At 36.9% G+C, this 256,372-nt stretch overlaps 1 protein-coding gene across 2 annotated transcripts; it reads left to right on the top strand.

Moving 5' to 3' along the window:
• Positions 1–26,557: 26,557 nt before the first annotated feature.
• On the top strand, positions 26,558–185,913 carry TBC1D22A (TBC1 domain family member 22A). Of its 2 annotated transcripts, none has more exons than XM_027639754.1 (13): positions 26,558–26,755; positions 29,137–29,193; positions 30,891–31,231; positions 31,987–32,166; positions 47,794–47,864; positions 52,907–53,035; positions 54,184–54,246; positions 60,766–60,880; positions 85,261–85,370; positions 99,087–99,162; positions 113,472–113,599; positions 154,884–154,979; positions 182,799–185,913. In XM_027639754.1, the coding sequence occupies exons 1-13, from the start codon at positions 26,694–26,696 to the stop codon at positions 182,925–182,927; spliced, it is 1,557 nt and encodes a 518-aa protein (XP_027495555.1). In that variant the 5' UTR covers positions 26,558–26,693; the 3' UTR covers positions 182,928–185,913. The 2 variants fall into 2 exon arrangements, with proteins under 2 accessions (XP_027495555.1, XP_027495556.1); XM_027639755.1 differs by lacking the exon at positions 182,799–185,913 and adding an exon at positions 166,620–166,812.
• The last annotated feature ends 70,459 nt before the right edge of the window (positions 185,914–256,372 follow it).

Here is a 256,372-nt window from a genome sequence, read left to right as displayed (position 1 = left end):
AAAAAAAAAAAAAAAAAAAAAAAAAAAAAAAAAAAAAAAAAACGGGGCGGCCGCGGCGTCAGCGCTACGACAGCGCCGCGGGGCGGGGCCAGGCTCTCGGCACGGCGGCTCCCGGCGCCGGGGGCGGGCCGGGGCCGGGGCCACTGGCGGGTCAGGCCGGGGCAGCGAGGCCGGGCTGTCCGGGCTGCAGGCGCAGGGGTGGCGGAGGGCCCGTCCCGCTTTGTGTCCTCGCCCCGCTTTGTCTCCTCGCCCCGCTTTGTGTCCTCGCCCCGCTGGCGAGAGACACGTGCTCTGCGACCCGCGGCGGAGTCCCCGGGCCGGGCTCCGTGCGGAGACACCGGGGCTGACACCGTGACGGGGTTGAATTGCTTTCGTGGGGTTTTTTGCACCCATCCTGGTGTCGATGGACTCGTCTCTCTTTCCCTTTACACAGTGAAAATGCAATGAGTACATCTAGCCACAAATGTCTGGAGGTCACTTGGTCTGTTCAGCCTGGAGGAGACTGAGGGCAGACCTCCTTGCAGTCTACAACTTCCTCGTAAGGGGAAGAGGAGGAGCAGGCACTGATCTCTTCTCTGTGGTGAGCAGTGACAGGACCCGAGGGAATGGCCTGAAGTTGTGTCGGGAGGTTTAGGTTGGATATTAGAAAAAGGTTCTTCACCCAGAGGGTGGTTGGGCACTGGAACAGGCTTCCCAGGGAACTGGTCACAGCACCAAGCCTGACAGAGTTCAAGAAGCATCTGGACAATATCAGGTACGTGGTGTGACTCTTGGGGATGGTCCTGTGCAGGGACGGGAATTGGACTCAATGATCCTTGTGGGTCCCTTTCAATTTGGTATATTCTGTGATTCTGTAACCAAACTTTCCTTTACATAAAAACATTTTGGGTTTACCTTAGAGATAGCAACAGTAATTCACTATAATTAAGCTCTTAATTCTTTGCTGTCTTTCCTCTGTGGTGTTCCTTAACCTTCTCACTATAACCATCAGCATCCTATCAAAACACAGAACAGACAGCAGCAGTAGCTCCACCTCCAGCCTTACTCCAAATCTGAATATTTCCTATAGCGTGTAGTGGAAAACATCTCTGGTCTGTTCTTACATGGGTCCCGCTAGGGCCAGCTCTCTGCTACATGAGGATGATACAGAGACACTCCAGCTGGCTTTGCTCAGAACCAGCGCATGCTGAAAAAGCTTCTGCACTTCGGCTTTGCTCTGACCCTTGTAATGTACTCACATTTCACTCACAGTTTACAAGGGCATGTTGCAATAGAACAAAGGGAAATGGCTATAAATTGAAAGAGGCGAGGTTTAGATTAGATACTCAGAAGAAATTCTTTACTGTGAGGCAGGTGAGACACTCCAACAGGTTGCCCGGAGAAGCTGAGGTTGCCTGATCTCTGAAGTGTTCAAGGCCAGGTTGGACGGGGCTCTGAGTAACCTGGTCTAGTGGCAGATGTTTGCCCATGGCAGGGGGATTTAAACTAGATGATCTTTAAAGTCCCTTCCAACCTAATCCATTATGTTAGTTTATTATTTCATTTTCTGAAAACAAATGTTCTAGGCACTGCCATCGAAGTTACATGTTCAAGACAGTCTTCCAGTGCAACAAATACTTGTTACCATCTATCTCAATCATTCCAACATGCTTTCCTCTGGCCTTGAAAGACACGATGTTGCCAACTTTTTGTTGAACATACCTAGATATGCCACACTTTCACAATTTCAAGGAATACTTTGTTTCTATCAGTTGTTTTGTTGTTTATATTTTTTAATCTGTCCCTCCACAAACACCTATAGAGCTCTTTATGCTGAGGCTTAAAAGTCCATTGTGAACATTGGTCTGCCAAATGCAGTGCTGAGCAGTCATTAACGTCTCACTGGTTCTTTGCATTTTCCCACCTGCATCATCTCTTATTGTCCCTTTTACACTTGGATGGTAAGATCCCTGGGCCAGGAACATCCTTTTTGTTTTGGGTCATATCATAACTAGCACATTTAATTTCCATTATTTTTAACCCTTTCTGCAAGCCAAGATAGCTCTGTGGTACCCACAGTGCAAAAGAGACTTTTGCTGCTGACCCCTTCAGACATCCTCCAAGACCTAATGGATCACTAACACAAAGCCATAATCTTAAAAATATTACACTGGGGTACTTATTTATCATTTATCCACTGGGCAAAGTAGATTTAATCTTTTATAGCCTACCGTGACTAGAATCAGTATTCTTATACTGTGATCCATGTTAGCTGAAGAAGTAAAAAGTTCATTCTTTTTGCCACTCTTGCCTATTATGGTTTCCTTTTATTATTATTTTGACAACTCTTTTTGGCTTAGCTAAGGGTAAAGTCTTCAACTGTAAAACAGAAAACTAATAAAATATTCTCTGGTATTTTAGAAGCCTACAAAGTTATACTAGCAACACTACCAGGAATGGCATTCCCCATCCACATTTCTTATTTGTTTAGATAAGAGGAAAACACTTATTTCATCCTTGCACAATGTTTTAGTGTAACAGTGCTTTGGTCACAGAATCACAGAATGTGTAAGGTTGGAAGGGATCACAGTGGGGCATCTGGTCCAACCTCCCTGCTCAAGCAGGGTCCTCCTAGAGCACATTGCACAGGATTGTGTCCAGATGGTTCTCAAATATCTCAAGTGAGGCAGAATCCCACAACCTCTCTGGACAATCTGTTCCACTGTGTGGTCAGCTTGACAGTAAAGAAGTTCTTCCTCATATTCAGGTGGAACTTTCTGTGCCTCAGTTTCTGCCCATTGCCTCTTGTCCTATTGCTTGGCACCACTAAGAAAAGCCTGGCTCCATCCTCTTGACACCTTCCCTTCAGATACTTATAGACATTGATGAAGTCACCTCTCATTTGTCTCTTCTCAAGACTGAACAGGCCCATCTTCCCCAGCTTTTCCTTATAAGAGAGATGCCCCAGTCCCTTAATCAACTTTGTTACCTTCCACTGGACCTGCTCCAGGAGCTCCATATCTCTCTTGGAGCCCATGATTTGGGATCCTTCATGCTACTACAGGAATGTCTCCCAGGAATTCTTAGCAGTGCTGCGTTGGGTCTGCTCTGTTACTCTCTGGTAGTTCCCTGAATATCAACATTTGCATGTGTCCCTAGAAAGTAAAGGTCAAATTTGAGCCAATGCAATTTTTTATTTATTTATTTATTTTAGTACTGTATGTTTTTCTTTTCTGATTCTAACAGAGAAAGAATTTCTAAACGACGGGTGATTTGGTAGACCAAAGCACACACGTGTCACTTGTTGTCGTACTACTTATTACCTAAGCCTTTAATTACCACTGAGGGGACATAACTGCAGATGCAGCGATGCCAGTAAACTTCAGGATTTTTAGCCTAAAATCTTAGTGCTAAAGATGTCCCCTCACAGGGCTCCACCCTGAGAAATTACATGGTTGTAGAAGCACCTCACTTTATTTGCAGGTCCAGAGAGGCCACAGGAAAGGTTGCAGTTGTAGTTAACTTGAGAACAATAATATGTTGTGTAACAAGTTTGATTCACAATGTCAAATGGGAAGAATGCAGGAAGGTAACAAAACTTACAAGGGTTATTGCTATGATCCATTTACTACCTATCTAGCAAACAACACAATATTTAAAGCCAAATTTCTCTTCTCAGTGTCTGATTTTATAGTGGGTCATTCATCTCAAGTGACAGCAGGGCAGCTGTTACTCTTGAGGGAAGGGATGCCATCCAGAGGGACCTTGAGGAGTGGGCCATGCAAACCTCATGAAGTTCAACAAGGAAAAGTGGAAGGTCCCACGCCTGGATCAAGCCAATCACCAGTGTCAGTACAGGATGGGGGACAAAGGGATTGGGAGCAGCCCTGCAGAGAAGGACTAGAGGGTACTGGTGGATGAAAAATTGGACATGACCTGACAATGCAGTCCTGCAGCCCAGAAAGCCAACTGTATCCTGGGCTGCATCAAAAGAAGCGTGGCCAGCACACTTCACTCTGGGAGATATTTCTCCATGTTGACTCTGCTCTTGTGAGACCCCACCTGGAGTGGTGAGACACTGGAACAGGTTGGTCAGAGAAGTTGTGGATGCCCCATCCCTTGAAGTGTTCACAGCCAGGTTGGATGGGGCTTTGAGCAACCTGGTGTAGTGGAAGGTGCCCCTGCCCATGGCAGAAAACTGTTCTATGATTCTGAGATCTATATAAAAAGTACTTACCTCTAGCAGCTCTATGTTATACTGAACAGGATCAATAAATGATACTGCAGGCAGTCAATTAAGGAACACTTTTGAGCAGGTATGTCTTTTTAATCAACAGGAGCAGAGAGGTATTGTTCAGCATGCCCTGCATTACCAAAATATTGATTTAAATCATTACAAACTTGAGCTATCACTCTTCCAAATCTCTTCATTAGGATCCTGCAACTAATTTATTTTCCATGGGGAAGATCAAACATGCTCTTGTAGTATTTTGGTAGAAGTAGAAAGTACTGTGTATCCGACCTTATCTGAGAGAGTGAGTCTCTCAGTGAGTGCAAACATGTAAAATATCTTAACCAAAGTGAAAGCTGGATAATACCCACACAAGTGTGCTGGAGACCAAAGAAGAATCATATTCCACCATATTTTTGCCACTCTACTCAGTTCTGTGTTGGATGCTTAGAAGGAATCACAGAGTTGCATCAGGTACTCTGGAAAACACAGCTGGTCACAGACATGTGATGGAGCCCTTCATCTGCAATGCCCTGTGCTTCCAAGGAGATGGCTCCAGGCTCAAGGACTCCTCCAAGTCCCAAAGAACATCTGCAATTGTGCTCAGTCCCACTGAGGGAAGAGAAGGCAGTTCAAGATCAGTGAAGGTATTCCTGATATTGTTCCTTGAATAGGTATGTAAGAGCCAGCTGGGTCTTGTCCAAATGACAAGTAATGCAGAAGTGAAACTTTAATCTCATTGCTCAGGAATTTAAAACTGGAAACAAAATCTAGAAAGGATTTTTACTATACATACATACATACATACATACATATATATTATTATTAATATTATTACTGCCCATAGATAACTATGAAGTATTGCTTTTCTTCCACAGAAAAATGCCCCAAGAAGGTTTTTAGACAACTGCTGGGGAATTATAAAAAAATTTTATCTCAGTTCATGTCAGGCAAATTGAAGTACTTACTCATGAATCAAATACTTTTCTCAAGTACACACACACAAGCCCCATTAGAACAGTGTAAACATGCCCAAAGGCCAAATTTGGCAATTGAAATACTTTTGGAAAATGAAAACTAGCTGGCAAAGATAATAGAACAGAGGAAAATAATTAATTTTAAATATCAAAATACTGCTAATGTTCCAATTCCTTTTCTACTTATCAGCAAACAAAGATTAAGGCATGAATAAAATATTCTCTACTGATGGAAAGAATGACATCACCTTCTCTATAAAAATACCTGAGCTATTTTAAAGCATTTTTATACTTTCCTCATAAAAATTTAAATTGCATTTATTGTTGGAAATTATCTGGGGAAAAAAAAAAAGAGCAATTTTAAAGGCTTGTCAAAACCAATGATTGCAGCCCTTTATTCAATTGAGCTGAAAGGTATTTGAGAGAAAGTTGTTGATATATTGCAGGGTGTGGGAATGAATCCAGAGATACTTTGTTTTCTTGCAAAAGAAAATGTTACATGCTGTTCCTGATCCATGGAAATTTACAGAATTCTTTTTTCTTCCAGAGCTCCTACCTACCTGTGTATTCTCTGCATAAACTGCCTATCACTGTGAAAAATAATGAGTGTTATTTGTTTCAAGCTGTTATAGCTGCGGCTCCCACCTACAGATATACACAGAACTATTGATTTGTATTTCTTTGTTTATGTCCTTTTTCCTATTTTAATTATTAGTCTCAACCAGAGTCCTGGAGGAGCTCTGACCCCCCTCTCAAATAACTGAATCCTTTTAAAAACCAATGAAATCAAAAAGTCCCTGTCTGACAGAATGATGATGCTCTCTGGCAATGTGCAACTTTGTTCTAAAGTTGAGAAATTGTTGTAATTAGTTGAAAAGGCCAAGAACTACTGAACTTCCTTCCTATTTTAAGAGACATATACAGGAACTTGAGATTTGTTATCTTAATGGCCTTGTATGGTACAGGATGTGTAAGGGGCTATAGAAGACATCTTTGCTCTGCTGTGGTAAGAGGGCTTGAATAGGTAAAGTTGGTATTTCCCTGCAGTTCTTGTAGGCAAGGATAACTGAAGAGGCAGAGCTCAGGTTCAAGACCATCTGAGGAACCTGGAGGTGCATAAGTCCATGGAACCTGATGAGATGCATCCATGGGTCCTGAGGAAACTGGCAGAGGAAGTATCTAAACGACTATCCTTCGTGTTTGAGAAGTTGTGGTAGTTTGATAAAGTTCCCACTGACTGGAAAAGAGGAAACATAATCTCCTTTTTTAAAAAGTCAAAAAAGGAAGACCTAGGGTACTAAAGGCTGTCAGTCTGACTTCTGTGCCCTGCAAGTGGAAAAAAAAGGAGGTGATTGGGGACAGCCAGGATGGGCAAATTGTTCCTGACAAATTTAGTGGCTTTCTATGGTGAGGTGATAGTGTTGGTGGGTAAGGGAGGAGCAACTGATGCAATTTACCTAAATTGTGCAAAGCATTTGACACTGACCTGCATAACATCCTTGGCTCTGAACTGGAGAGACATGGGTTTCATGGATGGACCACTTGGTGAATAAAGAACTAACTAGATGGTCTCATGCTCATGCAAAGATTTGTGGTCAACAACTTGATGTCCCAGTCTTTAGAAGTGACAAGTGACAATCCTCAGGGGTTGGTATCGGGACCGGCACTATTTAACACCTTTGTCAGCAACACTGACAGCAGGATCGAGTGCACCCTCAGCAAGTTTCCCAGTGGCACTGAACTGTGTGGTGCGATCAACACACTGGAGGGAAAAGATGTCATCCATTGGGATGCCTTGATAGACTTCATGATGTTGAACAAGTCCAAGTGTGAGGTCCTGCATGTGGGTCAGGGCAATCCCAAGCACGAATGTGGGCAAAGAATGGATTGGGAGCAGCCCTGAGGAGAAGGACTTGGGGGTGCTGGTGGATAAGAGGCTGGACGTGACCCGACAATATGCAGTTGCAGCCCAGAAAGCCAAATGTGTCCTGGACCGCATCAAAAGAAGGGTGTCCAGCGGGTCAAGGGAGGTGATTCTGCCCCTCTGCTCTGCTCTTGTGAGACCCCACCTGGAGAACTGCATCCAGCTCTGAGGCCCCAGGCACAGGCAGGACATGGACCTGTTAGAATGGGTCCAGAAGAGGGTTATGAAGATGATCGAAGAGATGGAGTATGTCCCCTACTAGACAGACTGACAGAGTTGGGGTTGTTCAGCATGGAGAAGAGGAGCATCCAGGGAGACCTTACAGCAGCCTTCCAGTACCTAAAGGTGTCCTACAAGAAAGATGAAGAGGGACTTTTTACAGTGATAGGACAAGGGGGAATGGTTTTAAACTGAAAAGTGGTATTTTTGGATTGAGTATTAGGAAGAAATTCTCTGCTCTGAAGGTGGTGAGGCCTGGGACAGGTTGCCCAGAGAATTATTGGATGTCCTCTGCCTGAGAGTGCTTACGGCCATGTTTGATGGGGCCTTGAGCAATCTCGTGGCTGTCCCCAATCATCTCCTTATTTTCCACTTGCCTTAGCACAGTTTTCAGGAGGATCCACTTCATGATCTTGCAGGGCATAGAAGTCTGACAGCCTGTAGTACCCCAGGTCTTCCTTTTTTGGCTTTTTTAAAAAAGATTATGTTTCCTCTTTTCCAGTCAGTGGGAACTTCACCAAAGTGCCACAAATTCTCAAACACGAAGAATAGTCGTTTAGATACTTCCTCTGCCAGTTCCCTCAGGATCCATGGATGCATCTCATCAGATTCCATGGACAAATAATCAGCTAATGAAATATTTTGAAAATAAAACAATCTCACACTGAAAAATATTATTTACGTCCTTCAGTTCTGGACAGCCTTATTGACAACACAGGAAGTAAACAGAAATAGAGATAATCAGATTATTAACATAAGCAAATAAGCACATCCCCATTATGTATTATGACACTCCAGATCAACTTTTATCTAAGATATGCTTAGCTGGAATAATTAATCTAACAGATAAAACCAGTACCTAGTACTTAGACAACCACGGAAGCATCTCTGTGTGTACCACCTCTGGTCTTTATCATCTTAATATACTAAAATTGAATAAAATTAAAAAAATTATATGAGCAGCAATGTCATCCACAACAATCAAATCACGTCTTCATTTCCAAGTATCAGTGGACATATCTGTAGCCTTCCAGTGTTAAGAACTTGAAAAATCATAAACAACACAGACATTTGAATGTATCTGTGAAGTTCCTGACTCTCTATAGCTGCCAGGATTAAAACTTTAGTTGATACAGACTGAATTAGATGAAACATAAACTAACTCATATTATTATTTTAAATAATTTTCATTTTTTTTTCTTATCACCAAAGAAATGACACTGACGTATCATTTCCGACTTAAAATGTAATCATTCCTGTGATCACAGGTAAACTGAGCTCACTCAGAAGTTAGTGAAATGCCTAATCACCAGTTACTAAAAAAATCCTCCCACTTCCTATTCAACATCTGGAAGGTTCTTCAACACTTTCAACAGTTTTTCTCCTTTTGAACTTATCACCTATCAAATATACTATGAAACACAAACATTCACACCAACCTTCTTGCAAGACATGTACTTTTGACTGGTATTCACAGGTTCATGCTTTTTTCATTACCAAGATTACAAATAATTGGTTAAAGAAGTCTGTCTTCTTAAAGGAGCAAGACAGATTCTAAGACACAGCCACTATTTACAAGATAGCAGAGTTACTATATGAGGAAGAAGGATGCTCAGAAGGGCAAAGACATTTGCCTAAACTAAAAATATCTTTATTGTGAATACTGTAATTTTGAAATTGAGTAGCATTAGATCACAGAGTTAACTTTGATGAAAGTCAATTTTGAAAAATTCATGATTTTTACTCAAGATTTATAGTTTCGTATTTTCATTTAAACTATTTCACTATTTCAGTTTCAGCAGAAAACAGCAAACCTACACAATACCTTTATCAGAACAAATTTATTCAGAAAATATAGGAGTACATGAAACAAAAAATAATACAGGTTTTCTCAGTCTTACCAATCTTTGGACACAGTTTCATCAGTCTTGTTATTGATTCACTATATAATTGGACAGTTCACAGGTGCACAAATTTGTATTTTAATAATTACTACCTTTGTAAAGATAAAGATTCTGGCTGTAGATTCTTTCAGAGTTGCATTTGTGGATTTAAGGTAAAAGAAGGAAGGGGTTCTTCATCTTTAAATAACAGTGAAATTTCTCCTTGAAACTGGTTAATTCATGTGATTTAACTAGCAATGTTACTTTCTGTGACTAATACACTATTTTAAAAATACAATATAAATATAAGGTAAATACTCAGAAATGCAGGTGAAATTGTCTTTTTAAGACCAAGGTTCTGAACAATCAGATCAAAAATGGATTGAAGCAGTTTGTCTGAATAGAGTAATTTTCACTTTGATTGTTTTTCAGCTCACTACTGCAGTAGAGATGATGACAGCTGGTATGAAGTTGTCTGAATCAGTGATAGTAGAACACAAATGCATGCCAATACTTCGCATAAAATCCACAAAGCAGAGTTATTTATGCATATGCCTTTTGACATCTCAGCATGTATGTTGACTTGAACTGCCATCCTCTCTTTTTGATTTTCTGGTATTAAATTTAAATGGAAAGCTAAGAACATATTATAAAATCAGATACAGCAAAAAAGAGAGCAATGGTGAACAAAGAGGTTCATCTCAAAACTGAAGTTAAATATTTAATTCTAGCAAACAAATATATTTAAGGAACTTTGCTGTATCTGAATTCATAGCTGTTCAAAGGGATGACAATCATCTTGCAGATAGTTATGAATATACTGAAAAGAAAATTCAAAGACTGAAGAGTAACCTAATAAACATTTATAATCTTCTTGTCTTACCAGGTGGCAATGGCTGACTAATTTGGAGCACTCCATTTTCTCAGAAACATATTTAGAACTGACTAGTCTACATGTCATTCTAAACACAATTCATAGAAATTGTAGATTTTGATGAAAGGGATACATTTTCAAGAGATTGTACAGGGTTTTAGTCAATCAGCTCATTTAGTCAGAACTATGAATCAGACTTCAGTGCAATGCTTTGAAAAATCAATCACCTCAAAACTATCTCCAGACAGTTTAACATGCACAATTTTGTGAAAATTGTGACTCTGAAAGACATAATTCTAAACCACTGTGGATGAGAAATGACAATTAGGAGTAATCAATGTTTCAAAAAAGAGCCTGAGTGCAAAGGAACCATTCAAAATGATTGCTTTTATGGTTGTATCTATAAATGGGAAAAGAGATTATATTTTTAACAGCAGATTCTTTGTCTTGATTAGAAAAGGAAATGCAATAATGAGACTTGAACTAATGGAACATTCATACTAGATTTAGTTGTGAGAAACTTCCTCCTCTGTCACAGTGGGATGGGCACACGATAAACCCATAATTGCCAGAAGAGCAATTATACTAGTATTGTATTAGAAGTAGTATTATTGTATAGAAGTATTGTATAGAGTATAGTATAGAAGTAGTATTATTGAGTTGAAATAAATATTCAGTCTAATTAGACTTGTACAACATATCATTCCTCTTGCTTTTTTTTTTTTTTTTTTTTTTTTAGAAAATTATGAGGCTGTTACTAGAATTCTTAGGACAGAAGCTAATGTAATGCTATGTGTGTCTTTCATAACCAGCAATCATTGGCTACTGAGAAAGCATGTGTGACTTACTCACTGTAACATATGGTTAATAATCTCAACATCACAAATCATTCTGGTCTTCGAAGGAAGCATTATGAAACACTGTGGGATAGAACATGAAATGGGGAGAGAGAAATGGAGAAGTATGCAACTATAGACTTAATAGAAGCTGGTTGTACCCAGCTACAAACAGGACAAGAATAGGAGGAGATAAAAGCCCCCATCTGCCTGTTTTTACCAGTGCAAACCCCTGTACTTACACTGCAGTGTTTCAGAAGACAAGCGATGTTGCACATGGTTGATTAGAGAAACATACATAGCAGTGTCGACAGCAACACAGCATGAAGGCAGGTTAAAACAGATAAGCCATTCCTACCTTGAATCAATGGCATGGCTCTCTGGAATCTTGGATCTCAGGGACCTTTTTATCAGATAAAAAGCAACACGAGTAATGACAAAATAAAACTGAAGAAAGGTATCAATTTCTTTCACTCTATGAAGACACTACAAAGTGTGTTGGTATGGGTGCAGATGTGCATGTACAGCCAGGTGAAAAAACATTTATCTGAACCTCCAAATTCTCTGGGTAATAATGATGTTATCACCTCACCCACTCCGTTAAACTTCTGAGTAATGAAAGTATAATGCAGATAGACTTCTTATCTTGAAACCTAATTTGCTAATCCTAAAAATCTTAAGTTTCTCCTTTCTGTGTTCAACTCTCTGGTAATCTATTTAGCTGTACAGAGAGTGTGATATATGAGGATAAATCATGCTTGCTTCACAGAAAGTGAGATACAGCCTAATGAGAGTGTTAGTGTTGCCTCTGAAATTACTTTCAAATGTATGAATTATGGAAAGGCATAAACACATGTGGGAAAGCAGACTTAAAATGCGAGTCCTCGCCATCACTCCCTATCCCTCTCTCACTTCCTGGAAAGACACCAAAACACTGAGTTTGGACCCAAGCCACAGAAGCCATTGGATTTCTAATCTTGTCTGACTTGTGGAGTTCACTGTTCAAAGCTACAGGGTTTTTTCATTTTTTTGTTTGTTTTCGTTTAGCACATACATGTGTGCTGAACCCAGCTATCTGAAGCAAAGGGCCTAATGCCAATTGGGAGGCCGCTGGGTAGCCAAAATGCCTGTCTGGGACAGGCAGTTATGACACAGGGTCTCAGAAAGGACTCACATGCTCTGCAGCAGCAGCTGGTAGCTGGGGTGGGTACTCTACAGCTACTCTACATATAGAATAGCATTAAATGCCTAGGTTTGAGCAGCAGAATGTCATGCCTCATGTCTGATAACACTCTCTAGCAGGGAGACCTCAAGAGTTTTGTCACCTAAATCTCAAGATTAATGTCTCATCCAAGGGAACTTCTAATTATTTATACACATTTTGTCCTCTACTAGAAGTGCAATCAGCATATCAAAGTGTGAGGTGCTAAGACTCCTTATATATCCATTATATGAGTCTCAAGAGGCTCCCCCTCATTTAGATGCCAGCTTCTTTCCCTGTTCAGAAATCTCCATTTTGCAGGTGGTTCAATACTCAAGGAAAAGTGATAGGCACAAACTGGAAGACCTTTTGGTGGTATAGTCCACCATCAAGTTAGGAATGCTCCTGAAAAGCACTGCAGCACTTGATTTGGTTTCCTTCCAAACAGAATCTGTTTCATGGGTACCACAACTGTCCTCAGAACTGAACTAACAGACACTAAATGGAGATGATCAAGGTATTTTCTCCAAAACTGCATTATGCTCTGAACCACATTGCTCAAGTAGACTTCGTTATACTTCACATTCAAAACTTAGATTTGGCCCAGGTCCACAAGGCCGGACCATTTATCTAGTTTTATCAGCTTCACTTCTTGGTGCAATAGTTTCCATGGTTTAGAAAACATTATCTTTTTTTAAAAATGCACCTCTCCTGCCTTTACTTGCCTTTGTATGTCACTTAAGGCTCCAAATCTTCATGGGCACCTGGAAAAAAAAGGGTTAGGAAAAATCAGAGTTGATGGACACGGATCTTCCATAATTTCATGCGTTTTCAGTTCCTGATACAGTTCAAGTATTCAAAAACCCAAACGGTTTTCAAGAAAAGTGATGGTTGAATTATAATGACCTTAAGCTGACATCTCAGTAACCTTAAAAGACAGAAGCTAATGTAGAAATCTCTTGTTAACCACCAAATTAAAATATCCCGGTTTGAAACAGTTTCATAATGGTGAAGTTATTATCAGGCTTAAGTAAATCTTGTATTTGCCCATCTGGAATTGAATCTAGAGACACTCTCTAAAGCATCAGTGTTTGGCTGTGTAACTTTCCTCATTATTTGTTCTTGCCCAATCTACCAATAATACAACGCATATTGCTTATTTGGCTGCTTCTAAAAACGATCTTCTACCACACCTTATATAAATAGTATAGACTCTCTGATTCCTTTCATAGCTATTTTTTATTGAAAGATTTAATGGACAGGTACTGAAATGGCAGTTCTGTGAAATCAGAATCATGTTCATCATTATCACGGTCTCAGAGACAAAGATGTTGTTGCTGTAAGGGTGCAAGTGTTACCACACTAACATCTATAGCTACTTTTAACCCCATGCAGACGACTCCTGTTTTTGGTTTAGGAATACAGAAGCACTAGCTGCCAGAGCATGTTCAGTCAAAGATGCTTCTAGGGTACCACACCAGCCATCCTCCTTTTCACATGCTCCAGCTGACTGCATGGGAAGCACTTGGTCATTTCTGTATAGTTTATCCAAACCACACCTACTACCCAGTGCTGCTGGGACATCATTATTACCGACTCAATAAACATTCAATTGATCCAGCTAAACTCTAAAAGGTATCATATTATTTCATTAACAGTAGGTACACAGAATTTTCTATTGATCAGAAATCTATGTGTAAATGCATTTTCTTCTCAAAATCTTGGACTCATACAGAAGCATGGTAAGCACAGAAGGGCTGTGTCTCTGATTTGGTGAAAAAGCTATTTCATGCTGATGCAATTGCTAAACTGCTCTTGCAGTCAAGTTTCAAGTTTATTTCTCCCAATTAATTTGGAAGGCATAATGCATTTTCCTTTTTAGTACGTAACCTTTTGTTTTCCTTGGAGTAATCAATATTTGAAAACTGATAGTAGAAGCAGAAAATCAGACTGTAAACTAATCATCTTGTTTAGAGCAGCCTACTAGTGAATGATCAAATCCTGCATGAATGAGATTTTGGTGCATGGAATAGTTCAGGAGTAAATGCTGTTGATTGTTTTAGAGCAGCACATAGCACAAATGCACAAATTAATACACACAATGCAGTAAATCCCTAAGGTGGAATCTCATTTGCTACCATTTGTTGTGAGGGAAATGGTTGGCTTGGAATTTTGTTGACCTTTACAATGCCCAAGGGAAGCTCTCAAAAACCCAGGTCCTTCCATTGTGCTTCAAAATCAAGCTCATTTCTGGTTGGCCAAAAGCTTTCATCAAATCAATGGTTGTTCAACAGATTATAAGATTTTGCTCTTTGATGCAAAATGATGCAACTTTTGTCTTTGATGCAAAATGATGCAACTTTAAGAATAGTTTCAAGGCTTGTTGGGACATGTTTCAATTACAAAAACCTTCCTTATTACAATATTCTAGGACATTCCACATGAATGGGTTTTAATCATTACCCTTCTTTTCTCGGGCTGCAGTGAAATTGCCCTCTCATAACTGGGCACCAGTCTGAACTGCAGCAGTGCAGTTGCAATGAGAAGTCATGGGGATGCTTTGGCACCCATAATTATTTTAAACAAGTGTAGAAAGTGCTGGGCCTACCGACTCTGTAGTTTACAATCAACTTTTCTACCCTTTACCATGTGTTAACTCCTCTAATGCCCTGATTCCTGCTTAGAATAAACATACATTAGAAACACCAAATTGGTGAAAAATGAATGATAAGGAAGGAAAGCAGTTTTTACTCACACTTTATCAACAACTTTTTATTAATATGTATGAATTATATATTAATCAATAAGCAGTAAGCACTGTTTAAAGAGTCTTAAGTAAGCACTGTTTAAAGTCTGCCTCTTATGTAAAAAAACACCCTAATTTTCAGTTACAGGTTTGTTTTCGGCCTGCTTTTGTAGGGCCACCAGAATAAAACCAGGAATATAAGGAATGTTTTTTTTGGAAAATTCTAATGTGAAAAAACAATAATTCACAGGTTTAATATTAAAAAACATGGCAAAGAAAACAGAAGCATTGCACATCACTCAGTGCAGATCACTTTTATATTGAAGCCTTGGGAAGAAACTAATCATTGCTGTAAGTAGGCAGAACACAGTTGGGAGTGGCTGAACTGTGTTTGTAACCAAGGCAGGCTGAGCAGCGCTGTGTAAGGCAGCTCAGCTGGATTCCTGAGCAGTGAGAGGCTGCTAACCATCACAGCCTTTTAAAACACCACAGTAGTAAAAGCCCACCAAATGGCTGCAAGAAAGTGTTTGGTCTCAGGCCCAGTGGGAATTTCCTCAGATTTCAAATAGTGGGGGCCATATGTCGAGATCCCTGCAGCACTTCTTAGCTCAAAAGTAAACAGCTGAATGTATTTGGCACAGTTTTTACTATGGCTGCTCAAGCAGCTTTTTATGGGTTTGTATGGGCATGGTATCATAGCACTGGAATTAGGAAGAATTCTTTTTTAAGTCAATATTCTTTTGCTAAATCTCTGGAAAGTGTGTAAAGGGAAGGTATGAATTGACCAAAAAACCCACCTTAAAAATAGATAAATAAGCAAGCAGAAATTTTTACTCATCTCAAGCAGAAATCCCCATCCAATCATCCATCTATATATACACTAATGCTATTATCAAAGTTCTTGCTTTATGGTGAACTTGCCACCGGCTGCCGCAAGAGAGGAGCCCCAAAGAGAAGATACAAGGACTCCCTGAAACAACATCTCAGCCTTGGCCATATTGATCAACATAACTGGTCTACTCTGGCCTCCAATTGGGAGGTCTGGAGACACACCATCTATAACACTGCTGATGCCTTTGAGAACGCACACAGGATCACTCTTGAAGAGAAAAGACAACGCAGAAAGAACCTGTCTTGCAGAATATACCACCTAAGGAGTCTTTCTGCTGTGCCTTTTGCAACCGGACGTGCCTGTCTCATATTGGCCTTTTTAGCCCAACGCACTTGCAACAAATGTGGGTAGAGCCCTTCCCAAATCTTTGTTTGCGAAGCCCAGCCGTGATGATGATGATGATTATCAAAGTAGGTAGGTTCCAAAAATGCAGATTCACATTACCAGTTGAGTGGTCACGCTGGCATGAAAATGGCCAGGTTCAAACGCCACACCAGAACTCTTTGGTCTTTATCTGACTGACATCTGGACATGCTGCAAATGATGCCTGACTGGATCCTCAAGACTGAGATTACCACAACATTACAGTACTGAGCAGTATCAACACATCTACTCCAACACCTGTTTTACTGGCAGACTTCAGGAAGACCTCTTATCATAATCTCTTAATGAGATATTAATACCAACCTCAGAGGAAACTGCTTGCTCTTTCTCAGAGAGGTATTATCAGTAAATGCCAAAATTTGTTTACTGTGGTGTACAGGATGGAAATGCTGGTGGCAAGAAAAGCATTCCCTGACTCCTCCTCTGTAAGTGGTAAGACAATCCTGATCTATGTGCTTCCTTTGACAGGAAAAATTGAACATTTAAAGTCCAGTACTTGGTCAACAGAAAACTGAAACCAAGACAGTGGGCTTTGATGATACTTTTATATGAGGAATAGTAAGACAAATTTTTATTTTTGCCTGCTTGAATGAGAAAAAACATTGATCCTGTATGAAATGGTAGTGAGAGCTGCTTACACAATGATGATACAAGTTCAGTTTGTTATGTAACAGAGGACAGATGAAGTAGACATTTCTAACAGAAAGGACCAAGTCGTAAAGAATAGTCCTCTCAAAAGCACACAAAGCTCTTCTTTCTTGTGGATGTTATAAAAGTTCTCAGATTATTTCTGAGAAAAATGTCTTTGTTCAAGGTTACAGCCCTTAGAATTCATAATATCTATATCTGGGCTCTTTATAAAAGTCAGGTTTTCTCAGAGCAACATGAAACCTTACCACCTAGGTCCAGTTCTCCCGGGTATTGTGTATGTGGATACTGAGGCCTACCTGCCAGAGAAAAATCAATAACAATGCAGGTTAGATGAGCAGGTGGCAACAGAAAAAAAGACTGCGTGAAAGAATAAACATTCAGAGAACCACGGATGCCTATTGCTGGCTGATTTCTCCAGGACTTCTAGGTTTACAATAGATCTCTCAGATATTGATCGTTTTTCCTTGGTATCAAAGAGATGAACAATCCCACTGAAGTTTGCAGGAGCTGACGGATGCTGTGAAAGGCTTTCCACGAGAGCATTGATAAAGTTCCTTGCCTATTTCTTCTGCCAGAGGAAAAGATAATATGGATTCACTACTGAAAGAAACAAAACAGCAAACAAACACTGAGCAATTCTTTTAAGGTAAAATAAGTATTCCGGTTGCTCATGCCTTGCAGATGCAGAGAATCACATTGTTTCTGTACAAAAAGCAGGTTCTGCATTAGTTAGGTTTGAAGAAAATAAGCAATGTTTTTGTCAATAATTCTGAAGCTCTTACAAGCCCAATGTTAAAATCAGTGTTTTGGTGGTAGTATATATCAGCTAAATGGAGCTAGAATGGAAATGAATTCTTCAAGATTTTCAGCACCTCAGAACACAAAGAAGAACATGGGAGCATTTTTGACAAATTGGGCCTGAAAAGTACAATAGAAGTGAGGAGACATTGTTAAGCATTCTTTCTGTCAAGGCAAATATATCTGTTTACTCTGATAACACCAATGAGCAACTTCTCTCTATTAAACAACTCAAATTCATTCAAAACTGCACTAGGTACTGAGTTTCTATCAACCTTAGTATAAACAGACAATGTAAAAAGTGAAAAGATGTCGAGTTCTCCTTTTTTCCCTCTTCCGTATTTCTTAAGGTTACTGGAGTCATTATATATCTTCAGTATAAAAAGAAAAGGCCTTCACAAAATAATTCTTTGTCTTTGGTTATCTAAAGCCTCAAATTGGGTTATTTGGGACTTGAGCCAACAGAATGATTAAATGAGTCAACAGGAGGGTTAAAGGATGCTTCAATGTCTAGCAAGGTAGTGTTTTCCCCTCAGATGACAGGAGGTCATAGGAAGCCACAAGACTACCATATGCCCTTTCAGCTAAAGCCACCTCTGACTGCATGAAGAAGATGCAAAGAGATTACAAAAAGGTTTTAATCCATTTCACTAACCAGTTACATAATCCTTGATTATTTTATACTAGTGATATTATCCAAAACAATACTGGTATAGCAATCTGAGCAACACTAATCTCTTCCAAGGTTTGTTTCTCAGAAGAGAGCTGAGCTTTTTTCAGCAGAGAGCCCTTTAGCTCTAGATGTCCTTTCACCACAAACTGACCCAGAGTCATGCAGCTCTGGTTTCTCTCAGCTGGAGGTACTGAGGCAAACTTAGTTGTCAGCACTGGCACAGCAGCCTTGCTGGGAAGCCAGCCTGGGGGCAGGTGGAAGGACTGCAGAATAGTATCCTTTCAAAGTCAAGCACCTGGGGGGTGTCCAGCCCTTGCACCCTGTGCAGTGAAGTCCTGCCAGGTCTGTGCAGTCATACAGACCCCAGGGTAGACTTGTCTGGTGTCAGCAGCAGGAAAAAAGCTAAAACTTTTCCCTTTCTTTCCCACTGAATTAATTGTTGGTATGTGAAGTAGTTCCTTCACAAAGAGAGTATACTGTTGAAATGGCTGAAAGGGCAAAGCTTAAAAATGCAGAAGGTGTATTTTTTCTTATTATCTGAAGTTGGCAGACATATATTTACAGATGAATCAACTCAGTTTCCTGGGCAGAGAGATGAATCAAGTCCCTAGAGCTTCATACCATGGGAGATGCTTTGGAAAGTGGTCCTTTATCAAATAAAAATGAAGTTTTGAGTCAGCAGCTCCTCATCAGAGTATTGATCCTTTCCTGGCATAACAACATCTTGTTTAGATGATGACATAATGTTTACAGTAGAGCCAAGGACACCTCAGCCTCTTTCCAGATATGCTTGAACACACTGAAAAGTGCAATGAGATGCAGAGTGCTGATGAATAGTTCTACGCCTTCAAGATAGGAGAACTTGAATGCAAACAAGGATTGATTAAAATATATGTTTCTTTCACATTTTGAGGTGGATGAAAAGAAAAGCACATAAGCTTCAAGCTTTGACCTGGCTTATAAATACAACAGAAGATTTCCCAAGCTAAGTTAGATACTGAAAGTTTACCAAACAACAAAGGTGCTATGGAAAGCATCATGGCTAAACTCAAAGCCTACTCCTAGATCCATAATTTCTAAGCACTAGATGAAAACTGACTGGTATTTCTCTGTCATAATAGTTTTCTCATTAATTTTACTGGTTTTCAACATACTGCCAACTATTAGCAATAAAAGAAATTGGATATTTTCTTGTATTGTGCTGCGTGTAAGAGAGGGAAAATTGGGATATCATAAAAAATGCATGTAGCTGCTGCTGTGGTGATTTATCCCTTTGCTACTCCCATATGTTCACACTTAAGCTGGATAATTATTTAAGAGCTCTGAAGAAATTGCCTGTTACTTTTTCCTAAGGAAAAGGCCCTGATACAAGCCTTCCTTCCATGAGCCATGTTACAGAAGGCTCCAACTCTCCTGCCCTCTTAGTGAAGAGAGACAGAACATACTTCCAGACAGCAGTTTAGATCTTAGCTGGACTAAAGACTGTGCTGAGATGGCCCCCTTTCTTCATTACACAGGCATAGGAAAGCTAATTTTTAGACTTTTGACACAGCAATTTAAATAAATTTGTTCCATTAAATTTCCTTTGCTGCAAACATGAAAAGTCCACTATTCTTGCTGAGACTCCAAAAAAAAAATCACATTTTAATTTGATTTCTATATGAGATTAAGCATCTGTATCTAATGTGCATTCATATATATACATATGCCACGTCTAAAACAATGTAATATTGTTGAGAGTTTAAGTAGTACAAGCCAAAGAGAATTGAATAACAGTAATAATAAATTCAAAAGGGAATAGCTTTGAGAGCAATTCATAGGTTGTGCAGCCCACGGGGCTGCTATGATCATCTCCTCTAATTTTCTGCACAAGGAACATAGATTTTTCACACAGTAAAAACCTCAATCAAGACCAGTGAATTGTAGCTAAAGCACAACATAGTTTTCAACAATATATCCACTTTTTCTAGTATTAATTTCCAACCACTAAATCATGTTATGGTTCTGCTACCTTCTGTAGTAGTGATTGCCATTATAATTACTTGCAACTCTTAATTTTTGTCATGGGTGATTTTTAATTTTTAGAGCATTATTAAGAATGTTGGCAAGCATTATCTAAGAACTGGTATAAACAGAAGGGTATCATATACAAATTTATACAAATCATAGACAACAAAGACAGTATGGGATCAGACAGACATGAATAATATTAATAATTATATTATTATTAATGTGCGAACAAGAATCCAGTTTGAAATGAGCTATGAATTTGAAATTTTTGTCCTCCAGTACTTACAAAACTTTATTTTTCAATATTACAGAAATTTTTTTTTAAGGGTATTTAAAAAAATATCTACCAGACAAAAAAAATATCTACCAGACAAAGGTTTGTCTGGTAGAAATCTATCTGTTCTTCCTTTGGATACATTAGTTAGTCCAGTGTAAGATACAACCTTTTTGAGCAAGTCTTTCCTCTCACAAAACAAAGCCAAAAAGGAGAAAACACATAAGTTTTCAAACTTCATTAGTATTTCAAAATTGTTCCTGTTCTGCAGCCCGTGGCTGATTTTCAGAGTTAGACAGATTTTTGAAAAATGACACATATAATGTATTTATTTCCTCTGGGTACTTGTGAAATCTTATTTTAATGACCATGCATACTAGAATTATTACCACTATACTTCAGGATTTCAGTAGAAGAGATTAATCCTTTGAGCTCTTTCTATTTAAAATGGCTTTAACTTCTGAGGAGCTGCTTGTGATCGCCTTATCATTTTTTCTTCAAAACTCAGAGATTCTCTGGTTGTTTTACATCAGTATTCTAAGTTCATTCTTTGCACTAAGATTGTCAGTCTTGAAACAACTGTCAAGACCATTCAAGCAAAATTGCAAATTTTCATTTCAAGGTTTAGAAGCTAAGCTGTTCTTTCTTTCATTACTTTATAATATGATGCTACATGCTGTGTTATACGGGAAAGTGATATGAATAGTAAAATACTTAATTCTCACTTTTTAGTCTGAGTTTTCTTTTTTCCCCTTAGCTGAAAACCTTGTACTACTCCTACCCATTTCTCAAAAGTAACAAGGTCTAAAAAGAACTGCAGGTTTTGATTATTTTTCCATTTCCACAAGCATTCTTAAATATGGGAAAACATTTATCATCTTCAGCTAATGAGTACTTTGTAAATCCAATTCACTAATAGGATATACCTCTTGGACAAGGAGCAGCAACACTTAAAAGCAAATGTAAAAAATACTTTGTTACCTTTATCATGTATTTTCGCTCCAATATCTGGAGTTACTCCCATTTTCTTTGCACAATAATTTTTCTTATGTCTCTTTCACAAAGCTCTCAGCCTCTCTGCTGCTAAATCCTTAACTTTCCCAACACTCTCACTAGTAAAATGGGCAGCTCAGCCAACATTACCCCAGGAGCACTCAGTAACTCTTTTCCACTGACAGTCATGCTGGAACGATTCTGTTAGTAACAGGACTCCCACTGCAATATCTTCATTATACTTGTTTCTCATGTTTACGTTTGCTCTCATTGAAACAAAAGCATACACAAATGACAGAAACAGCAATAAAAATTCAATAATGGACAATTAATGAGACCTGATATAGACTTACCTCTTAAGTAGCAAACTCCATTCCTCTCTCAGAAAAAGAAAACATGACTTTGATACAATTCACTTTGACTTAAAGAATAATAATAACTACAATGTATTATACTGGAGATATTTCTGGAAATTATATCTATGCAATACACTGCAAGGGCAGCTGTAAATTTATATTCTATCCTGTATTTTTCATTCATCTTACACTTCCTGAACGCACTGTACCACTAATCCTCTTCTACAGAAATTGTATTAATAGGATTTCAATGCTGAAAATATGTGAAACACTAAGAAAGAAGTGAACAAGACTCTTTTCAGTTCAAGTGTACATTTCCACTGCTCTGCAGAGAAACTGAAATGGATTAAAAAGCAAACACTGAAACTTATTTACCTTCTAATATACATTTAGATGGAAGAGAAATTAATTGAAAGATAAATGGGATTGAAGAGCATGGTAAAGTCCTTGTTATCCTCAAGAAACACCAACAAAAAACAATCCCTTAAATAGATACAAATTACATGAAAAATGCATTAACAGTGGCTTTGAGGCATGAAAAGAGATGTCAGTAGACTTGGATACAGAGATCCAAGGAAAAACAATTAAAGCACTCCTGATGAAGCTCAATGATAGTCAAAGGCAAGACTAAAGAAAAAAGCCAAGCCCCAAAACCCAATAACCAAACCCTGCAGCAGTCAGTCATCAATATTATAAGAGAACAAATGTATGTTCTCAAGATAAACTGTAGATGGCAACTAACACAAAGCTTGATGCGTTCTAACACCTGAAAATATCCACTGAAGATAATCTATTGCAATTTCTCTGTATCATCATGTCTCCATTCTTCTTACCTACATGGGAAGAGTTAAAGATTCACTTCTAAATAGCATTTTTTGACCAAAAAAAGGAAGAGGCCAAGGACATGATCGATGCTAGTGGCATGCCAAATGTAATGTTTCCATGCTGAATACATCTTCTGAGAACAATGGATCTAATAGGAGAAGAAACATCCAGAGAATGAACTAAAATAATGAAAAAACAAATAATTTTCAGAAATACTTCTCTCTGTGTCTGGTGTTTTTCATGAAATTTGAGATTAAGTTGTCCGTTAAAATAAAAATGACCAAAACTGAGTGGTTGAACCAAAGCACTGAAATTTGCTGTAGAATTCCTCCTTAGAGTTACAAGACACTTTGTTTCAGGTACTTTCTTGAAAAAAATTAAATAATACAAACTGTGAAAAAAAGAAAAAAAGGTGAGGCACATAGCAAGATGACTATGGCTGTTTTAAACAGAAACTCACTCTCATATTACGTGCCCAAATCTAGTTTTGCACTCCAGTACATTAGAGAAGATATTTCTTAAAAAAAAAAAAAAAAGACAATTTGTAGATTCAGAAAAGCTCCGGACATCCATGTTTTATATTTTGCCCTATTCCATGTCCAATTTTTAGATAAAGTAATAGCTTTGCTATTTGTTGTGACTTCCCAAAAAAAAAAAAAAAAAAAGAAAAAAAAAGTGGTTCTGTGTCTGTTCCAAGAAGCTGCCTACTCCTAGTGACCTTAGAGAACTGGTGTTGCCTATTTCCTCATCAAGCTGCAGTACCAAGTAGGTTTTCTGGTATCTTTAAAATTCTCCCAGTATCTCAAGGTCTTTTAGCTTCAGGAAATATAAACTAATCCTCCAGTGATTTTGCTTTTCACCTTGCTCTGATAGCAAGTTGAATGTGAAATTCAGAAACTCATATGAATTATATCAGTTAAAGAAAGTGAGTTTCTATGTAACAATGAACAGAAGTGAATTATCATGGCTCAGTGCCAAAAAAACATTGATTTATTTCTGTTAGTGTTTGAAGTTTTGTCATGCTGTAATGCTATGTTTAAACCTTCACTGTATGTACAGGAGGCACAATAAGGTGGAATTTCAAGGAACTAGAAATATGTTTGAAAGAGGATCTGTTGCTTTTGCCAACAGGGAAGTCTTCTACCCAGTACTTCCACATACAAAGCGTCCTTCCTTCTCTGAGTCATTTAAGCCTTAACTACATATTGCATCAGACTCCTGGAAAAAGCATTTCCATACACTGGTCTGCTGGTGAACAATCACTTCTTGGACAAGGATTGCTGTTCCAGACTACGCCCAACAGACCATGTCAGTTGCTGTGTTGACAAAGACAAAAATAAAACTAAAAACCTTCACCTAAAATGCATGAAATGTAAACATGAGCACTGTCACTAATATATTAGTGATTGAAAACTTTTGAAAACTACTCACATTTATCAGTCTTCTAGAAGAAGAAACAAGACAATAACATTTACTCAAACCCAGCACATATTTATCTATTTATTTATTTATTTCTCTGTGTCACAGCCTTCTTTTACTGATATTGAATACAGAATGTGAGTGTGCATGATTCCATACATGTGCACTACCACTGTAAATGTATTTTGGCAATCTGCTTTTATTTTCAAAATCTTTTTCAATTCATGTGTAATAGGAAGGGCGACTTACAGATGAAAAGCTACAAAATGCTATGATGATGCCTTATCTTCAATGATGACTTTTCCTGGCCATTACTCTCTAATGTTGATTCCTTCTCTCTTTTTTCCTCTCCAATTTTGTGGAGAAAAATTGCACTATCCTGAAAGAGGTCTTGTTACTCTGTGATTTTCTGGACCATGTCTAACATCTTTGAATCCAGCTATGCCTATCCCTCTTCTTTAACATCCCTTTGCTCTTTCTTCCATGGTTCTACATGATTGCTTACCCCACTTATCTTATCCTGCCTCATACCTTTTTGTCCAAGAACAAAGTACTGCACACTCTGGGATTGTTTTCTACCCAAGATAAATAAATGTTGTCTTCCTCCCTCTGATTCTACCAGAGTTCTGATTTTGGGTTAGGTTGCAACTTCACTCCATTTGCTCAGTTTTACTTTAAAGAACCGTTTCTTCAGCAACATTACAATAAAGTACATGGATACAATAACTTAGTAGAAAGGCATGACCACGGACCAGACAGAAACAGTGACCAGCCACTGCAGAAAGCCTTGTGTGCTACTTTCAGAATCACTTCCACTAGTTTGATAAGGTGATAAAACTGTGCAGAAAATAATGCTTCAACGTAGAAGTCTCATTTCAATTAACTTTTTTCCCTTATTGATTAAAGCAAACAAAAATTGCATTTAGAAAATGTGGCCTTGCCAGTTTGTAGGGTGAGTTTAAACCACCCCTCGCAGCTGCGTCTATGTTGCAGCCTGTTGCTGACACAGCAGTGCAAGGATAAGCAGGAAAAAACACTCCCCAGCTTACACAACTTTATCAGCAAATCCTCCTGGTCTGAGTGCAGCTAAGTTAGCAGGGGAGTGCTGTTGTCAGCTTAGTTACTTATGTTTAGTATCAATCCATACTTTCTCATCTATCATCAGAAAGAGTTCTTTTCCCAAAATGCACTGTACCTGCACAGAAAAGTCTACCTGTGTAACCACAGCAGCACAGCTGTACCAGCAGAAGCTTTCCAGAACAGAGCTGAAAAGCAAATTGGTACCTGTCCACACAGCCCACCAGCTATGACACTAAACAAACATCTCAGTGTCTACTTTGTTCAAAACATTTCTAGTGCAAGCTACAATACTCCTACTTCTGATCAGCCAAGAGCATGGCTACATTTGTACATTTTAGAACATAGAGAAAATTCCTGAGCATCTTCAATAATATTTACCAGTTGTGCACAGTTATTTGATTCTGAAAAATGGTCAAGAAAAAAGAAAACAAAGGAGGGGGAAAAGGAAAAAAAAAGTTAAAAAAAGGGAGAAAAGGAAAAAAGAAAGATGTCCAGAAACCTCTCTGTAGCTCAATACATTATTTGACCATACTGGCAACAGACCTCCTCCTAACTAGCATATTTATCTATAAGTATCATTGAAATTACAGCTTTCGCCTGTGGACTGTGATCTAGAAAGGTCTATGAGACATTTTATTTTTTTCAGTTCTTAGAAGTAAAAATCCCAAAAGTAAATCCCACAGAGAACAGAAAACCCCTGTAACTCAGCACTCTTTTCTCAGGAGCCATACTCCAAAGAACAACATTAACCCATACCTATTTTGTTGGCGCAAGTGATGTATCCTTGGATCAGAATTGCTGAGAAATCTACAGACAAATAAACCCTCTGAGCCTCATATCATCCCAAAGCCATAAATGAAGTGGGTACAATGATTGGAGAACTTTAAAACAGAGAAAGGTTAAAGCCATCACCCAGTAACTGGCTCAATAATTGGAAATAATTGTAAAAGGTAAAGTGGAAAAAAAATATGATGGATTTTGTTATAAACTGATGTCCTCTTCCATTAAAGTTTCCTTCTACGGACGTAGCGAGTTTTGCATTTCTTTCTAAGGAGTACGCTGAAGAATTAGTCTGTATGGTTCAATCGAAAAGGATTAAAGTCCAAAAAGATTCATACTCAGAATGCCACGAAGTAACACTTGACTCGTGGGAACGCTTTGGAACCACGGAAACCGGGTGGGGGAACGGCCGAGCCGGGGACTGGGGCCGGGCCGGGGCCGCCACCGCCCGCCCCCCGCTCCTTCGCTGCGATTGGCCCGGCCGGGCCCACCCGGCAGCAATCTCACTTCTGATTGGATTAAACGTCCCGACCGCTCCGGGGGGCGAATGAGGAGCAGCGTTGTTTTCGCGTGCCAAGATGGCGGCGCTCAGTGCCGCTCCCGTGGAAGGCCATGGCGGGGAGTGAAGCCTGAGGCAGCGGGGCCGGGTCGGGGCCGCGGGTGCGGACGGGGATGAGGTGACGCCACCATGGCGAGCGACGGGGGCAGGAAACAGTTCTGGAAGCGGAGCGGCGCGAAGGTGCCGGGCAGGTAAGCGGCGCCGCGGGAAGGTCGGGGCCCAGGACGGCGGTGCCGGGCCGCGGGGGGCGGCGCTGCCCGGCCTCGGCAGTCCGGCATCGCTGCCTCCACAACACTGCGTTCTTGCTGCCCGGCTCAGCGGGACCCCGCAGTGTGTGTCCCCTGCACGAAACGTGCGCGGTCGGTCCCTGCTCGAACCGGGTGCCTTGTGAGCTCCTCGCCCGGAGCCTCCCGGCGCGGGCACCCCCGGGGGCCCGGGGGAGATGCTGGTGGTCTCAGTAAGGGTTAGTTATAACTTACATCAGAAATTGTTAACTAATTATCTGAATGTGGGCTCCTAGCCTGACATCGTGGTTAAAAGAGTCAGCGTGATTCCGGGGGTTGGTTCACCGGGAGATTTTGAGTGGGAGAATGTGTTTGGCTTTCGGCAGCGGTACAAGTCAGGATATTTTGAAACTTGATACAAGTTTTGATGTTTTTTAAATGCTTTACAGGAAACTGGATTTTCTGGGCGTAGAGACAACTTTTAGTTTCTGCTAGATATTTCCAGATATCATCAGTTTCTCGGCTTTCTTCCTGAAGTGTGAGCAGCAGACCAGTCGTTGTGTCCTTGCAAAGAACTAAAAGACACATTCTCTCATTCAAAGTTTTCCAGAGCATGCATCCCTAAAGCCTTCTGAACTCTCTTGACCATTATATCAGGCTGGGAATACATGTTCAGATGATAGTTTAGCGATAACATTCTCTGCTCTTATCCCTAAACTGTTCTCAGTTTTTCATGTTCTTTTTGTGAGAATGGAGTGTATTTGTGGTTCTCTGCACTTCGTACCGTTTACTTGAATTCAACAACACTGTCCTGCTCATCATTTACCTTTCTATGGTTTCAGTGACCCATAAGCCCTGACTGGAAGTGACTTTGTTTCTCTAGTTATAAAATACCTTTTTCAGTCTAACGTTGCTGTTCCTCTAAACCTTTTACTTTGTAACTTTGCTGAGTCCCTTGAGGGTAAAACATTTTTGACTCTATGAATAGAGGTTTATGAATAGTTGCAGTTAATTTGCAGGCAACTGTAGGCGTGTGGCACAACAAGGACACTGGGGAGAATGTGCTTTTGATTTTTATTTTTTTTAATGGCATGGAGAGGATTGTTGTTGCTTTATATTTGTTTAGATTTCCATTGTGGGTATTGATAGAGCAGTGTAAGGAAAAGGCAGATTTTTTGTGGAAATGGACAGTGACACTTGAGCCTCATGTGAAGTTAGAGCAAGAAGCACAGAGTCTTGACTGTGTAGAGTATGGAATACGGTTATGTGGAAAGGCTGGTGGTGGACTGACTTTTTTTTTCCATGGAATCACATAAAAATCATCAGAGTTTTTATAAACCACCAGTCTCAGTCACTACTAGGGCTAATTTCACTAGTGTTAATGCTGCCCTTTTCCTGTGAGTCAAAGCCTTTCTTAAAATTTGTTATGACTACAGTTTTTTTGGCTTGGTTCTATCTCAGGTTTACTAAGTTTGGACTTATTTATATTTCTGGTCTGGAGATTGTTCTTTATTTGTCAAGAGGCCATGTTTGTCTTTTATGTGGTTTTTGGTACAGGTTTAGGTAGATGCTAATGTTGCATATGATTTGCTTCTCTTACAATCGGAGTTTTGTAGTAATAATTGCTATTATGAAGCCACATGTAAATCTTGATGTGTTTTCTGTGGAGTATTTTACTTAAAGATGATTTTATAGCTGATAACTGGGAGATAATGAACTTTTAGTTTGTAGGGAGTTTTGTTTTTCACACGGTAACATGCTGTTTTATAATGTTAGACACTGTAGTGAATAAACCTATCTTTGGAAGCCTATTTGTTTCAAAGCATTTTTTAATACCTCTATGGCTTTTATTCTCTAACATGGCACCGTTTGCATTTTTCTTTGAATTTGTCATCCTTTTAGTAGTGGTTAAAAATTGTCTGTTTGGATTTTGGGTGACAAGGGTACACAGCAGATTAAATCTTTACAGATATTTCTTTGAGAATTAACTTTTTTTTGCAAGAGACAAATGAAGAAATGATGAATCAGAGAAGAGAATTTTAAAGCAATGTAGATTCTTATTGCAGAGTTAACTTATTTCTTGTTTTAATTCCTGCTCAGAAAAATAAGACAGACTGAGTTAGTGTAGCTCTCACAAAGAGCTCCTATTTGGCAAATCTGTGATTTTTGTTAAGTAACATTTTAGTATGCACATCAATTTCAGCCTCACTATTTTTGGTGATATGTGGAATTCTTTGAAACAGAAAACTGTTGGAATATTTTGGTTCTGTTTATTATTTACTATTTAATACACAGAAACCCTCCAAATATCTATTACTTTTGTGATAACTTTCTTTCTTTTCCTTTAGTATTCAACATGTGTATGGAGCTCAGCATCCACCTTTTGATCCATTATTGCATGGAACGTAAGTTAATCTATTATTTAAATATTCCAGGTATTTTGGATTTCCAGTTATTTTGTCATCTCTTTTTTTTTTTTTCCCTGTTGGCTATTAAGTTTGTTGTTAATCTTACTTTTTCAGTTTTAGTCATAATCTTGACTTCCCTGTTCTGACTTCTCTTTTGTGACTTCCTGATGCTTACCACATTGAGAGCAACAAATCAGCTCTTCAGCTCTTAACTAATGCAGATTGCCAACTTTTAGTATTTATTTGAAATGCCCTATACATGGGAAATTATGGTAAGGACAAAAAAAAGTGTTATAAGGACAAATATTGGTTTGGAAAAACCTTGTGCTTCCACTAGACTTTTTTTTAAGAGCTGTTTTAAAATGGTACAAGAAGTAAAAATTCTGGTTAATTTTCAGATAATACAAAGTTGAAGGCAGTTGAAATGTGTGATTTTGAGGGCTGAAGTAAAAGAAATGGGATTAATTCATTCAAAATACAGACTCATAAAGAGTAACAAAAACTAGAAGCTTATTGCTTGAAATGGCAGGATTGGAGAAAGACCTTGCTGTTTTAGACAGTGATGACAAGTTGGGTGAAAGAGTAAGTGTTACAGCACCTGTTAGGGAAGATATTCCCTGTAACACGTAACAGAAACTCTACTGATGTTGTGTGAGGACTCCATGAGAGCTTTTTCTGAGTTGCAATTCTGCCTGCCTTATCGTACCAGAAAAAATGATAAACTAACTCAGGTGGGAAGACAGGGATGGTCAGAAATATACTCAAGAACGGTACTGCCACAGTTCCATGCCATGTGTTCAGGATGACCCTGCTTGAGCAGGGAGGTTGGACCAAGATGACCCACTGTGGTCCCTTCCAACCTGACCCATTCTGTGAAAGCACAGTTAAGCTACTGGCAGTAACTTTTTTATTTTTTGAGAGCAGACTAAGAAACCCTCTGAATTTTATACCTTATTCACTGAATTCTGAATGGAGATGTGATTGCTCTGCATTATTTTCAGTGAGAACAAGTGCCAGGCGAGGGGGTGATATTGGTTCATATCTCACACTGCACGTTGATAGAGGGACAAAAGATTAGGAGCTGATCAGGGTCCGCTTAGACTAGTAAGTAGAGGAGATATTTTGCCTGTGGGAAGAGCAAAGTTCTGAAACAAATCCACGCTGGCATGCCTGAATGGGGAGGAATGATAGATTTAATAAGTTTAAGGTGAGGCTTGATTTGTTTATGACAGTGGTTGTATTGCATGACTGCTTATGATGACTTAGGAGTAGACCATGACTTGATTATGGCTCCTGTGCTGTTATACAGCAGTTGCATTGAAAGGGATAAAACCTCTACAGAAATTTATGAAGCAAGAGCAGTGCAATGTGTCCTGTCTCTTTTGTAAGCTATTCTAGTAGTAATCCTTTTATTTGACTTGAGGGTTGGTCTTTTTTTTTGTTGTTGTTTTCTTAGCACAAGGGAGGGAAAGATTTGTTCAGCTTCTATTCAAAGTGAAGAAGAGTCAGTTTTTACAGCCCTTGTTCTCAGACTTCTTCAACTGTGTGTTATCATGGATGGATGTAGCAGTAACATGAGTGGAGGGAGATAAATATTTTCTACCTATATAGTATCAAGTATGTATTTTGCTTTTTAGTCCTATCCATAACTTCATTACTAATTTTCTAAATATTGTTTATTTGGTTTTGAACAGCTTGGTAAAACCAGGTTCAAAGCCTCCTACAACTCCAGTGAAACTGAAGAAAGTCAGCACCTTCCAAGAATTTGAGAGTAACACAAGTGATGCCTGGGATCTTGGGGATGATGATGATGAACTGTTAGCAATAGCTGCTGAAAACTTAAATACAGAAGTGGTCATGGAAACAGCTCACAAAGTAATTCAGAATCACAGCAAGCTACAAGAACAGCATAAATTTCAGGAAGAACATCTACAGGAAGAAAAACAAGAGGAATTTGCACAGCTGACTTCAGTTGCATGTGGTGATAATAGGCTTGTTAAATCAGTCAGTGAAGGTCATACAGCGAGTGCATCAGGTATATTAAAAAGTGAAAAAGATGTTGAAAGTTAAATGAAGAGAACTATAATATTTGCCCTGTAAAACAATAGCCACTTCCCAACATTTTCTTAATACCACAGGAGAATACTGTTTATTAACATTGATTTGACTGCATGCCATACTAAAACTTAATGTATGTGTGTGAGAAGTACATGTGTGAGGCAAGAATAATTAAACTTCCTTTGTTTTCAGCCTTAATAACTCTTCAGCTTTAGAAGGAACTTCCACTACTGAATGTATTTTATTGGTTGGATGCACCAAGATGTATGCAATTAATAGTAATGCTAATGTGAAAAATTCTTATTAAAGTAGTATCGTATAAAATATATTAAAAAATTGGAGAAAATCATGCATGTGGACTGGGAAATTCACTCTTGTGATCTGGTCCGTGGTTTACGTATAAGCTTTAAAGTAACCAATTGCAGTGATTTCTCAGTTTGTTTTTTTTCTCAATTTGTTTTTTTAAAGAATGGCAAGGGGAATATGAGCAGCTTTCGGTAACACAGAGATTTTAGAAACCCATTAACCTTGATGTTAGTATGATCTCTCATTGATGTGTTTTAACTGTGGAATACTGCTTGGAAGAGGAATGCTGCTTCTGCTATATCAAAGTAATTCGAAGTCCAAACTTATGCTGTACTTGATTTTGCATTTTTCAAAAACAGAATTCTAGTGATTAGTAGCTTTCTTACTAGCTGAGGCTAACTGCTAGCTGCTTCTTTTTCCCCTCAGATAATGCAAGTGAAAATTCTTCCATGCAGAGATCACAGTCACTTCCACAAACGTCCACACCTCCCTTGGTGAGTGGAATGGGAGACTACAACACCTCAGTTACTCCTGCATTAACTGAAAGAGAAGCATCCCGATTAGACAAATTTAAGCAGCTACTTGCTGGCCCCAATACAGATCTTGGTGAGTGTTTCTTATAGGAGCTAAGAAATACATCTAAATTAATTAATGTAATTAATACATCTTAAGCTATAGAATTTTCCTGTTTGATGTGTTGTCTGCCTGACAGTTTGGTTAGGATCTAATCCTTTCAACATTTAGAATTGATCTGACAAAAGAAAGACAGAATAAAATTGAAAACTTCTAGTATTCACACTTTAATAAGTGATTTGTGTACATCCTTCTAATATGTAGGATGTTTGATGGCTTCTTGTTCTTTCTCAAATTATTTCTTCCTACTAGACTAATCTCTGGAGAAAAAAACCCAAAGTATAATTAGCTATGTGTATTGTTAATGCCTGATAATGGAACAGCATGGAGTAAAAGAGTGATCTTCATGCTTAGAAATAAATAGAAATGTGAGAGACGATGAGGCGTGTAAGTATTGCTGCTTGTCTACTCAGTGAGCATTCTTCATGTTCACAGGCTGATACAGTAGTTCTGTGTCTCATCTGTGAGTGCTGACAACATGCTAATGTGAAAACAAATGTATTGTCAGATAACTTGACTGTTCCCTTTGTGCACTGGATTTTAGCTGCAGAATAGTCAATACAAGTGCTGAGAGGGTATCACAGAATCAAATGGCTTTGTATCCCAAGTGAAAATCTGGAGTAAGTAGAATTAGTGCACTGTGTTTGGAGAACTTTGTGATTAGAAGGAGAAGTTTATGGCAAAATAATTAATACAGAAAATGTCTTTGAGGTAGACCATTCTGGAAGATATCTGCAGGATATCTACTGCAGAAGGAAGTAGAAATTGCATGTTTGCAGGTCTTGAATTGATGTCTCCTGCTCAGTAGTTGTCCTGGTACTTCTCCAGTGTGATACAGTCCAAGTTGTGGCCTTTTTTTTTCTTTTTGTGCTGTGTCTTATTGTGAGATTGATGCCAGCAAAGTACAACTGTGGAAATAATCTGAACTGGACGAGACTTCAGTGGGTTAACACTTCAGTGGGTTATAGGACATTCTTATGAAATGCAACTGTGAATAAAGTGAAGTGTTAAAGCATTACATATTTTTCATAAACTCAAAAATGATAATCAAATATCACTTTTTCTCCCTTTGATCTAACAGATGTTATGAGTTATGTGACTGTGACTGAGATGAAAACTCATAGTTTTTAAGAATGTTGTAATGGTAAAAATCTTTGTTACATAAGGTTACAAAGTCAGAAGACAGAGTTTAGTTTAAAACTATCCATTTTGCTTGTGCTGTCTAATTAGTTGGGAATGCTTTCCTGGTAAATCAGATTTATGGATTAAAGTAAAATAATTTTGCAAGAAAATTTCCACTCTTAGTATAGTGCAATCACCCTGCCGATGGCGAGCTTAGTCGGTGTTATTTAAACAAACTGTGTTTTTCTTCCCTATTGAACTTTATAAATCTCACACTGAAATATAGGATATGAAATTTGAGTACGTTTGCTTGATATTAAAATGTGAAAAATATTTAGTAAGCTCTCAGTATTATTTCCTGTACAAATCATTAAATAATACCTTTTCTAGGTCTGTTTTTAGGAAGCTTGTTCTTTCTTTTGCTGTGCAAAGTAATCAGTACAGAATTTGAAGTTGTGTGAGTAGAATTTGAAACCAGGTTTTGACTTTTTTGATGCAAATAATTTTACTTTTGTATCTGGAATATATCCAGTAGCCTGCATATATATATGATTTTTCTTAGTGAAAGAAATAAATTTTATTGATGGCATGCAAACTCTTGAATATGAAGCTATTAGGAGTAGATCATATATGATAGTAGTGCTTGGACAACATTATTGGTATATATTAGGGAAAGTGTCTATGCATGTATACATGCAAATATGTATATGCATTTTAAATGTGTGCATTTTTGGAAGATGCTTAGTTTAGCTCTGTGCTACAATGAAGACTGTATTTAAGAAGAATTCTTGATTTATAATGACAACAGTAGACTGGGAAACTGTTGTGCATTATATGTGGTGTTTTTTTCATTTCTTGTTGGAGCGTTTGTTTTTTTTTTTTCCTGTTTTTCTTCAGAGCAATACTGAAAATGGACTAAGGTAGAACTAGGCAACAGGCTCCAGGCTAAAATTGGTACTGAATAATGTGGGGTCAGATAGCCATTCTGTTGCAACTGGCTTATTCTGTTTGTGTGTGTGTGATGCTGTGGTGTTTGTGGGTCTGTGTTGTGTTAGATCCGCAGAGAGTTGGGTTTTGTTTGTCATGATGAATTGAATTAGTAAGACTTGGAGAAATTTTTGCAAATGTTTCTGTTCATTTCTGCAAGTATTAGTATTTGTTTTGCTTAGAAGTAAGAGAAGTAAAATATTTCTTTTACCTTTGTTTCCTTGATATAGTTTTGCATATTGTTGGAATAGATTATGTTACAAGTCCTTTCAGAGCAATATAAAATAATCTGTGGAACTGTGACCATGTCATGCACATTTTCAACTCGAGATTTTTCGCTCATTATAATGTAAGAAATCAGCTTTAACTATGAACACAAAGTAATATAAATGACCTTGAAATCTGTTCGGTCACATTTGAATAATCATTATCCTATGAAGACAGTGTAAAATACAATGTTAGTCTTGTATGTCAACTAAAGGTTGTGAAAGAATGTGTTCTTTCACAAGAAAACTCTCAAAACGTGGACTATGTGTATAAATTTGAAAGTGAAGATTATTTTAGCCACCAACAGATTTTGAAGTTGGGTTTGGTCCACAGATTGGATGTTGTGAACTTGTAGAAATAGGTAGGTTCTATCAACCCCATCAAATAATATACCAGGTATAGACTGTAATTGGGATATGAATCTACTGGTAAATATTACATAAATACATAATGACAGAGTCATTCTCAAAGTTTCAATGTACAGTTTTATCCAGCAGGTGGTTACATACACAAATGGTTATTAGAGCGAGGCATTATCTGAGAACATGAACTAGGAAAGGAATTGGAAAAAACACCCCAAAACTCTCAGAATATAAAATAATTAATTTTTAGGTTATTTTACTCTTATTTATGAATAAAGAGCCTATTTCCATGGCTCAAAAGTGCCCTTAATTAATTTTTAATATTTTGTAGAGCTGAACTAATCAACTCATGCTTATGATTTATAATTGTCCTAGTAATTGTTCTGAGTCTTTCTTTAAGACCTCCCAAGACACTTCTGTGTCCTGCAGGCATTTTTGTTGTTTGTATGATAAATACATGCAAATAACATGCCTTACTTCCATTTGGCACTTCTTATTTGACTATTGCTGTGTTATTACCTATGTTATAAATGGGGACAGAATAATGTGAATTAGATCTCAAGGGCAGTTAGCTGTATGAAAAAAACCCTATTCCTATAGAAATGTTACTTCTAGGTATATGTTTTGTGCTGCAAGAGAGAGGTATTCAATGGCCCTAACAATTTACCTTCAAGTAGTAGTATAATGCAAAGCATGGGGAGATAGTCTCATAAAGTTAAAGTTACAGAATGAAAATTGCTAAAAAAGTAGAATAATGTTACTGCAAGAAATGTGGGCTGGTGGAAGGAGCCTGTTGTAACAAGCAGTTTTGGTTGGTGAGGGACTTGAGGACTGACCCCTGTCAATTAGCTCACACTGAGGTGTACTGAATGCAAATTCAGGAAGCAGGATAGGACTGTTGGTACTATTGCTGGTTTTAGTAGACAGCTGCAGAGTGGACTGCAGGGTCTGTGTGTCTGTGTAGCCTCCCACTCCTGGTACTGCGTGCCAGGTTATTCAGAAGGAACAATTTGCAGCTGGTTTTGTGCAACCAGCCCGTGCTTATGCTTGACTTGCAGTCAAGATACAGACTTGCTTAATTTCACACCTTGTCCTTCCTTGCAGTGGAGCTTCTGTCACTGAGTGAAGGTGAGATTGCAGAATCTTTTGCGAACAGTTGGTTGCTTTAAGAGGAGGGGATGGAACTGTAACAAAGCAGCATAGGGAGACTGTCTCTGGGAAGAAATTTCTTTCCTTCAACAGACACTTTGTACATATTAGAGGAACAGTATTTCTGTGTCTGTCAGGTTTCCAATTAAAGTTCAATTCTATTAAATTTGTTAAACTTGTGCTTTTAAGTAGTCTTGCACAATATTTTGGGGAGCTGTTTAAGTGTGTAAACAGTGTAAGCAGATTATGTTTATAAAATCAGATGACAAAAACAAACAAGTTATCACATAGTTGCAGCCTCAGCATAGCAGTTGTATGATGGGTGTTTTAATATCAATTTAAAAATTAGCCTATTAAAACACTTCCTTAATTCCTTCTTTATCTTAAAATCAACTAATTTTCTGATTTTTTTACACTGTATGTCTAATGAGTATGTAATTGGATGTCAGAAACAAGCAACAACCAACAGTGAGCTTGGTGTACTGTGTTTTTCTGATTTAATAAAGCTTCACAATGTTGTAATGCTACTGTTATGCAACATAAAACACGTATATCACTTTTTTTTAGAGTCAAACCAACTAATTTCTTAAGTTGTAAAGCTGTTTTGCTTGTTAAGGTCACTTTTCTTTCTACTTAGTTATGACATACTCCAAGTTGAACAAAATAACATATGGAAGTTTTAGCATACTACTTTGATAAAAATAATAGAAGACCCTCTAAAAGCATCCATGGAAATGATAAGGCGTTCCCATCTTAAATTTATTGATATTGTTGTGTCCTATGTTCACATTTAACAGCGCTTTTCATTGCATTTTTTAAACCTCATCAATTTCTTTTCCTCATTGTAACGAAATCTCAAAAAAGAGATTTCATAGAGTACCAGTAGCTGCTGAGTCTTGTGCTCTCCTAGTTCTTTGCTATACAATTAGTAGATTGCTGTGAAGTCTTACAGAACATATAAAGAATAGCCAAATTCTTGATTAATCTGATGGCAGAAAATAATGACATAGTTTTACAGGAATTAAAAATGGTATTATCTCAGATTATCTCATAACAATAACTAGTTTCCTGTGTGTACTATAATAAAAGAATTTTAGGATGGTTCTCCAGAAATTAAATTCAGAAAGAAAACTTCTCATCAGAGTGGTCATCTGTATTGTTGCAGCAACTTGAAAAGTAGGATTTTCCTATTTGTGCTCACATCCATTCTAGTTTTATATTAAACCTGATTTAACAAAGTAATTACCTTTAATTTAGGGCTCATAAATACAGTGTTCTGTAACAACAATCTGTTATGTCCTTTAAAATTGCTTGCCAAACTGATGCTGGTGAAAAATTTCAATAACTTTACGAAATGCATTAATTGAATTGCACTTAATTTTGTTCCCAACTTCATTAATTTATCTGCACTGAGCTACATAGTGATTTATCTCTATACTCCTGGTTCACCTGTATAATTTAGAACTTTATTGCCCCTTGCAGCCTGGAACCACTTGTAGTTGATCATGTTAGTGCTTATTCTTCTTTCAGTTTGTTGATATATAGTATAAAGTGAATGTGTGTCCTGCTGCTGCTTCATGTGGTGTGACGTTAGTTCTATCTATCTTTTCAAGTCATGATGACTGTATTTCAACCATAATGGACAACTGCTCTGGAGATGTTTGCATGTTTGCAGTTAACTGACAGAAACTTGTATGGATTAGAGGTTATGGGCTTGCCTTTTACAGGAATTTGATATAATAGAACCTAAGGTATAGCTGAACTGAAATGATATTCCCAGTGCAACCACTGGAGTAATGACTCATAATTAAAACAGTAAGAGCTACAATTTTTTAAAAAACATTCAGAATAGGGTTTAAAAGCTTTTCCCTTAGTTTTACTTGGAAAGTTTGTTAGAGACTGTTTGAATGGCATTACAGTTGATGATGCACAGACATTGAATGTTTTGGGAGAACTGTGAAAAACTATAATGCCACTTAACACTCTGCTAGCATAGTTATTCTCCATTACTTACCATCATTTCCATCGTTGGCTTCACTTGTTGTAGGTCTTTCTTAGCAGTTTTATTAATCTTCCTTTTTCCCTTAGTGTTTCTAATCTTATGTTCACTTGCTTTTCTTTACCTTCTAACACCAACCTCATCTATTTATGCTTCTCTGAGTTTTGATGTGAAATAACGGACAAGATGTACTTTTCTGTTCTTTTCTACCAAAGGTTCTGAAAAGGATCTTCCCCTCTTTTTACAGCAGTGGATTGGACTTTATTTCCTGTTTCTGCATGCATTCAGTGTAACGCTTTGTTCCATTGAGAAGATTAAAGGCAGTGTTTGATTTAAAAAAAAAAAAAAATTAATGAAGTGCCTAACAGAGCTATTATTCATTTTGAAAACCAGTTGCTGTGGTTGCCATAGTAATAACAAGCCCTCTATTAAAGCTATTTTCTATATGTGCTGCCTGTATTATAACATGCTGTTGGGGGAGCTGCAGTTCTGTGCATCTGTGCTCTTGAAAGAACTTTCCAGCTTTATATAGTTAAAATATCCAGGGAATTTATGTTATAGGAACATAAAACATGTAAATCTAGTTTATCACATCTGTCGTGGAGTTGTTCATGCAGGCCATCACTTCATGTAGCCATTTACAGTGATCTCAATGAAATAACAGCTGTATCAGAAATGAATAATACATACAGAGAAATTTTGAACTCCTCTAATGTTTCTTGACATATTTTTTATTTGTTTGTAATGGAGAGAATTATAAGCTTGTAGTTCCAAGAAAAATACTTATAGACTTGGTTGTTTGCCCTAATGTATTTTAGGCGTACTGGTTAATAGCTCTAGTAATTGCTCGTGGGGTTAAAAGGCTGGTAAATTAATGTTTTCTTTGTAAAATGCCCCATGAAATATTTATGAAATATGAGGAATCTTTAAATCTACTGCAGTAAAATGATACCGCCCTAAGATTTCTGTTAGAATAATTTCTTTAAACTTTTTTTTCTTCAGAGAGGAAACGTATATCTAAATGTATTGTAGTAAACTAGATAAAAGAAATTTTTCCAAAATTAAATTAATTGTATCAATTTTAAGCAATTTCCTACCACATTATGCCTTCATAATAAGATATCGTAACCAAACAATGTTTCTGTGAAAAGTAACTACTGTCTCCCAAGCAAAAGTGATAGTTGGTAGCGCTAGCAAATTGAGTTACTTTTTGTCTAAAATCTAGGGGGATTTGTACAGATTTTCATACTCATTGGTCACAGAATTATATCAAATAATAAGACAACTGAAAGACAGAGTAACAATTGAGGTTCAAACTGTTTCTTCAGAAAGTATCCTTTCAGTCTGGGACAGAGTTTATAGACAGGATTTTACAAATACTGTTTTTGGATCTGCCTAATTTCAATTTGTTCTGTGCTCACATTTTTAACAAGTGGTCATGTCTGTAATTAGAGTGTTTTACAACTGCCCATTTTCAAAATAATTTTTCTGGAATTTTAAGAAAATATTAGTTGTAGTGAAGTGAAGATATTTTTGCAGTGCTATTTTGATTGAAAGTGTGTGTATGATTTGTAGGTGTTATTAAAACTTTTTTGTAGAAATCCTGTGCTTGGGAGCATGTTCTCCAGCTCATAACTAGGATGTCTAATGCCTTGGGAAATCTACAAGGGAAGGAATTACTCTAATAACAATAAATTGAAATTATGCTTTGACTAGGGAGAATGTAATACTTCAGCCACTGACAAATAGTTTAATGATTAATTAGGTAATCAATAGAGGTCAAGTTTCAAATATAAGTACAAGCACATTTCCTTGCTATTCTTAATGTCTTGGTTGAGGATGAATTTTTTCTGACACCTCAGTTTAAAGCATTGCAAACTGTGAGGTAGACATACCTAGTCAAGTGCGTTTTTACAAGACAGCAGTTTCCAAGTGTGAAACTTTCTCATCTGTACTTCCATGCTACTGCATTCTATGCAATAGAAGTTGATAAACTTACTGTGTGGTTGGAGTCTATCTGTACCCTACAGAGCAGAAATGTGGTACCTTTAGATTTGTTTCTTATTTTCCTCTAGTTTCATTCTTTCCTACTTGCTTTTATTAAAAACAAAATCGAACAGTCTAATAGCCAAGGTCTAATTTGGGGAAAAAAGGATGTGTCCATGACATTGTGAGTATAGATGCCGTGAGTATTAAAAAAAACGCAAACAACAAACCAAACAAATAAATAGCCCCAAACAGAACTCTCAAATAAACAAGTTATTTTTGGCATCTCTTTCCATTAGCTACCATTCATCCTTTAATTTTGTGAATCCATGAGAATAATGACACATATTAAGGGGAGGAAGGCAAAAAATTTTCAGATGAGGAAGGAAATGAAAACTTGCTGGTGGACAGGTTGAAGAGAACAGATTCCCCATGTAGAAAACTGACAGAAGTTAGAAAAGTAGTGCTTGGTTTTCCAGTCTGCTTCTCTCTCTCTGCCTCCTCTTTGTGAAGATCTGACATCTGTGGATGTAGGTGAGAACTCTTCAGTCTCTTTGAAACTCTGAGATGGGTTCCAGGTTTTGAACTTCTCTGACAGTAGGAGCCACATGGGGTTGGTGGCAGCTTTTAAGGCCTGACACTCAGGCAACAACTTTCTTGGTTGCCCGGAAGGATTGAGCATTGGATGTTGTGTGAGCTTACATCTTGTCCTGATTCTTATCATGTTAAGGCTGTTTTATAACAGCAGAATATTATACCTGTTTTCTAACAATCTTGTATCAAGTGTCTCATTTACTTCTGTTTCTTGGACAGAAGGTTTTTAGAGGTGTATTCAAATAGTTTTTTCTTTGTGTGACATCTTTGTGGACTTACTTGCTCTTAAACTCCTGATTTCTGTCAGGCATTTCATATGTTTTTGTAGCTCTTGTGCTCTAAACAAATTAATTTCTGTTTGTTCCCTTGAGCATGCTGTGTGCTATGTATTGGCTCAATGTGAAACTTAAAAAAGTTTTTATCATGTGTTATGTGGAGAAAATTCAGCCTCAAATGGATTTTCTATTGCAAGGTACTGTAAAATGTGCATGTACTTAGCACTTCTTGGTGGGAAAGTTAAATATTCAGTAGGAAACATGGGCGGAAAAGGGAAAAATGAGGTGTTTAAAAGAAAAGCTAAAGAAAATTGGATAAAAAACATTTTGATATTGTTGCAGCTTACAGGCTAGAACTTAGACAAACGGTGGAAGCAGGGACAAGTATCCTGGGAAGAGTATAGGAATACTGCCTTGTTGTGTAAGGTTGAGGTCAGGAAGGCCAAAGCTTGGCTGGAGCTGGACTTGGCAAGAAGTGCAAAGAAGGGCTCCTACAGGTATGTCACTCAGAAAAGAAAAGTCAAAGAAAGCAAACCCCCCCTTATGAACAAAACTGGCAAACCAGTCTTGCCAGATGAAGAGGAGGCTGAGGTAATTAACAGAATTTCTGACTCGGTCTTCACTGGCAACCTCTCTTCCCACGCTTCCTGAGTGGATGGACTGCAAGACAGGGACTGGGGGAGCAAAGTGCCTCATACTGTAAGAAAATCATAGAATCATATAAGTTGAAAAAGATCTTTAAGATCATTGAGTTCAACTGCACCATTAAACCATGTCCCCAAGCGTGACATCTGCATTTCTTTTAAATACGTCCAAGGATGATGATTCAACCGCTTCCCTGGACAGCATGTCCCAGTGCTTGACAACCCTTTTGGTGAAGAAAATTCTCCTCATATCCAATCTAAACTTTCCGTGGTACAACTCGAGGCCTTTTCCTCTTGCCCTATTACTTGGGAGAAGAGACTGATGCCCACCTGGCTACAACCTCCTGTCAGGTAGTTATAGAGAGCGATAAGGTCCCCGCCTCCTACCCCCCCCAACCCTCCTTTTCTCCAGGCTCAATACCCCTAGCTCCCTCAAGCTGTTCCTCATAAGGCTTGTGCTCCAGACCCTTAACCAACTCTGTTGCCTTCTCTGGACCTGCTCCAACACCTCAACGACTTTCTTGTTGTGAGGGGCCCAGAACTAAACATGGGATTTGAGGTGCAGCCTCACCAGTGCCGAGTACAGAGGGACAGTCACTTCCCTGGTGCTGCTGGCCACACTATTGCTGATACAAACCAGGATGCCATTGACCTTCTTGGCTGCCTGGGCACACTGCTGGCTCATGTTCAACTGGCTGTCAGCAAGGCAGCTTTCCAGCCATTCTTCCTCAAGCCTGTGCTATTGCCTAGGCTTGTGTTGTGTCCACCTGGGGAAGCTGAACATACATAAGTCTATGGGACCTGATGAGGTATATTCTAGTCCTGAGGGAATTAGCTGATGTCATTGCCAAACCACTCTCCAATGATATTTAAAAAGTCATGGCAGACCCTGGTGACTGGAAAAAGGGAAACGTTGCACCAATTTTTAAAAAGAGTAGAAAGGAGGACCCTGGGAACTACCAATCTGTCAGCCTCACCCCTGTACCTGGGCAGATCATGGAACAGACCCTCCTAGAAGCTCTGTGAAGGCATGTGCAGGACAGTGAGGTGATTTGGAACAGCTAGCATGGGTGCACCCACGGCAAGTCCTTCCTGAGCAATCTTGTGGCTTTCTGCAATGGAGTGATTACATCAGTAGACAACAGAAGGCTGCAGATGTCATGTATTTGAACTTCTCTAAAGCCTTTGACATGGTGCCCCACAAAATCCTTCTATAAATTGGAGAGAGGTGGACTCCTGGTTGAATGATCACACCCAGAAAGTAGTAGTCAATGGCTCAATGTCCAGATAGAGATCAGTGATGAGTCTTAGGTCTGCACTGAGACCGGTGCTATTCAATGTCTTCATCAGTGACATATTCCATGGGATCAGGTGCACCCTCAGCAGATTTGCAGATGACACCGAGCTGAGTGGTGTGGTTGACACTCCTAAGGGATGGGATGCCATACAGAGGGACTTGTCCAAGTTGGAGGAGTGGGATCATGGGAATGTTATCAGGTTCAACAAAGGCAAGTGAATGGTCCTGCACCTTGGTTGGCGCAACCCTCAATATCAATACAGACTGGGGGATGAAGGGATTTGGGCAGTAAACCAGGGAGAAGGGCAGGGAGCAGGTACTGGTGGATGAGAGGCTGACCAGATAAGAGAACCAAATGTGCCCTGGGCTGCATCAAAGGCGGCATGGCCAGCAGGTTGAGGGAGGTGATTCTCCCCTTTTCCCTGTCTACTCCACTTTAGTGAGACCCCACCTGAAGTACTGCATCCAGCTCTGGAGTCCTCAAAAAAGAGACATGTGGACCTGTTGGAGTGAGTCCAGAGGGCCATGAAGATGATCAGTGAGCTAGAGCAGCTCTCTTATGAAGACAGACTGAGAGAGCCTGAGTTGTTCAGCCTGGAGAAGAGAAGGCACTGGTGAGACATTGTGGCCTTTCAGGGGAGCTTATAATAAAGATGGGGACAGAATTTTTTGCAGTCTGTTTTGATATGACAAGGGGTGATGATTTAAACTGAAAGAGGGTAGATTGAGATTAGATATAAGAAAGAAATTTTTTACAGCGAGGGTGGTGAAACAGGTTGCCCAGAGAAGTTGTGAATGTCCCATCTCTGGAAGCATTCAAGGTCAGGAGCTCTGGGCAACCTGTTCTAGTTGAATATGTCCCTGCTAATTGCAGGGTTGCTGAGCTAGATGGCCTTTAAAGGTCCCTTCCAACCTAAACTATTCTATGAATTTAGTATTTTAATTATGAGATAAAAATGTCAGAATGATTTAATCCCAGCTCTTTTTTTGTTTAAGACTATGTCTTATCTGTAACCTGAGAACTGGAACGCAAGTATTTCAATTTTGGGTTATCATTTGATTTTTATGAAGTCACCTGGTAGGTCACTTCTAAGAATAAAGCCCACTTTAAAAACAGTAATAGATACACTTTCTATAAAAGTTAGCTATCTATGTCAAATAAAATGTATGTGTGATAATGTATTTTAACAGCATTATTAGAATTTAGCTTCACTGACAGTCTTTTGGGTATATCTAAAATGGTGCTCTGTGTATATGCTTTAATATTTTCTTCTCTCTCTTATCACCAGAATAATTTTTATTTTTTACTATAGCAATGTTAGTCTAAGTCTTCTAGGCATGACTTTTGCCCTGCTTTTGTAATTGTTGTTGGAAAGGACAGGGTTCCTTGTTTTCTTTCCTCTTGTTTTGGTGATGAACCATCAGAGGAAAGCATAACATGAAGTGATGCTTTAACAACAGTCACATGCAAGGGTCAGACTGTGCTTTTGAGGTTTGCTACTGCACCTGATAAGGATTCTTGCATAACCTCTTTCAATTTTACTGTGTGCTTTTTGTCACTGGCAAAATGCTAGTTGAGCTCACTGTAGTGAAAAGTTAGAACCAGAATTTTGTGTGATTTTTTAGAATAGTCTGAGATACTGGAAGGATCACTGAGGTCTGTGATTTAGGGCATCAGTCAGTGTGAAGAAGCAGAATTATCACATACCCAGGGCTAATGGTTTGTGATAGAATTTACTTAATTCTAGATTCTTAATTTTCAAATGTGCAATCACATACCTGTCTAACAGTTTCTGTCCTGAAAGCAATTACTGTACCACTTAACGAAAGCAAAACCAGAAACAAAAGCCTTGAGAAAGTTCAGACCAATCCTGGATGACATGACAACAGAGCAGAGGAGGTTATCAAATACAGTAGGAGGTTCTATAGGCAAAGTTCTATGTGAAATAAGGAGAGTAGAGCAAAATATAAACCCTGTCAGGCCAAATGCGTGGAAGCATTTCTAAAAGAGAGTTTGAGAAACAACTTTGAAAACATATAAAACTAAGCTTTAAATGCTTTTTGTCGAATATTTTGGGAGAAGGAACATTACCAAAGATTCTGTAGGCCCAGCAGACAATCTAGATATTAAAAGAGCACTCAGAGAGGATAAGGCACTGACAGAGGAATATAAATATTTGTGTTTAGCATAGAAGAATGTAGGGACATATTCGCTCCCAAATCCTGTGCTATGGATAATTAGAGGATCTGTTTCAAGTAAGTGCTATGTTGTAATAGATGTTTTGTCGTTGGTTTTTATTTTCACATGCAGTGCTGAGATTTCCTTCCAGATACAAGGGTCCTTTGAAACCCAGTCCCATAGGGATATGTGTGTTATTGTTTGAAATTATGTGACAGCCCAAGCTGTCCCTAACTAAAGGAAATGTATGTTCATTGCGGAATAGCATCAGAAGGGTAAATTCATTTCTCTTGAAACTTGCAGAAATACAACATTATTTCTCCATTCTCTTTAAATTTCAAAGAATGAATCCTTAGCTCAGCAAGTCCTACAAGCAGTTGTTTATATTTAGCTTAAATGCAAAGCAGAGGTTTCATTTGCAATGGTGCCATAATTTAAATTGTCATTGTCAAAACTGTCTTTGCTTGGTTATGAGCATAGAAGGAAATCTCAGCAGCACCACAGGATAGAAAGCTTTACTGGAATAAGCTGTATTCCAATTTGTCTGTGTAGTTCTTGTCTTTGACCTTAAATGAGTTACTTAGGAGTAAGTAGAATTTTTGTACTAGATGATTTGTTACTGATTTAATCACATGCTCCACATTTCTGATTGTGACAGTAGATTTGCATGTTTTCTTGTTTCATGCTTTTTTTTTTTCCCCTTCTCTTTACGTGGCTTGCTTTTAAAGCTTGGTACCCATGTTTGTGCATAGATTGCTATTTCGTTAAGGGAGGAGAAAAAAAACCTCAGAAAGGTTAGAGTGAGTTTGGTGGGGTGTAGAGTTGAGAATGAACAAATGATGTTAATAGAAAATAATAAAAGTAGTTTTTGAGTTGCAACTTATTTTCTAATATACTAATTACATAGTTTGTAAATGGTATGGTTGTGTGTAACGGTAGCCAAAACTTGAAACTTTACCCAAATGATTGTGTAAGAAAATAATAAACTAATGCATAAGATCAGTTTCCTTTCAACCAGACTACCAGTGACACAAATAGATCAGATCCAGTAAAGCACACTTGTTCATAAATACTGCACAAGGAGGAGTGGAGCAGGATGATGCACAGTTGGAGATCACTTGCTCTTGAAGACTTGGGGCCTTCATTGTTATTAAACCAACTGGAGCTAACTATTATGTTCTAGGATAGAGTAGAAATACATAAATAATTTGTAGATGTGTTTAGTTACAGCAGACATTCCCTCTTTTTTTGTTGTTTTTGTTCATAAACTATACAAAATACCATTTTTCTACTTTTGTTTATATTATATGTTTACTTTGCCTTTACTACTTCTGTTCGATTCCTGCCTTTTTGGCTCTTAGAAGAAAGAATATAACCAATGATACTGTTACTTATGATTTAGTGCTTGGTATCATGGGGATTTACTTGACATCAAATCATGGCTGGAATTGAAGCTTGTTGCAGATATGGTGGGACTGGAAGCAAATACCAAAGCTGCTCGGAGGCCGAGCAAACTCCCTGGGGTGTGCAGAACTACTAGAAATGATGTGAGAAATTGCTGTACATAACAAACCACAGCGTGAGAAGCTGTCAGAAGTTGTAGATAGCACCTTATGGGATTCCACGAGTAGTGAAGGGGGAATTGTGTGAGAAATGCCCGAACAGTGCCGTTGTGTGGAGAGTGGCCATGGGAGCCACTTTGGAAAGTGCAGTGTTACAAGACCAACGGTGCGAAGGTAATCATTTCAGAAATAGCAAAGTTGAGTATAGCTGTAGCAAAGCTGGGACCATCAAGGCAAGAAGTAATTGGAATGGTTTGTTAAATTGGGACAGAGAAAAGGAAGTAGAAGCGTAGTGGAAAAAGAAGATCAAATAATGGGAAAAAAGGTAAAATTATTTGACCAGGTGCTGTCAGGGGGTCCCTGTTGGGCGTCTTGTGCTTGATCATCACAGCTGGAGACTTTTTCCCGTTGATTCCTTGTATTTGCAGTGACAACATACTCATGATGAAGTATATTTATTGTGCCAGCCTGTGGCTTACTGTTCAGTTTGTCTCATAATGTGTTTATAGTCTGCCCAAGTTCTGCTTTCGTTGTTTCTTTGAGACTTTGGTTCACAATGAACTCTAGTAGTGTCATATTTTTCTAATATTACTGATCCTTTGGTCATCCTGTATTCTTCCAGTGTCTCTCAACTCCTTGAGATGAAGAATAAGTGAGAAATTTATTGTGATACCACCACGTTTCTTGGGGTTACGTGTATGAGCATGCTTGCATGCTTCCTTCATCCATGCATAGTGTACAGAAGTACTGTGAACCTTTTAATATTTTTGAAAGCATATGCTGCTGCTCCTTGTATTTTGTGTATACTCTAATGTATTACAACTGCTTTACCTGTGTGTACCCTTCATATGTATCTCAAAAAACAGTGGGAGAATAATACATTTATATAGTAAGTTGCCAAGTGAGACAATGTAAGGCACGTACACTAAAAATTAATGCTGAAAAATACTCCAGAAAGTTACCTTATCACACTCAGTACCAATTATCAGAGGTATCCCTGTGGATAGCAATTATCCAGTATTTTATTGTCATTAGGATTGTCCTATATTTCTGATTTCATTGGATTTTCTAAGAAGACATGATCATTGTTGTTACAACCTTTGTGCTAATTTGAATATATCTGTGTATATTAATTAATAGATTCCTTGGTTCTCATGAAACATTTCTCTTTTAATAGATGAATTGCGAAAATTGAGTTGGTCTGGCATTCCCAAACAGGTTCGTCCAATTGCGTGGAAGCTTCTTTCAGTAAGTTGTATTTCTTTTTAATTCTTCCTTTGCATTTAGTAATAGTAGCTTTTTCAAGCATTGCAAATAATTTTACTTGAGTTATAATCCATTAGTGATAGTTGAAAACATTGTGTCCTGTTGCTGAACTGTAATGGAAGTTATGTTCTTTTGCTCAGTTTCAGGCTTATCCTATCAAATTGAAAGGAGCGGGATGAGAAGTAGTAGTAAATCATGACAGCTATATATCTTTATTTTTCAGCCTGGCTTTCTATGAAAGAAAGGCTTGTGTGATAACAGAGGCCTCTTTCAACCAGTTCTGATGGAGTGGTGGAGAGTTCAAAGACAAGAACATTCTTACGGTTTTCCTGAGAACAGACACGCAGTAGAGGAAACGAAGCCTATCAGTGTCCTACGAAAGGCTTCATTTGGACTTCACATTAAAGTAACTGCAAGAAAGGATTAACAATGTACTGAGGAAAAGCTCTGATAGGATCTGTAGGGTTTTTGGCTGATTTTTCTATAGTGGTTTAGGATGAACGACTCGGAATTGCTGTGGTCAATTAAGTTGTGGCATTGGCTCTCTTGATGTCAGAGAAACAACCTAATTTAAAAAGCTAATCACTTTTTTGTAATGTGAATCTTTGACTGGTTGAGCTCTCTGAACTTTGCCCAATGGCCAGAGGATTTTGCAATGGCAGTAGCTTGAGAGTAGGTAGTAGTAGTTTGGTAGTAGCTCGAAATACTGTGGAGCAGCACACAGAGGTGCTTTGGTTGGGCATTGGAGAGAAGCTTGTGGGAATCTGTGATTTACTGGGTTTGGTGTTAGAGAACAGGATTTTTTTAATCTCAGTGTTTGCTCTCAAATTAAAATGGTTCTCCTGCAAAAATAAAGTGTTTTCCTCATAGAAGTATTCTTCATGTCTACCTTTTAAGCTATAGTACTTTTGATGGCAAACAGTTGTGCATTTTAGCTGTTGTTTATCTGCCTGTGGTTGGGAGAAGGCTTGTGAAGATGTTTGTATTAAGAAGAAACAGAACTCTTGTTCTGTCTACTCTCCAGAGGTTATGAAAGACACTTTCTCAGCAAATCTTCATGCATTTAAGAACTGTTTAAAATTCTGAATTATACACACACCAGTTTAACACTATTGAATTTTTCAGAGAGTAGACTTAAACTGCTTTGCTTTTTATAGAATAATTCCGTAGGGAATGCAAAGTATTTACTTCAGATTGACACTGATTTCCAGTGACTGAAAGAGTCTCTCTTGCTGATGAGTTCTACTAAATTTGCAGCTTAGTTCCTTCTAGCGCTAAATGCAGATGCAGCTTAATGGTGGATATTCAAATATCCTACTGTAATTGGAATTAAACATGGAGCTTACAGTGTATTTTAGTTCTGTTTCCAAAGTTGTCTGTGAGATTTTGGTAATTAAAAGGGCAATTTTTTTTCTCTTGAAGTTTAGGATGCCTGTTTTAAAATACTCAAATTAAAAAAAGTATGGCTAGCTCAAACTTGACTTTGAAACACAATAAGCTAAAGCATAAGAATAGTTTAAGTTCTGAATCAGAAGACTGACACTGAGATTTAGAGAGTAAGAATTATGCAAATTTTCAAAATATAACTTTTACATAAAGTAAACTAGCTCTTCTTGCTCTCTAGTAAGAATATGGGCTTTCCATGAGCTTCGATTTAATTCCTTAAGTTGACTTTATTTTAGTATTCCTCAGATTTCTGGTCTAGAGGAGTTCTTAAGTGTAGAGTTCGTCGTTCTGTTGCTTTAACCACTCAGTTCAGGATCTATTTCAGTGCAATTCTTAACTTGATCTGTCTTGTCATACCTCTGCAAAAAAAACTGTCTTCAGGTTACTTTTTTTGGTACTTTAAGTGGATTTTTTCTTTTTTAATAAGAGACCTACAAGACTTTGGTTAGTTGACTGGTTTGTTTCTACCTCCAAATGGCAATACTTTGAAAGTTCTCAACTTTTCTAAGAAAGTCTTACTGTGACTTCTTATCTGTTAATTGGTCCTCATGTGATATATTTTGGAAACCCAAAGATGAGTCATTTAGTAATCATTACTTTTCTATGCTGTAAGGCAGCATCTTTTTCATCTTCTTTCCCAAGTGGGGAAGAAAAAGTGCTTTCAGTTTTTGTGGTCATAAGCTTCACCATGCTTTTTTCTAATGATAACCTAATGCTGAGCTCTTATTAATGTGTGTCCCTGGTAAGGAGTAGTGTGATAATTCCTTGCAGTGCTTAAGACCTGGTTGGATGGAACTATGAGCAACCTTGTTTAGTGAAAGTGTCCCTGCTTGTGGCAGGGGGAGTTGGAACTAGATGAAGAAACAAAAGTATAGTTTAGAGCTAAGTTAAGGCTGGATATGTTTGTATTGGAATTATTCGAAAGTCTTATTTAAAAAACCCAAACTTAAGACTTTTTCAGGGAATTGGTAGTGTCTGAGGCAGATGGTATTTATCTTGTTTGTAGAATCAGCATGGAAATTGGAATTTTAAGAATGATTTAAGAAATTGATCAGTTGAGATATTTATTACATAGATAGCAGGTTAATAATGTTAACATGTTTGATGAATATATTTTTTTAAAGGAAAGCATATGAAAATCAGTATAATAGGATCTTTTAATGTTATGCATATCTATTGGTAACAGTATGTATAAAAATTGCATGATTTATTTTTAAAATATAGCAAAAATGCTAGGTACACTGTACCTAAACAGCAAGCAGAACTATCCAGGCTCACTTCTCTAAAGATACGTTTGCAAAAACCTTTGGAGGAAATTAATGAATAAATGGATTAAACTCTCCATGAGTTTATTCACTGATGATATGTTGCAAGCCTTTCCAATTGTTAAAAATAAAACCTAATTTGTAAACTGAACAGCAAACACAACATGTCGAATTGAAAGGTTAGTTCAGTCTTTGAAACTGAATAATGGCAAAAAGATTGAGTGAGAAAGTATCAGGGTCCTTCAAACAATCACATCTGATCTCACGAATGAATTCTTTTCTAATGCAACCAACTAAGATATCCTACAGGGAAAAAAAACCCCACACAACTGTTGAGAAAAAACAGGCGTCAGAATTCAATGTCTAACTTAATACAAAAGATTGGGACAGGATATTAAGTGTCAGGTAAAGTCTTGAGGCAAAAATGAAGGTGATGGGGTTTAAAGTACCTGGAACCAGACACAAACCAGTATATCTTAAAAGATATGGTTTTGCAAAAGCAATTACCTCTTAAGTTATCTGGAAAGTAATATGGTTTGCACTTACGCTGTTGTTATTATTAGCTCAGAAATTAAAGTATACAGGAATAACATTTTAACTGCCTTTAATATAAAACCATAGAATTTTTTAAGTTGGAAAGGACCTTTAAGGTCATTGATTCCAACCATGAACCCAGCACTGCCAAGTCCAACATTAAACCATGTCCCTAAGGGCCAGATCTGCATGTCTTTTAAATACCTCCAGGGATGGTGACTCAACCACTTCCCTGGGCAGCCTTTTCCAGTGCAGGACCCGCCCTTCCTAAATCCTTGCTGACTGGGACTTGTCCACCGATTGTCCTGTACATGCTGTGTGATGACTGTCAACATGATCTGCTCTTTTATTAGTTACCTGTGATGGCTGTGGCTCATTGTATGAGTGCAAATATTGCTGCACTTCTAGTATAGGATTTGTTTGATGTTATGAAGGTTATTTTTGTTAATGAAACTTAAACCTAAGTTTGATTTCAGAATTTTACTAATTATTATTAGTATAGCGAAAGCTATTATTGTGGAAGGGGAACTTATGGATTGTTGGCAAGAAATATTTTAATTTGACTTGACTAGTAAATAATTAGATTTTTCTTATGTTGTCTTGGATATCCAGATCTCTTTCAAAGCCATCCATCTTTAAAATGAATCTTATACAAAGTATTTATTTAGGATGGCCATATAGGTTAAATTTGAATTGGCTTTCTTTTTTGCAGTGTTGTGGGATGTCGGTGTTGACCATTTGAAAGCAAGTTGCTTACAAGAAAGCTTTAACTATTTGTGAATATTCAGGAAACTTTTTGGTAGCCATTTATGTGAATAATGATGTTTCTAATAAGTGTACTTTGTATATAAGCTGAACATTCAATAACATTTACATTTTGTTAAATGCTGAAATAGTATCCTAAGCTTGTTTTTTAAATCAAAAGTAGACTGAGATACTACAGATGATGATCAAACTGAACTAAAGAGGAAAATAAGAATGAATTTTAAAATTTTTTTGGGGGGGAGAAAGATTGGGATTTTCAAATATATATATGAATTACTTCAATGAAGAACCATTCAGATCTATTCTATGCTTAATGCAACGTGTGATCTTGCAGATCTATTAACATAACTTCCTTTGTATGGCCGTACCATGTGCAAAATAAGATAATATTTATAAATTGCTTTTGGGAAACAGCTAAGGAAACACATCAAGTGTTCTTAAAACTAACTAAGAGCCCACTAGCTGTTGATTCTTTTTCTGTGATGAAACTTTTAGTAACCTGCTGAGATGAAATGAAAACTTGAAATTGTTTTTTTTTTCTCACTGGAAACAGTGAGATAATGTAGCTAGAATGTTTTTAAAGCTTTTGAATTAATACTTCATTGTGTTACAAGTTTAGCCATGTTTTAAACATATTTACTAATGTATATAATTCCTATTTGAAGGCAACTGAGCTAATATGCATTTTGTTTAAAAATTTAATAAACCTACTCTGGTACTGGCCAGATAGAAATTAAAGAACTCATATGGCATTCTATTTACCTGAACTTATTTACTTGAACTTTTCTCTCTGGAAGTCAACATCATTTTAGTGATTCTATGTGGTATTTGTATCTGAACTTTTGTACCAGTTGGACTGTTAAGAAAAATGGTTTGTTGAAGGATTATTCAGATCTGTGTAGGACTGCATGGCACTACGTCAGTTAATTATGTCACATGTGATCAAATGCCAGCAGTGCTTTTTGTATGCAAGGCAAAGAGTAATATCCTCCTCATGTCACTGGTTTTTTTCAGGGCTATCTTCCTGCAAATGTGGACCGAAGAGAAAGCACTTTACAAAGAAAACGCAAAGAGTATTTTGCATTTGTTGAACAATACTATGATTCCAGAAATGATGAAAATCACCAAGATACCTACAGACAGGTAGAACACCCATTGAAGTGACTTCTACCTGCAGAACACTCCTAAAGAACCTAAAGAGATTGTTTTTTGATGTTTGCTACTGCTTTTCTCTGTTTCTTTAATCTTGCTGGATAGACAACTCTCTAATAATTTTTCTAAATCTCAGAAGCAAAAATATGGAGTAGTTTGTTCTGAAATTCGAAATCGTGGTTTTCTCTTTATGCCAGCTTTAGTGATGCTATGTTTTTTTGTTTAAGATTAGTAATGTTTTCAAATCTTTAGTCTCATGCTCAGACATTCCTTCAAATTAATGAGGCTAGACAGTGAAAGTACAGCAGTGACTGTTTTTTACTGGCTCCATACTTTTGCTTAGGAAGTTGAAACTGTGTATGATGTGCAATAAACATAGGGGTGTCAAACTGTTATGCCCACCCAGATAAGCAGATAGGTTATCTTCAAGTTTGGTATTGAAATGAATAATTTCTAACATTAAGTATAGACCAAACAATACTACTTTAACCTTCCCACAGAGGAGGCTGAGATCTTTCTTTCAGCTTCAAGGCTGATCTTTAGTAGCAAGAAATATATAGCATCACTAACATAAGGTACTTGTGTATGGAGCCCAAAATCATCACTTTAGGATTGTTGCATAAAACTCCTTTGTGAAGTTCGGAATAAAAATTTAGAAATCCTAGTGTTTTTGTGCTCTCCTCTTGATGGTCAAATATATTAAAATAGGTGTTAAACTCTGTTTTTACCTTTGAATGCTTGGACTTGATGATCTTACAGGTCTTTCCAACTTAGAAGATTCTATGATTCTATGACAGTGGCAGTTGAACATGAGGTTATAGAAGTAGTAGTATGTGCTTACTTGTAATTACCTTGAGGTAATTAGCATTGTCAATATGACCCTAATTTGCAAAAAATTGTGATGTAAGGATCCTACAATGTGAATACAAATGTATATGTTTTTTTCTTTTGCCTCTTTGATAGATTAACAATGACTTAAAGCTTTGGATGAATGTTTTGAAATACAGTAAAAATTCCAAAAATAATGATACAACAGGATTATAACTAATACTGTAAAATAATAGAAGTACTTTAAGTATTGTGTTGTTCAGAAAGTGTGCTGTTGGTTCCTTTTACAGTATTCCTCTTTGTCTACTTAGATCCATATAGATATCCCACGCATGAGTCCTGAAGTTTTAAGACTTCAGCCCAAAGTAACAGAGGTAAGAATGATATCTAAAGACTTTTTTTTTTTGGTTAGAGAACATTTTATTAATGAATCTGATATCACAGTTTGATTAATAATTAATTTGATGGTACTTGCTATTTTGACTTCAGAACTACCTGAAACAAATAAATGAGGAAATGTATAGGCTAAGAATAGCAGTGCAAATATGAGTAGTAAAAGCAAAGGCATCTCATTAATTTCCTGTATTGAATCTGTCAGTTTTTTTCTTTGGTCTTGTGCCTTTGAGGTTTTTTTTTTCCTTTTTTTCCTTTTTATATATTTTGTTAATACTGTGTTTTTAAAGTAATGCAGAACATAGTCCCATGGCTCCGTGCATTTGTCAAAATTATTCAAGGCCTGGAAGTTCTCATCACAGAGTGTTCCATTTGGGAAATTCTCTTTTTTGAATTTGTAGCATGAGTGCATTACCTGATTTTACTTCCTTCTAAGTTTTGTATACTGAGTACACTATTTAAATTGTTTTCCTACTGTTGTAATTATATGATTAATGTAAATATATAATAATATGATTAAATACATGCTTAATGATATGTTAGTCAAATTGGCCTATATTGTAGGGTAATTGAATCTCATGGGGACTTTTCATTTTAAAGTATGTGGGTCATAAATGGTAGAGATGATGTGGATCATCCTCTTTCAATCATTTCTTCTAATTCTTCAATTTATTCTCCTTTCTAATGGTTCTAGTTAGACCTTCAAATGTACTTCCATGTAGCTTCTGTTTGTACCATTATAGAGCCCAATAAAACATCTTCTGATAGGTCATTCTGAGAAGTTAAATGCAGAACTAGCTTTCATTTGTTTTTCCATTGTTGCAATTGGTTGTGTAATGGAAATGCTCTTCCGCACATGTTGGAGAAATTGGTTTGAAGAAATACCCTCGTGCGGTGTTTTGAGAGAAAATAGTATAAATATAGTGGTTTCCTACACATTGGTGTTTTACCTGAGCTTTTCTAGGAGTGAATCAAGGAGTAATGTAAGTAAAATCAAGGGATGAGAGGGAAACAATATCAGTAAGATAAACTTAAAGAAATAAGTAAGATCAGTGTCAGTGTTTAGCTAGAAATGAACCAATAAGTGAAATTGAAGGTGAATATTATTTTATTATAAGATGGTCATTGGAAGAAGAATGCTCGAGGTAAACATCTTCACAGAATGTGCTTAATATCCTTTCTTTTAACCAAAATATTTGGATGAGAAGTACCTTAATAAAAATGATACCAAGATATCAAATTCTCATTAGAGAATAGTTTGAGATAAAGTGTTATTTAGTAAAATGATGAGACTGTCAGATAGAAAGCTGTAGGATCTTGGACTGGTTTTGTCTTTTGCTCCTTTACATGAGACAAGATATATGACTGCTCTTAAGAGGTGGTTAGTGTATTTCTTTAGACCATATGTGAACTTGATAATAGTTTTTAGGAACACTACTTTGTATTTACAATGGATATCGACTTTTTCCATACTACAGTTAGAAATGTTAGAGTAAGCTTGTATTGATAATTAAAGAAGATCTCATTAAGGTTTTCCAACATTTGAAATGTGTATTTTTCTTAAATATTTAGTGTACTGTGGAAACATCCTATAATAAGACATTGAAAAGAATTAGTTAAAGAAGAGCTTGAATCCCTTTTTGGTTGAATGATTAACTTAGAACTTAAAAGTTTATTTGGGAACTCAGAGAATATATTACTGTGAAAAAGATAGTAGTGCAGTGTTTTTTACAGGCAGTCACAGTTCAAGGTTTTTTTTTATAGCTGAATTATACTTAATCTGAAAATGCTGAGAGAACTAGTAGACACTAGTAGAATAGACTAGTAGAATAAAACACTACTCGTTTTGCTTGGGAATAACTAAAAAAGGAAATACTGTGTCTGATTAGCTTTCTTCTAAGTAAAATCGAATATATCAATAGTTCCTTAATGCCAAATATTATTTAGTAAAGTTTGAGTATGGAAAGCAGTTTCAGTCACTTTTGTGGGATCGTTAAATGGGAAATTATTAGGGTCTTTTTTGCTTTTAATTGTCTTTTAGCAAGTAACAATGCTCAGGTAGCATATTCATTTAATATTATTTACTGAGATCTCATTTGCAGATTTTTTTTTTTCATAAAATTAGAATGTTTTTCATTTCTAGTTATTCTTTGAACTTGTCCAAAGGAATATTTTTCTAATACTTCATTGCATATGTGCATCTCAAACACTGCCTTAAAATAAACGTATTTTAAATCCACACTTTCTAGAAATTGTGATTGTACTTGCAAGTGGCATTGAGTTCTCTTCCAACGTTAACGGTGTGTTTATACAGCTCCTTAAATTAGTTTGTTGAATACAGCTCGATATCCCTACTTGCAGGTTGTACTTACCCTTCTCAGTTTGAAGGTTTAGTAAATTGAGCCACGTAACAGCCGTAATTGATCCCTATAAAGTAGATTAAGGCATTGTACAACTGGAGTGCTGCTGCTTTCATGTTTAAAAAGAATGTTTAAAGAAACCACATCACAATCACTCTCCCCCCAATGCCTGTCCATACCCTATCCCATCCATCTTCCCTGCTCCAACACCTTTCTTCTTCCCTTGCAAGTAGTAAGAAAATGGATGCAAAAATGATAGAAGGCTTGGAGGAGTGAGATTTGACAGTTGATAAATAAAAAAGAAAGTGTAAACCAAAAGTCTATTTTAATAAGATTCTTATAGCTGGGAGTGAGTGGTCTTGAGGTACAGAAAACTGTAAAAAGGGTGGATGGCAGTAGGATAAGGGGAAATCTAGGAGGTATTTGAGTTATAAAAAAGTGATAGAGATCTGATTTAATTTTTACAGATCTGTTAGTATCCTGAATGTTACAGAGTTGCAGGTTCTTCATTTTAGAGCTCCACTGATCTGACTGAATGTGTGGGCTACTGTGAGGATGGGCTTGCATATGTCTTTGCTCTTTGATCCAAACCAAGCCCAACTTGCTTGGTGCCATTGTACAGAAGATGCTGAAAGGATCATAGCATCCATCTTCTCCATTGTTTCTTTCCCTTGCTTTCTGGGTTTCTGGACACCTGCCACAGCACTGCTGAATCCCTTAGCCTTGCAGGGGATCCCACCCTATTCCCAGGGGCTTATCTAGATAGGGGCCTTGTGTTCCCAGAACTGACTCCCTTCTAGGGAGAGGGAAGATGGTACTGGTCTCAGGTGGGCAATAGTCATTTCCCCTTTTTTAAGGTGAGATGGCAAGGGCTATAAAGAAGAGAAGGGAATTAAATTATGGGTCAAAGACAGGTTTCAAAGGGTTACCCTGTGTGCAAAACTCACAAGAAATTCAAAACTTGCATTTAAGCTGATGGATTCTTCTCTTTATGTATGTGAATATAATTCTTGCTGTAATTATGAATGAGCGTTACATTCAAAAGAGAATAATAGATTGGTAATGACATTTCATGAGATGTAGTGGTTCACAGCAGAAAAATAATTCCAGTTTCTGTTGCTGATTTGGAAATCAAGAAGGGAAGCTTTTGGGAAAGTGACCTTTTTAATGAATCCTATTTGAGCACAGTGATGAGTGCTGCATAGAAACTTAAATCAGTCTGCTGTTCAAGTTTTCAGTGCTCATTTTTTTCAATTCAGAACAGTAAATGAAACCTTATGAAAATGGGTAGGAAATTGAAAACACTATTTCAGTGTGTATTTGTTGGATTTCTGATTAGGTGCATTTAGGGATATTAAAACTGATGTACCATCAGTGATGCTTCCTGCTCAATAATATTAACCACCACCCCCCCGCAAGCAAACCCAAATAGGCACCCACTTCCCTTAGTTTCCATACCTGGATTTTAAAAATGTTTTAAAATCCATAGGGCTCTCAATCTGTGGTATAAACTGCATATATTGTCAGATTCTGAGGAAACAAAAGGTTGGTGGTACAAATTTGTGGGTTGTTTGACTTTAGAAATGCCTTCATGAAAAAACACAATTTTTATAATTTTTACAGTGGGTATTTTGATAGTTCTTACTGAATTACTGTGGGGGTTTGTTTGTCTGGTTTGTTTTTTTTTTTTTCCTCTGCATATTTTGTAACCCCATCACACCAGGAGTTTTTTATTTAGCCTAGTAAATAACACCGTTCTGCATTCAGTAATTGCTATTTAAATAGGTTCCTCTAGTCACCTGTATCTGCTGTTTGTTTTTCAAGAAAGTTATTTGTATTTGCAGTATGTTAAACATGTCCTTTTTCCGAAGGGAAACAGACTGATAACTGATAATACTGAGAACTGCTGTTACTGAAACTAGAAGTGGCAACTGCCAGAAGCAGTTGGAGTGGCTGTGAGCTAACTAACCTAGCTAGATTTGCAGTTTTCCAGTAATAGTAAAAATTAGGATATAACTGCAATTTCATAAGGGTATAATTAGGTAAAATGTAAAAGTAAGGTGTAAATTGCAGGGTGTAAAATCTTTGTACAGTTATTGACAGACAGTGAAACCCCACAGGCTGTTGCTTGATGGGCAGAGACTGGTATTTTTTGGATTAGTATGCAGTGCATGTTAAAAAACATGAGGTGACAGGACTAGCACCAAGAATTTGTAGCTAAAGAAATAAGCATCTTGGCTAATGGGAACGAGAGGCTTCTATGGAGAATTTTTTAATGAGTATCTCCCTTTCTGACTAATTTCTGAAATCATGCTGAGCAAATACTGAATCTTAATTGTAGTTGTAATGGATCAGACGTGAGCTGCGTTACAGCTTGTTTTTCAGTGCTCACCAAAACTTTTTGTACTTTTTGTTGTTGACTGTCTCCCTTGTTCCATGAATTTTCAACCAGGGAAGACAGTTGATTCTCAAAGGAAAACCTGTGGGGAAAGGGTAGGTGTTGATATTTGGGACTTGTTTTCAAAGCAAAAGGTGAAAATATGTTTCAGTGTCAGGTAAATTGTGTGGAAACCTGTAATGGTGCTTTCAAGCACCTTTCCTTACTTAAAAATAACTGCAAGCGGACTTTTAAACTGAACAATAAGATTTTATTTAAAATTGAATTAAAATAGTCAGCTTCTCAATCTAATAAAAACTTGAAGTGAGATTGAATATTAATAATACTGATTTCATAAATAAACTTCCTCTCTCTATTGTGTCCTTTCAGGGAAGGTCTTTACAGGCTTTCTTGAAGCCTGAGCATTTATCGATTTCTGAGGTTGCGGCAAACTACACAACCCTTGAGGTCCTTTGAAAATGGCTCCTTTTTTGTTAGTATTGAGGCCTGATCAGAAAAGTGATGTTGTTTGTGCTCTCAAGAATGAGCAAACATTCTTTTGTTTCAGAAAATTATGTATACTTGATTGAGTACCTGTAGTTAGGACAAGGCACGTAGCAGCTTTCACTCTGCTGCTTATTTGCAGCCTTTCAAAGGCAAGTAGCATGTTCAGAAGCAAATAATTGAGAGGAAATACAGAATGTCACAGACCTAAATTGAGTCAGAGGAAAGTTCTGTGATTTTTCTACTCTCCAGTCTCCTCATGCTGAGATATGTTGTGGATTTATGAGCTTTTGCAGATCCTAAGCAAGCTGCAGTTTACAGAGCTGAGGAGGTGAGGTTCTGTGATATGGCAGGCAGTTGCCTTATTTCTACATTTTCTGATTGTTTCACATTTTTTATTAACCAGTATACACACTTCTTAAGTGTAAAACTCCACACTGCAGTATTAGGCAAGCTTAACTTATGGAATCTCTTTTTATGGGCGTGTTATTAGAAAATCTAAACTATGTCAAGTACTTCTTTCTGTTATGAATAAATAGAATACTGCATTAATAGAATACTTCTTTCAAAGAGGTGAAAAATCATGGGAAGATCATGTAATATTTCTTTTTCTTGAGGAAAGAGGAATTTTATATTATTGGAAAAACTCCAGTGAATAAGGGCTACTTTGCAGTAAGTACTGTAACTGAATTATACTAGGTTGATTTTAACATGTGCTAATACCCTGAAAATGCTCTCTTTTGAAGAAGTGAGAAGCTTACATAGCACTGGAAGTTAGTTGTGGATACCAGTGTTCACTTATGCTTTTGTATGGTTTTTTTATACTAGTAGCTCTATGATATTAAATTTGTCTGCAGTGAGGTCTTCAACATCAGCATGGAGGGCAGTGGCAGGGCAGGTACTGATCTCTTCACTCTTGTGACCAGTGACAGGACTCAAGGTAATGGCATGAAGCTGTGTTGGGGAAAGCTTAGGTCGGGTATCAGAAAAAGGTTTTTTCCCCAGAGGGTGAAAGGAACAGTCGCCAGGGAAGTGGTCACAGCACAAAGCCTGTCTGAGTTCAAGAAGCATTTGCTTGTCAGGCACATGGTGTGATTCTTGGGATGAACTGCATAGGTCCAGGAGTTGTACTCAGTGACCCTGATGGGTCCCTTCTAACTCAGCATGTCACATGATTCTATGATAATTTTCAAGTGTCTTGTTTAAAATGCGGTCGTCGCTTGTTAAATTATCTGATGGTTTCTTTAACTCTTTTTCAGATCTTTGAAAGAATTTTGTTTATCTGGGCAATACGCCATCCAGCCAGTGGATATGTTCAGGGCATAAATGATCTTGTTACTCCTTTTTTTGTGGTCTTCGTTTGTGAATATATAGGTAAGATTTATCTTAATACCAAATTATGAATTGATATTGGTTTTGAAACGTAATTTTTATTTTAATCTGACTGATGGTTTGGATGAGCTAATCAAAGCATAATTTGATATACGAATTTTATAATAATGTTTTAAATTATAAATCTGTATTCTGTTTAAATATATACTGAGAAGCAATCAGATTTTAATTAGTCAGTGGAGTTCAGGAATCATATTGATTTGTACTTTAAAAGTATTCACCACTCATAATGCATTTTTCTTCATAAGTAGTTTTATTCTGTGTTTCTTTCTCTCCTGTTCATGTTTTTTGTGAAAACTTTAAATTGTACATATGAACCAGACAACAGCAACAAAACAAAAAAGCAAACCAAGAAATCCAACAATACCGACCCAAAAAAAACCCAGAACAAACCCCATACCAAAACAAGAAAAATAACCCAAGGAACAAGGAACCTTTTAAGTGAGTGGAGGGAAAATTAAAATAGAAGGGACCTATTAAAACTGCATCTGTGGCTGAAAAATTCCTGGAATTAGGCTCTGAAATTTAAGATAACAGTAATCAAATTTCCCTGGTTAAAAGCTTACCTCTTCTGGGACTTATGACATTAGTAACAACAACAGTGTCAACAGCTCTATTTGTGTTGTTTGTGGCTTTATGTGTGAGTATATTTTTGAAAACTTAACCAGCTCAGATGTGAGTTAAATCTTAAATTTATAGATTAGTATTTAAATTGCTATAAACATTAAGAGAATGACTAATTGTTAATAATTGAATAATAGCTTGGGTATAACTCTGGATATAAGAGGTAAGATTTAAGAGTAAAAATGACAGTGTTAATCTGGTTTGAATTAAAACTGTTTTCCTTGTACTTCTGTTTGTCATACACACATACAGTGAGAATATAAGCATTGTGTATGTACACTTAAGCACTGCATTGTCTGCCTACTTCAGTACATTCTTCCTGCCTTCTCTATGCAAGATACACATTGGTATCCAGATTAATCCAGATTGATTGGTTTTAATGAAGGACAGATTATCCTTGAGTGGATGATGGACTATCCATTTACTCATTTGCATGGCAACACCTCTGTTGCTTTGTTCATTTCTTGTTTCATACGGGGACATTTCATTGCTAAGCAACCAGTGAGAACTACTGCTGCTTTCTCCCTAATCATCTCTTAAGTATGGTAGAGGCCCACTCCTGAGAGTATTTGCAGTTTCTGCCTTTTACTCCCTCATTTGACAGATAATGAAAATGTTCTTAATGATCCTAGAGCAGTGGGGTCTCTAGTAGACGTTAGGGTTGCTAATTGAAATAAGAAGTTCAAATGAGATGTGATTAGAGAATTGATATTCCATGTTAAATAGGCCATTTAATTAATATGGTAAATAAGTTTGTCTTTACCACCAACTTACATTTGGAGGCCCTGGTGATTGTTAATGTATTTGCAGTTTGTCAGTGTTTTCATATCAGAGAGCATAGCTGTTCCAGCAAGTGTTCAGTGAAGAAAGACAAAACTCAAAAACTTTCAGCTAGAGAAGATATTCTGCCACTGAAAGTGTATGAAGCTCAGAAAACTACATTCTGAAAGCTCATTTAAAAGCTAATATCCATGTCATAAGTAAAATAGCAAAATGAAGGTATTTCTTTCAATATAGCAGTGGTCCTGACTAGCTGCTTATAGCAGTTATTTCCCCTCAGGGGTATATAAAAACTTTGAAAGATTTGTCTTTAAATAGCCTTTTGATTTGAATCTAATATATTCAAGTTCCACTGAGTGATACATTCAAGTTAGAATGAATAAGAGTATGCATTTTATTTAAAGTTGAAATGGGGACTTGAAATTTATGAAGTACCTCAAAAATCCTGAGTTTTGTAATAAAATTATAGGAATCAAAAATCAGACTGTAAATTGTGGTTTAGTAATTTAGATAGAAATAATTGCAGAATTGCAGAAATGTCCTAGCAAAAATGTTTAAACTGCTAATATATTTAACATTTACTCTAGTGATACTCTGTATGTACTTGCGTTTTTACTCTAGATCCCATTTCTTGATTTTAAGTGAATATTGGTTTTTCCATTAAAGTGTTTTATTTATTGCTATCTTTTAACTTGATTTTGTATTTTCTTTCTCAATTTAACGGAAACCTTTTTGTTGCAGTTCAAAGTCACTTGGGTCCTAATTTGTACAGTTGAAAGTGATAATGCCTTTTGTTTTAGGTTCTGTCTATAATTTAAAAAAAAAAAGAGGTCCTAAAGAATTATTAAAGATTAATAATGAATTCTAATGGTTGACAGTGCCTCTAATGGTTGTGCTGATTAGATCATCTGATGGTATATCCTTGTAATGTTTAAACACAGCTGCAGTTTTGTCAAATATTTTGGTGGGAGGAAAGCCGTGTTTATTTTGGCTTTATGACAACTGAGAGAGCCCTTAATCCTTAATCTTGCATAACAAATGTGTGACATATTTATTCTAGTGATGGGAGGCTTTCTACTCTGCTAAAGACATCTACAAACTTTTTGGAGCAGTGTTGTTACAGAACTTTTGAAGATACAAATGACATGGGTGGAAGTGATAATTTACTTCTCATTCAAATCTGAATGCCATAAAATAGGTTTTGTGGGTCTGTATATAAGGACTGAAGTCCTTATGGCTTAGTGTGGATTGAGGTACCTGATTTTAACACTTAGGTTCACACGTGGAGAATAGATTGAGTGACTGAATGTGGGAACTGAATATGTTAAGTGCTGAGGGCATACTTTCAACCTTTCCATCAGTGTAAGTATGATGAAACTGTAATCTGGTAATGTCTCATTAGTTCCCCACTCTGCAATAAAAGCAGAATGCTGTTACATTTTCAGCAAGATAAAATTTGGTTGTCAAACCAAGCCAGGAAAGGCAAAATGGCAATTAAGGAAACCTTCAAAGGGGATAAACAGTGGCCCCTACTGGAATACAGTATATTTAGTTTTGAATTTCTGGTCTAAATTAGGAGAAGGAGGAATTTAAACCTTGGATTTCTTATACCAGAAGATTCTGTATGTTAATCTCAACATTATTTTTTTTAATTTTTCCCCTTATGAAAAATGCTATAGATCTTTTTCCTGCCATATTATAACAGCTTCTTTAGAATTTCAAACACTACAAGTGCAGGAAAACTATTTTGTTCTTACTTCTAACCTCCTGCATGACATAGCGGTGGTGTAACTAACATGTGTTGTCAGAACAAATGCTAATTACTGTCAGGGAAGTTTTCCTGAAAGCTCTGTGTGTTTGCAGCATATTAGTTTGTGTCAAAATGAATCTCATCCCTGTGGATGCACCAGAGGTGTTTTTGTTAATAAGATGTACCATGTGACTTGTCACTGTTCACAGCCTTAATGAACAAGAAATTTTGCACTGGACTGCAAGTCCTATTTCAAGTTGCCACACGTTGCGCTCTTTGTACACCTTCCTCTTGCTCTGAATTCCTGTTGATCTACATTCTTTCCAAGTATTAGGTTGTGCTGCACAGTTGCTTGTGGTTTCTTGCTCACAGAGTTAGCTACACTTTTCTGTAATTGTCATTTCAGTAATTCACTGGGCCTTGTGTGTATATCTAAAACCCTGGAGACGACCTGGATTTATTCATTATCCAGAGAGATGAAAGCTCAAGAGAAACACGACCATAATAAGGATGCATGTCAGGCCATTGATAAGTAGAATGGCTGTATGAAATAACTTTAAGACCCCCTAGCAGTGTTGGATCAAGAGCAAATTAGGAGTCAGTAGGAAGTCCAGGGCAGAAAATGAACACTACTGTAGCAATTCATCACTTTGTCGGATAAAGAATGCCAAGAAAAATGAGGCTGCTGAAGACTGGAATGGCGATTGAGATATTGTCTGCAATCTCCTTGAAGTAGAGGAGCTTGATGATGCTTACAAGAACTCATGAACTGAAAACTTTGAAAAGAGAGGTCTTACTTGCTCTTGTAAGTATTTTTTCATGTGATCTTAAATCCTTTCATAGAAGGCATTAAATGAAACTTCTGCTACCTAGTGTTTTTTAAACTGATGCTGCCATGACTTCATGGAATAATTAATCCAGGCCCAAATCCTGGTGGGATTGGGGTGGGATTTGTTTCCAGACCAGTATTACTATGAGTAAAGAAAGGCTCTTTGGTCTTGAAAAAGCCTTCATCTGTCTATAGCTCCCTTGCTTACAGTTCTTTCTATTTCCTCTCACATATTACAGAAAGTCTTCTTGTCCCTATAAACCAGTATCCAGTCTCATTTTTGCCTTCTTTCCTTCTTTTTCAACAGATCTACTGTGAATAATTATATTTAAAATTATTTTTTCCACAGTTTACTGTATCTAAAATTGTTGTTATTTAATTGGAGTAAAGTTTCAGAGCATTTTATCGTGGCAGTATCTGAGGTAATTCCTCAATGTTTGTTTATAAAATATGAAAAAATTGTCAATTAAGCAGAGATTATTTTTTTTTCTTGAGGAGAGTTGTAATTTTTGTGCAATAAGTAGATCTGTTTAGAATGTACATAGAATTGAATTTCTGAATGATATAAGCCAGAGAACAAAGAATATTAACCCACTGACTCTAAAGAGCTGCTTTTCTTCATACTTGGAGGGTTCTAGGGTAAAATTTTGTTTAGCATGCATTATTTCCTTTCCTTCACAAGACGCAGCTGAAGCCTTGATTGCTTCAGTATGTAAATTAATTTGAGATAATTAATCCTACTGTCTGAACACCTAGACCTTTCCACCAATTCACTAGTCCTTGGAGAATTATGAATAAGACCCATACATTGAGGTTTTGAGGAGATAAAGTGTAAAAGATGGAACGTATTTGTATTTATTCAACTTAAGAGACTGAATGAAACTGAAGGAACAACAGATTGTTTTTATAAAGTGGAAGTTGAACAATGAGCTATAACTGTATTAACTGGATGCTTCTGCTTCTCCCAGGCCCTTCAAGTTTTGCTGTCTTCTGATTCACCAGGAAAGAAATTCTGGAAAATCTCTGAGGACTGAGTGCTAAGGAATGTGGGGAATTTTTCAGCTTGAGATAGATGAAAAGATTTTATTTGCAATTGTTGTATGCTCCTGAACTTTTCTTTGAATTTTGTCATTTAAACTTTAGTAACAAACTTCTACTGTTTTAATGTTTTTCTTTGTTTAAATAAATATGAGTTTTTGCACAATATTGTATTAAAATGTTTTTATTTACACATTTGCTTGAAGTTATTTATGAAATCTACACAAATTAAAGTTATGTAAAAGCAGGTACGTGAAACATAACTGACATTTTAACGTTCTCCTGCAAGTTATGAAAGTATTAAGAAAACAAATGTTTTTTTAGAACCGTTGTAAAACTTGTGTGAAAAACTATTCAAAGTAATTTAAATCACTTTTCTGTCATATGAAAATTCCATACCACAAATTCCATTTTGATCACATTAAATTTTTTCTCCTTAATGCAAATTGCCAGTAATGTGATTTCCATATACAAAGGTATATTTTGGTGCTGATTCTTAGTAATTTCCATGACTTTTTATAGTAACACTCATGACATCAGTGAAGTTGTATCATAAACATGAGCAATATTGTGTGAAATATTCTTTGATAATTAAATGGAATATTGTTATCTGTGTAATTTGGGTGGGCAGAGAATGAAGAAAGGTTACACAAAACTTTGGAATTCAAGACTTGAAAGTACTGAAAAGCCAATTACATCTTCTACATATGTCTAGAAAACATCATATGCTTTCCTCTGAAAAAGAGCTGCAATATACCTGAGCTACTTGGTGACCTGAAACTTTTTACTTGCCTCTCAGTTCTCTTTGAAGCACTCTTTGCTTTCATGTGTTATGGAACACTTACTATATGTACACATAGATGTATATATAACCATAACATGACACACAAGTTGTTCAGCATTATCTTAGCTTGCTTTGAGATAATCACTGTTCACTTTTTCAATTTCTATGAATATGTTTCCCCCCTCACCCCCTGTTGCTGTGCCAATCTGTGGACAGCGAAAGTATTTTGTAAGTGCTGCAGAGGAGCTGAAGAGAGGGAGGACTGTGATGGGTAAGATAAACAGCATTTGAATTTGGTTTTACACATTGATAGTTCCCACTTTGTGCCATGGGAAAGGTGAAGAAGGTCCACAAATTTTGAGCCCATCCACAGAGGACTTGGTACTTCTGTGCCAGGCTTCTGTGCTCTATGGCAGGACTGATTTTGACTGCAGTGGGAAAGCAGCTAGAAATTTTTTTCATTCATTTAAATATTTTGGAATTGTAGTTCTGGAAAAAAACCCGAAGTTCCTTCAGGTAAATTACATGGAAACAAAGACAATAAAAATATAGACCTGAGTTTTAGTGCTTTAGAAAGCACTTTTTCTAAGCACTTAGATTATATTTTTAAATTGTTAATTTGGTTTTTGTATGTCTCACTTAAGAAAAAATAAATTATTCACAATATCTCATCAGTTGTCTTTATTAATATATAATATAGTTTTTCATGCTGAATTGCGTAAAGAAATCTTACTGTTTTACATTCTTTTATTCACTTTAAACAAGTAGGAAAATGCATGTGAAAACAATTAGCAGTGAATTGTTTGAATTGTTTGTCAGCTATCAGTGTACTCCGTGATATACTGCTGTCTTGAGGGTTGGTTAGTAAAGCAGAATATTTGCAGGCATTCCAAACAGAACTAAGGAAAATGTAGATAGTATTAAGAGGACACCTCATGCTTAGTTTATGAAGGGTTAGGGAATAAGAGAGGATGAAGAAGGTCAAATATGTTGACAGAACTTGTGTAATGGAGAGAACTGATTAATAGGGGACTAGTGAACTATAAATTGCCTTTAATCTTTTGATCCTTTTATTTTTGTGTTTGGATATTTATTTTAATTATTTATCTGGACAAGTTCATCTTTATCTTTCAACATGACTTGTTGGAGTATTAATTTTTTAGTTGCAGTTTGACTAATTCTGTAGTGACCACTTCTGGATTAGAGTTCTATAACTATTTCATTTAAGGATTATTTTTTTACCTAGTTATAATAGTATAAAATATATTACCTAGTTATAATAGTACAAAAGTCCTAATTAATGTAGTTGAGCTTTACCCAGATATGCAGTTTGTGGGTAGCTTGGTAGTGATAGAGTTTATTCCCTACTGTTTTTTCCTAGTTGCTTAACCTACTGGATGTTAGTGGTGGCATTTAGTATCACATATACACAAGTGGATCTGTTTGCATAAGCACTCTCTCAGTCTACCTTGATCAAAATGATATGATTTACTTATTTAATTAGTGAATTTTTAGCTCATTGCACCAACCCAATTCTGGCATTTTTTGGAATATATCTTGAGAAGGTGTTAATAGGTAGCAGCTGAGCATATATTTACAAGTAACTGTATGTAGTTGGGTAATAGTGTATTGCTACATATATTTTACTCATTAATATATTTGATTCCCAATGGGAGCATGGAACACTGTGAACTAGATTCTTACATGCTGTAGAATTCATCTTCTTCCAGATCCCATTTGTTGTTTCAAGAGGTCACTGTGGGGTATTCCTTTCACTGTTCCTTAAACTTCACAGTGGAGCTGCATCTTTGAGTAATTCCAGATTAGGTTTAGTTGGACAGAAAAGGGTTTGCTTACCATATGCTTAGATCACACAGCTAAATCAGGGCTTTCTACTGTCAGAATGGGTAGCTTTGCTTTCTCTTTCCCGACCTGAAACATGCATTCCTATCTTCTCTTTTTGGTCAGCATTGGCTTTTCTCTGGCACAGTGGATCAGTTCAGTTAAATTGACTGGAAACTAAGCCCATAATATACTGAATAATTTAACTTTCTGCACTCATCTTGAGGATCAGAGTAGGGATGTGGGGATTGGAGCATGTTAGGGAAGAAGGGGGAAGTGAGGTCTCTGTTTAATGCCAGGTAGCGCTGAGACTGCTTTAGCTCTGTTATTAAACCATGTGCTCATGATAAGAATTTGTGAATTCCACTTATTTTTTGCTTAGCAAGTTAGGGAGCACTCAGAAAAGTATCTCAACAGACAGATACAGGGTATGGCAACCTGCTTTTCTAGTATTTTTATTCTTAGTACTGTCTTGAAGGGCCTTGATTTATTAGAGACAGTGCTGTTTTACAAAATCAATCATTCTCTAACTGTTTCAATTTTTATTTCTCTCTTTAATATACTGTCAGATTTTCAAGCTAATTAGAACAGTTCATCTGAAATGTTAGATGCATTGTTGCATCCTATAGACTTGGGCTTTGCCCCCTTTCTTTGCTTTTTTTTTATGTTACTTCTGTCATGTTTTCTGTAATCTTAATTTCTTTTTAAGTAGTTTTGTAGTTCTTTATAATCAAAAGGTTCAAAGTTGTATCATCCTGATGCAATGGAAAAACTATCTCTAGTCATCTTCATGACCTCTGAAACAAATTAGGTGCTTTACAATCCATTCAGTTAACCACACAAATTGCAAAATCAAAAGTCTTGGTTTTTTTGTAGTGGCACATATTTCAAGCTTGAATCAAGTGTGGGCAGTGATAAAATATCTTATTTAGTTTGATGACAGATAGAGAGTTGGAATAGTGCTGGATACTTAAATCATAAAGATGTATTAGTTGACAAAGTAGGATGTACCTCAGCTTCACTATCTTTCAGGGAAAAGTTAATGTATTTTAACTAAAACTGTTTTTGTGGATAATTTTAAAAAATGTTCCTGTCTCTTTGTAGTGAAATAAGTCTAATTAAAGTTAAAATTCTCTGGATGTTGTTAACAATAGCTGTCAAAAAAAGAGACATGATTATCTTAAGTATATCCAACTGCTTGATTGTGTGTTATTTTTAGCTTTCTATATGAGAGAAAATCAGTATTTTAAGTTAACGGTATTGTAGTGTCTTATGGGTACCTGTTTAGAACAAAACAAAAAAACCCCAACATCATAACTTTTAAGGTGTATTAGTCCTTTTCATTTTAAAAATTTTTAACTTATCTTCAAAGAAAGGACAATCTATATAACTAAAGCATAGATTCTTGAATATTAATACTGAATGAAAAAACTCACTATGTAAGGAACAGTTTTGCATGAAAAAAGTCATTAAAAAAGTCATTAACAAGTGATTAACACAACTGTTGTCATGTTGGTGTAAAACTTAAAAGTTTGTGCAATTTTGTATCTTAGTAGAGTTACCAGGGTTGTCAAAACTCAGCTCACAAAGCCAACACTGAGTGTTTTCAGTCATAAAACTTATGGAAGGAAAAAAACCCAAACCCCCAACCTTTTGAAAAGTGAAGTGATAAGACTCCAGTTCTATTATTAACTTAACTTCTCTGTTGCATTTATATTTTCATACTTCAGTCAAAATCGAAATTCAAGTTTGGATGAAAAGGGAGAAAGAACAGCTGTCACAGTTGTGTTCATCTGCTAGAGTTTTATGAAGCTTCCCTGTCACTGTTTACACATCATTGGAAATAGTTTGCCTTCTACACAGTAGGCTTTACTAAACCTTAGTAGGATCATTGCATTGCTTTATAATGTTACTATTTATAGCCTAAGTATGGTATTTTTTTGATTATTCAAACAATTTTCAGGTAACGCTGTCTTTGGGTTTTATAGTTCTGAACTGTTGCATATTCAACATACTTTTGTGGGCAAGATATAATTCAAGATGATAATTTGATTAAAAATTTTTCTCATGAGCTTCTATTTGACTACTAGGAGTAGTACATCTTTAAGTTTTTTTTCTTTTTACTTTGTAAAACATTTGCTTTACTCTTTTGTGCTTATACTTTCATAATGCCTTAAATTGAAATCATGTTTGTCTAAGAACAGTTCTATGGTGTAATCTCCCTGATCTGTGTATCTGATACAATTTGGTCCAATTTTATAAATAAGGGAGTGTAAAAAGAAAGATACTTTCACCTGTTTTAAAAACTATTCCTAACTCTTGTTGTTTTGAGTCAAATAAAATATGGTAATAAGAGGAATAGAAAAGTTAGTGGTGCATCTGTAAGACTGCATTAGAGGTTACTCAGGTATTTCAAATATAAAAGTTAAATGATTTTTTTTTTAATATACCTTCACAGGAAAACTGTGTTATATTAAAAGGTAACTTTCCCTTTCTTTGGGAGAAGAGAGGGGGAAATACATTTTTAAAAAAAAATTAAAACAAAAAAAATTCCTCTTATTTTTTTTCCAGATGTCAGCATTATTTTTGTTAGACTTTGAATAAAGGAAAGAACTTTTCCATACTTAAGAAGAAAATATCTGAGTTGTTCAAACTTGTCATATTAGAAGATGCTCTTCCTTTTTCAGAGTAGCTTCTACATATTAAGTTGCTGTGCTGAGTCCCAAAGTTGTCACTTTAACCTTCCTAAATAAGTGTTTCAAAGCAGTATCATATCTAATTATCATGCTGCAGTATTTTCATTGAAAGTGTGTAAGCAATAGTTGCTGCATTTTTTGATCTGTGACTGACAGGCTTTAAATAAAGTATCTAGAGGGATTAAGAAAGATTGACTGCAGAGAAAAGCTTTAAGAGCAGCTATTGAAGAAACAAACACCTACTATCTCAAAGATTAAAATAAGTGTTGCAAAGAGGATTTATCAGACCTAACAATTTCTCATGCCTGGTAGTAATTACTTCAAGGTACTGCTGTTTGAATTAAATGTTCTTTTCTTAAAAATGTTGCTGTATATGACTGCCTTTCCTGTGAAGTAGATAATTAAATGAAAATTTTTGATGTTTTTCTTTGTTAATGTAAGATAGTAGCTGAAAAAATGGCAATTGCCAGTTAATTTTTTTTGGACTATGTCTGTAGGCATAAGATTACAATCATCATCCTACTTTTCCTAATGTTTCCAAAATTTCTTAATGCTGTTAGAACAAAAATAATTGGGTTACATTTCTTTAAAGTTACAGCTTCTTGTTATCTATTCTGCTCTCTCCATGTTATTGCAAGTGGAGGCATCTGTAGATGGAGTTTGAGGTTTTGGGTTGGGGATTTTGGATTCTTTTTTTTTGTTTGTTGGTGGTTTCTTTGTGGTTTTTTGTTTGTTTGCTTGTTTTGTTGGAGTTTTTGTTTTAAATCTTTGAATGCTTCCATGTCATATCAAAGAAGTGTGTCTTGAGGATATTGATCAGTATACTACAGTGTATGGCTCAGCCTCCATTTATTTGTTTTTTAGTAAAGCTGTAGTGTGAATACTTTTTTGAAAAGCAGCCAGGAGGTTCAAACCTGTGTAAAACCCATCTTCTTTTAGATGACTGTCATGGTTTTACACATTAGAGGAAAAACCAAGTAGAGACTTGAAAGTTAATAATAAAAATTTCTTCAATCATATCAGTGCCAGGAAGTCTATCAAAGAGTCAACGAGTCTGACAGAGGTGTGATGGAACCTATGAAATGTCACTTCATAGCAGGGGAGCTATGTGGAATTTTTGCTTAGATGTTTCTTGTGAAGAAACTTTCCAGACCCTGTCTTATGGACAAAATCAGAGGAATTCTTTTGAATTTTTGCTATAGGAGATGCATAGAAGAAATCTCTAAATTAATAAAAAAATTCTAAGATTAAATAGGATTAGTCAGAGGTTTCTAACAAAATCAAATTAATATTTCTGTACTATGATAATATCTGTTTAAAGACCATGAAAGCAACTTTTTTGTCTGTAAACTTGTCTTTTTTTCTCCCTTATAAATCAGTTGGCATGATAAGATGCACATTCATCCTATGAACTCTGCCTTACTCTTTTTTTTTTTGCTTGTTATACTCTCTCTAACTTGGAGAGTCTTCCAGTTTGAGTTACTTACCAACTTACCTTCTGTGTTTTACTAGAAGTAGTCTTCAAGACCTTTAAGTGTCCTTAGTTTAATTAAATTATATTAATTTTATGTTGTGGGTAAACGCACAAGTTCTAAAAATGCTGAGGTAGCATAATTATAGTAGTTTTTCTTTTATTTCTGCTGACTGGTGAGTAGATTTGCTTCTTGGCCTGTAGGTTGTCTCTGCTATCTGTTTTTCCTGAAAATTTATTCCACATCATTTTACTACAGCCAGGTATTTTTATTCCCTCCAAGAAAGTCTGTAAGGTTATAGCAATTGTTCCATTGGCTATATGATTATTTTATTCATTATATTGTATTTTTTAATTTTATTTATCTTTTAAAGCAGTGTTTACTGTGAGGGTGGTGAGACCCTGGCACAGGCTGCTCAGAGAGCTATGGATGCCCCATCCCTGGAAGTGTTCGAGGTCAGGTTGGATGGGGCTTTTAACAATCTGGTCTAGTGGAAGGTGTCCCTGCCCAAGGCACAGGGATTGGAGTTAGCTGATCTTTAAGGTCCCTTCCAACCCAGAGCATTCTGTAAGTCTTTACTGTTCTTGAGATGGAGATCCACGATCTTGCTTGTGTTCTAATTCAAGTAGCTCAGGTAGTTTACAGCTCAAGTATGGATTGTATTCTCACCTAGTGTCTAACTGTACTCTTATATTAAATATTATTTTACATTTTCATAAGAAAAAATAAACTCAAAACTTTTGTCATGAGTAATCTGAATAAATAAGTCAGTTGTAGCCTTTCTATTGTTTTGAAATGTTTGATGCTTTCAGCTAACTCTGATTTGCCCATTAAATCACAGTATTTTTGTATTAAAGTTTGTTTGTTTTTTTTCTCTAAGCCATACCAAAAAGTACTTGAGGAAAAAGAAGTTTTGTTCCCCATGTATATAAAAAAAAATCTGTTAATGAAAGTCATGTTTTAGTGCATAGGGTGATGTGGATTTTAATTATCTACTTTTAAAGTTTGTTTTGCATCTGTGTGTGTGTGTGTTTCTAAATTTTTAAATGTATCTGTCTGAGGAAGATGTGTTATTTCAAGATGCTTAATGCACACTCTCAGAATTTAAAAAATAATTTAATTCTATAATAGTGTAAAAAACAATGAATTTCTGAAGTTTGAAATATATTTTGTGGTTTATATTGTCTTATTTTTGAAGGCAATTAAGAAATAATAGGCTTGTACTGTGAGGAAGTCATGAGAGGTTAGTGCAAGGTATTTTATTTGAAACTACAGACTGGAAATGCTGGGTCATGGGAATAAATGGAAAACAATATCTTGAGTAAGTAGAAGCAGTAAAATGATATTGAAGAGAAATCAAAGGATTTCTTCAGTATAAAAATGAAAGAATTGTGAAGGAGAAAGTTAATTACAACTAATGTAACTATGGGAGAGACATGTATTCCAAAGAGAGCAGCTTATTTTAGTTCTGGCTCCTGCATTCGTATCCCTCTCCCCGTGGTCTCCATATAGTTATAATTAACGATCATCATTCTATGGTGAAGTGGCACAGAGGTGGTTATACTTTCAGATATAAATCTTCTCAAGCATGCTTTCCAGCAGACTGGGAAATTAATTTAATGGCTTTTATGCCATTAAAGGTGGCTTTTGACATCCAAATATCACAACTTTGTGTGTTTATTATGAAGTAACTCACAGGAAGAAAAGCTAAAAGAGAGAGAGTTGCTTAAGCAATGACAACTTGCTGTACAAATGCCAGGAACGTTCATATTCAAATCCTGTTGCATAGATCAGTAGCATCTGATGATCTAAGAAGAAATTTTCAGATTAGGTGGATCAGTGCTTTAAACAGAATTGTAGGCAAATTTTTTATGTCTTCTTTTCAATGGGATATTCGGTTAGTTAGTAATGCTTTATAAGTTTCAAACCAATACAAATAGATTTGTCAGAAATTTGTTTGCTGAAACTTTAAGAATTGGCTTTGCTTGTAGTTTAAATGAAAGCCTTTTTAAATCATAGTAATAATAAAGTCATTGGGGTTTTCATCGGCATGGAGATATTTTGCTTGTCTTTTATTTGAGAAATTTGATACTTTTAATTTTAAGCTGTGGAAAACAAGTTCATAAAGCAGAAGTGGAAAATTAGGTACTTAAGCACAATAATCAAAATAGGAAAAAGAAAGGTTTTTTGCAAAACAGTTTTTCTTCTGTAGGTTTTCAGTGCATTATTTCAAAGTAGCAGAAAGGATGTAATGTTTTTATAGCACATTCATTTTGACAAAACCCAATTCATTAAAAAAAATTGACTTATGAATTGTGTTCTCATCAAAGATATTTGTGAACTGATTTATGAGTTCCATCTTTAGTAAATTATGAGATAAAATTTTACTTTAGTGCAGTATGGCCGTATTTTAAAGGCAACTACCTTTCTTAAAGTAGCATTCTGGAAGAAAATTGAAGAGACTATTCTATTACTTTAGATTAGATAGAGCAGAGTTTTTTTCCTAGAGGTTTGATTATTTCTTTATCTTAACAATAAATACCTATACAGAATGTAGGAAAAGGTTTGAACTTCATGAATAAAGCAAACCTTGCGGCTTTTTTGCCTCAGAAGCATATGTTATAGTTTCATTAGGAAATTTTAAATCACAACAGATTAAGCTAGTTAAGGAATGCACTTAACAATTAAGCAACATAAGAAGTAGTGTTGCCTGCAGAGTGCATTCTCCTCCAATATGCTTCTTCAAATTCAGTATTTGCAGTTTGTGCTAAAATGTGGAAATAATGGATGGTACTTACATTCCGTTTTAAATAAGGCAAGAAGTCTGTAAGGTGGATTTCTTTCTTATTAACTCTGAGTGATGTGGGAGATTACAAAATAAGGAAGCATATAATTTTGAATAAGAAATTTGATATTACACAGTATGGATTGGCAGCAAACTGCCACTGTCATAGACTTGTGCATATGATGTCACTGAAAAACAGTTATTTCCTCTGCTGTCCATTTTAACTTGAGAACTTATTTAGTTGTGCTGTTCAATTACATTAATAGATTAAAGTAAAAATTGCTTCATGAGTGAGTGAATTTATATAGAGTTATGATCATATGTAAGTGGGTGCTGAGCTTACTTGACAGTGGCAAATTTTTCAGTCTTCTGTCACAGAAAAAATTAAATTTCTGAATTTTTAGAGCCTTTTATATTTACATAGAAGTTCTTGGATAATTTGTATAATTTTATATTTGTCCAAGTTAGAGTTGAATCTTTGGCCTTTCTGAGTTATCCAGGTATTGCATTAAACATATTGCGGTTTATGGGATTGCTCAAATGAATCTCTTTGCCAACCTTCTGAGTAATTACGTGCAAGACAAATTCTTTTTTTGCTTTTGCTTTTTTTCTGTACTTTCAGGTAAGAAATATTAATTTTCAATACTTTTAAAAGTCACCCTTGCATATGCAGATACATAGACTGTTTTTTTTATCTTTTAAATACATTGTAACTTTTAGTGCATTTGGGTTTTTTCCCTCCTCAATAAATAATTATTTTTTAAATTTACAGATTTAAATTTAAATTAATTTAGAGATTCTTTTTGAAGATGCTTCCAGTGCTAGAGTGGTGGTCCCTAAATAGCCCTCTAATCAAACCTGTACCTTAGCACGGGGAAGGCCTGTGTTCCTGAGGTTTGCTTTAGACTTGTTTGACCACGCTTTGGTTTGCTCTTATCCCGTACTTGGATGTTTTGTGTTGGTGTGTTTGTGTATATGCACATACGTAGACTTGATGCTTTAAAAAATTAAATGATAAGCTCAAACTAGATAATTAAAATGCAATGTGGGAGACATGTTCAACCTTTAATCTTTCATTTCCGGTTCTCTAAGCACCTTTTGGATTTCTCAGGAAATTCCCTTATCAGGCATTCTAAGAAAATAGTCATCAGGATCTTGTGCTTATCATGCATACTGGTTGCTAATTATGAGTCCTGTAATTTGGTATCACGTGCACCACTTCTCCCTGGCAAGCAGTTTTGGTTGACAGCAGCTAACCTGTTGAGTTGAATACTCTGAGAAGAATTTGTGCTGAGCATTGTGGTCTAGATTATTGCTCAGATACATTTTTAAGAAGAGCTGCCATCTTATAAACTTTGAAGGCTCCTGTTTCACTATAATGTCATGTCCAAGGATGTGGCTTATACTCTTTATTGCACTGGTAAACTGCCAGGTTTAGTAGCCACATTTCTCACCCCTATAAGAGGTTGCCAGTCTTGTATTTGGCTTTATGCAAGTTCAATGGGTCAAAGACTATTGGTGCCATCAGGTTTACTTAATTCTCCTTTGTACCGTGTTATAGTTGTAGAAATTTTGAAGTAGTAAGATATTTTTCATCTTCCTCATGTTTGACTTGTGGAGCAGTAATCTCAGTCTGCAACCTATGAGGAACTGATCTCTTTTGTTTAATTTGCATCATGAGCTGAGAATTTCTGTTTTTCAAATTAATTTATTGTCCTTAAAAACAAGCCTGTTTCTGTATAGATATTTGCAATGGGTTATGAATACAAATTAAGGGGCAAATTCTGGATTATTTAGTGTGGAGGAAAAAAGGATATTTGCTGTTAAAATCTAGTCAAGAAAAAACCTGAGTAGAAAAATCTTACTGGCAATCATGTAGGCCCACTAAAGGAAGTCTCTGAATGATTTGCTGATTACTTTCATACAGAATCTGTAATTAGAGAAAAAATATATGAAATATTTACTGTTTTGTATTAGAGCAAATTGAGAGTACTTACAAGGTCATCCGTTAATTTTGATGAACATAGAAATTCAGTCCAAGTTACCAAGTTTACTGTGGTTTTGGACATGATGGTTTACCTTGCTCTCCAGGTCAGAGGAGGTTGTAACAGTTACCATGTGCAGTAAAATTACTTAGAGAATTAATAAAGTATAACCATTCTTATATTGATATATAAAGAGATTTGTCTCCCTTCCTATTGCATCTTAAGGAGATTGTAGCAGATCAACTGAAAGCAAATATAAGATTATTAACAGTGTTAAAACAGACAAGTCATCAATACATCGTGTCTGTGAGAACATGACTGGTTATAGGGGAATATTTGAAATGCAGTAAGGTCATATTTACCTAAGCCTGGACTGATGAGATGATTAAGTTATTTTTAATTTTTTTTTTTTAATTATACCTCTGTGACTGTAGTGCCACAGAGAAAGGGAAGGTTTTACTTTGGTGATTAATCCTTAACAACTCAAAAGCTATTTCTATCAGATTAATATGTAATTAGGACCTTTTCAATGAGAGATATTGATGTGGTTTTGTACATATTTAATTAGGTAACTGTTACTGAAAGAATTTACATTTAAATGCTCTATTATGTCATGATCTCAGAAAAACATTGCCTTAGTTAAGCAGTGACTGAATAGCTGTTTCATAAAGCTTTTTGAAAACTGAGTTTGAAGTGGAATATGTAAGATCTTCTAGTTGTGGAAATATTACTGTGCACCTCTACATGCAACTATATATGAGTGTTTTTGTAGTTTGTATGCTTGGGTGGTAACTTTTAGATTAGGTCTATCTAAAGATACAACATCCAAAGTAGATCACAGCAGAGTAAACTTTATATGTAGACAATTGCCTGTGCATGTATGGCCAGAATGGTTTCCTTGTACCATTGCAAGAGCTATATAGTTTGGACTTGAAGTATATGGTAATACTTTTTTACATTAAATGAGAAATAAATTTACACAAATTATTGCTAAAAAAAAAGAACGATTTTAAAATGTTCAGATAATTAACTGATCTAATGTTTCTTTGTATTGTTTTATATATATTAGGTGTATGTAAAGAACAGTCATAATTTACTGGTGATCTTGCAGTCTCTTTTGGGCTTCAGCACTGGGTCTTTCTTGTACCACTATCCATTTTGTTCCCTACGTCCTACTCCAGTAGATTCATCTGAGTTTTGCTGATTCTGAGTGTTGAGAAACCATTTCAATATAAAAAGCTGAAATTAAAACATTAATAACACAATTAAATGTCTGTTTCATTAAAAATGGGTTTCCTTTGAGAAAATGTATGCTTTATTTAATAGAGATATCTTTTGTATGAGCTTGCTTAGTGTAATGAAGTACTAAAACTATCAAGTAACATTTTTTGGTTTTTCCCGCTTTATAAAGACTGAGTTTTGGTGTTGGCAACAGAGTTAAGAGAAGTTCTAAATGCAAGTTACACTTTTGTTGGTTGCATTTGAATGCAGTTGGACAGATTGCTATTTGGATGCATTGAGAGGGCTACTAGTCATTGTAGCAATATCATTAAACCATTCTAATAATGTCATACATTTTCAGTATTTTATTTCAGGACATGATTTCTTCATAAATAAAATTCTCTCTGAAATAAAATTTTTTCAGTTCTTTAATGCAAAAATTTGTGTTGTATAATTCCATCTGTCTGTGATGGCAGATTTTTTTATGCATAATCTGTACTGAAAAGGTCAAAGTCCAGCATTCTTTATAAGAAATCAATTACATATAAAAGGCAGAGTTCAGATTTAATATTTTGAACACCTTCCACCAAAATCATCAGTTAAGCTTAATCTTGTTTTAAAATCTATTTTTAATGGAGGCAAGTTATTTAGTATGTATATGTTCTACTGTCATTGGAAAACTAAATCTGTAAGTAGCTTTAAGTAATATTTTTTTTTTATTTTTTCATTTTATCCTTTTGTGTCTGCCTTTGGAAATGGCTCCAATTAAAGCTGTTTAGAAAAAGTTACTCTTTTTTCACTGTGGGAAGTTTCAGAAGCATACCCTGGGAATGAGTAAAGAACAGCTAATACCATGCTTACAGCAATGCACATATTCAGATCAGCATGTCATAGACTCCATCCTACAACAGTTTTCCTCCAGGCAACTGTTTTGCTCTCTTTTACAGTTACGTAGATTACATGATAAAGATCTCCACAGGAAAGTGAAGAAAATGAGAAATGTTTCTGTAAGACTGTAATTGGATACAGTGATCTTTTTTCCCCCAGGTATTGATACATGCACACACTGGCCTTCTATTTCTGTCCATATTCTTTTATTTATTTTATACTAATGTCTATTCAGATATTACTGTCTATTCAGATTTCACTCATTGAAAATAAATGTAAAGTTATTTAAAACCAGAAATTGCAGTTATGTTGTCAAGCACAAATAATATCTCATGTACTTTTGGGATTGTTATTTTTGTTTCTTCTGTTGTTTTTCCTGAAATCCCTTCTACTCTTTCTTTTCCAAACTTTTCTAGTGTGTTTATTTCTTCATCTGAACAAGGAAAAAAAAAGAAAAAAAAAAGAAAGAGAGCAACGTGGAGCTTGATTGCTTTCCCCCCTTAAAACTACATGGAAAAGAAGCATTTTGCACTATGTGCCTACTGAAATAAATGAGTGAATGTTAAATATGCAAATTATGATTTTACATAGCATTCTGCCAGTCAAATGTTCTTTAATTGGAGCTTATCATTAAAATGGGTGACCTTTTCAATTTCAACTATAGTGTGGAAAAGGGTCACTTGGATATTTAACGTCAGCTTTGAACTTCCTCAGTAAAGTGTAGCAAATTAAGGTGAATTGGTGCCGCAGAAACCATTGCACATCACTGAGGACTTGCATGTTTGTGACTTTGCTTTTGTGATGCTGTGCCATCTTTATTAGAATAGTGCCTGGATGCTTCCACAGTGTAGGTCCTTCTTCAACATACACCACATTTAAATCAAAAAGTACCAGTTAATATAACATATCCAAAAATATACTACTTAGCTGATTTAATGAACATATATTTTAATATAGCTTGAAGTAATTAGACTTTTTCTTTGGAAGATTTGGTTGCTGATTTTTAAGCTGAAGTTTGACACGGTTGTTTTACATAGGGTAAATGCTACTAGGGTATAATTAAAGTACAATTGAGTTGTCACACACATTGTGGCAACCTATGACACACATTTAATTAGATTTCTTTTAATTTCAAAACTTTTTTATCTGACTTTAGAAGAAATGACTTAGTGATGCAATGGAAGCACAATGGGATTGAAAATTAGGCTAGAAGTAGCTTATATATTTAAAGAACATATAAAAATATTGAATATTTATTTTGCATTTAAGAGGCTTATGAAAATGCTAGAGATCAGTCCATTTAAGCCACAGAAAAGCATAATGTTGTTCTCAGATGTCTCTTCAGAAGGAAGAGACAGAACAAGATGCCTGGATGAGTACTTCCAAAAAGTGCTGTTTTTATTTCTGTAATGGCTGAGCTTGTGGTTCTATGACATTATAATTGGGGACTATGGATTCTTTTAGTGAAAGAACTGGATATTTTAAGTGCTTTCTGTATCTGTTGCTTTATAAAGTCATCCAAACTAGAGCAGAGAGAACTCAATAATGGTTGCCTTTCCATCTCTTAATTTTTTGTTGTTGTTGTTCCCAGTGGAATAATAAGAATTTTACTTAGAGTAGTGAATATATGTTAGACCTGTACTCTTTTCAGAAGGGCCTGTCCTGATATTCTCTTTGTACTTGGGGAACATACCTGTGATGGACAGTAATTGGAACCATGGAAAGATATTTCTTAAAAGTTATATTGTATTTTCTGGGGAAAAAAAAAATTCATCATTCGAATTCGATAATCCAGCTGTACTAGAACAGTCAGAATCTAGTTTTTCCAAAATATTATTGCTGGAGTGTCTTTGCTGTCCAGGTTGCTTCATTCAACCTAACTTTGCAAACTGCTGTGGTTTTCTGACTGCTTAATTGCAGGTAGTTCAGTCACAGAATGGAAGATCTTTTGATGGGTGTTTAAAGTTTTATTTCAGCTAATTTTATACTCCCACATTTTAGAGGTCTGCATTCTGAGACAATCCTCTTAAAACCAAATTATAGCTAATACTGAGAAACAAGATTTTTTTTTTTTAATGTAATTAATCTGATTTATTTTAGGTTACTAGTTTAGAACAAGTCAGGTAATACTCCAACACTACTTGTTCTTCTGTCATTATCATCATCATTGGTCGACTCTGGCCTCCAGTCGGGAGGTCTGGAGACACACCATCTATAACGCTGCTGCTTCCTTTGAGAACGCACGCAGGATCACTCTCGAGGAGAAAAGACGATGTAGAAAGAACCGTGTCTTATTGATACCATCCAAGGAGTCTTTCTGCTGTGTCTTTTGCAGCCGAACTCGTCTATCTCACACTGGCCTTTTTAGCCACCAGCACACTTGTAGCAAATGTGGGTAGAGCCCTTCCCAAATCTTCATTCGCGAAGACTAGCCACAAACTAAACTTGTTCTTTTGTGTTGGCTGAGAGGGGAGGTGAAGATGCCCCACCTTAAAAGGTTATGTGTATCTTCAGCTTTTTTGTTGGTTTAAATCCTGCTGTGAGAATATAGTGTGAAATGGTAGATTTTGTAAGAGGACAAAAAAGGTGGTAAGAAAGACGAGAAAGAGAAGATAAAAAGTCTTATTTTGTTATCTTTTCACACCCACCTGTAGAAGAGTTATTGTGTTGTGCTACAGTTTATAGCTTCCTTTTTGTTCAGAAATATGATAGCAGTATCATGAAAAGAAAAGATGCTCCAAGGCAGGAAATTTGCAAAGGAACACATTATCTAAGTAGTTGTAATCTCATTCTTTCAGCAAATGTTTAGTGGAGGAGAGCCTGAAGACTGCTTCATTCAAAGGGAAGTTCAGTATACGTTTGTGTTTTATGTAAATATGAGGAACTCTCATTCATTTCTTGTTTTTTCTATAGACATAATGAAGCAGAGAGGGAATGGATTACTTCTTTTTTTTCCATTTAAAATATTAAAATGAAAATTAAAAATATTAATGAGGTGGTGTTTTTTTCACTGGGGCACTGGTTTAGGAATATCTAATAAACTGTATAACTGTAAGACTTTTTTGTGAGTTAACATGTATAAGATGTACCAAAGAATTTGTTTCTACTGTAGAGGATACATCATTAATTTTCTTTTCTTTCTGGAAAAGTTTTTCTTTTCTAAATTCATGTGAATCTTCATCCTTAATTTTAATTTATGAACTGTTAAAAAGGCTTCTGTTCTGAAAATTGTGGGGTTTTCTTGTTTAAAAGTCTCAAGGTACATCAGGTTGGAGGTAGATAGATAAGTAGATAAAGACTTGATATTTTTTACAGGTTCATATGAAACTTGTCATCTTAAATCAACCTATTTTTGTCCATGTTAAGTCTACTAATTTTCTGTCTTTCTCTAGGTCTTGTAATTTTTCTGTTAGGGAACTTAGTAAAGGACGTGTTGATGTTTCTTTGTTACTTTTTCTGGACTTTCAGGGACCTTTCTTTTGTATTTTTTTGAGCTGCAAAACTGGCATTTCAATTTGGATTAATATTTCCAAATGTACATCACCTTATCTACTTGTCCAATCTGTTTCTTCATTGCTAGATATTTCAGTTCTTCTACTGATGCTGACCTGTTTGCCTTCCTTTAATCCTTTCTTTTTATCTCCATTGTATTCAAGCATCTTTACCATGAAAATACTTTTATGTTACGCTGGGCTCTTCTCTTAATATGTTTTTTTGTGCAAGGGTTAGGCTTACTGAGTGAAATGAAGCCAAGTTTGTTCTAGAAACTGTCTTTAATGAGAAGAGTCTATTTAATAGAGTAAGTGATGGGACCTGAGCAGAAAGGGGAGCATCATCTCCATTTAATTCCTATGTTACCCCCATTTTCCAAGAAGCATTGATGGAATTTGCTGTCCATTGTGGGGGATCTTCCTCCTTTTTACTGGGAGGAATACTCTGCTGACATTGGGGAAGGATTTTCTTCCTCCTTACAAAAGGATCTTCTGTAATAAAATTTGCTGTTGCAGTCTGCTGCTCACTCTTCATTGTTTTGCAAGGCAGTGTTATATCTGAGTTTATTATACAGGGTATTTGAAATATGTTGAATACTTGTTTATCTGGGTTTGTGAAACTGCACTCCAATGCAAAGGTGGCATTCCTTTAACAGCCAGTAAATGACTACTGGTATGTTGTTTACAACCCTGCCACCTTTGAGTTCATCCTGTGCTGTTATTTTATGGAGTCTCTGTTGCAATTCCCTGTTTTATTTGCCAGATTTCCCTGGTAAGTAAATATCTTAACTAATGCTTTATTAATACAACCTAATCTTCTTGTCCTACAGCCATTAATATTTCACAATCCAAACCCAGTGATCCTTTAGAAGGTGCACACCCACATACAGACAGCAATGTGAACAAGAATGCTTTGGTCACTTTGCTGGTAGTGTCTGTTACTAGTGGTAAAATCACTGCTATGTTAAAATTATTTTAAAACGTATGTAATGATAATTGTTACTGTCAATTGACAAATAAGTGCTTTAAGGTAGCATAATCAAATGTGATAACCTAAGGATGTACTTAGGCGTCTGTAATTACATACTGAAAAGTTAGGGGTAATGGAGGAGTTTTAAGATACTATATATTCTTGGTATTCTATGCTACCTTGCAGTTGTATAATGGAGTATATATAATGGTGTATTATGCACTATTTGGGGAGAATTAAACACCTCTCTCTTCTGCACGTCGACCTCTCCTTAGAATAAACCAAGGCTGAGACAGATGCTTCTTTGATACTCATCTTGATACAGTAAGACACTGTGAGCTGCTGCAAGAAAGAAGCTACAGCATTTACTCAGAGCATTACAGTTCATGTTAAACTCTCTTCTGGAGCTGCATGCGAGCTTTGGGAGTTAGGTGGCAACACAGCACACATTCTGTGTTCTTTTCAAAATGGATTAATTCAGATGCTGTGCTTTAAAAAGACAATGTAGCTTAGGTGGTAAAGTTTTGGTTCATGTTGAAATGTGAATTTCTTTTAACATGCTTGTGTGAAAGACAATTTCCAGGAATCCATACATCATTGGGTTCTGTGCTTTTCCAGTATTGAGAATCATGTGTTTTTTGGGGGTGGAGGGTGGGAATTTGTTTCCTTTTGTGTAATTTCCTTCTAATTCCAAATGCTTGCCTGAAAAACAAATCCTCCTTGAAAAGTTGTAGTCTGCTTTCTGAATAAATTTCAGTGGTTTTCTAAAAGGTATTTTTCGGGGCTTTTTCTTCAGTGAAGACTGGCAACATATTTGCACTTTCTGTGCATTGATGCAAACATAGTCATTTTCTTCAGAGATTGTTCATATACAGCTTGAGGGCTCTCAAAGTGCTTCTGGTCTTCTTTCAGGTGTGAAATGTTTAGAATAAAGTAATTTATTATATATTAATTCTGGTTAACCAGGCATGATTTGAGATTTTCACAGTCTGCAAGAAATTAAGTATTCATTAACATTTAAAGCCATTAGATGACACAGCTGAGCAATAAATGATTCATTTAGTCCCTGTTAAAGTAAATGTGCATTGAAGTTTCTGACTAGAAGATAAGTGGTGGCTGTCTTTGTTTTCAATTATTTTCCTCATCCTTGCTTTATTTATTCTGTGCACTTCATTGACTTGTCTTTCTCTCTCTTTTGCTGAAACAGAAGAAGAAGAAGTGGAAAATTTTGATGTTTCCAGTCTGGCTGAAGAAGTGCTGCAGAACATAGAAGCTGACAGTTACTGGTGCATGAGCAAGTTGCTTGATGGCATTCAGGTAAATTGGTTTTTCCTGTCTGTAAGTAGTGGAGTTAACCAATTAATGTCATGGCTTTGAACAACTTTAAGGTTGTTGAGAAGGAGTACATCTATGAAAAACAAGGGAGAAATTGATTTTCCCATTGGAGAAATCTACTGCTAGTTTGGCATAGAAAGGAAAGAAAGGAAAAGGAAAAAAATAATTGTGAAACTTCTTTTCATCAAAATGTCTGCATGTTTCATTGTGGTATGATATTCTAGAGCATAGTTGAAATCTCCAGTTCTAGAAGCATGTTTTGTACCTCAGTCACCAAGCATGAAGAATGTTTGCTCAAGATCTCACTGAGGTGATGAAAAGCTGGCCTACTTATTAATTTTTAAGTCATTAATATAGCAATCTATAGGTGATTGCTGTCTTAATAGTTCCTGAAATTATCTTCATATTTTTAAAATATCAATTTAAAACTTTATACTTATACTGTTTCACTGTTTGATTTTTTTCTGTGTGGAGAAGCTATAAATGCAGGCACAATTTTCTGTTAAATGCAGCAAGTTACAGTCTAATAATGGTGGATTTGTGTGTACATGTTTGCATTCGTGGGCATATAAGTTTATGAAGAAGTACCTACAATATTCTTTCCTGTGACTAATAGTTTAATATGAATGTTTTATTGGCTAAGGCATATTGGCTAAGGCTCATTGTGAATTGAAACTTATAACAGAGTTCATGTTTGACAAAATTGTTGTAAAATTGAGTCAACAACAGAAGTCTTTCACTTTTTTGAAGGTATATTAAGTGTATTTCTCCTGGTTAAAAGTCAAATAGCTTAATGTTTTGTGTAGCACTGTTGAAATGCATAGTCATTTTCTCATGTCGATTCCTGTAAAAAATGCTGTTTTCCTTATTTCAATGTCTCAGAACTACTAAATTTTAAAATACTTAATCACATTAAAAATATGTGAAAAGTTACAAAGAAAAAAAGTGAGAACTTGGAAACTACTGGAAAGGAAGAAAGTCAGGTAAAGAAATGCAAGCCCTCCGACTGTTTTACCTGTTTCTGGAACATTGTCTGTCACTGGCCTGCTACTCAATTTTTTTCCTAGGAATGAAGGTTTAGAGATTAGGTCATTTGTCCTTAAAATTCTGTTTTCATACAAAACCATCAAGTACTGATAAGCAAAATATGGAAACTAATTGTGATGGAATTAAACTGCATCAATGAAAATTTAAGCTGTTACATAAATGGAATGGTACTGGATGTATTCAAGGATGCACTCATCTATCAAAAGCAGGCTTGAAGGATTATGCTAGTGGTGTGACTAATGGTGTTACAGTTAATTCACTGCAACTGCAGTGCTGCTGAAATGGAAGGGTTTCTTGTTTTTCTTCTCTCCTTCTCTTCTTTTGTTTCTTTTCTTTTCTGTGATGATACCACTTTACTTGCCAGGTAGAACAGTCATGTAGTTGCAGGTTGAGATAGCTGGGAAAACTAACCCTGCAGAGAAGGACTTGGGGATATTGGAGGACAAGAAATTGGACATGACCAGCAGTGTGCACTTGCAGCCCAGCCAGCCAAATGTACCCTGGGCTGCATCAGAGTGGCCAGCAGGTCAAGGGAGCTGATTCTCCCCTTCTATTCTGCTCTTGTGAGGCCTGACCTAGAGTGCTGCATCCATTTCAGGGATCCCCAGGACAACACAGATGTGAACCTGTTGAAATGGGTCCAGAGGAGGGCCATGAAGATGATCAGAGGGCTGGAGCACCTCTCCTATGAGAAAGGCTGAGGAAGTTGGGGTTGTTTAGTCTGGAGAAGAGAAGGCTCTGGGAAGACATTATTATAACCTTTCAGTACTTAAAGGGGGCTTTTAAGAAAGCTGGAGAGAGACTTTTTGCCAGGGCTTGTAGTGTTAGGATAAGGGGTGACATTTCAAACTGAAAGAGAGTAGATTTAGACTGGACATAAAGAGTAAATTTTTTACGATGAGGGAACCCAAAGGAGTTGTGGATATCTCCTTTCTGGAAGGGTGTTCAAGGTCAGGTCTGATGTGGCTTTAAGCAACCTGATTCAGCTGAAACTATCCCTGTCCATGGCAGGAGGTTTGGACTAGATGAACTTTAAAGATTCCTGGTTGATTCACTGTATGATGCTACGGCTCTAGCTGACTTGCATTCTGGATGCACAATCATTTGTCTCTGAAAATATGGTGTAAGAGACTCATGTGTGGCTAGTGATAGTGTGGTCTTCTCTCTGAAAATGTGGTGTAAGAGACTCATGTGTGACTAGTGATAGTGTGGTCTGAGATGTCTGAATAAACCGTACAGGGATTTTAGAGTAGAGGAATACGTGACATGGTAATAACGGCAATCAAAGAATCTCTGCAGAATGTTTCCATCATTTTATTCTTCAATATAAGTTTCTATTTGATGTTGCCCTACCAGTAGTGGATAAGTTTAAAGAGTGTGTTTTGGTATCAGTTAGGGTCATCTTGTGAAATTTTTGACTAATATGAACTAGATACATTTTTTTGTGTGTTTGTCTTTTCAGTGTATAAGAGTGTAATGGAAGAATGATTGTATTTGTATCCCTTTATTATTCTTAACAGAAAACTCATTTATCTTTCCAGCCTATCTCGGCTGTCTTGTTTTCTTGATTCCAGAATTGTCAAAGGTGTTATTAAGAGATATGTATTTCTTGCTCGAGTTTTGCTACACATGGTATCTGTTATTTCTCCATTCCTCACTCATCTCACTTCCCTCCCTTATGTGTCTAATGTGACTCTGTGTATATTTATTATAAGAACACATCTTTGAACCACAGAGACCTATGGAATAAAGGATAAGAGCTGGCATTGAGAATCGGGACAGTCACTTCCTGACATGTATACAGTTCTTAGCCGAGAGAAGAAATAAAAAACTTGATCAAATCATATGTTGCTTCAGCAGATTTACTTGTGCTAGTTTTTTGTGATCGGGGAGTTTCTATGTCTTTGGCTCCATTTAAAGAGTTTTGCAGAACTTTTCCATGACTCAATGTTTGATATTGCATGATAGTTTAAACTATTTTGTGTTTTCAGATTACTTTGCATCTTCTTTCCGTGTTGATTGTCTCTAGTTATAGGTTCCTAAGTGACTGCACTTGTGTCTCATCACAATTTGATTGAGATTTTAAAAGTTGATTTAATAGAAATACTAGGAGATTTTTTAATATAAATTTGTCTCTCTCTAAACTGTCAGTTAATCTTGTAATCTGTAGTTGCATATACTGTCATCAATTTTGGATAACGATATGCTGTAATGGTTTTCCTTTTCAGTGCTTCATGATTCTGTGCTCAAAATTTTGTCTTTATTTTTTGTCCTCACTCCAATTTTTTCTTACTTGTTTTAAGGAAACAAATGCGAACTTCTAAAATCATAAGAACATAGGATAATTCTGGTAGGAGCAGACCTCTACCCAATGTTCTGCTCAAAGCAGGGTCAGCTGTGAGGTCAGATCAAGTTTCTCAGGACTTTGTCCAGTTGGGTCCTGAAACCTCCAAGGATGGAGACTCCACAGTCTCTGGGGGTTAACCTGTTCCAATGTTTGCTTGTCCTTATGTTGAAGTTTCTTCCTGATAGCCAGATGGAACAGTTTTTGTTTGTTTATGCTGCTTGTCTCTTATCTTCTCACTATACACCACTATTAAAAATGGAGCTGTGTTGTCTTGATAATATAGGTTTTATCAGGCTGCTACTAAGTGCTTCTAAAGCCTCCCTTTCTCTAGGCTGAACAACCTAGCCTCTCACAGAGCATGTGCTTCATACCTCTGAGCATTTTGGTGACCTTTTTCTCTTGCTCCAGTTTATTCACATTTTTCTTGCATTGAGGTCCCTAAAACTGGATGTAGTATTCTAGACATGATCATAAAATACACCACAAAAATTAACTTTCTAAGCTCCCCCACAATTTGTTTTAATGTGGAAGAGAAGTTTTTAGGCAGGCACAACTCAGCATGGGAAATAAAAACAGAATAAAAACTATAGAAACTGGAAATCAAACAAATACACAGTATTAATACAATCCCTACTACCCCTGGGGTCCTTCCACATCAATCCAGAAGAACTCTTCAGGACAATAGCTAAAGTCTTTCTCACTGGGGTATCAAGGAGAGGGTCTTTTACACCCCCACCAACTCCTCAGCCTCTGCCGAGGTCTCTTCCTGGATTGCAAAGGAACATTTGTTTTACCAGGTCTTCATCATGATTACAGGGAATTAGCTTTTGAGTCCTTTCCACCCTGGTTCGTGAAGGTTCTTCCCAGAGAGTAAAATGTCCACTCTTGCCTCTCCAGGTTGCAGGGTTTCTGGGTCTTGCTCAGTCTTTTATATACCCCAGATAGTTTTCACCAAAAGTCCTTACTCAGAAAAAGCCTGCTTGGTTTGACTTCTCTCTGTTTCAGCTGTTGCAGCTTGACTTCATGTGGCAAGGGGGGTCATTCTCCCCCGCATTCCTCGTCTTTCAGTTTTTGGCTGCCCTTGTCCAAACTCACCTCCGAGCCCCTCGACCTGTCTCCATTTTTCAGTCTCAGCTCCAGGTCACTCCCTCCCCTGCCATTGCGGGGGGGGTAGCAGTGAGACTGCTTGAAGTTTTTGTCTCATCCTCTGCCTGGAATTCTTCCAGCTCTGCACGATCTCCGCTGCTTCTGCAGCTCCTGGGCCGTCCCTCGACCCGTCTCTGGCTTGGCTCCAATGCCGTACCTGCCTGCCAAGGGGGGCTAGCTCCAACCTCCTGACTGGCCTCTCAAGTCTATGCCACTGCCTTTCCTAGGCAGTGGGAGGGAAAAAACCCCTAGCCTTTGACCACAGGCACGTGGTCCAGTTATAATACTGTCACAGGCTCCCCCGCAGCCCAGCCGGGGGGGGGGGGCAGGAAAGAGGGCCTGGCCCCCTGCAAGGGGCCCTCAGGCCTCTCTCCTCTCACCTCATGGCTTCTGAATCCCTCTCTCTCACTGCCAACAACTTCCTTCTGGCTGTTGTAATATCCTAATTTCACAGGGCGAAACGCAGCTCTGATTGTCCCCTGATCGGAAACTCACTTGGGACCAACCACTTCCAGCCCCCCCACAGGGATGAGACAGCTCAAACCATGACATTATTTTTAAGCATTACAAAGAAAATCTGCACAGTAAAGGTGATTGAACTCTGGAATTGTTTGGTCAGAGAGGTTTTAGAGTCCGGAGTTCAAATCCTGACTCCACGTGGCCTTGAGCAGCTTGCTCCAAGTGACTCTGCTTTGGGAAGGGCTTGGACTTAGATGGCCTCCAGAGGTCTCTGCCAACCTCTGTGATTTCACAGTGAGTGCTGAGTGGGGATAATCCTTTCATCCACTGGGCCAGGAGGCTGCTGCCCAGTTTTGCTGCCAGGACTTGCCACTGACTCATTCTGAGCTTGCTGTCTGTTGAGTCTTCAGCTTCTTTTCCACAGAACTTGTCTCCAACCTGTGTTCTCTTGCAAGGTGTGCTGATTTATGCAGATTTATAAAACCCTGTTTCTGAGGATGTGTGTGACCATATGCAAAATATATCTTCCATGCTTGTGATAAAGCTGGTTGTCTTTAGAACACTTGCAAACTGTAGGTGATGCATGAGCATTTTTGCATTTTCACCTGTGGCTGTGCATATGGGAAAACTAAAATTATCCCATGAGTATTTTTTCCATTTAATTAACTAGATGTTCCCATATATCCATTGTAATTAACTTTTTTTAAATTACTAAATTGTCCTTTATAACACTTTTCTCAACAGAGTCTCGTTAATATTCAAGGAAAAAGTTTGCATTAATCTGTGCCACCTGAAAATATAATGTTCATGTATAAAATACAGTATAACTCTTCATTTTAAGTTTGAGTGTAATGGTAATAAAATAACCAAACAGGAAATATATGCATTGCATAATTATCTAACCAGATGTATAAAAATAGCATTAAAATATTAATATCATTATTTATCATAACCTGGTAATTTTTAGAACAAAAGGGAGATAATTTGTTCCCAGGGACTGGAGTATGCTGAGGTATATATTATCTATTTCTATGACTGATCAAATAGCAAGATTTATGATCTTTGAAGGGAATCCTGCAAAGTTCTTTCTCACTCCTGAGTTATGGAAAGCTGTTGCTAAGGTGTGCCTGAAGTCTGGATGATGGATGGATGGAATGCTACTTGGAAAGCCTTTCAGAGATCTGCTGGAACTGATAAATAACATGAACATGCATTTCAAATGTTGAGAAGTATGTGCAGAAATAATTCTTTATAGGACCTTCCAAAGGTTTATTTTAATCGAAAAATAGGTCAAGTATAGCTTTCTTCGTACCTTTTCATTAGCTGAATGGAGAAAGTAGTTTTTCATCCCGATTTTCTCAGCTGAATATAGCACAGCAAATGTGGTGTGTTCAGGGAAAATGGGATATATGATATAACTATCTGACAAGCAGTCTTCAGAGTCTCTGCTAACATTGTATAACTGATACTGAAAGACAGTACTGCAGTCGTGCTCCAGTTCCTGTATAAACAGATTCTAATGCCAGTCAGAAATGTATTCTTGAGAAATGTGGAAGCCTTGTCAGGAATTGTCAGAAATGCTAGCAGCAGTTATTTCTGTGTGTTGTTCTCTTCAACACTTCAACTGCATATTCATGGTCTGTGTCTGTCCCTGCAGCTACTATTGCTGTAACTCCATCTGTGAGTCAGAACTTCTCTATGGTGATAAGCGTTTAGTAGTTTCCAGAAATCCAGATTGTTCATTTTATGCTAGTGTCTTGTCCAAGTTGGATCTTGAGAGTGACAAAACATGGTGGGTTTTGTCCTGACGATGTGACTGTTCCAAGGAAAAACAATGGTTTGCTTGATTAGAATTGTGTTCTAAAACACTTATAAAAATAACAGCTTTTTGGAAAGTCGTGAAAATGAGAAATTTCATGAGCAGTAGGTTCTATAATCAAGGCAGGGATTTGTGCTTGCTCAGCATTCTAGAATGGCTTTTCTTCTGATGAGAAATGGACAACTTCACCATTTTTAATAATCGCTTATCAAATGATACTCCTAAGTGGTATTTTTCTGTTACTCTATCCGTATGTCATATATGAGACTCAAATCATCTGAAACATAAGCCTGGCCACAGTAGGTGCTTCTGTCCAGAATTCTTTTTGTATTCATGCTCAGATATCTGATTCTATTTCTCTTAATAATCTATTGGAGCAAATACTGCTTTATGGTGTTTTAAACTTTCAGCGAAGGAAAAGAAGGTTCAAAGAAGAGCAAGAGTTTAGAAACTTTTCTGTAAGCAAGTTTTACCTTTCTTAATTAAAGAGATTTCTAGTAGCTTGCTTAGTCACTGGAGGACTTATATTCCTCCCCATCAGTTTGAGAAGACTGAATGCATCACTAGGATGCTGTGCATCAGGATGCCTAGTAAGAATTTCAGGGTCAACTGCTAACTCTGCCCCGTTTAGTATGTATCTGTGATTTTCTCCTATTAGGTCTCTGGTAATGGGTAAACAAGAAGGCCAGTGCTCAAAACTGCCTTTGTACTAGGTGGAATAGAATGGGTTAGATATGACATTAGATTTTGAAAATGATTTGAAGGGGATTCAGGAGAGCACAGACAATTAGACACATGCATCAGGGAAGTCTGGAGAAAGTGTAGAATAAGCAGGATTAATGGTGAAAAGATAAAAACCTATATTATTTAATATCTTCTGTAGCTCCTGTAGAGCAGCACAAACCTGACAGCTTTTGGAAGGAATCAGTGAGCCTGTGAACAACTATATGGTTTAATTGTATTTCCAACGTGCATTTTGATAAAGTCCTTTTTACCAGAAGTTCATAAAAAGCTAAGCATATATGGTAGAAACGTTGCCTATTATCACATAGGGAGGAGAAGCGTTTATATAAGTAGTTCTTGAGAGTAAACATCACTTTGCTACTTTTAAAACCTAAAATGAGCTTGTGCTCAGTATGCTCTATGCTGTTCTAATCCCTTTTGTCTGTCTCATTTTAAAAAGATGACTTCAAAGTCAAAAAAATAATAATGGAGCAAATAAGTGGAACAGTTTCTGGGTGATGGATTATGTTCTCCAACTTGGATGACTTAGCTAAGTGGAGGAATGTAATAGAAGTTTTTAAAATGATGAGTTACATGAAGAAGGTGTATAGGGAGTAGTTGCTTTCCGTCTCATCTGATGCAAGACCTAGATAGTATCTTGTACTTCTCCTGAGTGATAGTCTTAAAAAAAGAGTAATTGAGTAGCTAAGCTGCTGGGCTACTTGTCAAAGGATGAAAAACATTTTACATGGGTTTAGAATCTGAAAAATTTGACGTTTTGTTGACGAAAAATCTTCAAATAGCTTTAATTATGAAGATACCACTCTTGAGTTAGGGAAGTCTCAGAACTGCAAACTGGAAGCTGAAGGAATGCTGCAAATACATCACTGCAGGTTTTTTTTGCTCCTACCATCCCCTACAGTAATTTGCTGCTGACTGCTCTTAAAAGGGAGAAGCCAAGGTGGTTCTTTTGTTTGACCCAGTAGCCAGTTTTAAGTTTGTAATGATAAACTTTGGGTGGTACTTCAGGTAATAGAAAATTGAGGGTAGCGGTAGGATTTATGCTGAAGGCTGTAGTTTTTCTTAAGAACAGGTGTCATCAGTAGTTCTTAAAGAGCCTGTGTCTCTTTGGAAGCTAATAATGCAGTTTCCCTAGCCTGTCACTGAGAGCAAAATTTTCAGGAAGACAGCAAATCTGTTTGTAATCTATAGATGACATATACTGTGCTATCAGTATGCTTCAGCATACAAATATTTTATCTTCTACCTAAAATTTACAGCATCAGTTTTTGGGATTGTAGGTGTCCATATTTATTATTCCTAACTTATCCAGATTTGAACTGTTGTTTGGCCTATGCCAGAATCCAAAAATATACCTTGAGCACTTCTGTTATTGCTACTTGAACAGTTTCTGTAATTTATAATAAATCCACTTGTATGAAACTAGGTTTGACTACACAGCCCAGTAGAAGGTTGGATATTTGGTTCTGAGACTGTGGATATTATTCTAACTTGAAAATCAGTACCTCCCTTTTAATAAACTGTTGCTTTTTTTCATCCTTTTATGTAGGAATAAGTAAGATACTGTTTTGCATTTAAAAAAAATTTGGGCTGCAATGCTTTGTAAATCTCTTTCTTAGTACTTAGGTAATTTTACATTTTCAAAAGTCAGGCTTAATAATTAAAAAGGTAGGAAGCTTTTCTTTTAAAGGAAGTATCTTGGAGTAATTATAGAACATGCTGTGGAATATGTGCTAACAGCATAGTCCAGCACACTTGTGTTTGTTCTTGTGCATGCACACTCTCTTCCTCCTGAACTGTATTTAAGAGTGAATTTACATTATAATCTCGATCTTCAAGAAACATTTTGACCAAACTGTGCCTAGCATTGATAGTGTTATTATATGTGCTGCCTATCATCAACTAGTGTCATGTTCCCTCTTTCCCCCCACTACCTTTTCACATAACTTTGACAGCAGGATGAACTGAGATTTTAAATAGGATTTTACTTAGAGAATTCAGAAATATATGAATGAAGTACTTAAATGAGTTAAAAAAGTAAAATTCCTAAGATCACTTTCTGACATAATGAGATAAGAAAGAAAGCTTTATTTCTTTCAGTTGTCATTTGTTCATGTGATACTATATTTGAACATACCTAAATTGGTGTATAAGAATTCTTAAATATACATTAGTAGAGAAAATAGACGTCTATGTCTGTGTCCCTATGATGCTTAATGTATGCTTTATATTTAAAAGCTCTGTTCTGATTGTTAAAAATGAACAAACTACATGTGAAGACTGTGTGTCAAAACTTTCCACTTTAGTATTTTATTATAAATTATAATGACTGTGTTTTGAGAAGAAGTCCTAGTTGTAGTTGCGGGACAGTGGGGTGGTTATACAGAATAAGTACAGACTACTAACACAAATATTTGAAGCTGAAGCAAGTTTTGATCTCTTGTGACATTATAAAGTCTTAACCTTCTGTATTGTAGGGTGAAACTAATTATGTGTCAGAGTCTGAACTAGATATTATAACCATTCAGCTGTAGTAGGTTAGCATAGTTCCCTAAAAGTGTGTTGGAAACCATCTGAGCAGAACATCAAGGAATTTAGATATTGCACACCAGTGCATGAATTTTTTATATTTATCATGGATTCTGTTGTGTACTTATGCATACTTTGTCATATGTGTATGCTTTCTGGAAAGTGTCAAGAACACTGTTTAGAAATAGCAGATATTTTGTGTGAAATAGCAGATCTTTTGTGCTACAGATCTGTTGAGGCAAGACAGTTCTGTTCTCAGTTACTTATGACATTTTTAAGACTGTCTTTTGCTTAATAACAGTGGTCAAAGTTACATAAGGAATAAATGAGGAAATACAACAGAAATATGTAGAATGAGTAATGAAAAGAGGACCCACAACTGTGAGGGGGAATAGGTAGGAGAGTTAAATGCTAGACTTTTCTTTTTCTGTGACAGTTAGCAGAGAACTTATGTGGCAAGGTTTTTGTAGCAGGGGAGCTACAGTGGTGTCTTCTGTGAAAGAGGCCCTGTGTGACACAGAACCAGTTCCACCCCCTCCCAGATGGACCAAAGCTGAGCCCATTGGTGATGATGGTGGTGCCTCTGTGGTAATGTATTTAAGAAAGGGTAAAAACCACTGCGCAGTGATGAGAGAGGAGCGAGAAAATATGAGCGGAAATAGCCTTTCAGACACCCAGAGCAGTGAAGAAGGAGGGGGGAGGAGATGCTTCAGGCACCAGAGCAGCCCCCTGCAGCCCCTGATGAAGACCATGGTGAGGTAGCTGTGCCCCTGCAGCCCATGGAGGCCCATCGTGGAGCAGAGATCCACCTGCAGCCCCCGTGGAGGACCCCACGCTGAAGCAGGGGGAGGTGGCTTGATGGAAGCTGCAGCCTGTGGAGAGGAGCCCTCACAGGAGCAGGCTTTCTGGCAGGATGTATGGCTCATTGGGAGCAGCAGAGATGAAGTATTGTGAACTGACCTCATGTTCTCCATTCCCCTGCAGCACTTGGCGAGGAGGAGATAGAAGAGTTGGGGGAAAAGTTGAGTCAAATTTCAAAGCTGGTATCACCAATTAAATTGAATGATAGAGGAATTAAAATCTTAGCCACTGTACTTTGATGTTGCCCTGAGCAGTAGTTCATTAATTTCCTGAGTTTAACATGTTTTTTTCTATGACTGCATTACTAGCTTTTTTCTCCACCTATAAGAACAAAAGGGGCAAGGATAGTAGATAACAGAATACCTTTTATGTTTAGAAAGTCCTTCTCACAATTTCACCAACTTCAGAAAGTCAACTACAAGTGTCATAGGAGGGAATATGTAGAACATAGTTTAATTAGAAAAGAGAACTTGGGGAGCCAATAAAGACCTTTCCAGTTAGATGAGTCAGCACAAACAGAACAGTGACTCCCAGCTATGTTCATTTGCAGCTGAAATAATGAACAGAAAAATAAATAAGCAAAAGATCAAATGTAGTGAAAAGCAAACTTGCCTGTTTTCAAATCAAGATGGCAGTTTTAGGTTGCATTTCCAGGTGTGTGTGGAGTAAATTAGGCTTTGAGAGAGAAAACAGTTTCAGATTCATAGATCACAGTTGGGAGTTGCACTATCTGGGGAGACAGTAATGATCAAAGCACTGGTGTTTTAACTCTGTGTTGACTTTCAGTGTTAAATATGTGAAGATACTTTTACAGAGGATCTGTTACAGAGGAAATAATTGAGTTCCATATTGCTGTAGTTTGAGTGCAGTACTACTTCTAGAAACACCAGTTAACTTTCTTTAAATAAACAGAACAGCATATGGAAAAAAAAAAAGCTAATACAGTTTTTGTTGTTAGAGTAGGTTCTGTGAAGAAAATTATAATGATTACCTAAAGATACTGTGTCCTGGATATTATACCTGACTCACACAGGAGTGTGTCTGCCTTGGAAAAGGCAGTTTTCCAGTGCATGGGATAGTTTCTTTGTCCCCATAATGGGATTATAATAGATTTGAATTCTGTGTGAGTCTTTCTGTTCTTTCAGTTTTGGTGCTTTATTGCACTACAGAGGATGCTTATATTCTGTGTGAGAAACAATGCCAACAAGATGAAATGGATACCTATTTTACTTGGTGATTCTTGTGGAAAATTCAACAATTCAGAGAATTATTCTTGCTTCCTTGTCCACACTGTTTTGGTTTATACTTTAATTTCTGATATTAATTACTGTGAAAGGGCTACTGCTAGGCCAGTAGAAAATTTTGCTATGGTTTTTAAAATAGCTACTACTGTGGTCAGTTAGAAGTGATGAGAGCAGTAGTAGACTTTTTGATACTGTGAATCACTTGTTGGCTGATGCACTGTAACTAACAATTATTAGCGTATCATTTTGCCTTGAGAACTTTTAGGCTTCATAGTTCATGCTAGTTTTATAGAATTTGAAGATTAAATTGCAATTCAGTTTCATAAAACAAATCAAAAGAAAAATCATGTAAATATAGTTAAGAATGTCAACAAGGCTTTTTTTTAAATAGAAAAATATGTCAGGATAGATAAAAATGAACTGATAATCATGCCTTTTACTTTACCAAGTTAAAATTTGAAATCAAGTCAAGAAAAATTAATATTTCAGTGTCAGTGAAAATCTTTTTGGACTGACTTTTTGGATAGTTACTCATCTCTCCAACTGATAAAGGAATTACTTAAACAATAGCAGTTGAGATGAAAAATCCTTTACCCTCATTTACTCTGTAAGTAGTGGTTACCCCAAAAAAACTCTATAGCAACTTTCTTTTAAAATATGTATGGGTAATTTTCTTTTCTTAAATCTCTCAAGAACCACAGCAAAACTGTAACAAAATGAGTTGAATGAAGGGATACTCAGTTAAATATTCAGAAACATTGCTGTATATTTAAATAATGTAATAATTTAAAAAGATTGATCACTTTGGGGTTCAAGTGGAGATACCTGTCTTGTTCTCATTATTTCAAACTCTAGTCTGTATTGCAGAGCTGCAATCCAAAAATTAAAAATCCATTTAGAGTTAATACATTTAAACAAATATATGCAAATATAACAACATTTTAGCTATATAGGTTGTGTGTTAGATTTTGATGTATGACTTTAACTGGGTTCGGAACAGTTTTGACTACATTAAAACAGACTTTTGATTTCTTATGCTTCTTGAAGTTATTATTCCACACTTCTAAAGATCAAATTATTTTCCTGTCTCTGATTATGGTCTAAATTTTCATGTTTCCTACATTATTTGTGTTAGAATTGTAAATTTATGAGAAAAAAATCACCTTAAGAAAATTCTAGCATGGCACATTTTGGCATATAAGATGAGAGCCTTTCAAAGCTACTTGGGCTTGTGCAATAAAGCTGTAACTTCAGTAGATTAGCAAGGAGAGAGCAATTGTTGCAGGCATAGCTATAGGATATATACTGTTAGAGATGAGGACTCACAGGACTATATATTGTGATGATTTACTATTTTACTGTAGAAGCAGACCTAGGAAATGTAGAAGGAAAACAGAAACACTATAGGAAAACATAGAAAAATGCATGGATTTAGATAAGTAATTGAAAGAAATGTTTTTTGTTTTCTACAACTAATGACTTACATATGTTCTCCTCCTTAGGATAACTACACATTTGCACAGCCAGGAATTCAGAAGAAAGTGAAAATGCTGGAAGAACTTGTTAGTCGGATTGATGGTAAGTCTTGATGGCTAAGCTTATTTCTGACTGATGTTTCATTGAAAGTGTTTAGTTAAAATGTTTGCAAGAAGACAAGTCAACTTCACTGCAGTCACCTGCAATGGTGGGGTAACATTGCCTTCCTCAGGTGAGGTGTCATCATTAGTTTCTCGCCCACTGGCCTTTGCGGATCACTGTCGTGTGTCATTTAAAAGAAAACCTCTAGAGCGTGAGCCACTTTCATTACTTTTTATAAAGGCAATATAATCAGAATTCAATGGCAATTTCTTTGCAGCAGAGTAATGACCACATACAAAAGGCAGCCAGTATTCATTTCGCATTAAGTCTCAATGAGTGTTGTAATTCATGCAAGTCACAGTGGTTGTTTATGGTTGTCCTTTGGCACTATGTTTTGTGCCTTTGTGCATCATTTTACTATCTGGAATGCCTGAATAATTTCTCTGTGGGATCCAATTAATTATGAACTCTAGAAATAACATCTTTAATTTTATAGATAAATTACAGTATGTGCAGGGGTAATTTTAGATTATGCTTTCATGTTGTTGCAGGGCACTTTGAAATATTTTCCACCTTCATCCTTAAATAATTCCCTTCATGAAATGCTGACTGTCATATTGCTAGAACAGAGTTTAATTAAATGAAATGCAAGAGATAATGCTTGCCCATTCTAAACATACTCTCCTGATAGTTTGTTAAATTAATGAACACAGTATTAACAAAGTGTTGCCAAGCAGAACCAGGCAACACTAGCCTGTCAGTGATGGCTTAGAAAAAATATTCCTTGTGTAGCTTAATATTTGATAATCTTCTTGGAAACATTAATTCCATCTTTTTGTTACACATACTGTGAAGTTTTTTTGGGCCAGTGCTTACCATAGGAGATTTTGCCTGCTCATATGTACATCTTGAATATTTGATAATGGTCTTTGTGCTTTTCTAGGATGTTAAAGTATTTTTAATGATCAAAAACTAAGGGCAGGAGAACAATGCTTGTGTAATATTACACTATACATTCAAATGTGTGTAAAAATTCTTGTTGTAGATACATTTTATAAAATGCAAATGAATATGAAAAATAAAAGGGGATATTTCTGTATATTAGGTAGCCAAATATTTATATTAAAAATATCTTTAAATCAGTATATTTAAGTACTTCAAAATAATCTAACTGCTTGTAATGTAACTTTTTATATGTCATATTAGGTTTGCATCAATATTGGTGTTTACATTTCACTTATAGAAGCAAATGATTATATATTAATTGAAGTGTATAATTATAAGGCCTATAAATAGACTTCCTTACCTTGGTCAGTGAATATTTATATAAACAAATTGTTTAACCAAGGTTTTAAAATTGAAAATAGCATTCTGATAATCCACTTTATTTTTTGATTTAATAAAAATATTCAGTATAATGCAATATATTATTGTTTGGTTTTTAAAGGAAGAAAGAAATGATGAAGTCTTATTTGTACCTTCAGTGCTTTGGGGATATAGTTAAATAACTTCTGTAGGTTTAGGAAGCATTATTTTTAAGATTTCACACTTTAAAAAAAATAAGGCAGATAGTTATAGCAAATAGTTGTGTTTTCTTATACTGTCCTTTGATCATTCTTTGTAACTGAAAATAAAATGTGATTCCCGATTTTTATCTAATTTAAAATAATTCTGTGGGGTCTTTATAATTTTCATAGCTTTCAATAGACATTATGAGTGTTTGCTAGTTAATATTGATTTTTCCTACTGTCCTTAATACTTACAAAGTAAAATCTCAGATTAATTTTAATGCCAGATCATTTCCATGGTTGAGTAGTAGAGGATGTTTTGAGCAGTATAATTGGAGAAAGCAAAGCAAAATCCTTACTTTAAAGAATTTATCATCCTCTAGGAAGTGTATTTTGCAGCTTGTCTATATGGCATACCTGTCGCATATGTAGAAGAGATGTTAAGGGAAACTATTTTAAAAAGGAATGGGATTACAATGCTTCAGAATGGTGGAAATTCCATTAGATGTTTTTCCCTTGTAGAAATTAGGAAGTATTTTAAAAAGGTATCATTGCTCTTTGGAAAAGAAGCTAGTAATTAATGTAATTGACATTATGGAAATTTATAATTCTTTAGGTTATATGGGGCCTCTGGAAATCAGTGTTCCAAACTTCTGCTCTCGCCTCTCTTGATCTCTATCGAAGGGGACAGGGTCAACTTAGATCGAGCTGTGTAGAGTCTTGCCCTGTTGAGTTTTGAGTAATTCTGGGGATGCAGATAGTGCAGCTTCTTCGAGTAAGGCTGTTGGAAGTTTAACTACTTCCATTGTGATTTTTTTTAAAAAATAAATAAATAATTTTTTTTTTTAAATGGAACTTAGGTTCACTGCCTTTTATTTTATCTCAGTGTACCTCTGAGAAGAATCTGGTTCCACATTCTCTACATGCTCTCTCTAGGTAGTTGTAGCTGTTCATAGACTTCTTTTTAAGACTGAACAAACCCAGTTCTGTCAACCTCCTTTCATGTGTAAGATACTTTAGCTCCCTATGCACCCACTGGACTTGCTCATGAATGCCAGTGTTGCAGAACTGGATGTAATGCTACAGACACGGTTTCCTGAGTGGCGAATACAGAGGAAGAATGACTTCTTCTGACCTGTTGGCTTCTCTCTTGCTTAGAAAGCCAACATACATTTGATCTTTCTGCAAGGATGCTTTTGTCTCAGGTACAACTTGTTGTCCACCAGGATCCCCAAATCCTTGGCAACACTGCTTTCCGTCAGGTTGTACCTGGTCAGTGCTTGTTGAATGAGACTGTTTCATCCCAGACAGAGGACATGTCCTGTCCCGAACCTCAGATGGTTCCTATCAGCCATTCCTTCAACCTGCCAAGGTCCTTTCAGAGAGTAGCTCTCACTTTCAACATGTCAGCCACTCCTCCCAGTTTGGTAACATCCACAAACAGTGCACTCTATGCTATCATTAGTTTTTAATAAAGGTATTGCACAGTATTGGCCCCAGTGCTGACTCCCGAGGGATGCCATTAGTAAGTAGTTGTCAACTGGACTTTGTCCTACTGATCACAACCTTTATAATAGAGGGGGTCCAGTTAAAAGTTTTGGATAGTAAAAGATACTTTCAATATCCTTAGGGCTGTTTCTTTTTGTCTGCAAGACTGTCCACTCAGTTACTTTCTTTTGCAAGAAAAGCTCACCAAAGTACATGCAAGATTAAAACAAAGTTTTAGTTGTTAATTAGAGAATGATAGATGTGTACTGCTGTCATGAACTTTTGGATGCCTGAGGTAAAAGATCCTGAACTTCTTGGCTTTTTGGTAGCATCATGACAATTTGGTTAAATTACGTGTTGTTGTGCTTTAGTCTTCATTTCTTTTTGCTTTTGTCTTTTATACTGAGTCTGCTATACTGTAGTTAAAGGGGAATGTATGGTTCATATGAATTCAGTGACTTTTTAAAAAAAACAAACTCACAATCTATACTATCTCTACATATCCTAAGTGCTAATTAAGGTTACTGTAGAAGAAAATAATATTCTTGTTGTTACTATGTCACATTATTTGCTTGATGCTGGCTAACTGCATGGTGAAGAGGTTCTTGATGTAGTAAGTGGCTTTGTGAGTGGATGAAGCTCATACAGCTTATTTTCTAATAGTAATGGATTACCAGTGTATGGAAAGTGATGCTTTTGCTTTGGAGACTGCTAATGCATGATGTTAGTGATTCAAGCAAACTTCATTAACCCGGCATTATGGATCACAACTCCCCTCAAAGTAACTGTCCTTGTGTATGCACTGCAGAACATTGCAGAAGACTTCAAATAGCCAAAATACCCTCTTAATTTAATCATAATCTCATTCTGCTTTAACTCCAGAAAACAATTTTGATGAATTGTGTTTGATGGAATTTTTTTGGTTTTTTAATTATCGCTGTTATAGATGAGATGGAATTTGAAGATAAAACATTATTCAGTCTCATTTATCTCCTTGTCATCATAATTCAGATTTTTATAGGAGTTATACAAAAAAACTGAGAAGGAGGGTCAATAGATAGCTCAATAATGTAAGAAATCTGTTATAACTAATTCTGTTTCCTGTAATGCCAGTAGAGCTTTTCTGCTGTAAATCATGAACCATTTCTCATGGTTTATAAAAGGTCATACTCACATGGCGTGCTGTCTTCCACTTTTGCTTCATTTAGACTTGAAAGCCAAGAGACGTGGTATAGGAATGCCAAAATTAATTCAGGATCTGTGTTTCCGGAATTTACAGGTGCTCAGCATTTGGCTTGTTTCATGCTTGAGAGAGTCTCAATTTCTTCAGTTTACTATAAGACATCTGGTAATTACATTAGAGCTTGAGGTAGAAGTCTGAACATTCATAGATAAAAGTAGTCTTGGGTTTCCACAAACATTGGTAAAAGATGTTAAAATCGTGTAGCATTCTCTAAAATTAGCTGGAAGGCAGTTCTATGAAAAAGAACCATCTACTGTAATGTTAAACATTTTTTATTTATGTTGTTTATTTGTTATTTATGTTGGCTTCTTACTAGTATTGCAAAAAACTATAAAGGCAGTATTGGTGACTCAACTTAGTATAAGTATTCTGCATCTTGTTTGAGGATAAGTTTGAAAAGATTTTTTTTCTGCATCTTTTATAGAACAACTCGACCTAGGGTTTGTATTTTTGTTCTGCACAACCTGATCTTATTTTTTCTCGTAGTTAAGAAATTCTGTGCTATTACTGTTCCAGATTCTTTCACCAGAAATCACCAATCGTTTTGTGGAATTGACCCTCACTCTTAGTAACAAGTCAGGGAAAAAATAAAAATGCAGAAAATTATTAAAAATAAAAAGGAAAAAGAACTTACTGTTGCTGTATATAACTTTCCCCTTTTCTTGAAAATGGAAGTGATGGAAAAATACCCAAGAACATAAAAAGAGTGCTGCATTTTGACTTTCCCATAAGGAAGTTTATCTAGAATTCAACTGCGTTTCTCCAAGTTTCAGTAATATTTCGGAATTTTCGCTGTTTCCACTGGGAATGCATCTTCTGGTCATCTGTTTTGGATGACAGCTATTCTTACATATGGTATTTTAATCGGGACAATTTCTAGTTTGTTTCTATTTTAATGTTATTAAAAAAGTTACTATTTTTTTTAAGAGAGAGGTATTTTTAGTGCCAAATTGAAGTTGTTATATTTGGATTATTTCAAATAATGACTTTTAAAAAATACTTTTATTTTTGTTTAGCCATGGTGAAAGAGCTTATTTAATTGCACCATTCTGTGTACTTCTCATACTTTGAAATATTTCCTATAGATACATCTAAAAGGTTAGTTGATAAAATTCTTAATATTTATGTATAATATTATGGTTTCTTATTTAATTGGAGAGGTTTATAAAACATCCTTCATTAGAATATTAGTAGCGGTGGACTTATCCTTTATAACTTCTGAGTTTTAAAAATTGTGTGTTCTTTCTGGGCTACTAAAGTTTCAAATGTCCAGAGTTCACTTGAGTTTCTTACAGTTTCTTCTCTGAGCATTGTGTGGATGTTTGACATTCAACAGGTTCTTGTCCCAAGAGATAAAGCTGCCTATTCCCTTAGAACTGTCCAATGCTTCGAACACAGATGTTTCCCAGTTCTGCTCAGAACTTAATTTCATATGACAAGTTAAGCCGAAGAGTGCTTAGAGATACCTACTGAGTAGTTTTAATACTTTCATAGTTTCTGAAGGACATTGAGTTTCTCTGGTGATTGAACTTTTTAAACTGCAGAGAAAATTGTTTTACTTTTTTAAAAAAGAAAATCTGGGTCTCAAAAAGGCAGAATATCAACCAAGACTAATACATATTCCTATTAAATGGTTTACTGTTGTTTAATAAGAACTCTCAGAACAAGTGATCTGTTCAGTATACGTGATAGATGTAGATTAATTAATTTGTTTTTTAATTGGAATCTTGAGTGACCATACAATGAACTGATAATAAAACTGTGGTAATAGGTGACATTTGATCTATCTTTGTTACGTATTCAATCGTGCTAATGATTTTTTGGTTGATGATTAAAGAATGCATAATTGTATGTGCAAAATTATGTTCATGTTTAATTACATTGTTAAACATTTTTCTGACACCAATAACTTTGAATTAGGATAGGGTTGAAGTATCTGGAAAAAAGAACTCTAATTGTAAGAGTCGCAAAACTGGTATTCTCAACCACGTGAAAGCATTTTGAATTGGAAGTGGACATAGAATTTATTTAGACCTTACTGCTGCTATTGAAAATGAGTGATTAATAATGACCTTGTCTGTTGGTCCATCTTTATATGTCAGCTTGGTGCTGAAGTGATTAAAAATCTTGTAAGCATTCCATAATTGTTTTAATTAATTTGCACCATAAAGCTCTTTTTCATTTTAATAAAGCTATTTTATTTAACTCACTAGTAGTTATTTTATATCTGATTTTATGGTTGTAATTACTGTATTATACTTTAATGCACTTGTAAGTGCTGTTCACTGGGCATTATAATTAATTAATATATCTTTTAAATCATATTTTTATGTTTTACCATGGAGATTATATTTGTATGCTGTTACAGAGTTCAGAGATCTTAGCAAGGGTTGAGACTGACTATATAATCGTTTGTAAATTCCTGACTGCTGTAGGCACTTTTTAAATAGCCAACACTTGCTTTTTTCATGGCAAATTAAAAAAGGATAAAAGGATGAAAAATGATGTTTAATATGATTCAGAATTTAAAAAGTGTTAGACATAAACCCTCTTATGAATGCACACAGTTATGATTTAGAAGAACAGGCTAGAGAAGTCCAGTGGTGGTACCTCAAAGTAGAAGTGTCTAATCAAAGATATTTTTCTCTCTTGTGTGTTGCACTTTGAATATTAAGTTCAAGGTCCACTGGGAATCATAGGATGTTTTTTTCACTCTTATCTAGAAGGGTAGATCTTTCTTGATCCCTGCTAGATGTTTTTCCCAATAATTTTCTCCATTTTGTGTTAGATACCACAGAATTGCTACTTTCATTTGAGGCAACTAGGCCTTCCCTCCTTCCTTCCTCTAGTATTTTCTTCTTTTGCTTTGGTATCAGCATCTTGCGCTTTTCAGTATTGGAGTATTGACCATATCTTTTGTGTCTGATGAAAATACTTCTCAGTGATTTCATTCATTCTAAGTACATTTAGTGAGCTAAATTAAAATGGACCATTATGTTTAAATTGTAGGCCATGAGGAGGATATAATTTGGTAATATTTCTGGGTTTCTACCAGTCATATTTTCACTTTTTGGGACTTTTCAATGTATATTTTTTAAAATGCTTTTATTGTCATTTTTTACAGTGGACAGTTTTGTCCAATTACAAAAAGCAAACTAACTCTGAAAAAAGATATAATCAGCATGTAAATATTTTACGTGGATCTCTACTATTACTTGAAGCAGAATTGTCTATCATAATGTGATCTTGTCTTGAGGTGCATGTTTATGATCTTTAGAATGTCACCTTCAGTCATCAAAAATGTTTTTTGTTATTAATTTATATTAATAAAAATTAATATACATAATCACTACTAAGTCATTGCTAAGCTCTAATCTTGACAAGAATTAGTTTTGTTCAGAATTTCATTAATTCATATTGGGGGTTGTGAATCTTAATCTGCATCTGGCAACATCTGGTGTTGAGATTTTACTCCATACCCGTACCTTTGTCTCCCATAAGCATCCTGGCTTTGAACAATACAGAAATGATTCAGAAGGAGAGAGAATTCAATTAAAAATTAGCTTTCAGTGGGTAGAGTACTCAAATGTCATTGACTGGTGACAGGGTTCTTTCTTTTGGACTGCAAGTTCAGTATGTGGGAACTGTACCATGGGGACTGAGTGCAACCTCAGTCAGATTGCACCAAGTCAGGTGGTACTGTGGATCTGCTGGAGGGTAGGAAGACACTGCAGAGGGATCTGGTCAAGCTGGATTGATGGACCAAGGCCAATTGTGTGAGGTTCAACAAGGCAAGGGGCAGGGTCCTGCACCTGGGTCACAAAATTCCCATGAAGTGGTTTAGGTTTAGGATAGAGTGGCTGGAAAGCTACCTGGGGGAAAAGGACCTGGGAGTACTGGTTGACAACTGGCTGAACATGAGTCAGCAGTGGGGCTAGGTGGCCAAGAAGGCCAATGGCATCGTGGCCTGTATCAGAAACTGTGGCCAGCAGGACCAGGGCAGTGATCGCCTCCCTGTACTCGGCACTAATGAAGCTGCACCTCAATTCCTGTGCTCAGTTTTGGGTCCCTCATGACAAGAAAGACATTTTGGTGCTGGAGCATGTCCAGAGGAGGATAATGTTGCTGGTAAAGGATCTGGAACACAAATTTTATGAGGAGCAGCTGAGGGAGCTGAGGGTGTTTAGCCTGGAGAAAAGGAGGCTCGGGGGAGATCTTATCACTCTGGAAAACTATCTGAAAGGAGGTGGTAGCCAGCTGGGGGTCAGTCAGTTCTCGCAAATAACAAGTGACAGAATAAGAGAAAATTGTACTGGGAGAGGTTTAGATTGGATATTAGGAACAATTTCTTCACCAGAAGGATTATCAAGCCATGGAACAGCCTGCTCAGGGAAGTGTTCGAGCCACCATCCCTGGAGTTATTTAAAAGATGTATAGAAGTGGCCCTTAGGGGCATGGTTTAGTGGTGGGCTTTGCTATGTTAGGTTAATGGTTTAGTATCAAGATCTAACAGGTCTTTCCCAGCCTAAGTGATTATATGATTCCATGAAAAACAGGAGTGCTAATGTGTTCTATTGCACGTTTTCTAAGGATCAATGCACAAAAATAATTGTGCATGTAAATAGCAGTGCCAATAAGCTTCTGTGGCAAAGGATGGCTCATTATTTTACTTTTAAGTTTGCCTTGGTGTCAGAGCACTTACTCTTCTAGCTACTGTGTACTTTTTAAGAAGAATTGTGTTGCTCTTCATGAGAAATACTCACTTTTCTTCCTTTTATTGAACTAAAAGGCCTCTTTGCCAGAGATTCGTAGGTTAACTGTATTTTGGATAATTTTTAAGAAATAGTACTTTTTATATTTACAAGTACACAATATTGATAAGGTAACCTTAAAAATTAACTGCTCAGGGTATGAAATATGAGTAAAAAAATGAACCTTAAGTAATATTCAAAATTTCAAAACTAGGTCAAAGTCAAACATCAGAAAAGATTGCTAGGGTCGATAGGAATCTTTCAGTAAAGGTGAACATCAAAAGGCTTATGTTCTGAAGTGATAAATTATACAGGTGGATGTGGTGGCACCATGCCGTGCCACTGCAATTTGGCAGTTTGTGCATAATTTTATATTATTTTGCACTTCCTCTTTGCTTATTTGTAAGCTTGCCTAGGGACTCATTCTAACACCATCCCCCAGTCAGGACAGCAGTCAAGTCATGCTTTAGTACAGGTTATTTCTGTCCTTAACCATTTAGTTTGTGATTCTGTAGTCACATACAATTTTAATTTTGAAATCAGCATGAGAAGCTGACTTTGAACATGAAGAATAAATATTTTATGTGTATAGGCCCTTCTTGCTTGAGGAGCAGCTGTTTAAGGTGGCTCAATAAGTGTATTTAATAAAAATATGAATAGTTATTAAAAAGGGATTTTATCTACAAGTTACCTATTTTTGTCAGTATGCTGCTTTGGAATGCATCTGTATAATGTATTTTATCCTTAATCAGAAGACTTCCTTCACCCAAACTTTATGTATAGATTTATTGAAAGTATTAGGGAACTTATTAAATATAATTCTTATTTATTTTGAATAAATAAGACAAAACAAGACATTGGAATGGGCTGCCCAGGGAAATAGTGGATTCTCTGTCCCTGGAGATTTTTAAAGAGACTGGATATGGCACTTAGTACCATGGTCTAGTCCGCAGCAGTAGTGGATCAAGGGTTGGACTTGATGATCTCGAAGGTCCCTTCCAACCCAGCTGATTCTATGATTCTATGAATTTTGATTAAAGAATTATTTTTTTAATTGTAAAATAATTTTTCTATCAGAAACTTAAGTGGAAGTAGTTTATATAAAATACTTGAAGTCTTAAAGCTGACAGTAATGATATATTTTCTTGTTCATTGCTCATACATACTTATTTTCATTGAAATGGAAAATTTAGATTTAGATTATGTTGCTCCAAATTACCTTTATCAGCAAATTAGCCTCTACTCACAATTACTTACGAAGTAGGAAGAATTAGCTTTTTTACTCAGTGCATCTTCTATTCCAGTCTTGCATCAATTGACTGTAATGCACAGAATTTAGTAATCCATTTTTCAGCTTGCTTAGACTAGAAAGCAACCTTCAAGAAATTCATTATTCCCATTAACAACTGTAGCTGAAATATCACAACTGGCACAATTTATTGTTCTTCATTACTTACTTTCAGTGGCTGCAAGCAACCAAATGAAATTTATTTCTGCTGTGTGAAGAACAAAAATATTTGTGAGTTAGTAACTTCACTTAGAAATAAAACTGACTTTTGCATCCTGCTTGATGTAGTGGATTATCTAATTATAGTAGTCTGCAATACAGGTATCTAAATGTGACATTACAAAAATGGATTTAACACAGTATCTCACTTCAGTGTATTTAACTTGCAGCTAAATTTACCTGGAGCAAAGGCAGACACACGGTAGTAGTTTAGTATTTGTCCTGAATAAGTGACCTAATAATGGTGCACTGGGCTGAGAACTGGCAGAGGATAGTCCTCAAAAGGTTGTAGTGAATTAGGCTACATCTGTCTGGTAATCACTCACCAGTGGTGTCCTTCAAGGTTCAATTCTAAGGCCACATCTCTTCAGTATTTCTATCAGTGATCCGGATACAGGAGTTGAACGCATCATTAGCAAGTTTCCTGATGATACTATACTGGGAGGTGCTGTTGTGTCTCTTGAGGGATAAGATGCCTTGCAGAGGGATCCTGTTAAATGGGAGCACGGGGCAGTCATCAATGATTTATTCAAAATTTGAAAATTTACCAAGATCATATGATAAGTTCTGCACGCGTGATAAAGTCACACTGATCATAAGTATAGATTGGGAGAGGAGTGGCTGGAGACCAGCCCTGCAAAAAGGGATCTGGAGTTCTGGTTGGCAGCAGCTCAGTAGGAACCAGCAGTGTGCCCTGGCAGCCATAAGGGCAAACCCCATGAGGGGTGCATCAAACACAGCATCACCAGCTGGTCAAAAGGATTAATTATCCCACGATATTCAGTGTTGGTGCAGTGTCGCCTTGAGCACTGTGTGCAGTTCTGGGCCCCACAATTTAAGACAGATGTGAAAATTCTTGAATTTATCCAGAAATCTGGTGATAGGGCTGGAAGGCATGTCCTGTGAGGAGCAGCTGAGGGCTTTGGTTTTGTCTAGTTTGGAGAAGAGGAGGCTGAAAGGTGACCTTACTTTCCTGTATAGCTTCCTGAGCGGGGGAAATGGAGAGGGAGGTGCTGAGCTCTTTTCCTTGGGATCCAGTGAGAGAAGGCGTGGGAATCATTCAAAACTGCACCAGGGGAGATTCAGACTCAACATTAGGAAGCATTTATTTAGTGAGAGAGTGGTCAAATGCTAGAACAGGCTTCCTAGAGATGTGATCTATGCCTCAAGCCCGTCAGTGTTTAAGAAGCCTTTCAACAGTGCCATTAACAAAATGTTTTAACTTTTGGGTAGCCCTGAAGTGGTCAGGCACTTGGACTGGGTGACCATTGTAGGTCCCTTCCAACTGAACTTTTGTAACTGTTTAGAAGTTAGAGGCATGCAAGCCTTTGTGTGGAAAATGAAAATACAGAGGCTTCTGAAGCTTCTACTGTCTTCAAAATGTGGACTTCTACACATAAACTGCCTTGCTTCATTTTTAAACCTATTTCTCTAAGGTTGCAGAATATATATGGTTATCACATTTGGTCTTCTCTTTCTAATAACTTTTCAAGTTTGAGTACTTTCTTCATCATCATTTTCCAAAAGGAGAAACGTCTCCACTGTGCAGAATTACAAGACTTTTGTAAAGCTCATTTGTTGCTTATTTGAAAAACAAACCAACCAACCAACCAAAAACCAACCAAAAAAAGTGTGACCCAGATTGCTGCTGAGGAAGGGCTACAAAGCAAGCCCCAGAGTTCGCTGTCATATTTGGAGTGCTGGCTTGATGCTTGTTGCACTCGCACTGTGAGAGCTGAGAACGATCCTTGATATTGGCTTTTGTCTCTCGGCCAGTTGGGGCAGCTGATGACTTTTGCAGAAATCCTGGGAAAGAAGGATGTAAAGGTGATGGGAGGCTATTAGGTTTGTAGAGAAAGGAAGAAGATTAGTCACAAGACCTTGAGGCTGGAAGGCTGAGGCTGTTACGGGTAGTGGAAAATCCATCACAAAGTTCTCATTTAATTTTAGAAATATTGACAATATGTAAGCACAATATACAGTGATAAAGCTGTAGTACTTTTCCTGTACACGTAATGACAGAGAAGGAGAGGCACTTGATGAGATCACTTAGAGGAACACAAGATCATTACTCCTGCACCATCATTCCCTACCATTTCACATCCCATAGCAGAAGTTCAATCTCTTGTACAGCAGAAGCATCTAATTAGCCAGTTAGTGTTATACATGGAAATGAAATGAATAATTTAAAGATTCACATATTTTTATATATAGCTATGAAAAAAAAGGTTCCCAGGAGAGGTAACAGATGTTTTTGAGGTGTGCATATAGTTTTATATATTTGTCTATATTTATATTATGGAAGGGACTGCCTTTAGCAACATAGGTACCAGGTCTGCTGGGAAGTGCTTTAGCCACAGATAGATGGAGGCTGACACATGCCATGGAGAAATACCAGTGCTTTATACATTTTCATGGATATTTGTTTTCAATTACGAGTGAAGATGGGATATTGTGATAAATGGACCTTTGGAATAATATGTTGTGATGTCTTATTTTTTAAAAAAACCTAATTGTTGGTTGTTTTCAAAATCTAGAAGATTTTTACTTCTTGTTTCCACATTGAAACAACTGTATTATATTGACTGACACTTTTATATAGCCACAAAATGCATCTTGAGGGGAAAAAAAACATTGAACAGCTTCAGTCTATATTATAATTTAGTATCACTTCTGTTACCTTAATTTTTAGGTAGTGTTTCCTGTAATAGTGCTACCATACTCTCAGGATTATTTTTTAAATTCATTTAGTATTTTAGTGCCTTTTTAGATCTTTCTGAGAAATGTGAAATTTGGAAGATGAGCATTTGCTCATTGTTTTAGCTGATAATACACCTTTTTGAATGAGAATAAAGGATGAACTGGGTAGAAAAAATCTCCCAAGAATGTATTTGTATCCAGAAAGACAGTAGGAATGTCTTACTTAGGCATTAACAAAGACTTCCTGTCATAAATTTGTCCAAAACAAGACATTAGCATTTCCACAGTATTTGTCGTTTACACCGTATAAGTATGACCATGCTAGTGTCATACTTGAGCTTGTTAACTAAAGCCTGTTAAAAGAATGTCTATGATCCTTTTTGAAGAAAATTCTGCTAACTATAGACAAGCCATGTAGTAGATTAGTTCTATTAGCTCTAGCAATAACCCATGCAAGTGATTATCACAGCTTTCAAATAGTAAATGTGCTACAATAAACACAGCATGTATAGGTAGTGTTTTAGAAACCCTTGATTTGTACTGGCTTTATTTGCATTTATTTGTTATACTAAGAAATTATTTAGGCTACAAACTGGTTTTCTCACTATATTTCCTACACATTAATCTCACTTATTTTTTTTTTGGTCTCAAGTGAATGCAACCTTTATATGTTCTTTCCTTATATTTCTTTGACTTCTTAATTCAATATTGTCTTTTTATTACCAACATTTTATTTTTGGAGGCCATTATTTTAGGAGGTCACCTTGTCTTTTGTAGTCTTGCCTCAAATAATTTGTAGCCTAAGAAATTAATGAGGATATATGTACCTAATCATTTCGCATAATATATTTTTGGGATATATTGTAAGCTCTGACAATGTTTTCTTAAGATAGCGCAACTCAGACCAGCCATCTAGAGGCAGAAAAATCAGTCCAGTGTAATGGTTAACTAATTTATATTTTGGGTATTTTCATTCAGTTGCAAGAACTTGCATGCACCACCACATTTTATTTCCTTGAGGTTGGAGGAGTATTTTATTGTTTTAGACAGTACATTTAATACTTAAGACTTCAGAAAAGTTGCAGTAAAATACCTGTTTATTCTGTCTTCAGAACAAGTTCATAGGCACTTGGATCAGCATGAGGTGAAATACTTGCAATTTGCTTTCCGTTGGATGAATAACTTGCTGATGAGAGAAGTCCCTTTGCGGTGTACCATCAGGTTATGGGACACATACCAAGTAAGTACTTTTTTAAACCTCCATAACTCTGGTAATGTGTTTTGGACATCCCAGTGTCTTTGTGAGTGGTTTTTCTTGAACCTTTTGCTATAATGTCATCTGAAAATCATCACAATAAGAGAAAAAGCCTTTAATGATCAGTACTACTGAGAAACATTTGATGTCTTCAGTCTTCTTGCCCTTCAAAACCAAGCACTTAATGTCATGATAGTTTATAGTACTAAAATGAACACTCATTCAGAGTTAATGTCAATATTCCCTTTTGTCTCTTCAGAGAAGCAAAACATTGAATTGTGCTTAATCAATGCCCTCCATCGACTGTGAGTGCCAGGCTTCCTATTGCCCATCTGTTTAACTACTCAATCCAATACTAGCTTTCAGTCTTCAGTTTTCAGCATCCATCCCATTGTCATGTCTTCTGTCTTATTGTTTATCCAGACAAAACTCTTTATGTTACTGACCTCTGGTTGCAGTAATTATTTTTCCTCAATAATTTCTTTCCTGCCTGTCAAGAGAAAGAGTTGATATGGGAGAAAAACTGTTTATCTGTTCTTAGTTCTATTACTCCATGTTCTAGTAGTTTCTGGTTGCAATTTCTAACTATGTGTTTAAACTATATATCCTTATCTACCAACTTCGTTGTTGAAGTTAATGGGAAAAAAAACAAGAAAAAAGTAAAAAGATTTTTAATTCCGTAAGAATTTTCAACTGAATTAATTAATAAACATGAGGCTAACTCATAATTTGTCTCATAAAGAGATGTAACATCTTTAAATATCAGTGTCTTTATATCTGCTCATTATGTAGTAATGTCCAGTTAGTTTCATACACTTTAATGGCTGTTGCTTCCATCTGGGGTCCTTTTGCTTCCTTTGTCTCATTATAGTATCTGTTATTCACTGTAATATCTGTTATTACCTGGCATTTTATTCCACTGGAAAATATTTATTCTGTATAAGACTTTTCTGATAAATTGAAAGATCGAACTATTTAAATGTTTCACTGTAGCTAATTTATCTCCTTTTGAATAATTTTGTCGCTATTGCTGGACTATTTCTGAGTCTTGAAGGTTTTTTACATGCTATTACTTAATACTTGATCATTAGCTTTCTTTGTGTGTTAAAATCATGTGAGAGCACTTCCTTAATCCAGCTAACCAGCCATAAGTGCCCCAAAAAACGATGTTTTTGCCAAAGCTTCACTTTGAGCTTATCTGTGAGTTATGATTCTGTGATAACCTTGAGAAACTTCCTTTGAAAACCAAGTCTGTGGCTAATTTTGCAAACTATTGCCATGCTGAAGGGAACCCTTTCTCATTGCTGGTCCATAGGCACCTCTCAAGGTACACTTCAATGGGATCTTTGTCAATAACAAGTGTTTCTGATGATTTAATTATGACTTTTAACAAATTCTGCTATATGGCAGTAGTTTTCTGGAGTATTTAAAAGCTTAATACTTAAATATTTACATGGGATTTCCAAGTGTATCTTTTAAATGAAGGTTTCTTATACCTAAATATCTAAATGGAATTCTTACACCTAGAGTGGGACTATTTTTGTATATTAAACAAGCTTAAGGAATAATTCTGTGTTTTGACAGGTGCAGCAGATCTGTGCTGTTTTCTAGGTTTCATTATTTAGTAGACTGTAGTGTATGCATTTCTTGTCTAATAGTGTATTTAAAACCACTAAGAATATCTTAATGTAGATACCTCTATTACCAACCTTTTTTTGAACAATCTCAAGCAATTCTTCAAATTGCTAATTAGGTTTCAGTTGTGCTGATACTAAAATTATTATCAACCTATAATATGGATCTTATCACCCTGATAATATGGATAATAAATGTAGTTAACCTGCAAGAAAGAGCAAGTAAAATTTGGGAAAAGTTTTTGCTGAAGTGTTAAGCATTATAGAATTTTACACAAATAACTTGTCACTAAGCCATTCCACTGCATGTGATTTCTTACTTAATAATTTGCAACTGTATCAGCAGTGCTGCTTTCTGAATGCAAAACTCTTCAGAGATGGAATTTGTTCAGTTGATTGTATTATCTGATTTGTATTCTTAACTGTAAAGCCTAATATAGGCCAAAATGTTGTTTAAAGATATATTTTAAAGAAGTTTTTCAGAGGGTCTAGCTATGGATGAACCTGTGTTGTTGGGTTTGAAAGAGCGATGTAAAATGAGTAAAGGCAAGAAATCTAATAGGGGATCTTATTTAAAAAAAAAAAAAATCACTTTCCAGATACTGATGGGAGAAACAGTCATACTAATAATTGTAAGGGCCTGGATAGATGCTGAACTGCTTGTCTCACTGTACTCAAAGGCTGATGATCCTGTTATCAGGCTTGCTTTTGCTGCTTTGTGTCCTAAAGCACTAAAGTAAGGAGACATGGTGGTTCTGCTTAGATTTACACATTTTTGCCATCTTCTCTTTCAGTGCCTACTCAGTATGTGCATGTACTGACTTTTACTCCCTGATATTCTTCAACCATTGTAAACAGAAATACCTTCAGCTGCAGTATAAGCTCAGAGAGGTGAACTAGTCATGATGTAATGTAACATCAGCCACAGCAGGGACTACAGGCATCCCTACACTGTTGATGTGAGGGCTTTTGCTCAGACTCTACTGTAGTGGGTTTTTGTGGCTGGGTTTTGGTAGTGGCGATGGGCTACAGGGGTGGCTTCTGTTAGAAGCTGCTAGAAGCTTCCCCTATCCCGTGGAACCAATGCCAGCTGCTGCTGACCAAGGCCGAGCCAATTAGGAGTAATAGTAAAGCCTCTGGGATAACATATTTAAGAACGAAAGACTGTTGTGCAGAAGAAATTCCAGCCAGGGAAGAGCAGAGTGAGAACATGGGAATAACAACGTAGATACCAAGGTCAGTGCAGAAGGAGGGACAGGAGGTGCTCCAGGTACCGGAGCTGTGGCCCCTGCAGCCCGTGGTGCAGACCATGGTGGAGCAGCTGTGCCCCTGCAGCCCATGGAGGACCATTGAGGTGCAGAGACCCACCTGCAGCCCATGGAGGAGCCCATACTGGAGCAGGTGGATGCATGAAAGAAGCTGTGACCCTGTAGGAGGCCCACAATGGAGCAGGGTCCTGCTGGAGACCTGTGGCCTGTGGAGAGGGAAGCCCACACTGGAGGAGGTTTTTCCCAGGTAGGACTTGTGGCCCCTGTGGGGGACCCACATCGATTACAACTCATTCATGAAGCGCTGCACCCCATGGAGGAGTGACCCACGGGACAGCAGTTTGGGAAGAACTGCTGTCTGAGGGATAGACTCACGCTAGAGAGGTCCATCAAGGACTGTATCCCATGGGAGGGACCCCATGGGAGCAGGGGAAGGACTCTTCTCTCTGAGCAGCAGCAGAAACAACAACTGACCTCAACCCCCATTTCCTGTCGTTCTGCAGCGCTGGGGGGAGGAGGGAGAACATGGAAGGAAGGAGGGGTGGGGGGAAGGTGTTTTTCAGACTGTTTTATTTTTCACTCTTTGGCTCTTATCCTGTTAGTAATAAATATAAGTACTATCCCCACTCTGAGTCTATTTTACCCATGAAGGTAATCAGTCACTGACCTCTCCCAGCTCTTTTCTTTGCTCATGAATCCTTAGCTGTTTTGTTTTTTTTTCTCTCCTCTGTCCAGTTACAGAGGAAGAGTGAGAGAGCAGCTTTAGTGGGTCAACCCACTACATCTACCTACCTTGTGGCTCTTGGGAAGGGATGGGGCATTTTGCAAGGCACTGCTTACAGTCGTCTCTAGTCCCAGTGTGTGACATGATTTGGGAACAGCATAGGAACGGTGCCAGAGGAGGGTCAGGTTAGGTGTGACAGTCAGGTTCCCTCGTGAAAGAAATGGGAAGGTAGGCGGAACTGTCAGATTCCTTCATCTGTGCACTGGGAGTGCATTCTGGCTCCCTCATTTCCTGCAGAAATCTGATGATTAGAGAACAGTGGCCCCTCTTAAAGGAAAGGGTCCTGCTGCTGATGTTTTCACAGAAAATAAATTTTTTTTCTCTTTTGTCTTCCTCTCTCTCCATCAAAGCTGAAACCATGCTTGTCTTGCTGAGCTGCCCGTTTTCCTCTGTTTGCAGTGGAAAGATAAATATTATGCTGTTTCCACCTTAAATTCTAGATTGGTCATTCTCACAGCAGACCCTAGTTCTCATGAGCTGCAACAGGGTATTCAGGGGAATAACAGTACACTTAAATAGACTGCTGTTGTGTATTTCCTAGTGTGACAGATAACTGCTGTTGGCTGGAGGTGTTAGAACTGCATTCAGTCTCCCAAAATTTGTTACTGTTCTTCCATTAACTTTGTTGAGAATAGAACTGGACACTTACATGATGTCCACCTCTGTCTTCGAATGTACAGTGGCAAAAGTACTCTGGCTAGTGTCATATTCTCTATCTAGTTTAATTTAGGATTCATCAATAGTTTTTTAGGCTCTGTGAAGTAAATCACTGAACATATAATCCAGAATACCTGTAGTTAAGCTAGTTAGAGTTTAGGGGAAGAGAAATTTGGAAAGGTTTCCAATTCTCACTTCAGTGAATGTTCTGTTATTCTATAACTGTATCTATGAAATCTACTAAAATACATCACTGTCTTCTGTAGCACAACTGTGTAAAAAGTAAAGACATTATGCATCTTACTTAAAAAGGATATGTGGAGAGAACTTCTTAGTCATAAATATTTAGTTTGGTTTATTCTTTAACCTGACCTGAATTTTTATGGAAGTGAATAATCTCACTTTTTTGCTTGATTTAGGCTTGTTTTGTTTTGTTTTGGGGTTTTTGTTTTGGTTTGGGTTTTTTTTTGGTTTAAGATAAATACAGCAAATACCTTGTAAATTCTTTCAAACCAGAAATTCCTTTTCAAGTTACAGCCAAGATACTCAAATTTTAAATATATAGAACTGATTAATACGAATGTTCATAGACTTTGTCAAGTGTGAAAGATTCCACAAAACAAAATAATGTAACATAGGACCTCAGTTTTATCTTTTATTATATTTTGCCTTTTAATCTTATACTTTATCATCCTTTTTGACATAGGATTGGTAAAATAAAGTAGCATGGCAGCTGAATTATTCATGAGATATAAGCGTTTAACATATTTCTATGGACTTAGAAAATGCAAGTTAGTTTTATATTTGTTCCTTGCCAGAAGGATGTTTTGACACTATTTTAAAGATTACTTTGCTATATGAGACTGACTTCTGTGAGCTTGTAACTTAAGATTCAACATACTGTATTAGAAAAGGTGGAGATGTCTCAATGCTCAGCATTTACGCTGTCCTACTCTAAATAAATATTTTAAATGTTGTCCATCAAAGCCTTAAAAGTATCCTTGCTTCAGACTAAGACATTTTATTGACGTTTGCATCAAGTTTTCATTTTTCTTTATTTCTTAAAATGTGTGTTGCCCTTCAGGCACTTTTGAGATCCGCTGTGTTTATGTAGCTATATACTCCTGTGCTGGGGGGGAGAAAACAATGCCATTACAGTGGTGGCATCCATTCTGAGCTTTTCATTTTTGACTGGAAATGGCACTACAGCACTTGAATGTCAGTGGTTGTATACAATACTTAGAGCAGAACAGTGTTCAGTTTTAACTATCAGCATTTTTAAACTGCTTTAATATTGAGTTCAAAACTACATTTGATTTGTAGACAGTTTGCAGCTGGAAGGAAGTCTCTAACAATGCCATCAAATCATCCTGATACAAGATAACATGGCGTTATGCTGACTGGTGTTTTCAATAGGATAAGCATTTTCATAGGCATATAAGTACTTCATTTTATTTACTTTTCCTGTAGAATGAAGTGCATGTATTTTTTCATTAAAGTATTTTCCTTCTGATCTGATGTTCTTGCATAAATTACCTTTTTGTGCTGTCCTCCATGCAGTGATTTCTCTCTGTAACTCACTCTATCAGTAGTACTAAATTTTCAGAAGAGACACTGGCACAGGTTCCATGGCTAAAAACTTGCAGAGAAAAAAAAATAACAGGAAAAATGAAAAAAAGTAGCAACTATCTGTATTAAATATGTGGTATCATATGCTGTGTGGCTGTTTAGAGTTAAAATTTACAGCATAATATTTTCACCTGCCATGAAGTCTTTTTGTTTAGTACTGTTTAGCTGACTGCTGTATTGCCAGCTCACCAGTAAGTAGGCTGATACAGCTGCCATGAGTCACACACTTAGACTCATTGGATACACAAAACCAGGCAATGAGATAGGTACGGTTTACAGGGCCCTGCTGTCCTGCTTTGCAGCTTTGTCTTGTTCTTGTGTGAGGAAAACTTAAGTGTTATCAAGACACCGTAAGGCTTACCATGTAAAATAAGTGCCAATTAAAGCATATTTATATAATTGTACCATGTAAAATGCAAAACAGTTACAAAGATTTAGAAAAAGTGTAGGAAAAAGCAAATAATAACACTGGCAGAATTTGACAGTATTGGTGAGTTGATTTACTGTCTCACTGCTGAAATAGGTTTTTCTCCTAGTTTCTGTTCCCCTCAGCTCCTTGGGGGGGAGCTTTTCTTCAGATTAGCAAAGTGAGGAAGCTGCTGAGTACCACAACCAGTGCAAGGGAGAGAGGATGAGAGAGAACAGCTATGATTGCAGCCCTAGTGTTAGATCAGAATGATTGCTTGTCCTTATTTACCATCTTTCCTAGGAAGAGTTTACTTTTTGGTAGATAGTACATTTCTCAGGTTGCATACATTAGACACACTTCAATAGGGAGCACCCATTGCTGGTGGAGCCTGCTGGCTTATATCTTTCCTCCTGAACTCCTGCAGATGAGTTCAGAAAATTTTTTTTTTCTCCTTGAAATTTATTATTTCTTCTTAATCCAGGAGACTGATGCTTTGTTTGTCCAAGATGAACGTTATTAATTTTTTTTTCTCAGTTAGAACAAGTATTATCACATGTAATTGACCAGCCATTTATATTCTTTCCTTCTTCAAGGAGGACTGAAGTGTATTTTTCCTCTTTCTGACTTAGTATTCATTTTTATTGTCATGAAACTCATGTTGGACCTCATATACTCTAATGGCCAATATGGTAACAGACATACTTGTTTCTCATTTATTTGTTGGTATCATTTATGTAGCTCATTACTACCTTTTGATCAAGTGGATTTTGTTTAAAATCTAATTTTATGTTTTAATATATAATATTTTTTAAATAATATATTTCAATAAATAATATTGGCACTATCTTCCAGAAGTGCTGAGAACCCATAAATCTTATTGAAGCTTATAAAAAACTGCAGAAGCAAGGGTTTCTCTTTATCCAGATGGAAAAGTGCAACTTTTTTTAATAATTCCCTGTGCAACTCCATGGAATTATTAAAATAAAAGTTTGGTTACAGAAATTAACACCACTACCTCTTGCTCCCCCTTCCCCCACCCCAAACAAACAAACAAAAAGAAAGAAATAAAGAGGGGGGAAAATATTATACAGAATAATGATTTTTGTCTGGTCATGAGTCATTGGAATTTAAGAAGTGTGCAAAAATGCAGTTATAGTTTTTTTCCCATGTTTCTATTTTTTTATATAGACTCAGTCAGAAATTTTCATTCCTTGAACATGAGGATGATTTAAATCTGTTTTCCAGTAGTTGTCTTGTGTTTAGTACTCATTTAAAAAAAAAAATCAATTAAAGTTGGAATTGGAGTGCATTTCTCAACAGACACTGTAGAATCTATAAAAGAAAGACATTATTACTACTCTGGTCTCAATCAAAGCCTTAAACCATCTGAGACAAGAGACTCAAAATACATCTACTGAAAGCAGATTTAATTTTCCATGACCAGGAATATAGAGAGCCTAAGAGCTCTCACTGTTCCAGTGGTCTGGTTTTTTTATTTTTTTTTAATAGAAAGCGTGGTTTGGACCATAAAGATCCTTGAACTAGGTTAGGTTAAGTGGACAAAACCAAGCATTTAGAGTGAGAACAGAAGAATGTGGAAGGTATATACCCTCCCATCTTCTGCTAGTTGCAAAATTTATTATATATCTATCAGTGTTTTTACCTCTGTGTATATCCAGACTGAATTTCATTTGCCATTTCATGGTTCAGTGACACAACAGCTTTCTGTAACTTTTTTGCAACCAACTTTATTTTTTACCAGTAAAAACTATCCTGAATAATTTTGCGTCTCTACCAAACTAGTCTTTTTCAAGACCACCTGGTATTCTAGTGAGCAACATGGATCCTATTCTGTTAATTTTGTCGTTTTAATTCATGGACACTTTCTCTCTTGTTTGACAATAACTTCTTTTAGAATCTTGCTTAGTGACCTTGTTAGAAGTGTCTGGATATCTGAGTATGTAATATCCAATTACTAACACGTGGGTAGGATCATGTCTTTCAGATTTCTAGGCATTTGTCATTTTGACTGAAACTGGCCGGTAGGTTAAATGTGGGGGAGTAGAGGAGGCAGACATAGTGGGATGTAACCTTTTCTGACAGATGTAAAATGTGAACATAAAAGTTTGATTTTCTTAGGATATAAAGTTAAAAATACTGTATCACTTGGTAGTGACACTTCTTGTCCACCTGCCATATATTGTAAGAGAAACCAGCTCCTTGATTAAAAAGCAACAACATCCTCTGGAGCCTGTACTCAGGTCATGCCTCACCCTTTGATTCTGCCACCTCTTGTCTTCTCTTGGGAATTTTTTTTAGCTTCCTTCCTGGGAGCTGGAATTCACCATCCTACTGTCTACTGAGCCCAGCCTTGATCTCACCTTCTTTCATTGTAATTCAAGAACACCTTTTCGTATTGTTCTCTTTAGAAGTAAATGTAAAAGTATGATTTAAATCAAATTTAGTTATTTGAAACAATAAGAAGTTGTGAAAAGATTGCAAGACTGGCAATCTAAACATGTTCTTGTTTTAATATAACATCCTTAGTCTAACTCTGCATACCTTTGGAAGATTCTTGATCCTTTTGTATTCAGCAAGTATTTTTTCTTGTGTCAATACACTCCTGCTACATAAAGCTTCCATTCAACTTGAGCAATTGAAAAGTTTTTATATGCTTCAAATCTTTGTCAGGAAACTCACTGTCATCACCTTCTACCACATGGATAGTTACCTTCCGAGATAACTTTGTTGCCTGGGCAACCTTCCAATGGCAAGAGTTGTGCTCATTAGGAATTTATTGTGGCAGGCAATTGTTTTTCAGTGGTATAGCACTGAAGTCAATGACCTCTTATTGTTTATTCTGTGCTAACTGCAATCTGGAATAATGGAAAACTCAAAGAAGGTAAGAGTGTTAGTCCAAAAAAGAACCACACTGCTTTATCTTTTAACTGTATATATATATATATATAACTTTATGTAGGGTCTTTAACATGCCTAAGGATTATGTGCACAATGGAGAAAACTCAAGTTTCTTAAGGAATAATTCAGCTTTTCGGTGTGACACTAAAATACACTCATTCACATTGATATATGAATATCAACCTGAGGTTTTCTCCTAGAACAGATAAAAACCAAATGGTATTTGTAGAATTATAACGATATGTATATACTATTTGTACTCTTTTGTTGATCATCTAAGTCTAGTTTGTTAGTTGTTCCTATTTATTTTGTAGTTTCTTATGGAGAGACAGGGTTCCCAAATTCTCAGTGAAAGCAGACTAAGGGGGTTCTGATTTTGCACTGGACCACGTTCTTGGACAGAGCAGTATTCCCATTCAGATTCCAAACTGTGATCTGCAGTTGCACTAGCACTTACACTAGCAATTATAAAACTGACAGTAGCTGCCTCTGTGAGATGCTTAAATATGACTCCCCATAAAAGTTGAAATTGTTATCTAGCACAAATGCATACCTTTGAATGGGTTTGCATATTTCTTGCGAGTCCATGGGAATTTCTGTATTTAGAGGTCTGACATATCTAGAACTAGTTCAAATTCCTAGTCTCTGGCCTTCCTATCTGGGGGCTTACCAGGGTGGGGTTCAGTTTGAGATAAAAATGCAAAAACATAGGTGTCTTATTGTAAGTTTATGTGTGTTCATTGCTGTATTAGGTATCTAAGCTTCACCTAATAAATAAACTCAGAGGAGCCTAGAGAGAGATTTAGAGTGATTTATGAGATTGATTGTTTAGAGTGGCTGGTCAGCTGAATCCCTTTTTAGGCTGCACTGAACATACTCACTGCATCTTTATTACCTGTGTAGCTTAAGTACATAGCATGCTTGTAGACTCTTAAATTTAGAAGTCTTTGTCTCAAAATGGAAGCTCTCTGAGTTTCTGTGAAAAGTGAGTTAAAATTCCTTTCATAATATTCTACAGGGCTTTTAATGACATGACATTCTTTATCGCTAGATCAACTGTTTTGATGTAAGTGTGGATTCCAAATATGTTCATGTATTGCCAGTTTTTGTCTGGTTTTCTTTAGTAGCATTCATTGACATCAGGAAAGGTTCAGTGTGGAAAATGAAAGAAGGAAAAAGTTGTGTGCCTATGCTGTCCCAGGAGGAAGGTATTTAGACATGCAAAAACCATACAAAACCAAAACTCAGTGGTATGCATAGGAAAGCCTGTAGGTTTTTCTAGGTTCGAGTTCTTAAAGGTAGCTTCCCGTGCTGTTCAAATAGATGTTAATTTTTCTGTGATTAAATGGAAGTTGATTGTGAATGCAGAGGGGTTGAAAGTACTTCTCTTATGCTTAGCTTAAAGAATGTGAATGATCTCATTGACTTCCATAGAGCAACCCATGAATTTCATTATTTAAGCATGTACTCTCAAGTGCTTTACTGATCAGGGTCTTGATGAATGAATGTAGAATGCTAGTAGGATGCTAGATACAGTCTAGAAAATAGTTTGTTTTACTCGTTAGCTACTTCAGTGTAGTCGGTGTTTCTAGAGTAAGGCTTTACTAAAATTGATATTGTTCTTAAAGACTGAAGTCTGAAAGAGAATTGTGTTGCTATACAAGAAGACAGAAAGGAAGATTACCTTTCTCACATCCATATGCTCTTTAATTTTGTGCGTCTTTTGGATACACATCAGACTTTCCTAACACTTTTCTGTAATTTCAAAGGTATTTTTAAAATTGGTATCTCTATTCCCCATGTATTCCCTTAGTCTCTGGATTATGTTTGTATTTTTAAAAGTTCTCAGCAGTGCCTGGTGAGAGGATAAGAAATAGTGGGCACAAATTGAAACACATAGAATTCTATGTGAACACAACAAAACACTTTTGTCCTGTGAAGATCATCAAACACTGCCGTAGGTTGCCTAATTTATGGGGTTTCCATCCTTGGAGATATTCAGATGCCAGCTGGACATGGTTGTAGACAACCCTGTCTAGGTGACTCTTCTTTAGCAGGTTATTAGGATCTTGGGAGGTCCTTTCCCACTTAAGTGATTTATATTAGACATAAGTTAAATGAGTGTGTATTAAGAGTAGCTGCTTCACTTCTGTTTTGCCTATGCAGACTGGGAAGTCAGGAACTGAGAATATATAACATACTTTTTAAAAAGGGTTTTCTTGCATGTGTTTGTCCTCATTTTGTACTTCAGACATCTAAATGAAGCAATCATTAACACATTTTTTGCCTTTGCTTCCACGTATGCTGTTGTTCATTGCTACAAATTTCCTTACACTGATCTCATGCTTTCCTGCCCCACAATGTGCTGAATCATCTAGAATGGCAAAGGTGAATGTCTTTCTGATGAGTGAGCTGTCAGAGGTTTCCTGGCATGCTGAACTGTCCATCTTTGTAGTAATTTCACTGTTGCTTTCAGATGATATAATTTTCTGTTGGGTAAATTTTCATCTAGATGAGTTTAATGATCTGTCTCCTTATATGACTGTGTAACTCTTTATGGTGGCATAAATGAAATCACCTAAGTACATGGAAGGTGGTGAGCCTAAGCTTATTTTTCCTAAAGCAGCTATGAAACTCCATTGTTAGGAAATTTTTCATAATGCTGTCTTTGTACATGGTTTATTTCTTTTTTCCATTCTGGAGGAAGTCTGCATACGTGGAGAGGATTTTGCATAGCCACATCTCCTCTTGATGTGGAGATGCGAACAAAAGAATTTGGCCCCACTACCTCACATTATAGGCAAATCAGCTAATTGTCAGAGGAAGAATGCTGGTGTAGAGGTGAAGTGTTACCCAACACCATTCAAATACAAGACATTTATGCACCAGGACAGGCTGGGGACTGACCTGCTGGAAAGCAGCTTTGTGGAGCAGGACCTGGGGGTCCTGGTGGACAACAAGTTGTCTGTGTCCAATGTCCTTGTGGCCAAGAAGGCCAGTGGTATCCTGGGCTGCATTAGGAAGAACATTGCCAGCAGGTTGAGGGAGGTGATCCTACCCATCTACTCAACCCTAGTGAGGCTGCACCTGGAGTGCTGTGTCCAGTTCTGGGCTTCTCAGTACAAGACACCTGGAGCTCCTGGAGCGGGTCCAGTGAGGGGCTATGAAAATGATTAAGAGTCTGGAGCATCTCTCTTAGGAAGAAAAGCTGAGGGAGCTGGACCTGTTCAGCCTTGAGAAGAGACAACTGAGAGGGGACCTCATCAATGCCTACAAGTATTGGAAAGGAAGGTACCAAGTGGATGGAGCCAGGCTTTTCTCAGTATTGCAAAGCAATAGGACAAGAGGTAATGGGGAGAAACTGATGAGCAGGAAGTTCCACCTGAACATGAGGAAGAACTTCTTTACTATGTGGGTGACCACACACTGGAACAGATTGCCCAGGGAGGTTGTGGAGTCTCCCTCACTGGAGATATTCAAGAACCTTCTGGATACAATCCTGTACCGTGTGCTCTCGGATGAACCTCCTTGAGCAGAGCAGTTGGACCAGGTGACCCACTGTGGTCCCTTCCAACCTTACCTATTCTGTCATTCTGTGATTTTATTGAGTTCAATGTGGCATTAAATGACTTTCTATTAGATGACAAATAAATTACTCCAAATGTTCATTAAACTTATTGTTTGATCTATTTATAAATTTATTTTCCTATACCTCTAAAAAAAGAGGCTCTTTGATGGCTCTTCAATGAGGAAACTCCTTTGTTAGTGCTCCTAATGCAAATAGGATGTCACTTTCTAGATTAATTGATTTTGTATTCAGGGTACCTTGTTAATAAAATGGCAATAAAGGGAGAAATACACTTAGTGTAAGAAAGAAATACTAAAACCTCATTGAAAAAGCTTTGTACACTTTTGCTTTGTTAATGTGCTTTATGGTTATCCCAGATGTTTAGTGAAGTAGGCTAGTTAGTGTCAGATTTCAATCTTCTTTGACTATTGTTTCAGCTGCTCTTGAATTGTTCTCTGAAAATGGTACTCCATGCTTTCTACTGATTGAGTAGGTATTCTCTCAGGACTTGAGTCCTCTGAATGACCATCTTCCAAAGTATCACTACCAGATATGACTCTATTGGAATTTAATTCTGTTACTTTTATAGTCTTTGTCACACGGATCTGCAGTACTTCTGAAAAGTAGGTCATTCTTTACATACAGTATTCTAAATGTTGTAACGTGTTTTACTTCAGTTATTCCTGTTTTATCTTAAGAATATTGCTCCAGTGTCTGTGTAATATGCTGTTTATTTTCAGTTATTAAATTTCATTATGAACTACCAATACAGTAATCTAAAATTAGTATGCAGAAGTCAAAGAGATTTTTTAATTTTAGCTGTGCACAATAAAAATTCTGTAGCCAAAGGATGTCTGTAGTAGTAGATAACTGTAAGTTTGTCTTTGTGGCAGTTGTTTATGGCAAACTGGTTCACTGTTGATAAAAAATACCTTTGATGATGCATGAAGCAGCTCAGATCCAAGCTACTGACTGCTCTCAGCTGCATGGCTTTTACAAACACATGGATTTCTCTAATAGAAAGGAGAGTAAGCTTCCTTCATTACTTTAAAAACAGATTGTTGTTATTAGATCTTAACCACTACTGAAAAAAAATCAGATGTATTGTAAGCATTATTTAATACAATATAGTAAAATAATTGCCACTGTCTTTGTAGGATGTTCAGTAAAAATTCATCCAGTGTAAGTTATGCTTGCTTGTTTCATTTTTTCTGCCTTTAGGTATACTTAAAAAAAAAAAAGAAAGAAAAAGAAAAAAAGAAAGAAACAAGGGGAACACTGCATTACAAGCTTTCTTATCTGAAACTTCTTGGAGCTTTCTGGTTATGGGTTTTCTTCTTATACCCCTACTGTTCTTTAAACATGAGAGTTAGTGTACACAATACTATTGCATTCTGGTTTTGCTCCTGTTTGTGTCATGGATGCAGGGACTCCCCAGTGTAGGTTGTGAGCAGGTCTGTGGAATCAGTGTGTAAGTCACAATTCCCAAGGGAAGGAGCTGAGCACAATAGGAACTTTGCAGGGCACCCCTGCAATGCAGGATGGAGCTACTCCTTCCTCTCATCAGCTTTACTGACATGTCTTAAGACTACATTACTACATTACATTATTAAGACTGAATTGGTGTTCATAGAGGTGAACGCTAACAACTAAACCATGACTTCCATTTGATTTTTTCCTTTTCTTTCTGATGTCTTGTTGTTGTAAAACCTGAACAAACGTAAATAAGTTCTAACATTGTACAGTTCTCTGGTTCTTTGTTTCGAGTTTATTAAAGCATCCATAGCTAACACAGCCTGCACAGAAAATCTGTTAAGCTTTCAAGATAATTTTAAGTCTTTGTCATTGTATAAGACATAATACCTAAATTCAGACACAACCTTGGAGGGGCAGGGAGGGAGGACAAAGGACAAGCTATGTTTCAACAAGTCCAGTAAAATCCAGTAAAAATAGCTTCTTTATAGTGGCATAGGTACTTGTAGAGAGATTATGAAATTGATATAATTACTGTTTGTTTCTGGAATGCATAACTTCATTAGAACTACATGAAATATTAAGAGTCTTATCTTCTTTTGTCTCTCCAGAGCTTTAGCTCCTAGTAATGATCACTGCTTCTTTAATATTCTGGCCTTTCTTGTTTTCCTGATACATGACAGTTTTGTGCTTTACTCTGCCACTTGCATTGTCCTTGACTGTCTATTTTGAGAGCAGTTCTGCCCTTTCTTCCAGTCTCACAGGGGTTCTTGGTTCTTTTTCACTTTTCCTTCTCCATCCTATTCATGGGTGATCTGAGACTTTCTTACAACTTCACTGTCAGCTTGTGCTGATGATTTGCATATCTACTTTTTTTTCCCCCTGACCTGTCTTCCTTAGTTAAGATATGCATTTCAGAGCATCTGAATGACAGTTCTCCCTAGATAGCTGATGACAATTACTGATACCAAGAATTCCTCTTTTCCTGAATAAAGCTCTTGCTTCTCTTATTTTGTAACTTTTTGTAGTAGATACAGCATAGGATTTTTTTGTTTAACATATTTTTCTCTTACATTTTCCAGACAATCTGTGCTGTACTTTCCTCTCACAGAATTTCAAAAAGCTCAATTCTTATTCTTGTTTTGAACTTTTGTCTAATAAGAATAATATGAATCCCTTTAAATCAGATAGAATATGTAATTTTTTTCTTCTGTCATTACTCAGATCTTCCATCATTCAGTTCCTTCATTTTCTTGCCATTTTTCTTCGTAAGTATTCATGTGGTTTTCCCAATTTAGTTTCTTTTCTCCCAGCAGTAGCTTGGGAATGACTATCAAAAACCTCCCAACTATTTCAAAGTGTATATAAATCTGTGCTAAATTTTGGCTGTTCTGTGCTTAGTTGGAATTAATTATAGTGTGAAACTGAAATAATGATACACATGCTGCAGTATGTAGGTGAATATGAAGAGATTCTAAAGTGATGCCTAATGTGGCATCAGAAATGGACAGTGCTTTTCAAATTAAATCTGATTTCAGCTGCCCTCTGAACTGTCTTTAATAAGCATTATTCCACTGAATGTTTGCCACCTTTACCTATTAAGACTAATTTAGAAACAACAAAAAATTTCAGCATGGGAATCTTTAGGTGGACACTGGTTCACAAAGTAAGTTGTCCTGACTATTCAGATCTCTGAACAGAGTATATAACATGAAAGTACAATTTGAGAAATATGTCGTTGTTCTGCTGGTTATTCTGATTAAGGATACAAATCAGTTATTACTAATAATACCTGCATATTTTAAATTAGTGAATTAATTTGATACATCTGTCTTCTGTTTTAAATTTTGTCTAGTCTATTTTTCTATTTGTAAACATATGTCTATGAACAAACACTCATTTCTATATTCAACTTTTTTGGCTACAATAATCCATTTTCACTGTGTGTTTAATAAAGCAGTTACCAAACTTGTACATGGGAGTCAGTGGGTAAGATTCATTTCAGGCAACTCAGTTGTCTTCAGTAGTGTTCCACACGGTAGTAATATCTTTAAGTGAAGCTAAAAATCAAGTTTCTCTAAAATGCTCACTCAAGACTAAGGATAATCCCTGAGTCACAACTTGAGCATCATTACTGTTCTGCGATACTGTGGTGACTTTGTGAACAATGAAAGAGCTTACCATGTGAAAATAGCTGTTGTGGGAAACATCTTTTCAGAGATGGTGACTCCACATCTGCCTTTGTTTTTGAAAGCCATGACTGGTGGTAATTGAAGGATGATAAATTTCTATTCAGGCTAGAGGTATGTGGGTTAAATTCTGGAACTGTGTGTTTTCGCAGTAGAGAGGGAAAAATAGTACTTGATTTTTATTTAATAAAAAAGTTTATTGTAGAAAAGAATCATGTGCCTTATATAGCTTTCTCAGTTTGTATTAACCCTGATGTTTGAGAAATATGGAGTTCATACAATCAGATAGCAGTTGAATTGCATTTTACCAATGGCACAAGCTTCTCATTCATGTATGCTGACAGAGGTTGCAAAAAATGCCTTTGGGAACTTAATTTGAAGGTAACTTGTGAAATGAGTTAAAAAAATCATACTTTGTTTTTCTCTTAAGTGCCTCTGGTTGAACACTCCAAAACTGGTAATTTGAAGTTGATGTTTTCACTGATGTTTATAGTGTGCTGAATTTAGCTACTATTATTTTGAAAGGTTGAATATTATAACACTAAGAATAGTTCAGCCCTTTTAGCAGACTAATAAAGAATACTTGTATTTAGTTGATTACTGTGATTTCATTCCACTTGCAGAACTTCACAATGCTTTAATTTCACCCAGGCTAGCTATTATTTCTCCACTGTCTTAATCAGCACTGACAATTCACCAACCTTTCTACCTTTGTTTCCAAGTCCTCTAACTGCAGCTTTCATATTTTCCGGGTTTTTTTCCTCTTCCCCTTGAAATAAAAAATGTTTTTTCTCTCTAGAACCATTAAGCTATTGTTTTAAAGATACATTTTTATGGTCATGGAAATGAGAACTTCCAGCTTTTTTGAACAATGTGGTGTTAATAGCCATGCAGCTAGTTACACAGGTTTGTACTTGTAGGTGCTTATAGGCAATATCCTGTAGAAACCTCAGCCCAACTTGCTTTGATCTTCCCATCATCTCCTATTGCCTTCAGTTACTTTCTAAGGTAAATGCAAGCATAAACTTTCAGATAACCCTATTTGATCCATCTCACATAGTCCTGGATTAAGTAGGCACTTTATTATATAGAGATCACTGCAGACTGTTGAATGGTTCTTAGTCTGTAGCTAAGGTTACTCAGTGCATCTTCAACATCTGTTGAAAAAATGTAGAAGCTGTGCACATTTCTACAATAACCATTTCAGGCTATTTGTGCTTGGTTAAGAAAAGCTGACATATATTTAGATGATCTGACGTTGCTGTATCAAGGTAGAACCAGTGGGTATCATTATACAACATAAAATTCATCATTTATTTGTGCAACCATAAATCAGAACCTAGCCCAATAGGTCGCATTGTCATAGAAAGAGCTCAGGTTAGTCAAGCAGGACCTGCCTTTTATAAATTTTTCAATTTGTGTCTTAGTAATCTTTTTCTGTTTAGCTCAATAATTTCAGAAATTGTCATGTTGTTTTCCATATATGCAAAGTAGTTACAGATTTCTTGTACATTTTTAAAATATAATTACATCTTCAGAAGCAAACACACAGGTAGCTGTGCTTCATTTCTTTTTGACTTATACTTTTGTGAGAAGTATGTGTTTATAAATGCCATCATCAAATGCCATTCAGTGTGTTTCAGTTTGTTTTCCATGGAAATTACCACTGGAAAACTGTGGTTTTCAATTTAAATGCAGTAGCATCCACTAAGAAAGTTGCAGTACCTGTATTTTTAAGGATGACATATGTTGTTGAAACTGATTGTGTTAATCAAACTGTCAAAATAGTCCTTCTTACAATATTCTTCTTCATAAATCCATTAAACGTTTGAATTTGTGGTTTGTGCCATTTTCTTAGCAGAAAGTAAGCATTGATCACACAAAAGATTTAGAAATGAGGATATTAACAAAGATTTAACTGTCAAGCTGATACACAACTGTGAGTAATGAACAGGAAAACCTATGCCAATTGCTCATCAACAGTAATTAAAATATACTGATACTTTATAAAGAACCAAAGTACATAGATTCTAGACTTTTTAATATAGCATTTCAATCAAAGATACTTTCCTTTTTGGGGATAGCTGATTAGTAATGATTCATACAAAGCCCACGTTGTCTTCCTGTGTGATGTTCTTTTAATCTGCAGATTAATACATATTTTAAAACAGAGATTCATCATAAGAGGTTTATTTCTGATTTTTATGTGATTTTTTTTTCCCACTGACTAAAACTGAGATTTTTTTTTTTTAGAGGAGTTTGGTAAGGATTTCAGAAAACTTTGTCATCTGGAAGCAACTAGAAATAGTAACAGCACTTATAACATTGTCTCAGATAGTTATGTTTAAAGATTAACTACAGCAAAACTATTTAAAATGTCTTCTTGCTATGTTTCTGAAAGTCCTCAAGTCTAGTGTCATCTTTTGTTAGATATTTTTGATATTAGAATTCAGGAAACTGTAACTAGATTTATTTTTAATTGGTAAATCTACTTACATTGAAAAAAATTATTGCAGCTGGATTGAGGATTTCAATGAAGTGGAAAAATTAAAAGGTAAAAGAGAGAGTTGTCTAAGTGTCATTTTATCCTAGTATACATTGTTATTTTAACTCTGTCATTACTTTTTGTTGCCTTGTATTACTTCAGAGACTGAGCAGAGAGGAAACATTAATAGTTGTGGTGCTTTATTATTAAACTGTGAAATTGGAGATAAGTTGCACAGAAATATTACTGTTGCTGAGCAGATTACAAGGTTTAAAAAACCCAACTAAAGACATTTCAGGATACTTTGGTGAACCTTTTTTTTTTGTTATCAATTTTGACATAATACAGTTGTTGAATAGTTATCAATTCAGAGAAGACTGCAAGCCTCTGGGAGGTATTAGTGGAAAGATATATTTTGATATAACGATATTCTTTTTTCACTGTGAAGGGGCTCACTCTGTTGATTAAAAATATAAAAGGCCATTCAGTTAACTTCCAAATGCACAGTAGATGAAGTTGAAATAAACAGATTTTCCTTTATTTCATATCTGAACAAATGAATAGTATTTGGTAGTATAACGAATAGAAAGTTTTCAGATCAAAATACAATTTTTAGGTTGAGGAACAGAAAGCACTGCAGATGTCTGTGTATTTTTCCTATGTGTGCTATTTGTACATGCATTATGTAAACATTACATATTTAATTTTGAACATGTAATTATTTAGTATCATCACAAGTGATCAGGAAAGGAAGATGAATTACAGGATAGGAAAGCCTGCAGCTGGTAACAGTATGTTCAGAATAAGCATAGAACTGAACTTACGAACCTAGAAAAGCAGAAGGACCAGAGATGAAGTGACAGTGATACAATGGCACGTGAAATTCCCATTCATGTAAATGCTAAGTGTCATGGAAAGATCTGGGGAGAAAAAGGAAATTATGTTTTGCTATATAATCTTTAACCACGAGCTGTGCATTGCCACTTAGGAACAAGGACTGGAGGTCATAATACTTCTATGAAAATATTAGAGTGGAGAATGAAAGAGACCCTAAAATTGCTGTTATATAAATCTGTGGTGTTTCTATGGAACAGGGTCAGGGTTGAGGAAGCCAAGAATGAGTGAAAATGCTCCTTTGAAGACTCCTTAGCCTGGAGGAAGAAAGGTTGAGAGGGTAATGCATCACAGATGTACAAAGTACATGTGACATAGGGAAAAGTCACATTTAAAAATAGGTGTCAGGTCCAAACCTAAGATAGTTCTTTACACAGCACACAGTTTAATTGTCGATTTCTTTACCATAACGCTCTGTGGGTCCTGAACATTATGGGGATTCAAAAGTGACTGAGCAAACTTGTGGGAGAAAAATCTATCATTAAGAATTGAATCAGATTCCAGTATCTGGTTTGAGATATCTCTGTGCTAAGATACCAGAGGATGGGAGGAAGTTACCTAAAGCTTACCCTTCCTTGAATTTTCCCTTGCTGTCAAACACAAGGTATTCAACCTAGGTTCTTTTAGAGTAGCCATACTGGGACACTGAAGCTCTGTTGATAACATTTGGATATTTTCCACATAATACAAGATGTTTAGGTTAGAAAGGTTGAAGAAGATATTATTTTTAACAATTTTTTACAAACTCCACGTGATAGAAGAATGTCTTTTTTCTACAAGGTCACTGTTTCTTCATAACCTCATTGTGGTTGGAATGTTTTATTTTTCATTTAGGGTCTAAGAAATGCAAAGTCAACATGCAAAATTAGGCAGCACTTCTTCCTTCACAATTTTTTTAGCTTACAATATCGATAATGAATTTTTCTACTAATTTATGTATTTAAATAGAAAAAAGTAACATGTTGATTTGTTAGATATCAGTACCTTTGTTTTCTATGTAAATTTGTTTTGTTTAAAAGCAATATTCTTGAATGTGTCATACTTTATTTTTCAAATACATTTTCTGCTCTTCTTTCCATGTACATTTTGTTTGAGCACTTGGCAATATAACACAGAAGGAAAATTTAACTTCCGTGTTTGGTCTCCAAATATGAAGAGAGCTGAGAGGAGAGCTGGCCTCTTCATTCAGTCCAGTTCAGCAGGTTGCTTGATTTGCTGACAAATAAATGAGAAAAGAGAAGTGTAAAGAAAAAAATCGATACAAATATTTTACATAAAATCTAATTTATATCATAGGAAAAGTGTATCTTTATCTTCTACATAAGCCAAGAAAGCCTTTAAACAATTATTCGTCAAAACTCTTATTTTTAATGGGATTGTGATAGGTAGACTTTTTTGTGTTAATGAACTTAAAGTAAAAAGTGGCTTCTTTCATGTGTTAATATTGCTCACAGAGACAAGGGCTGCTTTTTGTTCATCTCCTTCTGTCTTTACTGCTTCCTTTTCCTGGTGTCAGGGAAGCATCCGTTTTGATATCCAATGTTTCCAGTAATCCAGTTTTTCATTATTTATCTTATTTAGTTCCACATTCTTCATATCAGAAGCATTTTGTTCTTCACAAAACATTAATATCAGTTCTATATGCCAGGAGTGCATGTATTTGGGAATAAATATTTCTTTAACTTTAAACATGATAACTTTACACTATTTACAAGACATTTATATTGTTTAACAACACTGACAAAGCCTAATGTTATTCCTTCAGCAGGGGAGCAGGGATGGAGTGGGGAGAACAAAGTGTAGGAGAAACGTGTTGTCTTGTTTTTAAGATTTCTAAATAAAACAGTTGTTTTAGCATACTTTGATCCTTCAAATAACTGTTTGGTAAATCAAGGGAAGCTAGGGAAATTCTTTTATCTTTTTGCATCATTTAAAACCATTCTGAATTCGTTTTTCTGCCAGTTTGTTCCTTTATATAAGTACTAAATACCACATTATTAGGTTTTCCATCATAATGTTAAATGTAGATAATTAACAGAAAATTATGCATAGTCAGAGTAATGCTGCAGGTACTTTTTTCTAGTAAATAAGTCTTGCAAAGGACTTTTTAATGAGGAATTTAGCAATTACTCATTTTGGTATTAAAATGTAATGAGTATCTGTTTTCTTTTAGATCTGTTTGAGCGCATATTTTTATGATTTAAGCTACTCCATGCATTTTATCACCTTAGCTTTTTTTCAGATTAATCAGCTTGTTGCTATAAATATTTTTTCCTGGTGTCATTTCCAAAAATTCTGCTAGTATCAGTAGAAAAGTAGACTTTGTAGAGGTAAATCTTCATTAAATGTTTTTACTCACCAATGCGGTAATTTTTTTTTCTTTGTCTTGCCCTTATTCTGCTTCATTGTTTTCAGAAGTGCAAATAAATGCTGAATCAGAAAACTCTTCATATTTAGAAAGAGTTCTTGGAAGTGTGAAGATGAGCATATGTGGAAGCATGCATACCTGTGCTAAAGCAAGCCTAATCTCATACCTAATCCTGAAACGGATGCCCGTAAATTCATTAAAGTATAAAACCGTGTGTTAACAACCTTGAGAGGTCTTTAGATCGTCAAACACGTCTTGTTACAATCTACCTTTGGTGCAGCCCAGTTCATTGAAATAATGTTAACTGATTTCTGTTGGTGCCTTCTCCTCCTTACATTATTGGGAAAGGGTGTCACCAAAATACTATATACTAAGGTCTAGCGCCACTGTAGATGCAGTTTTAGCTGTATACTTTCACCGGTGAAGGTGTTTTGTAGAGCTCCATCCTGAGTTTTGATCTTTTTACAAGCATGATTGAGAGGTGCGGGAAAGTATTTAACACATTTCTACTGGGAAAGTTGCTGTTTATGTTACTGGATCGGTGTAGTTCCTCAAGAAAATGTGATCAGTTGAGTCACTCATTAAGTTTTATTTCATCTCCACTACACTGAGATGTCAGTTCATGTTCTCAAAACAGTGTTCAGAAGCCCCATTAACTTGCCACATCTACACCTTATTCCTGAGGAGAGGCACAGATGTCGTCCCCTGTTGCTCCAAGCTGGAGTTGATGCTGGCATACTTCACAGCAGAGAGATTCACTGTATTCCTGTTCACTCTAAAGTGGACACTCCACTACACTGTGGAGTGTAGTGCACTATTGAAATGATCTGCTTCTGGTTGAACACAAAGGCATTTCGCAGTCTACAGCACCCTCCTTCCTCTTCATCCTTTATGGAGCAGCACAGGAATTTAAATAAGGCCACATACAAGGAAAATTGTTTCTTTTTAGTGTAAACATTTAACTGATGGGAGAAAATCAGAATGTCTTAGTGACTGTCAGGAAATAGAAGCATAAACTCACTGTTTTTGTGATTATGATGTATAAGATTTACAGAATTAACGGACTTGCAGCCTAGTATTGATGTAAAAGAGAATGTCCTAAAAAAGAATTTTTTCTTAGGTTATTTGCATCATTTTCTTTGCCAAACTTTCTGATGTCTTTCTTCCTTTCAGCCACTCTATTTGATATCACAAGATGTGTTATGTATGTTTTTCCATATGATGAAAACAAGTTTTGATTGAAATATTTTAAAAATATTTAGTAGAAATAATCTTTCTGGAGGAGCAACACTGCTTCATAGCTGGTCAGAAAATGGACTTTATCATAACTAGCTATTGAAATTTAAATTTTTGGAAAGCATTTTATAATATATTTATTACTGAAAATCCACCCATATACTTGAGCTTGAAAAATGCACTTTTTATTTTTCCTGCTAAAGCATAACTTACTTTCATGGTGGAGTGTTGATGATGTGTTTGAAATGACACAAGTGAAAGTAAAAAACTCTGAGTTAATCCTAAAAGCAATATTAAGTTATGAATGATGGTTCAGTCTCCTTCCTGACTTGTCTGATAGCTTTGTTGATAGTCTAGATTCTGGGGGCATACTTGTACATATTTGTACAGATTTCGTATCAGACCAAACCCCTTGTTTTGGCTAAAATGATGTGCACAACACTAAATTCTACAGGGAGGAGACAGATTCTACTTAAAATATCAACAATCATGATTTTTTGATCTGACCACAATGTTTTCTTAACTTTGTTAAAATGAGCAGGGACATGTCTATTCTTAGGTCCCTGCATCAGCAAAAATAAAAAGTGCTTAAGAAGAATTGAGTGTTACTAGAAGAGTTGTTCTGTGTTGAAATTCTGAATCTTCCTCACTAGTAGAATAACTATTCTGCTCATCCTTTTCTTCTAACAAATGGAACACAACTGCTGCCAGTTCTCCATTAATTGCATCCTTTTTATCAACTTTCAGCTCTTTTTATTAAACTGTGATATGCTCTATTTAGTATATTATTCTGTAGATATGTTTCTTAGCATTCCCACTCAAGAGATATTTATTTCTGTCATGCATGCATTCCTCTGCCAGAGTGAGAGTGTGAAAGAACGTGTTGAGCAGTGTCAGATGAAGCTCGTTGCTATTCTATCAGCATGACTGCTCTCCTTTAGGAGGGTATTCAATCCTTGGCATTCATTCCCTCACACTGATGTGATAACAGAATAAAAGAGCTTTACAGCTGATTGAAGTCAAGTAGTAGGGCCATTGTAAAGGCTCACAAGAAGATTACTGATGAATACTATTACTGCTGGAGGTTGGACTAGCAATTGTGCATGTCCATACTTTCTTAGAGTGCATAATGAAAGAGAGCATGTGTTAATAATTCTGAATTAGCTATGCTTTCCTTTCTTAGAGGGAAGATGGTGGTGTCCATTTTTACTTCAGAGTGCTAAGAATTATGTGATAAATGTTTACCAAGATCTGAGAAATCTTCATTTTTAAATGGTAATTGAAGCTGTGACTGTATTAGTTCTCTATTTCTGAATATCAGATTTGAGGAAATTGGGCATAATATTCTGCTTTAGTCTGGAATCAAAAGGTGTTTGGACACTTCAGGAATTAATGGAAATTCACAGTTTTTCTTTTACACTGCAACGTTCTTGTTTTTCTTATGACAGGAGACAGATTGAAGGCTTTGAATTTATTGCAGTACATGGAACATTCTTTGCTTATAAATGAAGCAGATGACTGAGATAAAGTCGAAGGCTCTACTGTGATTTAGTTTGGCTGAACGTTTTTGAAACAAAATACTTTGTGTCTGATTGTTTTTTCCTGCAGGGAGGGAGTGTATGGGAAAACATGACATCAAATGTTGTGCTTATAAGTAATGTGGAATATGAGATTAAAAAAACTTTACAAGCAGACTTTCAAGTGCAAGAGGATAGTTCTTAACTGCATGTACTACTACCTCTGACAAGATCCTGGATGCCCAGTAGAAACTTAGGTTGGCCTGAGCTTTGAGGTGGGCTAACTCTTTCACTTGAAAGCATTCCAAAATGGTTTTTTGAATTGTTTAAAGGTTGTTTTTTATTAAGTAGAAGTTAGAATAATTATTTACTTTACTAGTAATAAAATTCTTTCTGTTATGGGAGAGCAGAAGTAAGAGGAGTTTGTAGGCAACTCTGCATTTATGCAATGCATCTTTGTAGGATGGGTTTGCTTTTGGGTTCGATTTCTGTCTTTGAGTGTCTGCACTGGCAAACAGGATAATGCAATAGGAATGGATCTATGGAGAGAAACGTGATTCAGTACATGACTGAAAGTAAGAATGTATTTCAAAAGAATGCTTGCAGTCCAAACCAAAACACTGCAGTAGCTGTGTCATTCAGAAATGACTTTCTGAATCTTAGCAATCACTTGAGAGCCCTCTCTAACCTCTGCAGGATTCATTTCATCAAACTCTGTTTGCTTCCTGATCCTCTCATCAGTCTTTCTAGCTCTGGTTGGTGCAGGCCCCCAGTTTTTTGCTGTAATTTTTCTTCTGATCTTCACTGTGGTCCCTGGAACTTTCCTTCCTCAGTTGTTCTGAAGGGAAGCTCCTAAAGGATCTCACTTTTCCTCTGCAGACATCATCCTGACCTCCTGGTGCCTGTTTTTGAAAAGGAATATAACCCACACAAACTGAAGATGTATAATTATCTTTTACAATACTCTTAAACTGGATCATCATAAATATACATATGATTACTGTACATTGTACTGTATAACCTTTAATATGTATTCCATTGTTTTTAAAAGATTAGGGTAATTACATGCTGTGGTTTTTTTGTCCTTTATCTGTCTTTGAGAACAATGGCAATAATTCTGTAGATTGTGTTGATACCTCTGAATGAAAAAGGCATTATGAAAAGTAATAAATGGAAATGATGCCTCCAACTTATATTTGCTCTGAATTTGTTTCTAATGGAACTTTTATGAAACACAATAAATAGTATTGAAAATGCAAGTTTTATGTAGTGACTTAGGAAATAGTAATAATACCTTGAATAAGCTAAATAGATATAAAAAGCCATACAGCAGTTTTTTTGTGTTCTAGGCAGAAATGAATGTTTTGGAGAGAAAACATGGCCTAGTAGATAGGGCAGTAGAGATAACACTTGAAATGCCTGGGCTTTCCTCCTTTTTCATTTAAATATAGTCAATTATTTTCCTCTTTTGCAAAAAGTTATGGATGAAAATTTCCAGATGACATCATGTACTGTTTTCTTTCCTTTCTGTAAAAGATCAGATTTTTTTGAAAGTTTTTTATAAATTATTAAATACAAATCAGCTCAAAAAAGAAGGTGTCTTCTGATTATTCTTTAATAAATTCTCATGCTGCTGAAAAACATTCTTATACACTGTGAATGTTACACAAAACTAATAGTAGCATTTTCATGATTGAGGCTTTAAGTTCTAATAGTCTTCCTGTTGGTTAAAAAACAGGTTTTTCTTCTTTCTAATGCGATTCTTTTCTTGTTCATAGTAATTTGTCAAACCTGTGGAAAAGCAGTGTGTTAGTGGGAAAACAAATCAATCTGTCCTTTCTGAGAGGTATAAACAACTTTCATTAATGATACTTTTTTAAAGCTTAAATTACAGACAGAGGAAAGTTGACTCTTAGGTATGTTTTAACTTCATTTTAGTATTTAAGAAAAAAATTGTTTTTCTGGAGGTGATGTACTCTTGGTTAATTTTGAAACAAGCCAACACTTGCTTCTTAATAAAACATTTTCATAATTAAGAACTTTAAAAAAAATGTTGGATTTTTCCATAAAATACAATTTGAAATATGTTTTGTTTCATGACACTGTATCACTTTTTGAAGTTAAATATTTAAGTGCAGACTAAATTTTGTTTGATTACAGTATTTTTTTTTAAGTGTGATTATTAATATTATCTTTGAATACCTACTATGTAAATTAGATATGTGGTAAAGAGGTTTTTGGTTTTAGTAGATCCCCTTCCTCTCTGGTATTGAGTCTTATTTCATTATGCATGTATTCTTCGTGTCTCTTATTCTAACTGGGCTATGACTTCTTTTTTCCTTTTTGTTTTAAATTCTTTTTGTGTCTGGTCCTGTACCCATTATGGAAACAGAACTCTGCAGTTCCTTGTAGGCTCTCAGTGAGCAGTGCTGACAAGCATTCCTTTGCACCTGTTTCCATAGTAGCAGCACCTTGTCACTTTTCAGAAATGATTATTAATTTGGTTTATAATTTAAGTGCCCAGGGATGCAGTGACTTTTCACAGCCTTCAAAGGCTGGCCATGCTGTAGTGAGGTAACCTGAAAAATAAACAACCCTAGAAATGTTCCTGATAGAGTCCTTGCTGTCTGAAAGTTACATGGCCAATGCAGATTCTTGAAAAGTGGCCAGGATCCATGTTCAGTAGCTCATCACTAGTCCTGAGAATTGTAAAACTTCTGGAATCAGTTGCTTGTTGGTCACCGCTGTTTCTATCCCTGCACCTGGACAAGCAGTTTCTGCATGGCTCTGGGAGTCTTTTCAGTGTATGAACTCTCAGGATAACTTCATGTGAGCTGATTACTTCATTTTGCAGCTCGTGTTGCACAGTGCTTGTTTGGAGCACATTTCTTCCCACTGTTAGCACTGTACTGCCTCTGTTTGGTTTGGAGTGAGCTACAGGTGTTGTCAGTGTGTGATGAGCTTCATCTTTCCACAGAACCATTCTGTTAGAGCAGAGATTTCAAACCAGTAAGTTTTTAATGCTACCCTAAAAAACAAGGTGTATAGAAAATAGTTTTCCAAAATGGTATTAGGTGGCCAGTACTGATCATCATAAAATCTCTGCTTGCTTTTTTTTGCAAGGTATCTAATTGCATTAAATCTAGTTTAATTTTTCTATATCCTTTGCCATTTTGATATTGATTTAGGGTGTTTGGGAATCAAGGAATCACTACATACACAAAGTAGATGAGGATGAGTAAGCTGTGTCAAAAATCTTGTAGCTGTGTACCAAATAAAGTTGTATTTACAGGTTAAATTATTTCCAAGATATTAAAACATTGGCATTGACTTAAATTTATGCTTGAACATACAGCTTTACATCCTTTTCCCCACCATTTTGGAATATATTTTAGTCAGATTTTAAAGTCTAAAAGTTCAGGGTCTTCAGTGTTCATTGCTGTAAGCAGAATCATGTAGGAAAAATTGGTTTAATTAATTTGAAAAATATAAAGCTGAAGGACAAATGCATTTACGTATTGATGGTACATCTTTTAATAGATAAATATTTTAGTTCACAATTTGGGTAGATAATATTTGTTTAGTTTCTGTTGTAATTTTCTAGAGGCTGAATTGTTATTGTGCTACATATTTGTTCCTTTCACATTCATTTTGTTGATAAAATTCATCTTGAAGCCTGGTAGCATGATTTTTTATGATTGTCTTTTTGTTGCCTGTTACAACTTAATAAAAGAGATTTGAAGAAAATTGTATGCAAGTATATTTTTTTAAATTTTAAAATAGTAGAAAATAAATCCAGTAAGAGTCACTTATAACCGCAGTAGGCACTCTTTTAAAGGCTTGAATAAAATAAATTGTAAAATACTTCTGAAATTTGGAGAGATGCTTAGGAATCTAATGCAGTATGCAGTGTCCAGGTTGTGTCAGTGGGACTAGTATTGTGCTTTTAAATTATTTGGTCAATAGTTTTCAATTAAGGAGTTTGCAGAAGTACTATAGTAGATGTTAACTGTGAATTTCAGCTGAAGATTCTGTGTTCAGTCAAAAAAACTCTGCCAGAAAGCTTTTCTTTGGATCAGAGCTGTCTTCCTATCTTGAGCTGCTTAAGGTTGGAGGTAGTGATTAGGGCAATCTGGTTCTCTTTGTCATCTGTCTCAAGCTCCTGGTACTGAAGACTCAGTTATTTAAATGTCAACACGTATTAGTGGAGAGCTGCTCGCAAAAACTGATGGAAAGAAAACAGCAAGTCATGTTTATTGACAGCAATAAGAGATTTGAGTAACTTAAACTTCACAGAAGGGTGATGGCATGTCAAATGGGCAAAACATGAAGCAGAGCAAGTTACCTCAGGCTGTCTGTGGAAAAAGCTGTTGTAGAGCAAGATCTTTTCAAGTTATTCACCTGTGCCATATCTGTGATGGAGTAAGGTTTTCCAGAAAAAAACCCCAATGCATTATTGGTGATATTAGAATTAATATAGTTGTATGCAGATGATAATATCTTAAAATTTACCTCACATTCTGCCACTTTTTTTTTCATTTACACTGCTAATGGATATTCTTGTAGAATCTTTTCTAACAAAATGGCTGCTAGGAAAGCATTGGTGCTTAATGTATGATGCACCTGAGATGGAGAAAAGTATGAGAGTGTTACTGTTGTAATGATCTCATAATTGCTCAGGGCTGTTCAGGGTAAAGACAGAACTTTCAGTTTTCCAAGGTAAGAATAGTAGCATCAGAGGTATCTGGAGAACCCTGATAAAGCAGATTGCAACTCTATGGGTGTTGCCATTCCCACGAGTCTTTTGTTTCATGCTGCTGTCTTCAATCAATGGTCTAGTGTGAATTATTATTAGTGCAGACTTTATCTTGATCATTCTGCTGTTGATTGCCAGCATCTTAAGAAGATTCAAATCAAAGAGCTTACCTTGATTCAGTGTCCTGAAAGATATTTAACTACTGGGCAGGGTGTGGCATCCATGGAGACATTTAGCATCTTCAGAACCATAGTGTTATTCACGGGAAATATTTTTGCTAAAGCTAATAAAGGCAATTGTATGTACTCTCATCCTGATCACAGTTCGGCAAAGCTGCACCTGATCATCACTATTAATTCTTTGTGTGCTAACCAGTTGGTGGATGGGGATAGAAGTGGTCTGAAGAGTATTTTTTGGATTAGCTTGGGAAGTCTTTTGTATTAACAAAAGAAGCAGCTAGTCTTATTCATCCAGATAAGATCAAGCTCCTGGCAATAGCTATCAAGTATTTAATGAATTTAATTAAAATTCGTGCATTATTAACATTTCCAGCTGTGATATTGAGTGACTAGCAATTTTCAGATACTTGGAATGAGTAATGCCATTGCCTTTTCAGTTGCTTTTGACATCAGCCCTTTTATAAACCTGCAGTTTTGCACAATCGCTGCTGTAGAGCCTCTGTGCTGGACGTAGCTGAAGAGCAGCTGAATTATGTTTTCAGATGTTGTGTTTTTTCTCTCTTTTAATCAGACAAGATGTTGCTGCATTCAGCAACTGCCTACTTTAGCTTCTGTGTCATTATTAGTATGTTTTAATAGAAGCCGAATGAAATGTGAAGCATGCAGTTCAAGGAATGTTGTAAGCAGTTATATGATCACAAAAAGCTTGGTGTAATTAGATCTTCATCATGAAGCAACATTGAACATTCAGGCAAATTTCCATCCTTAGGCAGTGACTGATTCAGATAGTGTTGCTCTCCAAGGAAGCAGTATTTTCATGAGTAAGATTTTTGCCAGCCAGCAAATGGAGGAAAATACCAGTCCCAACTATTTCCAGCCTCAACAGGCTGATCAGAAACCAGATACTGGTGATCAGAAGTTAAGGATTTTGTTGCTAGTTTCTAGTTTGTAGAATGTAATGTGGTTTAATGATGAGAGAAGGGGATGGAAACAGCCAGTGATGTGTCTTGAGTGTCTTTGTAATGGCTGTGCTAGAGAGTTAGATGATGTTCTTGACTCTGTGTCATGAACTTGACTCTGTTGTGACTAAGCCTGTAAAGATTAACTTGGAAAACAGGAAAGGAAGGAATTGTTTTATGCTGATTACTAAATACCTTCTTGTTATTTCCATTTACCATCTTAGTCAACAAGACCACCTATTAGAAAACATATGACTGAATGTTATACACATATTTCTTCATTCTCAGTGCTAACGGTATGTTTTTTGAAAGAAAGAAAAAATAGTTGGAATAGTTTGCTTGAAAATTTATTTGTTGTTAATATTAATAAGAAAATAGTTTTTTCTTAGGCCATACAAGTTTTGGTATGGTCATTTTATGTTAAAAATCTAATAAGAAATCTTCACAAAACTTCTAAACATTGTATTGATGTAGTCATTCCCTCAATTTACAGAAGTGGGAATTTGAGGGTTTTAGAATTTCTATTTGCTGAACAAGAATTCAGTAATATCTTTGTTGGATTGTTTAATATGCTTTAATCAAATGACGAGTAATATTTTGTATAAGAGTTAATTGCACCCAAACTATCAACTTTTGTCCAGAAGGGCACAAGAACCTCCCTATCTGGAAGTGATGTATGTGGCTTAAAACCTACTTAATGAGAGGATGTCTTTGAATTACGTGTTGGCAGTGTGTCAGTAAGCATATTCTTATTATTTGATAACAATTTGGAATAAGCAACCATTATTTTTTAATACTGTTACTTAGGCCTTGATTTTGTCTTTCAGTATAAATATGTGATATATACATGTACAGTTACTAAAATTACTTTTTTTGGTTGTGAAATGGTGAGCTAACACTTTTCATAGGTCTGCTTTGAAGTATTAATCTAATAACTTTTATTAAAGCTAAAGCCAAATAATCAAACAATTATAGTTTGAAATCCATGAGCTAAAAGCTCTAATGATTGTCTTGAGCATGTATTTCAGCAAATGTGATAATCAGTGAATATCTGCAGAAAAGGATAACATTGTGTTCTTTTTAATGAACTAACAATTTCATGCAAAAAATTCAACAGTACTGCTGCTTAGAATAAAGGGATACATGTAAATGAGGCTAGTACTGAAATTATATTTAAACAATGCTGACAGTTCTTCTATTGTGCCCATTAATTAATTTCTCAGCATCAAGGTTCTCTGGGAATGAACTGTAAAAATAATTAAAATGATACATGAGGTAAATAATTTAGAAATTCAAAGGGTGAAATAGGTAATTATTTTAGTAAATATTAGTCATACTGCTTAATTGTGCTCCTTTACCTTTTAAAAGCAGGTCACTGAGGAAGTATGATCTGGTTTTGATTCACATGATGTGCTGAAGTTCTTCTCACAGGTGGAAAAGTTGCCATGTTCTTTTTTAGTCAATTGTGCCTGTCCCTATTTCAAATCAGTAATCTGCTTAAAGCAGGTTAACATTTATGTAAACGTATTTTGTCTTACAGAAAAGTACTTCAGATTTAAATCAGTTGCAGCATATTTTTGCTAATGATCTGGATTTAGTTTGTTCTTTGTAAGTTAAATCGTGTCTTTTAAGTTGAATTCTGGAAATAAAAGCAGTGTTGATTTTGATGTAACACAGCTTCCCTTGTTTTTCCACCACATTTTTAGCTAACTAATTGGCATCAAGTCACTACTTGAGATGGAATTTAAATGTTTAAGTTCAAATTAGGTTAGTGGTTTCAGATAGAATTAATAGGGTCTTAATTAGAAGGAAACTTCAAAACAAATTTCTTTCCAGCTGGATAATCATGTCTGAATAATTGAAGCCTAACTTTAAGCCTAGCTTAAAATAAAAGAAGCCTTTACTTCTTTCTGTCATTGAATGATGAAACAAAGATTAGATTTAAATTTTGGTATCCAAAATGTTCATACCTTTGAAAATATTTTGTCTGGAGCTTTTCAATCAAATCTACCCTGTAACCTATTAAAAAAGAAATAGCCTGCAGCTTTTAGAAAGTGTTTTCTTCAACTTCACCTGTGTCTGGGAGGCAACCAGTCAGTCACTTTTGGGTTTATCCTCACCTTACTGCTCCTCCGCCTTTCTGTAACAACTCAGTTGGTACTTCCATAACTTCATGCGTGCAAGAGGGATTTTAGGTTTAGGTGGGGGAATTTCTGGGAAATAGCTAGGGGGTTAGACTTTTCAAGCATGTGGAAGTTTTTGAAAAGGCTGTTGGTGGTGGTGTCTTCTCATATCCTCTTAACAGCTCTTATGATCTGACTGCCTAAGCCTTTTCCTGAGGAAAATATTTGGACCTAAGGGGTGTAGATAAGTGTGGGCTTCAACTTTATGTGCATTCAAGAAAATTAATTGTATGGTTGTGTTTCATGCTGTTAGAGGAAGTAAAGGGTATAGTGATATTCACTGTTAATTACATAGAGATTCGTTACTTTGAGTCATTGCACTGCATCATGGTTTGGTAAGATAATTAGGAACCATATTAATGGCTCTAACCAAAATACTTTGGTCTCTAATACATCAGCTGTGGTGAATGAAAGAAAGTATAGCTGTAAGTAATCAACTGTTCTATAAAACCTAAACAGTGTGAATTATCTATTGTTATTGATGAGGGCTTATAATGTTACGTGGCTGTTACTTGTTAATGCACTGAAACCAACCTGGAGGATTTCCATTAGTTCTTGCTGCTGGTTCTCCTGTTCTGGTCACCAAACAAGTTTGGAGTTTCAGATCTTAAAAACATAGAAGTAAACTTTGCAGAAAGTAATTTTTTTTCTACTAGAGAAGCCATAAATATGTATAATAGATTTGGGGTTTATATATCATCCCTCAGCATTATGTTGTTTGTTGTTATCTAAAATGGCAGCGATTGATCTATCACTGGCAGAATTCATGCTCACGTTGCCATGTCCGTGGTTTTGCTATGTTCATCAGTCATAACTAGTAGGTGACATGAAAGTTGTTTGCCTTTGCTTTGTAGAAGTTCAAAGCAGCAGATTAGTTTCTCCAGTAAGTACAACGAACAACTCATGGTCACTCTTCACTGCAGATGCGAAGAGGCTTATTAACATGGGAAATTTGAGAGAAGAAATCATTATGCTTTTTGATCGTTTTACTAAACATAATACTTCTGTGTCTGTCTGGGTTCTTTTCAAAGTAGTTTTGGAAATAAGTGTTACAAAGTGTTCTCTTTGTGTGCAGTGCAGCATCTTCTTGCATTTGTATTGAAGGCATTCTCCAAGAAGACTACCTTACTCCACTTGCTTCTGTAAATACCCAATTCTGCAAGAAAGGATGGTAGGGGAGTTGCATAAGAAACTCCATTCGTTTGCTAAAATCGAGCAACATTCCTGTGTGCAAAGGTAATAAACCACCATGCGTGAGGAGAAAAATAACTGTAAAGGAAAATCACATTTCTGTATTGGATGTGAAGGTACCTCATTGAGTGAGAATCTGCTTGACATCCTAGTCATGACTGAACTCTTTAAAAACTTCGTGGTGAATTCTTTAAATGAACCAAATGAGAAACATTGATTTCCCCTCCCCAGTTTATTCTGGAAAAGGTAGGAAAAAAAAGTCAAATACCCACTTGACATTTTGAATTGTATTTGAATTGAGCATATTAGCAAGTGAAGAGAGGAGTAATTTAAACTCCATTCTCAAAATACAAGGTAATGTGGAGATTTATATGAAAGATGCTTCTTAAAACTAAGCAGTTGAAGAGTAGATAAATCAGGTAAATTATCACTATCATCCATTTATATTTGATATTGATTAATATTCTTAACATGAATTTTGCATGCCATATGGAGCATTCTAACAGGGCAAGATATTGATCCAAAAAAAAAAATCCAGCAATGGTCTATGTTCTTCATGGCTGGGATTTCACAGTAGAGATTTATATCACAAGTCATCTTTTAGGACCTGTTGCCAAGTTGGTGTTGACTAAATCAGAGGGGCCAGTTACTAAATTGTTATGAAAACTGATCTTCACCTATTTTTCAGCATAAATTTACCAAATCTAATAGAACATTGTAAAATACATAATTTTTTTGAACATGCCTAGCAGAAATAGGAAATGTGAACACAGTTCTTGTAAAGGTTTTTTTAAAATAACTCTTCTATGAGGGACTTAGCGAACTCTAAGGATTGAAATAATAATTTTTGCATTGTGTTTTGGCTGTGACAGGTACTTCTAGCTTACTGTTATGACCTGGAAATGTTACTTTCTATTACAGATTTTGAAGTGCTACGAGATGTGTTTGAATCAGATTTTTTTAATGCAAAGATCAAACCAACCCATACATTTTCATGTTAATTGATGGATGTTTGCATTATACTTGTAAGCCTTACCTATAAGTGAGGGTGTATTTTGGTTTTGTTTTTTTTTTTAAAGATAAAAGATCCAATTTCCTTGCTGTGTTTATTGTGAGATTAGATTAAGTTTAGACAAGTGCTCTTGGTCACTTATTGCTTTTAGGATCATCGTCTTGGGAATAGTCATAGTGAACCAAAAGTAATGTCAGAAGACAATCCAAAATGTGCATACTCAGCAAAAATAAGTGGTTTAATAGCTATTTTTACATGTAACTGTGAAAAGCTTTTTAACATGTATAATGACTAAAATATAAATTTTAGCACTACTGAATAATCAAAATTTCATTATATAACTGACTATAAAACTGACAGGCAGCAGAAGGTTATGATCCTACGTGAGCTGGTAGGTTGCTGTGTACAGTAGAAATTGCTGCAGTCCTCAAACTATTCCAAGATCTTTTAGAATGACAAGATTAGGTTGACTTCAATTCAGTGTTCTCTAAGCTTAATCTTAATGTTCTTTCAGCATGACTAAATATGTCATTTTAAGAAAGTGTTGTCATGATTTTTGTGGTGAGAAATCACACCTCACAAAGCTTTAAGGACCAGTGAACACATGTTGATGTAGAATATTGAGATTGCTGAAAACAGTGAAGAAGGTTCTTCACTAAAGGTTATTGAAGAAATACAGCTGTGGAAGTCAAGGGAATGCCCTTGAATAATTGCCTGAAAGATAGAAAACAGATGGTAAGAACAAGCAGACAAGTTTCAAAATTAAAGGATATAACGTCATTCTTTTAGAATTTGTTGTGAGGCTTAAGCTCTTTCTACTGAAGAGATTAAAAAGGGATACAGGAGCAAGTGAGACAGCAAAGTTTGCTGACAACACCATGTTACTAAGAGTAGTAACGGTGAGAGGTGGACAGCAATGAGTCACGTGTTGCTGTTAACAATCAGGCGTAAATAACAGGTGAAATTCCATGTGGAGAGATATGAAGTGGTATTGTGCATTGGGACAAATCCAAGCTTTACTAGTATAACTATGGGCTTCAAGGTAGCTTTCTACAGTCAAGAGCGAGAGGAAAATATGAGCTCAAGTAACAGTCAAGAATGGAAAAAGAAAAAAAAAACCCAAAGGCTAGAAATTACTGGGAAAGAAAAGGAGGAAAAGGTAGCATTATTCAGCTACAAGAGTAATGTTCTTTCTGCAACTTACATGCTGTATATCGTTTGGACCTTATTTCAAAATCAGAAAATTGCAGGAAAGGATGCTTAAGAAGGCTGAGCAAAGATGGTGGAACTGGTACATGAAGGACCATGGAATAGACAAAAAAATTCTAGTCCGCAAAAGAGAAGGAAATATGAATGGACTGAAGAAAGTGAACAGGAATCGATCGTTCATACTCTTTTAGTGCAATAACTGAACTATTTTGAATGAAATTAGCAGGTCTTAGGTTTAAAACAGACATGATATGTAGCCTGCATTTGTGTTTTGGAATTCTTTGCCACAGGACTTAGTGATTTACCAAAAAGCTTAGAGTTGCAAAAAGATTTAGGAAAACAAGTGAACACAAATCCATTAAAACCTATGTGAGCATGAAATCTTTGAAAATTGGAAGTGTGTTCTGGAGAGGTACTGCTGTATGCTTACTCTTCTATGCTCTTAATCATCTGCTGTTGATCATTCCTGGTGGCAGGCTAGTTACTGTGGTGGACCTCTCTGTGGTCCTGGTGTGTTTCTTCTCAGATTGGAGCTTCAAGTCTCAGTTTTGACAGTGCATTGAGTCTGTGCCTAGGAAGTCAAAGGTCCTGGCTGATTGAAAAGGCAAAACATATTCCACTTTCCCTGATGTTCATGTACTGGCTTCTTTCTCTTTTTCTACCATAGATTGCTTGTATAATTTGGACAAAAATATTTAAATCTCTTTTCATATCTACTATCTGCTCTCTCTAATGCAGTAGAAATGGAGGTGCTTAAAGTTGCTTTATTTGTATGTAATCATTGAGTGTTTGGAAGTCCTTGTGTCTGAGACATTGTTTGAGTGTGAAATGTGGTGGTTTAGTACCTAACCCTGGCAAAACTTCATAGCTTTAATAATGCTGAGTACTTAAATAATAATCATGTATTGTATTTACTTTATCAACAAATATAATAGCATGAGGTGTTACCCTCCCTAAATCTTAAATTATCCAGGATGTGGGAGGCAGCTTAGACTAATCACTGACTAGACAATAATCAGTCTAGTCATACAACAAAATTTGCATTCTTTCAGTGATTGTGTAATTCAAGAAGTTTGAGAAGTGCAATGTAAAGTACGCCTTTCATTTCTGCTACAGAGGAGATACAGCATTTGCAGGGCAATGAGATATTTGTGATGTTAACATTCTAAATGATTTTTATTGATAATGACAGATGGTTCTTAGATAATGTGCTCTGAATTGTCTGTAATATGTTCAGAATAAGTCTTCTGGAAGGTTGTACATCTGTCTTGAGATCTTTTACTAAAATATTTAAATCAAGGTCATTGTTTATACTTGATTTTAAATAGGTTTTAGCTGGTAGTCTGCATTTCTGTACATTTAGAGATCAAACTGTTTGTAACTCCAAAAGCTACAAATGGAAAAGTATAATAGGTAGCAGGTGTTAGAAAAGGCAATTATGCATTAGCTGCTTTACTCAATTTCTAAAACTGTCTAAAACTATCCATTGGAAATACTTTGTACCTAGACTTATCTCTGAAACGTGATGAATTTTTAAATCTGTAGGGGATATGCATTTTTTCTCTGATGAATTGCATATTTAAACCTATTTGGTTTCATTTTAAAAAGCTGAAGAAAATTGCATTGGTGGAAAAAAAAAGTAGAACAAAAAAAGCACAAGACAAAGTACTTGTTCTTAAATAATTCCTGATAATTTTTCTCTATTTCCTTAGAAAAATTTTCAATTTTCAGAATTGCAGTTCTGGGCATTTTTGCTTTTAATTGTTTTTTAAGCTATTTATCTTGACCTTTTATAGGAGAATTTTCTTTTTTAATTGATAATAGAATGAATTCTTGGGTTTAAAATCAGAATCTTAGGTTATTATCAGAAAAAGAGAGTACTTTGATGATCTAATTTGACTACCTATGCAATATGGTTTTGCGGGTCACTTATAAGAGAGAGCAAGATAAACAATTTTGCCAGCAGCTACTGTAAATTGATTTTCAAAGTTAAAATGCTGCTTTCAGATAGATTTATTTAAACCTCTCTCCTTCTCCCATGTGCTTTTCAGGAAATTATGTAATGTTGGAGGGGTGAGGAGGTGTAAGGAGAATTAGTATATATTATTATGAAACCAAGTTCCTCTCAGTTCTCTCTTTCTTGCTTATATCATGTAATTAAAGTAGTCTACACCTTTATTATATTTAGGTGGGGTAACATATAATTCAATACATCAAATATCCTGATTAACAATTGTTATTTGAAGTGAAATTTTTCTACCTACAGGCTATTCAGTCTTTCTACTTCTTCATCTGCAAAAATGCTCTTACTTTTTCTTATCTACCCTCTGCAGTAATTCTGTACTTTATCTGTTCAGCAATCTCGATCCAGCTTTGTTTGCCTTCATCTCACAACCATCATTTCTCTTCTTCCCTGCTTTTCTGTTTGATTACAGATGCTCAGGCTGGTGCTGTGATTTTCAGTGACGCATTCTTTGAAGTAGATCTATAGTTCACACAGATCACAGTTCATCACGTAATGGTGAACTGGGCTGGTTCTTGTTCTGTCAGAAAGTCTTCACTGGTGACAGCTCACACTTCAGAGTGGGCTTCTGGAAAGTGTGTTGATGTTTTCTTGTACAGACTGTGGACTTAAACTCAGTCTGTTTTCATTGGACATTACTTCCCTGTTTCCTTCCAAATTTGAAGAAAGGTGGTCACTTATGAGATTATGTTGTATATCCCAAAATAATAGAAACTTCATGTATGATTAAAGGCTACTACATTAAAGGACGTTTTTAAAATTCATGTTAAAAGTGAGAAAGAGGTTGCAGTTCAGGTTAAGAAAAATAGACCACAAGTACTGTTTTTATAGTTAATTTTTAAAATTTTAAAATATTTTTCTCATTTTAGAGATGAAAGTTTATAAAATATTATCAAAGGCTGAATTTAAAAGAAATACTTCCTTTTCTGTGAAATTATTTACACAATATGGTAGGAGGAGGTTTGTTTTCTTAGAATTAGCTGCTTGCATTTTTCAGAGTTGTGTTAGATTATTTAAATATTGTCACATTATTGTCTGACATGATAAGTGGAAGCAGCACTTGGCTTACAAGTATGTCTTCTTGAGATACTATTCTATGCTTTTATATATATTAACTTTCCATCCCAAGAGAAATGTCAACACTGAAGTAAAAGATGTGGATTTTTCAGTAGAACGGTACTGAGTACATGATTCTGTAAAATGCTAACTTCAGTATTATAAATTGGACTTTACTTTGATTTTCTGATTAAGACAAACTCTAGGGAGAAGTTTAGTTAAAATTACCATATACTTTCTCTCTCCTGGGATTTTACAATGTTATTTGAGTGTTTTCCTAGAGTAGGAAACATATCACAGGATTTTATAACCCAAATATATCCTCTCTGCTTCTAAAATTAGCTAATTCTTATTTTCAGTTCCAAGCACACTTTTAAACTTAAATCTTCCCTCCAAATAATTGGCATTATTTGTTTTCTCAATTCTTACCACTTTGGTGGACCAGATGATCTGTAGTTTCTGTAGCTGTTAACAAGGTGTTTGTACAACCCTCTTTTATACACTGCTCTTTTATCAGGTAAGGGTAGAGGAGAAGGAAAAGTAGCAGGGGAATACTTTTCCTTCTCCCCTACAATAGCAGGGAAGTTTTAGCACATATTTTAATACCATGTTCTTCTTGGTTAAATAGCAATAAAATAGATATTTTATAGGTGTTATGCTTTACATAAGAAGTTGTTTCAGTTCACTATACTTGATCAGAATACTCTATTTTTCTAAAGAGTAAACTGCAGTTTTGAAATGCCAGCAGAGAATATGAAAAAACTTAATGTATTTTGAAAGTGCTATAATTAGGTCTTGTAAATTATATAGATATCAGCATTTAAATATCTCTACATTTGCCAGATTATGTACTTTAATTTTATAATTATTATTTTTAAATTTTTAAATGAGATTTTACATAGCACTAGTTCAGTCATCACATTGATAATTTAATATCATAATTATTTTTTCAGTTCTCAGTGGTATAGAAAATAAAAGCTAAGATTGATTTGGTAGTATGAGAAAACTTAGTGATGTCTTTTAAAAAAAGGATCACAAATATTTCTGGACTCTTAGGTATACTTATAAAATACTAATTTCTAGAGGGAATTTTATGAAGTGACAGATTCTACTGACTGGAACTAAACCGAAGGCTGCAGATCTGAATGCAAAAGTAAATTGTAAATGTTTCATGTTACAATGAATAGATTTTTTCCTTTAGTGAAAACCTCTAATTCAGTTGAATATAGAGCAAGTTGTTTATTTTTAAAATGCTTAATAATTCCCTGTAGCAGAAATTATAGTTCAAAAGCTACTGCTGGTAATAGAGTTTGCTTCTAATAATGGAGATGAAGCATTGTGTTCATGTCACAATGTTGAGCTGGACAGTACAATATTTCATGCTATATATAACCTAATGGGTAACACCAGAAATGGAAAATACATCAGTAAAGAATGAATTTAAATATGAGAAATGGATGCATACCTCACCTCCATCCCTGTTATAGATAATAGCTATGAATAGGTTTGGCATAGATGAAATGCAAGCATGTTTGTGATACAAAGAGAGACAGATATAGCTGACATTTGTAGTTAGTAGTGAATGTCATAAAAATACCCTTGGAGTATATAGTGATCAGAAGTATTATTATTTGTGTTTTGAAAGGATAATATATTTTTATTTTTTTCCAGTCTGAACCAGAGGGTTTTTCTCACTTCCATTTGTACGTCTGTGCTGCCTTCCTTGTCAGGTGGAGGAAAGAGATCCTGGAAGAGAAAGATTTTCAGGTAAGTGAGGGGAATATTTTTTCAAGCACAGGATGGTATTTCTTAGATTTACCTTCCTAACATTGCTTGGGGATGAATTTAAGACAAATAGTAGCAATTGCAGCAAGACTGACAATGTCTTACTGTTAGTTAGGGTTGCTCTGAAACTGTTGGACCTGAAGTGATGTACTATAAGCTGTAGGAGATGTATTTTCTTTGTCCACTCCGGGGAAAAAAAAAAATCTTGTTTTTACTGAGGCAGACTTTGAGTAGATGATTTCTGGAGGTGCTGTTACCTTGATATTTCACAAAGAGATTTTCTGAAAAGGTGATTGGATTTTTTTTAATCTTAACTGCATCACTGAAGTATTTATTTATAATTTCTCATCTGTGTAATATAACAGCTTTCTCTAACAAGGTCATGTTCATTCTTTCAAAAAAGCTGGGCAAGCAGTCTCTTAAAATAAGGAGACTGTTTTTCAGTAGGAAGTAAAATGATTTCAGGCCCCTACACTTCAAAACCTTACAGTTCTCCAGCAAAGAGCATATCAGGAAGTTACTTAGAAGAAAATTTGAATATGTGAGGTAGGCAGATCATTTGCATACATCTGTAGAAGTTCAGTTATTTTTGTGAATTGGTGACAGTTCATAGAAATGTTTATATTGGATTTTATCTTATGATAATGTGTTCAATGCCTGAAAGGCTTTAAAGTCTTGTTTGGAGGCTGAATGTAAACAACCCGTGCTGTGAAGCCCCCACCATTGCCTACCCTGGGGAAATGGCCTATTACCAGCTTATTTTCTCTCCATCTGACTGAACTCTGCGGCCCTGTACAAATGAACCATTGTGCAAATCTGTGCATCACTTCAGTCTAGTTTATCTTTCTTCATAAAATGATTTATTCAGAGTACTTTAGTTGTTGTTGCCTATCTTCGCAATAAATTAATCCCTAAGGGCACAACATAACAGCTTTAATTTATACTACCTGCTAACACTGTCAGATTTTCTCAATTTAGGGTATTTTATCAAAAACAACTTTAATGTTGATATCCATGCCTCTCAACTTCAATTGTTCACTGTTAATCCTTCCTGTTAAATTTTTCCTGTTGTTTTCCTGCACCAAAAAGTATAATTTTCCCCTCGCTACTGAATCTATTACAACTATGTTTTAAGTAAATAATCCCACGGTATAGTACTATGAAGATTTGTTCTCCTTAGATGCATTCAGATTTGTTTACTTATTTAATAATTAAGGTATTTCTTTTTGGTTTAATTTCTTTATAGGCTATGTAAACTAGACTCTAAAGTATAAAAATAAGGAACACACTTGGAATACATTTATCAGACTGCTTTAGCTTGCTAACAATATAGAAATGCAATTAGTAATTTTGAGGATCTGTAGACCAGTGCTAGTTTTATCACTATCATATGTTATCACTAAACGGCTTGGCCTTCTTTATTGTATAACATGACCTTTTAAAATGACTAAACTAAAGTGTTATCAATTCTCTAAATGATACTTCTGTCCCCCAGGCAAGAATAAAATCCATTATTCTTCTGCTTCATTAATAATAGCTGTAGATCACTGCCTAGTCTTCAAAGTAGTAGCTCAAGTAATAAGCACTTAAACTACATTGGAAAAATCGGGAAGTTCAGTGTATGCTGTTGGAGTACTATGATTGCACTGAATTCACATTATTGAGAAGTCATAGCTATAGTGCATTTTGTACAGAAGATTTTTATACCGTAAACTGTATCGAGAATCATATACATCCAGTAATTTCTCTTGCACATTGTGTGTGTTGTATTTGTTTTTCTGCGTATGACAGGAATAAAGGAGGTCTCTCCTAATTGTCAGTCAGAGGGCCAGGTTCTTTACTACTAACTGTGAAAACTCCTGCTCTTCTTTTACATGTCTATTTGACCTCTTTCAGTAGAATTACAAACCTCACAGGAATTTTAAGTCAGAATAATTTCCCCAGAACATCAGACGTGGTGATATGCCAGATGAGACACTGATCAGGTTTTGAATCAAAGACCAGTTTTAAAGGACTTGGTTATGCAATACTTTTATTCCTATTATTTGATGAAGTATATTAGCAGTAATGTTACAGACAGGACAGTGATAGAAAATAGTCTTTGGAAACAAATATTTTGAGAGCATTCTCATAAGTGTGTCTTGGTGCAACTAAGCAATCAGTAAAAGTATGAAGTTCATTCTTCCTCATATGAACAGATTAGTTGACTTATATACCAAATTTTTGTCCCTCAATAATAATAGTTCCTTATTACAGACACCATATGTACGTCATTCTTACTTTGGGGGCTTTTTTTGTGTGTTGTTGTGTAGCAGAGAAAGAAATTCTTCAGTGAAAGAAGTTAGGCTGACTGGACTCATACTATAGAGTGATACGACCTGAAAATTTCTTGGTATTTGGTTTGTATCTGTAGAATTAAATATTAAGATATCAACAGAAGTAAGTTTTAGTGAGGGAAATAGAGGAAGAAATAAAAACTCAGGCCTCCAATGTCCAAATATTCATGTATCTATATTATATGTATATATTATAGATGTACATGTATATACCTAAAGAGGTGTATATATAGACTTGCAACACAAGCATATAAAAATGCGTTGATTCTCTGACATATTTTTCATGTTCAAATAACATAAAAAATCATGTTTTCACTGTAAGGTGATAAGTCATGATAGAAGTTGTCATCTTTGAATAATTTGAACAAGTAATTGCTCTCACTGCTATCTGTTTGGTTAAGTATAAGATATCAGTGTAGATCTCATCTGAAACGTGAGATTTGCAGGTTAATGTAAGTTTTACCAAGGACAAGTGAGGAGCAAGGTGATGGTCTATATATAAATGTCAGGCAATGTGTGTTACATGTAGAAGTTGTCCCATGTTTCTGCCTGATGAAAACTGGGACCTCTTGACTTTTCAGAGAAGATTCTACACCACTTCTCCATTCCACGTCCTTATAAATTGTTCCTGCCCGACTATTGTAAAATGCAATAGACAACAGAGAGCAACTATATCAAACTCCAGTGCTCCAAGAAGAAAACATCTGATTTTAGGAAGATGGGGAGGGGGGAAATGTCAAATGGTTTTCTTTTCCTAAGAGTTTATAGTTACTTGTATTTCCTGCTGCTTAATCTTTCCAGTAAGCTTTGATCTGATTTTGGAATTTGCTACTTAATGCAATGAGCTGTGTGATGCAATGCTATGTGATGAGGGCAAAAATTATTACATGTAATTTTCAAATTCCACAGTGTCACTTTTTGATAGCAGTGAAACTAAACCTACGTGTTATCATGTAATCAAAGATTAATATTATTGAAAAGTATGAGGGTTTTTTAGTTTTCATTAGCGCTTGTTATACTCTCACAGTTCTCACTTCTAGGAAGAGTCCTCTTTACCTAGACAGGGTACCCTACAAACCCAGGCACAGAGAGCTAGTTTGGGTAGTTCTGTAGGTCTATTCATACTTCAGATTAGCAATTTATACTTCACATGGGGGGGGAGCAGGGAACAAAATGTGCAGACAGTAAATGGAAGACCTTTTGATCCTGCCTCAGATTTTCCTTTGTAACTGATGCGATGTTTTATACAATCAGAGGTCATACTTGGTTTATGATGTTTCTGTTGATGGTATAAATGTTCTGTGTTAATTTACTGGTTCCATATTAGTATCAGATTAAAAAAAAAAAGAAAAAAGACAGTAAGTTTAATATAGATAAAAATACAATTTTTTAAAATGTGATAAAGTATGCCTTGTGAATGAAAAATGTGAAATTCGTTTAGTTTCTACTATCTTAGCTTAAGTAATTAAACATGCAAGTAATGAAAACCTTTCTACTCATCGGCATGTCTTAGACTTTGATTTACTTTTATTCATTTTCCTACCTACAGCCATAATTCCAAAATTTTCCTGAATTCTTGAGAGATGTGAATGGTTGATGCTCTTAAGTGATAAAATATTCAAGCACAATTTTGAGCATATTTAGAATTAAAATATTAATGGAAAATATGGCTGTTGAGTTTAATGGTGTCACGTACAAGATATCTGAGAGATTTGTAAGGATACAGGACTTCAGGGACAGATTCAGCTGTCGAACTGAATATAAGATTATAGTAACTCTTAATAAGTAACACTTAGACCGATAGTGGTTTATTTGTTAGATTTAGTCCAAATTTCTAGTTTAAGTAAGTTATCATTTTGTTGACATAGCCGAGCTGTAAAAATATATTTAATATGCTATGGTAAGGAATCTGTCTTTTCTTATTCATGATCCTAAAATATAGGCTTTTCTGTCTGTCTAACAGACATTTTCACCCGTGCCGTCATCAACTCACATCTTTATTACTGCAGTGTCCTTTTCTTTGACAAGTGCATTTTTACTTCAATTATGTTCACCCAGATTGCAAAGAAGTTGTAAAGATCATTTTTCAGTCCACCATTTTTTCTTACTTTCTTGCTTTGCATCTCCTTTAGCTCCCTTTCCTTTATTGCACTAAGGAAAACTTAGACACTTTGTCTTTCAAGGCATTTAATGGACTTATACTGACACCTTGCATGTCGTCTCAGATTCAGCCAGTGATGAGAGAGCCTCATCACGTGCTTGAGCTCTCAAGAAAGTATCTGTGCTGTCTCCCAGGTGACCGACCACCTTACTTAAATGGAGCACCTAATGCACGTATTCAATTTCTCTTCTTTAAACCCTTCTGTTAAGTTCTGGGTTTTTTGCAATGCCCAGAATAGATTTGACATGTAGACTTGAATCTGTTAATAGCACAGTCACATTGAATAGTTTTTTGTTGCTTCCTTTTACTTTTCTGTGAATTTGTTGTCTCTTGTTTTATACTTGAGCCATAAAATCTTCGGAATAGTGACTGTGCTTTATTCTGATTTATATAATATTTAAAATAATTATTGTTTAATTATTATTTTAGATATGTACTAGGAAGCAAGCCTTATTGACCTCATTACCAAAGTGAATACATGCACAATTATGCATTATTAAAATTATTAAAATTTAGTTTTATGCTGAATAACAAGATGCTCAGAAGACCAATTCATACTGCTATGTATATAAGTAACAGGCTTTAATTTAAAAAGTTTAATATTAATATCCTTCCTAGCAATTATCTACTCTAGAAACATGTCAGATATCAGAAATGTGATTTTTTTCTATCTTTTTACACTGAACTACAGTAATACAGGTTTCATTAATCTTTTGTGATTTTGTACCTAGTTTATGATGTAAATTTTTACATAGTTACTTTTTCTGCATGAAAGTCCAGGAGTTCTCCGTTCATATTATATGAGGCGTAACTGGAAAAATAAATGTTTCTAAATTAAAGGAAAAAAATTGTTTCTGAAAGGATTAGTTTTTTGATTAAGAGGAGTGTTTGCCCTCCTTCACTGTGAGCTTTATAAGTAGATGATTTTTTGGTTCTGGACCCTGCACCCTCACTTTTCTGTGTATGGAACCTAAGCGGGTCTTTTCTGTGAAGATACTAAAACCTGTAAAGAATTAAGGAGAGTGAACATGCAAATCTTTCTAACTTTAAAGAGCTTGTCTTTTAACATTGCTGTGATTTTATTCCCTGCTGTGATCACTTTTGGAAGACATTCAATATATTGTCATGTGTTGGCAAGAAACTGGGATCTCTGCTGTTTAGACTTTGAACATCATAGCTAGCAATCTAAAGTGAGATTGCTCCTTAATCTCTGAGTACTGGTAGCAGACAGCTGGGATTCAACATTGTTGAATCATTTATGTTCTGAAGAGCCAATTTACAATAATAAAAGTACTGACTTTATTTTTGCGCGCAAAGTGCTTAATGAACAGAGAATGACGTGACTGGAAAAAGGTTAACTGATCTTTTAACAACCCTCCTCAATTTTGTCAAAAACTTCAGCATATTTTGATTATCATGAATATCTTGACTTCACATGTGAGTATATTGTTAAGTAAACACAGAGATGTTTTGACATGCAGTCTTAGAAACATAAGTTTTGTCCCACAGAACTTATTATTGCAAAATTTTAATATTCAACTGAAATATAAAAGATAAACTGTATGTCATCCTTCTTTTAACTTGGAGAAACTAATGGTGCTTGCCTTGTACCAGGAGGTGGACTTGCCCTCTGTCTAGAAGGTTACTGGAAAATTCTGACCAGTTTATGTAGTACACTAAAAATGACCTAAGAAGGATGGAAAAGGAAATAAAAATCCTAACACTACCCTTACTTATCTCTGAAGTTTCAGTGTGGCTTTCCTTTCTCTTTTGATGAGATTGTAGGCCTGTTTTTCCTATTTTATATGTAGTTTTTTCTCAAAGCTTGGTTTTAATGTGCAAAGCTGAGAATGAAAATCATTAAAAAAATAGTAACAAACAAAAAAACCCCACTTTTATTTACATTTCATACAGCTAGCCATGTGCATATTTTTACACCTAAATTCACCTCTTATTCTTTCTTTGTCTTGAGTTTATAGGCCAAGAGTCTATAGTAATAATGCTCATACCTGGCACTTTAAAAATATTTAATAGACTACAGTAACACAGATAAATTTTGTAATATCTGAATTTGGAATCTACACCTGTTTCTGTTACTCTCTTTCCATCTAGTTCTCTCCCAGAAGTCATACTTACTCCTCAAGACATTTGGAACTGTTGCACATAGTAAAATTGCAAGTTACAGTACAATGGTATTGAATCGCAAGTAGCTTAAATATATGTATTTGCTGCTGAAACTCACAAGTTACTTTGTGATATGAACTAGTCTAATATTATCAAAGAAATCACAGGAGTTGGTGAAACAAAGCCCTGCTCTCTCCAAAGCAGTTAAGCAAAACCAGCTCCTGGAATACCTAATTACTGCAACCATGAATTATCTTGGAAAATCTGTCTATATTTTTTTGTAATGAAATAGGTTTGCCAAAACAGGAAGACATTTTCAAAATCCCTCCTGAAGGAGACTAGCTCCACATGGTCAAGATACTTTATCAGTAGAACTTTTATTTGGAATGCGGCATGAGAAGTAGGAAGCTGAAAACTTTGGTGATAAGAAATAGGACAAGAGGCTTTACCTTTCAATATTGATATAAGTAGGATAAATATATTTTCTCAATTTCTTCATCTTTTATAAATATTTATAACTGTAATCTTTGTTATGAGTGTTGAGATTTAGTAACTTTAATTTAGTATTTACTCTAACCTTTTTTAAGTGTAATTCCAAGGCACATGGCTTTTACCAAGTCATTTATTACTCAGGAGTTTAACAAATCTGAAAATCAGGGTAGTGTGACATAGTAGCACACCTCAGCACATTAGGTGAGAGCATCTAAAAGGGAACAAGGTACTTCACTGTAAAAGCTTCGGTGGCTCTTTCTAGAGGAAATGTGTAAGATGTAAGAAGTGTTTTGCAGTGATTGCCAGCTACTCTTTCTTGCAAGTAGATAGGAGTATGCTTGAAGAGCAAAGGTCTTAAGAACTTGTATCTCTTGTCAGAACAGTTTGGAGACATATTTTGACTCATTACACACAAGTATCAATGTGTAATACTTTTACATTTGTTTACTGTTTGAAACAAAAATCTTCAAAAAGGGATATAGTAATTTATAATCTTGAATATTCTGTGTTTTCTTCCATGTGAATGTTCATGCCATTTCAAACATTGGATTTGATCAGATTTTTCTTCAGTTAGTTCCAAATTAGTTCCTTTATGAATAGTTGGCTTTTGTGATAGGGATTATGTTGCAATTTTAGATGATACATCAAATTAAAAATTTCAAATGTAAGCACTGAAAGTGCAGATTTGTGCTTGGATACAATACACTGCAATTCATTAACTTCTACCCCTTCTTTCATGCAGAACAAAATTTTTAGTAACAGATTTAGTGTATTTGACAATTGAGTTCATTATACCATATATTAGTAGGACAGAGTTCTAACTCTAATGTTTCTTTGTGTCCTTCAAAAAAACCAAAATAAAGCAACTATATGACAATGTGAGCAGTCATTTCTATTTTCTAAATCAATTCTGGGTGATTTTAGCTAATATGTCTTCCTTATTTTTCAGTATTAATCTTCTAAGTAACAAAAAAGGTGTAAACCAGGTGCATGGTTCAGTACAAATACTATATGTAGATATGACTCATGTTACAGAGACCAGTGAGATTGAAAATGTGTTACATTATATACCTAGGCTTAAGGTTTAATGAAAGAAAGCGAATCCTGTGAGTTAGGTCTACGTTAGAAATAAAGTCACTTTTCAATTACATATGCAGTCAGTGGAAAGACAGAAGTGCCAATCAGTCACTTCTGATCTTGCTCTACCCTCTGCAAATATTTATTTCACTCCACTAATTACTAAGGAACATGGCACTGACAGAAATCCTACATTTAATGGTCCAAATATTAAATATTCTGTAGAGACTTCCTCGAAGATTTGAATGTCTTCTGAAAGCCTGAGTCTTGTTTCTTGCAGTGATTGTTACCAGAGATGTTGCCAGTAAGGAGGAGGGAGGGAAGCTCTGCAGCATCCAGGGGCAAATCCAGTGGAGACTGCTCAATAGAGGGAAAGAGATATTGAACATACTTCCACTTGTAAAACTTGCTGTTGTGTTTAGAAAAACTGTGGACCGTAGTGTTTATACAGTTCATATTGCTTGCAAGATCCCTTTACATTCTGAATGTTTTCATGGAAAAAATATCTACTCCTTTAACAAGCCTTCTTTCTTTGGGACAGAGTTATTTGACTCCCGAGAGAATCCCAAGCCCTTGCCTTTATGTGCAACTCTGTTCTTATTATTTGAGTTTAAGGAATTTACTGTCATAGATTTGAATACAGTTTGTTTGTGTTGTTTGGTTTGTTTTTTTCTGTGGGAAATGTATCCTTGTGATTGTAATAGGAAGATAACTTTAACTCTTGGTTAGTAATGAATTTTATCCTTTTACTGTAACTGAGCATAACCTAGAATGCTTTTTTATTTTACTTACAGTTATTCTGTAAAATCATACTATGTGTTCTGTATATTCTTGCCAATAATTGATTGGTGTTAAACCTTTCAATTACTACCCATTTTGCATAGTGACTAATTAGCAGAGCAACCTAAAAAAAGGGTATTACCAATATATCACTTGTTTCCGGACCAAGGGACCAGTTTCTTCACAATCAGAATTTCTTGAAGAAGGAAATAGGAAAGATTACAAAATAGAGAGGACATGGAGAGTTACCTGAAAGTAGAACTTCAGAGATCATTCCAGTAATAATGACACAGTAATAATTTCTGTCTTGAACTCTGAGTACCATAAAAACACTAGGATCCTAATTCTTCCGTCTTATAAAGCTGACTACCTAGTGTTGCATATCTGCAAAGTTCTGCAGTTTACAAAAGTCTTTATTTCATTATACTCCCTGAAAATTGCATATTTTGAATGTAATTAGATTGAACCCATTAACCTTATGGTGTAATTGGTCAGCTATTCCTATATGCCCCAGGAGTTAATTCTCAATATTTAATGGAGATTGCCTGGTGAAATTTGTGCTAGATGAAGTGCTTTTTTCATTTTCATTAATGTTGTTGTTGTTTTAGTTGCAGGAAAATATTTAATATGGCTGTATGTCCCTTCTGTGATTGTTTTTGTTGAGACTTGTCCTTGCAGAATGAACTGCCACCCAGATGTAGCAACAAAAATTAATAGCAAATGCAAATTTTGAGTGAATGAGACTGGCCTGGACTGAATGTAGTGTAATGATTGCTGTTTTAAAGGAGGTCTCTTTTTGAACAGTGTTACGGAAACTCTAATTTTTGGGTCCAGATATTCTGATGTGATCCTAAAGCATTCACACATAAGGTATTTAATGATGGATAACAACTTATTCCTGAGCTGAAGAGCAGTACTTGAAGCTTCACACGTGCTTGCTTGCATATATATAAAGTCTATATATCTCAGGTGAAATTAATTCTAGTGATAAAGAACCATTACAAGATTCAGATGTAGTCACACAGAACTCTATTTCAATGATTATACAAACATACAGGCATGTTTTACCAAATAAGAGATTTAGCTGTTACTCACATGAGGGTAAACAGAGTTGCTAAAGATGCACTGTAAGAACTACAAAAATCCAAACCGCAGTATTCCTGAAGATATAAAGAAGACATATGGCTAAATACAGACTGTTTGGATGAAAAAAAAATAAAAACTCTCATTACAGTCTCAATATAACTGTTATCCTCACATGATTAATAGCTAAATCTTTTATTTGGCAAAACATACCTGTATGTTTGTATAATCATTGAAATAGAGTTCTGTGTGACTACATCTGAAACTTGTAATGGTTCTTTATCACTAGAATTAATTTCACCTGAGATATATAGACTTTATATATTTTAATACAGGCGAGCAAATGTTGTTTCCTCTTAACATGTAGTTCTCCATCTGCTTTGGTTCTGACCAAAATGAAGTCTCCCATCACAAAGTAGTGTGATAGTAGCATAAATATAATGTAGTAGCGGCATGAATCAGCAGTGGACTGTTGTGGCTTTCCAAATCCTTACCGCAACTTTGCTATCTCAACAGAATGTTAGAAAGTAAATGAGGTAGGATTAGGATTGAAGTGGTTCCAGTCATCGTAAGTAGCCTGACTTTATGCTTCACTGGGGCTGAAAGGATGCTGTTTCAGCCTTCAGTCCTATCTCAGTCTTGCCGAGTGTGTTATCGTTTCCCTTGTGGCAGCACGATCACTCACCAGTAAGTGAGACACTGTAGGTCATGCATGTGAAACTGTAATGAAAAAATTTGTCATTTTATTGCCTTTATTTATGTTTCTTTAGAAAGAAATTCAATTAAAATGATTTTGGATATTTTTGGCTATCTGGATAGTCTTGAATATTTATTTTTGCCTCCATGCAGATTTTGAATACTGAATTAATTTTTTTTAATATATCTACAGCTGTATCACAACTCTTGCTATTAATGGGCTTGTTCTCTTTGTGGGTAGAGTATCCAAAGCTTTTCCTAGTTTTCTGGAAGACTGTAAATAGGGAAGCTCCAACATATCAGAGGACAATAATATAAAGAGACTGTGGTTTTACAGTGACCACAGTGTGTCCAGCTAACAATAGTAATAAGAGTTATTAATATTATCTGCAAAAATAATTCTATGTTAATTTTCCTCTATGGATTTTAATGGCAATCTTGTAACATGTAAGTGCTTCCTGTATCTGTGAATTTTTGTTTATCTATCTCAGAAGACACTGTGGGAAGAAAATAATATGTTCACAAAGATAGTAAAGATATAGTTTTAATTATAAGTATTAAATTCTATCAGCTATACTTAGTATCTCTCTAATAATTATTAATCTATCTACTTATCCAATTTCTTTACTATCAGTTAAGATCATATGAAACTTTTTTTTCCTCCCCAGGATCATTCCTAACAGCTTCATTTCTATCTTTACTTTTGAAAAGTGAACTGACATTGATACATGCAAGTGTGCAAAATAATAATTTCATGCTGTGGTTTATTTTTTTCTATACATTTAAATAGCTTTTAACAGTATCAACAGAAATACAACACAGCATTGTACCAGGAAGACTAAAAAAATATTTTTTTTGTTAGTTGTGTTCCAGAGGAGGTTTATCTGGTGAGCGTCTGTGGAAGTCAGTGACTGGCATGATGCTATTCAGCATTTCCACTAACAAAATAGCAGATAATGAAAATGTATGGATGACACAGATTTACCATTCTGATAAAGTGAGGAGAACAGAGCAGTTACATAAACAAATCGTGGCTCACTTGTTCAGTTGACCTCTTCAGGCAAGCCTTATTTTGATATAGTCAAATGAAAAATCTTTGCAAATAAAGGAGAATCGGAATAGGTTATACCTCTGGAGTGTGAGACTGTACCCTGAGATGTGAAAGAGATCCATAGGATTGGCAATACTGACAACTCTCTTGATATGAGCTCCCAGAGTGATGCTGTGACACCTGGGAATGATTGGATCCTTGAATTAATGAACCTAAGAGCTTATTTTGCCTTTTGTTGGTTTTCTTTCTTTGGCAATATTGCATCCAGTTTTGATATCTTATGTCAAAGACATAGACAGGACTCAGATAGAATGACTGAAGTATTAGAAATATTTAATTTGTCAAAAAGAAAACCAATAGGTGAATTGATTAATATTGAGGAATTTGATATGAGAAAAATCCTAAGACACTAACAAAGTAAGTTATGAATTTCTGCTGCTCTTAAAGATTTCAAATTGATGTTCTTCCTGGAATTAAAAAAAAAATGTTTAGATTTAGTTCCTATTATCCACACAAGAGGTCAGACCAGGATAAATAATGATCTTTCCTGGCAGTATCATCTATGACTCTAGGAACCAGCCCCAAATTTGTGTTGTGCATCTGACAAATAATACTGCCACTGACATACATGGTTGCTATCATGTATAGGTACGGAAAACATCTGAGGCTGTCATAGTTGTTGAAACAATTAGAGAATGATTTGGCCTTAGAGCATAATTTTGAAATGACAGTCATCATTCTAAAACATGCATAATGTTTTTACCTTTACACAAATGCCTCCTAAACATTCTGGTATCTAGTAATTTTTAGTTATCCTTACCAACTGAGAAGAACACAGTGTTAGAACAACACTGCTGTGGTAAAAGATGTCTAAAATTGTGATTCTCTGTAAAGCCTAGTAGCAGAGGAAAAGCGCTATTTTCTTTTAAAAAAGCGCTATTTTCTTTTAAAAAGGGTCAATAGTTGTTGAGTACTTGCTGCCTTTGCTCCGTATTATTTTGAATTTTTGTCACCAAGTACGATAACATTATTGAACTCTAGAAGCGGGTTCATTTTGTTCTGTCTATGAGTTGTGTCCTTCCTTGTTGTGGAAGCCTATATGAAATAAAAAGAAATATATGTATGTTTTCTGTTCAAAGCTCTACAGCTCTGAGGATGCTGGGGCTAAACTCCTTACAGATCCCGCAGTGCGTTTAGCGGGCTGGGAGGGACACATTGTAGAATTGGGGTCCCCCCCAATCTTCACGTGTTGTCAAGAATTGTGTTTGGTCTGACTCGTGCTAAAAGAAGGGAAGGATGTGATGCCGAGTGTGTATAATCTGGAGAGATTTCCTGTAAGCCTTTCTTTATGGCTTGTACTTCACAGAGCTGCTGTTACTATCCAGGTTATAAATCAAATCTTCCACACAATGAAAATCTGATTTTATTGTCCTATAAGTTTCTAGAAAAAGCATTTTCTGATTCCTGTAAGGTGTTTTTCTCTCATCAACAAATATTTTTATTTATTTTCAGTAAATACCAATGAGAATTTCTGCATTTTCTCCATTTCAATATAAAAGTATGTTCTTGAACAAAGAAAGAATTCTTGTTTGTCATGAGCAATTTAAGTGACCTGCTAAACTAAATGCACTGGCAGGGCTTCCATTTAGTTAGTAATTCAGAGCTGTCACTGAAGACATCTCTCTACAAAGAAAACTGTTTTCTTTCCATGTTATTTCTTCAGCAGAAACTGCTGCATAACGATGTCAGTTATTTGCCTTATCAGTGTGTAACCCGGGAGAAGACTAAAATCACAGGAGCCTGTACACTTGACAACCAAACTCAATCAAAACTACTGATAAGAGAACAAAGAGTAACTAGAAGCTTTTGGAGTATGAGCTGAATAATAGGATGGAATGACATATGCCCTTCTTTGAGACAAGCAGATGGAGGAGGATTAATTTTCTTTCTTTCAATTTTCTGTTCTCTCTTATGGTTTCCTAAATGCTGGTGCATGTAGATTTTGCTATCTTACAACAAAATTGTCTTATTGCAACTAAAAGACAGTAAGAATAACAAGAACTGAAATGCCTATTGTTTTGTCATCTACTTGTAAACAACTCAGATTTAAATTTTTTTCAGAAATGCCATTATAGCAGATTTACTATTGCTGTTGCAGCCTCCTAGTTAGCTCTTTCAGTTGCCATAAAGAGTGAAGTCTTTGCAAATGACAGTTCATTTGCTCTCTGTAGTGTTTTTTTGCATTAGATATCCCTTTGCAAATATAGTAAGAGCTCCCATTTATCCCATCCTAATTCATTTTCTTCACAGTAGCATTTTCTTGCTGTTAGCTGAGCAAATTACTGTAGTTGCATCCACTCCTCAGGAGCTGATTCACTAAAGCTTTGTGTTAACTTTTTTTTCCTCACAATTCTTACACATCTTGCTTAGTTTCAGGTGCTGATCCACATAGGTCAGCTGGTTAAACAGGGGCACCTGAAATCCTTAATAGCTGTTGTTCTCTACCACATCCTTTCTTAAATATTGCCATCCCTGAGGAAAGATGATGGAGCATAGGATGGAGCTGCTTTGTAATTGCCAGCTCACAGGCAAGCCTATTAAAGTGAACTGAAATTGCCAGCAGTAATATACCTCTGAAAGATATATTTCATGGAGCTGACGTCTTTACTCTCTTCTGTGAGAAAAGGCCACATCTTCCAAGCTGTGCTACAGTTTCCTTTCTAGGAGATTATTGTGATAAATACAGGAATTCTTCTTCTCATCTACCTTCTAAGGAAGAGATGAGGGATGTCATCACCATTGGTGATGACACTTGTGTTATACACTTATGTTATAAACACTTATGTTATACCACATAATGCATCACTGAAGTGTTTATCCATTAGAATTGTTGGTACAGTTTTGGCCATACCCTTAAACACCTTTTGATCACATTTATTTATTTAAAAACAATGGCATTTTATTCATTATAAAAGAAATAATTTTGTTGAAAGTCCAATTCTCCAAAGAAAATGAATTTGAGTATAATGTTGTCCTTCAAGCCCATTTGGTTTATGTGTGGTTTTGATTCTTTGGATAACCCCTTTAGATAGATTTTTTGAGGCTTTTCTCTGAATCTCTGAAGGCAACAAACCTTTTCTTAATGCAATTTGAATTTTTACAAAACCCATGGGTGTAAGAACCCAACACCAGGGAGAAATACTGCAAAGTATTATTCATATTTAGTTTATGTAATACTAATTGTCACATGATAAAACTGTTGTTATGAAAACAGGATTTCTCCCTCTGTATTTCCCTGGTATTAGTAATATTTGTCCTTATGTAGTGGGAGAATTAAGGACTTTGGCTTGCTTGATCTTTGATGACTGATTGGGAGCTGCTGTGCAATTGTCAGTGTTCCTCTGCCAAACTGCTCTGTTGGTATTGATACCATGACAGAGTCCACTGCTTTCAACATGCAGATTCTTTTGAAGTTTTAAAGTGTAAACTTGTTATTTCCTTATGTGCATGGACCAGGATTGCCAAGAAGAGGTACTCATGGCCCAAGCGCTTTTAGGACTTTATTTTGGAAATCTTGAAGATGAGCAGTCAGAAAAGATTAACCTACCCCATTGTCACCCACTGTACTGAAAAGACATTTAGTTCTCTCATGTTTGTGTCTGGAGGCTGTTCTGTCATAGATAAGCAAAGAATAAACCCTGCATTCAGCTGTTGGTTTGCAAACTCATAGTTTCTATGAACATAGAGGTATTTATCATCTTATATAAAAATTTGATCTCAAATTCTGACTGGTCAAAGTTAAGTTGTAGATTTCTAGTTTTGTCAGTATAGTGATACGTAAGTAAGTCAATTAAATATTATATAAAGAAAATGTGATAGTATTTTAATTGTCTTAGAAGTCCAGGACCTTAGGATATTTGTGCATACCTCAGGGCTTCTCTTTAGAGTTATTATTTTCCTGTGGTCCCAGTAATATATTCTTTGTCTGTGTGCTTTTGAAAAATGGCATCTCTCTGGGACTTGCATGAGAATTATGTGTTTGGATTTTATGTAATTTCTTTAGAATTGTGTTTAACAGCAGTAGACTGGGAAATGAAAAGCTAGTCCTAGCAGAGAGTATTAAAAGAATGTTGTTTATTTAACCTTGTGAAGCAAAAAGCTTGAGAGGGAATATGATTATCTTCCTGAATGCATTTGTATTGCTTTTTAATGAGGGTAAAGATTTAAGTCATAACATAATTTTGGTGAAAGATCAAAAGTATATAAATTATTTCACTTTGATTTATAAACCACTAGATAAAGGGAAGCACTTTTTATGTAAAATGTCAGGAAGTAAAGAGCAGTATATATTTTCTGACAAAGCTCAATAAATTTATGTTATTGTGTGATACACTAAGATTAATCCTGGTTTGGGTTTTTTGTTGTCCCCAAACAAATTAAAAGATGTCTTGAGCATAGTTGTTAATCATGTTTCTTGCATGGTATTTATTCTGTTTTAGAATATTTTCATTCTTATCTAATAGCGTGGAATTGAATTATATTGTGTTAATATGAATTGGTGCTTCAGTCTGATTGTCTATGGATGCACTTTTGGAATTTCTCTCTGAACGAAGCAATCTATAACATGTATTTTTCTGTTAAGGAATCAAGGAGTGGATAGAAATCTGTGGGGATGTTGTTGGTTTTGTATGTTGGGAAAACTTGTGCAGCTTGGGTGATCCCGTCTTGTACTCTTGTACCTTTGTGCTATGCTCACCAAGGAAGCTTAAAGGATTTCTTAATGTGAACAGTCGTGTTCTCCTCAGAGATTAAAGAATTTTTTGATTACGTCTTATTGATTTTTGCAAGGCTTCTCAGGTTAACTTGGAAATTTTCAGTTGTCAGATTCCCTGCCAATGTAGAGACCTAAGACTTGGGCAGGTTCTTTATCTGTCCTTTCCTTTAGCTGGAATATCTTCATGAAGGTGCTTTGGCTCTTCTCTTCCACTGGCAAGTCGTTTCTTCTCTGTATTGTTGTCCTTAAGACTGTAGAGGTGCACAAAAGCTTTACAGGCTTTGACATGGCAAGTGGGGATTGGTTGTTTATTATACAGAACAAAGCACCAATATATGGTTTGATATGGTGGTGATTGAGCAATGTAATGGAAATGGCCTCTTTCAATCCTATATCCCTGGGGTACTGACAGTATTCCATTTGAAGTAGTTTAGGACTACTTGTTTTACTTCTAAAAATATGCTAGTTTAAGTAGCCACTGCATTGTGGACTGTTTATTGGTTGTAAAAGTTTTATATCTGAGATAGTACTATTTAGCTTACATATACGGCCAATTTTGCATCAGCCATCCTTAATAGATGGTTTCTCTAAAACAAGATGAGATTTTACACAGACAATTTTACAGTGTGAAGTACCTTTTTGTCAAAACATACTAATTAGTTTAAGTCCAAAATACATAAAATTTTTGTACACTCTCATCCTTGTGGTTCATTATATTCTATTGGTATTTTATGATTTTCTTTCTAGTTTTTTTTTTTTTTTTTTTTGCTGAGCTTTAGCTATTCATACCACAGTGTTAAAATCTAAGTCGTTGTAGATAAGGAAATGAAATATGTGTGAATTTGTTGCTGTAAAAACTGTTCCGTTTAAAATGCATTGCCAGATTATGGTCAGGAAAACCAAACCAAGAAGAGTGGGTAGCATATGGACTTTATGGAGAGGCAGAATTGTAAATTTTCTCTTGGAATCTGCTGTACAAATATTTTGATCTTGCTTGACTGCAGAAAAAAATAGAATGCAGTAACTTACTCATTGGCAAGTCATTTCAGAAATTACATTCTGCTGTAATAGATGCAGTCTTAATTGGTACAGTACAATCTATGTTTGGATGGGTTTTGTTTGGATTTTCTTTTAATAGAATGACCACTGATCTTCGTGACTATTTTATGCTCTGGATAGTTGCATCTGTTTTTGTTTATTTGTTGTGTTTTACATGGAACTAATGGCAAGTGATACACCTGGGCTTTTTAAATTATTGTTATGATTTATATTTTGGTTCATAAGAAGTACACATATCTCCAAATACCATCAATACAACAATATTTCATAAAACAATATGGCAAAAAATTATAATCACAGTGGTTCAGGGCCATTCTGATCTGAGCTGTAGCAACTGGAGTACTGTGAAACCTTTCCGGATGCTTCCTGGGATATTCAGTTTTCATATGAGATATGTAAAATGGAAGCAAGGTTTTTCTAGTTTAAATGTGAGAAAGGGCCTCAGACTGGTTTTGTTTGTCTGATTTAAGTATGAATTTAGATAAGTGTGCAAGTATCTTAGAATCATCGAATGGTTTTGGATGGAAGGGACCTTAAAGACCATCTAGCTCTATGCCCCCTGCCATGGACAGGGAACTTTCCACTAGAGCCCCATCCATCCTGGCCTTGAACACTTCTAGGGATAGGGCATCCACAGCTTCTCTTGGCAACCTGTTCCAGTGCCTCACCACCTTCACAGTAAAGAATTTCTTCTGAATATCTAATCTAAGCCTACCCTCCTTCAGATTTAGGTCGCTCCCCCTTGTTCTATTACTACATGCCCTTGTAAAAGTCCCTCTCCAGACGTCTTGTAGCCCCCTTGATGTACTGGAAGGTGCTCTAAGGTTTCTCCAGAGCCTTCTCTTCTGCAAACTGAACAACTCCAACTCTCTCAGCCTGTCATCATAGGAGAGGTGCTCCAGCCCTGTAATCAACTTAGTGGCTCTCCCCTGGACTCATTCCAACAAGTCTGTATCCTTCCTGTGCTGGAAACTCCAGACCTGGAGGCACTGCTCCAGGTGGGGTCTCAGGAGAACAGAGTAGAGTGGCAGAATGACCTTCCTTTAACCTGCTGGCCACCTTTTTTTGGTGCAGCCCATGATGTGTTTGGCTTTCTGTGCTACAAGCATACATTGCCACTTTTTGTGCAAGTGTTCGTTGAGCTTTTTGCCTACGAACGCCCCCAAGTCTTTCTCCCCAGGGCTGCTCTCAATCCATTCTCCTCCCATCCTGTTCTTGTGCTTGGAACTGCCCTGACCTGGGTACTTTTGAAAGATGTCTTCTTTCTTGAATATTGAATATTCTGTATCAGTACCTTAACTTCTATTTCACATGCATGTAATTTTGAAGCATTTTGAGACAGTTCAGCATAAAAAGGTATTACAAAAATAAGATGTTTGTTTATAGAGTTGAACAGAATCTTCTACTTTCTGTGGCAATGCTTGCTTTGATTTTAACTCTTTAACCTTGTACACACTTGAGATAATAATGTGTGGATAGTAAGTTTAGTTAAGAAAAAGATCTAGCATGCAAATTTGTTTCTTGTTGTAGGCATGGAGATTACTCGTGAGTTTGGTTTTGTTTACATTTGAGAGCAAGTACCTAAGACTACCTATAACACCAGCTAAGATGTGGTCTTACAATGTGCTTTTTAATCATATTAATTTATATATTTTCATACTCTTGTAAATGAAGACGTAAATCTTCTCTTCAGCTAAGTGAGCACAGCTTCTCTGACGTAGTCCTTTAGAACCACATATTTTATGATTAGCAATTAAGGTTGCTAATGACTTGTGTAAGAGATCCATAGTGGATGAAACACGACTTTAATTGCTGGTTTAGTATGCTGAGTCGAGGAATCTTCTTCAATAGTCATGAAAAGAAAAACATGAAAGGGAAATGATAGGACCATCAACTTTCCATAAGCTTTCATTTTCAGGATGTCAAGGTGTGTTTCTATGAAGTTGTTGTTAGGAATATAAAATTAATTATAAGAATAGCATACTTCTTTTTGCTTTAATAAGATTAATGAGAGATTGATCAGTTGAAATGAATATGTGTATTTGAATTGAAGAATATATATATTTGAATCAAAGGATAAAAAAATATATACTTGTTATACTATGTTAGCTGTTAGCAGAAGGAATTAACCTTTAAACTATTTAGATTTTTTTTAAGTAATCATTTTAAGATGCAATAAGTCTAGCTTGAATTCTGAATAACATTTTTACTCTGTAGTTAGATTCCTACTGTTCTGTAGTTCTGTATGCTGTGCTCTGTTGGCTGAGATTTCATGGTGTATGAGGGAAAGGTCAAAATTAAAATGTATAAGACTGATTGAAATAATTAATAACCCTTTCAAGAAATTCCAGATGCATAATTTAAGTAATGCACAATAAAGGAAGGGGGTTTTGGGGTTTTTTTTTTTGTCTAAACTGTCATGGACAGGATGTGAACTTTCCCATTCAAGGTGGGAGTTCTTGAGTGACACTGATTTGAGACTGACCAAGAACATCTGTCTCCTAAATCCTTCAGACTGTGTCCACTGCAGGCTTCAACAGTCCTGCCACTTGGCAGAGATAAACCAGGGTTTCCCCATCTTGTGCTTGTCAAAGTTTAGGTTCATCCATAGTCTTCGAAGTTACAAGAACAAGGAGGGCATTGTTGCATCCAGTATCCAAAATGGACTGTTCTGTGCTGTCAGCCATATCTGCCTACACTGAATGAGGGAGGACATAGCTTTCCATGCTCAGGAAACAGTGCAGACAGTCAGCTATACCACTGAGGGATCCAGGTCCACTAACACCTCTTAACTTGTATCTGCAGGAAAAATTTCTTAAGCTGCAGTAGGTGACCTATTCCTGCTATCTCTTTAATATTAGATTTTGAAATCTTAGTATTCTCAATTACAGCTGTGTCCAACAGGAAAGACGTGTTTTCTCTGACTCCAAGACATAGGTAATTAATAAGATACACAGTACTCCAGAAGTACAGCTCATCATTTGCAACTCCATGTAGCAGGTTAGGACAGCTGGAGAAGAAGTGGCAGCAGTACAGGGAATATTGCTGAGCACATTGAAAGAGGAGAAACAGTACTCAAGAAAGAAAAGAGAGCTTGTCTCCGAGGTAGAGCCCTATTCATTTGGTGCACTGTGGTATCAAAAGCGAGGGGCAGAGAGAAGGGATAAGCAGCTCTAAGACAGCTGAACAAGGTCAACTGGGCTCTTCAGCGTGTGCTGGACCTGTGCCTTGGTGTCACAGCCAGTGTGGTTGTTACTGCTTTGATACCGGGGGGGGATTTGGACTGAGCTTGGCTGAATCCCAGAGCAGCAGGTATCCTTTGTCCTGAATATCTGGGAAGAGGATGAGAGGTTAACACAGCACAGCACATTACCAGCCTGGTCACTGCAGCCCTTACAGGGTCTGAGCCACACTGTAGCTCTGCACATCTGTCTGTCGGCTTCATAGCGTGGGGGAAGGGACCAAGGCCACGGAGAAGATACACTCTTCGCCCTAGCCATCCATCTAACTCTTTCCTTTCACTCTTAACAAACCCAAATAGAATCATGTGAAAAAGAATGTTATAAAGGAAATGGGAAAGGAATTAAAGAATTCCCATATTACGGATTTCTTTTGCCTGCATAGTTACATCTGGTTGCAAAAAAAATTTTGAATCATTTTCCGGCACTGTTCATATTTAGCACAGTATTGTGCAATTTCCCATAAAATCATAAAAACATCTAGAATTTTTTTGTATGATGCGTTTGGTTTGTTTCTCTATTATATTATCTAAAAAGATAAATAGGCTTTTTTTCCTGAGAATAATTGATTTCCTCTTTAGCTTGTCTCAGTAATTATTCTAAATAAATTTTAGTGGAATTTCAACTCATTAGTTCTTTAAAAAGTAGGTGCTAAGTTCTAGAATTTCAAGCACAACTTTTGAAGGTACAAATAACTGTCGTAAAGGAGCCATTTAATCAAATTACCAGCATAAATTTTGCAGTGTTTTATATGTCTGCGTAATGTGTAAACAGATACCGCTCCTGTTAAAAATATAGTTGTTAGCAATTCCTTATGAAATAATGAAAGAGTATATATAAATTTAATTTACCTTTCATTTACTTATATGTAGTTCTAAAGTATAATATTGAAAAGTTTATGCTCATAGAATATAGTAAGATTGCAGGTTCTGCCTATCAGTACAAAATAGGACTGTGGTAGACCAGAGGTACTCAGACTATAATTACATTGCAGTTAGCAGCAGGAAGGCTTAACAACTCTCGTAGAAAAATAGTGCATTTTAGGACTGCCTTTATTTGTTAATTTAATAGACTGGTTCTCAGTTTTGACATTAAAAACTAACTCTGTTAATGTCCTCGGTATGTTCAAGTTTAATTTTAACTTTAGTTATTGCCATTTTATATTATCTAGAAATAAAAACACTATTACTGGTTTTTATGATCTGTTAAGTATCTTCTATTAAAAAAAAACACCTGCAGTTGAACTTTGACATAATTCACACAGACAAAAAGTCTGAACTGAATCTTCAAAGTAAATATATTGCTTTGATTATCACAGAAGATACCCTCATGCTCTACTCATTAGAATAACATTATGTTGTATTAACTATCAACATGTTATTTGTTCTATAATTGGTTTCGATATTCCTTCCTTCGAGATCCACAGGGTAGGGATGACAATAAATAGCATAACTACAGATAGCCATTGCCAAATAACCAATATTATTGCCCAATCTTATGCTAAAACCTCTATTGATTAAAGGGTTTATAGCAGACTTCAGACTCTAAGGAGATTTGCTAATGAACCAGATTTCAAAACTCGATAAAATTTTCTTTCTTTGCTTCTGGGTTTGGGGTTTCTAAAGATTCTTTTAATAGGCTGAGATTTCACTGGGTTGCAATCTCAATGAGGAGAAAGAGGGTGATAACTTTGTAATAATCATTAAATTGTATTTTGTGAAGTTTTATTAGCATTCAGTTTTGATTTAGTTTACAAGGAGCAGACCTTGACCTTTTTGATTTTAGAGGGAAGTAAGGAATATACTGATTGATAAGGGCTTTGGAAACCACCTTTTTGAGCTATGTGGTAGTCTGGTCATATTTTAGATGTGCGTATTGGATCTTGTGGGATAACATTTTTTTCCCTCAAGAATAATTCTGGCTCTGATAAGAGCCATTGCTTAACAGGCAGTACTACTCCTAGATCTTACTGTTGGGGTGTTTAAAACATAGATCTCATACTTTAATTTCTCTTATGGCTAAAGGTGCTTTTATACCACAGCACTTCCAGCATGTTTACCACTGTCTTGTCCTGACTACATGGTGAATAGGATAGTTCTAGAATACATGTTAATTATCAAAGGAAAATTAGATTCTCCACAGCTGCTTCTAAGTGTTTAAAAATACTTTATTGTCTACCTTATAGTTGAGCATGCCATATATAAAATGTTTTAGCATATTTTAATGTGTTTTACAAACACACGTATGTAAAGTATCATGTAAATTCAAGTGCAGTTAAAGTATATATATCTATAAAAGAAGGGGGTTTTGTTTCAAATGAATTTCAAATGTGCTGAAGAATTATTTAAGAACTGTGCTTTAAATATATAGTGTATAGTTTACATTCAGATCTTTTGCCATATTAAAAAGTCAGTTTGATATATATATTTTTAATTTATTCATAGTCTGATCCAGCAACTCTGCTACACCAGCCTGCTATATTCTTTAATTCCAAATAAAAAATACATTCTTCTACTTAATAGCAAACATACCTTTATTGTTTCTTGAAATGGTCCAAATGAGTATTGTTTCAGAGCAGCTGTGGTCAGTCAAGACTGAGGCAAGAAGATAATCAGACTGTTCTCCCATTCTCTACAATGTTCAGGTTTTTACCACGTTGAAAACACTCATTTTTCTTTAAGTTTTAACAGAGGTAAAGTAAACAGGAATTAAAAGTAGGAGTGGGGTGATTGTGTTGGTTGGTTTGTTGGTTGGTTTTTTTAATTTAACAAAGTTATTCCATAGATGAGGAATTACCTGCTGCTTGTACATACCTCAGATACCTGTGACTTCCCCAGTCAGGAGAAAATCTGCCACTGCTTGACTTTCAAGGAGGAGAGGGAGGTTGGAGATGCCTTTCCAGGGTGTGGCATGAGAGGGCAAGCAGGACATAGAGACTGAGCTGAAGTTGTACTGGCAGGCTGGGCTGTGCAGCTGTGCCCTAGTTCAAGAGATTAATACGGCTATTCCGCTCAGTAAGAGTCCAAGAAACCCGGGCCCTCCATCCGCCAAATACAAAGGATATAATTTTGAGCATATTTTTTTGTTGATAGAGCCAAAATATAAACAAACATTGGACTGGGATTTTTGAAACCCTAGCTTTGATATGTACTGGCTGCCCTGATTCCTCAACCAGGTGGCATCACAATATCATTTAAATTAAGGAGAAAATAGAATTCTTTCAGGAATATTTTGCAAATACCACTTTTCAGACTCACTTTTCTTGTTCTAAAACAGACCAGGCAGTTTATCACCAATGAGTTTTTAATGATAAATACTAATTCATATTATGATTCATCATATTTCAGAGTGTCTCATATTTTAATTCTGATGTGGATAAGAAAATTAATTTAAGCACTTGGCATGGATACCTAATTTGCACATGCAATCTAGTAGTTCCTGCTTTATCTATTGGTGAAAAAGTAAGAATAATAATTAAAAATAAATCAGTAGACTCCAGTCACCTGTAGTAATCTTTGCTCTTTTTAACTGTAAAATGCTGAATTGAGCAGTTTTAGACAAGCTTGTTGTGTGGTCCTGTAAATATTAAGTAGTTGATGCATGTATGTTTCTTCAAATCTGAAGATTGTTTGTTTGGCAGTTTGTGTTTGTTTGTTTGTGGAAGTTTCCTTGTTTCCAAAAAATGTGCCATACTCAAACAGCCGTAAATGCAGCATGATTGTCTTTAGCAGTTATAGAAAATAAAATTTTCTTATTGAAAAAAATATCAAATTTTCTTTAGTAAGGTTTTTGCCAAGTTTTACTTTATTTTTAACAAGATATAAGTTTTATTTCTATCTGAGCAAGCTTTAAAGCTCTGTAATAGATCACAGGAGAATAAACCTTATCTTTAGACAATCGCACAAGTAGTATATTTTTGACCAGTTACTTCATGTGGATTTATAACACATATTCTCTAGTCAATATCAGTCTTATAGTTTGATCTTTTGCCTTGGTGACAGTGGAAAAATGCCCAGTCAAACAGAAATGCACTTGGACAGTCAATGGATTACTCTGTCATTTATTTATATATTCAATTCTGATGAAAATTATTAATAAATTTGAAATTAGTGGTAGAAGTATTAAACTAGTCCTATTTCAGATTTGAGCTGCAGGTGAAATTTCATATGATGGGATATTGAAGCTATAGTCTTTGCACGTTCAGTGAAGAGCATAAGGTTAAATGCTTCTGGTTTTCCAGCTGTAAGCCTGAAGCACCTGATTTCTCCTGCTGTTGCGTTGTGTTTCCTAGGAGGAAAATCATGTGTTTTGTGTGTTTTTCCATGTGTCCTTTCCAAACAAACCTTTATAACTTATTATAGAAAACATGGTTGGTTCAGTAAGATAATGTTCCTTTGGTGCTTTGGAGAAGTAAATGTAACAAAATTAATATGAGTGACTGTTATTTTAGTTGTTTTTTAGTCATTGAGCAGTCAGATGATTGAAAAATCAACTGCTATGTAGATGGTTTTAAGAAAATAAACTGTATTTTTGTAATAATCCTTTTATATGCATATCCAGTGTGATTGCCTTACTGTCAAAACTGAATTTATGAACAGAATTCATTCATCTACAAGAATTATCTGTGTTGCACAAATGTGTAGCAACATTTACTGGTTTGAAAAACATGTACAGTTACCAGAGAAACAATCAGTGTAGTGGACCAAATGTGTAAGCAACATAGATTCTTGCATTCTAGTCTCATTCTCAAGCATTTCAGCCTTCCTTCCATAGCTGTTGAGTAGCTTAGTAGTACCTTCTGTACAGGCAGGTGAGGGCTGTGTCACCAGTGGGATGGTGTTCTACAAAGTACAAGGGCTGAGGTCTGGTAGAAGGCTCAGGGTTCTCCAGCAGCTGGAGAATTGGTTTGGGCCAAATTAATTTGACTAGTAGCCCAAAGGAAAACCAAAGCACTGCTCCAGCAATATGAATCATTTGTAGAATTTGCACCAGAAGTCTGACCCAGAGAAATCTTGGGACTGCAAACAATACGAGGCAATTTCACAAAGCTCGCTGAATTAATGGCTGTGTTGTAGAGCTGCTTGAAAGTTACTTATGTAAAAGGAGGAAAGAACTTTCAGGGAGGTAGGCATTTATCATCCCTCCACACAACTTTCCTGCTTTACATGACTAATTTATTAATTACAGTTATCAGCGTAATTGTCAAATAAGTACATAGAAATAAAAGAAAAAAGAGTGGGATTTTGACAGTTATACAATACTTTATTAAAAATATGTTCTCTCAAGTGTAATATAGACATTCTCATGCTAACTATTGTATTACTACTTATTATTCATAATTAAATATAGGGTACTGCTCAACTTCTATCCTTTCTCTTTTCATATTACAAGAACCAGTATAGCAAGACTAAAACTCAAAATAATTTTCTCACAAACACAAAAAAATCATTTGATGTTAATATCTGCTCCTCGCTGTTTCCTAAAATCACTGAATCCTTGCTAAGGACTCCTGCAGCTGTCTTCTGTGAAAGCAGGTGCAGAGGAGGGAGAAGAGGGAACAAGGAAAATAAGACTCTTATGAAGAATAATTTCCCTGGGTACTTGTACATGATACTGTAGGATTCTGATTTATAGCGAGATAATGGCTGTGGTTTTAATTGCATTCCTGCTTGCTTATTTCTGATCTTTAGAATAAACCTTACCAAACATATTCATGCATAAATATACATATGCATATCCTCACAAATACATATGCATATGTATACAAATGTGCACAAATTGTCTGTGTTTTTTCTGCAAAAATAGAGCACACAGAAGATACAAGCATGCTTAACAACTGCATTTACTCCTAAGATTGCCTTATACCTCCCATCATAAAAATCCGCATTCATTTTGTTTTGATTCACCCAAAACTTCCCTTTTGCTGCTTTGCCACAGATTATCAAAACAATTAAGAGCATAAGACGGGTTCTCCGGGTGATCTGTTCTTTGGGAAGTTTAAAACACGGACTTCAAATTTAATCTAGAGTGGCTTTTGCATCACGCTTGAGGATTTGTGACTTTTCGTGTCACCATGTTTTTTAAAAGAACAAACTTAACTTCCTCAGTTTGGTCAAATTATGAGCCTTATAAAAATTGCCATTTGCGTGAACTCAGGAGAGAATTTGTGGTAGTTGATATTCCAAAGAGGCCTCTCAGGGCTGGCAGGTTTCAGCATATCATGAGTATTTGAAGCTTTGTGCAGCTCTGGATCATGGTGGATTCTGGTGTATGTTCATCAGAACTGAACATACAGGCACTGTCCCAGTGAGCTCCTTGTTACCTCTATTTTTGGGCTTAGGCTGCTTGGAAGTGAATTTTGCCTAAACCTAATACAAGAGAGGGGAAAAACTGACCCACAGGAAAGTATTTTGGGACAAGAAACCACCAAAGAGTGGGAAACCAGGGCTAAGAATTGAAGTGGGAGTTGACTGCAACTGACTGAAACAATAATTTATTTCATAATTTTTCATGTATAAATAGAGAAGTATCTTTATCTTTGCATCACTGTGAGGAAGTCCCAGACTTAGCAAGAATCCATAATTTTGAAAATGTATCCAATTGTATAACTCCATGCCCTGGAGCATAACAATAATTTGGATAGACAACAACACAGATGCAATATTTTTCTAAAAAAAAAATTATCTAGCAAATAACCATAGTGCAGCTACAATTAATAGCAAGTTTCTGAACTGAAGGGTCAAATAGCAAGTATCTGTAAAAATTACAGGAAAATCACACTAATGGGATCTCAGGTTTGTTTGGGATACAGAGGTACTACATGAGTTATTGCTTATAAATAATCATTGTATAAGTAATATATTTCTATTACACTACTTGCTACTTGAAAAAATGTATTTATTTCTTTTTTTTTTTCTCTCTTCATCTAGGAGTTGTTGATATTTTTACAAAATTTGCCCACAGGACGATGGGGAAATGAAGACATCAGTGTACTCCTAGCAGAGGCCTACAGACTGAAGTTTGCATTTGCAGACGCCCCCAATCATTACAAGAAATGACTATAAAGAGAGAGAAATCATTAAATCCATCATGTTCTGCAATATTAAGGCATCAGTTGTTCTGGTTGTGCTTTCAGCTCATTGCTCTTTCGTTTGAAGTAAGATGACCATTAAAATTCTGTTAGAATTTGCAGAATGAGAACAGAATACCAAAGAAATGGACAAAGCAGGATATCAAGCACTGAATGAACTTAAAAGTGAATTTTTTGCTCAGAAAAATAAGTTCAGAAGTCTTATCATGTAATTTTCTTCTTTTTTCCCCTTCTCTAAATAGGAGAATTGCGGTCTGTCTATCTAATTTATGTTTAGTTTGAGTAGAATAAAAGAACTTTTCGTGATCATAAAGACCATAAGAGACAGCAAGGCCTATGTTTTGAGGTCTTCTATAACTCAGAAGACAGTGATATTAGCACATCATCTGTTGGTTTTCAATGGAATTAGGTTATAATACTTCAATAATATAAGAATATAGAAGCATGCAATGGAAATTGGTGAATATTTCTAAACATTTCTCAGTCTTGAAGTCCTGAATGCTGTAGAAGCTTTTTAACCATACAAAGGAGTTACTTAAAGCTGAAGACTCATTTATTACAATAAAATAAATCCCTCTCAATATGTTTTGGAGTGTTATAAAATATTGAATTAAATAGAAGGCATGGTCTTGTCAAAGTAATTAACGTTCTTCTTTCAATGCCTTTCAATTTTTCAGCATGAAAGTTCACTTTTAAGAAATGTATTAAGAAACTTGGTTTACAAAGCAAGACGTATTTTTATCTCAGTTGTTGCCTTATTCTCCATTTCTAGCATGTTAGAAAAGGAAAATTATTATATCTTTCCAAAGCTTATTTGTTAAATAATTTAATACCTTTTTTCCTGAATATTTGGAGGAAGTGAGAAGCTAGTTCCCAATAACATTAACAGTAACTATATACTCAGATCATTAGCAGAACAAAAATCCTCTATGAGTTTATAGATTAAAATTAATGTTTCTTCATATAACCATGGGATACTGAATAATTTCTTAGAACTTACATAATTTAAGTGCACTATTTTTTTTCAAGAAGTATTTTCTGTTAAGAATTCTGATTTTGCTCTGTTAGATGTAAATAACTCATATTAATTTGTGCCTACCATACACTTATAGGTTATTAAGGGTGAGAGGTGCAATAAGCAATATACTAGAAGTTCAGACTTATTATTCAGTTTGGTTCTTGAGTTGCACAGCCTTGCACAAAAATGTAGTGCACTTTTAAGTTTGGGAAATAAAAAACCTTCAAGAGATTTTGTCTTATGACTTGTTATTGGAAGATTATTTTCAACTTCTTAAAAATATGTAGATACCTCTTTTGAAGAAAGCTTTCTAAATGTGTTAGTTACATTACTTGCTTTAGGGGCCTTAGTTCTTGACACTGACTTTATAATAATTAGGTATTTCAAGGTAAATAAAGTAAAATACGTTTTTACCAACATGTGATTATGAGACCTATATTTTAAAAATATACAAAGGTTTTGGTAGAAGAGAAAAAATGACTTATTTCAGAAGCAGGCATGCTTGATCACTAGGGTGCATTTCTTTTCTACTGGTGTCAGCTGGTGGTTTCAGTTGCAGTGGATGCAAGGTCGGGCCTCCTGGATGGCTGCATTTGTACCTGGAGTGAGTAGTGGATCTGTGCTTCTTGAGTGTCTGTATATTGTTTTCTGTAACTTCAGTTCATGGTCTAATGTATCAAAATTTATGTTTACAAAGAATGTCATATTGTGCCTAACAGTATCTACCAGTAACAGAATAAAAGAAACATGAAATTTATGACCTTTTGCTTTAAACTTAGTCTCTACAATGATTTGTTAATATAAATGCATATTATTGTAATGAGAGAAGACACACAGCACTAAATGTTGTAAGGGTTTTCTATAATTAACTCTTTTCTATTAAGACATTATTTAGGTAGTTACTTGTAACATGGAAAGTTGACCCAAAGTTGTCTGCTGTGTCAGATGCTCCTGCATAACATTTTTGGGACTGGATATATAAAATTTCCTTCACTGGGTCCACATAAGTTGTCTGCCATGTCTTCCAAATTCAACAGGTACCTCTTACTTCCCTTGGAAGAAAGTATTACCATTAGAGGTCACATTTACTGTTGTGTCTGTGTCAGAAGTTGAATATTGTACTTGAGCACATTGCTTTTTAAGGATAGTGGGAAGTTTCCTAATATAATAGCAATGTTTATTTATGTAGATATAGACTTTTCTGGAAAATAAGATATATAAATAACATTTATATATCTATACAGATAGGAGTAGCTTTCAGTAAATAGAAGGCCAACATTTATGTAAAATCTCAAATTTTTATTAAAAAAACACGACTTACACTTAACAGTTTTACATCTCAGGAAAAATATCATTCCAAACAAAGTACTGCATAGAAAAGGAAAAAACATTTTCATTATTACATCCAAAGTACTTCCTTTTTTCAAAATTCAAGATTCTGAATATTATAAAATTCCTTTGTAATATGTATTTTCTTATGAAGGAGGCATCTTGGCACATCATTAGTGAAACCAGGCAGTAATCTCCTAGAACTCATGTGAAATATTGAAATTACAGTGTCTAAAATGCGTGTTAAATAATTTCTGTAATAAAAATTTAAACTAGAATGTACAATATAAAAAAAATTATGACTACAGAATTTGAAAAATGTAAATAATAAATTAGTTAACTGTGTAAATACAGTACATGGAGTAGAATAGATATGTAAGTTGAAATCTTATGTAACTCTGTAATATGTTTTAAGAATTAGTTGCATTATTTTTTGGTGCGGTTCCTTATGGAAAGGCCTGGTAATTTGTTTTTAACTTCAGAACTACGGAATAGAAGTATCTGAATTTCCATTGTGTGCTTCTGACAAATATTACCACTGAGGCACTGGTTAAAACTGTAAAACTGATGAAAGATGAGGAAATAAACGCATATTTATGAAATGCTATATAGAGTGGAAAGCTTTTGTTTATTGTTTTCATCAAGCACATCACATACTACATCAAAACATGGGTTTGGTGTGTTTCTGTTTTACAGTCTTAAAAGCCTTTGTAACAAAAGCAAATGCATTAACAGAACCTGGGTTCTCAGCTACAGTTCTGCAACTCTGTTCCCAGAGTAGGTTTTGCAGCTCAGTAATACAAGCAAATTCCAAGGGTGTGTCTCTGCATATACCATGTCCGTACAGGTGCTGAGCATTTTCTGCAAAAAGCAGATGAATTTGATACCATAGCAGAATTAAACTGAAGAGAAGGTGGAGCAACTCAGAGCAAAGTAAATAGAGGAGGTACAGAATTGTTTACAGCTCTGAGGTGCAGGAGAAGAGGAAACTTCAGCTTATAGGGAGGAAACAGTAACAGGTAGTGAGTGATAGGGTCAATAAGATCTAGAAACTTAAGTAGATTAACAGTCAGGGAGAGATGTTCTGCATAGGAAGCTGAGATCCCTTATCTCAAGGAAACTAGTGGGAGGCTTCCAATAATCCAGTGTGTCTGGTGAGAAAATATACAAGGAAGGCAAAAATAATAACTTCTCTCTTTAAAAGTCCACACAGTATTCAGGGGAAAAGAGAGATAGGGATGCAACAGCCAATCTTTGTGTTATGTGCTTGAGTGACGACGAATTGTAATCATGCTGGTTTCTCACCTTGAATGAAATTTGTGTTTCGTCATCTGCAATAATCTTCTGAAGATCCTGAATAAAATCAGCAATGGGAGATCTTTCAAATTATTTTTTTCAAAAGCAGAAGAGATCAAGAAGGTGGAGTAAAGGCCCAGGATCTGACAAGGTATGTGCTGGCAGACAAAGCTGAAAGCTATTTGTTGATTTTCTTGTGCAAAAGCAGTCCTGGATAACTGATATCCTGGGCAGATGGAGGACTTTCCATGGATATAAATGTGAAGTACAACAGAAAGGACTTTCCAGAAATCTGATCTGCACTTCACATCACTTCCTCCTTGAAAACAGAGTGGAGAGGAAGGTAAGTGCTCTGTAGCACATTAAATTCTTTGGAGATGGGAAGAGGAGGTGAGGTGGAAAAGCTCCTAGTCCAGCGATCACTCAGGCAAACTGCTGTGCCATGGGAAAGAACTGCAGCTCAAGTGCTTCTTATCACTGTATGATGGAGAGTGAAGTTCCTGAGCAATTTAATTCCAGATCATTTGCATTTTTATAAGTTAAAGCAAAAATCTTGCATCCCATCTAATTCCTTAAGCTTATTGTAGCTGAGGCAGCACTGGAAAAAATAATTAAATTGCAATGGCACCATATCAGAGAGCCTTTTAGCACTTCAAAGTCTTCTGTATGTAGCCCACAGTAGAGTGAATATATGTGCCAGAAACGAGATGCTGGGAGAGATGTGATGCTACAGAAAGCCTCTCAGAGACAGGTGCTCTGAAACTTGGGCTTTTTTTGGACAAAAGAATTTCCTACAAGCTTCCAAAGGGGAATTAATGTGCATAGTGAGTAGAGCATAGTTGTTTGAACTTGTCTTCTATGTTGGTGCTTGTGATCAAGCTTCCACATCAGAGAAAATTAAAGTTTGAAATTGAAACCAGTATGTACAGAGATGCTTGAAAACCATACTCAAAGCAGAAACCTAAAAGTCTGAACTATAGTACAGATATTAATTTTGTTCCTAATACAGAATCATCCAGAAATGTAAGTCAGAAATGGCCAAAATTTCTAGCAGAAGTGTACTGCAATGTCTGTTAGTCTGCCTTTGTTATCAGATTAATCAAGATTTAGTATATGTATTTCTCTGATTTTCATGTTAATGTATCCTTCTCAACTGAGATTTCACTTCTGCGAGATCTGGATTTGGGGATCCAAACCACTTTATTCCAGAAATTTTTTATCCAATCATCACTTACATGGGCCTACTCAGAGAACCTCCTCATGGAAAGAAGAACATTCTGAATTTTAGAGTAATAGAAAAAAAAACCAAAATCAAAACCAAACAGGGAGAATAGATTAGTTTTATTCCCATTACTTTCTGATTTCCAGAAAGGAGAAAATGCACCTCTTGGAGTATTTGGACAACTTCATCCTCAAACTCAGGATGTGGTCTTTCACACAGAGCTTTTTTTGAAATTCAGCTTATGTATTTTCATATATTTCCATCTTCCTCCAGAAAGATCTGAGATTTCCAGTGAACAACTCCTTCTACCAGCCCATTTGGTCAATTCTGTTCACTCTTCCAGCAGCAGCAGAAATACAAAATACCCAGCTGTCATGACAGCTCACAGAAGGTAACGAGATACCCAGGCTTATCAATAGTTAGATGGCTATCTCACTCACAACATGTCATTCAAACAGCCAAGGCAACTCAACAGACTTGGTAATTTTTTGTGGCTTTTGGTCTAAAAATAAGTCTGTAACTCCAGCTCAAAGCCGTGCTTGTAGAAGCACTGTTAGACTGTAGTTAACAATAAGCTATATATCTGGAGAAAGAAATTTATTCCTGTACCAACTTGATGAAGTAAAACTTTTTCCTAAGACATCAAGTATTTCCTGCAACCCTATAGAATAAGTTACCTCATGAAAACAAATAATTCAGCTTTTGCATGCAGAAATTAATAAACTTGGCATATCAGTAAAGAAAAGTTTTCATTGCTATGTTTTTTTTCCAGGTATTTTACCATTATTGCATCAGTGGAAAATTTCATATAAGTTTGAAAAAGGAGTACTTTTCTCTCCATCACTGTGATCAAATACAGGACATCAAATACACACACAGATTCAAGTGAAGCAGCCACTACGTTCTCAGTACAGTGGCTACTCATGAAACTTTATGTAAGTATTTTGATGGTAAAGGCCAGTCTTACCTTCCTATATGTGCACAGTCATGCTCTGTGTTGTAGTAGTTATTGCAAATAATTCAAATTATGCTTGCTAATATTGTTTCTGTAAGACACATAAGAATAATAAGAAAAAATCCCATCTTTCTTCATCTAAGGGTACCTGTTTGGTTTAGGAAACTTGTATTCATTGTGGAAATGCTCTGAAAATAATATATTTTGTATATAATATTTGTATATGGTATTATTCAATTTTCATATCAATTTAAGTTAAAAGCACTAGTAGCCAGCAAAGGACACCCAAATCCAACAAACATTCCCCATGAAAGGTGGTAAACACAAAATGTTGGTCCTGACAGGGACGACATAAGGCTTAGTGTTGGTTAAGTAGTCACTTCGTTATATTTGTGCAAGTAATTATCTCCCCAGTCTTACAGTCTGTCAGAAATGGAGACATCTACATCTGAGCTTTGCTCACACTCATTTTGTAGTCAATGGAGAGAAACAGGTCCTTCCAGGTGCCATAGCCTCTGAGTAGATCCCTGAACTGTGCCAAGTGCCAGAACCAAGTTCTGGTGCCCCAACATAAGAAGGACATGGTACTTTTGAGCCAGTCCAGAAGAGGGCCACAAAGTTTTTAAGGGGACTGGAGTACCTTTGCTATGAAGACACTCTGAGAGTTTGGACTGTTCATCTTGGAGAAGAGAAGATACCTTCCAGTATCTGAAGGAAGGAAGCTGGAGAGAGACTCTTCATCAGGAACGAGGAGCAATGGGTTCAAACTGAACAAGAGGAAATTAGGTTAGAAATATTAAGAAATTCTTTACTGTGAGGTTGGTCAGGCACTGAAACAGTTTACCCAGAGAAGCTGTGGAGGTCCCCTCCCTGGAAGCTTTGGATGGGACATTGAACAATCTGGTCTAGTGGAAGGTGTCACTGCTCATGACAGGGGGCTTGGAACTAAACAATTCTCTCAGGCACATGGTGTGACTCTTGGGGATGGTCCTGTGCAGGGCTAAGAGTTGGACTCAGTGATCTTTGTGGTCCTTTCCAACTCAGCACATTCTGTGATCTTTGAGGTCCCTTCCCTCCCAAACTGTTCGATGATTCTGAGTGACACCGAAAAAGCTTCTCTGTCTCCCCACTGGCACTGAAGGGGCCCAGAGGACAAGCCTGTAACTCAATGTCAGCATTGTCCGTTTCATGTTTTGAAGTGGCTGACACCAATTGCAATTTGAAACAGCGTTTCTGTGCACAAATGAGAATCACAAACTCTCTCTGATGCATTTTTAAAATGCACACTTGAATTTCAAGTCTTATATTCACATGGCCCAAATAAGCTATAATTTGCAGGACACATTGACTTGTTTGTGGCAGCTACTGTACAGTGACATCAGCCTAAGGTTCAGCTCCAGCTAGATAGTGGTTCGGCCCATTAGCTTGCTGTTTATATTTGCTCTCTTTCCTACTGTGAATAAACTATAGCCCTGTAGCACAGCCAGAGATAAAACTTAGTATCTTTGCATGCAAATTGAAGTGAGTGGGAAAGGAAATGTTGACAAATTACTTCATTTAAAATGGAATCTTTGCACTGGGATCTTCTTCCTACCACTTGTTATGTCAATAAACATTATAGGCTGCTAAGTAAAATGTATAGGGCACAAATTCCCATTCTGTCTAACCAAAAGTAATAGTAATGGTTGGGTTTACTCTTCCTATTTAAGTCACATCCAAACTATATAATCGGTTTTCCCTACAGTGAGGAATATAAAGATCCTACCTCACAGAATGGACTGTGCAGAGCACTGCAGGTTGTGTTGGCTCTGATGGTGATTTCTGACAGGGAGTGGGGACCTGAAATATGTCCAGAGGAGGCCCTGCTTCTCTGACCAGATTCCCAATCCACAAATTATTGTGCAACTACATTCATTTCATATACCTGCGTGTTTCTCTGGAACACAGAAACACTATGTCAGCAAAAAAATGGCCTGATTGCGTCCTGACTGTGTTCTTTAATAAAGCAAAAACAAGCAAACCTCCAAAATGACTAACCCATCAGTAATGTATTATCAACCCATGGAATAAACAAAATAACTTCATTGTTGTGAAACTAAATTGTTTGTTCAAGTACACCAATATTAAGCAACACTACTAGCAATGGAAAAATCGGAGGCTATTCCTGAAGTTTAGTGTGAATCCAACAGCTATCTGAAAAGTAATTGCATATAGGAGGTGCTGCATAGTGTTTGCATATCAGAGGTTAGACTAGTTTTCAAAGCTTTTCTAAACCTTGCATTCATTTTTATGAATGGAGTTGTATTGTTTTACCATGTCAGGAGAAAAGGCAAACTTTGGTACACAGGGCTTAAGAAATGGCAAGTTTCCATGTTGTCCTCTCTTTAGCTAGACCCATCTCTGTATCACAGCCCAACTAGCCCACTTTAAATCGTTGCTCCTTAGCTGAATAACATTAATCTTTTGACTTACTACTTGCATACACTGATAGTATTTTACACCACCTGCTTGTGAAGTATTGATGTAGAAAGTTTCTGTAAGACAGCAGTGTTACTCTATTAATTTCAAATTATCAGGTAGATCTAGGGGAAAATACATCAAGTTTTATTGAGCAGGAACATCATGAGGACACATCTTTTAATTCTGAATTATTGCTTTCATTCCTTATACTACTCTGAGCTCTTTATATAGATTTTGTTAGACTCCTTTCTAAGAGGCAGGACAAACCCAACTTTCATCTAACTTAGGAGATACCAGAAACGGATGGAGTTAGAGTGAATAGGCACCAACATACTGTGGAACTCATCCAAGGTACCTGCAGATTATACCTATGGATTAATACGGCTAACAACAAATAGAAGTTGGGTTTGAAACAGCATAGTTTTGGAATCCTGCATCCCAGCATGCAGTCTTGGACAATGTCTTGGAGATAGTAAATACTACCAGCTATGTTTTAAATTCAGTTCAAAAGAACAACTCTGAAAAAATATTTATGTGTACTCTCGGATTTTTTGTCAAATCCAGTTTTGGTCCCTTCCTAGTCTGACATATTATGTGATAACTTTATATTGTGTACATTAAATACATTTGAGAATTTAGCAATAGTACAAATGTCAATCTCCACTTTTATATAGTCATCTTTATAAGCTTTTTTTCCCCTGGCTTTTAAGGCATACTTACAGGAGCTACAGAATGAGAAAGTGATACAGCATCAGCTTCAGGTTTGTTGAAAAGGAAGTGATTTTAGCTTCAGAAGTAATTGGTAGGTTTCTTCCTTGGTTGGTCTGAGTAAAAGAAAGTGTAATTTCAGGTTCTGAAACCAGGTTCCAGTAATAAAATTCTTTTTTATTAAAGGAAAGAAAAAAATTGGGGTAAAAACCCCAACAATAAACCTGATAGATCTGAGGGAATCCACAACATAAAAGCTGCCAGTGCCTGAATGTAGACTGAGTGTTGCTTATGTTTAAAGTGCAAATTAATTTTCTCTCTAGAGAAATGAAGTAGCTCAGAGCTATGAAATTCTCATACGTGAACAAGGACTATTAAAGAAACTGCCAGTTAAGACAACTGGATGGAACAAATGCAGCAGGGGAAAAAGGCTGAAATTTATGGTGACTAGGCAAAATAGATCAATGGAAACAAAATACATCTGGAGTTTCCCTGCTTAGAATAGGAGATGAAGAGAAATAGCTTTAAAACTACCTAAAGATAGAAATACAACTCCTTTTTTGTAGAAGAAAGAAAAGGAAAAGAAGAATAGACAAAAATTAATCTGACTGGATAATCCACTGAAAGGAAAACAATCCAATACTGAATAATGATACCAACCATTTGATTGCCTTGGATAGCAGTAGCAAGGAGGAGGGAAGGCAAAGCATATTTTTGAAGCAGCTCTGTTGTCACCCGAAAAGGTATTATTCACAGTACCCAACTTTAAACAGCCAGCTTACACTACTCAGAGGATCTCTTTAAGTTGCTTCCAGGGACCATGGATAGACAAAGATACAGAGACAGCCTCCAGCCTATGTCCTGCTCTCAGTTACCGGGTAAGAGACATGCCAAGAACTGAGATGGACTAATCAGCTACACAAAAATGGACAATAGGAAAACCTCCCCTTCCCACTCCATGCCATTGCTGAGGGAAAATATAAAGAAATAGCTGACATAACTCTTCCACCATTTGAAACAGAATTATCTTCAGGACCTTTTCCTTGTCAACAAAGAAACTCCCTTGGGCAGCTGGAGACTCCTGTATTACAACTCTGTAATATGGACACCTTACAATTTCCTAATAAGCTCTCATATTTTGGGAAGAAACATAGACACAAAAAACACAGTAATTTCCATTGTTGGACGCAGATATGATGGCCACTATTTTGATTCAATGTTTTGTGGTGAATTGATACAGCAATGATGGTGTCAAAATCAAAGTAAGTAAAAAATAAAAGGTTTCTCAGCGGCTCTAGCCACCCTGGTGGTTCCCTGAAATTAAAATACGTGTCTGGTGCTACGCTCCTTAGAAGAAGTTCATGCAAAGTGACTGTTACCTTGAAACATTTCCTTGTTTACCCCTCTATTTGATAGGAATTGAACTGATTTTATGAAAGGTGGATGTACAAAATCTTATCAGACTAATCTTGGGAGTAACAAAAACTCTTGGGGAGTGTTTCTTCATTTGTTTCTTCTGACTTTGGTTCTTTACATAAACAGAAAAAAGAGGTGAGGGGGGACCCAGCCCCACTATTTTTACTGGTCTTTTACAAGTCTAAGCTTCTGCATTTCTTTTAAATGAAAAATTTTATTAATAAATTCTGGAAGATTGAAAGAGAGTTTTGGAGAGACAAAAATTTGTTTTAAAAAAAAAAAGAATCTTCAAGTCTAAAGAGGTGCCTTGACGTCCGAATGCTTTGGCTCTGCAAACACTTCGGAGCTGGTACACGGGAGGGCGCATCTATCCTACAATTGCAGAGCCTAAACCGCACTCAGCATTCGACTCCTCAGCAGTAACCCTTTACTTCTGAGCATACAACAGCCGACTGTAGCAATCTAGTCTGTAGCTACAACATAAGAATTGTAAAAACAGCCGCAGTCCAAAAGCTTATGCCAGACAGGGATAGTTACATTACAGGCCAGGCTTCAGAAATTACTCACATCTCCTCAGTCAGGTCAGTCAAAAGAAATTTGCTTAACTAGCCATGATGATGCCTTCAGAACGAGGAAAACCCAGTGCTCGGTTTCTGTGGCTGTTTGGGGGCTGGTCAGGTCTGACAGGACACATCAGCAGGGGAGCAAATCTGGCAAAATGTGGCCTTTAGGGTACATCATGCTATGCTTTGCCATATGGGCTGAAACTATAGGAAAATAGCATACTGAAAACATCAACCATATGGTAAAATACCAGCAGCAGTAAGACCGGAATCACATATTTCTGCATACTAGTATTGTGTCTCATTAAAGTTATATATTATGGGCTGTCCCACTCAGAATTAGGGGCCTCTGTGTGAGGTATTTGACAATCACTTTGCCTTGAGCAAACAAAGCTGGGAAAACAACAAAGACTGGGATTTAAAAATCCCAGCCTAAAGCAACAAACAGCACAAAGCAGAGCCTCATAGCTTGTTGTAAATGCCTCTGATCATGGGATTTATTGCTCTCCCACCTGTACTCTTCTAATCTAGCTACTTAGCCTCTGCAAGCTCATTCAGAGAATGACTATCTGAATGCTTCAGCTGTTCACCTTGAGTAATACCAGGGGGCCAGATTTCGTCTCTGCGACTTGGTTCAATATTGAAACGGAAGGAGACAAAAAGCACACGTGCATTGTATAGGGATGAATCCCAATTAAATCTTCTATGGCTTCTTGGTTACAAGGACAGATATTGGCCAATGGTATCATGAAGGAAAAAAGCAAAGTCACACTCCTGCCTGATTTTTTGCACAAGGCAACACTGTCTCCCTGCTGCAGCGGGGAGACCACGCCAAAGTCCTTGCAGAGACACGGACTGACCTCTGAAAGTTCTACTGTGTTGCTTATGTCACCTTTTCAAGTTTGAACTTACTTGTCTTTAGCCATGGCAATCACGCCCCTAAGCAAAAATTTCTCTCCCTGCCTCTGAAATCTGGGGAGCTGCATCTGGAGCTGCATTATTGCATATCAGCACAATGTGGTCTAGTACTTGGGCATTGGATCTGGCAACTACGGCAGTGCTTCTCCTAATAAACCAAAGCAATCAATTAAAATGGCAGCAAAAGCATGCAAAACCTCCTGAAGCAAACTGACAGATGAAGAAATACAACCACATACCAGTAGGACCCCAGATACTGATTGTTTCCTTAATGGGATAATGCTTCTGAAGACTGCTATTTGGAAATGCAATGGCCTGGCAAATGGGGTCATAAAACAACAAAAGGACAACCAGCATAGCTGAAAGAGGGGAGCATGTGATGGAAATAATTTAATCACCAAACTAACTCCTTATCTGTTAAGTAGGGAATGCTGGATTGGGAATGCAGTGGAGCATGTTAAGTCAACATTTAACAATGTAGTTAGCTGCTCTTTGGTGTAGCAACACATATCCTTTGTGAGCAACTCCTCTTGTGCTGTTTTTCTTCTAAAATTATTAAAATGACTAGAGCCAGTAACAACATCTCTTTGGTTGTTGTTGTTGTTGAGGCCAGGGTTATTCTGATTATATGTATGACACACTACCTTCATATTTTCCTTCTTACCATATTTTACTTTCTTACCAAGTTGCCCTGTATGCTGTGTACTTGATACCAGGTCTACCATAGTGACTCTAGTCTGAAAGCTGGTGGCAGGCCCTTTATGAAGTCCTGCACATTCCCACTGAAATCAATTGCCCAACTCTATGACATGCTATTAAAATGAAGTTCAAGACACTCAGATGAAATGCCATCCATTGCAAAAATTCCTCCAGTAATAACTTATCACCAAGTCCTCTTCCTCTACTGCAGTTTATCCTGCCCTAAAAACTGCTTAAGTGGTAGCATCTTAACATCTTACCATCATTATATGGCATAATGTCATGTAATTCAGACCAGTTCTTCCAGAAAATCAGCAAACATTGCTATATAATACGGTCTAATATAGTCTGCCCTAACAGAAGTCTCAAGGAAAGAGTATAACTTTCAATGCAAAAATAGGCAATAGAACAAAAAAATAGCAGAAATCTATCTTCCTCACTGACTGGTACAGCCTGTAGGCAGACTAACTAGTGTTACCTGGGATTTTTGAGCCATGGCCCTTCTAGTATTAGTTCTTCTGTGCTTTTACGTGATTTCCATAGATATGTTTTCAAAAGATTCACTTTGAATTTGTATATAGCACGTAATCTTTCAGAAATATACAGCTAAAATTGAGCTAGGAAGTACAACTGTGGCTGTTCCTCCCAGATAAGGGATAGGAGCATTCATCTTCTTGTTTGTGGCAGAGGATGGCTGGAGACCAGCCAGTGTTAAGCAATATCAACATTGTCAGGTAGACTCTCAGGGTACCAAGCAGTATCACAAGTCTGAACAAAGTGGGTCAGCAAAATGACCTGCATGGATTAATCCAAGGAGTTTGAGAGGAGAAAACATAACCTGAGAGAAGAAAACATAACCATCAAATATGTAGCTAATCAGGCTCCCGAGATATAAGGAGTCCAAAGAGTCAAGAGTAAATAGTCCATAAATAATATGCCATGCTTCAGGGTTAAGAATGTTGCTGATTTAATATGATGTGATTTAACTGCCTGTGTTTTCTGTTAACAGACCCTCTCCAGCACAGTCTGATCATCATTTAGGTTTTCATGTTCTCTGCCAAATGATGCAAATACTATGTGTACGGAGAAATGCACTGGAATGTGTAATACAAGCAGAAAGAAAATTTATACTAAAAGGTAAGCTGAATAACAAAAATGCAAGATATAATCAAATTTTAATGGAGTTTTTTTCCTTTCCCTTATTAATATATTTTTTCAGCTTTGATGTAGCAAATCACCTTCAAGTGCAGGATGAATCTTGAAAGCTGTGACTCTGCCAGAGCTGATGCGGTTCACTAATGATTTGCTGCTACTGTCTACTTGGGGAGTACTCTCATTAAACCTACAAACCGTCTTTCCATCAGGAAAGCAACCTGGGGAAGAGGAACCACGAAATGTCTTACTATATAAGAAAAGGTCTCTCTCTCTCTCTTAGCCAGAAGGGACAAAATTGTATCTATGTCGTTGCAAAGAAGCTTGTGATATTTTCTGAAAGGCATCTAAGTGTGCTTCCACAGAAGCTGAAGGTAATCTAGGACTGGGTAACTGTAACCTGCACTTTCCCTGTGGACCAGGACTGCACATCTCCATCCCCACTCTTGCATTATCCCTGGCATCTTTCTGACTTCACATGGATCCCATCCAGGGAACTTACATGGCTGAAAGCTGGTAATTTAATTTCATGGTAAGTTTTGAGTTTTTCCAGCTCTGTGAACCACTTCACTATGCAATCAAATAAGAGACTGTGCCAAAGTCACACTGGAGAAGGGGATAAAAAGCTGGAAATGGGCAGGATAGTGGGACCAGAGCAACCTTGATTTAGATTAGTTTAAAACACGTACTGAGATGCCTTTCCTGAGGGCTCTGCATGGGAGAGGACATAGAGGTGTGCTCTTCTGCCAGCTGCTAGCTAACCTATGCTCATGTTTTGAGACTGTGTTCAGGCCTTTCTTTTTCCTCTGTTGCTTTGTCCACACAGCTAAAAGAAAAGAGTTATTTCTTCCAGGCAGGCTGTCTGTATCTGCTTGGTGTTTGCCACTGGTCAGAAGACAAGAAAAGAAGTGCTGCTGTTCTGTTGGACCCGTGGATAGGGCACAGCTGGTACGTGAGCAAGGAGGGTGTTGGAAATTATATAACTTTCCTAAATTTTTTTTAACGGCTTCAAGTAACTTTTTAATTGATTATTTTAGATGGTCATGGGTTTGTCCACTTTTGCCAGTGGGTGGCTTGGTTTCTCTTCATGGACTTTTTCTTGTTGATTTGGTCCTTAAATAACTGAGGCTTTCGGTTTTGCTGGGCTAGACCTCATAAGCTTCAGTAAACAAAGCCTAAAGGGGTTTAAAATTGGATATCTGGGATCTTAAAATTTACATGTTGGGAGTAAGCAGAAGATGCAGAGGAGATTAACAAAGACATTACCCCAGGAAACTGGAGATTCTCTGAGGAAGAATGAGAAGAGGACTAAAGAATGTGGACCAAATTAGCATTAAGGACAAGAGATCAATAACCAATAGAAGAGAGAATACTAATTGATGAAGAGAATTGTGTAACTTGGAACCAATGAATGTTAATTTCTTTGTTTGCCAAAAAATTATAAATATGTGAGAAGTCTTGAAAAGAACATATGTAGCTGGTATGATTTGCTACATGTCCTGGTCAGAACCTCAGTCACTAACACTTAAAAGATGGTGTTGGAGGGTTTCATTTCTTCCCAACAATTTTCAGTGACAAGGAACTGCCCTCTCCCTGCAACAGACAACAGAGGTGGTCAGTATTCCCAGCATTTATTGTCCAAACTCTAATTTACAGAGAGAAATCTGTTAATCCTCTTTTGGTGAAAATCATCAGTTTCGCCACGAGTATGGCAGAGGATGTGTATGAGATACCTTAAGGATGCTCATGTCCCTTCAGCCCTGCTCTTCCTGACTGTTAGACTGACCTCTCTCTCCCTACAGGCTGCACTCTCCCTGCCCCCCCATTTCTTTATTGTGCTTCCTCTATTTCCTGTTCGTTGGCACTTTGCTTTTCCAATTAGGGCAATCTTTACATACTTTGTCTTTTTACTTATATGTAAATGGTTTTTGTCTTTAGACTTTAAAAATGTGTTATAAAGAAATCCTTTTTTTAAAAGTCCTGGGTTGTGTGCCCATTTAATCAGAATCTCTTACATGAAACATTCCCCAGAAATCAGTCTCCTCTCTTCGGTTTGCACATCTTGTATTTAAAATCCTGTTTAAAAATTCACACTATAATTCTTATTTCTTGCTTCCAAAGCCAGTGGATAAATCCTGCCACAGAGATGGACTCTGTTATATGAAAACACATTAATTATGTATAATTACAAAGCACATGAGTTGTTATTCAATGTTGTTAGCTTGGCTTCACTGGAATTCCGGAACACATCTGCACACAATTTATAGTTGCTTATAACATATGCTAGCACACAGTGTGTGAACAGCTAGAATTTAAACTCAGATCCTGCATGAGGCTCTTTACGAATCACAGCTGCTGCCAGTATTGCTTGGTCTTGAAAAACAGTAACAGTGGAATTCTACTCAAGGCAAAATGAAGACGAGTAAGATGAGGCATGAATGCCAAGGCTCAAGGAAGGGGGCAGAGGTTTAGCTGCCTCTGAAGTAACTTCCTTTTTCTTCAGATAGGGATATGGAGAACTGGGGCTAGCTTTTTCTGAACATTCAATTTTATTTTTCTTTTTAAGATTAATGATTACCTGACAAAACAGGAAATAAACTTTCAGAGTGTAAGAAAAGGCAGTAATTGTACTGCAAGTTAAAATTGCAGTGCCTATATTGGACCAACGTGGAGCCTCTCAGAACGCGTTCAGGGGTCCTGTATTAACATTAAACAGCTGTTGAAATCTTGTCTTTAATAATGCACAATGTTATTACTCTGAAGAGTACTAGCACTGACATCTCCAAGCTCATATTAGAAGAAGAGCAGACTACTTTAATTGTATTATTCACTATTTCGTATATCAGCACTGCCACTTTAGCTTTCAGGCTCTGGAGAGGGACTACATTTACTGCTGTGTCTTACAGTCTGCAGTAAAAACAGAGAATGCTATTTAAAAATAACCCTTCAGGTCTTCTAAATTTCATGAATTAAAGTACATTACTTCATCTCAACAGACTCTAAATATAATTTTTCAGTGGGAAACAATTCAGGTTTTACTGTACCTTGTCAAAACCAAACACTGTAATGTCCCAGCCTCGATGACTGAAAGTTTTTCTTCTCTCAACTGCTTGAAACAGCTTGGCTACAGATTTACTTCCATGCCTTGAGTTAGATGCACCTCTTACACCCATGTGTAGTCTGAAAGGTGCTTCCTAGAAAACCCAGCCTGTGAGTGTCTGCTTTCAGAGTCCAGAAAATTTAACTGCCATCCTGCTATCATGTTTTTGATATTTTGAAAACCTATATTCAGAACTGTGACAAAAGCCTCAAGTGAAAAGTTAAAAATGTGCCAGCGAAATATTGCAATGTTTAGTTCCAGTGATCTGAAAGCACATGGGTTTCAAAGTATTCCCAGTTACCTTAAAATCTTCAGTTGATTGTGTTCAAAGTGAGCCTTTAAAGTCAAGCTTGTAGGAGAGAGGTTGATGTGACAATCCTAAATTCATTGCCATCTCAGAGGTGATTACCACCCTGTCTAAACTGACTGTTGGTAATGAACCACATATGTCAGTGTGGTTGTGACATCCTAATAAATACAATTAATGAGGTGGATATATATGAAGAACTTTAAGTTTGCATGTGAAAAAGTTTATTCCTACCTTTGCATAACATCTGTGAACAAGTCCTTAAGATATACCCTACTAAGGTTTAGCTGGGCATAGTGGCTTCCAGTCAGCAATGGCCAGCTAGAGTAGCACTAGGCGTTACCTGTGCAAAGTGGTTGTAACAGATGATAACTTTGTGTGAGGGAGATAGAGATACTTCTGCTTCAGGTAATAAAGAAAAAATCTGGGGGAGTTCTGAATCTGAGTTACACCCAGAGGTGGAGCTGGGTTGCAAAAGAAACCAGGATGCCCTCTATTCCCATCCTCTTTCAAGAGTACAAAAGGAGGACATGAGGCTGGATGAAAGTGTCCTCAACAGAAGGGTTGGGGGTGGCTGGCAACTTCTCAGCTGGACCATGCTGACGGAGCAGTCATGTGTGAGGCATGCTTCATTTCCCTTCATTTCTGTCCAACTGTTTCCACGGGCAGTGGAGTTACTCTCCTTGAATTTGGTATACAAATTTGCTTTTCGCTTTTCCTACCCTTTCCTAAGAGCAGTTTCAGGGTAACAGGCAAAATTGAAAGACTCCATCATTTTTGGATAGTTATCCTAAGGACAGAAGAATGGGCTCCTACTTAGCCAGCCTAAATGCCTAGAGAAAGAATGGTCCTCAGAGGCCAGTGCTGGAAAGAGGGAAGAATGACAGGGGGTGTCAGTGCCACTAGGAACTGGCATTGCACTCAGTTGACACACTGTATCAGGTGGCCCAGGTGGGACCTGACACCTGGGCTGCTGTGCCAGGGGATCCCCATCATCCCTGCCTCCCCAGGATGCATGCCTCAAATGATATGTAAGGACTGATGGCTGGGATACAGCCCCAAGGAGTCTGTCCTGTTGGGGGCTGAGGATAAGCCAGCCGAAAACCACAAATATTTCAGTAGAATCCAGTCTGACTGATGAGAGTCTGTGGGGTCCTTCCTTCTACTCAGTGTAAAGAATCATTGATATTGACTTTTTTCCACAAGGAATTTTGCTTTCATTTCCAGACTGTTTTCTAACACAAATTTTTTATAACAGCAAATTATCAACAGGCTATATAGAGTGCCAAAGTTATGCTCAGCCATTGATCTACTGTCCAATGATGTTATGGTCAGAGCAAATCAGTATGACTATCTTATTCAATCTGATTTAAACAGCTGCTTCTAGCCTTCCCTCAAAGGCCCTCTAACTTCTGTTCCAGTCAGAAGCTGAAATTCAAATACTTCAAGTCATGGAAAATTATATTTTCTTTTTTCTTCATCTTTTCCAAAGCTCTAACAATTAGAAATATGAGTTAAATTTTTTTATGGCCCTGTTTGTCATGCACTAGGAAGAACCTAGCCCATGGATCTCAGAGCCATGAAATGAATTCAGTTTTATAGCTGATGTGTCTGAGAAATGGCTATTTGGGACTTTTTGTTGGTAGTTATAGAAATCACTGAAATAGGGAACTCTTTTGTTAGTGCACTGACCATTGCAAACCGCAATTATGTATTTTCATTCCCCCCACTTTAGGAAGTGGATCCACTGGGTGGTGATGGCTGTCATCAATGAGTGCCCCAGAATTCATATGTTAAAAAAAGTGCCACTCATGGAAGGACAAAAGTAGCAACCTCCAGCTTCACAAAACCTCTGCCTGCTTTTTCCAGCTGTGCTGAAAACCCTTTTCCAATTTAAGCCAGCACTTGAACTGGTGTTCATCACCAGCAGAGAAGGACTGATTTGGAGGTAACACATCTTCTTTCTAAAAGATTTGCTGGCTTAATTTTCAGAAGTATCATGCTTTTCTGGTTTCTTCTGATGATAAGGTGGGCTGCATTTTTTTGACACTGAGAGAACCAAAATGTCCTGAATAAAAGCACCTGTGTTGAATGACAGAATTACATCCAAATCCCACCAAAATCAATGGCAGCCTTTCCACAGACCTCCAAGAGAGTTAGACTAGATTTGTTAGTAATCATATTTTATCTTCACTCCATGGTTCCTTAGAGTACATATGTTTATTCATAGCCAAACTGATTACAGGTCAAGATGACTCCACATAAAACTTGACCCTGCATCTGAAAGGAATTAATTTCTCCTTGGATAGTACTTAGGGTGAATTACAGGCTTCCTTCCTTCCAAGTGGACTTGCTTATCTTTAAAAAAAAAAGTTTCTTTTTTTTTTTTTTATCTGATTGTAGGACTCAGTTGTATCTCTTTCTTGAACCATTGCAATAAATCTTAGCAGGATTATCAGAGTTTTACAGGCTTTCGGAAGCTTTGGATTTGCCTTCACGCTGTTAGGCAGCACAGACATGAGAGGATGCATCACACCTAAACACCTGCCACTTCAAATCCTTCAGGGACAATGAGAATGTCCCAGTAGGATCACCCAATTACTTCAGCCTACAGTTAACATGATTTTTTCTGCAGCCACAAAAAAAATTCATATTTTATCATAAGCTTACTGCACTATACTGTGATGCAGACAAATATGAGAAGGTTGGAGCCTATGACAGAATAAAAATGAATTTGCTCTGAAATTAAGTAGTATTATGATAGGAAAGATAAAGGTAACTTGTTGTCCTAGGAAGTGGGTTATGTATTCTTCAATGTGAGTAGAAATGACTTTGACAGACAATTCATAGGGCTGGGGAGAAGAGAAGGGTGTATTAATGTAGGCACAAACACTTTTATTGGTAAAGACCAGGTAAAACAATATTTTAGTAGAAAGATGTTATCAGTGAGCTGCAAGTGGCACTCACTCATACTCCAAAGGAACCACTGATTCTGTTGTCCTGAAGGAGAATAGGTGGAAGAGGGCTGGGAGTCTGTAGCGACACCAGTGACGAAATGTCATCTACACCTCTGCATTACTTTCCAGATCTCTAACTTGGTGACAAGGAAACACAGATGCAACAATTCAGTGACAATTTGGGCTGTTACTTGTTTTGATGAATTTGTGCTCTTTTTATAAAAAGCTGTTGTAGATTTTAATTGAGGGATTTGTGAATTGAAAAATTATGTAAAAAACCCCACAGCAAGGCTCCGATTTCACACAAACCTTCACAAGATAAAAAAGGCTAAGTTTGTCTTTTGATTGCAAAGCTATTTGATTTATAATTGTAGATGGATACATATTATAAAAAACAGTCTTAAAGAAATACTTAATACCAAGAATTAAGAATATGCTAACTTAGTACTGGCAGCCAAGCGAAAAGAGCTTCTTTTTCAGAAGTGTGTCTAAGTCTTGCCAGGCAGTAGATAATTCCAGATTCTTGAAATCAATACCCGAAATTTGACCACCATTCAATATTAACTTGAATGACTACTGACTGCAGCATGATATCCCATTGAAAATTACTTGAGAACCTCACCTGAAAAGAACCTGAGTTTAGGTACCCAGTGAATGGCTTCATGCAGCCATGATTTAAATGTGATGGTATCCACCACCCCTTCTGTGGTTCCTAGCAATGCACTGTTTACTTCGTGCTGGATCTAGCATTCACAAGACCAAGCTCTGAATCAAATGTTTCTAGAAGAACCCTAAATAAGTTAAAAAATTACTAGAATAGTAAATTTAAAACATCTCAAATGAAACTGGCAAAATTCAGGGAACAGATAAAAGGGACTACAATCAGGGAGAAAGGAGAGGAGGAAAGCAAGATGAAGAAGTGAAAAAGAAGGAAATCTCCCTCTAGCCAAGCTGTGTTCAATCCCACAGCTCCAGATATTGACTGGAAGGGAGGTTTGGAGCCCAAGCACTTTAAGCTTTTACCTGGCTGCTTTACTCTCAGTTCTTAGTGATAGGATGAGGGGGAATGGCCTTAAACCGAAAGATGGCAGGTTTAGATTAGATTTTAGGAAGAAATTAATTACTATGGAGGTGGTGAGGCACTGAAACAGGTTGCCCAGAGAGGCTGTAGCTGCCTCATTCCTGGAGGTGCTCAAGACAAGGTTGGATGGGGCTCTGAGTAACCTGATCTAGTGGAAGGTGTTTCTGCCCATGGCAAGGGGTTGGAATTAAATGATCTTTAAGGTCCTGTCCAACCCAAACCATTCTATGATTCTATGATTCTTGACATAAGAAGTGTGAAGTAACAATTGCAAGCGGCATCTACCTTTTTGAGTGACTCCCTAATTTTGCCTTTTTTTTTTTTTTTTTTTAATTCATCTTTCTTTTCTCTCTGCAGTCTCAAATTCCTGTGTGCAAATACCGCATCATAAAAAAATCTTTGGAGCAACAGTTTCCATAGGTCAGGAAACTTTAATAAAGATTCTTGTATGTGAATCAGAATCAAAGGTTTCCCTGGTCCACTCCTTGCATCTTAATTTGTACGGTAGAGGCTTCTTCCAACAGCTTCTTTTAGCAGCTGAATAGGATAGAAGAGAGGACAGATTCACGAGCTCTCCAGAATTGAGGTCTCTGGGATTGAGACCATGATCATCTCATGCTTTTTCAGGTCATAGTTCCATGCAGATTTTCTCTTCTGATGCAAGCCTTTTTGCATCCCATCTGCAATTACTCTCACTTACACAATTGCCTGTTGACCATGATCCAAACCACTTGTGCAATAGGATCAAGGTTAATTGCTTTTGGGTGATAGTTGTTGTCTTTTTTTTGTTGTTGTTGTTTTTGTTTTTAAAAACACAGTAATATGACTGTTCCACTTTAGAATATTTTCCCAAAAGATGCCTGCACAAGTGGGTGCAGAAAATTGCAGTGAGGGAGGATGGACAGAATGGGGGCTTTTTATACTGCCTTTGTTGTAGAAAGTGATGCCTTTGGTGTCTAGTCATAGCTGAGACTGGATGAACGAGGTGACTGATTATAGCAATGTCATTCGTGTTCCCTCATCCCTTTTCTCGCTTCGGGGTCAAAAAGTTGCAGTTGCAGGTCACACATTTCCATGCAGACAAAGAATTTTCCATCAGTATTGCTGCCATAGCATTTGCTCCATGTACTAGATGTTAAGAAGGAGTAGTTTACTGGCCTACATTAAGTTATAAGTGACCTTTGAGGAATATCTTATATAGGTCGCTCTACAGGAGTTTAAATAATTGGCTGCAGCTGAAGAGGTTGCTCTGAGCATTGCTTTTTTTATCTGTGGTACATCTCCTGTCAGTGTATTAGAACAATAACACTGGGTGCTGGGTATAGGTAGTGAGTGGCTAGATAGGACTGTCTTAGCAGTGGGGCTGGTTCAAGCACACCACATAGTACACCACCATGTGGGCTGCATAGTGGGGGCAGGCTGGGCATATGGGGTTGTTTAGGATGCCATGCACAAAGAAGACTGCTGTTGATCCTTTTCTCAAAAATATGCAGTAATTGAAAATACTTCTGCAAAAATTTGTCACAAGCATGTTTGGCTGACTCACTATCTTGGTCTCAATGGAATTATATTAGCACCTTGTTAAATACTCCATTGATTTTAGAATTGCTGTAATGGCCTATCAGTATTGCAGGGTTCTGAGTGTCTGTATTGATCTCAGTGGCTAGTCTTGCTCTGAGCCTAGATGTTACACAGCAGGGGTTCTTCCAAACTCATGCTATAGGACATTTGAAAGTACAGGTGCAGAATTGTGCCCTTTTGCTTGCTGAGCATGACTCTTTAGACATCATTTTCCAACAGGAGTCTGAGACTTTGAGTCATATAAGATACCATCTTCCTATTTCTTTAATAATATTTTTTTTGTCTGCTGTTAATACTTAGAGAGGTATTCACTTCAAAAATTGATTTATGGTATTAATTACAATTTATTCTTTTTATTTAGAAGAGGAAAGTCAACAAGATCTTGTCTCTCCCCTTTCTTTGTCAAGACTTTTCATTTTCTCTTCAGTGAAATCCAGTTGAACACAGAAATTGTTTCATTGCTGATGCTCTTGTTGTTTGGGTAAGTAGCTACCAGTCAGTTAAATGCAGGGAGGCCAAAAGTTAAACTGATTCCTTTATGTGTGCACTCTGTGAAGTCACAGTAAATGATGTCAACTTTGCACCATGGATGCTTTAGTGTGCTTCAATTGGTACAAATACATTTCAAAATGACCTTGACTACCCAACAGCCACATCCCATGGCACTAATTCCCTGAATAACAAGTTGACTGCCTTCAAATGCATAGGGCTGGAAAAAAACTACTGCAACAAATAAAATTCCTTGTATTTTTCAGTCTTTTTGGATATTATGTGCCATTGTTGATCCCTAAGAAAGAGGTTTCTTCATGTCTGTGAGGAGCATTGGACTCATAACCTCAGACTTCTGAGGTGACTTAAGGTTTTCAGTCCTAGAGCAAAGGCTTTCAGTCCTAGTCCTCTTTCAGTGACTAACCAGATCTAAACAGCAAGAATTAGTTTTTGGTTTCTGAGAGAGAGAATAAGGATGTGTCTCTATTTAGCTACAAATGACAACTGAAGAGGGGTTTCTCAGGTCCCTGTAGAACCCTTTTCTGTCCCATTCATTCTCAAGCACATCCGTGTGAAGTGCCAGAAGGGCTTGCTGGCACAGGCAGCACACTGGAATTGCTGGTTATCACTGTATACCAGGTAGCAGATATGGACAACAAGGGAACAACTGAAAAAGACACTCCTTGAATATTCTAGAACTTATTTACTGTCAAAGACAGAGAGAACACTATAAAGTTCAGACTGAGAAATAATTGTATGGCACAGAAGCACAAATGTTAGTATTTAGCAGCTCCTGAAAATAAAACAAAATAAAACAAAACCAAAAACCCCAGAACTTCTGTAAGAAAAACCACTGACACGGGAGAAAGATGATGAATAATATGTATATGTGTGTTTCTCATTACTCCTGCTCGAGAAAGGGGATTTTTGTGTTGACTGGGTGCAGGATGGAGGAGTGTAAAAGTCTGCTTTGGAAGATGGGAGCTCAGCTTCTTCAGTCTAGGAGAGGGGAAGCTGAGAAGGGGCTTTCCCTCCATGAATTCATCAAATACATGTGAATAGTCCTAGGGCAAACACTGAACAAACAACAGAGACTGATAAAATTCAGATAGCTGTCAAAAAACCCTTCAAATATGATTAGAGGCTGGAGAATAGGCCTAATAATACCAAGTTTAAAGAGATTGCTATGGTTAGCTTTATCAGAAAAAAAAGAGAGATGATTTGCTCACAGGGTGTTCGTACCTCCCAGGAAAAATATGTTTGTTTCCTAAGAATCATAGAATCATTAAGGCTGGAAAAGACCTCCAAGATCACTGAGTGCAACCTTTGACTGAACACCATTTTGTCAACTAGACCATGGCATGAAGTGCCATATCCAGTCATTTCTTGAACACTTCCAGGGACGGTGACTCCACCACCACTCTGGACAACCCATTCCAATGCTTAACGACCCTTTCCATGAAGAAATTCTTCTTGATGTCCAACTTGAATCTCCTTTGGTGCAGCTTGAGGCTATATCTTCTTGTCCTGTCAGTAGCTGACTGCGGTAAGAGGCCAACCCCCACCTGGCTACAACCTCCTTTCAGGAAGTTGTAGAGAGTGATAAGGTCACCCACAAGCCTCCTTTTCTCCAGTCTAAACAACTCAGCAGCTCATCATAAGACTTGTGCTCCACATCCTTCACCATCTCTGTTGCCCTTCTCTAGTCTTGCTCCAGCACCTCAATGTCTTTCTTGTGAGGCACCCAAAACTGAACACAGGATTCAAGGTGTGGCCTCACTAGTGCTAGTTCAGGGGCACAATCTCTTCCCTGGTCTTGCTGGCCACACTATTTTTGATACAGGCCAGGATGCCATTGGCCTTCTTGCCCACCTGGGCACACTGCTGGCTCATGTTCAGCTGCTGTCGAGCAGCACTTCCAGGTTCTTTTCACCTTGGTTGCTTTCCAGCCACTCTTTCCCAAGCCTATAGCACTGCATAGGATTGTTGTGAGAGAGTTCTCTCAAATAGAACAGGAAGACAGTGAGCAACCACTGCCTTGAGCAAAGCTCTTTTGCTGTTTCAGACAGGAAACAGAGTTCAGATCCAATGTGGATATTATCTCTTACAGCAAACTGTCAGAGAGAGTGCTGAATGGTTCAGCTCTTAATACTTACCTAGAAGACACAGTTTTAGCCCAAAGCAGTTATTGCTACATGCAAATGGGTGTTAGGTGAAGTTTCACAGACTGAAAGAGGTAAGACCTGTTGTGACATTGAGGCCTAAGAACATATCCTACAACAAAAACCAGAACATACAGCTCTGCAGGAGGAAAAACTCTGGAAAAAACCCAAAGACTTACAGGCAAACACATGGGCTTCCTCCTCCTCTTCAAGTTTGAAGTTTGATTAATCGATTCTGGCTGTTTGCTTCACCTGTAAAGACTCTCATGTTCTGAACTAACTCACTGCCATTCTCTTGCTCCTCTGCTGCTTACAGAATTGGTCATGCCAAACCTCTCCCTGGTAGCCATTCTGTTCAGTCCACCTGGTGGCACCAATGACATTTTACAGCTTTAAGTCACCTTCTTTGGTTCCTTCACCACTTTGTGCTACTGGTGGTCATAATCCCTTTTCCTCCTTACCTGCATAAACCAACCTTGTGATTAACATGGTTCTGTCCACAACAGACAGACCTGCAAGCAAAAGGTAACTTTGATCTTGGTTATCAGACATGCCAAACCTTACAGCTCACTGCACGCCAAGTCCTTCCAGATAGCAGGGGATATTCCAGTGTTAACATTTCATGTCTACACCCATTTTCTAGCCCCAAAGTCAATTACTAGCAGCATTTCCCGATAACCTCTTAATTTCAGATATATAACAACCAAATATATACAAATTCATACAAAATATTTTTAAAGTTAAGAGAAAAAAAGAGACTAGATCATTGTTATAGAACTTTGATGCAGGTGACTTGTTATTTGAAAATTGATCAATTTGCCAACACAACTCACTGTGTGACATGGCACAAGGGATATTTGCCAGACTGGTTTTCATGTGGAAAACCCATAATTCGGAGACAGTTTTGCTCAGAATTCATGTAACAGCTATTCCCCTGTGCTATGTGGAAAAGAAAAACTGATGCTGACCTGTTATTCTGACTAAGCTCAGGATCTGAGACATCTTTGTGGGGTGATGTCAGGTTTGCAGGGAACTCTGCTCATAATCCCTGTAAGCAGAGGATGCAATCAGGCTAGCGAGGCTTTAAGTGACAGAAGGCAGCTGAGTGGGCTGTGGCACTGTTCCTGCCTGGGTTCCACTGGCTCACACCTAAGAAGGCTCTAATAAGCTCACGGCAGTAGGAGAACCATCACTGGTTCCTATACATCATATTTCTTCCAAGTCTTCGTAGTTTTCCTGTGGCATGTAAACATTTACCTGTCAGCTTCAGAAGCTGAAGAAACTTCATGAAACATAGCTGCAGAAATGGGTGCTTTTAATCCTTCATTATGAATCTACCTGCATGAGATCACCACAGGCTCTGATTAGCAATTTAATACATCTTCTGCTAATAATGAGATGAACTGAGGTAACTGCAAAGAAACTCAATTAGTATTGTAGCTAATAAAAATGATAGTTGTGATAGAAAAATGATTCATAACTGCAGAATGTGCTTCTGCATGTTTTTCATTACTTAGCCTGCACTAACTCTTGTAATCTAATATATCCCTGCACTTTCTGAACTACATGTCTTCCCACTGAATAACATCTAAAATTTGTGTCTAGTCCAGAGTGGTTTTTACTGACACCTCCCATTGCCAGTATCATCTCCTTCCTTAATAGCAGTAGTGTAAAACATGACTCCAAGAACACAGTATTTTAGGCATTACTATCTGCTTCTGTTCAAAAAAGAAGATACCACATAACTGTCAAGTAAAACTTGTCTACAGACATTCTTTCTCCACTGCTCGCCTGGCAACAGCAGTGGTGAGTCTTTTAGTCATTAGACTTTCACAAACCTCTGGACATCAACTGTTGCATATGTAGATTTGCTAGTGTTTGTTTAGTGTTTTGTTTTGCAAAATAGGTTATAACCTATGTTACTTCTAACAAGAGATGCTGAAATACATTAACAAGGGGATTTTTCACAGAAGCATTGGTAGTTGTTTGGTGGCCATGGAGATTCCTGGAGAGGTTAGTGTGTAATTACCACTTGTGACTCTGAAAAGCTCTTTCTCTCCTGATGTATTTTACAAATAATACTATACTCTGGTGGTAATTATCTTCCACCTCTGATGGCACAAAGAATCATTCTGTGTTTCAAATTGCTTTTCATATTTCTATTTCTGTAATTAAAAACCCTAATTTATTATACAGGCTTAATAAAAGATAATTGGAAACAAACTCAGTATTTTTAGCTATAGAGATGAAAAGGAGGTGTATAATATCAAAAGACAGATCTTTTATCTCCTGAATTTGCCAGAAATTTTGTTACTGGCTATATGTTAAGTCCCACTGCGTTCAGTGGGCCTTAACTCAGAGAGCCACAGTATGTAGTTCGGGATTTCAGAGTGGGTTTTTAGCTCCAAAAAACGTTTCCCCAATAATCATGGTAATTCTTTTATGACACAATTTGAAGGTCTGATTATTTAGGACCAATAACATATACTAGCATGAACAGGTAACAGGACACAAAATCTCTACTGTGAATACATGAACATTATTCTTTTCCTCTATGTTGTACCAGCGCATATACTTTCAGACTGGCAAGAAAGACAAGAGCCTGAAAGTTGATTCTGTCCTGGCAGTAATGAGCTAGAACAACACCTGAACACTAGGATTCAGCTTCTGAAATAATTTGATTAACATTTTGCTTATGCATTTTGATTAGTACAAAGTAGACTGTAAAAAACCTCTGCTTGTGGTACAGTTCATCTCTGGTATAACTCCACTGATCAGAGCCCAGTGGGAGTGATAAAAAAGAAAAAAAAGAGATCCATTCTTCCATTAATAATTTATATTCTTCTCTTTGTAAGTGACCTACTAAATGGAAATAGAAGAATCATCTGGAAATGTCTCAAATATAAAACTGAATCATCTGGAAACGTCTCAAATATAAAACTGAGTGAACAGTATCTTTTTCTATCTCGTTCCCAAGATTTTCAGTTGCTTAACAAGAGTTTTTTCTAGTTTGGGGGGTACATAGCCAGGCATCAGATGAAAACAGAGACATAAGGCAACAGCTGTGGAAACAGCATGATCTTTTCCTTAATCCTTTCTGATAAATCTCATCCCACCTGAAGCAAGTTATGACTGCTGTGTGGAAATACAAAGACATTCCTAACAGGTACATATTTTTTACAGATGACATTAAAACCAGTAAAATTTAAATACCCACAAAATTATAGTTTCCATAGTCAAAATTCTCGTTTCAGCACAAAGTGGAGATACTAACTTAAATTTTTAGATTATGGGATTAAAAGATCATCTTCGCACACATGTGAAAGAATGTGGAGGACAAGGGAAGGCAAGAGGGGAAGCCCCAGTAGCTAATTAGGCAATCAGCTCCCACTCTGGGATGAGCAGTGGAGAGTCCCAAGACTTTGAGAGTTGGCTGCTGGAGGGACCAGAATGCCTGGTGTAAGTGGCCCCTGGAGCCCCATGGATCCTACATGGATCCCCAGTAGTCAGCATGGGGATCCCTTTAGGATAGCCTTGGGAACAGGGAGTAGTGGCAGCCTTTCTCCTACTGGGCTACAGGATTTGGCAACACCTAACAAAGTTCAGCCTTCGTTCCTGGTAGTTTCACAAATGAAACCATCTGAGGAGAAGAAGTATAACATCAACCCAACCCCAGCCCATTAGAGTGGTGGACAGTGCTAAAACTCCTCCTATGGTGGGCAGTACTCAGGAGAAGACAGAGCTGCTTTGTGATGGCAGTGGAGAAACACCACAGCCCCGGTAGAAAGCTCACAGGCCTGAGAACCCTTCCTTTGGACATGACCAGAAGGGGTAACAGAGCCCAGGTGGGGGGTGTCCCAGCCCTTCAGCAGCCCACAACAGCATGGCCCGCACTCAGGGGAAGGTCCATTGCTTACTCTTGGGTTTCCAGAGGATGCAGCAGGGAGGAGCTGGAGCTAACACAGTGTCCAAAGACACTGCAAACCCCAAAGTCTAATTCCCTCCAGAGAACCGTGGTTGTTTTCAAGTCCTGTTGCACCCTGAACTGAGGAATGAAAGCGGTTGTAAGGGAAGAAGGAATTTGTCATACAGGCTGGCTGGTCTGCATTTACATCACTGTTTCAGCTATGTTTTGTTTTCAAAGAAACTTGGCAAAATATTCCCTAAATAGGTCTCTACTGTGAAAAACTGAGTTCCTGTTTTTGTTGCTGAGGTTGGATGTTGAGGAAAATATGTGTGGCCTGGGAGGAGTGCCAGGCAGGTGCTGCAGGGCAGGTGCTGCCATGCCCACACATCGTGTTGTGCTGTGTCAGTGGCTGCCCCACGGGGCCTGCAGGTCTGCTGCCAGCCCTGGTAGCGAACTGGGGATGAGGGTGAGAGAAAGCCGGGAGAGACTGAATGCCCTTCTCTCCATGGCTGGTCCCTGTGAGACTGATCTGTCCCCTGAGGCACAGAGGAAGGCTCCATGGGGATGGTACAGGGGAAGTGGAGCAGGGAAGCAGATTCCTCACATGCTGTGCTGCTTCAGTGTGTGACCCCAAAGGTTCCCTCCCCTTACTTTGCAAATTAAAGCATACACTGCTCTGCCCTGCAGCTGGATTTATGCAAACAGGTATTTTTACTGAGATTGAAGGCAGCACTTATTTGCAGAATAATCATTTTAGGCTGTGTTTGAAGTGGTTTTTTTTTTTCCCTTACAATGATTTTTTCTGTTGAGTTTTGCTGGAAGCATTTCTTAACAAGCTTCTTCAGCTTCCCTTGCAATCTCTGCAGTTGGGCAGGTGCTAGGTTACTGCTGCTGTTTGATTGAATATCCACAGCTATTCCTGAAAGATGTGTGCAGTCCCCAGGCCCACGGATGTCTCAGCATCTGTTTAGCTTCAAACATGTGAGCCTTGCGCACGCCACATGTGTTTGGAGCATGTCCAAAAAGTCCACAAAAGAGATTTTCAGGTCCTTATCTCTCCTAACTCAGCTGTGAGCTCTGTGCCCAAGCTCTCAATTGAGTCTTAAGAAACTTTTAAAGCAGCTCACAGCCACTGCCAATCTTTCCACTGCTTGGGACCCAACTCTGGAGGGAGCCAGCACAGGCTCTTGGAATACTGAAGTTGCTCCTCATTTTTCTGGAGTCAGATGCTCAGGTCAAGCTTTTAACTTCCTAATGTAAAAAATCTCCAGATATTGGGATATTTCACTCATGGAAACCTGAGTAACTTCAGTAACTCCAGTGTAACACAGGGCAACTGTGCATGGCTGTAGCGGTCATATCACTTGGCAGTTTCAAGCATCAGTGGTTAGTAATCCACCCCTTAGTCTATTTGTATCTTAATTATTTAAATCTGCAGAACATGCTTCACCTTCCATTCCTTTTTGAAATTTATAAAGGATTAAAAAAAATCCTAGCCAAAACTTACTTTTAAGCAATCACTTTCCAGAATATATATATCTATTTTAAATTTAAATGTCTTATTCAATCTCCAGCTGTTTTGGAAGTGTTATAAAACTGAACACATACTTCTGAAGATTAGGTTTAGCATTTGGTACTTTATCTTTTAAAAAATCCACTACATTGCAAAGAATAAGAGAATAAGTGGTTTTAGAATTTTTATGGTTTGCTTTTTTATTTTGCATTTTCAGTAGGGGAACGTACTTTAGAAAGATTAAATTAATATCTTGACCTAGAGTAAAAGTATAAAGTCCTCAGAAAATTTGCAGAAATACTCTAGATAGGAAATGCAACTAGATAAGATAAATGTGCAAGAAAGCCTGGGTTAGGGATAACTTGCTGAAACTTGACACTCCTTGTCAAATTTGCATGCCAAAAAGTTGATATTCAAGGAACACTAATCATCTGCTTTTGTCAGCAGAAAATGAAAGAGCTTTGCAGGAGAGACACAATTATTTCCTGTTAAAATTCTCTAAACCATTTAGTATGTGCAGCACTATCACTTTTGAGTTTGCTCAGATATTCATTCACATCAGTAAATTTGATCCCTGCACTGTACTGTCCTTTTAATATCCTCTCTCCTACCAGTTTTTGATTTATTCCAATTTTTCTGTTATGCTTTTCATAACTATAATATATTCCAGTATCAGGTTTTATAATTACTTGGTCTCTATTAATTTCAAAATTTATATTTCAGGCTGTATTTCCTCCTGTGCTTCAAGGGACAGACCATTGTACTGAAAAGCAATCTAGGATGTATGCTAAAGTTATTGAAAAAGTAGAGTAGGAAATCTGGTTTAATTGGGGGAGTGTCTGGTTGGTGGTTGACTAGCATGGGGGAATTATTTCAGAGGAGATTGGTAAAGTGACTTGATACATTTACAGACAGCTATTTGTTAGGGTGCTGATCCACAGATGAGTATGTCTGCCAGTATTATATTTGAGTTTACTGAAATCAAATGTCAGCATTTGAGGGCACAGAAGGCACAGAGTTCCTACTCACTAGTATTATAAAAAAATGTTGTGTTTTAGGTCAGACATCGGAGAACCTGGTGCTGCATGGACGTGGTTCTGCACTGAGTAGAACTGCAGGATGTCAGAGGAAAATATAAGGCTCAGCTCTGTAACTGAGCCCATGAAGCCTGGTCCACCTGAGGACTTAATTTTGTACTTAAATTTAAATATGTGAGCGGATGCTTACAGCTGAAGCAGATTGCACATATGCTGAACAGTAAGTCAGTGTTTGAGTGCTCCAGTGCAGCATTATGTTTAGTATACTCAAAAGCTGAACTCTAATTAGCTCGGGACAATAGTACAAAACTAAGTTATGGTTCAGAAAGATGCTGAATCTTCAATCTGGAGAAGAAATGCCTCACAAATATGAGGAAAATCACAACATGGGCATTTTTTAAACAGGGAAAACTGTAAACTGTGTTCAAAGATTAATAAAGTGTGAATCTAACTGCTTGCAGGATCCCTTGTTTCTGCAGAGAAAAAATTATGACATTTACGAATTGGAACAGCAGACATGAAACAAATTTCAGCGTACTAATGTTCAGAAGGTAAATGTGTAGTTTGTCCAAATATATGAAGGATTGCAGCAACTGTGCTGTTTGTAACATGGGAACCTGTGTGAAATGAGCACTGAGGAGAAGATATGTAAGAAAAATGAAACATTACTCTTCAGGGATCATACTGAGGGAAATGGAGATTGAAAATGTGGTGGGAGTTGACAAAAGATAGCAGCACTGATAAAAGAGTTCTCAAAAGGCACTGAAGTAGTGACTTTTGAATAAAAAAAAGGCATATACTTTCAAAAAAAGGGGCTTAACAATGACTTTTGTAGAAGAAATGGAATAAGAGGTAGTACAATGAGCACTGGAAGTGCATCAAAAGAAAAAGTAATTTTTTGTCCTAAACATAATAGTTATATTCATTGAGTTTATAAACCAAATAGTGTAAAGAGGAAGGAGTGCAAGAAGGTGGAGACGGGTGGCACAAATTGAGCCAGAGGGAGGAAGAGAGTGCTGAGAGCAGAGTCTTGAGGTTAGTGTGTCACCAATGGCATCAAAAGAGAAAGGAAAAAAAAAAGAAATTAAGAAAAATTGCAAATTTTTCTTGGTTATCATTCTGAAAAGAAATAAGTTTTGTTGGGAAATAGGTCAAGAAAGATGAGAAGAGGCGAGGAAAGAAGGTAGGATCTTTGTTTGCAAGTGCAGCATAGAGGTGGGGTTGTTCAGACAGAAACATTGTGATCAGAGAGGAAATTTCTGAGGGTGGAATGGACAGTTTGCTGCTTTTCAAAGTCTCATTGTATCTAAGATCAAAGGACAGCTAGAGCATTGTAGCACCATTGCTTACAGATAAAAGTCAGAGAGGTTTTGAGACAGGCATTTTCATTATGAGATAGGGGATTAACAACTGTATTAATATTCACAGTGATTAACTTGCTTAGGAGTGGATGAAAATGATGTTTGTTTTCTTGTTTTATACTGTTTTCCATCCCTGGGGTATTTGAGCATCTTCCTTGTGAAACTGGTAGCTGAAAACTGAAATCTAGAGGGCAGTTGAGGGTAGCCAGCCCTCCTGCCACAAAGTCCTGCTAATTTGGGAATACACAGGGAAACTTTATTTGGTTCCATCCATATGGCTCTTGCACCCATCTGACTTTGGGGACCAGAGCCTGCTTTACCCCCTGCTGTGTCCTCCTGGTTCCTGAGTGGCTCAGCCCCAGCTACATGCTCTCATTCTGCAGCTGGAGGGCAGTGCCTGTCCCCTCCTTGCCCCATGGCTGGCCCAGATGGGGACACCCCGTTGGAGCAGCAGCGTCACCCCTCTGACACCTGGTGGGGCTGGCACTGCTTCTCCTTCGCTAGCTCTGGAAACATGAGGTTACTATGCATACATCCACAGCCATGGACCAGTCTCTACAAGTGCTGAGCATGTCCTGCAGCCAAGCTACTCTTCAGACACCACAAGGTCCATGTTCTGATACTGACAGGCTTCAGGGGCATCCCACCTATTATGCCTGAGTTGTTTGCCACCATTTGACTGCTCTTGACCTGAGCTGCACTCTGAGAAGTATTGGAATCTCTAGGACTCCCTGCTGACTATGGAGGCATTGAAACATCTGCTTCCAGGAGGTATTGGATCAGGCTTCAGAGCTTAGACTAGACACTTAGAAAGTCTGGCTGACTGTGGCTTTCCTGCAGTAAGACAGACCTGTCCTAAGTACAGTAAAATAGTACTCTGAAAAAATATTTTCTGGAAATTTTTTTTTAATTTTTGCTTGTCCCTGCATTTCTGCGACAAATACCCTCCCTGCAACAGAGGTACTATGCACAGAAACAATTTGCATGGAGTACTTTGGTCAGTAGGCTTGTTTATGAATAGATAATTAGGGTTACACTAATTAAAAATAGGAAAAAAATTAATTACGAAGTCCCATGGGTCCAAGAAGTTAACATTTCTTACATCTTAATCGGGTAGTTGACTAATGATCACCACTTGACTCTAAATAATTTCCCCACATTCACAGAAGAGTAAATGTGCAAACAATTTAGCTGAATTTTAGGCATTTCAGATATGTGTATGGGGCACTAATTTACAATTCTGTCCTGTGCAATATTTCACCTAAACATTAGCAATTCCATCGGGTAAGTTTTTCTTTCTTACCCAAAAGTATTATTACTGAATCATCTTCTCTAGAAAGAAAACAATCATTAATCTGCCGAAAGTGAATCTCTAAGAGTAAACAGAATCATTAAGAATTTATATGGAATCAGAGTATCTTTATCATCTGAGTAGTGCCCCACCTAGGCTAAGAGAGATTATAGCCCTCCATTGTACAGGAAAACAGAGAATAATTTCATAAAGGCTACTCGGTAAAAGGTTTTGTTTTTCTCAGACGATGATCTAGTTTCATTACCTTTACATACCATTATACATTGAGCTTAATTTTCATGTGAGAAAATCACAGTCAATGGCAGGAACATTTCTATTTGGCTGAAGCTGGAAAAAGAAATGGAAAATTTAAAAGGTAAGATAAACAGCTGGAAAATGAAGTTAATATTGATGGGGAAACTTAAGGCTTAGAGCCACGCAGAGGAGCCAGAGAAGCTGTAACTTTCAAAATCATACTGGATGAGAAATGATAAAGTTCAACTGAAAGAAGCAGCTGTTAAACTAAAACAAAGAAATGCAAAAGGAAAACAATCAGCTTTCCTCATCCTTTTCCAAAGAATTTAGAGATAAAAATCTGGCACAGTGGCTCAATCAACCTTCCATCCCCAGCTGTACAGGCCAGGTGTATCTGCAGAGCATCCTACTGCATCAGGTATCTAGAAGCCCTCTTAAGAGCACTTAGGCTTGGAAGCTGGCTTCACAAAGGGAAGAAGGCACTGAAGAGGAGTTTTCCATCTCCTGGGATTATTTGTATCATCTAGTGGAAGTGTTGTAGAAAGGAGACAAAACAGTTTTGGATCCCCAGTCCCAAGCAGAGACTCATAACTATGAATAAGTTCAGCTGAAGACCACCATGATGGTGGGGAACTGGAGCCCTTGCCCTGTGAGAAGAGGCAGAGGGAGCTGTGGGTGTCTGGCCTGGAGTAGGTATAGCTTCTGGTGGGCTGAAGAGCCACCCCAGGTGCCTGCAGGAAGTCATCGAGGAGCCAGGCCCTGTACATCAGGGCATGCAAGGAGGATGGGACAACAGTCATGAGCTGAAACAAGGGAGGTTCAGATGGGAAAGGAAAGGAAGAAAGGAAAGTAAGGAAACCCTTTTTCTCCATGGGGACAATGAAGCAGTGGGCTGGGTTGCCCACAGAGTTTGTGCAGTCTTCATCCTTTTAGGTTTTCAAGACTCAGCTGGATAAAGCCCTGAGTAAACTGGTCTGATCTAAGAGCTGATGCTGCTGCTTTGATGACGAGGCTGGTCTACACATATCTTGAAGTCTCTTCTCGTCTGAATTTATCCTATTAAATACAAAAAACACACAAACAAACCCCACATAGGTGAAAGGTGTATATATCAAGAGTGATGTGAATACTTAACATTAAGAAATGTTTTCAGCCCCCTTTGCACAAAATATTTCAGATACAAGTTTTACTTCAGCATCTCTTTTTTTCTCACTAGCTGACCTCTGCCCACCATTCCCAGTGCTGCTGCAGCAGTTCCAGACCAGGGTACCCATTTCCTCCTTTGTGCATAAGAGGGAACCCGTGTCTGGGACACAAAACGGGGCAGTACTGAGTGAGAGAACACATAAACGCATTCATGACTTTGGTCTGGAGTGCATAATAAGCCAGATAATAAGCTAATAGCTACTAATTAGTTTCCTTATATTGCAGCTAGTTTGTAGACTGTTCTGTTACTTTGGAAGCTGTACGTCAAGGGAGGGGATTGTCCTGCTCTGCTTCGCACTGGTGCAGCCTCACCTTGAATACTGCGTGCAGTTTTGGGTACCACTATATAAGAAAGATATTAAGCTGTTAGAAAGTATCCAAAGGAGGGCAATGAAGATGGTGAAAGGTCTTGAGGGGAAACTGTATGAGGAGCAGCTGAAGTCATTTGGTCTGTTCAACCTGGAGAAGAGGAAACTGAGGGAAGACCTCATCACAGTCTACAAATTCCTCAGGGTTGGGGGAGGGAAAAGGAGGGGCAGACAATGATCTCTTCCCTATAGTAACCAGTGATGGGACCTGAGAGATTGGCCTGAAGTTGTGTCAGAGGAGGTTTAGGTTGGATATTAGAGAAAAGTTCTTTACCTAAAGAGTGTTGGGCACTGGGAAAGGCTCCTCAGAGAACTGGTCACAGCACCAAGCCCGATAGAGTTCAGGAAGCATCTGGACAATACTCTGGGGCACATGGTGTGACTGTTGGGGATGGTCCTGTGCAGGGCTGGGAGTTAGACTTGAAGATGCATTTGTGAGTCCCTTCCAACTGGATATCCTGTGTTTCTGTAATTCTGTAATACCCATTTCCCACAAACCACTCTCCTGTGTGACTGATTTCTAATCCTGCAAATTAAATGGCCTTAGTTCTTTTATGGTGGCAGATCCACATGTTAAAAATGGCTGTTCCCAGAGGGAACTGTAATGGCAGGCTCCAGACGGGGCAGTGATAAAGTATCAAACAACAGTCCCACTCATGGGTTTAAAGATCAAATCCTATATCCCTCTGAAGGACATAAGCACAATTTGATAACTAAATCCCAAAGCATTTTGCTCAGCTGCTGCATAACCCTATGTACTGCAGAAACATGAAACTTCACCTCTGTGCATGCTCACAGATGCCTTATATTTGACAATATTGAGCATTTTGGCATCTGTGTTATACCTGAGTGCTTTCAGTTTTCACAAAGTGGATGCTGTGCCATCTGTCTCAGCATGGATGTTTGGTGTATTAGACATGCTCTCAGCCTAGCTCATGGATCAGAAATTGAGATCCTCACTTGAAAGAGAAGAAAGGAAAATCCTGTGTTGCAGTCCTTTTCTAAAGACTGTTGATATATTATGGTATATCTGAATAAAATGCTAACAAGGTTGTAAAAAGCTTACACTGGAACCTGAAATGCAGGAGACCCCCTCCTGAACTTGTTCCTTTGTGGTAAAGGCAGCAATCCAGTTTTGCTTCTGGAAGCTTTCTTTATGCATTGGTTAGTTTTGCAGAGAAGACTGCATTGTGACCCATCTCTGACAAGTGTGACAGCCTGCATTATGATCCAGTTTGGGGGGGGTGCCTCTGCCTGAATTAAGGTGCAAGGAAGATCATGTGCTGAAGTCAATAGTGTGGATTTTATTTAACAGTAAATGTGAGGTAGAGAGATAGAAATCTATAGAAAAGGGGGCGGGGGAGGGGAGGCTGAGGGAGGGAGAGAGATGTTGGGAGATCAAGTAGAAGATTATCACCACCTGTGGATCCAGCAGAGCCCTTGTTGGTCTTTCGTCACCCTGGGTTTCTTGGTGGTAGGGATCCCAGATTTCTTCTTATGGGGGTACCACCTTTATGCAGTCCAAGTTCTGGGTATCCATGGGGTGGTCACAGATGCCATTCTCATAATTTGGGGTTACATGTGTGTGAGAAATTGCTTCCTTTCCCACAGTTTGCCACAGCGGGAATTTTTGTCCGGATATGTTAACCAGGATGTGCTAACCAGATCTTGCCTTGTCAGCCTGGAATTTGTGCCTTCCGTCTTGCAAATTCCTCCCTTCTGTGCTTATCACAAGTTCCCTCTGTGGTGGCTTATCTTATGTCAAGTTCCTTCTGTGGCCTTAACAGTGTTTTGAGACAGGCAGCTGTTCTCTTTATGTCCTTACAGCCTGCCCTCAGCCTGACCAGCAGTTTAATCTCCTCCAGGGAGGTAGTTCTGAAATTGCAGTTTCAAAATATGGAGAGATGAAGGGCATGAAACAGCCTGCATCTTAGGTGAGTTACACACTAAGTAACTGCATGAAAGGACTGGATGAAGCCTGCTACTTTCAGGGAAGAAAGATTTACCCTTGGGCAGCGATTATCTCGGACAGACTGCTCCAGATGGAAGGACATGGAAAGTAAGGAGAACATGGAAAACAAAGGAAAAACCTGTTCTGTCTCCTCTTGGCTAGATAAGCAGCTTCCCTCTCAGCAGGTTTATTTTGTGATCCTTTCTTGAGACATCTCTTCAGATAGGGAGCCAAATTCTTGAAATGAGGCTGTGAGACTGAACACCTTGCCTCTTTGTAATCTAGGCTGAGGTGTTTGTAATTCAGAAGCAGCATATAGCTCATTCCTCAGGAGTATTTCCCTTCACTTCAGGATAGGCATAGATTACATACAGTGTTTGATCAGATTTTATTTTAAATTGAGCCTTGGAGTCTCTGATGTTCTATAAAGGGCCAAGCACAGTGATGAGTCTGTCTGAAGGACAGCCCTTATGCAAACACAAGTGTGCTGCCTACAGCCAGATCCCTTAATAGCTTTCCACCGCTATTTTATTTCCTCACTTTTACCTCTTGGGCACCTTAAAGTGATCTTTATCCCATACTTTTCTGCTACTCAGTCAATCAAGAAGGGATGGTCAAAAGGATGCTCACTCCTTTACACCTCTGCTGTGTTAGCTGTGCTCTTTCAAGTACCCATTCCTACCATGGGTTACTTTTGCTAAGGGTTACTTTTTTTAAGGAATTTCATGAGTTTGATGTCTATTATGGCTAATTTAAAAAATACAGAATGGTTGCCTTATAGAAGGTAAAAGCTGAAAATAAGAGAATACTTAAAATTTGGAACAAAGACAGCTTTTTAATTGATTCTTTATAGTGTATAATCCACTGGGATGTGTTTCCAGGCAACAAGTTACCTAACTATATGTGACCAGCAAAGACATCTGCCATCTTTAACTGTGCTTAAAAGCATCCATGATGCCTGCAGCTTAATAAACCTGGAAGGGTGAGTAACCTCCTCCTTTGTATGTTTAGCCAGAAGATTTGCTGGTACTAACTGTCCTAGTCCATCTAACTGGATCACGGATCTGAGAAATCATCACGCAGGTTTTCTATTTCACTGAATATTTTTCCCTTTCCATCCTAGAGAAACAAAAGCCTTTCTCCTTAGGTAATGCCCACTCCAAACCAGGCATGTCATCACCTATCAGCTTTTGATGAATATTTCTTCCCACTCCTATTTCATCTCATAGAAAAATGAGATGCTCTTTTCTGAACTCATTTCCATTAAAAACAAATCATGTAAAATAGCACATTTATCAAGATAGTAATTAGAAATCCTGCTTTGCCTCCTTAAATATACAATTCCCCAGCAGAGCTGTTGCTCTGATGTGCTGGGATGGGAGACAAAATGTGGAATCTTGCCCACAGAGCATTCACATGATGCCTTTTCTGAACAAATTGTAATTCAGGATGTATAATTACTTTTGATTTGGAAGTGTAGGATGCAGCTTAGCCCATGCTTACACTGCACACAGCTCTTAGACTGGACTAAAGTCGCATCATAATTTAACAATTACTCTTGCAGAAGAGCAAAAAAGAAGTTCCCAGGACAGAGTTACCAGGAATCTAATACCAAATAACTGACATTTTGCTTTGACAGCTCCAAAGTAAATAGGGTTGTTTTGAGTGTGCACAGAAAAACTCTGGAGAATGTAAATTGCAGTTTTCCTGTAGTTTTAGCAGTATCTATAAATGCTTTAAGAAATGCTTGAGGCACATATTTACATGGTTAAGGCTGTGTCTAGTCTGCTTCTTTCAGCATTTGGAGATGTCTCAGTGAAGGAGAAGGGTGCTGAACATCTCTTGGCAAGAGCAGAACAATCTTATGCTGTAATTCCAGGAGCTGGCACTGGTGCTCACAGTGCACACCCTTGATGTACACACTTCCCCAGAAGCTTCTACCTGACCTTGCTAGTTCACCGCCTTCATCCTTGTGCTTAAATTTCTTATGCAATAATACAGTGAGCCTTTTGTCCTGTCTTCCACTCCCGGTGGAGCTTGCATGAGCTCCCTGTCCCGGTCTGCCACTCAGCTGCATGTAGCTTTGTGACAGGAGAAATGCAGCAGCAGGCAGGAGAAGTGGAGGAAGTCAGCAGGACATTTTTATTAGGGGTAATGCTGTCAAATGCCAGCTTAAAGCACTTGTGAACTTGTGGTCTTAAATGGGTCATTAAGAATAATGCCTTGGAATTCCTGCAATACTGCACATTTTTGTGGCACAAGCACAAGTTGTGAACAAAGTTTTTCTCTATGTTTGAAGATGGTATCTCACACAATTAAAAAGTAAGGCACTTGCTGCAGCTTCTTGATAGATTCTTATCTCTTAATACAGTAAGACAATTTATTATAGCTTCTTTATTCCATTCTCCAGTTGCACAGGTCTTGGGTTCAAAATACAGTGTTTCCCTACAAATTCAGACTGCAATAAAGGATTGAGGCAACTCTGACTGGATCAACCCAAACTCCATTTGAGGAGACACATTTCTTAATTTTACCTTGAAATCATGTCACAAGTTGGATACAGCTTTCAAGAGGGAAAGGTTATTATTATAAATAGATAACCGTGGCTTCAGGCTGTACCATTTGTCACTTCAATCTCAGTTAGGTCCATAATGATGTTTGTGCTCAGAAAATCCTCAAGAGCATGAGAGTGCATTTGTATGGCCTGTTAGGCACAAAATCGCCTGTTTTATTGGTGCAATACAGGTGCACCTTTAAAAAATTTTACTCCCTGTGTTTAGAACTGATCAACTAAAAAAAATCACAAAGCAGACATGTTGGTGATACTGGAGACAGTGTCTACTAATGGAATGTATGCATAATTTAATATGTGACTTTCTTAACATACTAATCTGCTGCATTTCTTCAACCTGTTTATCTGAGTTCTTTCCTAAACAATATGCACGCCAAAACAGAGCTGGAGGAATCAAAGCAATAGTATTGCACAAGGATCTCATGAAATAAATAGCAGCTTTCCTTCCTTAAATAGTTTTGTTAATGAACAGTTGAACTCTACTACAAGGATAGGTTAAGAAGTGTCTGCACTCTGTTTCAGTACACAAAACAACCTCTAGTTCTTTCACCTGTATGATTGGCTAAATCACACCACGATATGTCGGTATTCTGTGTTTTTGCTCTCCTCAGTACCAGTTATCAGCTTAACTGTAGGTATCACTGTTGTGATCAAAAGCTCATGAATATATAGGCTGGCTTTTGAGAAAGTGCATCACTTTGTTGTGCTCCCACAAATGCAGTTTAATAGTTCAGTCTATAATAATGCAACCACATTACGATTCATTCATGTGTTCATTGCATTTGACCAGAAAGGCATTCTCACAGATGTCTTCCGTTGCAGCACATCCATGAGCTAGGATGTGTGTGCTGGCAGTGGCTTTCATTAGAATAAGTAATTAACCCCTTTTTTATCTCTTTCTGCTCAAGGGAATGGAATCCTCAGGTAACTTACAGGTCAGAGCAAAGATCAGTTGTCTTCTTATGCAGGAGCTTGAAGAAAGCAGTGGGTCTTCCTTTGGATTTTCATAATGGGAACGACACGAGGTCTGAGTGAGTTCATGACAGATTCTGTTTTCACCCTTCTTTCACTGCTGACAGTGGTATGCCTGCAGGAATCACCACTTCCAACTGGCAGAAGCAGCAAAGCTACAGCCACTCCATCTCCAGTGCTTACTTTCCCTTCTTAAAATTTAATCCTAGTCTCTGAAGCACTTCATTTTCCCATACGTTCCAGCTGAAATCAGTGGGACTACTATTCTGTATAAAATGTGAAAAATTGGTTTGTTAGTCTTCAGAGAAAACATACATAAAGGCAATGCTACAAAGCAGATCCACAGTAGCTCAGTTAAGACTGAGTTAGTGTAGACTATCTAGCTCAGATTAGACCCCAGTTCTGATCAAGGGTGAAGTCTTCCCATTGATCAAAAATCCCCCCGTGAGGTTTCCAAGTTTCTTCTGGTAGTGTAGTGTTACAAAAGCTTATTGCCATGCTTTGGAATGAATTCAGAATTGCAATTCTAACCAAAGAGTCATAGACACTTGATGTTTCTCACATTGTTACTGAGGGGTACAAACATACATAATAGCTACCTAAACCATTAGTTTTACTATATTGATCACATTCTCCTACTATTTAAAATTTGTTTAATCTATTCCATTTTACATATCTACACTAGCACTAATATTGTACTATACCACACCTAAAAACTAGGATATCTTTGTTAATGGAAAAGCTTTTGCAGCACTATCACATGAGAGAAACTGGACAAATTCTTAAAGGACACACGAGGGTAGTTTCTTGCTGCTTATCTGGATATGTACAATCTCCAGAAGTCATCATCATGGCTGGGCTTCGCGAATGAAGATTTGGAAGTAAGCAAGGGTTTATTGTCATACACTGACCACATATCTTCTATATATCAGAAACTCAGGGCTGAAGAAGAAATGAAATTCCTCAAGATCCCCTAAAAAGTCTGTGCTTGGACTAGAGCTGAGATGAAAATGTCCTCACTATGTGACAGCAGTGGCCAGAATCTACCAGAAAGAAGAGAAACCACTGCCTGCCTCTTTTTCTTAAAGTGGCTACAGCAAAACATATCAGAGTACACTGAACTTCTAACACTACTTTTTAATAGAACAGATTGGAACAGTAAGTATTTTTTTGAAGTGAGAAACTCAAAAAGAGCTGAAAACAAAAGACTGCAAACCTTCTTTCTCCTGTACTGGGCAGGTTTTCCTTTCCAGCCCTATTTTCAGTCCAGAAAATTTCAGTAGCCTACTGGTTTGGATTGACTTCCACCATCTCACCAGGTACCTCAGAAAATTCCCTTTTCTTTAGCTCTGGACTACATGTTTGTCTTCTGCTCCCCTCCACCTGTTCCTCCACCTTAGCAGTTCTCTGTCTGCCAAGTCTGTCCCTTCCCAGCTGCCCAGCTCTGCTCTCCTGCACCTTTTTCCTGCTGAGCAAGTTCATTTGCTGTCAGAAAAGAAGTAACTGCCCTGCCTGTAAAACATTCCTCTGCTGCCAAAGCCCAGTGGCAAAGTGGTCAAAGCAAGGCAAATAAGCAGTCTTCCTACCTGCTAATCCAGCCACTGATTTTTAAAAGGAACATAAAAAATACTAACTGCAAACCAGAAAATTAAACATATGCTATTCATCACAGTCCTGCCACAGCACTTGGACTGCAACACCATCCTCTTTTTACCTCAGCTCTTCTCTCTCCTCTACACCTTTTTTCTGTATGCTCATCTCTCACTGTCAGCCCAAATCCTTTCATATTTTCTGTGATCTATATCAAAAGCATTTAATTTTTATTGAACTTTTTCCCTCCTGTTACGAAGACTTGATGTTCCTCAGATAATCTTTTTTTTTCTTCTGCTCACTTGTAAATTGCTTTTCCTTCAAGAAGACTTTCTTTTCTTTGCTTACCTGAAACCTGAATTGTGGTTTATGATTATTTTTCTCCATTCTGAATTTACTCATCTCAGTGTTTCTTTTCCTGACAAACTCTGTGGCCTTGGCCAATTGATGTCTATCCAGACCAGACCCTTGCAGGGACCATGCTCTGTAGGTGGGGTGACATCAATTTTGATTTATTTGCAATTATGCCAGCTCAGAATTTGGTTTCTCTTTTTTTTTCCCTTTAATTTAAATTTGTATATCTTACCATTCCTGGTTTAATTTGCTACCAGGTAACAATACCTACTTCTTCCCTCTTTCTGACAAATAACTGACTGCTGTGCGTTTCCAGGACTGGAGCTGTCTATTTCTGCTTGTGTTCCTACGATCCTCACTAATGTCTATTCTCAAAATCCTTATTTACTTTTTTTCCCTTTATACCCCAGAAGTTTTATCTGATCTGTCAAGTTTCCTTTATAATTGTGTTCATATTCTTGACCTTGTCATATGTTATTTTCTTTATAAGAACATGGGAATTGCCAAATCAGAAAACAAACAATGATTCATCAAGCCTACTAGCTTGTCAAAGAGGGCAGAAAAGGCTCACAGGATATCTAGACAGGAATAAAGTACTATATAAGGGGATATAAATCCTCTTTGGCTTCCAGCATTGATCAGTTTGAGCCCTCAGGCTTTAGTTTATATAGTTTACTGTTCTTATTTCAGTTAGTATGAACTACCTTTGTTTTTTTGGTGCAGATGTATTTTATACTGGTAAAATTTTACCATTTTAACATTTTACCTAAAAAATATTGCATAGGTTATTTGCATATTATATGAGAAGCAGAGGAATGTAGAGAAAACATCTTACAAAAAACCTTTCTGGTCTACCTACCAGTTAGAAACAAAACAACTGAAAAAAAGGTATTTCACTTCATGCACCTTCTTCAAAACAGGATCCTTCATCTCTCTGTTTTTATGTTTATATATGATTCTTTTACATTTTTCTTAAGAACATTAAATGATTTGAGTCTCCCACCCATTCTGTCTGGACTTGAGGTCCAAGATATAAGAAAAAGAACAGATTCCCAGACAGAAAGAAGAGTTATTTCTGTAGATCTGCAGGAGGAGAACACACAGGACAGCGTTGGAGGGTTAGTTCTGGTAAAGTTCAATGGTGAGGCAGGGACTGAGATAGTCACTTTAGAAAGATAGACTTGAGAAGACTGGTTTAGATAGAAAGTTTTAGATAGCCTTTAGCTACACAATTGTTTTGTTTCTTTGAAATCTCTGCTGTTGGGATGCCACTTGTCAAGGTACTTCTCTTAAATAAATACCATGAATAGATACAGGGTTTTCTAGATATTTTAAAGTCTTGACAACTTTTTCTTTCCCTCAGTCACAAAAAAATGCTTGAAAAGGGGATATGTGGGTGCCTTTTGTGGGTAAAACACATGAACTGTTCTTTTCAAACAGCAGGACATCAGCCATATTCTGCTGTGAGGCTCCAGCTGTGAGGTGGCTGTCCTGTTTGGAGCCAGTGCTTTGGTACTGTCTTCCATTCCACTTTGAAACTTCACTCATAAGTTGAAAGTGAGCAACATCTGACTCAGTTGTGGAGAGAAGACTCTCCTATGCTATAGTCTCCAGCCAGCAGAGCCATCGCCTTCCACCAGCCAAGGATGGGCCCCTTGGCACAGCAGAGTCCCACAAAACCAACCATCACAGCATCCCATGGAACAGCTTATAAACTTCAGAGATTTCATCTCAGAGTCCCTTGAAATACTCTTTCCCAAATGCCTGAGGGACCATGGTCAGTTCATGACTGTTACAAAGGTGTGCTTTTAGCACTTTATGAATCATTATCAGTTAAATCAGTTGAATCTTTAAACTCTCATCTGTTGTAAAATCAAAATAGAAAAGCTCAGAGTAACGTTGTACTGCATGCTGTATTACACTATAGGTAAACAAATCATAAACCAGAAATTAGGTTTTTCCCTTTTTATCTTGTGCTGGAGATAGATCTCTCTTATTTTGTCTAGTACCTACTGGTAATAAGACTCAAAGGATGTAACTAGCTTGTCATCTCAGTTCTCTCTGGTATTTTCAGCCCAAATAGGTGATGTATGTAGTGTTTACCCTGTTTACTAGCACAGGGTGCTCTCTGGTCTTCCTTCAAACCTTCTGAATTATTTTCCTTCTTTTCCAACGAAAAGAGTGTCTAGCACTTCCTCTTTCTGTAATTTATTTACATGAATTTTGATAACTTTTATATACAAAAGATGGTGTTTAATCCTTACCTGTGGTTTCCTCTTGTTTCCTCAAATCACAGTCCTGGCGGATGTTTGAGTATTTCAGTCTCAGTGATTGCAAATGAGTACGAATTTCAGATGCCATGTGTTGTTTTCTAACAGAACCTTGTTAATCAGACAGGCACCCAGAGAGACTAGTTGCATGCAACTGAACCTCAGCCATCTAGCTGAGGTATAGCTGATGTGTTCCAGCTTACCTGGGTTCCTTCTCAGGCCCTGCTCTCCTCCAGCATAAATTTGGTATGGGCAGTACTTGTTCTCCACACTTAATGAGGAGGAGAGTGTCAGTGGGCACACTCAAACTTCCTAGATCAGAAGGGTAAACTCTTTATTTGAAGCTTGTTTTCTATATCCATCTGAAAAAGCATTTGGCTGTCATTTGTTTTCATTACAGTCTTGATGTATAAGTATTTAAAAAAGAAAGGAGAGCTGGATCTTTAGCAGAACAGTAACACATTTGGTCTGAAGAATAGTTCCTACCAGCTTGTAATGGTTACAAGGCTAAAGAAACCATTTGCTCTTGAATGCTTAGCAGCTGATTCAACACAGGTTGATTAGATAAAGAAAATAGACTGGAAGGATAATAAATAAAAGAGTGCTGTAATGATAGTTCTAAGGAAATGAAAACCACTTTATTGGTAATCAATCTATGGTAGATTCTGATAATGAACTCCTGTATAATAAGCAGCCTGTGCGCTCACCCTGCCACTGGAATTCTAATAAGCAAGATAATAGATCCAAATTAGAAGTTTGTCAGTGAGCCTGTTATTAAAACAATTAAACATTTTTAATGCAAAAAACCAGAAGTTGAAATCCGTATTTTGCCATTTGGTTATATGTTATCTTCCTTTTGTTTCCTTACTAATAAATGAGCAAAGTTATTCTTTGAATAAATACTTTTATGAGGTTTTTGATTACTATCTTGAACAAGGTGAGACTGTTGTGGATGAAATGGGATTAAACATTGACATAAGAACATGTAATTATGTTGTATTGGGCAGGTAGAAATAAGTTTTCGTATCAAGACACAGAAATATGGATATGAAAGTCCTTCTGCCCTTGAAGGTTGTAAGCTCTATTGAGCTATGTTCTATTGCAAGGCAGTGGGTGCCTACATGGTACAGTACCTAAAAAGTATAAGTCTACCCACCCAGGGGTTAATCAAATTCCTTCTCGCATCCAGACAGCTACGATCATCCCCTTGCTGAGCTCTGCTGGAATATGGACTGACCAGAGCCATTCCCACACTTGAGCAGCAGAGTTTTCCCAGCTCAGACCCACCTTCTGACAATGACCCTATGCCTAATTACTTGCTACAGTTCTACCTCAGTGGCCATAATATCCTCCATCAACTGCTTCTCACCAGCCTGTTGAGACTCTGCCTCTCCACCTTATTCAGCTACTGTTTAGCTTATCCCTTGTTACTCTCATTTTCTTTTTCCAATGAACTTACTGCATGATTGATTCTTGCTAGTTCTGCCAGGAGGTCACTGTTTGTTGCCAAACAGGCTTGTCACATCTCTTCAGCAATTTATACTTTGCTCTTCCTCTCTTCTTGTTTTCACTGCTGCCACCACTGAAACCAGGACCCAAGAGCTTGTCTGAAAGCTGCGATTGGTCACTGTGGCTCCATGCAACATTTTGTCTCTCAGTACTGTCTCCTTTTCCCTTTTGCAGATTAAGCAGTTGAGCAGTTGACCTGGAGGTGGAAGTGAATTTATTCGTTCCTGTTTCTTTGAATAATTCAATGTTAATTTAATATTTCAGCTTCTACCACGCTTGACAGAATACTCCATGTTTGCAAGGTGTGTGTTGGGAGGAAAATAAGAGGAAGGACATGAGAAAGGAAAAGAGAGAAGGACCAAAATATTAGCAGAATGACTTGGATAGCTTCACGAATTTCAGTTTTTACAGGGAGTGACCAAGAAACTCTGTCCTTTAGTATGAAAGATGACTCAAGTACACAGAACAAGTTTCACATGCGCTCCTGCGGTAGATAATATGCTGCTCCTGAGTGAAGACAAGCCTTTGAAATTATTAGTATCAAGTCCTCAAGGAACCTCTGACCTCACCTAGGACCCTACCTGAACCCCCTACTTAGGGTTCCAGTGCCTCAGCTCAGCTCAGCTCAGCTCAGCTCAGCTCAGCTCAGCTCAGCTCAGCTCATCACTGAGCCCCTGGCCCTCACTGCTTCTTACAGTTCCCCAGAAAAATATCTTGAATATAAAAAAAATAAATAAATAAATAATTGCAGCTCGACCATAGCATATGGCCAGTTCTGTTTCCTCTGGAATTATGAAAAATATCTGTGCAACTGATAAGTGAAATGTTCACAAATCATGATGAAGGGAAAAAATTTAACAGCTTTCAGTGCAGAAGAGATTTAAGTATTGAACTAAAATATAAAACAGTAGCTGCTTCAGTCTTTTTTTATATGCAGCAGTCTTCCATTTTACTGCTACCTCTTTTTGACATGGACTCTTAAATTCATCTTGCACGTTCTGTTGCTTAGAGGAGACATCTTAGCTCTCTTTTAAAGGATGGGAAAGTTCTAAAGATGTGTGATTACATTATTAGTAGTCCAACCTCAGAGAGAGATTTCTATGTGGTGATCAAATCTGTTTAGTAAGACTTTTATCTACACAGGAAAAAAGGGAAAAAACCCCACCTTACTCAAAATAAATTGAGTAGCACAAGGGATTAGAGACAGATATTGATTTAATAACATACTAACAGAACAGGTAGACATTGTGGAGATCATCTAATTTTTCCATCAAGAGAATTTTGGGGTTGAGAGGGAGCAGAGTTTTTTAGGCTTCTTATTAAAGGTAATTTACATCACATGGATCTGCCCTACATATCTGATATATGTGAATAATACAGATCTGTGCTAGCTCCACCCAGAACACTGTATTTTTTGAGGCTGGTATTATCCAATGGGATTTTGAGGAAGTGTATGATACTTTTGGAGTTTGAATCTCCCTGAGAACTCTGCAAAAAAGCAAACAGATTCTGTGATGCTAATTTCTTAAGAAATATTTACATTTTTTACCTACCTACAAAAACTAGAAATTTGGAACGGACATGGTATTTTTTTCTCTTTTAAAGAAGATGGTTATGTCAGTATCCAGAAAACTGAATCTTGAACTGCAGACAAGGTACATCATAGGTTTTTGTCCTGAAGGGGTTTCATAGCTTCTCCTTCATACTTTCTCTTGTACATGCCCCTAATTTTTGTCAACAGCATCAATTTCCACTAGTTTAAGCACTCGTACAGCCAATGGTGCACTTTGTTTCATGTCATTATACAGAAAAGGTTCCCAAGGTTAGGTCATATATCCATGTTTTATTCCTTCTCTTTTGTACATACAACAAATTCCTTAATGTTAATAGTCTAACATAATAACTGTAGGATTTTTTCTAACCTTCTTGCTCCATTCCTCCTCACTGTTTACATTTTGTTTCAATAGAACTGTAATCTATGTGGGCCTCTATCTATCCATATCTCCAGTATGTAACTTAATGAGGTCTTTATAAGGTAAGAGAGGTTAAGGGGAAGGGAAAATTCTAGGTGTAATCATAATAATTGGCAATACAAATAAAAATCTGTCATCTTTAAAGTCTATTTCTCTGTCTAAGGAGGGCTGAAACATGCTTTGTATTCAGTCTTCTACACTCTGACTTACATTTCAATATGCCTAAGGTAAATCTTAGAGATAAGAGCATTTCACTTCTTGGGTCGCTGCATTAAGATACTCTGCCATCAGGAAGGATACTGGTAATGGCATTCATAGGGGATGGTTTTCCGTTTAAGTGAAATATCATGACCAGTCTGCCTTTTTTTTCCCAACTCATACAGTTGACCTTCATCAAAACAATTTGCTTTCTACAGGAAGATGAGACCAACAAATGACGCATCATGAAACGAAAAAATAGTGGTAAATCATACATGACAAATGGAGTTCTAGGAAAGTTATGGTGCTGTTCACCACTGTTCCCAAGTAGATTCAATTTATTTTTCCCCGGGGAACAGGTACTGTAGGTCATGCAGTAAGGTATTGATTTTGCCAATTACTGAGGATAATATAGTATATTTCTGAGTTGTTGCATTATTCTTGAAACTTGTTTCTTGGTTACTAAACAAAAATGTGTTTTTTATACATATGTCGTTCAGACCTGTCAATTTAAAAAACAGATGTATTTTAAATAATTCTCTAAAAATAGAATCCTGATTAGTGTAAAAAATTCTTTCTTCTTATTATTGGTAGAATTTATGTTGTATTTATATACGTGTTTTTAAGGACTTCAGAACTGCATTGTAACTAATTGGTCCTTAATAAGTGTCCAAGTTAATAGTTTGACTTCCAGGAACTGAACTAGTTATTTTTCTCAAGTTAAAATAACAAGTTCAGAAGGGATCCTTTACTCCTTAATTGAAGATACATCCTAAAATAACATTGAAGAAGAAAGAATCACTGTCTACTGGAATATCAGTGGAGAAAGATTGTATTAAAAAGGAATTATTTATTCCTATATGACAAGATTAATTTACACCTATTCTCAGTGAGCAGATGGCTGATTTTCAGAGAGACTCTGAGCTAGACCCTTATAGGGAACCTAAGCCATTCATAGCATTGCAGCATCACTTTTGTACATTTTGCCTAAATATTTCATACTGAAGGAAATAGTTATGACTTAGAATATATCTTACACAGATGGTTTAAGTACCATATGGTAAACTTTCACCCAAACTTATGGTTAAGCAGTATGGACATATGGGTCAAGTCATGAGTTTGGACTGCTTTTCTCTTCATATCATCTTTTCCAGAATTTCATGGAAATGACCTTAAAGAACAGACTTTTAAAGAGTTCATGAGCTGATTTTTAAATTTTCAGTGGAGTTGATCACAGTTAGAGTTTGACTTGGAGAAAATGCTGATCTCCTAGTAGATAACTTGTGGACTGACTTTGTATTAAAACCTGATGTTCTAGTGAGATCTGATTTTTTTTTAATGTTTTGTCCCAGCTATAGAGGTTTAGTTACTCTGAAAACTATAGCATGAATTGCTGCCTTGATACGCTTCCTGAATAGCAAATAGGTATATTTTGTCACTTGAATGTTTTTATAGTCACCTATAACTTGACATGTTCTGCCATTGCAGAGTTTTCCTCCTAAACTTTCAAAGGAAGTTGGACTTCTTGTACCAAATCTGAACATGAATTTCTGACACACAGAGGAGTACAGCAATAAAAAAGATTTATATTCAGAGTTTATTACTGATGAATAGAATCATTCTGGAGTGAGGCTAGAAAAGATATGTTTACTGATAGTAAGCCTTCTGTTTAAAGTGGCAAGTCCCAGGTTTGATGGGATATGTGATATGCAAGCAGAAGACAAAATTTTACTGAGGTGATGAAGTGAATATAATTTTCAGAAGGATTTTCAAAGGAGTGCAGGAGGGTTACTCATTTACCTCTATTTGATGTTCAGTAAAAGGTGAGTACCGAAGTTCCTTAAGCTCTCTTATACATTTTGTGCAGCAACTCCACTGGAATTTTCTTAGACTTATTTATCACCACAGGGAGAGGCTCAGCCTTTTTTCTTCCACTTTCCTTGACACTAGGTGGGAAAATCTGTCAGCTTTCTTAGTTAAAGAGGGTGGAAATTGATCATGTTTATGAGATGCAATTGTTTGGTTTGTTTTGTTCACATTATGGAAATGAAAATATCCCTGTTCTATTGTCTGTGGGCTCCTTACTGAAAGCATGCAGGGTCAGGCTGGTTTTCAGCATGGGAGAAGATTATTTGCTTGAAGATCACCCCAGTGTCATGAGCACAATTTATAGGTAGTTTGGGAACTATAATTATTTTTTTCTCAATTTCAGAGGTTTTTTTACATCCTTCCTTCCTTCCTTCCTTCTCTCTCCTATACATTTCCTTAAGTGATATTTTTATGCTTTCATATTGCCATATTACTATAGATAATAATAACCAAAATGTTTATATATCTGCTTTCCATTGCAACCAAATTGTTCTAAAAAACCCCCATGAGCATACATTTACAAACACTGATCATTCAGTGTTTTTTCACTGTAATCCGCCCCAAGGGATCTTTTAACAAGAACCTGGGATCCCCCTCATCTTCTGGGGTGGGTGGTAATAGTAGGGAGCTTGAGCACAGGCTGAATGCTTGTTACCTGAAAGGAAAAATCTGAATATCATATGTTGTATCCCAAGAATGCTAAGGGCTCCATGGTGTGCAGCATCTGGCTGCACCACAACTTCCTGGGCCAGCATGCACATGCGTGTGCATGGTTGCATACACGTCTTCATGGGGACTAAGCTCCCTGGGCCAAAGAACCAGGAAAAGCTGAGAAGCAGCCTCAGCTGGGTTGTGCAATAGCATAACACTCTTTGGTTATGTGGTGACTGTACTGTACTGGAGCAGATGTATTGTTGTTCATGTCAGGGAAAATCCCATTTCTCTCCTTGAAAAACTTCCTCCTATACACAAGATTTGATTCCCTCTGCAGTTCCTAATGAAATACTTCCTTTACAGTCTTCCTTTTTTTTTTTTTTTTTTGTTCCCATCAAGCTCTTCTAAGGTTCACTGGACACGTTTAAAGTAATTTCAGTATATGGTAAACTGGAACCTTAAGAGCAGGACAGGAAATCAGTCTATTATGGAGGATTTTAGTTGATTTTTCGAATTAATGTTTCAGATCACCATGCAGCAGCAGATATAATTAAGTGTCAGAAAGAGAGGGCTAAATGCATGAATAAAATATATTATTGTATCATTACACTTTTATAATAAGATTTACTTGTCAACTTAAAATGTAATAATGTAACTAACAAGATAATTTATTTCTCAATGTAATGAAGATGTACAGAGAGCAGAGGTAGGATCTTGTAAGATGCCAGCTTCGCTCTGTGACTGAGTCTGCCTGATAGCATGCACACATAATGAAGGAAAAACCCTACTGAACTGGAGGAGGGGGTGTAGGATGGATAGTGGATGAGGAAGGAGCAGGAGTAGGCTTGAAGTTTGCATTTGGTAGAGGAGTGAAAGATGAGAGAAAAACTGTGATAACAGAAGGCATAAGAGTCTGCTGTGGAAGATGATACTGTATGCATTTCTCCAATTGATAGAGCAAGACATTTCCATAATGTAAAATTTCAGAGAAAGAAGGTTAAAATTGCTAATTGCCTCAGTGTGGGCTGAGAAGATATATATGAAAAGCTATCCCAGACTGGATGACACATGCTAACTTGTCTGGCTATGTAAGTTTTAATGATGCCTTCCTTAGGAAAAAGAGGTCTAATGGATGTCAACCAGGAAGGCGGAAATCTTCATAGATTTGTCCCCAGTTCAGCTACATCTGATAGAAAGTGTTATTTATAAGAATACAAGAGCTGTTGAAAGACATTGTGATAAATAATTTGCTACCATCCTAAGTCTAGAATGATCCAAATCCTGGAAAGGTCCTGCTTGTTGCCATTTCTAGACCATGAGCAATTCCCCTTGCTTGCCACCTCTAAACTTCTGTTAGTGGAACTCTGTAAGGATAGGCATGTATTTGCAAAGAAACTGAAGACTATTCTCCCATTCTGGCTGGCTTTGAAAATAACAACTCAGGGAGCTGCAAGCATGAGACCCTGCATGAGCTACTATGAAGTCTGTGGTTGCTTCCTATTTGGTTCATTCGCAAAGAACTAGTGCTTCCAGTGATCGCCATAATCATGTGAGGTGAACACAGAAACACATCTCTCCATGTCTGAACGGGGCACAGTATAGGTATACTGGGGCTATGTTCTGCATCACTAAAGCAAGTGAATGGATGCAGGATTGTCTCAGAGAGGGAATGCATTCTAAACTCTGTTGAGTCCTATTAGACCTGGTTTTTGGCCAAGTGCTAAGGGAGCTCTGCTAATGTTTGTGTAGTTCTGCAGAATCCAGTGGGAATGGTTGAAGGATAGGCTGCGTTCTGTGAGAGTGCTGGAGCTATGAGGTGGTGACAGGCCATGAAGCAATGACAGGCTCCCTGTATCAGCATGGTGGAAGAAGGAGTTGCTGTGATTATCATTTGTTGTACACTTCTAGCCGTGCAAGGCTGTATTGTGCAAAGTATGTCATTTCTGTATAATCTACTCTCTCATATTTCACATTCAATCTACACAGTCAGGCAACATGGAATAGTAAGGGCACACAATGTAAGTGCATTCCTGAGCTATGCAGCATAAATATGAATGAGAGCGAACATACTGCACTTTAAATTTTTTGTATATTGTGATGCATGTTATGACAATTAGTACACTGTGGTACATTATTCAAAATGTGAGAAGTACAGTAACCTGCAAATGATGTTTTGTTTTCCCTTCATAGCTGCCAGATGGTGTGGAACTGTGGAACCGTTTACACAACATCCGAGTGCTAGTGCATTTTAAGTGGGGAAAGAAGGATCCTGCTCAGTGTTTTGTTTCTCTCTTTTGGATTTTTTTTTTGTTCTTAACTACCTAGCCAGCACATTTGAAGATTGTTTTTTTTTTTTTTTGTGCAGAACAAAAGAAAGCCTACCTAGTGTTTATTTCGTCTGTGTTTCCAAGTCACTTCAGGAACTTCAGTTTAAGTAAAGGAAGAATGGTTTCTCATTGTTGCTTTTGTGACAGTGGAAAAATAGTGAAAGCTTTGTTTACCATGATTATTTTATTTCCTCAGAGGTCTACTATGATATGATAGTGCCTGGAGATCCAACCAGACCACTTGTTTTAGGACTATTTTAAGGGATCTCCTAGACATGAATAAACATATATACCACAATGACCTAATGACATAAGGCAACATTATACTGTCCTTCTGTTTCAAACAGCAGACTTACAAAAGAGATCTTTCACTTGTATGCAATTTGCTACATATTTAAGGAACAAGCACACAATATTTTTTTCTACTACAGTGAAGGACATATAAAAATTGCAAAGTTTTCTGATATACAAATTTAGAGAAACCACAGCTTACTTAAGATTGTCTTTCTTGGATTCTGCTGGTAGAGCTGCCATAATAACACATTCTTGGCGTGGGTCCTCAGGAAACTGGGAAGAATTTCAGATACAAAGATCCCCTAATGCATCTCTTCCATTTGTACATCTATTCCATTACGCAAAGCTAGCAAAAATATGCATATGTGGGCTGCAGTTGTTGCTGTTTAAGTTTAATGCACAGTAAGTGTTCTATGCTGCTGAAGTCATACGTTTGATTCACTGACTGGCATTTTCCCAGTAATTTTTTCTTTTATGACCAGTTCTAGTCATGTCAATATATTGGGTTCTGTATATAAACCCTGATATATTCAATGCTATCAATGTGTTTGGTTACCTTTCCCACCTGAATGAAAAGAATCAGTATACCTGGATGATCAACTTAGAGAAATTACCATTTTTCTTACTTTTTTTGTGAAAAAATTATGAGAAGGAAAAGTTTTGGTTGATTTCTGGAGCTGGCACAGTCTTCTTCTTTTGAAAGAGGAGGATTAGAGTAGTGACCTTTACTGGATGTACAAGGGAGAAGGGAAGGAGAACTGTTGCTCACCTTCAGTTTCCAGCATTTTCCCACCTGTTCACGCTGCAGGAAGTCTCTAACATTCAAAGTCAAATTCCTAAAGTATTTGAGCATTTGAAGCCTTAGTTATAATATTGGCCAATATAAGTAACTTCTATCCAATCTTGGAGAAGAGGAGGATAATAGGAAGTGAGGAGATATTGTATTACATTGCTAGTTGATTAGGATCATTCAACATTACAGAATGAATGTAATATGATATAAACTGATATTGTGCATCTTGAAGAAATACAGTTTTCACAGTAGGTAGAAGCTTGTGGGCAAGTAATAAAATCTCTGCACTGACCAGAAACTGTTGTGAACATCTGTTCCCTGACTACTTAAATTATACTTGGACAGTTTGATGCATCTCTGGCATCCATCCCATGTTCTAGCAAAATGAAAGTAGAAGAGAAGAAGAATGTAAAATCAAGAATCCTGTTGGATTGTAATCTTTCTTTCTGCTCTTTCTATTTTCTTCTCCATCTGGTAAATCTGTCACATCTATGTTTAAAAAAGTATGACATCCTTTCTTTCCCTTTGTTGTATTTGCAGCTTCCTGCTTACTTATTATGTATACAGTAATTGGAGCCATGCAAGGCCTCAGACTTAATTAAAAGGCATGACAAGAGAGAGATTTCTATAGAAATATCTTCTTGTGGAATGTCCTGTTGAGTTAAATCTACCCTACCAAATCATAATTTCTGAAATAAGTGATTCTTCCATGAATCTCATCTTTCAGTACCATCTTCACCTGAATTCTGCTGGGCTGGTGTCATACTCAGGGCTTTTATATAGCCTTGGAAAAGAGGTTGGGAGGATGATTAGTTTGGTTGAAACTATTCTGGCATCACACAGAAATGTGAATTGCCTTGATCTTCCCCAGATATTACAGCAAAAGAACTATCAGTTCCCATTCCCATGTTCAAGCTACACTTCCCCAATTTTTAAACTGTACTTATACACCTGAAGTGTTAGTGCAATGTGACAGATTTTCCAAACTGGCAAAAACATTGCTTGATTTTAAAAAAAGCAGAAAGTAAAGCCACTGAAAAAATTTTAAACCCCATTTAAAAAGAACAATAATCATTGATTAATTGAGAATTATTAGTGTTTTTAAGGGTCTTTTTATCACAGTTTGGCTGAAGGATATAATCTCATTCTGGCATGCTTGAGTTGGTGCCCAGGGCTTGGCTTCCACATCAGTAATTTGGAATATGATTCATCTATCATTAGTTTAAGCACACGTGAAAATGTAGACCTTGTGGTTTATGACAGTGGAGGAAGACTGTAACATGTAATAACAGGTGTACTTCAACTGTGTGGCCTTAGGAGATGCTCCAGATGATATTATTCTCTGCCAATGTCAGAGAAAACCTCTACTGTGTATGGTGGTATAGATCTATTCCATACTTAAAAAGGAACATACTGTGATTTCAGTAATCGTACCAGGCACAAAATGTAACTACTAGCTTGTATTCAAATAAAATTCTGTAATCCTTTCCACAAGATCAGAGCTGCATTCAGCTGGGAACTCTGAGAATAGCTTATGTGCCTTATGAGAAATGGAGTACAGTGAAAGACAGAATTATGTGCCTCATTCAACAAATGTGTTAATACTGAAGATTTTTTCCCCCTGTGGGTAAAGGAGGAGACAACTGGCAAAAATCCTGGCCACAAAAGGCAACTGAACTTTCTGTGCTGAGATACAAGTGCTAATTCTGTCAGATGGGTGTGCTATCTGTCTTCCCAAGCATTTAGGACTTGCCAAAATCCTTTTTCCCATTCCCCTCTCTGCTTCCTCTGAATCACTTCCATACAATTCTTTGGTCTAATTTGACATCAGCTCATATATAGGTAACAAAATCTAGTTTAAATGCAAAATTCTTCCCCCTTAATTTTCTCTCCTTGTGAAATCCTTCACAGAATCATTAATTTGCAAAGCCAGAGCTTGCTTCATTGAAAGGAAAAAATTGCAGTATATAAAAAAGCTTTAAATACCTTATTAAAACATAGAATCCTCTTTCTTCCTCCTCTAGCCTGGATTTTTCTCCTTCTTCTCTCATATATCCGAGTGCCACATTTCCATAAATTAAGCACATCATATACTTAAAAATGGAAATAAAAGCAAAATTCGCACTTTTTCTTTCCTCATTTTTTAAGACCAATAAGCAGATTAATGTAGGAAGATGTGTGTGAAGGTATTTTTCTTAGAAAAACTAAAGTTGAACAGTTGTGTTTTGTACTTTGTCCCTTTTAGTTGGAAGAAGACAACTCCTTGCCTCTTCTGGCATGAGCTTGGTACCTGAGAACTACAAAACGTTCTCTCTACAGATCAGTTCACTTCAGTGGAACGTAATGATCATGGACTAAAAGGAAAAACAAAAGCACAATGAAGAAAAAAAATACATAAGAGAAATCAAAGAGCAAAACTAAAAGTAAAGGATAAGTGACTTGGTTTTGTATTTGCTGTAATTATTGAAATCACTATGTGTTCCTTTTTCTGTCCATGAAGAATGTATAGGTATATACTAAAAAGGATCTCAGAATAACCTTAGCAGAGTATATAATATGATGCACACACACAAAAAACACCCAAAGCCCTCAAAAACATAACAAAACCAAACCAAACCAACCAAACAAAAACAAACAAAAAAACCCATCCAAAAAACCACCATGATAAACCAAAAAGAAAACCCCAAAAACCCCAGAGATAGAGAATGGTTTCTACATACGACAAAATAAGTAACCTAGCATTTTTACCTTTGGAAAAGAGACACTACACTCAAGAGGGGATATAGTAAATGTTGTAATGTATAGATTATTAGGTAGGAAGTGGTCATTAGAAACTTATGTAATGTTAGTCACATCTCTGAACACTTCTAACCATTTAGATTCTCTGGGGGATTGAGACAGAAGCTGAATACCTATTCATCTACGTACAATTTCCCAGTTGGGTAACAGACACTCATTTCTGCACAAAAGGCACTTCTGAGCATGCACAACTGTTATGAAATAGAGAAGCACCTAACAAGAGTATAGGACTGTGTGGGGTTAGGAAGGTTGGTAGGTAGATTTGCTGTCTGGCGCTTAGCAAGATTTAAGATGCCTGATAAGACTGAGACAGGCTGCAGAGCACATCAGGTTTATGTACAAAACAGAGATGTGCAATCTCCTACCTGGAGGACGGAAAGACATTTTTACAGCTGTTACTTGTCACACAGTCTGTGGCTCTGTGTGTGATGAATGCATTTTCTGGGGGCGCATGCCCTTAGCATTCAGTATTGTTATGAAGGAGGAAACTTTGGTGTATTTTCTCCATTCTTTTGATTTCTACCTCTTTGCTCAGGCACTGCTTACGGGCTGCTGCTGGGAGAGCTGATTGAAAGAACTGCTCATAGTACTCACTGTCAACTGGGTAGTGCTATCAGTTCTGTGTACATTATCCTATCATTTCTCCCTAAAAGTTCTGCAGGTATGGAGTAAAATGGAGAAAGGGGAAAAGCTGATGTGAAAATCAGGGCACTGTAACAGCCCTTGAATTCAGCTGGAGAGGAGAAACTCGAGCTGCTTCAGGGCATTTCCATTCCATTCCACGTGTTTTTAAGTTGCTTCTGAGAGTTTACACATGAAATATATTTTTTAAATGAGCTGTAAAAAGTGTTCTTCAATTTTTTATCAACTTAATTAAGTATTAAAATCCAATTTATTTTATATCTCAAACTTCAAATTCTAAGCTTTCACTCACTACTATTTATTAAGAAGAGTATTGTCACAATTTTTTGTTATGCATATTAAATATTGCATGAGCCTGCATCACTTAAAATGTAAATACTTACCCAGAATGACAATCAAAGATAAGATTGGTGCATATGCAAGTTATGGTTGCACCTCCTGAAGAATCCACAAAATTCTCATTACATAGGTGCACATGAAATAAAAAAACCTGCAGTGGATCTTTACAACTGCACTTTGTGTACCTGCACACTGTAAATATGTGTGGTTATAGCTTGAATCCACTCTGAAAGCCTCTTCTGGCTTTAAACTTGGTGTAAGTTTCATACCTTTGTACCATTTATGGCAGTAGAGGATGCAAAACGTATTTTAAATGCTAAGGTGATTATTTTGCATGAGCTCCATGTTACTGCAGCTACACAGCTAACATTTCCCATGTGACTTGCTTAGAAATAGCTGCAGGAATTCCACATGAGCTGAAATCACCTTTGACAGTAGTTTATAGGTTAATAGAAATAAGAAGGGTGATATTGCTATTATTTTATTGAAGGGAAGAGAAAGGAACACTGGACTTAACTCACTAGTGTGAAACTGGGAGGCTGATAGATTGCATGTAGAATGGTCACTCAATAAAGCTAAGGTCCAATGTGGGTTCTAGTGCATTCTTGTATGATGATTGTGTCACTTAACTCCTCTGAATCTGAGTTTTTCTTGTTCTAAGGTGGAAGTAATTATATGCAGCTACCATAAAATATCCACAGAGAGCTGTGCCATTGAAAAGTATCACTGAACTTATCAACAGGAAAAGTAGGAGGTATTTAATAAATTTTAAGTCCAAAAGGGAACATCACGATCATTTAATCTGTCCTACTGTATTACTGAGGCCATAAAATTTCCCCTGCGTAATTTTTTAATAACTCCCCAAACTTGTAGTTTCAGAAAGGCATTCAGATATTTTTTGCTCTTGATGTGAATACTTTTAGAATCTGTACCAGTAAGTTTTTCCAAGGGCAATAAATAGAAGCGTATCTTTGGTATCCTAGGGAATACTGTGCTTCAAAACAGGAGGAAAAACCCATTTAAAACAGTGTGAAGGTATTCTTTAAAGCAAAAATCCACAGTTTGTTTGAGTTGGTTGAAATATCTTGCTTGAATAAAATTGAAAATGTTAATTCTATTTCCTCATCCTGCTTCCCTGTCTGTCTGAGCAGGATGTATGTCTACTGGTGGAAATGAATGTCTCCATATGTACAGCGTGGATTTCTCCAGCAGCTGGGGTCTTATACCCAGTAACTGCTCTGGGTCCCAATCTCCCCTGTTTCTGAAACCTGGACATATGAGCCCCCAAGTCTGCAACTTCATTCCAGCTGCTGGTACAGAGCTTCTTACACACACCTGCACTGACACACACACAACACACACACTGTGCCTCCCTCCTGTAACTGGGCTTAGTCACACAGTTGCAGGAGCTGCTCTGGGTTATCACTCTCCCCTCTCTCTCACCTCGCTCCCGGCGACACATGCACCAAAGCACACTCACCCCAGAGAGTCCTTCACACAAGAAAAGACTTAGAAAGATGCTAATCAAGAGGACAAGACAGATTTCAGTAATCGGGTGCAGGACACAGCCAGACAAGCATACTGACCAGACCCTGTTCATATATGACTGATCCTTTTAATCCCCTTACTCTTCTACCTTTCTATGCATGTTTCTTCCAAAATCACCTTGATCCTTCACTTTCCCTACCTCTGGTTCCTGTCCTAAACATCTCACAGTCAGTCCTATGCAATCCTGAAATGCTCTTCCTCTTCATCCCTTGGAGCAGCTCCCACTGCCTCATGGTGATGGTATCCCCAGCCCATGATGCTGAGGCACTCCTGAGGCAGTCCTGGAATTGCTGGGCAGGTGCTGTTTCTCTGAATGAGTTACTGGGGTTTCTCCACCTACCTTGAGCCCCTGTACTCTTTCATGGGTGTGGAGATGGACCTTTGGTGGGCTAAGAGCTGGGATGGGGCTGCAATGAGGTGGGGCAGGGTGTAATTTGAACTCCCCCTCCTACCTTTGTTCCTCTGCATTCCTCTGTGTGTGTGCAGTCAAGCTTTTTATCCCATTACTTAACAATTGTATTATTGGAATGCGTCATAAAATCACTTTTTTCCTTCTCATATTTTTTTTCAAATAAACAGTTTTTGAATTTCGTAAGTGACAGTGAAACATTTCCTCTTGGGGAAATCCATATTAAAATATTAAGTGGGAATGTTTCCAGCTGGCCTCTCTTAATAGTTTTTGTGGTGAAGATTTGTACCTTATGAAAACACTTAAACAGTATATAAATCCTCCTACCTCCCACTTGAGCTCCTAATAGGGAAAATCAACTCACTCTGCACTAGTCATCTTTGCCAATTATTTTAGGATGGGAGATTCTCTGGAAGTTCTTCAGTCTTTCTGTTGATTAGGCCGTGAATATATACCTTATGTAAAGTAAATGCCTACATAGGAGGTGGTAAAAACCAGGTTAGATAGATTCCGTTCTGCATGTCATTTTGGAGGAAAAAGGTCAACATTTTGCCTTAGAATCACTGTTATGTGAAAATGTAAAATGCTTTCCTGTGTTATTTCCAGAATTGTTTAGATTAAAAACGGCTGATCAAGTAGCTGCATTTCAGGATTCAATAGCCCAGAATAATAATCAGTGAAAAATCATGCACCCATTTTTGTACCTTTTTTGGTTTACAATTGTAAAATTCTATCCAAACCCTTTATCTTGCAAGGTATTTACCAAGAAAGAGACCTTGACATTGCTATGAATTATTTACATATTTACATATGTCTTATGTAAATATGACATAAGAGACAAAAAATCCTGGTAGACCTCATCTGACAAGTTTAAACATTCTGCATTACCCCTTTGTCAGCCACTGCTTCTGAGAACATCTGGCAGATACAAAATGTGCTTCTTCAGGTAATGTCCTTGTATAGTCCTGCATCTCCAGGTAAACTCTTCTCTATAGATAGGTGACCTTACATTGAGTGTCTGTGCAATGGGGGCATATTTTATTCTGTAGACTAGTAAATGGGAAAGAATACAGTGAGGATAACTTAAGATCAATAACCTACCATGGTGAAATTTAACAGATTTGATCTTCTATCAGTCATAGCTGTAATGTTTTCTTTCTTAGATGCCTTCCCCCATTCCTTATACTTGCCGCCATGGTGCGTTTCAGAATGATCAGACAAACACAGACATTTTTAATTCTCTGTGCATCTTCCTGTTCAAGATTGACAGATATAATAATGTCAAATAAAAGTAGCATGGGAAAGAAACACTTGTAAAGTTTAACTGTGTTTTAAAGCCAGCTGACTAAATAGCAGTGAAAAGAATTTTGCCAATTATCTCAGTCACTAGCTGATTGAAAGATTTAATAGAAGTATGATCTTTGCTATAAATACAATATTACTCTTCTGACATATAGCGAGAAGTTGTAGAAAGGATACTGTATTTTTAATAAGTTTAATTTAATATTGAAAAATGTTACTCTTGAAGCATTAGTTATTTTATATACACCATGATTATCACAGCAACAATAATCCAATTATGAAGGTCTTTTTTTTATCTATTATATATACAAGTCCAATGTATACCTTTTAGAATCTGCATCGAGAAGAGCATGGCTATATGAGGCATTCAAATTCTGCCAGGAAAAAGCATCTAGTGGGTACTAAGAGAAGAGGTGTAGGTAACAGGATCCGTGCCCTGTAGAAAATCCTAATCACTTCTTGCTGCAGTAGTTCCCTTGGCTTGTATAAAGCATGGTCCTGGCACACCCTGCCTGTTCCCCTGCCAGAAACTGGGGTGGCTGGAGTCCACTGCAGCTGCCAGATGAGTACATTGCACTCAGACAGGGAAGGCATTGCCTCCACCAGCTCTGTTTTCTGCCAGCACAATGCAGAGGAAGGCATGAGTCACCCCACACAGACTTCCTGTATGAGTTTGATTAGCTAAGATCTTTTTTTTATGTAATTATATTTTTAGAGATGTATAATGGCCTGCATTTTCCAGAGCAAAAGGTTGCTTTGCCTATTCTCAGCTTCTCTGCTGAAGTTGGTAAAACAGTGTTCAGATCTATTCTGAAAATGGAACCACTTTAAGGAAGAAGTGAGGCACATGCCTTGATTTAAAATATACTGGTGGCTCTGTGTTTTGAACAGTATGGGCAGTGTACATATATTTATAGCACAGGTAGTATATATTTTATAGTAGTCTTGATTTTACTGTTTTTTCTAATTTAAAAAGTATGCTCTACTTCGAATGTTTCCCAAATTCATTCCACCTCAACATTGCTGTTAATATCAGTACAAGCTTCTTTCTAAAATGTCCCATATTTTTAAAATCCACATTTCTACTGGTTGAAATTCCTCTTGCCTTGTAAAATAGTGAATGATCTTGTTATGGGACTCAATGCAATGCAGATTGCAGGCAGCCCAGTCCCTTCAGACTAATGAAGCCCATGATGTTTGGCCCTGCATGTGTTAGGTCCTGGTCTTTCAGAGTAATGTGTACAAATGATGGTTTGTTTGTTTGTTTGTTTCCTTGGGTTTTTTTAAAGAAAATTTTGATGTTTTCTGGATGGGATCACTATACTATACTGACTATTGTACAGGTCATGTAGCTATTTTAGTATGCACTTCCATTGCAAATTCTACCCATTTTAGAAATACTTGGAGTACATATGGTGCCATGTAATTAAACTATGATGGCTCCAGTGGAAGTGTTAAGCTCTATCAAGCTCATAAAATCAGTTGAAAAGAATTTTTTTAAGAAGATGCACACCATAAAATGTGGAGGATAATGCATCTTTTCACAATTTATTGAACTTCGTTTTTGAAGTCTATAAATACTTATTTATTTGCAAATGCTTGACATTATGATATGACTGTATTAGCTCACATGTACCCTAATGAGAATTAAAGAAATTAAAAATCAGGGCACTAGCACAAGAAAAGTCAAAAGAATCCTGTAAAAACAGCCAAGAAAATATGATATGAGAAACAAATATCAAATACACTTAAAATTAAATCTGCTATGCTGTTCTCAGTCCACCCCACTGTGTCTAGAGACTGATGAACAGTGGGTGTTTTGTGACTATTTTTTCAGAGTGAATCTCATTCCTGGGAAAGGTCCTGGGCCGATACAACTAGCATGCAAAAGGTATGTTTTTTTTTTTTTTAAATCGTTCCACACATTAACTGCAGAAAAATCAAGAAAAGTATGAGCTGTTGAGCATCCTTATCTCCCCAGGAACTTAGTGAAGGGAAAGGCACTTGGAATCCCACAGGATGGACTGTCCCTTAGTTTCCCTTTAATTCACTTCTATTTTTTTGTCATTGGAGCAAGTTCTAAATAAGAAAGAGATGAGCTTTCCTTGCCTCTCTTTCCCATAGCTGTTGGATTTCTAGGAATTTCTGTGCTTCACAGCTCCAACGTAGGAACTGAAAGGGCTCTTAGCTCCAAATCTCTCAATCAAGCACACCTTTTGTAGGGGTGAAGAATTTTGCCTAGAAAACATCTCATTGTTAGAGGACAAGGATGATCTCACAAATTAGGTGAGATCTCTTTAGCTCAAAATTGCAAGGAAGTCGATGTCCTCGAAATGCATTTATGCACTTTTGTTTCCTAGTCCAAAAAGAGCCAGTTCCCTAAAAAAAAAGGAGCAGAAGACTTAGCTAATGTCTCTCTGAAAGAGGTTTCTGATTTTGCCACAAGCACAACGATGTTTTTGCACTGATGTCTTTGCAAGACCAGGTTCTGCTACTGAATGCATTCTGATTAAAATCAATATTCAAACCTTTGCATGCTGGGATTTGTGAAGGAGTTAAAAAAAAAATCTATTTTCATAGCAGAGAAAATGAAGGCACAAAAATAAGACTGTAGAGTTTCTTATTTGAAATTTAACAAGAAAAAAAAAAATCAGATTAGTATAACTGTAACTGCACAATGTAGATGCTTACTTGAGATATGAAGGCAGTATTTTTTTCTAGCTGAATTTGGGGTCTCTTTCCAAAAAGCCTTTATCCCCTGCACTAGACATGAGTGTGAGCAGAAGTATTACATTGCATTCTACAGCTGGAAAAAGCAAACAAAAAAACCTCTTTGTAATTGGGAGCATACATTAATGCAATGGAAAGAGACCCTTTTGGTAATGTCTCCATGGCACTCCAACAGTATTACTGACAGGAGCAGCTCTCTTCTTGCCTGCTCCATTCCATCTTATTGATACAAGTCTTGACAATCAAGCTGTGTATGAAGTGGAGGCACCACTTTGAGTTGCAAGAATCATTTAAAATAGTTAGTTGCATATTTTATATATTGCTATGATATAATTATGCAGCTATATCATGCTTCTTTTCCAGAAATTCCTGGAAACCTGAAATTGCTTGTTCCTTGTTGTGACCACAGGCTGTTGAAATTCAAATGAGCTTTTTGCTCAGCTGCAATTGTATTAAGTCTGTAGGACAGCCTGTGATGTCTGGATTGGAGGCAGGAGACAGCTCTTGTTAGTAAATGTGTATTTGAGCATATTGGTATTACTTAATGATAGCAAATCATCTGAAAGTCAAAGGAAGGCTCTTCAAGGGAGCAATGCCTTGCCTGGTGAATAGGAACAAGTCCGGGCCACATCTTTAGAAGTAATGAATTCTCATTTCTTTTCAATCTAGCAAATGCCCTCTTTAAAGGTTAATTCTTAAATAGTCACTTGGGAACAGATGACTCCTTCAGTCTGATCTCTGTGAGTCAAGTAGACTGCTAAGAAACTTCAGTTTGTCTCTTTTATTGCCTAATGCCCCTTTGTTTCAGATTAAAACTGCTGATAAAGATGATTTCAACTGCTTCATCTCCTGCATATTTTGTAACTGCTAAATAAATGAATGAGCTGAAATAACTAAACAATAACAAACTGATATTCAGGCAAATTACAGTTGCATTTCCCAAATTCCTTACTGTTATTTGAGGCAGTGAGGCAAATGGGAATGTGCTTTTTTTCTATATCATTCAGGTGGCACAAAGACTCTGGGGAGACAGTTGCCTTGGCTGAGCAAAGGACCATAAAGGCTGTTGGGATGATGCAGTAAATTGTCATTTTCTCTTATTCAGGGTGATCTGGTTGAAGGCTGAGTAGTAACTAACGTGTGTTTGTGACAACCAGAAAGGATGCTGTCCTTGTTCCGTGGCCCTCATGGACCTAGATAATCACCTCCACCCCCCATCTGCAGCTCTGAAATTCTTGCAAAGATAAAACAGATTGAAATTATTTTGACACTGTTCATTCATCTGTATGAGCACAGAACAGGAAGGTTTGACAGGAAAATACGTCAGAGACATATGATAAACTAATAGTATCCAGATGAATGCAAGTGCTGCCTGGAATATAGAAGATGGTGGGTAAATTGCTTGAAATGAGCCTTATTGATTCCACTCTGTGTTGATGGGGCATATCTGAAGGAGGAAGTTTCATTTAAACACTTGGGCACTGCAGTAATTAATTGAACTCTGGGACAGTTTATGTAATGGACTGGCTCTGATTCTTTAGGAGCTGGTGACTATCTCTCTTAAATATGAAGCATGTTAATAGCAAAGCAGCTAATTTATTATAATGAAGTGAAAAAATACCGTAGTACCCTCGTGGCCCAGATAATGTAGCAGCAGGTTACTGCTCTGATGAATAGGGATGTTGCTCAGCAGATGTAATGCTTTCTAGTCTTAGAAGAGGATAGATCAATTTCTTCCTCTTTATGAAGAAGAATGATTCCTTTGCAGCACTGCTGAGTGATGTGTGTATTTAGCTGTTTGAGACAATCACCCCCAGAACAATCCAACCATTAAAGGTGTGTTTAGCTGTTATTTTTCTTACTGTATAAATAAGATATTAATTTGTAAAACAGGAAATACAAGAGAAATTCGATTTCTTTTTCTGTACCTTGGTGGGATTTATATAGACTTTTACTGCTCTCATTGTATTTAGGGAATACCAGAGAGGGGAAGGGCCATTCCCTGTGGGCAGGGAAGGCTGCAGATGGGAACACGTGGGGCTTCCAGGCTGAGATAGCTGTGGGCAGCCCAGCGAAAGGCTGGGGCTCAGTAGATGGCAGTCTTCCCTCAAAGTCTGCCGTATATCCCTGACTAGGCTGAGCTGGGGTAGAGCTGAGAAAGGGACATAAGCTCAGCACCCTCCACGTTTTAAACACCTTTTTGCAAACTCTTTATACACCTCTGGAATCTGGTGGTTATACACCCAGTGCTCCATCAGCATTGTTTAGGGGTGCCAGTTACAAAACTCCTTGCTGGTATTCCGGCCCTACAGCTTCCCATTTGCCTTTACTTGTTAGAAGTGACTTACGTCTGGACAAATAGAAGAGCAGAGGAATGGAGAACACAGAGCTGAACCAGCTCTGGTAGCAACTGTCTCCCAGTTTTTCTCTCAACCAATATTTGAGATTTCTTACTGTCAGATTTCATAGTAGAGAAAAAAATGACATAATGACAGTGTTGATGAATGCCCTGGACAACTTTTTCCTGGCCATCACCAAGGAATAGCATTATAATAGTATAACAGAATGAGTGACATTTAGGATGATACATTATGCTTTGAATAAAGATGACTTCTAACATAAAAATCAATGTCTGGAATTTATTATGTCATTTAATTTAACTCTTGATTTTCATTAATTTGGGAAACGTAGCATTCCCAGTGGATACCTGAAAAGGCAGCTTTGTCCTATATTGCAAGCACATAAATAGCAAATCTCCCCATGCCAAGATTTAGGTCTATTTGCAGAGACTTCCCTGCTGTTCTCACTGCCCCTACTTTTGGTATGGTAATAAAGTCTTCATGATTTAAGACTTCAATAATTTTCTCTAACAGTCTTTTCTTGTGGTCTCTCCTGATCTGACTTCCTTGCTCAGACTGTGCCATGTTTTAGAGCTCACTGAAAGCTTTTTTCAGCTGAAACAAAGGTGAAGTAGCAGCACCCTATGGCCTCTCCTTACATTTGCAGATGTGCTCTTAGGTAGTCCTGCACATTTAAACAGGAAAGGAAAACACAGCTGGAAGTGAGGAAGACAATTCTGTAGTAAATTCTGCTTATCCCTTAGTGTCAAACTGAAAAAAACACCTGACTGTGATCCTGCTTGTGAAAAACATCCTGAAAAACTGTTTTGGGAGTAGAAAGATTACATTTTTTTAGTGTGTATAACATGGGTGTTTTGTTTCAATAAGGACCAAAAGCTTTGATTTGATGTTATTTGTCCTACTACACGTATTCAGGTAGAGGGGAGTGATGAAGTAAATTTAAGTTAGATATTAGGACTAACTTTTTATTGGTAAGCAGGATGAAACTCATGAAAAAAGCCTTGTAAGGCTAGATTAGACAAAGCTCTGCCAGAGATGCTCTATTTAAGTTGATTGCACCTAAAAAGCAGAGGAATGGACAGTCAGTTGCTGTCTTCAGGCAACTCCCAGCCTGTCAGTTCTGAGATACTCTGCAATGAAACACATTATTACTAGCAGTGAAAGAAAATGCTCTGAATTTCTCAAAATGAAATGTTTCAGCTATAACAAAAAGGAATGAGTAGACTATTTTTGTAAAATCTACAGATAAAAACGTTACTGCAAAAATGCTTTGATTTAAGTAGGACAGAATCTTCCATCAGAAATTTTTTTAACCAGTTTTCCTCTTCCTCTCTTTAGGGAGTGCTTTGTTATACAACTGTAACTTTCACCAAAAGTTCTTCCAACAGCCTGTTCCTTGGGTGTTTGCTAGAGAAGTGATTTCCCAGTCCATGTGTTTCCCAGTCCAATGTGTTTGGGTTGCAGCTCTGCAGGACCTCTTGGTAGTCTGGTTTTTCTGACTCATACCAATGTGCAACACACTGAGAGGAGAGGTCCTCACAGCAACACATACAGTGCTAGAGAGATGGAGGTCATGCTGTTGGGTTTTAGGTCATCGACAGAATCTGACCTGCAAAGGCTATGTCTGTACTTGCAAAACGTTGTTTATATCCTGAAAACTTCAGCCAAGAAACTGTCTCTGTAGATCTAATTGCCGGTCAAACTGACAAACAACACAATGTGCTTGGCTCTTAACATTAATCTAGTTTTATATGGTCTGTAACCAGAAGCCACATCCCTTTATTAGAGGGTTTTACGGGCTATGTCTATAATAGTAAATAAAACAGGTAAGGGCAGGTCTACAGTCTTGAGGCCAGTTGATGCTACATGATTCTGTATCTGGACATAAGGAACCCTGCTCCCTTTCTCCCATAAAACAGGACTGCCATGCCGAGGCCGCCAGCACTGAGAGATCCCTGCCCTTGCTGCACCTGAGCCCTTCCTAGGCAACGTTTGAGACAGCAAAGGCAAAGCCCAGAGTTAGGGACTGTGGTAACAGCTTAACTGAACGCAGAGTTGCAGACCACCAATTGGCCTGTGTCTTGACCTTGTTCAGTTTATTATTATAGACATAAACATACGTGAAGCTGAACCCACTCTCCATATTTTCTCCTTTCAGCATTTTACCAAGGTAAGGAAGAGATATATTGGCTTTCTATGTCTCCCTATCTTCACTGAGGGGTGGTGTGGCTTGCCTAGGTTTATGTAAAAATCTTGTAGAAAAAGTGGAATGCATATGCCAGGCCCTGCGTCATACCAGACCACTGTTGTTTAAAAATGTGCACTGACAGTCAAAACTGTGTTTTATGCAAGGATCTCTTTTGCCCACTGTGGCAATGGGTAGGGACTTCAAAATATGTGTGCTTTAAAAAAAACCCCTCAAAACCGATGAGAAACAATGAATTTTTAAACACTCTTCTCCCTAAAATTTGATAAGATATGGGGTATTTTTGCTTCCTGCTTGTTTAGAGTGGAAAATTTATTTCAATTACACTGGAAGCCCCTCACCTCCAAAATATTCCATAATTATCAGTGAAAAGTACAGAATCAACAGAAAAATCTGTTTTATTAATTGCTCACAAACATAAATCGTTCAGACAATACAAATCTACTTCCTGCTTGGGCACTTACCAGGAAGAGTTCCAACTGAGATTTATTTTCTTTTCTTTAATTTTAATTGAATGTGCTGCTACAGATACTGTGCACAAATACTGAGCACAGTAACTGACTTAATTACAAGCATGACTTTATGCGTCCCCTTAATACAACCACAGTTTCTGTGTAATCTCTCCCTCTTTCTCACTTTGGGCTTTGACAGATGGGCTCTGTCAGACTGAGCAGCCGTGATCCAAGGTGTTACCGCTCTCAGCTCTCCTCTGCCCCGTGCTGCCGTGAGCTGCTACTCTGGAGCAGGGTGCCAGGAGCTGCCGTGATCCTCTCTGTCACGGCAGCAGTTGGGTGGCTCTGCAGCTTGGAGCACTGATGAGCCGAGAGCGATCCGTGCTGAGCAGCAGGTAGGTTTGCCTCTGATGCCTCTGCTACGGGAAGGCTGACTTTGGAGAGAAAAGGGGGTGGATAGATGGGTTGATAATGCCTTCAGCCACATACACTGGTCTGTAGGAGCCCCTAGCTTCCTCTAACAGCATCCCAGCACTGCCTACACACTTGTGAATTTTCTGTTTTTGTAATACCAGCACAAATTTCCCTGTGGCAAACTCCTAGCCACCGCCCTGTTGTCTACCATGTGCACGCCCAAATGTTTAGAAACCTTAGTTTGCTCGCTAAGTCATGTTATGGTAAAGCATTTGAAAATTGAATTCTGCTCTTTTACCCTGTGATATTCAAACTGTACAAGCATAAAAGATAGAAGATAAATTTTTTTGGCCATAGGGTTTGTTTTTTTTTTATATAAAGCTGAATCTTCACATAACTGCATGAATTCTTCGGGACAAAATGAATCCCTTCTTCCAGGACTTTTTAGAGAGTTTGGGGTGGCCCAAAGCACTGCCAGAGAAGTGCATGTTCAAGCTGTGGTCCCACATCAGTGCCATTACCAGGCTCTGCTTTGGGACCTGCATGGGGAACAAAGAGAGAGTTTACCCTCTGCCCGCCCCTCCCCCCCCCAATAGAAAAAGGGCCTGTGATTGCCCTCTGAAACAGAGGTGACTTCACTTCTCTCCTTTCCTCATGGAAAGAGAGATCAAAGAAGAGCTGCATGATGCTGAGGGAGAAGTACCTTGCTGTCAGGGAATTGTGTGGTCCTGGGGGTGAGGGAGTTAGTCATCCTGTTCCATGTTAGCCTAGTCCTATGGAAGCAGAGTGACTGCTGCTGTCATCCCAAGGGATTGGCCTGCCCAGAAATTCTGTTCTTTGACACAGTCAGTATCTACTCTTCATATATTAGACCCTACATGACCTGCTGCCTCTTCAGAGTTGCAGCTCAGTGTGTTGGTTCTGATCATTAGAGCCTCTGACTGTCTTTGTGCATTACTCTGTTCAGCTGGGAAGTGTTTTCAGTGTAAGACTTCTCCTCTGGAACTGATCCCAGTCTCAACCACAAATAACATCAGTGAAATGGAAGGTCTAGCCATAGAATCGTGATCAAGAAATAATGATTTATAGAACTCTTTGACAGATCAGTATAGGTTAAGATGTGCAAGAATATTTTAATGTCACTTCAACAGAGAGATTTGCTGAATGTTAATGGCAAACCATATTTTGTTTTCAGTGAGGATTTACCTTTTTATTTTACACTGTATTTATTTCTGCAATAAGTGTTAACGAACTAGCAGATGTATTTTTTTTCATTCTATAGCATGTACCAAAGAGCTATTTATTCACAGTACAGTGATCATAAATTTGGTTTCCTTAGTGATTTCCCCTGCGTGCATGAACTCTGGTTTATGCTCAAATTCTTTTCCCTGTTAGATCAAATTATTTGTCTTCAGGGAAGATGGGTGGACTGAAGTGACAGTAATATTTGTGATGGAAATCTGAGAAATGAGTGATTTTGTGATTATTTACAAGGCAGATATCGGGAAACTGTGTGCTCGTTTTGTTATACTAAAAATATAGATGAAAAAAAGTCTGGTTTTTATCCATAGAGATGGAATGGCACATGTATTAATTCCAACATGTACAATTGCATATCAGGAAGATGGATGGAAGAAGAAATTCTCAAAAAATACCACAAAACATAAGTTTATACCTAAGATTTCCCTTCTTCATGTGGATTTTCTGCTCCACAGCCTTGTGTCTCTGGAGACATGCCTTAGATCACCTCATTGCAGTATCTTGTGTTGAACTGAGTAGTGTTCATGTGAGCAAACTTGAGAGTAGGACCAACCCCTTGGGGTTTCAATATCCGGTGTCAGGTTGTTTGAGCAGAAAAACCATCTGCTCTTACACACTTTATTCCTTCACATCCCCCATTTCTATCCTGAAGAAGGATTTCTGACAGTACAGTACGTGGTTGGGATTTTCGGACTACAAAATGTAGAAACAGGGGAAGAAAGTTTTACTTCTTTGACTCCCTATAAGTATTAAAATCTCTCCTTTATTTCTAAGAGCAAAGAAGCTTGACTCATAAAGATGTAGGTTTATATGAGTTTGCAACCATCAATGAGGCTGTACAATTAGGATCTGCATGAATTTGTTAAAAATATTAGCAAATCCACAGTCCCAGTATTGTGCAACACTCCTTACTCTGCAATCTGTTGGGAGCCGTGCTATGCTCTTAGTCCCTTTCATATGTGAACGCTGACTACTGTGTTTTCTCTTTATCTGTAACTCTCTTGTAAAGTTTTTTAATATTGGAGCACAAATTAGAGGTGAATTACACTATTATCTTGGCTGTATGTGCTTCCTTGGATGCGGTTCTTAGTCCATGGATATGTTATGTTTGCTGTTACAACGGTGTTTGGGGGCTGTGATTAGGATTTGCTCAGCTGTCCTATATGCTGTCACACCTGCAGAGTCCACAACAGGTACAAAAGTGATCTTGAGGAGAGACTTGCAGGTTTGAAGCTAAAGCTTTATTCCTAACTGAGCATTGAAGAAAGGGTGCAA

This window comes from Corapipo altera, unplaced genomic scaffold (genome assembly GCF_003945725.1).
Source record: "Corapipo altera isolate COAL_440 unplaced genomic scaffold, ASM394572v1 1b, whole genome shotgun sequence".
NCBI lineage: Eukaryota > Metazoa > Chordata > Aves > Passeriformes > Pipridae > Corapipo > Corapipo altera.
Note: the sequence above shows the minus strand (reverse complement) of the source record. Positions and strands in the feature narration are given on the sequence as shown.

What these genes read in the sequence shown, in the direction of transcription:
- TBC1D22A (XM_027639754.1), top strand. Translation starts at nt 26,694, where the DNA reads ATGGCGAGCGACGGGGGCAGGAAACAGTTCTGGAAGCGGAGCGGCGCG. An exon ending in CTTCGTTTGTGAATATATAG is followed by an intron (nt 60,881 to 85,260) that starts GTAAGATTTATC and finishes TTGCTGAAACAG; the next exon opens with AAGAAGAAGAAGTGGAAAAT. An exon ending in AGTTGCTTGATGGCATTCAG is followed by an intron (nt 85,371 to 99,086) that starts GTAAATTGGTTT and finishes TCTCCTCCTTAG; the next exon opens with GATAACTACACATTTGCACA.